Below are 236,310 nucleotides of genomic sequence, written 5' to 3' on the forward strand. Positions count from 1 at the left end.
AATTTTAGGCTTAAGTTTTTAATAAAATTTTATCTTTTATTAGTTTTATGGTCCTAAATCTAAATAAACCGGGAGTGATCTCCCCTAAACTTTCTCGAATATTCTTATATAAAATAACAGGGGATGGGAACTCGGGCTATAGACATGATTTTTAATCCATTTTAAATACTTAAAGTTTTAAAAATAGAATAAAATCTCGTAGACAAATTAATTGCACACCAAGTGAACGCGAAATAAAAAAGCGCATAATAGTGCGCAATATTATTATTACTTTTAAAATTTACATTAGTTTTTTGAGAAATCGGAAGTAGCGTAAAGTACTACTTCCGGTCAACGGAAATGACTCAAAATTTAATAGAAGGTAGAGAATTAGATCTTTTACTTACGTATGAAATTTCATTTATCTATCTGAAATAGTACTCAAGTTATAGGCTTTTGAAAAATTCAAAGTAGGAAAAGTACCACTTCCGGTTATCGGAAATCGCTCAAAAGTTGATACGGATCTACGATTTTGATTAAATACTTATATATGAAATTTCATCAACCTAGCTGTAACGGTACTCAAGTTATCGTGTTTACACACGGACACACACACACACACACACACAGAGACACACAGACATACGGACAAGATTGCAAAATTATGTTTTTCCGTATCAGTGAGATGCAAAACGTCGAGATTTGCAAAATCTCGATTATTTTTTTTGCACGATTACAAGACTTTCTCTATACTTCGTATATACGAGAAAGTAAAAAGCACATTTTTATTCCATGTCAACAACATTACGGAAGGAATCTCGTCAACTCGCTGGTGTCCATTAAAGTACAACTTCCGGTTATCGTAGGTCAATCAAAAATATTTTTTAAAGTGATCCATTTATAAAATCTTATAATTATACTGGCTGCATACCCGTGCTCCGCCACGGTAAATCTTTTTTTAAATGTACCAACTTGGAAAAAGAACAAAACTAAACTCAACACAAACACAACACAAAAGAAAACGCAAAGACAAAAACAACACAAATACAAAAGAAAACACATACACAAAAGCTGCATACCCGTGCTCCGCCACGGCAAATCTTTTTTAAATGTACCAACTTGGGAACAGAACAAAACACAACATAAACACAACACAAACAAAACACAACACAAACACAACAGAAACACAACACAACATCTGCAAGATAGAATAATAATTAGTAAACAGTACGTTCAGTGTATAAAATAAATAGAAGGCAGTATTTAAAATATCCGTGTTTTACCCACCATATAGCACTTTATCAATTCATACTTTTTTTTCAGTCCTTTACATTTAAAAAAATTCACAATAGAGTTTCGTGACTTAAACCATTGCGCACCTAATGCACGTGATGACACGTGTATAATGTTGCGGAAAAGTAGGTTAACTATTATCATTAGTAAGCAGTACGTTCAGATAATAAAATAAATAAAAGATAGCCTTTTATCAATCCATGCTAATTATAATATTCCAACAATAATGTCCTCTTACACGTCTACAGAATGTGCATTCTGCTAATTATATTATTCCAACAATAATTCCCTCTTGGAGATTTTTGCATTCACATTTTTAGCGCAATTTCCATTCTGGAGAATTGCGTTTATTAACCCGTCATTTCTGGATGTATGAATGAATGAATGAATGGATGAATGGATGGATGGATGGATGGATGGGTGGATGGATGGGTGGGTGGGTGGGTGGGTGGGTGGGTGGATGGATGGATGGATGGATGGATGGATGGATGGATGGATGGATGGATGGATGGATGGATGGATGGATGGATGGATGGATGGATGTGTGTCCGCAGCTTTAAGTCGTAACTCCTCCTCAACGAAGCAATATCGAGGACTAGTTCCAAAAGCAATTATGTTAAACAAGTTACGATGATGAACATAGGCCATAAAAATTCCGGGTTTCTTTCGTGGATTTCCCGGAAAAGCCAAAAAACCTCGAAGAAATGCAGTTTTTTGCCCATATCTCGGCAACCAGACCACTTAGCGACTTGAAACATGTACCAATCGATTCCTGCCATAATTTAGAGCAATTTTGCCGAGGAAAGTTTTAAAAAATATACTTTCGTTCGGTCACAAAAAAATTTTTGAATTAATTAAAATTTGGACCGAATTAGTAGGCATTTTTATCCAACCACACCACACGCGTCATCACGTTCAATAGCTGCGCCATCACGTTCAATGGCTGCGTCATCACGTTCAGTAGCTAGCCGTGCAATGGTTTTTAGTCATGTAACTCTATTGTAAATAAAACATGTAAAATACTGAAAAAAAAATTAATAAAAAACGTTTTAATAACTAACCATTGGTTTTACTAACCCTGCTCTTGATTTACGCTACGACAGAGCTATTTTTAGATAACATAAGGAAATTGCGCTAAAATTGTCACTAGACTTTTTAATTACTTGTTTTTTAATTAGCGTGAGTTGAATTTATTTTTAAATTACCTCCCTTGGCAAAATTACAAAATAGCCAGGAATCTAAACAAAAATGATATTTGACATTGATCCGTTTGATATGTTTTAGAAATGTGCGTGTATTTAATATTTTCTTTACGTTATGCGAAAGAGTAAAAACAGTGGCAACTATAAAATAAATTTAAGTCGTAATATAAACAAACACTGCGATGCAAGTAAAAAGCACGACACGTGGTGTATTTACTTTTATGGTTCCATAATCTATAGCGATGACGGAAGGAATGAAGGACTGACACACTACCAGCAGCGTTATAATGGGTTATATTATAGATATGAAATTTCTTCTTAAATGAAACAGTTTACATAAAAAATACAGTTAAATACCGCTTACTGTTACCGGAAATCGTTCAAAATTTGGAAAAAAAAATGCGCGAACACTGTTATATATTTGTGTGTGAAATGAAAAACAAAAAGTAAAGAAATGCTAATGAAAATACGTTGGTATTCCAAGATAGGACACACAAAAAAGTCAAATTATGGGGAATTTGCAAAATAATTTATACACGTTAGCCTTTGTACTAGATGGCTCAATCCATGCTAATTATTATATTCTAACAATAATGTCCTCTCACACGCCCGCAGAATTTGCATTCACATTTTTTTTATTAGCGTGAGTTGAATTTCTTTTTAAATTATATCACCTGGCAAAATTATACAAGATTTTAATTAATTTTTTTTACCCTACTGCTATCTATTTTTTTCTAAGCGAAAGTATTATTTGACATTGATCTGTTTCGTTTAATACCTTTTGGCAATGTGCGTTTATTTAATATTTTATTTACGTTATGCAAAAGAAAAAAAAAGATGACAACTATACACAATTTTTTAGTCGTTATATAAATAAATTCTATCCATTTATGTATAATAAGTCACTGCGATGCAAGTAAAATCATATATCATACGCCGCTATTTAGTTGTTATTTTTTCTACTTTTCAGTTATTCATAATTTGTGAATTCGACACTACCAACGCTGCCACTGAAAATATTTCTTTAAAACACTATAAGTAGCTCGTTAAGGACGATAACCCCCCTACTCCCCCCCCCTTCTCCGTTAAAGTAAACTCCACTTAGTTACCCCCCCCCCCCCCCCCTACGTTTAAAATCGTTTCAAACTAAATTATCTGCCCCTAATAGTCGTCACTAAACCCGGCTCTATTTGTAAACATTTAGAGTGAACCACAGCACACCAGACCATGTAGGGGTGGGGGTGGTAGGGAGCGCGTTTACAGCTTGTTTTCTAAGAGAATTATATATATATATATATATATATATATATATATATATATATATATATATATATATATATATATATATATATATATATATATATATATATACAGAGGATAGATTCGAGATCTAGAATCTAGATAACTATTAAAGTTTTAATTTAATTGCACTTCGAATACATTATTTATTAATAAGGAAACTCAAGGAACTACAACATTATAGAAATCGCAATACTGAAACATAATTAAAAGCACAAAAAACTATGAAATGCGCACGCTGTTTTGAAGTTAAAATCCTGGGCACTAATCAGTGTAGTGTGTAGCCACCAAGTGTTGTGAGTGGATTTACACGACTAAACCTTTCAGAGTTTGCTTATAACTCCAAATTAAAATGCTGCAGCGAGGGGAGTAAAAACACCAAAATATTTTTAATGAGGTGGTCAATAGTACGCATTTAAAAATGAGGGGCCGAAGGGTGGGGTAATTTAAATAACGAAGTTTTCTAGTGTCATAATACATCAGCGTTGCAAAAATGAATTGAGTCATTGAAGTGTAAACAATGCCTGCGCTTGGATCATATTCATCGGGGCACGGGTTTAACTACACTACCGAATGAAAGCGCTGCGTACGGCCCCTGGCACCTTAAATCTAACGTATGAGCATTGGTGATCAAGGGATAGTCCTGGGCGCCAAATCGCACCCAACTAGAGGGTCGGCGGTCGCGCCTGATTCAGTTTAGCAAACAAATATAACGCCCCATCTTATCCATAGTCTATCGCAGAGGCATAGCGAGGGGAGGGGCTGGGGGTGCGGACAGCACCGGGTGACACCATTTAGTGGGGGGGGGTGACACCAAATCGAAAAATAGCAAATTATATACAGAAAAATGATTATTTCACTTAATTAAATGATTAATTAGAGTGGATTAAATAGTCTTTTAAGAGCAAAGTGGACGAATCCCGACACGGGTGGAGTGGGGGGGGGGGGGGCGAGGGTACACCACGTCGTAAACCTGCTAATGATAAAGAAAACATGCAACATCCAGCTGTATTTATAACCGAATATAGATACAAGTCTTTAGTATTATCTGAGCATAGTTTAAAGCAATCACCGTGGGAGTGACGGGGAAGGGGGGTGAGTTACATCAATTCAACGTTGCAATATATATGCATGAGGAAAAATGTAATAACCTGTATGTTAATGTAAAAAATTATATATATATATATATATATATATATATATATATATATATATATATATATATATATATATATATATATATATATATATATATATATATATATATTCTTACGGGGGGGGAGAGTGACACCATTAGGTGCCGCACCGGGTGACACCCGACCTCTCTACGCCACGATTGTAGGGAAAAAAGTCACAGGAAAAAAAGTCACAGGAAAAAAGTCACAGGTAAAAAGTCACAAATATATATTTGCATGATATTTGTTAATACTTTTGTGTATTAAATATTTAGAGAGTGCAAATTAACTTAGGATTAATTAAATGCAATGTAATGTGTGTAGGCTGTATACGAATAGTAATTATTATAATTCATTTAAAAATATTTAGTATGAAGTATGTAGATTATAATTATGTTAAACTTAAGATTAGTAGCATTTAATATAATGCTCCAAAGTCCACTATTTTCATCGTGTTTTTTTTTAAATACCAACATTAAATTACCGTGAAATGGTAAGTTCATCTGACTTGCTACCCTCAACTCATGGCAACAATAGTTATGTTTAGTTCAACCATCTTTACTGCCCACATTTATCACGCTCATTACACAACAAAACTTAGGATCAAAACAGAAAGCCGACAAGGTTCAAAGGCTGACATTGACGCAAAACGTCAACAACACAAAATATGTTCGGACAATGCCTACTGAGGAGATGCCGACCAGAGAATATCCTACGGCAAAATTTGCCTAATTTCTTTTATAATTAACTTTTCTACCGTGTATTTAACTAAATGCGTAACACAAGTTGAGATTGTTGTGTAAATTATCTTAGAGTATTTTCACTTACAATTGTTATAAACCATCATGCTTTTAACTTCTATAAATAATGTATTCTATTAAAAAATACAACCCACAACAATTAACATACAAAATTTGACAATTCTTAACAAATAAATCAAAATATTTCTAAAAACATTTGTGTGACTTTTTTCTGTGACTTTATTTCTGTGACTTTTTTCCGATAAAATTTTTCCACTGTGACTTTTTTCTGTGACTTTTTTTCCTAGCAAAAACTGTGACTTTTTTCTGTGTTTTTTTTTCTGTTTTTTTTTTCCTGTGACTTTTTTTCCGTTCACCTACGCAACTGGTCTATCGCACAGTTTAAAACAAAAGTATGTGTCATAGCGTTCACGGAAAAAAAGCCCCGGGCCCAAAATCGTACTCTGCCGGGGCGCCGCCCATGCGGAATTGAAAATTTTCCCCGCAGAAGGCTCCCACTTATTCTCAACAACTTTCCAAAGTTTCGTGGCGATCTGATGAAAGGTGTAGTTATGCATAAAAGACAAACAGCCAGACAGACCGATATTGCTTTATAGACAGAGACAGACAGACCCCCCCCCCCCGGCGAAATGGAGAAAATAGTCTGGATGTTCTGTCTTATTCTTATGTCGAAAAAAAAATTAATTCTGAAACAGTTAAGGAATACGCGGGGCCTAAGGCCAACCATCCGCGCGGCGCCTGGTTTTTTCCACTATATAGCATGTATTATATATATATATATATATATATATATATATATATATATATATATATATATATATATATATATACATACATACATACATATACATATACATATATATATATATATATATATATATATATATATATATATATATATATATATATATATATATATATATATATATATATATGTGTATGTGTATATATATATATATATATATATATATATATATATATATATATATATATATATATATATATATATATATATATATACAAACGCAAAATACGAACATAGGATACTCATTGTTGGCCTCTTCGGGTTTTGAAAAAAAAGTTTTTTTTTTCAATGAAAACAAATTACATCAACTTGTCATGTGTGTAAGCGCATTAGTCTATTTGGAAAATCAGTTTTATTTTATTTTTGCTATAAGACCTATTCAACGTCGGTCAAAAGTATATAAACCGTGAAAGCTTTGTATAAGTAATGGTGTGTCGTGTTATGTTTATTTTTATTTTTTTCGTATTTATATAATTAATTTTAAATACATTTCCTTTTTATACAATGTCATTCTTTAGTAAGTACTTTATAAAAAATAATAATAAGAAGTAATTGTTTTTTAATTTGATTAGTACACATCTATTAAAAGGATCGTATGAGCACCCCCATTGACAATTTAAAGAAGGGAAATAAGTCATGAAAGTGGTTTGAACGTTTGGTTGTCTTTGATACGTTTTATTATAGGAGAAAGAGGACTCGGCTTTCACAGTGCTTTAAAAACAAGGGGGGGAAATAATATACAAGAGCGTGGGGTGGTGTCTATAGAATTAAGATAATCCAACCGCAGCTACGGGGATCTTTTTTTACAAAACAACCATCAAGTCAAAAATGCAAGAAAATTTTTAAAAAATTAAATATAAAAAATTATTATGGTCGGCGGTGGGCCACTAAATGACGTGCCCCCCCCCCCCCCCCCCCCCGCATTGCGGGGTCTGGCGGCACTGTAGTTCCGCCCCTGTATATATATATATATATATATATATATATATATATATATATATATATATATATATATATATATATAATATACATGCACACATAATTACACACAGTAACACGTCACACAATCCAAATGAAATACACAACACCGGACGTGCATCTGTGGGTGACTGTGCGATACTTTTGGGTAGGGAGCGAGACAGAAAATGTTACAGACAGAAGATGTGAATAGAGAAGATTAAACCATTGGAGGCAGAAAGGCCGAGAGATATAGAATGGGTTGAACGCAGAGACGTGTTAGTAGATTAAGATACGAAGTGATATAGTTTGTGGACCTGTGAAAGTGGAGGTCTGTTGAGATTCACCTGATTATCTGAACTGTGGTAATTCATGAAGAAATATAGTGTGGTAGTATTGAACCTGTAGACAGACAGACAGACAGACAGATGAAAATAACGAGTAGGGACTGGAAGCTGAACGAATGGTATGATAGGGGCACGAGCTTGACCAGAGAGGTGAGATGGACGCATAGGAAGACGAGATTAAACGCTTATATGCGGCACCTATTGTGGCTGTGAAGAAAAAGTCAGGGGACTGCCGAAACCTGAATACTATCACATGAAAAAGTCAGAGGACTACAGAAAACTGAGTACTATCACAAGAAAAGTCAGAGGACTACAGAAAACTAAATACTATCACAAGAAAAAGTCAGAGGACTACAGAAAACTGAATACTATCACAAGAAAAAGTCAGAGGACTACAGAAAACTGAGTACTATCACAAGAAAAGTCAGAGGACTACAGAAAACTGAATACTATCACAAGAAAAAGTCAGAGGACTACAGAAAACTAAATACTATCACAAGAAAAAGTCAGACGACTACAGAAAACTGAATACTATCACAAGAAAAAGTCAGAGGACTACAGAAAACTGAATACTATCACAAGAAAAAGTCAGAGGACTACAGAAAACTAAATACTATCACAAGAAAAAGTCAGAGGACTACAGAAAACTGAATACTATCACAAGAAAAAGTCAGAGGACTACAGAAAACTGAGTACTATCACAAGAAAAAATGCATTCTTCTTGCCGCTCGTCGATGATTGATGAATGCGTTGATGCAAATTTTTTTCTCCACAAAAGATATAGCTAGCGGCTACCACCAAGTGGCCATGCTCCCCGACGACCAACACAAAAGTTTATTTTTACTTAAATGTTCAAAGCTTTCAATTTATTATCAATTATTGTCAATTTGATTTTTAAAATGTGTCAGGTTGTAAGGTCATCAGAACTGAAAACTAAAAAGCTAATTACTAACTGTATTAGGCTATCAGGTCCTTTCATGGGATAACAAACATGATAGAAACATATCTCAATCAAGCTGCAGAAAGTGTTGATAAGTTTTCATTTGATAACATGTGGAGGATTTTCTGAGCTGCCCATTACTTTTACTAATTATCTTGCTAATTTCTGTTTTGCAAATGATGACTTTTAATTCAGTTATTAAGTTATTATGACAAAAAAAATTCATAAAAAACGTTTTAATAACAAACTTTGTAATAATGCACTAAAAAGTAGAAAACAAATAATTTTCTTTTAATATATAATAAACTATTTAAATAACTATAAAAAAAGAGTGGGTTACTTTATTATCTATTGGATACCTTTACTAATATTTAGGAAGAGACCCACACTTTACTTTATAGTTCTTTAAATAGTAGTGTATTATTATGTATTTAAAGAAAATCATTTTAAATTTTTTAAAATTTCCCATAGAGTTGCATGACTAAAAACTATCGCAAGGCTAATGAACATGATAAAGCGCATATAATAGCGTGGAATAGTTGGACAAGACTGTCTACTAATTTTGACAAATTTTAATTAATTCATAAAAAATTATTAGGCATTCAATTAAGTCAAATTTAATGTCAGATTGCATTGTCTTAATGCTTTGACCGACTTTCCAACTTTGAAACAAATCTTTTAGTTATAAATGCCTAAAATTTCACTAGAGTATTTTTATCTATATGACAACAGACTGATGACAGAGGAAACAAGTTAAATAAAAGCCTGTAAAAAAACCTATCTTTGTTAAAATCAAGTGCTTTTTAGAGCTGCAGTCTAGAAGTGCACATCAACCTTATATTTACAAATGCAAACAGCATTTAAATTATATTTAATCAAAGAAAGTATAACCCAGATATTAAAAATTGAGGTAAGCTGTATCACACACAAAATTAGAAAAGGGCATTAATTTAAAAAATACTGTTTCTTGTAAAATTAAATGGCACTTGTAAGAGAAATAGTTTTTATTTTCAAATTAAATTGCATGGCTTATCAATATTGCGTGTCATATTCATGGCCTATGAATATCATCTGTAGATTGTATAATTTTCCTTATTCTCTCAGCATCCACTGCCACATCAGTATTGTTAGGGTCGATATGCAAAGCACATTCATAGTCCCTCAAGCCTATTATATTAAAAAAAAAACTGCATAAATTACTGTGCAATAAAAAAGTATTCATTTTAGGCTTATCAAGAGGGAGAACTAGAGTTGGGGATAGGATTTAGTTTGGTGTTAAGTTTCTGCTTGTGTTAGGGTCATGTAAAAGCTAGGTAAGCAGTTTAATTTTATAATTATAAATGGTTTAAGAATGAAAGCAACACAGACTGATAATAACATTCAGAGGAATAAGTGCATTTCAAATCTGGTGGTCAATAGGGCAAATGAAGTAGAGTTCACCTGTTTCTGTCATCTCAGCATTTATAGAAATAGTTTTGTCCATTCTATGCTCGGACGCCTTTTACTTTGCCTAACCATAGGTCAATTACCCGCCAGAACTGGACGGACTCAAGACGAGCCCATCACCCTAACTTGAGACTTTCAGACGAGCAGTCATGTGCTCAGAAGGAGAAAGCATAAAATTATTTTCCTTTTAGACATAATATTGAAATATGGGGATCAGGAATGGTTTTATTGTTTCTTCTGTAAATGCACAATATATCATGTATGCTAAAAATTTAACATGCTTAATCATACCACTCTGCAAATATCTTTGTAACATTGTTGTGAGTCTACATTTAATGTATATACTACTAAAACTCAGCTATGTTGTCAAGTTTGTATATTTATTTGCTTGTTTGTTGCTTCCACTTGATCAGAGCATCTGCACTATGTGTAGAGCTTTTAAAATATGTATTTGAGTTGCAAAGTTGCTTTATAAGAGTCCCCAAGTGTAAAAAAAAGTGTCACAAAGTATATGTTTAGGGATGAATTAGACAGAGAGACAAAGACACACACACAGAGGCCCACACAAGCACATCAACAGAAACACAGATTTGTGTATGTGTGTAGATATATGGGTGTGTCAAACAGTTGTAAATAAGAAAATCTGTGTTACCTTCAACATACATTTCCAAATGACAAAATGCTGTTCCACGCCTTATAAGCGCCTTGCAACGACTTGCAGCATTCTGAGGCACAGGAGGAAATAGCAGGTCCATAGCCTACAAAAGATATTCATGTTATTCATAGCAAATCTTTTGGCATGGCAGTAGTTTTAATTAAGTCTCAATGTAATTACCTTAGAACAATCCTCAATGCATTTAAAAAAATTTCTCATTTTTAAATGACAAGCTGCCCTGTTTGAATAAAGTCTAGCCTAGTGTTAAGGAAGTTAAAAATTGTAAAGATTTGTTTCTTGACTCTAATTTTATCAAAGTATCAATAAGTTTTGTCATTTCTTAAGCAAGTTGATATAAAGAAAATATTTAGGTAAAATCTTTATGTTCACAACATCTGAGAGTAATCAAACTGAAATGCATTATCTTTTCCTCTCATTCTTCTTTCACAAATTCTAATGCTGCAGATCAGAAATATAGCTAATATTTCTGCAGGTGCAAGCAGACAATATCAATGTTTCTTCTTCCTTGTGCATGAGAAGGCATCTACAATAGCCTATTATAAACTGCAAAATCAATCGCGAATCCCATTCAATGGCAATACTCTACATTTCTCCCACTTGTTAATAAAGTTTTCCAGAGGCATGGACAGGGAGTCTACTTCAAATTTCAGTCAGCCTATACAAAAGGAACAGAAAAAATAACTACCAGTAAAATAGAGCTTTAAAAATATGTGATGTATTGACTGCAAAAGGTGAACAATGATGAACATTAACTTTTTACTTTCTTGTAATCGTGCACAAAAATCACATAAAATTTTGACAGTTTTCATCATTTTACACCTCAGTACTTCATCATATACGGACGAATGCATGTTTGATGACGCGGATGAAAGAGAGTGAAGTTTTGCCATAGGAACGGGTTGTTGTGGTATGCAAGCTAGACAGTTCGGACTAGGGAGAATGTGAAAGATACTTCGTGTAATGTCGATAGTTTTATGTTTATACGAGAATAGTAGTTGAATAATTATTGACCAAGAAAATAATAGGCATTGTGTAAAGTGATTATCGCCTGTATCGTGGTGATGGGAATGCAGATGGTAGTGGTACGCTTTAAATGGTAGTAGATCTCGTGATCAAACACGACACTCTCACAGCAGCCCTAACAGTCATGTATAAATGTGTCATCCAGCCCATATGGTCTTTGTGCTAAATTTCTCTTTTGCACATTTTTCGTTGTGTTTTTTTCTGGTTGCGCATTTTTCTGTTTCTGTTTGCGCTTTTTTCTGTTTGCGCTTTTTTCTGTGTGCGCTTTTTTCTGTTTGCGCTTTTTTCTGTTTGCGCTTTTTTCTGTATGCGCTTTTTTCTCTTTGCGCTTTTTTTCCGTGTGTGCTTTTTTCTGTTTGCGCTTTTTTCTGTTTGCGCTTTTTTCTGTTTGCGCTTTTTTCTCTTTGCGCTTTTTTCTGTGTGCGCCTTTTTCTCTTTGCGCTTTTTTCCGTGTGCGCTTTTTTCCGTTGCGCTTTTTGTTTTGCGCTTTTTTCCGTTGCGCTTTTTTCCGTTGCGGTTCTTTCTGGGAACCCGGCTTGACCATGGGGTGGGACAGAGAGTAACAACAATTTGTAATTTATGGCGCACAGGACCAGATTGAGAATGGTGTACAGGGGAGGATGACTGGTACCTTGACAGTAGGGCATGACTTGTCGACCTTCAGTAATATTCCAAGATTCCATGGGTAGCCAACATAATATACAGACCCCCAAAAAAAAAACAAGCGGAGAGTACAAGCAGAAAGAAATAGCAAGACATAAGACTCTGGTTCTGGTACCAAGTATAAACCCAGACCTTGATATGAAGGAACTAGAAATGACATATTTTCTGTAGAAGAGAACTGACTACAGTGAGTAAGAGTTTTACTTAACTGTCATTGGTAGCTGATTCATTGTGAATGTTGTGTATGTATGTATGTTGTTAGGTTGCAAGGGTATTAGAGTGAGAGACAAGGTGATGATTGTGATGTTAACCTTTTTTTCAAATTTTTGGTTTTATTACAGACTTTGGAGGTCTGTTGGGTTTTTGTTTTGATTTAGTTTTGAAAATATACTACATTGTACAAGATCTATTTTGCAACAATAAAGAAATTGAACCAACCACAATGTAGAAGACAACATTGTTGCTTCATTGGCTACACATAATATGTCAAAATGTTTAGTCCTGTTTGAGAAAGCTCATAATTTTATACTTCTGTGGACAGAGCTGTAGAACAGATCAAGCATGTGTGTTCAGAAACATGTAAACATACAGTTGATTCAAATTTCCTTGTTACAACTGGAAGCCATATTGTCCCATTCATAGGTGTCAACAGCTTTTATCTAGAGGGTTACCCAGTTTAGCATTTTATAATTCCAAGTGCAATACATTTCACACAATGGCAGCCCATTTGAGGCTTCCTATGCAACACCAAGTCTTGTACAGCAATTCATTAAACTAAAATATTATTCTGCCTAGTTTTAAATTACTTTACTTTTCCATTAAATACTGACAAGCAAGGTGCTTGAACAAATTATTTTTTAAACAGAGCATGCCAATTTTAGTATTAACTAGACTATCCGTAATTTTTGAATAACCATGGGTTTTGGGGGTCATCCATAAATGACGTCACGTTTGAAGCTTTTTATCTTTCCCCTTCCCTCCCCACTGTCACACATCGTCACAAAAAGTCAGACCCCACATTCAAAAAGACATCACACCTAATCCATAAATGACGTCACGTTTGAAGCTTTTTATCTTTCCCCTTCCCTCCCCACTGTCACACATCGTCACAAAAAGTCAGACCCCACATTCAAAAAGACATCACACCTAAGGCAATGTGTTATTGTTGTTTAAAAACAACAATTTTGTCTGAGCATGGGTCTGATCACACTATCCCTTCATATGCTGAGGACACAGAAACAGGTGAACTCTACTTCACCTAACCCGTTTCCCACCAAGTAGTGCAGATTCTCTCAAGTAACAAAACAAAGGATACGCTGCCAATTTAGGAGTCAAATGAATAGCATGTGTGTAGACATTGGCAGCAGACTTAAAATCCCCTGCAGCAAAAAATGAGCTGAAAAATATTTAAATGCTTTTGAAAAATTAAGTATAATCACTTTAACATATAGAAACAACTATGATTTTTACTATTTTTAAGAGAAAGGTGAACTAATATGAATATTATAAGAAATTAATTTTGTTGATAAAAAATAATGCATTATATTAACCTGCAAACAAAACACAGTAAATTATACAGAAGTGTAAAAAAAAAAGCAGATTTTTTTGTTCCTATGTGACATTAAAAAGAAATAATGTGAGGACACAATAATTTTACAGCATTTTAAAATAAAGCAATTTTAAAGAGTTATCGGGGTCGGCGAGGTCGAGTCGGTAAAGCTCATGGTTGCTAAACCGAAAAGTCTCGAGTTCGAACCCTCGGGCAGATGAGGCTCGTTAGCTGGGGACAGCCACTCTTCTAGGAGAGACAACTCCAAAATTAAACAACTGCTGCCTTGTAGATTGTTCTTGGTTGGACAAAGGCTATGGAAGCAAATCCAAAAAGAAAAGCAGGCTGAAATCGGAGTCAATGGCCTCAATGGCGCATAACCAGTTGACACGTAACGCTTAATTGTGTTGGAGGCGTGATCGAGTCGGCAAAAAGCTCATGGTTGATAAATTCGAACAAAGTCTCGAGTTCAACCCCACTGGCAGATAAATCTCGATTCCCTTCAACACAAATAATTAAGAACGAAGAAGAAGAAGAAGAAAGAGTTATCCGTGATGTTGGCCCCAAAACACTAATGCTCACTAAGCCACTCTGTAACAAGAACAGAGTTTGTGGTTTTGTTTAAAAGTCTGATGAATCTGGTTTATATTTTCTCCTTTTAGTTTTTCTTTTCTAGGATTTTAGTTCTTCGTTTTTTTCTATATTTTATAATATATCTGTGCTCTATATATTCTGAAGGATCACTTTTTTTGTTATTTAGTTTCTCTCATTATGCCATATACTTTGTGGTTATTTGCAATAGTCTCTTATTTTAATTAATAGAAGGATTTTGATTCAAGGTGATTAATATTAGACTCTATTCCATCAAGTGAGCACTGCTTTTCTACTGTAATTGAAACTTTGGCACTTTTACCTTCAATAATTTATACTGCTTTCTTACTGTAATAAGTAGTAAAGTATCCTTTGTGGTTAGATCTATGCCCAGCCACCTTTACTTTCCCTAACACAAGATAGATACCCTTCACAGCTGGGTGGTCTGAGGAAAGTCTTACAGACTCAAGCCTAGGATTAGAACTTAAGATTACAGTCATGCGCTATACCGCCTACATCCAACCATGCCGTCCCAAAACAAGTATACAGATAGTGTTACAAGAATAATATTTTATCCATAACAAACTAAATTGCTTACTTTGGTAAAATGAAACTAAACATTCTTTTACGCCAAATTTACAAGGCTTTTTATCTAATCTACTGAAAACTATTAAAAGGGTTAAGGAACTATATTAAACTAAAATATGTTGTCAGAGCAAAGTCACTGATAACATCATCAAATAATAAAATGTTTACTTTATTTTTATCCTTTTCAGTTGAGTTCTTTCTCCAGAGCAATGTGCAACCATCTAACTAAGAAATAATCTTAAAACACTTTCTACATTAGGGAATTAAATATTAGCCTATACATATAACCTGATGTCCTGGATACAGGCATAAGTGCTGGACTTCTACAAGGTTCAGGTCCACATTATCATATGACATTTAGCACAAAAACTCTTTTAAAAAACCATTCCTCTGTAGCTTTTCAATGCACCAATAGGTTTATTATAGAATCGATCCTAGCAGCTTACCAAGATAGACTTCTAACTTATTATCAGACAGGTATTTTGGTTAGCTAGGCTAACCACTTAATAATAGGCATGAAAAGCTGGTTCCAAATATTTGTTGCCAGAAATCATATTTTTCAACCAAAATTGAATATTTTTATAACATTTGTGTAGTTAGTACAAAATCTGGTTTTATTGCAGTTTTATTGAGGCTAGAAATACTCCAAAAAAAAAAATACTAGTAATATAGTAATTTAGCAAACACTTTTATTTTTAATTTTGATTAGGAGAGTCAGGGTGTTGTGGTGATAGAGGATGTGGTAAAATCTTAGTTTAGCGTCGTAAATTCGACCAAAACTAGTAATGTGGGAGAGAGTGAATTAATGAATATGTCATTAAATATGAGTATATTTTCGTATATTTTGATAAAATATTATAGATAATTGAATAATAGATCACCATTTATGATTAAATCAATTTAAATATCCTGAAATTAATTTTTATCAACCCTGTTCGAGATAGTAAATTTTAAATTCGACCAAAACTAGTAATGTGGGAGAGAGTGAATTAATGAATATGTCATTAAATATGAGTATATTTTCGTATATTTTGATAAAATATTATAGATAATTGAATAATAGATCACCATTTATGATTAAATCAATTTAAATATCCTGAAATTAATTTTTATCAACCCTGTTCGAGATAGTAAATTTGCTATTAAAAACAGCAGCCATCTTAAGAAATTGTTATTGAGAGTAGCTTCCCTTTCATTTCTATTCGTATGAAAATGTATTTAAATATGATCGTCTTGTTGTATAGTCCGTATTACAAAGCATTTTTTTTTTAAAAATGTGAATTTCCTAACAAACAACTTTATTAATTCTAGAAGCATTGTGAGATGCTACTTGTATCCATGTATTAAATAACGTTTTTTTTTTACTAATGTTTATTTGATCTTACTATTACTATATAGTTTGAGTTTTTTTCTTATTGTTTGAATGTTCACTATTTTCATTTCAGGTTTTTCTTTTCATCAATTAGTAATTCTATCATAACTTATGACATTTTTTTTTACTTCTCTTTACCTTAATTAAACCCCAACCTCCGTCATATTTTTGTCGTCAATGTCACAACAAGTCATAATGTAAAAATTACGCTTCACTCTGCCTTATCTAAGTCTAAGATCTCTAACCATAATTTTGACAGCATTAAATGTTTGTCATCATTTAGATCTATATATACAGAGAGACAAAATGTATTATCCACCAGCTTCCCTCGTAAAACATCATCTAAAACAATGAGCCGCTCCACCCCTTAAGTGCGTGTTGTCATTATGGTCGATCGCAAGTCTCCACCTGCCAGACACATTTTGGTTATCCTTTGTTGTCAATATCAAGTACCCAAGTGAGTGATATGGGGTTGTCCATAAATGATGTCACATATGATTTGCTACGGGAGTGAGTGAAGATTTGTGACGTCAACTCAGGCGGCTTTGCAATTTATGACGTGTCGGTCTCATGAAAGGAGGTGAACGGGGAAAAATACCTAGGTGGTTGATGGAGAACCTCTATAATGCTTTGTTCAATCAAAATAACGATAAATAAGCATTAGTATACGTATAACTTGCTTAAAACGAATCATTAAAAATGTTGCAAGCCTGCTAGTTTAAGACATATGGCAAAACGGCCGCAACACATTATCCCCGTCAAAAAGGCTTGCCGCCAAATGCCTGCCGACGAATAAGCCGCATCTAATGCGGGGCGTTAGGAATACGGCCATTAGCATGGGCTGCGTTAGAGCACCAGTAGGCTATCGCGCTTTGTAAGACAGTAGCGTAGCGAGGGGGGGGGGCGGGGGGGGGGACATATGTCCCCGGGCGCCGAACTTAGGGGGCGCCTAAATGGGTTGGAAAAATAAATTGAAAGGTTGAGGGGGGTGCAAATCGAAAGTTTGAGGGGGGGGGGTGCAAATCGAAATCTCGAGGGGGGTGCAAATCGAAAAGTTTGTCCCCGGGCGCCGGGAAGGGTCGCTACGCCTCTGTTGTAAGATGACGTAAATACTTAAATTCAATTTCGCTAAACTGCGCGAAAATTTAGTAATGTTCCATCGTTTGAGGAAATTTATTTTCTTGGACTTAAATTGAAATATCATGTTGACTGTCTGGCTCTTAATTTCCGAATATCACGTTTAATGTATCAAGATTCAGAACTATAATTTACTTTAATGTAAGTGTCATCTGATCATTTATTGTGCTTTTTAAAAAGCGCAGAGCAGCTTCAAAATCGGACCGCCATCCTGTTTTCACCAAGCTACTTTTGGAGCTTAATATGTGTAGTCTAGTTCTATACGGTGAGAGCTTAATACATTTTTAAAGGGCCGAAAGTCTCAAGACAGCAAGCTTGCAGAAATAACCAAGTATGTTTAAATGGACGAGTGATAGATGTGTTAGGGGCTGTTAAATTGAACACCAATATATGTAATCAAATTAAACGTCGCCTAAGTGTCAAAGCGGCAGTGCTTGTTTATTTTTTCTATAAAATAAACCTAACGGTCGGCGGTACCGGTACATGACGTCACGCGCGAGCGTTAACTCGATGGCGATGTGCTATTATTATATTAAAGTGAGGGAATGAAAAGGTGGGGTTCAAGAAATGCGACTCAGCATGCTTTTTACATTTCTTGACCCTTCTTAATAGTTCTATCGTCCCCACTGAGAAAATGGATCACCAATGAATGACGCGTCATACTTCTACAGCTGGTCTTTCTCCCACAACCATCCCCGTTTTTCACGAAAAAAAACCCTGACCCGTCTCCAAAATCACATCGCTGAGTTGTACTTAACCTCTCCCCACCACAAATCACAATTTCTATCTGAAACAATATGTTCATATGTTTGTTCTGTAATAATGCACGCTGTCATTACTAGCTTAAGAGCGACGTCATTTATAAGCGATCTAATATTGATTTGCTTACTGCAAATAAAGTGTTCAAAAGTTCGACCTCCCAACAATTGTTATGGTCTTTGATGCACCCAAAAAGCCAGACCCCCTAAAATGACGTCACACCTCAGCCTACAACCCCCCCCCCTCAAAATTGCAGTTGAATTGTTTTTAAACAGCTGTATTTTTCCAAAATCTTGTCTGAACTCGGTCAAAATAGAGTATTTTAATCAATTGTTATTACAATGTATTAAAACAGTTTTCTAAAACGCAAAATGACGTCTAAAATTCGTTTTCTAACATTGCTTTTTTAAAATGCAAAAGTGTGACGTCGCACCATCTGAACTCCCCCTCATCACACAACGTCACAAAATTACGGACCCCCCCCCCTCTCCCCTACGAGTGTGACGTCATTTATGGACGACCCCCAGGCATATATTAAAACAATACAAAACAATCATATTAAACCACAAAATCAACACAAAAGACATGCGAATAGACAATTTATTGTTTTTGAAACATGGCTGCTGCTTGTATTTACTCATTGTTGTCTCGAACGGGGTAGTTTAAAGTTAATTCCAGGATATTTATGACTGGTTTGGTCTTGGATTGTGATTTGTTATTCAATTATCTGTTATATTATGTAAAATATGACATAAATATAGCCAAATGAAAGAAATATTCATAAGTTACCTTCATCGCACATTACTAGCTACGTTGGAATTTACGACGCTAAACTAAGATTTTACCGAGGATGTTATATTATTTAATATAAATACAATACTAGGCTATACATCATATTGTGTATTTTATCATGGAAAACAATTGTTTTGACTTTTATTGTTTGACCCTCCCTGGCTGTTTCGGTTGACTTCAAGGATAGGTTGAGGGTGGTTTTTAAAATATTTGAATTGATAAAATAATTCCAAAGGGCTTTTCAATGGCTTATTTTCAATACAAAAATATAAAAATCAGTGTAATCGATGGTTCCCAAACTGCTTTAAGTTTTTTAAATGTAACTAGAATTTTATGGCTTGCCATATTTTTTAAAAGATTTTTTTTTAAATTAAGTATGATTTACATAGACTTTTCAACACTATTATAACTAGTATATTGACTAGGTTAGGCTGGTATTTTGATAAATTAGAATATTTCCTTCATAAGTCAAGCTATTATCTTGATGTCAAATTAGTATCATTAGTCAGAATGATAACTTGATGTTACTTAGACTTCTACCTTGATGTAAATTTGATAAATTGTTAAACCAGAATGGCAATAGATAAAATGGGCTTGTTAAGTCAGGCTAGTGATCCAAAATGTATGACTGTGATCTTGATATGTCAGAAATGTACCTTGGTATGTTAAACTTCTATCTTGACATCAGACTAGTATTTTGATAAGCTAGCTTGACCCATTAATAAGTCAGGCTTGCTGACTACTTTAGATTACTATGACTGTAAGGCTAGTATCTTAAGTGGGATCTGGATGTCAGACTAGTACAATGGTAAGTCAGAATGGTTACTTATATGTTAGACTTGATGACAAACTAATATTTTTATGAGCTAACATGGCCATTATTAAGTTACTATCGGTACCCGTAACATGTGAATTATAGGCCTATATATTTTTTAATGTTATACTTCCTTAAGAAAAATAATTTATAAAATAGTTATTGGTCAAAACTCAATGTTCTTTACTACACGTTGAATGATATTAGTGACAAAGCAAAGAAATAACTAAATAGCTAAAAATCAGACACATTTAAAATAACATAGACTACCAATACCTGTTAGAAAAATTAAAACCAAATAATATACATTATTAATCAACATAGCACCATATTAAATGCACACACAGATTAAGAGACTTAAATGATTCCGTTAAAAACCCGGCTGTTCAATAATATGTATGTTGTTTTTTTAAAATAAATTGGTATTTATAAATTTGGCTAGGTTGCCGAAATTTTATATATAAGTATTATATCAAATTGGTAGTTTTCAGTCAACTTTTCAGCAATTTCTGGTAAGCCTTTAACTTGATGTTTGTTTCAGTCAGGTAGACGTAATTTCATTTATTAGTAAAAGATCTTATTCTCTAGGTTCTGTCTAATTTTGAGTGATTTACTGTGACCCAAAGTACTACTGTGACAGTACAAAAAAGAGGGAAGAAGTGGCACTGGGTGGGACACACACTGCCAGAGGCTAACCCAAATGTGACACGCCAAGCGCTTGAGTGGAACCCCCCAGGGAAAGGGGAAGAGAGGGCATCCAAGACAGACCTGGAGGCGGAGTCTTCTCAAAGAACTGAAGCCAACAGTGTCATCTTTGGAGTTTGCAAAGTTAACAGCTGTGGATTGGATGAAATCGAAGGATATGGTGGAGACCTTATGTTCAACAAGGAGCAAAGAGGACTAAGTCAAGTCAAATAAGTCAAGAAGTAATACTTTACGCTATTTCCCATTTCTTCAAAAACAATAAGGCTTTAATTAACTACCTAATTAACTACATTGGCAGAAACTTAAAAGGAAAATTTTGAAAACTTTTACCGGACCGATTAATTTCCAATCTTCACGCAAATCCAGACTCAAAGACAAAGTACAGTGACATAAAATATTACTTAATTAGATGATTATTTATCTTTTAAAAAATCAAACAGTGTTTTCTTTATAAAGTAATAATATTCTGCACTATTATACACACATTGTTTGCTGTTCATTGGTGTGCAATTATTTTTTCTAGGTGATCCTTTTCTATTTAAAAATTGACAAAAAACATGTCTATTGCCCGCCTGAACTGGAGTTGCCATCCCCCTTAGTGTCATATACAAATATTTGAGAAAGCTTAGGGTAGATCACTCCGGCTTAATTTTAAAGTTATTTATTTTCATGAGTTTTCTTAAATATCTTTTGTATTAGCCTACTTACTTTCCTTTATCTTGGAGCCACTGGGGATTTTTTTCCTGTTCTGTTAAATCATTGTCCAGTGATTGCTGAATCGCTTGTCTTGCATTTGATTGTTTTTTAAGCCACTGTTTTTTCAACAAATTATTTTTAACATTAAAATATTAACTGAATGCAAAAATGTACGTTTATTTTAATTTTTTTAAAATTTGATTTATTTTAAAAATACCTCTTCTTCTTGATGCACCTGTGACTCTCTTGTTGGTGTGGGGAATATACGGGGTGTGTGGGTAACAGTAATTTTACCATTTTCTCTAGGTGGCTCTTGTCCTTCTTTTGCATGTTTCACAAAAATACATGCTGCTTTTACTCAAAGTAAAAAAAAAATGTTTTTTTGGTTGATTATGAATTTAAAAGGTAAAATTAGCGTAATAAAATTAATGGTTGATAAACAAACAATAAAAAATCCTGGGTAACATGGTTTTTATTTACTGAATATTAAAAGTTAAAAGAATTTATTTTATAAATTTATCTTTGTTAGGAATGGAGGATTGCTTAATTGTTTTTACAAATATCATCATTATGATTAGATACAATACAGTGTTCAATAATTCCCTAATCAAAAAATTCAATTGCTACTTAATAGCCTATAGTTATTGTTTAATGTGAGTAAAAATATATATATAGAATCTAGGAAGACTCTTTCTTAGTGCATTTTAAAGCTACTATTATAAAGGTTTTATACACTTATTTTATTGTAATTTTCAAGAAAATGTTTGAATTTACTTTATATTGGCTAGGATTTACAAATAGCCAAGCACAGCCTCACCAAAACAGCAAATATAAAAATCTCTTATAGCGACAACCTTTTAAATGCACTGAAAATAAGATAATAAAACTAATTTACTTTTTTAATAAACGCTATGGTTGCTCATGAGATTGTTTATATATTAAATAAAGTAAATTAGTTTTATTTTCTTATTTTGCAGTACATTTAAAGACTTGCCGCTTTTTATATATGTTTTATTTTCTACATTTTAGTGACATGACTAAAAATATTTGCTTTAAAACACCCTCAGTAGCTTGCAATATCTAAAAAGATTACCTGCTCCTTGAAAAGCAGCAGTCTTTGACCATATTTTGCATACAACAGCAATGTCTTAATTATTTTACCTCCCTTTGTCTCAAATAGTTTAAAAACGTTATTATCTCCCCTATTAGCTTTCACTAGATCAACCTGCTCTACAATTGTAAACATTCTCGTGAACCACAGCATACCAGACTGTTTGGTTAATCACGTCTAGCTAGTTATCTCCGCTTCTGATATTATATATAGTAACCTATCGAGTGATTTAATTTTGTTATTTCACTTAGTGCTAAAACCATTTAATTAATTAAATTAAAAAATATATAGACTTGTATTGTCATTGAAGTGGAAAGTTTGAACAAAATCTCTGCATTAGAAGTGGAACAAGATTGAGTTACAAGATTTGCCACAAACCCACAAACAAACAAACAAAAGCTTGTAATAAATAAAACACACAGAACAGATGAAAAAATTTTTTGTTTCTTTTATCTCAGAGTGCACACAGACACATTTTACTATAAATATTGATAGATATTGACATACTTCTTTTTTGTTTCTTTCCTTCATTTTTATCTTGTAATTTATTGGTCTTATTTATACTATATTGCTGTGCAAGTAGCTTGCTCTTTTCCTAATGTCAAGAAAAAAATTAATTAAACAGATTAAAATAATAACAGGGATTAATTTTTAAATCAGGGCTGCTGACTAAGTCAAAAAAAATTTCAGACTTCTTGAAAGTCTTATAAAACTTTCTAGAGTACTGAGCTATGTTCTGATGCAGGAAAGAACAAAATTTTATTAGGAAAAACTGAAAAGCTGTTGATGGTTATTTCCACTGTGGGAAAAATCTCAATTATTATAATAGGTTGAATTATAAGCTTGACAGGTCAAATTCTCAGGCAGTCAATTTGCTGTCAGTAATCAGATGGCCAAGGCAATCTAATTATATACTACAAAAAGAAAGCCATGAAAAAGCAAAATAAAAGAACTGATCATAGTGAAAGCTGATTCTAGTAGAAGTGTTGCATTTGTATATATTTCTATTTAAACAATGGCAAAACATGCATGAGAAATTTAAATAACTATGAATTTTAAACTATTTTTTTTACACTGACAATATTACAAAATATTACTTGTTCAGTAAGCAGTTTCTGTTCATTTTTCCATTTTTCAAGATCTTTGGTTGCTTTTAATCTTTCACTGACTTTAATTTGTTCTATCCTTTGTCTGTCTTCTTCCTCAATCTAACAATTAGTAATTTTTAGAATTAGTTTTAACATCTGCAAAATTCTGTAAAAGACATTAACATTAAGAACATAAACAATAGTTTTTAAAAAGATATATGTGATATTGAAAGTTTTTTTAAAGGTTTTAAGGTCCCCTACAGATCTTGATATATATATATATATATATATATATATAGGAAAAATAGGAATTAGACCCCATGTGTGGAAATAAAATAATGTTTTTGGCATGAAAATCTGGTACCAGAGCAATAATATAACCACTGCTGACTTCACCAAAGTCAAAATGAGACAAAAATTGTCAAAAAAGTTACATCATTTATGTATGACCCCTTAGAAGCCATTAATAATATTCTCTATGTTTATGTTTCCATTTGCGTTATTGTTTGCATTTATGTTTAAGTTTGTTTTTGTGTTTATGCTCAAGTTTGTGTTTGCATTTGATTTTGTGTTTGCATTTTTGTTTGTGAATGTGTCTGCTTTAGTGTTTACATTTGTGTTTGTGATTTGGTTGTGGTTGATTGTGGTTAGAGTTAAGCTTAGAGTTAGTTAGCTTTGGTTTTTAGTGTTATTTTCTCAAATGTCCACATTCGCATATAGACCTTTAATTGGAAAAGTAATATATTTCCTAAACCAAGGCAAGCTGGGTATATACTGTTTAATAAACAGACAAGTCATGGTCTTTTACAGATAGGTTTTTCACAGAGGCCAGTGCAGGGACGGCTAGTATTATGCTATATTAAAACATTAATGATAATTAATTCTAAGAGTTGACCCCCGTCTTAGCATTTGATTCTATTTAGTTGTTTTGTTTTCTATTTTTCAGTAATTCATAATTTGTAAATTTGACACTTACCCCCCCCCCCCCCCCTCCCTTAAATTTACAATTTCGTCCACCTATCTTTAATGGTACTCCAGTTATAGGCTTTCAGAAACCAGAAATAGAGTAACTACAACTTCAGTTTACCAGAAATTACTCAAGTTATCGTGTTTACATGCACACACACATAGATGGACAGGATTACTAAACTCAATTTTTTTAAGCTCCCTTAGGTTGTAAAACATCAAATTTAGATTTTTTTGCACAATTACAATAATTCCTTTATATTCTGTATAAAATAAAATGGGGACATGTAAAACCACAAAAACTGTCAAAATATCATTTACTACTTCCTCTAAATTCTGTACATGAGAAAGTAAAAAGGTGTTAAGATTCTCTAGGAATGCTTCATTGATGAAATTGTGGGGAGAGAGAAAGAAGACTGGAAGTTATGGGTGACCATACCTTGGCAGTGTTTGACCGTATTGGTGTGAAAGATACACAGACCTGTGTGCTTTAAACAGTTTGATCAGAAGAGGAAAAAATACATTTTAAAATGTGTTACGCCCACCAACAAGACAGAAAACCACATTTGCCACAACTGCATCAGTAACAAGTTTTGACAGGATGAATCATACTCTTTGCAGTGCCTGTAAAATTCTTCAATCTGGTCCTCTCAGCAAGAAGGAGAGACACTGTGGGCTGAGGTAGCAGGGAGAACAGATCATGCAAAGACCGGATCACAACAATATTGAACTTGGTTGAAGAGTAAATAGAGTGGATGTCATCCCTGCTCATTGGTACATAGACTACAAAGCATTTTATAGTGCTGATTGAGAAACTTTCTGGAAATAACTTTGGCACTATGGCATCCATGAAATGATAGTCATTCTCATTCTGATCTCATTTTGGTATGATTAATGGAGTTGTCCATCAAAATCCAGCTGACAAACAGCTTCTCAAGAGAAAACAAAGGCAGATGAGCTTGAAGATATGGATTTTAGGGATGGGACTACACTTCTTTCACACAGCCAACAGCAGATGCAAGATAATATTTATGTGGTAGCTGTCATATAATTAAAAGACGGCTCCTAGTCAACACCCCCCTGGACATTAACCCCCACTAAACCCCCCCCCCACCAATGACATAAACACCCTGGATAATAACCCCCCTCCATGATTAAGGTTTATGTAAGGTATATAAGGAAATATTAACAACGAGCCGGCCCGCGGCATAACATACGCCGCTAATTAGTTGTTTTTTCTACTTTTCAGTAATTCATAATTTGTGAATTCGACAGTACCAACGCTGACACTGAAAATATTTCTTTCAAACAGTATAAGTAGCTCGTTAAGGACCATAACCCCCCCTTCCTCCCCCCCCCCCCCCCCCCAACGTTTAAAATAGTTTCAAACTAAATTATCTGCCCCTAATAGCTGTCACTAAACCCGACTCCACGAAGGTAAACATAGCGTGAACCACAGCTCACTAAGATCATGTAGGGGTGGGGATGGTAGGGAGCGCGTTTACAGCTTGTTTTCTAGCTGCTCCCAGAAGAGAATTATATATATAGATAGATGATGAGAATTTAAAATCAAAATTAAAAAATTCATTAAAAAATGTTTTAATAACAAGCTTTTATGTGACAATGCACTAACTAAAAAGTAGAAAATAAAGTATACACTACTATTTAAATAACTATAAAGAAAATATTAGTAAAGGTATCCAATAGATACTTAAGTAACCCATGCTCATCTTTTAATGGGGGGGGGGGGGTCAATGCACACCTCCAAGAGACACCTGAAAGAAACTCTGCTGACCAGTTACCACACACTGATGCCTCCATAAACAATAGATAATCAAAATTACAGCTTTATAAAGAAATAACTTCATTTTACAACAGGATTTTTTGACAATAGTATTAAATCGACTTCAGTACATGCTATTTAAATTGAAGTACTATTACTATTTCTTAACAGAATAAACTGGGAGTGATCTCCCCTAAACTTTCTCGAATATTCTTATATAACACTACGAGGGCTGGCAACTTGGGATATAGACAACACTTTTAATACATTTTTAATTACTTAAACTTTTTATTTTAGAATAGAATCTCATAGAAAAAAGAATTGCACACCAAGTGAACGCCAAATAAAATGTGCATAATAGTGCAGGATATTATTAGTACTGTAGAAATTTACATGAGTTTTTTTTGAGAAATTGAAAATAGCCTAAATTACTACTTTCGGTCGACGTAAATTACTCTAAATTTGATAGAAGCCAGAGATTTAGAACTTTTACTTACATGTGAAACTTTATTTATCTATCTGAAATAGTACTCAAGTTATAGGCTTTTTAAAAATTCAAAGTAGAAAAAGTTCCACTTCCAGTTCATGGAAATCGCTCAAAAGTTGATAAGGATCTACAATTTTGATATAATACTTATATATGAAATTTCATCAACCTAGCTGTAACGGTACTCAAGTTATCGTGTTTACACACAGACACACATACACACACACACAGACATACGGACAAGATTGCAAAACTATGTTTTTCCGACAAAGGGAGCCCTAAAACGTAGAGATTTGCAAAAATCTCTTTTTTTTTTTTTGCATGATTACAAGACTTTCTCTATACTTCGTATATACGAGAAAGTAAAAACAAAAGGTAATATTCATACTATCCATCTGAATGAATTTAAGAGGTATATTTACTTTCATCATTTCGTTGATTGCTAGTTTACCATGTTCTCTCTTTGTTTCAAGTAATTCTGTTTGCTTTTTTTCAAATCTATGTTGAATTCTTTTCTGAGCCTCCTCTCTTATTTCTTTTGCTTTGCTGGTGTTAGCTATAAGAGAAAAAAAAATTATCATTGTGTAATTGCAAGTGCATTTTTTGTGTCATACTTGAATTGAAGGAACAACTAGCTTATAATTTACTGAAAGTTTAATGAAGGTGATAGAACCAGTACTTTTTGTATGTGATGAACTTACAGATTTTAAGAAAGCTTTTGACAGTGTAGAGAGATAAACATTTTGGAAACAACTGCAACATCATGGTATTCCACAGAAAAATCCAGACCTTTTTAAAACTTTATACCAGAAAATAAGATGCAGCAACATGAAGAGCTAACAGAAGCATTTCAGATTCTCTGAGGTATGACATGGAGGCCTTTATATATATATATATATATATCGATGGTCTCAGTCGCAAACTGTCTAACTCCGAAAATGTAAATTTTACAGGAGAGACAAAAAACTGATTATTTCTTTGTTGACCGCTCTAATACAATTTTTTTTTAATGATATGTGCGAACAAACTCTCTACCGACTATACTGTAGCGTTTTAAAATGAGTTTTGTTAATATTTACAAAATTAGAGCAGGTTTTAAAAGATAAACGGTTTGCTCGGTCTTAAATTCTCGCTGCCAAACCGTCTATCTGTGCGCATGCAGACTTAGCTGTTTTGAACCGAGAATTTTGGTCTAGGCCACGTTCGTTCGTTTTGTCCAATTAACGTGTTTTAGTTATGTTTTAGTTATGTTTATGCTTTTAAGTTATAATTAACACTTCATTATATTTAGATTATAGTTTTGGGGTCATATTTTAATTTTAATTATTTGAGTTTATTCTACTTTATGGGGTCAGTTTAATGTTTTAGTATGGCATTATCGCTTTCGACTGTTTATTCATTATGGTTGTATTTAGCACTAGACTTGTTAACTGTTGAAGGTTATGCTTTATTTATTAAATCTTTCTATTCTCACCATTAATTATTTTACTTATTCTGGTTGTAGAATTATAATAGTAAAAATATAAACCTTATTGTCGGATATATTATGAATGAGACATAACACATTAATCACATTAATAATGATTTAATGTTTACTTATTTTACAAAAAAATGTGTTGTTTTTTTTTTTTTAATTTATTCTTTAAATAAACGTCACACGAAGAAACATTAATATGGCAACACATTTTTAAAATCAGGCAAATCATCATAAAAATGTGTATTTATGACTTGATTTTAGGTGCTCATATATGACAGCTTTTATTTTATTTTTTCTGCTCTTGTACAGCTTGTCAGGGGCTACAGATGAGATCATAATCTTACGACCCTAGCTTAGCAATTGCCAGCTATCTGCTAATTCACTTTGAAGTAGATAGTAGCATCAGGGTTGTACTGCATTGCAGGAATATCTGTCGCATTGAATTCTTGATAGGTCTGACTTGTCTTTTGAGAGCGGCTGGTCTCTTGTATGGTAAGACTGGTCTTTTTGAGGGAGGTTGGTGTCTATTGTCTGTTATGTGAGGCTAGTCTATTGTATGTTATGACTGGTCTGTAGAGAAAGGCGGGTGTCTTTTATGGTAAGACTGGTGTGCTGAGAGATGCTTGTCTATTGTATGATAATCATATCAGATCATTTGTTGAGAGAGGCTGGTTTCTTGTATGGTAAGAATGGTCTGTTGAGAGAGGCTGGTCTGTTGAGAGAGGCTGATCTGTTGAGATAGGCTGGTGTCTTGTATGGTAAGATTGGTCTGTTGAGAGAGACTAGTGTGTTGAGAGAGGCTGGTCTGTTGAAAGAGGCTGGTCTGTTGAGAGAATCTGGTGTGTTGAGAGAGGTTTGTCTGTTGAAAAATCAATCATAAAAGCATATACTAAAGACTAACCATGTCGTTGAACATGTACGCCAGTGTCGAGATGAGTGATTGTACTGTGTTTGAATAAGTAATTAATTTATGTGAAATATACATGTCAGTTTATTTTGCCCATACAGTTTAATACATTTTATTTTTTGTGATGTAAAAAGTATATCAGTTATGATATAAAATTCCCAATTTATGATTTTAAAAAACTAACTGATGTGAATATTTATAAGCCTATTGTCATTCTATTGAAATATTTTATTTGTTTGAAAATTAAAATAGTACTCCATCATTTTGAGTAGTTGAGATACAAGTTTTGAAAATTGTAGGTTATTGAGGGAAAAACTCTTATAGGGGTGGGTAGGCTTAAGATCTATATTATCCTTAATCTTCCTCACTGACCTGGGTGGTTGTGTTTGAGGGTAGGGAATAGGTCAGGGTTTATGATGCGCATGAGTCAAGAGAGTGTGATGTCATAAAGTTTGGACATGAAATTAAAAAAAAATATATTAACAATAAAACTTACATGCATCTGGTGAGGTTAATGATTCCCAAATTTTTGGTACTTGTTTATATAATGTAAAGAGTACAACGCCATTTCCTACTTCAGCTGATCCTTTGTTATCATCAACAGAATAAGCCAAAAAACATTCAAAGAGATATGGTGGAAAACTCACCTGTAAAAAAATTGATTTTAAAGAATAACTAGATTGAAAAGAAATAATATTTCCTATCATTATATATATATATATATATACTAGCTGCATACCCATGCTCCGCCACGGTGAATCTTTTTTAAATGTACCAACTTGGGAACAGAACAAAACTAACCACAACAGAAAACTCAAACACAACACAAACACAACCATAACACAAACACAACACAAACAGAACACAACACAAAAACAACACAAACACAACACAAACACAACCTCAACACAAACCAAACAGAAACACATTGCAAACACAAACGTTTTCCTAGGTGTCCAAGCTCAGAGAGAGCATTTCCAGCATTCTCTAAAATTCTAATTTCACCATCCGTTTTAATAACACCGAATAAACAAAAACAAAAAATAGTGATTTTGAGAGTTCATAGACTAATTAGAAAATAATATAAATAATCTTAACATTCGTCATATAAAGAAAATTTCACTTGCGGTCATTTAATTAATATTAAGCCCTCGTCGAGCTTTGAGTCTGACCAACAGTTTTTCCATATGACCTAGTCATCTATAGAGGTGCATGCAAAAAATAGCCAGATGTACAGAGGTTTAGTACCCTAAAATATGTGTTGAAATTACTGTTTTTCACATAAAATACAAAGATTATATAGGGGAATACGACTGGTCAGTTTTGACCTATTTCCAGATTTTTCCCGGATTTGGCGAGTTTTTTCTGACACCCCTAGGTGTTCTTCTACCACCTGACAAAATATTAAGGGGGGTCGTTAGGCAAATTTTTTTTTTATATATAGCTCAAATATGGAGAATTTCACTCTGTCATTTTTTAGCCCTCATCGAGGGTTTTGGGTCAAACCGACAGTTTTTCCATATGGCCTAGCCATTCATCCCGGCCCGCAAGGTCTTCTCATCTGGCCCGCTGAGATCTTTTTGTCCATGGAAAAGATTTTTGTTGGAGGTAGCTGAGGAACTTTGCCCAGAAAATTCAAAACAATTTTAAAATGTAGCTTTGGGTGCAAATACCATTGCCCGCCGTGTTGCAGACATTGGTGAAAACATCGTGACTCAAATAGTGAAAAATGCAAGCAAGTTACGCCATTTTTCAATTGCAATGGAATTTAATAAGGTCACATGGGCTCAACTATAGACAGTTCAGAGACATGTTGAAAGATACAGACACAGAAAAGCAAGATTTAGCATATTGTGGGAAAGTTCTGAGCAGAGTATTTATGTTAAGAAAGGAAATAGGTGACTTTCTGGAAACTAAAGGCAAGCCACAGCCATTAATGTCTGATGAAGAGTGGGTATGGAAATTGACCTTTGCTGCAGTGATAACTAGTCATTTAAATTTTCTGAACCTAAAACTACAAGGAGAGTAAACTCTTGTTCTGTTCTATACACCCACCTAGAGGCCTTCAGAGGCCTTGTCTTGTTTTTTAAACAAGTACAGGCCAACAACTTGATTCACTTTCAGCAGTTAAAAGGCTTCATGGCTGAAGCAACAGCTGAGTCATTTGCATGTGAGATCATCAAGGACCTCTAGCTGCAGTTTCAGTAGAGGTTTTCTGACTTGGATTTAAAGGCAGAAGAAGTGAGACTATCAAAACCCATTTGAAGCAAATGTGGCCAGTTGTCCAGATGAACTACAGCTGTACATCATTGAATTGCAAGCAAATGACCTCCTTAGAGACAAGTTCAAAGAAGGGCGGGTGGGTTTTTATAAGTTTTTAACATAAGTTTTTGCCCAAGGAAGACTTTCGTAATATTAAAACTTTTGCATCAAAGTACCTTTCAAATTTTGGAACAACATTTTCAAGAATGAAATATGTGAAGAACAATTTGAGAACAAACTTGGACCTCAAGTGTGTTGTCGGCCCCGATAGTGTTTCTTTCAGAATTGTGTATATATTTCTATATAATTTATACTTCGTTGGGGGGGGGGGGGGGGGGGGGGGGAGAGCTTCGCCAACCCCAAGAAATTCCTCGAAGAAACTCTGAACTATTTTATAGTTAATGCGGCCCTCTGGATGAAAAGTTTGGAGACCCCTGATCTAGGTGCATGCGAAAAATTAGTTAACTCCAACACAATTAAGTATACGTGTCAACTGGTTATGCACCATTAGGGCCATTGACTCCAATTTCAGCCTTCTTTTCTTTTTGGATTTGATTCCATAGCCTTTGTCCAACCAAGAACAAACTACAAGGCAGCAATTGTTTAATTTTGGAGTTGTCTCTCCTAGAAGAGTGGCTGTCCACAGCTAACGAGCCTCATCTGCCCGAAGGTTCGAACTTGAGATTTTTCGGTTTAGCAACCATGAGCTTTACCGACTTGACCACGCCAACCTATTTTATCTTATAAGTCTTATGATTATGATAGTCAAGCAAAACTGAAAAAAAATACATGTTGTTATCCATGTCAACAAAATAATAAATAATAATGAATAGTTTATAATAGATTCAACTCTAATAATACAAATCGAACCCAACTCGTCAAATATAGATTAGTTAGTAGATCTATAACGGCACGGAGTGTCTTAACTCTTACTTTTAAATAATTATCGGATAAAATAATGTCCACTTTGTTAGCTTTCACTCCTTTTAAAGGGATAGTTATCCATAAAATAATTTCAGACTGCTCCCAGTGAAAATCTTTAACAATCAAAGGCATAGCTGCAAATTATTACTAGATTCTAGATCTAGATATAGTATAGATTTAGATGTAGAATAGATCTGGTCGTGAACCAAAACAGGATAGATCTAGATTTATTCTAGATCTAGATACTCTCTAGTCTCTCTCTAGCAGTTCGCAATACATTGACATAGTTTGCAACTGGTTGCCATGTCAATCTAAATCGAATTTTTTAAAAACTTGAATTAAAGGCCTGAAACAAAATAAACAGGCTGCATCTATTCGGACCGCGGGTCTTGGCCGCTATTCGGACCTGCCAATAAAATTATTAAGATTTAGTTAAACAATAGTTCTTTTAAGATGCAAAATATATATTTCTTGTTGTGATTTTTTTCTTGTGATACTAAATGTTATCTTGAGATCTTGTTAAACACCCGATATCATTCATGACAAATGTTACGACGAGCAGAGTTTCTTCCAGCCATTTCTTCCCCCCCCCCCCCCCCGAATTTTTTTTACCGCCGCCCCCCCCCCCCCCCCCCCGAACGAAATGAAATTTATATAATTTATATAGAAAATATATACTTTTAACAGTGTCCGCCCCCCCCCCCCCCCCGAAGAAAGTCTACCGCCCCCCCCCCCCCCCCCCGAAAATTTCAACTGCCCCCCCCCCCCCCCGGAGAAAAAAGTCTGGAAGAAACACTGACGACGAGCGGTGTCGTTAGATCTATAATCAGTGGCGTAGCGTGGGGGGGGGGTGCGGACCACACCGGGTGACACCATTTAGGGGGGTGACACCAAGGCAAAAAAATAGCAAAATATATAGAGAAAAATGATAATTCCACTTTTAAGTGATTAATTCGAGTGTTAAAAAGTTTTTTAAGAGCAAATTTGACAAATCCCGACAAGGGTGGAGGGAGGGGGGGGGGGGGTTCAAATCAAAAGTTTGAGGGGGTGCAAATCGAAAATTGAAAGTTTGTCCCCGGGCGCCGGGAAGGGTCGCTACGCCTCTGGGAGGTGACACCATTTAGGGGTGACACCAAGGTAAAAAAAAATAGCAAAATATATAGAGAAAAATGATAATTCCACTTAAGTAAGTGATTAATTCGAGTGTTAAAAAGTCTTTTAAGAGCAAATTTGACAAATGCCAATAAGAGTGGAGGGGGTGCAAATCGAAAATTGAACGCTTATCTCCGGGCGCCGGGAAGGGTCGCATCGCCTCTGGGGGGCGACACCATTAAGTGCCGCACCGGGTGACATCCGACCTCGCTACGCCACTGCCACTGCTCTAAGAAAAAATATTTCTTTATTTTATTCGTTTCGGTTTCCTAAGGAGTATAGGCGTAGGCAACATTTCGACAACTTGCTTGATTTTCACGAAGATAGAACCCTAATAATCCAATCTCCTCCATCTCTGTCCCCGTGGACTTTACACCAGCACCTACTTAGTGATGTTATTTATTATCTTTCTGATAGTGTGTCCTAGCCACCACTTTTTCTATGATATTATTTCATTCTCCACTGTTAGTAACTTAGCTCAAAGCTATACACTAAAAGATACTTTACAGTTAGCTATAGATCCCGATCGAATTTTTTAATTTTTTTTTTTTTTTTTTTTTTTTTTTTTTTTGACAATGCATTTGAATTCCAATTTGGCTTAGAATGTTAAAACACGTTTTTTCGCTGCTGATTCTAATTAGAACGGCATGGGCTGCCACTGTTATTAAACTGGTTATTACTTCTTCAACCAGTAATATTAGTTTACATGTGTTGCTGACTGTGTACGAGGAGGCAGCGCAAATCTGCGAAATCCAAGACTTCGAGCTGTTATATCCGTTGGATTCCAGTTTGCTTCTAGCTCTAGCTTGTTTCGTTATACAATCAACCAGTCAACGAAAGACCAATGCGTACAATAAATGTTTCTGATAAGTTGATCTTGTATGTCACTTGTATGACCTTATTCTAACAAACGTATGATCCATCTATGTACCATTTCACAAAAGAAACTGTTGCAAAGATACAACATAAAAGTCTGGTCTAAACAAATTAGCGCTAGCTACAAACTACCCTCTAAACTCTCACATGAATATCGTGTCAACGCTGATCCTTTGAGAGCAGAGAAGTTTTAAGGAGTTCAGACTCTTCTGGATCTATGTATTCTGCCACTGTATCCATTGTCAAGTGTGACCATATTTCTGCCAAAGTGTTCTGGCAAACTGAAAATTCTTCTTCTCTAAATCTGTGTCTATTGTGACTCCTCTTTCATCCAAATGACTGCCGTAGTGGTCATGGGGTAAAACTAATCCTGTGAGCTCATTGCTAAGTGGCGCCATTTTTCTTTCAACCCTATTAAATACACTTATTCCTGGTGCATTGGTAGCAATGAACAAACCATCATAGTTCTGATTGAGAAAGTGGTGTACCACAACTTTGATCACCTTTTGATACCTAGGGTTTTCGTCTCGGCCACCATCAATCGTCAACACTAATAATAGTTTAACAATTTGATCCACACCACTCTTTGAGATATCGTCAAATTCATGTAAATTAAGTAATTTTTTAAAATCAAGCCCATGACTAAGTGCTGTGGATGAGGAATGTTTACCGGATCTGATTGATATGTATTTGGGCCGGCGGAGTATCCAACAGCTTTTCGATTTCCGATGGCGTTGGGCTGAATTTTTATCCCGGCATAAACTGAAGAGATCAGCTTATGTCCAGCAGCCACAACCCAGTCATGGTCAGGCAAGCTCACCCTGTATTCCATGTGCATGAGAAATGGACTCTGTTTTTTAGCTGCTGTCAACCCAAGCGGAACGCGAGCCTTGTCATCTTGACTTATAAAGCATACCTCATTCGGTCCAAGGGGTCGGCGTGGTCGAGTCGGTAAAGCTCGTGGTTGTTAAACCGGAAAGTCTCGAATTCGAACCCTCGAGCAGATCAGGCTCATTAGCTGGGGACAGCCACTCTTCTAGGAGAGACAAATTCAAAATCAAACAACTGCTGCCTTGTAGTTTGTTCTTGGTTGGACAAAGGCTATGGAAGCAAATCCAAAAAGAAAAGCAGGCTGAAATCGGAGTCAATGGCCTCAATGGCGCATAACCAGTTGACACGTAATCCTTAATTGTGATGGAAGCATGGTCGAGTCGGCAAAGCTCATGGTTGATAAATTCGAAAAAAAAAAGTCTCGAGTTCAAACCCTCTGGCAGGTAAGGCTCGATCCCTCCCAACACTAAAAATTAAGAACGAAGAAGAACTGTTCCAAGCATGGAAGCAGTGATGCAGTGTTGCCGCTGTAAACAAAGCGATCAATTTGATTTGCGCTCTTATCAGTTTTACTGGGACTGTCGATACATGTCGTTGCCCTTCAAGAGGACTGTTGCCGAAACGTACTTTTAAAAAAAAAAAATTTAGTATTTAGTAAGTTTATTTTTCTAAAAACTAAAACAAAATGCATGTTAATCAATTCGTGGAATTAAGACAACGTGATGCCACACTGTCTCTACCCCCCCCCTCCCCCTCGTCACAAAAGTCTGAACCCTCCCCCACCCCCACCCCCAGGATTTGTGTCGTCATTTATGGACGCCCCCTTAATGTTCGAACCTTCTCTGTTTAAATAGCATTTTCAAATACTAACTTTAAATTATCGTGAAATGGCATTAAAGACAAAGTCAATGTGACTTGCTGCCCTCAATTAATCACAACAATAGCTTAACCACCTGTACTGCCCACATGTATCTCGCTTATCTCTTAACAAAGCCTAGGATCAAAAGAGAAAGCCGACACGGTACAAAGGCTGTGATTGACGCAAAACGTAAACGGACAAAGCCGACTGAGGAGAAGCCGACTAAGATATGGCCTACGGCAAAAACACATGCAAACACAATGATGAGCCTACATTTATTTTAAAATAATTTTCCACCGCGTATTTAACTGAATACGTAACAAATAGTGACGTTGCTATGTGCATTATCTTACAGTATTTTAACTTGTTCTTGTTAGAAACCATAATGCTTTCAGTTTACAAATATGCTACGAAAAAATTACCAAGCACATTGATAAACAAATTCTACAATTATCAACAATTAATTTTAAATATTTCTTAGAATATTTTTGTGACTTTTTTTTCTGTGACTTTTTTCCAATAAAAATTTCTTTTGTGACTTTTTTTCTGTGACTTTTTTTTTCCTAGCATAAACTGACTTTTTCTGTTGTTTTTTTCCTGTGACTTTTTTCCTTTTACCTAAAAATGTGTTTCTACCTTCGAATATGCATTTTGTTTTGTTTTAGTTTCCTGCTTTAAATAAAATTTAGTTCATACATTAAAGCATCCACCATATTTTTTCAACAAAACGCTGAACATACTGATCACATCGCCTAAAAAAATGATGCGAGCAGAGAGAGAGAAGTACGCACATCGTCTTTTATAAATTAGGATAGGATATTTTAAAACTTAGGTATTTACAATTTGAAAAATAATGTCTTGATCTAGTTATATATTCCAGTTGCCGCCCCCGGTAATGTTATATTAGGGGTTTAGAGGAGATCACTCCCAGTTGTTTTTTTTTTACTCTACGTACTTCCGTTTTTGTTGCCAAGGAAAGACGCTAGGCCCTAAGTACCAATCTAATCTATATCGATAATTATAAATAGTATAGTATTAGTATAGATCTACATCATACAAGAGTGCGATCTCTATATGAAGTTTAAACTTTAAACTGCTTTAATTTTAAGGCGATTACATATTGTCAGAACCAGCAATCTGATAATTATATTAATTATATATTAATATGGCCCATGTTAGAACATATAATCCTTCTGTGCGTATTGGAAACTGGATTGAAGAGGTTCAGCTTGAAGAAGTAAGTCAGTAACTAATTAATATTGAAATATACTTAGATCTAGATCTAATTACGTAGTGTTAGGCCTAGATCTTATAAAATAATAATTTTATAAAATTAATTCAATATTTAGTTGTATCAGTATCAATTAGGCCTAGCCTAGAACCCCTAGATAGATAGTTGAAATAAATGTAAAATGTAGCCCATCCCAGATCTCATAATAATATTCTAAATGAAATGCATAGGCCATAGACTAGACGTATATTAAAATATTTATATCAGAATTAGATTTAAAATAGATAGCTTAGAATATTAGATATCAACTTATCCGACTTATCCAGACTAGATTATTTAACAATTTAATATTAATTGGCATATAGTTAAGTTATATACTACAATATGAATATACTGCCAATATAGGCTGATATAGATACTAGCTATATAAATACTAGCTGCATACCCATGCTTCGCCATGGTGAATCTTTTTTTAAATGTACCAACTTGGGAATAGAACCAAACACAAATGCAAAGAAAAACAAATGCAAACAAAAATGCAAATACAACGCAAACACAATATGCAAACACAAAGACAAATACATTTTCAAAAGAAAACACAACGCAAACACAAACCCAAATAGAAATACAAACACAACACACAGACATAAACACAAAATACAAATACATACACAAAAGAAAACAAACACAAATACAAACTCAATAGAAAACACAAACATACGCAAATGCTGTATGAAACAAACAGCATATAATAATAATAACAAAAAGCATATAATAATAGACTGGTGCTAAATCATAACATCATTTATGTAGTGTTTCTAAGTTTACAATAGAAGTTGGTATTCTAAAAAAGAAGTACTACAATGTTGAATAATTGGATTGGGTTTTACTAGTTAGCAATTGTTCAAAGGTAATCAAACTAAATATATTCTGACCAACACAACAGCAGTGCTTAGAAAATTTGTCAGTTACAAGATTTGTTAAAAGGTCATGTTCAGTTTGAATTTTATTTTTTACAATTTAACATATGAAGCTATTGAAATACTTTTTCCATGTTTGGTAAATGAAAATATTATACAGAAAAAAGGAATTTTTAAAATTTCTGTTATCATGGAAACCCAACATATTTAAAAATCGAGGTATACAAAATGGCTCAGATTTCCAACATGTTAGAGAAGCTGGAGAAGCCATGGAAAGATTTATGGCTGTCAATGACCATATGCTATGGTCATGCTTATAATGGAGAAAACACAATGTTGGTGAAATATCAAGCCTACAAAAACAAGTTAGAGAAAAAGCTTCACATGCAATCTTTACACACAGCTGTACTCATTATTTAAATTTGACTCTTTATAAATGCTAAATCATCTCATTTCAAACACTTTATAAATGCTATATTATCCAATAGTCAAACACAGCTTTCATTTGCAACTCTAAAAAGCATTCAATTTTTCTGGAAGTCTACCTCATCTTTCTTATAGAGGACCTAATCAACATGAATAAATATCCATATCCATTACACCAAAAACCTGAATATGCCTATGTTATGCGAAGGTTTCTATCAACTTTTGAATGATTTCCAGCATGCAGAAGTGGTATTCTACTCTATGGAGAGATTATATACGAAACACACAAAAAGTGTTGTTACACATTGCTAAATGTCTCTATTACTGTAGTATCACAATAATACTACTAATACATTATTTTAGCATGTATCTTGGGCATCCATTAATGACATCACACATTCAGGGGAGGTAAAAGAGGTGAGGGTTTGAAGAAATGTAACACAACAGCCTATTTTTAAAAGCTTTTATTTAACTTGCTTCCTCTGTCGCCAGTCTAGATCGAAACACACGAGCGAAATTTCGGGCATTTGTAACTGACAGATTCGGTTTAAAGTTGGCACATGGGTGAAGGCATGAAAACAATTCAATCTGGATGCCTATTGAATTTTTTATGAATTAATTAAAATTGTGTCCAAATTAGTAGGCTGTCTTACTCAACTATTCCGCGCGTTTTCTGTTCATTAAGTGCGCAATGGTTTATAGTCAAGCAACTCCATTGTAAATTTTTTAAAAATTAAAGTACTGAATAAAAATTAATACAAAACGTTTTAATAACAAGCTTTTATGTTATAATGCACTAAAAAAAGTAGAAAATAAATGACACGCTACTATTTAAATAGTTATAAGGAAAAGCTTTCTTTTACTTCTTAAACAAAAATTCTTATCTAGCATAGCTGAAAACCAACTGGTTTGTCGATAATCTGGCATCTGGAGTATTGAAGACATGATGGTTGATATTTGTAACAATAACATCATTAAGCTAAAATCTCTCTATTTTTTCCTGTCTAATCATTATTGGATGAGAGTTATGTTAATTGGCATCTTTTTATTGTGTGGTTTTTAAATAATGTGTGAGGATTTTGTATTTATAAACTATGACTCCTGGACACTCACATTTGTAATCCACTTAACCAGATCAATAACAACTGGGTTGATAGACTATATCATGTATTCTGCAGTACATATTCGCTTTCTATTAGTTTTAGTATAAGCACTCATTATCAATCATAACAAAACAAATAAACAATTTTTATAATGTGGTGTTTGACTTCACAGGAGCTAGGTGTTTGCCCAAAATATACTTGCCCAAATGCTGTTTGCTCAAAGGCCATTTTCCAGAATTGACACATGGTCATTTGCCCCTTTTGGGCAAAAGTCCATTGAGGCATTTGTTGCGCTCTGGCCAACATCTTTTAGGAATTCGTCATAGACCTGACTAGACATAGTGGGGATGATTTTATAAAGAGAAATAATGCAACACAGAGTAAGAGAAACTGGTTGGCATTGTTGTCATAAATTTAAGATGCTAATGAACAAGCATCAGATGAAAACTAACCTGAAATCTCTGCCCAAAGTCAGCAAAATTCAATGACAGTCACTAAAACTTTAAAATATAGGTCTTAGTTCAGTTATTTCCAAGCTGGAACTAATACTAGGGAAAGCATCAAAATACAAAAATGCTTGTCTGTGTGATTAGCATACTTTTGTTGAACTTGATCACTTAATGAATTACAATAGAAAAGACTTAGTACTGTATGAAATGCACCCATGGAAGGAAGGACCACATAACTTAGATATATGTCTATCATTTGGTTTTTATTTTTGTATGGATATTAACACTAAACTAACTTCACTCTCACTGTTCACAAAACCTGTCTGCTTCAGGACATAGTGGCATATTTTTTGCATTATTTTTGCAGCAGACAGAACATTTTCAGTTGTTACCAGTAGGTACCTTTTTTTTTAATTAATAGGATAAACTCAAAGATTTTTTGGAGAGAAGAGCAAACGGTCAACTACTTATTCAAAGATCTAGTGGTTTCATGGGAAGAATGTCCAATCCTGTAAGTTTGATTCTGTCATTTTTGTCTTCTATTCTTTTGAAATTAAGATAATCAAATCATAGTTTTAAAATACTTTTAGTTCTAAACCAAATCCTAATATAGTGTTACTTTCAACAGCCATTTAAGATTTACACAAACCAGATATTGTGTACATTACTAATTTTCAACAATGTAACTAAAGAACAAGGATAAACCTTGTTTGATAAGTCATAGTCTATATATTGTGAAATTGTTGTCTTATAAGCAGACTAACAGTGATTTTTTCAGTACTATGTTGAAATTCCCATTTGCAAAATGACTAGTTATCATTCTCTTCAATAAGTACTTTGATCTTGTATTATTTGGGGTAATTACTGTATTGTATTGACTGAATCACCCCAAAATAATATTAAAATTAATTACCATTCATTTAAAACATAGTTGCAGTTTATTATTTTCAGTGAACAGGGTATTTACAAATACATGTGCAAGTGCAATGCTAATTTTTGTTTCCTCACCTGAGTGAGTTACCAAATAGGCTGGAAAGACCAATGAACTCAATTCACCACATTTAAATCTACTAGAATTTAATCAATAAAACAATCTAATAAATTTTTACTACTATTTGTTTTTATTAACTTTGTCTTCAGATTCAACTAAGCACTTCTGCTGATGGTTGTGTCAGATTTGGAGATACCATCATGGTTGTCAATAAAGGTCTAGTCTAATTGTTTCATTTTTAAATGTCAAAAACATTTCTGGTATGGTATTTATGCTTTTTTTCAAAGCACATAACATTAGTTAAACATGGCTTAAGTGATGTTTGGAAATGAAAATGATCTATCCCTATTTATTTCAAAATATTAAATTTTAGCCGATTTTCAAAATGACCAAAAAGAGCAGAAATTACTCATGTACCAGAAAATACACCCATCAAAATATATCAAAATAAGGGCCCTAACAAAAATAACCCAGTCAAAAGAGCCCTGACAAAAGGGTACCCTACATTTAGTCTCATGATAAAATGGCTTTCAAAATTGACTCCCATCAAGAGGACACCTAATTAAAGTACTCCCAAAAGATGAATCCACAAATACTATCTCTCAACAAAAGGGCAACTACAAAATTAAACATAGTTTCATGGTGGAGAGGTGCAGTTAGTATGAGCACAGTGTATGATTTGTCTTAGGTTTTTACAACAAACTTATGACCTCTTTTTGGTAAAAATATTTAATTGTACCTTTTTATTAAAACATCAAATTTTGTAACAAATGATTATACTTAACAATAGTATAAAAATATTTGTAAACCAAAGGCAATTAATTTCTCTATGTTACATGAATGCAAAACACAACTTATTTTAGCAAATAGATAATTCATTTACATTTTCACTCTGAGAGCTGCTGTATTAAATGTGAGCACTGCAATTTCAATTTAAAATTAATCTCTGCTATTGTCAGCTTCTCACAATTGGTAGGATGATTCTTTTGGCTGGTACAAAAGTGCAGTCTGTTTAGAATTTATTTCAAATGTTAAGCAGATCAAAATCGAAGTAATAATAATAATGGATTTTTATCTTCAGGAAATCCAGATCGCACAGTATATGGTGTAGGACAGCACCCCAGAGATGACAGTGCCCTCGCAATTTACATTCCTGATATTGATTCCTCACAGACTGCTTCCGGACCACTCATTGTCTCAGGAACAACCAAACTTGCACCATGCTTTCGTACAGCATTCAAAGTTATGCCGTGAGTATCATTTTTTATTTTATACGAAAAAGATAAAATTACTAACATTATACAGCAAAAACAAAATAGCTCTGGGACCAAGGTTAAGAAAACACAAACCCAAACGCAAATACAAATGCAACAAACAAAAGCAAACAGAAATACAAACACAAAAGAAAATGTAAACAAATGCAAACTCAAACTAATACAAAAGCACAAAAGAAAATGTAAACAAATGCAAACTGAAACAAAAACACAAAAAAAAATGTAAACAAATGCAACCTCAAACAAAAAGGCAAACTCAAATGCTATATCAAATGGCTATATGAAACAAAAAGCAGCATATAAAAATGTTCTTACGAACGTCCACGCAAGATGGAGCCTTTCCCACATTCTTTAATTTAACCATCCCTTTAAGGGCATGGACGGGTGATGAAAACCAAATTAACCAAAATGCTTATTTATAAACCTAATGCTATCACATCTAGCATATAGTTATAACTCAAAGAGATAAGTCAAAAAAAAATTAAAATTAATTTCGATGTTAAAATGGTAAATAAAATCCAGGATGGCCATCATCACCATGGCAACAGCATGACATTTTCGGCCATTTTTATTTATTTATGGACTTAACTCTTTGAGTCATAACTATATGCTAAATATTATAGCATTAGGTTTAAAAATAAGTATTTTGGTTTTTAGCACCCGCCCATTCCCATAAATAACAGAAAAACAAAACAAAAAATAGTCATTTTGTGAGATTATAGAAATAAAAACAATAAAACTAATCAGGAAATAATATTAACATTAATCTATTTTAATTATGAGCCTTAACATATAATAATCAATGGGGTAGGAATAAAACAATCATAAGCACATTACTACTCATGGGGGAGCCCCGGTCACAAAAATCACATTTGGTCCAAGGCATCAGTAACACACTTGATTCAATTTGTGAACTATTATGGTAACCCTTCCTATCCATAGTGTATTGCACTGTTTAAAATGAACATAGGCAATAAGGGCGTGATGAATGAAAGCCTTGAGTGTACATTAATCACCCTCCATAATAGTAACGTAAAACCCACATCGGCTACTGCCCAGATGTTGAGGACACCATGGCATGTCTATTGTAGGGTGGTCACCTGACCACAGGGGTGCCGGCTAATGTGCGTGATTTGATTTAGCTAACAATTATCCTAATATATAAAAGACCCTGTGCGCACTTCTCTCTCTCTCTCTCTCTCTCTCTCTCTCTGTCTCTCCGCAAAATATTTTTGCCGGACATCACATCAGAATCTGCAGCGATATATGAAGAACTTTATACGGACTTTTGTTGAAAATAATATGTTAGATGTTTTAAATGTATAACCACAATTTTATTTAAAGAAGAAAAATAAAAAATAAAGGCGTATTCGAATGTAGAAAAACAATTTTAATTATGCAACCGGAAAAATGTATATACTTGGGACAAGAACGCATTTAACAATGACGTCGCTTATTGTTTACACTAAAAAAAAAGAGCATGAAACTGATGACGTCATCTTCCGAGTTTAGAATAAAATATAGAAATGAACTATTTCATTCAAATATGATTTAGAGCTACGTACGCTATAAAATTTATACAATACAATTTTGCTCTGGCTAAACTTAAAAAAAAAAAATTCAATTAGGATTCTAGATCTAGATAATAGATATTCTAGATATTCTAGATGATCTAGATTCTAGATCTACGGAAAACTAGACTTACACAGATGTAGACCCTACCTAGATCTAGAATCTATTCAGATAATACATTTCTATACTAAAGTATTTCAGGCCTTAATTACTTTATTGAAATCTTTGTTTATCTATGCAATTTGCTAATCTCTATAATATATATAAAGCAAAGTAGTCAGGTGCCCGACAGGGCACTTTCCGGCGCCGCAGGCGCTTCAAATTTGGCAGGATCTTGCCTTGGGGCGACAGAACATGGCGGCCGGTTGGCCAAAAAGTCTACGATGAGGGGGTCAAAACTGACCTTGATTGACCGGCAGAGTTTCTTCCAGGCATCTCTGCGGGGAACAAAGCCCCCCCGAAAAAATTTTACCGCCCCCCGAACGAAATGAAATTTATATAATTTATATAGAAAATATATACTTTTAACAGTGTCCGCCCCCCCGAAGAAAGTCTACCGCCCCCCCAAAAATTTCAAGTGCCCCCCTGGAAAAAAAGTCTGGAAGAAACACTGCTGACCGGCGCCTTATATGAGCTATAAATCGAAAAAAAATTGTCCACGTAAGAACCTCTTCATAACTCTTGAGGTCGTAGACCGACCCTCGGGCAAATTAATTAAGCATTCAAATTCTCATTCGAAAGCCAAAGCGAAGCTGGGCAGCTTGCCTAGTAAATTATAGTAGGCCACAGGATCCATAGTGTATTGCATTTTTTAAAAACGTAGGAGCCATATTGCTAACTGGGCAGCTCTAGGAGCCAAATAGCAACTTGCTGTTTAAAATTAATCCCAATAAAAGCAAAAGTAGTTTACTTCTGCTAATAGAATTACATTATGAAATTATTATTCGAACTGTTTTAAACTAACTTTTATTCTAATTTCTCAGATCATCTGATTCTGTTAACATTGGAGACAAGCTGCGCTATGGTCAACCATTCTATTTGATGACCGCAGCCTCCGAATCAGGAGAGGTATTCTTTAGTAAATAGTTATAAATGGATTTAATTATGTTTATGTATATATAATTTAAAGTTTGATCAGTTTAGAGTGAGAGAGAGACAGAGATAGACATATACAGGTGGACAGGTAGATAGAGATAGATAGATAGATAAATAAAATAATTGTGAAAAACTTACCTGAACAGGACAGTGACTTGTGTTTATTAAGCATCATTTACCCGATTCTGCCCAGTATTTTTGGGATAGTATAAAAAAATTTATTTGTCTATACGCAAACAGGGACTTTGAGAATATATATACAAATAACCGTAAGCCTAACTAAACTTAATCCTAGCCCCAAACATAAACTTAACAATAAACATAAACCATAATCCTCACCACAACTTCAACCACAAACATAAATGTAAATTTAAACACAAATTAGAATTTTTCTAATGTATTTTTAATTTTTTTAAATCATCTGCCATGTAAAAGGGAAGTAGATTTTAAAAATCTTGAGATAAATTATTATTTTTTGTAAAGGGTAATAAATTTAGATTGGGTTTGTTCTTTCCACTTTACATATATTAAAACATTGTGTCAAAAAATCAACACATATTTTATAAATGAAAATATTTATTTTTCTAGACAAAAACTTAGATTTCTGCACAAAATTACCTGAAGATTAATGCACAATACTGATCAATTTGTTTTTACTACATGCATAACTACTATAAGTCACTTACACAGTCCATATATATATATATATATATATATATATGTATACCCACTAGATGTGTGACTTATTTCCACTTTACATTTAGTCATGTTCTGTAAATTGGCAATACACTTGGTGAAAGTTTGCATGAAGCAAAAATATAAATGTTAGGACCAATTGTTTACAATTTTTCTTCCATCAGGTGTATAACAATCACTGTATTCATTTTTTTTTTAGCTATTTGTGTTCTCCGATGTTAAACGCTTCAGTCAATGCACTGAAAAGGCTCGACATCAAGTAGTGCATCTGACAGCTGAAAAGTCATTTAATTGTTTTTGGAAAATCCAGCACATAAACCCCCTGCTTAGATTGGAGTATGAACATGAACCAGTCCTGGTGAGTGATTATGAAACTAGAATAAAAATTCAAAATAACTTGTGTACCATATCATTTAGGTTGATGAAATTACATTATGTAAGTTTGTAAGTATGATAACAAATTTGTAGTTTTCTATGAACTTTTGAGCAATTTCCTGTAACTGGAAATGATAGCCTACTTACTTTACTTCTGGTTTCTCAAAAGCCTATAACTTATTACTGTTTAAGTTAGGAGGATGAAAGTTAACAGATAAGTATTAGATTGTATGCCCAAATTTCAATTAACTTTTCAACAATTTCCAGTTATCAGAAGTGGTGCTATACTCTTTTTCTGTGGGAACGTGATAACTTGAGTACTACAAAATTTTATACTTACATATCAGCTCATGTACATAGATTTATGCAGGCTTGTTGGCTATTTCTGGTAACCAGAATGAGTGTTTTATGCTATCTCTGATTTCTAAAAAATTTCTTAATTCAGTGGTACCTTGACATATGAGTGCCCCGACATAATAGATTTATGATATAAGCGCTGTCGAATGGGCTAAAATTTGCTTCGACATACAAGCAAACTTTGAGTTATGAGTAACCTGATTCGCAGGTTTAACAGTTTGTGGAAAAGAAACATTCTCAAAAGTTTTAACTGATCATACAACTGAGCTATTCAGTGACATGTAGCTAACACAACATTCTGATAGAGAAGAAAAAGAAACCTGCTTGTGTAATCTTTTTTTGAAAGGCTTATATTGAAAAGTGGGGATATTGAGGAAAGCATGGCGAGAAAAGCAAAGACCAATATAGAGAAAAGAAGTGATGAAAATTAAACTAAAGTAACAAAACAGCTTATAGCAACACTAGCGTATCCGCCCCCACGCGTTGCCACGGGAATAGACGAAAGTCCAACAAAATATATAAGAAGGGTTTCATCCATGCTTTACCAATCCTATATTCTTAGACGCGTAACCTTGTTTTCTAAAAGTGAGTTATTTAAATGTAAACAATGCCTGCGCTTGGATCATAAATATTGGGTTGAAAAACCTTGAGTGTACATTAATTACTCACCAAAATAATGAGGTAGAACCAGTGGCGTGCAGAGGGGGGGGGCGGAGGGGGCCCAGGCCCCGGGCAGCCACATCAAAGGGGCATCCAAAGGGGGTAAAAAAAATGATTTTTTTTTTTTTTTTTTTTTTAGGGAAGCTAAATGTCTACTAAGGTTTGGCAGAATTATCAAATTATCACAATTTTCCGAATTCACCGAAATGTGTATATACAATCAACACATGGCACTGATATAGTCATCGTACTGTCAGTGTCATACAACCTTCAGGGAGAAAGGGGCATCGGTGAAGGGTAGTGGTGTAGTAGTCATTGATTTTCCCCGAATAAATGTATGCAGTCTTTCAATTAATAGAGTATCTGATACTTGTGTAGGTAGGGGCATCTTTTAGAGAACACGCCCATAATCATTTTATACACTTGTGGTCATCCATAGAGTATTAAAGCCCATGATTATAATTTACACACTGTAGGGGCATCTTTTAGAGAACACGCCCATAATCATTTTATACACTTGTGGTCATCCATAGAGTATTAAAGCCCATGATTATAATTTACACACGGTAGGGGCATCTTTTAGAGAACACGCCCATAATCATTTGATACACTTGTGGTCATCCATAGAGTATTAAAGCACATGATTATAATTTACACACTGTAGGGGCATCTTTTAGAGAACACGCCCATAATCAATTTACACACTTGTGGTCATCCATAGAGTATTAAAGTCCATGATTATAATTTACACACTGTAGGGGCATCTTTAATGTAATTTGCTTATATTCATCATAATACTTTTGAAGGGCATCCAAACAGTAATTATGCCCGCATTCATTTTATATATCGTCAGGGTATCTTTAAAGTAATTTACTTGTATTCACGTTTGTATTTATATAATTACAGCAATTATGCCCATATTCGTTTATATATTATCGGATATTTATTATGCTTATATTCATTATTGAATGTCTGAAGGGCATCCCTACAGTAATTATGCCCTTGTTCGCTTCATATTTTATCGGGCATCTTTATTATGTTTCTATTCATTGCATAATGTTTGTAGGGCATCCTTATTCATTTTGATGGACGTAACGGCATTCGTAGACTGATTAAGCACACAGCCTCTTGGTTTTTTCTTATTCTAATGATATTCTTTATTCATGGCCATTTGGATTTTTGTGTACGGTTAAATACAAACTTTCAAGTCCGTACTGTTTTGATACACTGGGCCGGGCCGAGTTAACTTCAGTGTTTCTTCCAGACTTTTTTCTCCGGGGGGGGGGGGGGCACTTGAAATTTTCGGGGGGGCGGTAGACTTTCTTCGGGGGGCGGACACTGTTAAAAGTATGTATTTTCTATATAAATTATATAAATTTCATTTCGTTCGGGGGGGGGGGGGGGGGCGGTAAAAAATTTTCGGGGGGGGCTTCGCCCCCCCCCCCCCCGAAGAGATGCCTGGAAGAAACTCTGGTTAACTTCATTCTAAAGTTGTCCTTAAGTCTCACACTTCTTAATTACCGGCATTCGCGGCCGCCCGGTCGTACTGTCCAAAAACACATAAATAAGGTGTAGCTGGCTGTCACTTGTTCCCCCCCACCCTCACTTTAGGCACAAACCTCCTATTGTAAGACCGGTAATGTAATACCTGGACGCTCTATTGGCACGGCCAGAGATCCATACATTTAAATGCACAGTCTGCGTGATCTTTCACCTCCCCCCCCCCCCCCCCAACTTTCACCCACCCCAAAGCCAAAGCATCTACTGTTTTCCTATTTGTTTTAATTTTAACCACTAATGCTTGTTGATATTGTAATTTGTCTAAAATTGTGTGCTTACTAACACTGTCTCTTTATATAATATACCTAAACGCATGACTTTTATTCTAACCACTGGCCAACGAACAATTTAAACCACTTTATTGCATTAGAGCGATTTTCGAATAATTTATTTTATTTTTGCTTGTGATTAAAAGGGCATTTGCAGATGAAGTAAGCCCGTATTATTTTTAGATAACTTGTAGGGGCACCCAAGAGAATTTATTCGGTTTTGATGCATATGAATATACAAAACAATAAGAATGTCCGTATTGTTTCTGAGACACTGTAAGGACACCCTCAAGAATAAGCATCAACAGATTTTTAATATACATTGTAGTGATATCATTTCAAACAATTGTGCCCATTTTATTTTTTATTAATTGTAGGGCATACTAAAAGTTGTGTTAAAGTATTTTAATGCAAAGTAAAGTTATCTGTAAAGTAAATGGGCGCTTAAATAGAACTGATGTTATAAATAGTAGAGCCACCTGTAAAGTAAGTGAGTCCACGTTGATTTAATGAATTGTGGGAGTTATAACGACCCTGGTAGCCGTTACTGGATTAATTCCCACACAGGGTTTGCATATGAATACTTGGGGCCTAGAGCCGACCATTAAGTGCGGGCCCCAAGTTTAGCGATACTAAAATTATATCAAACATCGACAATGCGCACACGCAGAAATCGCTGTGCTCTATGACTAGAATCGATATTTTCTCAATGTATCGAGTTAAGACGAGACGCTTTATTCCTACGTATCCGACTACTTCGACGTACGAGACAAGACTAGCATTTTTTAGGTCCGTAACTAGTACAGGCATCCAAAAAAAAATACACCTACATTGGTCAGAATACAATAGGGTATCCCAAATTTAAATACCAGGTACAAGGGGGTGGAGGCGGAGGGGGAAGGGCTCACTCAATCGACCCATCGCCGGCCACCAAACAATCACCCGGCGACCGTGGTTCTCTTCCCTGCACACGAGATGTGACACTAATGTGTTTCTATAAAATACAGCATTGTTCAAGTTCGAGATGGGGGGGGGGGGCTAACTCACTAGGCCTAACATCAACCGTGGCCTCAGTCGTAGCAATAAACAATGGCGAACTTTGACCTTTTAGTTTTTTTCCAATTTAATTCAACGGTGACCGCAGCCCGACCCCGGTAGGGTAATGGAAACTGTAAACTCTTTTGTTGGGCTTGGCATATAGCCCCTCCCCCCCCCCCCCAACATCCGACATGTCCCCAAACTGTTTTCTCCCTCCCCGAATGAGTCAGTCATTCTTTTGGATATATATGCATGGAGTCTTCTCAAGAGTTCAGCTAAGTCAATTTTTTAAAATGCTTTTCTATTCGTATTCTGATTAATAACATAATGTGTGTTATAATTTATCGTCAATTGTAGGGCTACTAACGCTTTTAACACCGTAATTTATATATATATATATATATATATATATATATATATATATATATATATATATATATATATATATATATATATATACAATTTATGGGGCATATTCCTTTGGGTTTGCCCCGGGCAGCAACATAGCTCTGCACGCCACTGGGTAGAACACACTTCGGTGACCACCCATGTGTCAGGGATGTAGAGGGGCACTCTCAGGAGCCCCCCCTTTCCCCCCCCCCCCCCTCCCCCGATTACACTACCGCATAGGATAACCCAGAGTGCCAAATAGCACCCTGTTAACAATGATGCAGATTGCGTCACTCTCTAAAGTGACAAAATTAACAGGATTTTTTCTTTAACACGTAAACAAATTATTTGACGTGTTTTAAACATCAGTGTGACTGATGCAATATGTTAGCGTTACTAATTGTCTATTATTAGATGCTCGATCTCAATTTCTGATTGGATTGTCTAAAAAAATATGCTAATCACATCATTCGCAAAGTGACGAAACTGTTTGGATTTTTTTACGGACAAAAAGAAACATCCCAGTTAATAATCTAACCTTGGTTAATTTTTCTAATTATTAAAATAAAACGTATTACATGGCCCTTAGCGGCCCATGTGAGCCTTTGGGGGCCGAAACAGAAATTTTTATTTGCAGCCAAATCGCACCCTACCAGGGTGCTGGCTGACATGCCTGATTCAATTTAGTGAGCGTTTGTAACGCCCCATCCTATCCTTTGTCTATGACACTGTTTAGACCCAACGTAGTCGCCATAGCGCTCACTGGAAAGACTAGGGCGCCAAATCACATCCTGCCGGGGGACAGCCCATGCAAAAGTAAATCCCACCACCCACCTACCCCCACCCTCCCTCTCACCCCAGAAACCTTCTTGGGAGTATTTATCAACTCCCTAAAGTTTTATGACACCCGGATAAACTGTGTCATACCGCAATTTTCTTTTATTTTTATATACCGTATATAGAGAAAAATCCCATCCTCCCATGGCGCCAAATTTGAAATTATTTTTTTCGCAGAAACCTCCACAGGAATATTCTCAACAACTTCCCTAAGTTTCACAGCGATGTGATGAGAGGTGTAGTAATGCATAAAAGACAAACAAACACACAGACATACATTGCTTTATCTAATATATAAAGCTCAATTCTATAACGCATATGTTTGTCGTTGGTCTTGGATGGATTAAAGTGTTATAATATTATCGTGCGCATTTCTCTAAATTTATGAGTTAAAAAATTACTATTGAAAGTGTTGGGAAATCATTTTCATTTTTCAAATTATAGTAATAATTGTTCATCAAACACAAGTTTAAAAAAAATATCATCTTTTACAAAAATTCTAATTATGTCTTTATTTAGTCCTATAGCACTTACTTCCCTTTGATAAATTAGGAAAACACAATTACTTCCCTTTATAAAACCATTGCATTCGTGGAAAATAATTTACTTTTTAATTACTTTGTTTTGGTGTTGGGAAAAAAAATAATTACATAATTAGCGGGGATTGATCAAGTGCAAATGTTGTAGGTATTTTACGGATAAGCTTGGAGTATTAAAATTGTTCATTAAATTGAAACAGGCGCGTTCGTTTAAGTGAGTGCAAAAGACTGTGAATAAGTTGGGGTACTATAGTCGTTCATTAAGCTAAAACAGGTGATTCCGCCCCGGGCGTTTATGTTCGCGTTAGTGTTTTCTTTGTGTTTAGGTGGGTTTGCGTTAGTGGTTGCGTTTTGATTTGGTTCGTTTTTGTTCTTTCTTTTTTCGTTTTTGTTTGTGTTTTTTGTTTGGGTTTGTATTTGTGTTTTTGGTTGGTTTTGCGTTTGGATTTGGTTTGTTTTCGTTTGCTTTTTCGTTGTTTTTTTTTTGTGTTGGTATTGGTGTTTGTGGTTGGATTTGTTGTTAGGTTTTTGTTTTTCGTTTGTATTTGTAATTGTGTTAGCGTTATGTTTGCGTTTTGTTGTTTTGGTTGGTTGTGGTTTGGGTGGGCAATGCCGGGTTTATGATGATTACTAAACACACAGGTAATGGTCTTTAACAGAAAGGTTTTTCACAGAAGCCAGAGCAGGGCCTGGCCGAGACGGCTAGTATATATATATATAGATAGATAGATAGATTTAGATGAAATTCTGCTCCATAAAGTTTAAGTTCAATTAAGTTTAGGGAAAAAGTGAAGCATTAAGAGTGTATTAACCCTTTATTTACAGAATTATGTTCTAAATGAAATTTTTACTTAAGCAATGTGTTACTATATTGTTTTTGGCGCATTCAAAGCATATGTCGAAGGAAATTTCGTTTCATAAATTTCTAATGGCCCAAACATATATTGGTACTTATAAGTACCGTCAGGAATATAGGAAATTTTTTTCAAATTTTTTTTTTTACAAAACAGCAACAAACGATATAATTTATTAACTAATAACATAGCAATCATTATAACAATCACTTGTTGTAATTTTCACACCTAAATACAGCACAAAAGTATATTTTGAGTACGATTTTTACTGGATTTTCTATCAGATCACATCTTAGACCTCAAACACAGCAAAAGTTGCCGACATATCATGCTCCCTCAATCTTGTCTGTGGTCTTTCTGGTGTAGCAACAGTTGCCGGAATGAACATGCTTTTGCTGGAAGCTTCCAATAGCTAGTACAATGAGCCGCATAATTGTAGCCTACTAGAATTTTATGACAAGTCTACACTACAGTGCAAAGCTCATAAATAGAAGTGAGCTCAATGTGTTTAGGATAGCCTTGGTGGCCTACTCTTTTCTGTTTACTGATTAAAATTTACCTTATAGATCTATACTATATGCAGAAGTATGGACTATTACTAGTCTACAGGTATACATTACGTAAATGCTAGTTGTTGTAGGCAAGACAGTTTATTGCAGTAAATATAACTAACAAATTAAATCTTACAACTAGAACTAGGCTTTGGTATACAAATGAAGTATACTAAACCTTGTAAACGAGCCTGCAACTGATACCTTTATTCTTGTTATTTTTTTTACCACTAGAAATTAACATGTAATTACAATAGTAATTTTAAAAAAAACATCAATCCCTCCAACTACAGGCGACTCAGGGGAGATAATACTATTAATTACTTCAATAACTTTTAAAATTCGTATTAAATTAAAAATAATACATGCACTTAATTAAAGTGGTACTTATAAGTACCGTCAGTAGATAAAGGGTTAAAGTAGCCAAAAGAGCAAAGAATTAACACTGAGTAAGTGAAGCTCCTCGGCTTATCTCCTCCTTCGTATACATAGCCAATGAAGTGAAGCTCCCAATCTGCCTGCACCTCCACTAGCATCTTCTGAAAGCTCAATTAGGGCGCTCCAGGTCACCCGACCACCTAGGTGCCATAGGCCATCCCTGTTGCAGTTTGACCATTGAATCAAGTAGGTCTATGACCATCTGTGCGGTACGCACAATAAACAGTCTCCAAGTGCCAAGAGAGCTGCTGGGAAACTTATGGTGCAAAACCGCTTTCTTCTGCCATGGTGCAGCCACTTCAAAATTAAATTGTTTTTATTTACAGCTCCTTCCCAGGAGTATTCTCAACAGCCCCCCCCCCTCCCCGCAAGGTGTTTCACTGCCATTGTATGAATGGTGTAGTAATGCCTAAAAGTAAAAAAAAAAACAAAAAAAAACACATACACACACACACAGAGACACACAAAGAGACACACACACACACACATATATATACACACACACACACACATATATATATATATATATATATATATATATATATATATATATATATATATATATATATATATATATATATATATATATATATATATATATATATATATGTTACGGTCAAAGCCCGAAGTCGGCCAATGCTAGGATTGGCCGGCCAATCCGCGCATTGGCCAATATCGCCTCCCATAGGTCGGTCAAAGTCCGAAACTTTGCTTGATTTCGGCCTTTGGCCGGCCAATCCGCAGACTGGCCAAGGTGGACTGGCCAAAGTCTTAATTAGAAGATCATCTGGCTAGGGACGACCGGCCAAAGGTTCGAATTAGAAGATCATGAGCAGATTTTTTTTTATGCCATAAGGATCATGAAATTAAGTCTTTATTGATTATTAATTAAAGTAAATGACAGAAACATTCAAATTTTTTATTGTACTATAGTCTCAATCTATCAATATCATCATTTGTTATAACAATTTGAACTTTTATGGCATTTAGAATTACATAGCAGCTTGTTAATTTTACACTTGCAGCGATTTGTTGTGCACTTAGTTGTGCAATTGCAGCGAGTGTTGCCTTGGCCCCCCAGTCAATGATTGTGAAGATGCGATGGTTCATAGTGATTTTTCCTCAGTGCCAACTGACGACAATAAGAGCAGTTTTTCGTGAAGAATTGAAAACTCACGTTTAGCATACAGTTGTTTTAGAACACCATGTGCCGTTCCTAATTTGTAGAAACCGCCCTCGACGCTCATGACAACTGCAATCACGCTTCGGGGATCACCGTGACCTCTGTCAACATCTGGAAAACGGATGCGTACATTGTCACCCACTTCACCATCTTTAAATTTTGTATTTGATGTTTTAAGCATCTTAGCACCTTGAGTTTGCAAGCCAGTATGAACTGCTGACCTGTGTTCCATGATGTCTTGTTTGTTGTGACACAATCTGCAGGTAATGTTCCCTCCGTACCCTTCGTCTGCTTCATTGGTATTCCACAAATAGCATGGACATCGTTGCCACAGGATCCAAAAGAATGAGCTGCACTACAATGTTTTTCACAAACTATACAGAATCTGTTGGCCACATAATTGTCACGCAACTGGTCTGGACGTTCCGCCACGGCAGTAGATGTGTTAGCTGAGGATGTCATTGCATTTATGGCAACCTCCATTTCTTGTTCAATGTTCTCAAGATCTTCCTTAGTAACTATTTTATCGAGAGCCCATATTTGGATACTAACATGGATTTACATTTTTTTTTTGACAGCCATCTGCTAAATCTGTCTCATGGTCTGACGGCCCTATTGATCCATGTCGCCTTGCATATATAATGCTATACAAACAAGAGCTAAACAATACGTTACTTTCAATGAAAACGCACCCAGAATAATGAAAATGCGATAACAACTTAGTCTAGATAGAACATTGGCCAGGACATACCGGTCAGTGCGCGCATTGGCCGGCCAATGTACAAAATACGCTGTCAAGTTTAAGCGCTTCGGACTTTGGCCAGTACGTACCGGCTAGTGCGCGCATTGGCCGGCCAATGTACAAAATACGCTGTCAAGTTTAAGCGCTTCGGACTTTGGCCAGTACGTACCGGCCAGTGCGTGCATTGGCCGGCCAATGTACGAAATACGATCTTAGTGCTAAGTTCTTCGGGCTTTGGCCAAGATGGCTGTCAAAAAAAAAAAATGTAAATCCATGTTAGTATCCAAATATGGTCTCTCGATGAAATAGTTACTGAGGATGATCTTGAGAACAAGAAATGGAGGTTGCCATAAATGCAACGACATCCTTAGCTAACACATCTACTGCCGTGGCGGAACGCCCAGACCAGTTGAGTGACAATAATGTGGCCAACAGATATTCTGTATAGTTTGTGGCAACGATGTCCATGCTATTTGTGGAGTACCCAATGAAGCAGACGAAGGGTACGGAGGGAATATTACCTGCAGATTATGTCACAACAAACAAGACATCATGGAACACAGGTCAGCAGCTCGTACTAGCTTGCAAGCTCAAGGTGCTAAGATGCTTAAAACATCAAATACAAAATTTAAAGATGCTGAAGTGGGTGACAATGTACGCATCCGTGTTCCAGATTTTGACAGAGGTCGCGGTGATCCCCGAAGCGTGATTGCAGTTGCCATGAGCGTGGAGGGCGGTTTCTACAAATTAGGAATGGAACATGGTGTTCTAAAACAACCGTATGCTAGAAGTGAGTTTTCAATTCTTCACGAAAAACTGCTCTTATTGTCGTCAGTTGGCACTGAGGAAAAATCACTACGAACCATCGCATCTTCACAATCATTGACTGGGGGCCAAGGTTACACTCGCTGCAATTGCACAACTAAGTGCACAATAAATCGCTGCAAGTGTAAAAATACCAAGCTACTATGTAATTCAAATTGCCATAAGTTAAACTTGTTGTAACAAATGATAATATTGATTGATTGAGACTATAGTACAATAAAAAATGTGAATGTTTCTGTCATTTACTTTACTTAATAATCAATAAAAACTTAATTTCATGATCCTTACGGCATAAAAAAAACAACACATATCTGCTCATGATCTTCTAATTAAGACTTTGGCCGGTCCACCATGGCCAGTCCGCGGATTGGCCAGCCAAAGCCCGAAATCAAGCGACGCTTCGGACTTTGACCGGTTAATGGGAGGCGATTTTGGCCAATGCGCGGATTGGCCGGCCAATCCGCGCATTGGCCGACTTCGGGCTTTGACCGTAACATATACATAATATATGGATTGAGATAGGATGAGATTGGATGGATGGATGGATTGGGTGGATGGATGAGTAGGATTAAATGAATGTATTGATGAATGGAGTTAATTGGCTTAACACCATTAAGTATCAAGCATTTCTCTTACCCTTATTACAAACTTCTAGAGTTTTGGGTGCATTACACCACTTTACACATTACACATGAAGGGCAGTTTGGATTAGCAAATCAAAATAATTCTAATTGTTTTATCATTTGTAAATTAAATTTAGTTGCTTAAATTAATTTTACAATATATGCATATTAATAATTAATTTTAAGAAAGCCTTTTAAAAACAGGCAGGACTATGTTATTAACCCTTTGAGTCCGGGCCTCCATGGCCTAATTTCTCCCATTTACTGAGCTCCCAGGCCCAAACCAATTTTCACTTATCTGCTTCTAGCGTTGCCTATAACTTTTGAACCATTTGAGATAATCAAGCCAAATTTGATATCAAGGCTCAGTATCAAACAACAATTCAGCAAGATTCGGAAATTCTTTGTTTGTTTTACAAATCCAAGATGGGGGATGGCCACCATCTTGGATTTCTTCAAAAGCCTATAACTTTTTAATCGTTTGAGATAATCAAGCCAAATTTGGTATCCAGGCTCAGGATCAAACAACAATTCAGAAAGATTCTGAAATTCTTTATTTTTTTTACAATGTATGAACATAACAATGTATATAAAACAAACACAGCCAATGGCTGTGGCTAAGTTTTTTGTTTCGGCCACATTGCTTCAAAAAAAAAACAACTGATATTACAACAAAAGTTTGTACTAATAAAATATTTATATACCGTTAATTGTTTTATATACTTACTCAACATTATGACAAAACTAGAGTAACTTACCTACTTACTGTTGTTATAATAATAATTTAAAACTGTATAATAAAATAATATAAAATAACCGATTTTTTTGGTTGACAATGTATTTTAAGAAATGCAAACACTTACACTTTCCCCAAAATCTATTTTTAGAATCATAATCCCCTACTAAAAAGACATATGCGTAGTTTTATACAGTCCCCCTCTAATTATATTTAATAAGATGGTATACCAGCCCATAGGACTATGACGCTAGATGATCAGGCTGGAAAATCGACTTTTTGGACGTATATTCCTAATTTTGAAGCTGGTTTTTCAGCTTGTCTAACTCAAAGGGTTAATTGCTAATTTTTTTTTTATTTTTTTATTTTTTCTGTTAGTTAAAGTGTATGTTTGACTTATTAATATTCTTTTATACATCTTTGAAAGAATTATTTATTTCTATGAAAGTTTATTAAAACCATATTATTTACTAACAGGCTAATGATGAATGCATTATTCAACACTGCAAGACACACCAAAACTTGTGTGTTGAAGAAAAATGTGTCATTCCGTAAGTATCAAGTATCTCATGCGTTGTTGGTTGTCTGATGTCCTGAAATCCTAAGGGTTTTCTAGTTATATGTTTATCTTGGACATGGTTACTATTTATGTGTGATAGTTCTATGCTTGTCTGGGACATGGTTACTATTTATGTGTGATAGTTATATGCTTGTCTGGGACATGGTTACTATTTATGTGTGATAGTTATATGCTTGTCTGGACCATGGTTACTATTTATGTGTGATAGTTCTATGCTTGTCTGGGACATGGTTACTATTTATGTGTGATAGTTATATGCTTGTCTGAGACATGGTTACTATTTATGTGTGATAGTTCTATGCTTGTCTGGACCACTGTTACTATTTATGTGTGATAGTTCTATGCTTGTCTGGACCACTGTTACTATTTATGTGTGATAGTTATATGCTTGTCTGGGACATGGTTACTATTTATGTGTGATAGTTCTATGCTTGTCTGGGACATGGTTACTATTTATGTGTGATAGTTATATGCTTGTCTGAGACATGGTTACTATTTATGTGTGATAGTTCTATGCTTGTCTGGACCACTGTTACTATTTATGTGTGATAGTTCTATGCTTGTCTGGACCACTGTTACTATTTATGTGTGATAGTTATATGCTTGTCTGAGACATGGTTACTATTTATGTGTGATAGTTATATGCTTGTCTGGGACATGGTTACTATTTATGTGTGATAGTTCTATGCTTGTCTGAGACATGGTTACTATTTATATGTGATAGTTATATACTTGTCTGAGACATGGTTACTATTTATGTGTGATAGTTCTATGCTTGTCTGGACCACTGTTACTATTTATGTGTGATAGTTCTATGCTTGTCTGAGACATGGTTACTATTTATGTGTGATAGTTATATGCTTGTCTGAGACATGGTTACTATTTATGTGTGATAGTTCTATGCTTGTCTGGACCACTGTTACTATTTATGTGTGATAGTTCTATGCTTGTCTGAGACATGGTTACTATTTATGTGTGATAGTTATATGCTTGTCTGGGACATGGTTACTATTTATGTGTGATAGTTCTATGCTTGTCTGAGACATGGTTACTATTTATGTGTGATAGTTCTATGCTTGTCTGGGACATGGTTACTATTTATGTGTGATAGTTCTATGCTTGTCTGGGACATGGTTACTATTTATGTGTGATAGTTCTATGCTTGTCTGGGACATGGTTACTATTTATATGTGATAGTTATATGCTTGTCTGAGACTTGGTTACTATTTATGTGTGATAGTTCTATGCTTGTCTGAGACATGGTTACTATTTATGTGAGACAGTTATATGCTTGTCTCTGACATGGCTACTATTTAAGTACGATGTGCAAGGATAAGCCTATTTTACCGATAAATAAATCTCAATAAAATAAGCAATGGTGTATTTAGAACAGATATTTAGATTATTAAGAATAAATAATGATTGATAAGGGTCTCTACTGATTATATATAAAATATATATTTCTAGTTGATACTCAAGCAGGTGTCTTCTTTGTAGCTCTTAATATTATTGGACGAATCAGACAAAATGGCAAACTTCCTGGACGAACTGTGTGAAAAAATGCTAATTTAAGTCTCTGATGCTAAATAATGTACAAATAACTTTTCTAAATACACTCTTTATGTTATTGATGACTATGCATGGACGAAGAGAAAATACAAATTATTAACAGCTGTCGCCTTTGTAATTTTTCATCAAGTGGTGTATACACAAAGAAGAAAATGCCTGAGACCTAATTTCTTAAAGATTTATTGTTCCGTTAAAGAGAAAGGAAGCATTTAATACATGAATACAGTACAATTAATTTTTTTTTAGAACATACTTTGGTAGAGATTATGAAATCTCAGCACAGACCTGCCTTGATAGCCATAAAGCAGAAATGGCTATCAACAGATGGATGTTGGTGATGGGAGTTGCTGGTGATCAAACATACTCAATTGCTCTGAATAACACAGGAAGCCAGGAACCAATTGAACTTAAACCATCCATTAAATAACACAAATATATTAAATAAACTATCTATTCTATGGGTTGTCATACCTTTAACATAGAAATGTTTTATGAAGATAATCACTTGTAATAATGCTTAAAATATGTGTAAAAAAATAATATATATATATATATATATATATATTTAATATAATTTAATTAGTTAAAATTTAATTGTGTAAATGTTTTAAAATGTTTTACATATCACAAAAATATCTTTATTTCCCCTAATAATTTGTGAATTTTAAAAATATTATCTCCTAGATTGAAACTTTAAAATGTTCTGTATAGCCTACGGGAGTCTGTGGGAGTTTTCTTTAAAAAGAATATGTGTGTAAGCGTAAGCTTAAGCTTGATATTTTATCAAACATTTATTAGTCATACAAGTCCTCATCTATTTTTTTTTTAAATTTATTTTTTAATCATATACATGTGTTGTATAGTTTTGAGGTCATTAAAATAAAGATATGACATTTTGGTCAGTGGTTTTTTTTTTTTCATAAAATGGGTGTGAAAATGTGATTTTCAGTGACACTTACTCCACTTCTGGTTTCTCAGAAGCCAATAACTTGAATACCGTTTTAGTTTGACGGACGAAATTTCATATACTTCCTAAGTATTACATTGTATGCACATTCCGAATCTGGAAGTGGTACTTACTCTATTTTATATATATATATATATATATATCCCATGTATATGTATATATATATATATATATCCCATGTATATGTATATATATATATATATATATATATATATATATATATATATATATATATATATATATATATATATGTATATATACATGGGACGGAGTGGTCTAGCGGTAGAGAGCTGGACTGCTAACCCGTAAGTCTCGAGTTCGAATCCGGGTTCAAGTCACTAGACCGTCCCTCAGTCCACCCAACTCTGATGGGTACCAAACTCACGTTAGGGAAAGTATAGGCGGCTGGGCATAGTGCTGACCACACTATCTCTTCATATGCTGAGGCCACATAAACAAGTGAACTCTACTTCACTTGCCCCATAGACCGTCAGGTTTGAAAAGGAAACTTTACTTACTTATATATATATATATATATATATATATATATATATATATATATATATATATATATATATAAAGAGAGAGACAGATATATATTATATATATATATATATATATATATATATAGTATGAATAGATATGATAAATAGATAGATATGTTATATATATAGTATATACTAGAATACCCGTCATCCCTTTATAACTGTGGCTTTATGGGGTCATCCATAAAAAATATCACGTCTGTCACTTATTGTCACAAAAAACCAGACCCCACAATAAAAAATTAACGTCTTTAAATTAATTTGTTATTAACAGTTTGGTCAAAAAGAACATTGTTCTCTACCTGATTACGTATTGTACAGCTCTACACATAGTGCAGATTCTCTTCGGCAACCAAACAGAAAAACAAATAAATATTTGTAAAGAAACTTGAGTTTTAGTAGTATATAGATAGATAGATAGACAGACAGACAGACAGATATACATATAATGTAAAGGACTATATATTACGTAATATTGTATAGTGTAAACTGTTTTTAATGATAACAAAGTTGGGAAATAAAATCAGAAAAAAAAATTTGTGGACCGTCTATCGAGGAGGGTTTGACATCAAAGTTTCTTCCAGGCATCTGTTCGGGGGGGGGGGGCAAAAACTACATCCCTAGCAGAAAGTCCTCCCCCCCCCCCACTTCCGAACGGAATGGAATTTATATAGAAAATATATACTTTTATCAGTGTCCCGTCCCCCCCCCCCCCCCATTACATTAGCTGCCAAGGGCATAACACGGGGCAATTGATTAGTTAATGACGTAAAATACGGAGTAGAATTTAGCTTTCACTAACATAATCAGGGTTTCTTTCAGACATTAGTTCTCCAGTGGTCACTTGAAACTACCGTATAGAGAGGGGGAACAGACGGACACTGGTTAAAATAGGAGAAGATGGGCTAAAACCTACTAAAAGTCACAATTGTGTTTGTATGTTATATTTGACCCCTTTAGAGTTAATCAATACTAACAATATGCTACGCATGCGTTCAAACAACAAATTGCACAAATGAAATCAACTAAAATGTCTAAAATTTAAAAAAATGAAAATGTACTCTGGTCAAGGTTTGAATCAACATGCCCCCCCCCCCACCCCCCTCAAAAAAAGTCACAACGCTACCATTCAATCAGGTCACGAAAAGTTTAATTTAAACTAAATCAATTAGTGCTAATGACTTTGTTACTGTTCATTTGAAGATTACGCTAGAATAGTCTTGTGAATGTATCCCAGGACGTTCCTATTCGTATAATCTTTTGGGTCAGATAGCTTGTAGTGAAATGTGTGTAGTGTGGAAAAATAAGGGGATAAACAGTTTGAATCTGTTTAAAGTTTGAAATGCATAAAAGCGAGCTTCAACAAACATCAACAACTAATGATATCATTTCCTTGCTAAACTGTCATGTGGTTGTCATACAAACAGTAACGTCATGCGTCTGGGGTGCGAATTGTACCTATGGAGACCACATTGATTGATAAAATCCTATTTAAAGAGAAAATAAAGATAAGTATAGTAACAAGTAGATAAAGATAAATTGTACCTGGAGACCACATTGATTGATAAAATCCTATTTAAAGAGAAAATAAAGATAAGTATAGTAACAAGTAGATAAAGATAAATTGTACTTGGAGACACCCAATTGAAAGATAAAATCCTATTCAAAGAGAAAATAAAAGTAACAAATAGTAGATAAACCCATCTAGAAGCCAACACCATAAGACAAGTCATCGCCAGTGTTCCCTCTAAGCTGCGCGGCTGCGCGGCCGCGCAGCACTTACAAATGTGCCGCGCAGACATTTTCTGATGCCGCGCACAGATTAACAGAACGTCGGGCACTAGAAAAATTGTGGCCAGTGGCTTGAATTAAGCGACATTTTTAGTACCTGTTTTGTTAAACGAACAGTCTTTGTGTTTTGGGGCCTCGACCAAACTGATACTTAAAGCTTGTGACCCCTGGGGTAGGGGGTGACCTCGGTTGTCATAGCACAGGTCTAGTTAATGACTTAACTCTCAGCTGAGCGGGGCGGGTACCGATGTGATGTCTGGGTGACACTCCCTCTGCTTGATTTAATGGTTTGCCCCAAAACTGAACGTAAAAGGGATTGTGGCTACTAGCTGACCATGCAAGGTTTTATTTTCTATTGTCACTGCCCTCCCCCATCTCCCAACCCTCACCCACCTCCTTGATACTATGACGGTTTATCCAAGTCAGATGCAAATTCTAGGTTACTTAAGGTGGATGTGTTTTTACTCTGTTTGGTTTAAGGATTCATATACTATATATCCAATTCTTGGATATATAGTACTGGATCGAACTGTTTCAGTATTCACAGACTGGTTTAGTAAATAAGGAATAAAAGTTTACTACTCTGTGCTATTTGAACACGTTAAAAAGAAAAATGTGTGTAACTAGCGGTAAAACAATGCAGCAAAAAAAAAAAAGCGAGAGATTCGTTTAAACTGGAATGGCTCAAAGTTAAAGTAATAACCGATACGCCCGATTCAAAGAATGTTTCAGTTGAATTAAGAAGCATCTATGAATATTTAGATGAGATTGGACTGAAGTGTAAGTACTGTGCTGCTAGTACTTGTTACAAAGCCAACAAAGACAACGAATTTGTCACAGGAAAGCGTTGGGAATCATGGACTACTGTAAACGTCATTTATTATCTCGTGTTCACGTAGAAAATGTTGCGATTATGTACAAGCGCTCAAATGGGACTGGTCTTAAACGTCTGCTGGTTGAAACTAACAATGAGCGAGAAGAACGAATTGAACAAAATGAGCGCCAGCGGTCAAACGAGGATCAAGTTCGAATCCTAATGGATAATGTTCTTCTCGCCATTAGGATGAACGCCTCCATGCTGTCGGTACAACTGATTCATAACCACATGGGGAAGTATGTTTCTATACCAGACAGTTGGCAGAACTTCGAGTAGCATCGTTCCACACGCTTATAGTTGATGAAAGTACTGACATAACAGTACATAAAATGCTAATGCTTTATTTTAAATTTCGTCCAGTCAATTCTTTATTCTACAAAACCGTTTTTGGTGGAATAATTTAGCTTACCGCATGTGATGCCTCAGCTCTGGAGGCAGCCATAACACAGTACTACACTGAACATCAACTTGACATGAACCGCATGGTAATAATAACATCAGACGGGGCATCGGTTATGTTAGGCCGTAGGAAGGGATTAGCTGCTTTACTGAAGGCTAAGGTCCCCCATCTTGTTGAACAGCACTGTGTTGCTCATCGATAAGACTTGGCACTTTCTGACGCTTGGAAAGATGTTCATTTGTTTTAAAATATTAAGGTTCTCTTACGCACAGTTTACACTTTATTTAGTCGATCTTCAGTTAAAAAGGGCGCACTTGAAGAATTGGCCAAAATGCATGATATGGATGTAATTTCTTTTCGACCAATTCATGAAGTTCGTTGGTTGTCACGTCACTTTGCTGTCAGTGCTTTTGTTAGAAATATTGATGTTTTAGCTGCTTACTGTAAAGAACAAGTCCAAGACTGCAATGATCCTTTTTGTTGTTATGTTTTGAAATCATTAAGAGATCCCCTGTATCAAGTTGCTCTTTATACCGTTAATGATGTATTAACTGAATTAGCTAATCTATCAATGTTGTTGCAGCGAAGTAATTTATCATCTATTGAAGCACATCAATTTTGAATTTCTAAAATACGCAAATTATAAGCACAATACCTGAGTGAAGATGTATATTGGAATGATAATGCCAAGAAAATTTTGAATGAAAACGTAGGAATCGACACAAGACAAATCATACAGTTTATACGATCGGTCTGCAATCATTTAAATGTAAGGTTTCCAGAAGATGAATTGCAGTTTTGTTCAGCTTTTGATCATACATGTTTAAAAAATTGTGCATTTGAGTTTGGCGTCAAAGAGATCAAACAACTGTGCGTTAAGTGCAAAGACGTGTTACAAACAACAAATGAAGAGTCATTTATCACGCAATACAATGACTTCAAATTTCAGATCAGTGAAAAACTCAAATCAGGTTCAGTAAATTCACTAACTGAAATCGCAGGAGTTGCTTTAAACGACGAACAATTTAGCTCATTGGCAAAGTTAATTGACATAATATGCTGTAATTTTCAAGCATCCAGCGCTGATTGCGAGCGAGGTTTTAGTCTTATGAACAGCATTAAAGTGCAAGCACGAAATAGACTTGAAGCCACACATTTGGGAAATTTAATGCGAATTAAATTATATCTAAATGCTGGAGAGGATGTGGATTTAAACAAAGCATATACGGTGTGGGAGCAAGGCAAGGTTAGACGCGAGAAATTGCAATGAATGCCCCTGAAAGGTTAGCTAATTTTGTTTTCAAGTCAGCTTTTTAAAATGGTTAACATGTTAAACTGTTGTATTTGTATTACCGTTATGGTATTAACATTATTAACATATGATTGCATTACACTAACATAGTAAGTCGACCATATAACCTGTTGTCTAAGTATAACTCTGAAAGTTTCTGTTGTGAATTTTATTTTTATTTTGATGGGATTCGTATCTTCTTTTAATTGCATACGTTTCACTAGTCCTACACATTATTCTATTAATTTATCAAAATGCATGCCTTCATTACTCTGCTTAATTGCAAGCCTAAACATACATATAAAGTTGCCCAAGTCATTTTTAGCACCGCGCACACAACATATTTTTTGCACACACACTCTTGGTCCTTAGAGGGAACATTGGTCATCGCACCGGGTGACACCGGATCTAGCGATCTAGGACCATAGGATCTTCTATCTTCTATCTATATACATAATTCTCTTCATTGGGACCATAGAAGACACCACGCAGCCTAGCCACCACCGTCATCCCCACCTGTGGTTCACCCCGAATGTTTGCAATAGTACAGCCGGTTGGAATAAGTGACGGCTATTAGGAACAGATAATTTAGTTTTTAAACGTTTTGAAACTAAGGGGAGATAATAAGTTGTGCTTGATGTTTTCATTGTCGTTTGTAAACGGCTGCTTTCACTGGGTGGGGTGGGGATGGGGATGGCAGGGGTGGGGTAGTGTCGAATTCACAAATTATGAATTGTTAATAAGTAGAAAATAAAACAACTAGATAGCGGCGTATGCTACGTCGCGGATCAGCTCGTATTTATAATTCTCTTCAAGAAGACCATAAAAAACACCACACAGCTGGTTTACTTTCACGTAAAAGTCTTAGAAATGGTTTCGATTTTTTAAATTCGGATCAAATTATGGCTGTAGGGCACTTGTGTCAACTATGGCTTTTACTTTAGTCCCACCTTCCACTATTGGCCTATACAATTATTTTCTATATAAAATTATTTCGAAGATGGGTGTATGTATATCCCCCCCCCCCCCCCCCACACCCCCGAGATACCTTAAATACTGGGCAAAATGCATGTCGAAACTCACTTAATTCAGATATAACACACGAAGTTAAGTCAGTTGTCTCTGATAACAATGGAAGAATATTCATTTGTCATAACACACCATGTTAAATTTACTTAAGTTAGACACAAAAACAAAGAAAAATAAATTTAATGTTTCACATATTGACCTTCTTTATTCTCTTTATATGCTTACCTTTCAAGAATATAAGCACAAGAGAACGAAGTAATAAAATGAGCTAAACGTTATATGAGGAATCAAGCGCGGGGCGTCTCCTTTTAAAAACCACGGCTTATGTGTTTTATGACTGTGGTGATGATGAATGCCACCAGTATCTAATTCTTTGTTATTGTCCTCATCAAAGAAATCATTTTCACTGCTGTGAACTCTGTTGTTAACATTAGTATGAATGCGTCGCGCTTTGTCATAATCTACTTGTGTTTCCTTCTCTCTAGCGCCCTCTACTTTAGACACCTTCTCTTGATTGTTCTTGGCAAAATGGTTAGTTTTACTTTCTTCTTGTGTTGACTGTTTATTGTGATCATCAACAGCTGTGCTATGTTTAAATGTGAATGTACATTTCTTTTTATCTTCTATATTAGCTTCAAATGTAGGGCATTGAAATGGTTTGAAATCTTTAATTTGGTCCAGTGGTGTGGGATTCATCTGCCACTGAAGTGCTTGAGAGACAGTTACGATATACACATCATCAAACGATGTTAATTTTTCAATAAATTCGTCCATTGCATCTAGTTGATATTCAGTGTTTAGCCAAGGGGAATGCAAATTTAGGTACAGTGGAGCTCGATTACTGCGATAGTTACGAAGAAAATTTTTCCAAAGCATCTGAGAAAAGAAAGAAATTGCCCAAGTGTTATCTACAAGTAAGCTACAAACTGTCGCAGTCTCAGGGAATATGACAAGCCACATTGACTTTAGCCTTAGTTGGGTTCGGATTACTCTATAGTCACTGCTACATAGGTAACTAGGACTTTAAAAAAATAAAATCTCTATAATATTTAGACGTTTTAAGGGGTCATCCATAAATGACGTCACGCTTTTTGGATGATTTTTACCTCCCCCCCCCCTCCGTCACACATCGTCACAAAAAACCAGACCTCCTCCTAAAATGACATCACACCTCAGCCTACAACCCCCCCCCCCCCTCAAAACTGCAGTTGAATTTTTCTTAAAACATCGATATTTTTCCAATCTCTTGTCTGAACTCTGTCAAATTAGAGTATGTTAATCAATTCCTATTGCAATTTATTAAATCAGTTTTCTAAAACGCGAAATAACGTCTAAAATTTGTTTTCTAACATTGCTATTTTATAATGCAAACGTGTGACGTCGCACCTTCTGAACCCCCCACCCCTCCCCTCATCACACACTGTCACGAAATTACGGACCCCCCTCCCCCCCTTCGAGTGTGACGTCATTTATGGACGATACAGCTATAGTAAAAAGTACCTACCTGATAAGCCTCATTCTTCTCTCGTGGCATGTTAGCACAGTCATCAACATATGCACATGGCTTTTGTTCTCTGTAATCCATTAGAACTACCACAGGTAGTATCCACATTCCTGGATATTTCTCTTGTGGGCAACGAGCAATGTTACAAACTAAAGTGTAGCCAAAATCTAGAGTAAACGGCCACAAGACAGGTGAGTAGAGATTTTTTGGGAAAGAGTACGTCATGGTTGCATCATATCTGTATAGGGAATTTTTTTCCAGTTATCAATCTTAAATAGTTATTCTCTATATTTCTATAAAATTCGAGCGATAAGAGTATCATACAAAGTACGAAGACTACTAGTAGATCAATGCATTTTTAAAAATGTGTTAAATAAGGTAGTTGCAAAGCATTCCTACGTGAAATTGTTTTCGTAGAGAACAGAAAATAGATCGTCTCCTGCCGGCTGCAGAAATGGACTTCGCCAGCCTCGAATGTCTTCCAATGGAATATGTGCTAGGTCAGCTAGGTTCCTCCTTTGATTCAAAACCTGTAAAGCGAATGATATTAGTGAAACAACTAAAGCTTTTAGCGATTTACGACTTGAATGCTTTACATTAGCCTGATCCCCTCAATCTCTGTTTCAATTGGTTCTATAGGCCTTCTTCTTATAGACTTTAATATAGAGTGAACCTCTTCACCCTAGTCGGTTTTCGAACAGAAATTCTTTCTACCGCCCCGCCCCCCGCAAAATGTTGTCCCCCCCCCCCCCAGGTTAGACAAAGGTTCAAAGTGAGAGACTGGTTAGACAAAGGTTCAAGGTGAGAGACTGGTTAGACAGAGGTTCAAGGTGAGAGACTGGAGAAAGGTTCAAGGTGAGAGACTGGTTAGACAAAGGTTCAAGGTGAGGGACTGGTTAGGCAAAGGTTCAAGGTGAGAGACTGGAGAAAGGTTCAAGGTGAGAGACTGGTTAGGCAAAGGTTCAAGGTGAGAGACTGGTTAGACAAAGGTTCAAGGTGAGAGACTGGTTAGACAAAGGTTCAAGGTGAGAGACTGGTTAGACAAAGGTTCAAGGTGAGAGACTGGAGAAAGGTTCAAAGTGAGAGACTGGTTAGACAAAGGTTCAAGGTGAGGGACTGGTTAGACAAAGGTTCAAGGTGAGAGACTGGAGAAAGGTTCAAGGTGAGAGACTGGTTAGGCAAAGGTTCAAGGTGAGAGACTGGTTAGACAAAGGTTCAAGGTGAGAGACTGGTTAGACAAAGGTTCAAGGTGAGAGACTGGTTAGACAAAGGTTCAAGGTGAGAGACTGGTTAGACAAAGGTTCAAGGTGAGAGACTGGTTGGACCCAGTAATTTAACATTTCAATAAATCAACCCAAAATAATATTTCAGAGATCCACGCCTAAAATGTTTTTTAGTCACCATGTTATAAGAATGCACATTTGCATCAATATCAATTCTGATTGATTTCTTACCTCGTATTGCATTTCTGATTTATTGGCTTCGGTCCACCAAAGTCTCGGTAATTTGTGGGTAACGCTGTGATCTCCTATTTCCATTCCACGAGCGTGAAGTTTTCGTACCATGCAATAGTCCGTAAAATTGTGAGAGACAAAAAATGTAGAAGAAATAGGACATCCATTTGGATTTTTTCTGCGACCATCAGGAGGGAACAGCCTGTTAAAATTATATTGAGCTTCAAGTAGGTAAACACTAAAATATGTAGTCATATATCCTATGTAGCACATTAACTGGCATTATATACACACACGTGTGTGTGTGTGAGTGTGTGTGGATATGGATATTGATTGTAGGAAAAAAAGTCGCTAGGAAAAGAAAGACAGGAAAAAAGTAATAGGAAATAAACCGGGAGTGATCTCCCCTAAACTTTCTCGAATATTCTTATATGAAACAACTGGGGATGGCAACTCGGTATATAGACATGATTTTTAATCCAATTTTAAATACTTAAAAGTTTTAAAATAGAATAGAATCTCGTAGAAAAAAGAATCGCACACCAAGTAAACGCAAAACAAAATATGTATAATAGTGCGAACTATTATTAGTACTTTATAAATTCACATACGTTTTTTTGAGAAAGCGGAAATAAGCGAAAATTACTACTTCCGATAAACGGAAATTACTCAAAATTCAACAGAAGGCGATCTTTTACTTACAAGTGAAATTTCATTTATCTATCTGAAATAGTATTCAAGTTATAGGCTTTTGAAAAATTCAAAGTAGAAAAAGTTCCACTTCCGGTTATCGGAAATCGCTCAAAAGTTTATACGGATCTACAATTTTGATATAATACTTATATATGACATTTGATCAACGTAGCTGTAACGGTACTCAAGTTATCGTGTTTACAGACACACACAAACACACACACAGACATACGGACAAGATTGCAAAACTATGTTTTTCCAACTCAGGGAGGTGTAAAACGTCGAGATTCGTAAAAATCTCGATTTTTTTTTTGCACGATTGCAAGACTTTCTCTATACTTCGTATATACGAGAAAGTAAAAACCAATTTGACATAATGATTCCTGGAATATCAATTAAGACAAGCGAACTAGGGGAAATAATCACTTTCTTAATTTAGAAATGTATATGTCTAGGGAACAGGGCATTTCCCCCCTGTCATTTACCCCCCGGACATCCCCAACATTACCCCCGGAGTAATTACCCCCCCACCCCTGACAATTACCCCCCTGTCAATTACCCCCCCGCCCAGTAGGACATTACCCCCCCCCCCCCCCGGACAGGGTTAGGGAGGGTTAGGGCCAGGTTTAGGGTTAGGGTTAGGGTTCGGGTTAGGGTTCGGGTTCGGGCTAGGTTTAGGTTTAGGTTTAGGTTTAGGTTTAGGTTTAGGTTTAGGTTTAGGTTTAGGTTTAGGTTTAGGTTTAGGTTTAGGTTTAGGTTTAGGTTTAGGTTTAGGTTTAGGTTTAGGTTTAGGTTTAGGTTTAGGTTTAGGTTTAGGTTTAGGTTTAGGTTTAGGTTTAGGTTTAGGTTTAGGTTTAGGTTTAGGTTTAGGTTTAGGTTTAGGTTTAGGTTTAGGTTTAGGTTTAGGTTTAGGTTTAGGTTTAGGTTTAGGGCTAGGGTTAGGGTTAGGGTTAGGGTTAGGGTTGTGTCTAGCGTTGGTTTTGGTTTTGTGTGAAGTTTTAGGCTAAGGTGGATGTTTAGGTTTTGGTCTTTTTCTTAAGGTTCGGATTAAAGTAGTTTATAGGTATATAATTCTAGTTAGAGTTAGAACTCTTACTTGAGAGGAAAGGGTGGGGGGTAATTGACAAGGGGGGGGGGGGGTAATTGCTCCGGGGGGTAAATACGGGGGGGGGTGTCCGGGGGTAATTTCCGGGGGGGGGGGGGGTAATGTCCTGTAACCATATGTCTACACATTTGACTGTAAATGTCAAAACAGATCAATAATTACTTCAGTATGTAATAAAGTAGCTTAACACTATTCGTTTTTACACAGATATATTGTCTACAATCAGAATTAAATATATCGTCATCATACAGCGTAATGAAAGTTTTTGAAATCAGAGTTGGCATGAAAGCACTCTTTTCAAAATATTTTTTTTTAAATCTAATAGGTGGAACATTCTGAACGAGCCGACCCGCGGCGTATCACACGCCGCTATTTAGTTTTATTTTCTACTTTTCAGTAATTCATAATTTGTGAATTCGACAGTACCAATGCTGTCACTGAAAATATTTGCTTTAAAACACTAAACCCCCCCCCCCCCCCCCGTGAAAGCAGCCTCCTCTTAGTTACCTCCCCTAAGTTTAAAATAGTTTCAAACTAAATTATCTGCCCCTAATAGGCGTCACGACGATTGTGAACATTTAGCGTGAACCACAGCACACCAGACCATGTGGGGGTGGGGGTGGTTGAGATATGCCTAGAGAGGAAGAGAGGGGACTGCTAGGCGCGCTTACAGCTTGGTGTTTTCTAACGTCTCCAAGAAGAGAATTATATATATAGATAATACTATTAATAGCCTGCAGAAACTAAAATATTGGTCTTGCAGTTCAGCTCATACACTTTACTAGCTACTGCATATTGTGTTATTTAAAGATAAGTTTTTAATATAATGATAAGGTATGGTTTAGATTACTGTATTGCTCGGCGTGGTCGAGTCGGTAAAGCTCATGGTTGCTAAACCGAAAAGTCTCGAGTTCGAACCCTCGGGCAGATGAGGCTCGTTAGCTGGGGACAGCCACTCTTCTAAAAATCAAACAACTGCTGCCTTGTAGTTTGTTCTTGGTTGGAAGCAAATCCTAAAAGAAAAGCAGGCTGAAATCGGAGTCAATTGTCTCAATGGCGCATAACCCGTTGACACGTAATCCTTAATTGTGATGGAAGCATGGTCGAGTCGGCAAAGCTCATGGTTGATAAATTCGAAAAAAGTCTCGAGTTCAAACCCTCTGGCAGATAAGGCTCGATCCCACCCAACACTAAAAATTAAGAACGAAGAAGAAGAAGAAGAAGCTCACACAGCTCTGTACTGTTTATTGGAAAAACAATATTTACAAGTTTTACCTGTTTTAAAAGCTATGACTATGTCGGCATGGTACTTTGGTACCTCATTACGCGTTTTCCCAAATGTACTTAACAGATCAGTTCGGGGTGGGTTGTGGGGGACGGAGGGGGGGGGGTCAACTTCATTCATCACTGTCCCGTCACTTTAGGTCTATTATCTTGCCAAGCGTATACCTAGGTGTGACATTAATGTCGCTCTACACAAACTCAGATTGAACATAGCGTCAGTGTATAGATAACTGTTATAAACATACATATACAATAATACATGTATACTGATTTAGAAATATATTTAAATAAGTAACAGTGGTAATATGAAAATAATTTTTTTATAGAGGGGTCCATGGGGGATTGTAACCCCCTACCCCCTGCCTACGCCACTGTATATACATAACGTTTGTATATTTTTTGTTTATATTTATTGAGGCATATATATATATATATATATATATATATATATATATATATATATATATATATATATATATATATATATATATATATGGGTATGTGTGTGTGTGTGTGTACCTAAATGCGAAAATATTATTAGAGAAGATGAGCGGATAATCATGTTAAAATATCCCATTCATACAGATTTTAATTTTTTTTTAAATATGAACTTATAAGACAGGTTAAGAAAAATTAAACTACCTTAAATAATACTTCCAATTATCCCAGTTAACAGCGTCATCGAATGCTATTAAAATCATCTGCGGAACTTTTTCCGGGCGAATATTTCCTGGAATACTGTGTGCTGGGCAACGACAGGTAGGCTGATGACATGTGTGTCGCGAACATATCTCGTGTTGCGCACGTAGTTCAGTCAAAAAGTATATACACAAAAAGATAATTAGATTCGAAATCGACATTCTCAACTGCAAAGACAAAGTTTTTATTTAGTTAAGAAACACATATTGCATATTTAAAAGAAAACACTACAAGCTTAATTTGAACAGTTTGTCTCATGGCTGTCCCAACATTTATAGGTCAACTTGTTTGCTTTTAAAGATGCTTCAGAGAGCTTTGCCTACACGGTAAAAACAACCGAATTCCAGTGACTATTTAAACACATCAGGCATCCTAAAGATAATCCTGAGTCCCATGGTTAGTGACATTTTAATCCTATTAAGGGGGAGGAGGGATGTAGATGCAAAAGACAACCGACATAGGTTGCTTGTACAAAGACAACTAAAGCCTTGAAGTTAGCTACGTTAAATTTTTAAAAAAGAAGTCGGATCTTCTTCCCATATGTTTATCTTCTGTCAATAAAACGTCCAAAAGTCACGGCAAAAATGTTTGTTAAGGAATTAGTCGCTTAGCTCTTTAAAAAAAAGGCTTAGCTCTGAAAACAGTGAGGTTGAAGAAAATATTAACATGGCTAGGGTTGAGACATGGCTAAGGTTGAGAAAATAATCCAACACATCTGCTAGTCATTTCAACACTGGTCTAACAAGTAACCAAACTCTTTCAGACTGTTCGGGTTAACTTGTTTGTATTTCTGAGTCCAAATGACTTGACACCAAACATTAACACATTAACACATTCGTTTAAACACACACACACACACACACACACACACACACACACACACACACGAACACAAGTCACAAAGCTATTGGTGTATGGTCAAATCTTGCAACCAACTTTGATTCAGTTCTAATGAGCAGATTCATTTCAACTTTGCAGATAAATTACTTTCCGATGATAATGCAAGAATAAATGAGTTCTCCGTCTAAACTCCAATTATCATATTATATAGGGCCGTTTAAATCTGAAGCAAAAGAATTAGATTTGACCGCAAACTCATAGGCAGTCAGGCTAGACAATGTGACCTACGAAAGAGCTTGTAAAATATTCATCTTGAATAAGGCGCGGGGGACGAACTTAAGGAGTGGGCGCCGACCTTAAAGGGGGGGGGGGCTCATTTTAGGCTGCCGTATTGAATTATACACAATCAATGTTCCAAAAAAAGGGATCCGGACAAGCCAAAAGGCTGACATCAAAAAGGCCGACAGGAAATAAGGCCGAAAAGAGCTAAGGCCGACAATTTTTTGTAAAACAACAAATTATAATACAATTATAGACGTGTTTAATTTTTAATAAAACAAATTACATAATGAGTTACAATAAGTTATGGTACAATATAAAAAAATAAGGGCCTAGTATGATAAATTATATGCTATGCCGCTATGCCACGTAGAAATTCAAGTCTACTTCTGTTTTCACGTTCTGCAATGACATTTTCTATCCTGCCCTCTTTCAGTAAATGTTCTTGTTTTAGTTTTTTGAGCAAACAAAGCAGGGTGATCTTTTCCGACGATTACCTGCTACCTACTGTGTCACTCTTCAACTGTGTTTTGGCAGAGTTTCTTCCATGCATCTCTTCGGGGGGGGGGGGGGGGGCATTGCCCCCCCCCCCCAAAGAAATTCTACCGCCCCCCCCCCGAACGAAATGGAATTTATATAGAAAATATATACTTTTGACAGTGTCCGCCACCCCCCCCCCCGGATATTGTTGTCCGCCCCCCCCCCCCCCCCCCCGAAAATTTCAAGTGCACCCCCGGAGAAAAAAGTCTGGGAGAAACACTGTGTTTTGGGTTCTTGGAAAACATTTAGATAAGGGGGTCGTCCATAAATGACGTCACACGCGTATGGGGGTGGGGGGATGGGGGTCCGTAATTTTGTGTGTGATGAGGGGGGGGGTGTTCAGCTGATGTGACGTCACACATTTGCATTGTAAAAAGCAATGTTAGAAAACGAGTTTGAGCCGTTATTTCGCGTTTTACTAACGGTTTTAATAAATTGTAATAGGAATTGATCAAAAGACTCTATGTTGACATAGTTCTGACACGATTTTGGGAAAATATCGATGTTTTAAGAAAAATTAAATAGCCTGAGGCTGAGATGTGACGTCATTTGGGGGGGGGGGGGGGGCTGGCTCTTTGTGACGATGTGTGACGGAGGGGAGGAGGAGGTAAAAATCGTCAAAAAAAGCGTGACGTCATTTGTGGATGACCCCTAATTGGCGTGTAAAGACCAGAACTCTGGTGGAAAAAGCGGTGAAACCCTCGCCTCTCTTGTATTTAACAACCTCACACGGCCACAAACGTATGTCTCGTCAAACCACTTCACCAGCTCTGCTGTGTTAGGTGGAAACATGTTTTTTTAGTTCATTAAATGCTGCGGGGATCTCTGCACTTGAAAGAAATGACAGTGCTGCCATTTACGCATCAGCAGGCAAAAAATGTGGATCACGACAATCAAGCACAGCCAAGCCCAACGCTTGTAGTTTTCGCCATATATTTTACCAGGATGGGTGGGTTGGGGCGGACACTAGTAAAAGACTGTTTTCTATATAAATTCAATTTCTTCGGGGGGGGGAGGGGGCTTTCTGAGTTAAAAACCTTTGAGCAACGATATTGCTGTCTAATACTAATTGAGTTGCTTTTGCTGAGCTCTATAAGAATGAAGAAGAAAGTATGTAAAGTATGGTTGATAAGTTTTACTGTAGTCCTGGGATTCCTCTTGCTTTTCTAATCGTCACAAATGAAATAAGGCCAAGATGTTTTTTTACAGATCCCCCTTCCCCATCCATAGTTATCTTCATTGTTGTCGGGCGTTTTCTCCAGACCCTCCCCCCCCCCCCCCTCTCCCAACCTTTGTAAAATGTTATCGCAACTGGATCAAGGATGGTGTGGTATCCTCCTAAATATTAGTAAAGGTATCCAATAGATAATAAAGTGACCCAAGCTTTTCTTTATAGTTATTTAGGCCTAAATAGTAGTATATTATTATATATTTAAAGAAAATAATTTATTTTCTACTTTTTAGTAGAACTAACCGTCTATCTAGAGAGGTAGGCTTATTTGTCCTATAAACATACATAATATGGTGTCATTTTGTAGCTAGTCCACTTTCCGTATTTCGTCATTTTAATAGGGATGCACTCCCTTTGAAATACAAAAACATGTCTGAATTTGTATCTTGTACTGCTGAGAGCAGATCCAGTATTTGCAAATTACTGCAAAACCAGTCCGTTTTGCTGGATAGTTTTCGATGGCTGATAGATAGTTATGTTTCGGTAAATTAAATTAATTGGATTTATTTATTAATATGACTTATTATGTAAGTAGGCTAATATAATACTAGATCTAGATCTAGATCTAGATACTAATACTAGATCTAGTGATATCGTTTTATTATTTTTAATTTTAGTCAAGTTTTAGCGTAATGATAATTAATTCGCCGGCATTAGATCTAGATCTAGATCTAGATCTAGATTCTATTCTAGTAATGTGCAGGAAAGGTAACTGATTAATATATTTTAAAAAATAAGTAGATCTATATTTATGTTATGTTACAATTTTAAACAAGGTGTTTCAGATAAATATTAGTAAATAAAAACAGCTGACATCTTTCCAAACAAAAATTAGAGTAGTTTCCCTTGACAAAAAATGTCTATTTGTATGTATATTGTATTGACTGTGTTGTTTAATATATACAGCATAGCTGTCTTGTAAATATAAGTAGCACAGTGTGCCGCCTTCTTGTCTTTAAATTCAATTGAAAAGAAGGCTATGCACATCCAAGAACTCAAAAACTTTTGGGAGGTCCAACATTCAAACCCTTTTGTACTGATTAACTTGTCATTTATTAAGTCGTCCATATTCCTCATAAATGATGTTGGACTCAAAATGTAAGAATTAAAAAAATTATGAAGAACATATTCGTTTTCGTTACAAATTATGATTAAGGATTGTAGTATAGTAGAACTGCAATATGATATTAAATCTTTTTGCTTCAGCTTAACAAAGAGGTACTATTTTTATTTAGGAGTCGTCCATAAATGACGTCACACTCCGGAAAGTCGGGAAGAGGGTTTTATAAAGTGTGACGACACGCTCTTGCAATAATGTTAGGACAGATATAAATACCATGTTTTATTTACACGCTGTGATGGTTTTTAAAACACCAGCACAGTCGTCTTAATTTTACTTTCTACTCGCAAGATACACGTTTTATGTTTGTTTTAGAATGTAATCACAAAATCTTCTGATCCCCTTCCCCCCTCCATGTGTACGTCATAAACGGATGACGTTTCCAAGAACAACTTGTTTTCATATTTCAATTCAAAAACACGATTAGCTATATTTCCTTTTGACAGCCAGCGTACTGCAGTGTAGACAAGCAGAACCTTGTGATCTTTATTCATGTCTTTGCGCTCTTCTTTAAACAGACGGGTGTTTAGGGCTGCAGATTTAATATAGTTTACGACTTTTTTTGGCAACGGACTCTTGCTGGCGAGGGCATACCAGTGAATCATGCAGTGTATTTCCCTTGGTTAGGGAGCTAAATTATTTACTGTTTTCTGAAATCCCGATTTTGACCCGACCATAGATGGCGTACAAACCATTTGATATACTTTAACGACATGGTGTGGTTGGAGAAAGTATCATACCTAACAGATGTATTCGAACATATAAAATGAACGAATAGTATCTCTTTTCATGATAATCTCGGGAATATCAGAGCTACAAAATTGGCAAAGAAAAATAATCTTGGAAATATTGCCATGTTTGAGAAACTCTGCTAGACGAAACAGGAGATTTCTGGGCCTCTTAAATCTCTACACGTAACCCATTTTCTGTGTCCCTTGATGTTGCCAACATTCCCAATGTATTACAAGATGAATTCTTAAATTTGCTTGATGACTCTGCGTCATATGAAAAACTGCTCACATTTTTGGTGTAGTACGCACAATTTATACCTAAACGTGAAATTGATTGCCTTTCGAATCTAAGTTCCTTTTGTGTCTACATATCTTTGCAAGAATAGATTTTCAACACTTTTCCAATTTTAACCCTTTCCCCGGCGACTGGGTGTAATCCACCCGAAGTCGCTATATTTTTGCTCATATCTCGAGTCTCGTTTTATAAATTTTTCTGGGCCTCATTCCCATCTATAAGGTGGTTGGGGTGAACACAATGGAGGTTGTAAATTTTAAAAATATGCGTAAAAAAATTTTTTATGAGGGTTTGAAATTTTTTTTATACGGTCCCTGGCAACTGGGTGTAACACACCCGTACACAATTTTGAATGGAAAAAATATTTATAACTTATAAACTGGCTTCTAAATATTTGTTTTTACTCATTGTGGGTTAAGTCATTGTGTTACATTTTCAAAGTTTAACTATAAATTAACAATCTGAAGGTACTTGAGTAACAAAAATATCAAACAGGATTGAACTATTTGAAGTAATCAACTTTAGTAATAAAGTAATAGAACATTAACACATTTTAATAATTTGCACCTCAGAGAGCACAGTTGTTAGATAAAATTAAAATAACTGGACATTTCCTTTTGCTGGCAGGGAACTATTGTTTTCTTTGACAAAATATGGGCACCCTTTTAGTGGTGTTACATGAGTCACGTGCCGAGAATATTTTAATTCTATACTGATCCGAGTTGCTTGGTATTGATTGGATAAATCTACTCCCACCTCTAAAATCAACCAGTTGCCCAATGAGTTATGATCTCTCCAGAAACATAACACATTGCTAAATTTGTATGGAATATCTACCATAATGGGAGCAAATATACAATGAGCCTGACGGACTGTTAGTTATTGTTTTCAAAGTGAATATGACCCAGAAGGTTGCTGGATCTCTTCATAGAAAATTCTGCCTTCAAAAACTCCATAAGCAGAACTGAATTGACATACAACTAAATTGTTATTCTGCAGAGTGCCAGTGTCTCCTCTTGCTTTCTCTCCATGTCTGCTAATGCAGTCAAATATTGGTTGTATTATTTTTTGTATTAATGTACAGAAGAAATTTTTGAGTCAGGCTGTTTATAATTTTCCTGGGATTATTGGCAGTGGTCTGGTGTACTGTTACTTTGTCTTTCCTAAAAAATATTTCTTTTTCTTCACTTTGCACCATCAGTTTCATTTCATTATGTGTGCCAACTGTTGACACATTATTGAGTTGAAAATGCAGTATATTGGGTAGACCTCATCATTAGAGCTGCTTGAAACTGAACCAGCATTGTCTTCAAGTAATGATGGCTGCCACTATTCATCTTCTACCTCTGATACTGATGGCTGCCCTTCTTCATCTTCTACCTCTGATACTGATGGCTGCCATTCTTCATCTTCTACCTCTGATACTGATAGTTCAGACTCAAAACTTGTTGGTAATTTTCACCTGCTATACTAAAACTGGCAAATATATTCCTTTATCATTAGCACTTGAGTTTAGACAAAAGCGTAAGACTTGTTTCTGTTGTGTTCTCAATAACGTTTATGACTATTTATAAACCTTACTCTCAGGGTCACAACCTGTCGAACACCCACCACACTCCCAGTTTGATCAATTCATTGCCCAGTATCAACTTTCAAGCAGCATTATAAAGTTGTTTTGCCTTCATGTCCTCATTCCTACTACTAATGAGGTTAATGTCAAGTTACGCTAAAATGATCGACTGTCTCTATCTACATTCCAGAGCTCCCTAAAAGAGTACAAATCACCATAATTGTCCTCCCACAGGCAATCTTACCCCTGCATTTCATTAACCTATTGTAACTCTAAACTACAGTTCTGTCTGTAACTGCAAGTCTGAGCTCTAGCAAAGAGTATAAATCACTACATGTGTCCACCCACAGGTTAACTCTTGCTTGAGAATCCCATTAACCTGTAGTATCATATTACAGCTCTCCCATTGACAATAACATGTCTTGTGTTCCACATGGCCACAATGCCCTGAATACCTTAACTGCGTCAGTATTGTTACCCACCCCACAATGAACAAAGAAAAGAATTTACTATAAAAAGTGTCCGGGTGTGATCCACCCAGTTGCCGGGGACAGGGTACCAAATATGTTGCCGGGGAAAGGGTTAAACAAAACATAGAAATAAATTAAATGTTGAGAATGACATGAGATTGACGTTAACAAAAACTCAACTGTGAATGTTGAGGTTAGTTAATAGCATGAAATTTTACTCATTGTATTAAAACTGTTATCAAGAATAATTTATTTTGAAAGTCTACAAGAAAATCTTACTTTAGTCCTTATAAATTTCCTTATTAATTTCGACTTTTTAATTCCCTGGGGGTCGCGGGTCACTTACTTTTTGTAAATATTTGGGAACCACTGCTGTATAGTATATATTACTATAATATACAGTATAGCTAGCAAAGAGTTTTAGTCTATAAGTTAAGAGTAAAATATTTTTAAAAAACCCATTTTAATACCCTATTTAAATATAGATCTAGTATTTAAGTATTTATCGTGTTAAATCCCTGTCCCATCAAGACAACAAATAGATCTATGCCTAAACAGCGAACATGTAGATGACAAGAAAAACCATATGGTAAATAAAATTATGACTCTCTGGCAGATGAGGCTCGTTAGCTGGGACAGCCACTCTTCTGGGAGAGACAACTCCAAAATCAAACAACTGCTGCCTTGTAGTTTGTTCTTGGTTGGACAAAGGCCATGGAAGCAAATCCAAAAAGAAAAGCAGGATGAAATTTGAGTCAATGGCCTTAATGGCACATAACCAGTTGACAAGTTTAATTAATTGTGTTGGAGGGGATCCCTACCAACAATAAAATTAAGAAAGAAGAAGAAGAAATCCTGACTGTTTGACTGTGGGTCTATTTGATGGTTTAGTATTTTCAGTAGGCCCTAATTAAACACAAGGGGTGTAATGTTACTGGTAGTTAACTAAAATACACACATGGCTTGCTAATGTCAATGCTAACCTTAACCTCAACCCTAGTCCTACCATAAGCCTATCCCTAATTTCTATCCATAAAACTATTCAAGATTACTATACTTCTAACAATCCATCACACCTATTTTATGGAAGAGTCTATTATCAGACATCAGTATCTAAAATCATCTGCAATTTGGTTTTCACGTGGTAATGGATAACATCCTGTAATTTGATAGGCTAGCATAAATTTTATTATATAAAATGTATAGGGTTTAAAATAGCATTATGATATTTATTCACGGACTTCCTGTACAGCTGCCAATCAATGTTTGTCTTATTAAAGTAAGTGAAACATCCGGTTATAACTTAAGCTTGATGAAAATAAATAGAAATAAATGGAAATGTAGCCTTAAGGAGATATTCTCAGTTTATTTCTATTTTTTACAACTTAAGATCCATAGCCTTTTGAATACATTTACCATGTTTGGCACATGAAAGTAAGTATTAAACAGCCAAAAAAAAAACTTTGAAAACCTTCTTCATTTGAATTTTTTAGTACTTTTAAAAACACTAAGGTTTTTTTTTATTTATGCACTTATAGCAGTTAAATTTACACAGCTCATATTTCAGTATATATTAAAACTTTTGTTGTGACACCTTTTTGATAGAACCACTGGTCAGAATTTTACAAGGTCAGAAAAATCTCACCCTTTTTAGTATGCAAAAGTTTCAAAATTTGCATATAATTTTCCATTAACATTTTTCAATTTCCTTGTGACAAAAGTTTAATTTTTGCATGAAACGTAGGTCATGAAAATACAATGTCTGTGTAAGTTGTAAAGCTGATTGTAAGCGTTGGGTGTTTCTGAGATCATGGAAAATATGATTATCAAATACATGCCAAATACAATATGATGATAGATATTAAACTTTTCGTAGAGAGGTTGTAAGATTGGGAAAAAATTATTATTTTTTAATTAACGGGGTCATAAAAAAATTATATTTATGACCCCGTTAATTAAAAAATAATATGTTCAACATTTAAAAAAAAAAAAATTCTCATTAAAGTTATTATTTTCTTAATACAAAAATGGACAAAGTATCTAAAAGTTCAGGAAACCCATTATGACAAACAAATAAGGATTTTGGAGATTTGTTTATGCGCATATCCCCTTAAACTCAAACAGTTATTTTCAAGCTCTGGATTTGCAACTTTTATAACATTGATTCTAAATTATTATATTTCTGAATTATTTAAAGTTTAAGTTTTTATTTTGTATTATTTGTATGGCTGCTATGAAGTCAAAATATTAAGCCTACTATGAGTTGGTTGCACAATCTCTCAGGACCTAGGTCTATGTCTAATTGTTTCTAAACTCAATTTCTAAATTTCAATTCTTTGAAATGTTTAAAGATAAACTTGAAATACATCTAACTGCTTTGAAAATTGTCGTGGTCTATGTCCCTCATTGTAAAAAATTGCTGCCTTTTTTCTTAGGTGGGCAGTATACAGTTACATCTCTGTTGATTTAATTCATATATATTTTTAAGCAATGTTGTTTATTAATTTTTTTTAAACCACATTGTCATAGCGTAGATATAAAGAATTAGACGACTAGTAGAGGTTACAAAGGACGGTGCGAACTTGACTGTAGACGATTTGGTGCGAGAGTATTGTGCGCATGTTGAATACAATATTTGTGGCGCGAATGTGACGTGAGCATGACGCGACAATGTACCAAGGACGTAGACCGCGGCAGTAACGTGAGTTGGGGGTTAGTAATTGTAGGAGACGGATGTATTCTTTGATATTGTACAAATAAGTGTGTATTAATAAAGTTAGTGTTCTTTTCATAAACGAAGTGGTTGACTTTTGTTAATTAGTGTCTGCGGAACATAAGAGTGATTCCCGTCCTACTCACAAGTATAATAGTTGTCGTATGAATAGTAGCAGATCAGAATATAGAAAAGATATAGAGAATATATAATTATATAATATATATGAAACCCCCCATCACACACATGTCCTAGTTTAGCCATTTTTGTTTTCAATTTATGATACTAGCCGTACCGGCCAGGCCCTGCACAGGCATTTGAGCTAAAAGCTATTTGTAAATTGACGTGACTTATGTTCTCATTATGCATCATATACCCTACACTGCCTGGTATTTTGAGTTTTCTGGACATTAATTTAGATTTTAGTACAAAAATTAGCACTTTAAAAATATACAATCAAGTCGAGTTTTTTACTATAAGCATGTCATTCACAAACATATGTGTCCGCCACATACAGATAAACAGGACTCCATTTGAACTTCATATATTCGATATGCCTCAGACAAGTAATATTGATGGTGTATATTATCCTTGTCCCGAATTCTTCTGCTGGTGCATTACTATGCTCATTATTTGACATATTAGGACTGTTGTAGATTTACATTGAAAGCTATTTCTTTCACTCAAAAGATAACCTATGTACATATTATATAGGATTTTTCCAAAGTATGAGCACCGTTTCTGAAAATAAAGATTAAGAGTCAGAAGTGGAGAGAGTTGGGTATGAATACCTGGAGGGGGCCGCCTTAATGTACAATAAGAAGTTAGTTTAATCATAATGGTGGGGGATTCAGTTTTACCTGATGTCACAACATGTACATGAAGGGTGACTGCTTTTAATTTTTTATACTTTCTTACAAAAAATCAGTATACTTCTTGAAGTGTTACATTTTAATGAAGGCCATAAGAGCAACTTATTTTTTCAAAAAGTGGACTTAGCAGGTTTTGCAAGTTGCCACCTTAAAATATCAGTTATTACAGATGGTTTAATTTTCCATCTACTTTGAAAAAAACTATATCCCTTCAAGTAGGAATAATTGAGTGGTAAAACTCATTAAGTTTTATTAATTTTCACTCCTATTTGAAAACTGTTTAGAATACATTTTAGAGAAATTTTTCTTTTATCCAAATGATTTCTTCACTTATTTTTGTGTGTAGTCAAAGAGCAGGTGAAATTAAAAATGTAAATTCCTGATGCTGCTATGTCCTTTAATAATTAAAATTGAGGAGTAAAAGCGTTCAATTATGACATTTCTGAGAATCTGGTATTTTTCCAGGTTTCTACAGCACCAGAGTTATCTCCTTACCAAATATCAACTTTTTATCACATCTGTAATTGGTCAATCTAATTCAAGCACTTTAAAAGGCTGCTGTCACTTTAAACTTGATTATTCGGATGACTCTTATTTTCCCGGTAAAAAGAGAGTGAACAGCAAACTTTGGCAACAACAATTTCCCTGCAACTTATGTGCAAGTACCCCATCTAATAAACAAACCAAACATGACCCCCTTTGATTTTATAGATACAGAAATGTAAGCAATGTAATTGTTTTTTAGCTTTTTAAAAATTTTGTTTATTTACCGAAAATACTAAAAACATCAATTGCATAGAAATTTAGTCATAAATGACTTAAAAACACACCACTAGGAATGCACCATTTTTATGGCTTGGCTCTTTGACATGTATGCAGTCGTTTCCTAAAAAAATTCTATGCTGTTTATAAAATTATAACCAGTCTGGAAGGGTCATTTATAAACTATATCACAAATGGGGAGTGGGGGATATAGCCTAACATTTGTGACATTACTATGTGCTGTTATTTGGAGTAATTGGGCAGGCGTGGATAAGTTAGAATGGACGTTTTTGAGGAAGTCATCTCTTCTTTTGTGAAGATAATTGACATTATGTGGGTAAACATCATCAAAAAAGGAAATAAAACGTGACAGTTTATGGCAGCATTTAATTAAAAACCCTTTTATAGTTACATTCTTCATTAGTTTACAGCAGAACAAATTTAAAATTTTGGTTTTCTGATGTTTTCTTATATTATCTAATGCTATATAAACTATTAATTTTAAACTTCTTATAATTAATAGGATTTTTATACTTCAAATCACTGGAACAAGCTCCCTAAGTCTTTACAAGATTATTTTGAAGCTGTTGAGCCTCCTGACCTGGCATGGATGATATCCAATAAAGAAGAACGTTCATCAACTAAAAGGTTTTGTTTAAGGGGAAGAACTGCATTGATTATTTTGTTAAATCCATTTAATTTATATAATTATCTCTCTATTTTTCTGTTTACTTGATTTAAAAATAACATGAACATTTTTACCCTTTTAGTTAAACGAAACTTGCGTGTAATTTTATAACTTAAAAATAGGTAGTTATATATATATCTTTGGTTGAAACACTTTCTGTTTGAAAATTATTTCTTCAATTATTTTTTTTAAACAAAGCTAAGAACACTTTTGTCATGGTTGTCTATATGGCTAGTGGGTTGATGTGGCTAGTGGGATAATATGGCTAATGAGATAATATGGCTAGTAGGATAATATGGCTTGTAAAATAATATGGCTACTGGGATAACTTGTAGGATAATACGGCTAGTCAGATAATATGGCTAGTGGGATATAACAAAGATGTATCTGTGACATCTGTAGGGATGGTGTAGCCAGTCCAGCCGTCATGACTTGAGTTGACTTAAGTCATGACTTGAGTTGACTTAAGTCAGGTACCCAAATAAGGCTGAGTGGGCAGTGAACTGGAACATAAGGATAAAATCACCCTCAGTTGTTTTCTGTTTGCTCGTGATAAACTTTACACCCTCAGTTTTTTTCTGTATGCTCGTGATAAACTTTACACCCCAGTTGTTAACTGTTTGCTTGTGATAAACTTTACACCCTCAGTTTTTTTCTGTTTGCTCGTGATAAACTTTACACCCTCAGTTGTTTTCTGTTTGCTCGTGATAAACTTTACACCCTCAGTTTTTTTCTATTTGCTCTTGATAAACTTTACACCCTCAGTTGTTAACTGTTTGCTTGTGATAAACTTTACACCCTCAGTTGTTAACTGGTCGCTTGTGATAAACTTTACACCCTCAGTTGTTAACTGTTTGCTTCTGATAAAATTTACACTGTTGAATGTTTGCCTGTTTTCTGAGGTCCAATTTATACGATTTGTGACAGACCAGACCTTGCATGTCTTGTTTGTGACAGACCTTACACATTGTCCATTGATTAAATGTGACAGACCTTTCAATGTCCATTGTAATAACGTGACAAACATTTCTATGTCGTATTATAATGTTTTTGACAGACCTTACAATGGACCAGTTACTTTTAAAATGTAGTCGCTTTTAATCTAATTAAATAAAAATTAGTCATAAAAATGAACTCAAAGGTTACTATAGACAATTACAAAATATTTTTAAAATTATGAATTGATTAAAAAAACTAGGTGTAGATGAGCTGTTTGTATTTTATAAATCTCACACTGCATTAACACTTACAATATATATATACTAGACTTGATCTACTTGAATGTATGATAAACATGTTATGGGTATATGGAACATCTGAGTCTCAGAGCAAAAAAGCCATGCCCCTTTTTGTGTTCTGGACTAAGTTTTTGTTTTTCGTTGAGCAAATGCATTAGACATATTCTGAATTATCAGATGAGAGCGCATGCATCGAAACATAGTAAGCACATCCTAAAGTCTAGCACTAATCAGACTGCAAAATGTAACAAATCTACTCATCTTTAAAGGATCACACTTATACTGACTATAAAAACAGACAAATAATAAGTGATAATTATTTAGATTTAAAATGGGACATAATTAACGTGTAAAAAAAAAACAAGTGTCATAAGCCCTACTCTAAAATCTAGATCTGCTTCTACTCTTAATAATAGTCTTGTCAATTGTATAGTTATTTATCTATCTCACATTTGAGATGAACTTAGCACATGAACTTAGCACATGAAAAAAATCAGGTGCTCTGGTAGACAAATATTTATTCAAATGATACAAGCTGTTCATGAAGGATATAAACAAGTAACAAAGTGGTTTATGTTATAAACCAATATGACTTTGAAAAAAAAAATAAAAAGCAATTGTTGAGATGGCTCTAATTTTCCCATTTGAATGAGAGTGTACAGCAAATTTTTACAATGGCAATTTGCTACCTTTGTGTGTGTGTAAATGCGTAATATATATATATATATATATATATATATATATATATATATATATATATATATATATATATATATATATATATATATATATATATATATATATATATATATATATATATATAAAATTAGATTGGTATTGTTGAATTAAATGCAAAAAATAACAATTATTAGCATATATTTCTGAAATGACCTTCAAACATTGTTAAAAATGCAATCACTGTATTGGCATTTTAGGCAGCCATCATTACCATGGTGAAAGAAAGTAGGTTTTTGTTTTAATTTCTATGATCTCTTAAAATCTTTTTTTGGTGTTATTTAAAGTATACACTTAATAATTTTAAATATGGTGTAAGAGTTGATGTACGCACGGATGTACTGATTAAGCAGCAGGGAAATAAATAAAAATGGCTCTTTCCCAATTTAAATTTTCATAATGCATTTTTAAAAAATCCAAGCCTAATGACTAACAACTAAAAAGCCATGGGGCACTTAACTAATGGCAATATACAATAACAAAATGACAAATCAGAAGGGTTAGTTCATTTTGAAGAAAAATCTATGCTCAGCTAGGCCCATTACACAGCACTATCCTGGCTGCCCACCAGGATTTTTTAATCCGCCTGTAGATATACAGATATATGTTTTAGTTTAAAGTTCCAATTATCTTTTGGGAAAATCTTTTATATTTTACAATGTTGTGTGCTTTTTTTTTTGTGTTTTTATATGTTTAAGCTCAAGATAGAGTGTAAGTAGTTGCTCTTAGTTGATATCAGATTTAAAAAAAATTCTTTGTGAATTCTTATTTTAAAGGGTATGTTAAAGTTAATATTTTAAATTTGACATGGTTACTTATAATAATGGTTATAAAAACCTTTATAATAACAACCTTTTAAATGTATTAGAAATGGGAATATAAACAATTTTTTAAAGTAAAAGCTGTTTTAATACATTTTATTATTTGCAATTATGCTAAAGCAAGTTTTTGTTCAGAGTGGAGCTTGAACAAAGCTCATCCAAAAAATGCCATAATTCCTTTAATTAAATATGTCAGGAATATTTTAATTTTGTATTAACAATTTATACCACAAATTAAAAAAAAATTAAGCAGTGTCAATTTAACCTATAATATTACCTAATTGTAAATTGCAGAATAATTCCATTGTCTCTTCTGGCACTTCAAGTCTGTAAATACATACTGTCTTTGACTAGGACTGGTGTTGATGTGGATTCTGTAGAAATACAGTGTAGCATTACATCAGCACTGTTTGGAAACTCCTATATATTAAATCAGCAGAGAATTAGGTGTGCACCTGACTCTGCCATATTGCCTGTAAATGGCAATAAAAATGTTTCTTCAAATAACAAGAACGGGCAGTGTATGAATATGCAACATATTTTTAGGAAACATGTCAAGCTTAAAAAGCAACATGAAATCAGCAAGCTTGGGCAAGTGAGAAGTTTTTTATTTTCATTTTGGTGATCTTTGTTATTTCTGTACTAGATCTATACTGTTTTTTTTTTACAATTCAGTGTTACATTTTATTTCTATCTAATTCAACATTATGAATGTTATCACTATTAGAGAATAGGTAATATATTAGGTAACTTAAACTGATTTTAATAAATGATCCTTAAGCCATTTGTCAATCACATTCTTTCAAGAAATCAAAATGGTAGATATCAAGTTCGCTTTGAAATTTATGGACACCCCAAAGAAAGGCGATATCTGCAAAATCATACATAAATTAACATAAGCTGAGAACTAGCTTAATTTGATTAAGAGAAAAAAAGAAAATTATTGAAAATTAATGTTTTGGATTTGGATGACCATTCACCTGATAATAAAAAAGCTTAAAAAATACAACTACATCTAGGTTTAAGGAAACAAACTCTATGTACTTAAATATTTAATTTCAATGTTATTTTAAAAAGTTATTACACCCACTTAAGAGCTGACTATATCTAAATACAAAATAAACAGCTCTAAACATGTTAACAGCTTTTGTGTCCATTCCTTATTAACTGCAACTAGATATTTTCTTTTGTAAAAAACAGTTATTGTTTTTTTAAAATTGCTAATATCAGGTTTATGGCACCAGTGGCGTAGGCAGAGGGGGTTATAACCCCCCCCCCCCCCCATGGACCCCTCTGTAAAAAAAATTTATTTTTATAATACCACTGTAACTTACTTAAATCTATTACTGAATCAGTATATATGTATAATTATATAAGTAAGTTCAGAACAGCCACCTAAAAAAACCGGCGCTATGTTCACTCTGAGTAGGTTATACTCCCTCCTCACCATCAGAACAGAACAGGCCGAAATTGTGTAGAGTGACATTACCGTCACACCCAGGTATATGCTGGGTAAGATAATGGACCTAAAGTGACCTGGCAGTGGTGAATGAAGTTGAACCTCCTACCCTTGTACTGATCTGTTAAGTTCATATCTGGGAAAAGTCTGTAAAGTGGTCAAAACCAGTTGTATGTCCCTATACAATCTTTGTAATTTATATGAAAAACAAAGAGTAACTTTAAAAAAAAAATTTTGCAGTCATAAAATCCCCCTATGTCCATTAGATCTGACAGATGCCATTTTTTCCTAGATAAACATAGCAATTTTTTGTGAAAAAAATTAAACAAAGACTATGTAATTCGGTACAAGAGAAGTAACTTTTCAGAGTAATTAATTTCAAATCAATTTTATAGTAGTTTTTTTGAAAAGCCGAAATTGAAGAAATTTGCCATTCTTTTGAGTAAGCATTTCATTATATATTAAAACATGTATCATAATAAAATTGTAAAAATGAACTTGAAAAGTTTTTGTAATATAATCTGAGCAAAGGTAGGCGGTATGCCTAGTTGACAAAAAAGTTATTTATCTATATATATAATTCTCTTCTTGGAGTCGTTAGAAAACACCAAGCTGTAGGCATATCGCAACCACCCCCACCCCCACATGGTCTGGTGAGCTGTGGTTCACGCTAAATGTTTACAATCGTGGAGCCGGGTTTAGTGACACCTATTATAGGCAGATAATTTAGTTTGAAACTATTTTAAACTTAGGGGAGGTAACTCAGAGGAGGCTGCTTTCACAAGGAGGGGGGGGGGGGAGGGTTTTACTGTTTTAAAGCAAATATTTTCAGTGACAGCATTGGTACTGTCGAATTCACAAATTATGAATTACTGAAAAGTAGAAAATAAAACAACTAAATAGTGACTCGTATTTAAAAAAGGTATAAATGAGATATAAACGACTTTAAAGCATGATTTTATCTCTCCCAAATTTGTGTGATTTGTTGTCTCATGATATACTTTGCGATGCAACAGGTTAAATTACTAAATTAGGAAATAATTTAAATAATCAATTGAAAATTTTGTTCGACAGTCTACTTTTAAAAAAATTCTCTTTAAACATTAAAGTTTACTTTCTTTTAGGTAATAAATCTTCTTAGCCATGCCTGTGTAAGTAGAAATGTTGTAGATGTTGGAGCAGGCCTAGGTCATTTATCCCGACTCTTGACCTTCCAGTACAGCCTTAAAGTTACAACAATTGAAGCTGTTGATGATCATGCACCTAAAGCTAAAGCATATGACCGGTGGGTTATTCTTTTTGTAATCAATATAATTTAATAAATCTATTTTCAGGTGCTGTTTATTGTGTTTTTGTGCTGATTTTTAATAGAACTAAGAGTAAGACTATCTCTGTTTCTCTCTTTTTCTCCCTCTCTACATACATACATACATATATATATATATATATATATATATATATATATATATATTAGATGCACACAACTTTTTAATAATTAAAATTACTAAATAATGACAGGGTTGTATTAAGGGGACTAAAAGTTGCAAAATGATGCCAAATTTATGTTTATATGATAAACAGTTCTCTAGATATAACGGTTTTAGTGTAAAAGTTGCGGGACAACTAAGCCTATGGAGAATGAAAACAATAATTGGTCACGTTCGAGAGTATAGAAAAAATGCGAATAGGAAATAACTCTGCGTAGGCGCACAATTATAACATTTTCAAATAAGTATTTTTTAATGCATTTACAAATGCATAGAGTGTCTCTACCAAGAAATTAATAAATTATTTAATTTAAAAGTGGTTTATTAAAAATTATTTAAATAAAGATAGACCACTGGCTAGCTTAAATAATTTAACTCAAACATCATAGTAATAGTAAAAATAAAAGAAACTAGCTGAGTAAAAAAAAATAAACATTCCTAATTCCTAAGTAAACGGTATCATAAAGACAGATCAGTACAGTGTAACATACATGAGTGTTTTTGACATATTGGAAGCATGTCAGTTAAGAGATAATCTTTGGGTGTCATTAGATAACTGAACATAGCTGTCAAGAAACAAAGAGCAATGTTATCAAGAATAGAGCATTTCACGCAGCTACAAAGACAGACGCAAGACACATGGGTTTCTGCTCGACTTTTGCCTGCAGTTTTAAATACGACATCTTGCCACCTTGTTTTGAATGTGAGGAACCGAACTATCAGTTTAGTTAGCAGGCATACTACATACTAGACCACACGTATGCCTAATTCAATCATTAGTAGCACGTAGTACAGGCCACATCATATTAGCTCAATACATACACATTTTACTATTTTAAAAAGGTTAATTTATTATCTTTCAATCTACTCATATACTAGTTTAATTATTAAAATTCTATGAGAAAAAATGTGTATTAAAATTGGTGACATTATTCCTATAAAAAGAAGGAACATGAAAATGCTGTATCAAATATGGTACCTAGTTTGTGAGACATTTTGCATAGTCTTGCTAAACGGATAAACCTAAAATAAATGTGCTAGTTTGAAAGTTTAATAAATAATGAAGATAATCCCACTAAAAACAGAGTTAGTCTCAATGTTTTACTATTTTAAGTAAATTTTTGAAAACTCACCTTTTAAACTCAATAAGAGATTAACAAAAACCAGTAAAAAGTAGAAATAAAAATTATACTGCGGTAAGGGTCAATAACTGCTGCTAATAAGGAGGGCATATATAATTTTTATTTAAAAGTACTTCAGAGCTGCATTGTTTACTAAATTATAATTTATTTTATCACTGTTTAAGACCCCATCTTGGTCATTTTAGTTCTTCTTAAGTTTAATATGGTGTGCATCACCGAGGCAATTTAGTCTCTTATTTATAGACTGCATTCACCATTTTAGTCTTTATTTATCACTCTAAATAATAAAAATGGTGTTGAGGATATAATTAAATAAAAATGCTGCTATAAATATAAATCATGTCTTACTTTTGTTTTTAAAAGCTCAACACAGCTGCCAGTTATTTTATCACCCCTTCAGGTCACTGGCAATAGAATGTAAAAATATTTTATAAGATCAATTGGGTTAGTGTTACGATACATCACAATAAAATTTCAAATTGTTTTAAATTTTAAGGGTTGGTTTATTTGTTCATTAGGGTATTTATCGCATTCGGGGAAGTGTCCCATTGGGTATTTGTAACATTCGGGTATTTATCGCAGTCGGTCAAGTGTCGATTCTGGTGTTTTTTGCTTTTCTGCAAATGTCTATTTGGAAAAAATAGTCTGCTGGAAAAATGACATTCGGGCAAGTGTCTTTTGGGATATTGGTTGTAGACCTATTAGAAATAGGTTAAGGTTTAGATATAGGTATACGTATAGTAATATGTGTAAGTGCAGGTGTAGGTGTAAGAGTTTGTGGTTGTGGCTGAGGGAGTGGTGAGGGTTGGTTAATGTATATGCTTATGCTAATGTTTGTGTGTTTGTGTTTATGTTTTAAGGTTGTAGTGAGGGTTAGGGTTTTTTTCATTTGGTTGTTTTTTTAGGCGTGCAAGTGCAGGGAGGGGAGAGGATTTATGTATCTTTTTGTGGTTGAGGCTGTATGAAGGTTGGTTTAAGTTTTTCTTTATGTTCATGTTCGAGGTAGTGTTGAGGGTTAAGGTGTATGTTTATTTTTGTGTTGATATCTGTGAGTATGTGGGGTTTTTTTTTAGACATAGAAGTGTGATGAGGGGAGAAGGTTTATGTCTATATCTATATTTGTTTATGATTATATTTATGATTATATTTGTAGTTGTGGTTGTGGTTAGGTTTGGAGTTAGGTTTAGAGTTATATATATTTTCTATATTTGCATATATACGTTATTTGGAAATTTCATATATTCCTAATACTCATGCAGCGCCAGGTATATGATGCTTAATAAACATACAAGTCACAATCCTTTACAGATAGGTTTTTCACAAAAGCCAGTTCAGAGCCTGGCCAAACAGCTACTATATATATAAATATACAATTTTGTTGAAGCATTTTTCAATTTGGCATTTCACGTTTAAAAATGTGATTTTTCAGAGAACTGAAAGCAGATGTATCAAAGATTGAAATTAAGGTTGGTTTTCTCTTTATATTATATGAAGCAGCAGTGGTATATTTTATTGCTTCTGTAATTTGTGAAATCCACAGGGATAGATCTATATTTGGTGCAAGTAGACATTTTTTATGGGAAGGTGGGGAGTGTTATTAAAAAAATATTTTTGTTTATCTTGCTTACAAAAAGTAGAGATATAAAATGCAGTGCTAATATTTAGATATCACCTCGATTGGGTAATGAAATGGCTGTATTATAAAAAAATTTGCATTTTGGGGTAAACAAACAGTAAGGGAACAAAAAAGGGGATTATGAGTATAATGTGAATGTATTCTGACGTGTGTTCAATCGACTAATTGTGCAGCTGGGGATAACTTATTTTCCTTTTTTAATATTAATATGCATCATTTTTTTTACCTTCTTACTAGCACCAACAAGCACTGATCTTTGATTTATTCATTTAGAGCAATTTATTTAGTTTTCCACATACATATTACATTCTTATTTTAGTAGTTAATAACATATATTTCCATAAAGAATAAATTACTATATAAATTATGGGTAATGTCGAAATGCTCAGTACATGAATTCGAGTATTGGGTCTTTTTACTGGTGTATTGGAAGTTAGTTTTAAACAAGGATTATACATATTGTGTTGATATATACTTAAACTGTTCCCCAGTCCCCCCGCCTCCCCCTCCCCCCCCCCCCCCCCCCCCTACTTTTAGAAAAGTGTGTGGTTTGAGAGAAAGCCTGTCTATACTGCTTTTTATATTTTTAGAGAATTAAAGAAAGTTTATCTATAAGCAAACCAATTCATAATCTTCGGCTTGAAGAAAAAAATAGCATGACAAATAAAGAACCAACTGAAAGAGAATTGAAAGAGTTCCCAAATCATGTCACATGTCAAGTGAACCCTGAAATAGAAGCATCAATGTTTTTAGAAGTTATCAACCAAAGCTGGGGAGGTAAGCATTATCAAAATTCCATATTCTACTCAATAGTTAATACAGGAAGCTATTAGTGATTGGCTTTGTGTATGGTAAACAGAAAACTCTATACCTATTTATATAATACTGTAGCGGTGGAATTATTCAAAGCCTCCTCTCTAATAGTAACACATTTTGCAACACAACAAATGTCGAGTTAGGAGGGGTCTAAGTCTTTACTGGGAACACATTTTGCCATTAAATGTCCAGGTAGGAAGAGGTCAATATATATATATATATATATATATATATATATATATATATATATATATATATATATATATATATATATATATATATATATATATGTATATATATCGCATTATTATCGAACAGTCCCTTGAGTGGCAATCCCCCTTATACATGACCTTTGTCGACTTCAAAAAGGTGTTTGACAGTGTGAATAGAGATGCTATCTGGAAGTTAATGAGCCACTATGAAATACCCAAAAAATTTATATCTATCACACAGAAACTATATGAAGACTCCACCAGCCAGGTAATACACAAAGGAAAGCTAACAAAACCATTCACAGTGACGACGGGAGTAAGACAGGGATGTATGCTATCGCCAATGATATTCTTGATGGTAATCGACTGGATCATGCTGAAAACCACAAAAAACGACACAGGAATCCAGTGGAGTTTCACCAAAAGGTTGGAGGATCTTGATTTTGCCGAAGATCTTGATTTTGCCGATGACATCTGCCTACTATCTCATAAGCATCAACACACGCAAGCCAAGTTAAATCGGCTGTCTGAAGAAGCCTCCAAAGTTGGACTAAAAATCAATAAAAACAAAAGAGAGGTCATCAGAATCAATAACAGCCAGGACCTGCCCATACAGCTAAATGGAGAAGATTTACGAGAAACAAACACATTCACATATCTTGGAAGCGTGATCAATATTATTGATAAGGACGGGGGAGCAGGCGAGGACATAAAATGCCGTATCAACAAGGCTAGATGTGCCTTCAACTCGCTGCGGCCGATGTGGAGGTCCACGGCCCTGTCACTCCGGAGCAAAATTGGGATTTTCAACACAAATGTTAAAGCAGTGCTACTCTATGGCTCGGAGACCTGGAGGGTTACAAAGACAAATACTGATAGGCTACAGGTGTTCGTAAACAAATGCCTACGACACATACTCAAAATAAGATGGCCAGACAAAATATCAGACAAAGACCTGTGGCAAATTTTAAAGCAACAGCCAATTGAGAAAGATATTAAGGCCCCTAAATGGGGATGGATCGGACACACGTTAAGAAAAGAAAGGGAAAACATTGCAAAACGTGCATTGGATTGGAATCCCCAGGGGAAAAGTAGGGTGGGCCGGCCAAGGAGAACGTGGAAGAGAACGGTTGAGGAAGAGGCAAAAACAGCTGGGCTCTCATGGGCACAGATTAGAGGAGCAGCCCAAAACCGAGTCCGCTGGAGATGTGTGATTGCAGCCCTTTGCTCCCCAGGCGCCATAAATGAGTGATGATGATATATATATATATATATATATATATATATATATATATATATATATATATATATATATATATATATATATATATATATATATATGCATATATATATATGTATATAATATATGTATATATCTATCTATATATATAAATATATATATATGTGTATATATATATATCTATATATATAAAAAGCAATGTGTGTCTGTGTGTTTGTCTTTTATGCATTACTACACCTCTCATCACATCGCCGTAAAACTTTGGGAAGTTGTTGTGAATATTCCTGGGGAAGTTTCTGCGAGAAAAAAAAATTCCCCAAGTCATTTTCATGCGAGATCATTAAAGACCTCCATCTGTAGTTTTAGCAGCGGTTTTCTGACTTGGATTCAAAGGCAGAATTTGTGAAACAGTTTCAAAACCCATTTGAAGCAGATGTAGCCATTTGCAAATATGAACTGCAGCTGGAGGTCATTGGGTTACAAGCAAATGACCTCCTTAGGGACAATTATTTCAAATAATGACTGGTGGGGTTTTACAAGTTTTTGCCCAAGGAAGATTTTCCTAATGTTAAAAATGTTGCATCTAGGTACCTTTCAATTTTTGGAACAACATACCTGTGTGAACATTTTCAAAAATGAAATACGTGATGAACAATTAGAGAACAAACTTGGACTTTGAGTGTGTTGTCTCCCCCCCGAACTGCTATTTTATAGTTAATGCAGCCCTCGTGCTGAAAAGTTTGGAGACCCCTGATGTATATACATATGTACACATGTATATACATAAATATGTATATGTCTATATATATGTATACATGTATATATATATATATGTGTGTGTGTGTATATAAATATTTTCTTATCAATGTGATTATTAAAAACCCCTTATTATGCCTAGTTAAAAGGCTGTTTAACTAATACAATAAGAAAATGTCAGTGATTTGAAATAAATTCATTGTGTTTAAACATTGTTTCTAGGTGGCAACAGTTTTGTTTTGGCTGGGCTACATGCTTGTGGTGACTTGACCCCAACCATCCTTCGTGTATTTACTGAATGCTCATCAGCTAAAGGACTGGCTTCTGTTGCATGCTGCTACATGAAGTTATCATCTCACAGTAACAATTTGTAGGAGCTTTTAAGTTTTCTCAACTATCACACTTGTAAGCTATATAAATATGAACATCTTATAACTAAACAATTTCTAATCTTTAATTTATACAGAAAAACTGATGTTTTTCCTATGAGCCATTTTGTGAGAAAACTTGCCTACCATCAGCTGAGTTATGTTGCTCGAGAACTTGCTTGTCATTTTTCAGATGCATATCACAGAAGATTGAAAGGTATTGATGAAATTTAAATGCAATAAAATAAATAAATGCAATAAAATGTTGGCAGTTAAATAGCCTAGATATTTTTTAACTTGTGTTGTTTACTGTTAATTGTACCATCCTGTTATCATCTCTATTATTTCATTTTTGTTTGACTAAAGTATAAAATCCATTTAGCTTCATAATGAATTTTAAAAGTTGAAAATTTCCTCCAGCTTCTATATATAAAGACATATTTTTATGACTGACTTTTAGTGAAATCAATTCATCGCTAAAATGTATTTGAGATTTTATGAGCCACCAAAGAGAAGCAGTTTGTTTAATTTTTTTCATAGCATTTAAAAGCTTATTATTATAAAAATTGTTTTTTTTTTTTTTTACTTGCAGTAATTATGAATTTTTTAAATAAAAATAATTCTATGTTTAATTTTTTTTTTAATAATATTTTATATTTTCCCATTCCATTTACTGGAAAGTTTAATGGAATACCTGCATTAAAAGTGGGTCAAAATTGAGTTACAGGATTTGACCACAAACTTACCCACTAACTCATAACTAACGTGAACTAAAGAAAAGAATATATCACAAATTTTCTTCCCTTCTAAATGTTTTATCAACATAGCCTTGTCTCAAACATAAAACATTTCATTAATTTAACTTAATATTATTTTACTAGAAAACTCACCACATCTGAAAATCCATTCCTACCGGGCAGCACTACAGTTTCTTTTGAAAACTATAAGCCCTGAATTTAAAAATGGGGAAGCCAGATTTGTCAGCAAAAAAGGTGCCCAGGGAAGCTTTACCCAGTCAGTAATTTCAAACATTTTTATCACAATATCTCATCATTTGATTCAATGTGTTGCAAGTGCCTGTACCTTAAATACCTGTACATTGTAAACATTTGCTACTAATTTTTACCTTATTGAGATTACCCACCCAATTTTAATTTTGTAGTTTGCTAGGCTTGCTAAATTAACTATTCATACACAAGTTTTATTCTTTTTTAAAATGGATATTAACCTCAAAGTATTGAGCTTTTCTCTTAAAATTTTGAAACAATATTTTCTTTCTCAGGTATGCCTTAGAAAACTTAAAAAAAATTGGAATAAATAGTGACAGAGTACCTTCTGAGTTAATGCAGCATTGCATGTCATTAACAGAAGGTTGGAGAAGAGTTGTTGCATTTTACATACTGCGCTTAAGTTTGGCTCCTATTGTTGAGTCTTTTATTTTATTGGATAGAGTTATGTTTTTACAAGAAAAAGGTTTGTAAAACACTTGCTTTCCATATAAATGCTGTGATTTTATTATAGTATTGTTTTGTTGATGAAGTATCTTAGGTTAAATTAAGCAAAAAAAAGGGTTTACATTGTTTAATTAGCTTGTAATATATTTTCAACAGGTATAAACAGTGTATTAGTCCCCATTTTTGACTGTGCTGTTTCTCCAAGGAATTTTGCATTGTTAGCTATAAAGAATGATTAATCTTTTATACTAAAATAAATTATCTGTACACATTTTTAGCTGTGTACATTTTTATTGAAATGTACTGTCTAAAATATGTTGTTTTTTTTTTAAATATATGCAGTAAATACTTTACACATAGCAAGTTTAAATTGATACTTTGCATTTCTACCCAGTTCTCTATTTTTATTTTATTGTTTTAAAAAAAGCTAAATTAAATTTCACATGTATCCTTTCAATACGGTTCATGGGGCAGATGAAGTAGAGTTTGTCAGTTTTTTGTCTCTCCATATGAAAGGATAGTGTGGTCAGCACTTTTACTTTAAATTAAAAACATTCCTAAAAAATTGCTAACATAACACTAATAGGTTACTCATCTTACTGCTTTTTAAAATGCTGTCTCACAGAAAAAAATAAGCTATCCTTTGAGAGCTATTGTGCATATATTTGTTTTAAACCATGGATAAGATGAGGTATTATAGTCATACACTAAATTGTATCAGGCAATCCCACTGCAACCTCGGTAGGGTGCGATTAGTTGCCTCGGGCTATCCTTTGAGCACACTGGGGCTTACATTCTTTTTAAAAAGCACCCTACAATATTGAGACGGCACACGATATTTGATCCAGGGCTGAACTTTGCGACTGCTGTGTAACCTGGGGCTCCAGAGAGCACCTCGTTATGTCCATGACATCAGGGCAGTAATTGAAGCGTGTTATACCTCACTATTACAGAGAGTGATTAAAGTACATTCAAGGCTTTCAAACATCATGCCCTCGAGTGCGCTTGGTGATAAATATGATCCAAGAAATGTATATAGCGCAGGCATTGTATAGATTTAAATAATAATTTAAAAAAACAAGGTCATGTGCCTAAGAACATAAGAACATATTATGTCAGACTTTCTTTTGAGACTGCATCAGCGTGTGGGACAGGCACACTAGCATTATACATACCATGAAATATTAATACCTTGAATTAGAAACCATAGTTTCTAATTTGCATGTTTCTGTCAATGCAGATTGGACACAATGGTTATGATCCTTTAAAAACTCAATTTCTGGATTAGAAATGGTATTCAATCTCTTTTGTTTTATTTCAAATTGGTCTAACAACTAACAAACTGCAAGTCAAATGAAAAAAAAATTGGAAGCCAGTGAAACTTTGAAGTTTTAGATTTAATTTTTTTGAGACACTAACATGTCAATATAAAGCAAAAAATGGGGTAGGTAAAACTCAAGGTTGCTAAGCCAAATAGTCCCGAGTTTGAACTGCTGCCTTATAGTTAGTTCTTGGATGAACAAGGGCAATACAAGTAAATCCAAAAAAAAAGAAAGCTGAAATTGGGGTCAATGGCCTAAATGGTGCATAACAGGATAACGCATAATACATGTGTTGGAGGAAATCCTGTCCAACATTACAATTAAGAACCAAGAAGAAGCAAAAAATGCATAAATGTGTTGTGTACAACTTTTTTATAAAGCCATTTATATATACTGTACATTTAATGATATATACATATTTTTTAAACTTCTATTGGAGACACTCATTGAATTAATGCCATGCTAATTAAAATAACCTCTGCTGCATGACACCAACCCCTCCTCCTCACTTAAATCCCCTCATCACTTTTTAAAAATTTAGTCTGTTATGCAGGGGTCAGTGTGGTTGGGTTGGTAAAGCTCATGGTTGCTAAACCAAAAAGTCCAGAGTTCAAACCCCTGGGCAGATGAGGCTCAATAGCTGGGAGCAGTAATTCATCTAAGAGAAAAAACTAAATCAAACAACTGTTAACAGCCTTCTTGGCATATGTTAAGTTGAAATGTAATATTTATTTTGGAAGAAATACTGTCCAGCATTACAATTAAGAACAAGAATTTTTTTTTATAGGGTGTCCCCTATGTGCTATTGCATACAGGTCTATTGAATGTGCATATTTTTTTTTAAAACATTTGTATCAAATAAAAGTGGTTGAAAAATAAATTAAAGATTCTTTTTCAATAAAAAGATAAAATCTTTATTATTTTCATAATGGTTAAAAATTTGCTAATATATTTCAATACATAAAGTGTAATCCAAAAGTCCGATGAATACTGATTATAATGCTGTTATAGCCGCTTTATCACAAATCATGTCATGCATTAATAAATAGATTATTTACATAACATAACATTTTCTACAAATTTAATAAATATAACTTTACAATGTTTCCAAGAGATTTCTTATTTAAAAATATCTTGCCGTCTCCTTTAAATGAAAAAATATTTATAAAAAATATTTATATCAGTCATAATTAATAATTTGAAGGATAAAAATGGGAAACTGTTTGATACCTTTTAAAATACTTTAAACCATTTTTGGCACATCAAAGTAATAAGTAGTCTAGTAAACACACTTTTTTTTTTATTAGGTTCTAAAGGAATCCTCCAAAATCATCTGCAATTTTATTTTTGAAACCCTAAAGCTTTTTTAGATTATAATATAAGTTACAGCCATCATATTTAACATTTAATAAAAATTTAAACATGATACATAAATTGAGAATAATGCAAAATACATGAAACAAAATTTTAACAGCACATTTTAAAGTACAAATCAGTCTATATTCTAAATTCATTTTAAACTTTTTTTGGCAAATAATTTTTATGCTTCCGCTTCTTTTTTTGCTTAGCAAACTATAAAATTATTAAACATAAAAAATTTTTAAAGTTGCCTGTTTTGAATTAAACATGCAAATGAAACCCTCAGAATGATTCCTTAATAGTGCTTGAAAATGGTTGATTTTTTAAAAAGTTAGCATCAGCAGAAGAAAAAAATTAAACTTTATCAGATAGAATAAAAATGCTATTGAACTAGTTATTAGAAAAAATAAACATATTCTTATCTTATTCACAGTCACAAAGCTAATATGTAGAAAAACCTGTATTTTCAATCTTTTTCCCCCACATATTTCCCCTTGAAAAATTGGCTACTTTATATTTTATAACTGTAACTGCATACAAATTAATGCTGAGATGTATTATGTGTCCTACAATCATGCCATGAATCCAGATTGAGTAGCGTTGCTGTGTCTTTGGATCATATCATGTATCCATTCTGTATAGTAAGCCACTCGTGTAAACACACTAGGGTAGCCTGTTGTTTGGCAACCACTTACACCCCATGATGTCACACCTGCCAGGTAGTGGTAACCATTGCGTCGACAAACAAGTGGACCACCTGAATCTCCCTGAAAGAGATCACATAATTTATTTATATTTTGTTACATTCACTCATTCCTTTGATTCCAGAAAGAATTAAGGAGCAATGCTTTGGAGTAAAACATCCTTTAACTTAACACACTGGATGAAAGAGTATATTATTTAAAAAATGAATGAATGATGCTGTTATAACAACAGTTTTTGATAGGTGTAAAGAGAGATAATGTTTCAAGTTTAATTAATGCAATAATTTCATTTAAAAGTGGAAGCATGTATTTTGTTACAGACTTCCATGACTTATAAATCATTTGACTGGACAATGGTAAAAAGGAGTACTCACATTACATGCTCCTCTGTCTCCATTGCCCACACATACATGAGAGTTGAGAATTCTCTTCCAGCCCCACCTGGCTGAACATTCAGAATTTTTTCTGATGTTCACCTCTAGTTCCATCAGTTCTGTTTCTACATGATCTTATCAGAGTAAAAAAATAAACTAGAAAATAATAAAGAAAAATGAAGAAGTAAGAATAAAATCACTCACATATTCTGTAGATGTAATCATTTGTGTATACTCTATAGCAGGGGTCTCCAAACTTTTCAGCTGGAGGGCCGCATTAACTATCAAATATCAGTTCGGGGGCCAGAGTTTCTTTAAGGCATCTCTTCAGGGTCGTGGCGCCTCCCCCCCCCCCCCCCCGAAGAACGTCTAACCCCCCCCCCTCAAGCAAAATATAATTTAAATAGAAATATATACAAATTTCAAGTGTGCAACCCCCCCCCCCCCCCCATCCAAGGTCCACGTTTGCTCTCAAATTGTTCGTCACGTATTTCATTCTTGAAAATGTTTGTTCACACAGGTATGTTGTTCAAAAATTTGAAAGATACTTTGATGCAACAGTTTTAATGTCTCTAAGGAAGTCATTTTCTTGCAATTCAGTGACCTACAGATGCAGTTAATCTTTGCAACTGGCCACATTTGCTTCGAATGGGCTTTGAAACAGTCTCATTTCTTCTGCCTTTGAATCCAAGTCAGAAAACCGCTACTGAAACGGCAGCTGGAGGTCTTTAATGATCTCGTATGTAAATGACGTGGGGAACTCAGTGGTTGCTTCAGCCGTAAAGACCTTACACTGCTGAAAGTGTGCCAAGTTATTAGCCTATACTTGTTCCAAAAACATGACAAGTTTGTATCTAAAGGCCTTTAGATGGGTGTATAAATCAGAAACTAGATTTCACTCTCTTGACGTTTTAGGTTCAGAAAAATTAAATGACTAGTTATGTCTGCAGCAGAGGCCGATTTCTATACCCACTCTTCATCAGACAATAATGGCTGTGACTTGCCTTTACTATCAAGAAGTCACATATTTCTTTTCTTAGATACTCTGTGAAATATGGTAAATCTTGCGATTTTGTGTTTGTCTCTGAACTATCTATGGTTAGATATCCTCTTCGGTAACAGTGGCATACATTATATGTAGGGAAGCCAGCTCTTGTGCTATGTTCAGGTCTTCATCCACACCTCTAATGAACACAAAACATTGAGAGGTGAAACAGCTGTCCAGCGACTCATCCATTGCAATTGAAAAATGGCGAAACTTGGTTGAATTTTTCGCTATTTGAGTTGCAATGTTTTCACTGCAAGTAATTGTATTTGCACACAAAGCTACATTTTCAAATAGTTTTGAATTTTCTGTGCATAGCTGCTCAGCCACCTCCAACAAACATTTATTCAGTGGACAAAAAGATTGTCGCGGGCCGGATAAAATGACCTCGCGGGCCACATCCGGCCCGCTGGCCATAGTTTGGAGACCCCTGCTCTATAGTTAAGTAGCTATCTAGAACTTTACCCCCAAGCCGATTGTCCCCCTCCAGTGATCATTACTCTCCTGCCATTAACCCTCATATTAACTAAACCCTATCAATTAAACCAATAAGTAATAACTCCCCCCCCCCCCCACACACACACCTTTTTTTTGTGAACATCTGCTATTATTTATACTTAAAATTTAAAAATAATAGAAACAGGAAACTGGCTAAGGGCTTATGCATTATAGAACATTTACTGATCTGGCCCTATCACTAACCCTGTCTCTATCAGTATCATCAACCCTAAACAGATGGGGTGGGAGGGGGGAGCATAATTGAAATGGGGTAATTTCTGCTGCTATTAAATACACAAGAGAATATGAATTTGGGCTATCTTCGTTTTCCTATGTGGCTGGGCATACTTCTGACCATACTATCCCTACATACTACATACGCAGAGGTCACTAAAACATGAGAACTCTTTTAATTCTTTTAATTTAATTTTTCAAAATCTTTCCAATTTTTTTTTTTAAATCTATTAAATAGAAAGATAAAAGATGTGGTGCACTACCAGCCAACTATATCCACAATAGAAATTTAAATGCCTGAATGGGTTGATATCATTTTTGCCACACTTCAGGACTATCACAAAAGGTAGGTCATATCCCACTTTCTAACTAAATTTGTAATTGTATAGGCCAAATAGGTGATCTATCATTTAGCTCATTTTAGTTCTTCATAATTTAAATATAATGCAGTGTTCAGCACCAGGGTAATGCTGTGCATAAACTGTCTGCATTTCCTATTCAGTATCTATTTATCCTTATGAAATAAAAACCCATAAACTGTCTGCATTTCCTATTCAGTATCTATTTATCCTTATGAAATAAAAACCCATAAACTGTCTGCATTTCCTATTCAGTATCTATTTATCCTTTTGAAATAAAAACCCAGTTGAAGATATTTTTAAAAAAATATTTTTACAAATTAAAATACTTCAATAGTTTTTTCAATTTTTTTTTTAATTTAGAAGCCCAACAAAGCTGCATTTTTACTAATTATCATTTATTATACCTCTCTTTTAGGTAATAATGTGCAGATATATTTAATTAAGATAGATTAATTAATTTGGGTTTGCCATTACCACGCGTTAAAGCTGGATTCTTTTATTGTTATGGTCAGTTTACATGGGCATAAAGCTGTTTAAATTGAGATTTTGAAGTCTTATAAAATTTCAAAATCATTAAAAATAGGTTAGCAGATAAAAGGCTGACATTGACAAAAGGTCAACATGGTCAAGAGGCCAATGGAAATAAGGCTGACATCCATAATTTAATAAAACAGTACTCAAATTACAGACTTTACAAAACAAGTGTTTAGTATTAAAAAAAAACAAGTTACATGATGATGAAATTACAACAGAAAAAATAAGGGCCTACTATGATAAATTGTATGCTATGCCATGTAAAAAATTAAGTGTACTTTCTGTTGACACATTCTGCATTTAAAATTTAATATCCTAACCCCTTTCTTTAAATATTGTTTATTTAGTATTTGGGAGGTTCATCAAGCAATATTGCCTCCATCTCAACTTCCAATCTTTGTTGTTCCTGTTTTACTTTTTTGAGCAAACAAAAGACTCCAGGGTAATCTTTTCCGATGATTACCTGTCACCCCTCAGCTGTGTTTTGGGTCCAACCTATTTATCCTTTGTATACTTCGTCATCTCCAGTCTTAACTGACCTGATTGTTCACCTTATAAGGAGAGCAACTAGCATTGTGACTTGGCATTCCACCTTACTGCATCAGGATGATGATGCCAGTGTCTTTCAGCTTTGTTCTTGGATGTTTGTCAGACCTTGTTGACATAGAAGGAGCTATGCCAGACAGTAGTGACCAATATTTAGGTGTTCGCGTAATCTCCAGTCCCTTGGACTCATTGGTTCATCTTGCAAGAATAGCAACTACCCTTATTGCCAGTGGGCGATGATGACCGGCAGCCATTGACTTTGTTCATTGATTGTTATCTAAAGAGGAGCTATGTAGTAACCCATATATTGCTATATTAGTAATAGGTGCATACCCGTGTTACACCACGGCGAATCTTTTTAAATGTACCAAGTTCAAGGATGCTGAACTGAAAAGTCCTGAGCTCAAAACCCTGTAAATCCATTACTGGTTATGTACAGGGTGTAACAAACCTGGGAAGGTAATGGCTGAAGTGGTGGAGGTAATGAGAGGGTGGGGGAGTGAGAAATGACCAGGGGGGGGGGGGTTATTAAGTTTGTTAATGTCAATCTCTCGACTCAATTTTATTCACCCATCCATTTCTGCTCTTTACACATCGTAGTAGAATAGACCTCCCCCCTTTCAATACTGATGTCAATTAGGGACTGCCCACTCTAGCACCTGTTAGCAGTAAGTTTCATTAACCTTATTTCTAACCAAACTCCAACCACTTTACTAATAATTAGTTTGACCTTCTTCAGCACTTAATCCAAGAGAAACTCCAATCTACCCTAAGCTATAGCACATTCACTTTAAATAATACATGTTTTGGGGACCTATTGCAGATACACCTGATAATTGCTACAAATCGCACTCCTATGTTTTTTTTTAACTCTATTATCTTAACGGAGGAGTATGATAAACAAAGTCTATTCTAAGGGTGTAGGACTAAGGCCGACAATAGCTTTGCGTGTGTGTGTGTGTGTGTTTCTGGCTGTGACTAAGGTTAAGGTAGGAGTTAGTGTTTTATAGAAGGTGAGGGGTACTACTTGCTTCAATGGTCAAACCAGGACCCCAGCGGTTGTATGCCCTGTTGCGGTTGTATGCCCTGTTGCGCCCTGGGATATGCCATGAGCAGTATGACACCTTCATTTTAAATAGTACCCTTAGCTAAAGAAAAACAATGACTAAATTGAACCAGGGTTGTCACTCAGCCCCCTGGCAGTAGAGCCCGGTGTTTCCCATCAGCTACCTGGTGGGATACAAGTTGAGTACCCTACAATAGTGACATGGTAGGCTTATACATTCAATGACTAAACTGAACAAGAGAGTGCCCTGTGACGCTACCTCACTTTTTGTGGACAAACCCACACTCCAACAACTAAGATCCCAGAATCATTGCACTGGTTTTGTTTACATAACTCTGTTTTAGAAAACAAGGTCATACAATTAGTAACACGTTGATGAACCCCTTACAAAATGTTATGCCACTCTGTGTGTACGGCTAGGGTATGTTAGAATTTAACATTTTCTAGCAATATTCATGTTCTTTTTATTTTATATGTGTGATAGTGGGAACAAGAGGATATGTTGATGTTGTTTTATATGCAACCTGAATCTGCAACCAATATTTTAGACTTGATTGAAAATTACACAACAGTTAACAGTTAATTCTTTTGAAAAAATATTTAAGTTATATTTGTGAAAAAAACATATCTTACATGTTGACAACAAAATTAATTGTCCCTATAGTCATTGCCAAAGATTTAAGTGTCTTCATTTAGAATTAATTGAAGATTTTTAATTGATTTTTTTTTAAATATTGACTTTGCCATTCTTTGTGAATTTTTTAAGTGTTATATTGAATTTCTAACCACAAACAATGAGTGTTTAAACACTATTCTTTAAAAAGTATTGTAAATGCATAAATAGGATGTTAAAAGCAATAGTTTATTAAAGAAATAAAGTGAGACTGATCTCCCTTAAACTTTATATATATTCTTGTATAACGATAAAGGTTGGGAATTGCACTTCCAGTGACATCAGGCTTAAGAATTATAGAAGTTTGTGACAAACCACTCATCTTTTGTTAAAAACACACAGAGGTGAACATTTCTCACAATTTGCTTCTTGAGAAAGTGAAATAAATTATTAAATTCTTGGGTTTTTTGAAAAAGTGGAAATAGAGCAAAATACCCCAATATAAAGGACTAATTTTTCACCCTCTTATACACACTCCAAACTAAAGTTGAAAGAAGGACTGATGCACCAAAAGTGATATTACATTATCAAATTTTTGAGGATTTTTTGTTTTTGAGAAATTGGAAATAACTAAAAGTACTACTTTCTGTCGCTGGAAATTATTTGAAGGAATCAAGGGACTAAGATCAGTAAATGAAATTTCATCCTATGGGGTATTTGAGTAACTGGAAGAAGAGTGAAGTACCACTTCTACTCTAGGTATAGAAGGCCACTCAAACTTTGAGAGTAATCCTAGTATAAGATCTTACACTTTACTTATATATTAAATTTTCTCTACCTAACTGAAAGAAGGCCTACTTAAGTTGTGTTCCCACAGAAATAAAGTACAACTTCCCATTATGGAAAATTATTCTAAACTTTATAAAATCCTGTGCATACAATGAAATAGCTATATTTGAAATTTCGTCTACCTAATTTAAACTCAATAAACTATACTAAGTTATAGGTTTTTGAAAAACCTGAAGTAAAGTAAGTACCACTTCCGGTAACCAAAATCATTCAAGTGTTGAAAAAAACTATACATTTGTTATAATACTTATAAATGGAATCTTGTCAACCTAAATGAAACGGACCTCATGTTCTAGTGTTTACATACACACAAACACTGACAGACAGGATTGCAAAACAAAGATTTGGCTGGTCCAAGAGGTTGTAAAGCATTAAAAGTTGTCAAAATGTCAATTTTTATATTCTGTATATGATAAAGTAGGGTGTTTTCAAACTGCAAAAACTGTCAAAATCTCATATAAATTTTGTGAAGTATAAAAATGCAAAATATATTATAATATAATGACTCATCTCAAATTTGTGATTATTTTTTATATTTTTTGTAAGTTTAAAAAATATTATTTCATGGAACATTGTCACTTTTATAAATCTATCTGTCAATGTGAAAAAGGGCTGATGTATCTATTTATGATAATAAAATAAAGTTTAATTTAATGTTGGATCTCTTACTTTCTATTCCTTTTCAGTGGCGGAACTAGAAAAAAAGGGCCACCCCGCAAAAAAATTTTTGGGCCCCCTCCTATATATATATATATATATATATATATATATATATATATATATATATATATATATATATATACAAACACAGAATACAAACATTTTTTGAAAAAAAAATTTCTTTTGTTTCAATTTGAACAAATTACAACAAATAATGTGTGTGACTGCATTAGTCTGCTTCAAAAATTTATTTTTTTAGATTTAGAACTAGATCGATGTAATACTTCCTACCCCTTACCCTTTATCCGGTCAAAAGAATATAAAACATGAAAGCTTTGTAGGTGTAATGGTTTCTCGTGTTATGTTTATTTTTAATGTTTTTTGTAGTTTTATTATTTGTTTTAAATATATTTCATTTTTATGCTCTGTCATGTTTAGTATGTTTTTTTTCAAATAATAAGAAAGAGAAGTAATTGCTTTTTAATTTGTTTAGTACACATATATTAAAAGGAGTTTATGAACACCCCTATTTAACTATTTAAAAAAGGGAAATAAGTCATGGAAGTGTTTTAAACGTTTGCCTATCTTTCACATTACAGCTACGAATATATTTTTTTACGCAACAGCATTTGTTATCTACTGTATAACATCGCTAATGTAGTAGATCTGTTTGTTATTTACAAAAGCTTTTACAGTCAAGTCAAAAATCCAAGAAAATTATTTTTTTTTACTATAAAAAATGTATTATGGTCGGCTATGGGCCCCTAAATGGCTAGGGCCCCCCCCCCCCCCCCCGCATTGCGGGGTCTGGCGGCACTGTAGTTCCGCCCCTGTTCCTTTTATAACTTCCACATACAAGTTTGAATGTTGACCATTTCCATGGCATATATTCACTTTTGATATCCACTAAAGTATGACTCATCAAAATAAGTGAATTGAATATAATTTAAGGTGCTGCTTTACTTGTATAACTCATGGTCCAAATGTTAGCCTATCAATTAATTAATGATTTTAAAAAATCATTTATTAACTCAGTTTTGTTTTATTTTTTATTCTGGTAAAATTAAAACTCTTCCAATAGTGCAGTTAACAACTATTTTTTCCTGTTTGACAAAGAATATTGTAAAGAGTCAATGCTGTAGCCTGATTCAAAGTAAACGGGTCTAAAAAGTTGGCTGCTCATTTCACTTTCATATGTTTACGTAAAAGAAGATATAAAGGGAAGAGAGAAAAGAGTCAATGCACCCAAGATCTATTAAAAAGTATACTCTTGAAGATAGAGCTATTAATACTTACATACCTTTAGCTTCTCCCCATCCCATAATCCAACATTCTTCCCATTCACGCTGGATTCTCTCTTTTTCTGGGAGGCATGCATGGCGAATATCAAAGCTGGATACATCAGCAGGTTTAGCCAATCGAAGTAAAGCAATATCATTTGGGTAGTTGTCTCCATTTACAAATTCTGGATGCTGTTACATGAATATATGTTAAGACAAGCTGATTAAATAAAGGTATTTGCCTATTTGGTAATGTCCTGTTTATGTTTAAATAAGCCTATATGTAGGCTAATAATAATTATTATTATTATTTAAAATTTGAGCTTGTAATAAAACATTCAGTAATGAATTACTTCTTGTGAGTGGTGGGTCAAGATATGTATATAAGTTACTTATTAGTGAAAAGTCTGCTCTTTTAGATCTGATGATAAGAAATTACATAGGGCTACAAATAATGTATGGGACAGAGTGGTCTAGCGGTAGAGAGCTGGACTGCTAACCGTAAGTCTCGAGTTCGAATCCCGGTTCAAGTCAGTAGACCATCCCTGAGTCCACCCAACTCTGATGGGTACCTAACTCACACTAGGGAAAGTAAAGGCGGCTGGGCATAGTGCTGACCACACTATCTCTTCAGATGCCGAGGTCACAGAAACAATTGAACTCTACTTCAGTTGCCCCATAGACCGTAAGGTTTGAAAGGGAAACTTTTACAAATAATGTGATTTCAGTTGACTGAGATAAACTGGTTTGTGACATACTGCTAAAACAAATTTGAAGGTTTTTAAGAGTTTCCTAACTTATACTATTTAAGTGTAAGTCTACGAACTAAAACTTTAATTAGGCTGGCTAATAGTTTAAAAAACCTCACTCAAACTAGAAAATTTCAATTCAGTTACATGATGATCTCAAAAAGCTGTTGGAATTTAAAAAGGATTGTGAAATTCAGTTTTCACTGAGTGCAATCATAGACGTGCGTATTACTAGCATCGGTGATCCATAAATCATATGTCAACACATTTCAAAAAGTAAAAGCCTTAACAATTAAGTGTAGGCCTATTTCCAGGTGGAAATTAGAAATTTCAAATAAAATATCAAAGTCTCCTACAAACATTGAATTGTAGATTTCTAAAAAATTAATAGAGTGGTGATGGCGGAATAAAATATTACAGTGTAGGGGTTGGGTCCAAATGTTGCCATTTTGTTATATATGGGCACAATAATTTATACTATAAAGTTTATAGGTTTTGAAAATAGTCACTCAGAATTTACCAGCGTCAACTCCACTATATAGATCTACTAGGCATACTGCCTAGCTTCGCTTAGGTTTTCAAAAAAGTTGAGAAATTGAATGATTAATTAATAGGTGATTGGCTGTTATGTTAAAAGCTTAGGGCCTAAATTTATTCAGTGTGGTAGTTTTATCGTACACATAAATTGATGGAATATTCGCAAACTTATTACTCGCAAGGTTATTAGAACTGAAAGGGCTTTCATAAAAATTATCAATCAAATATTATATTAAATTACTTTTGCAATTAATTATACAATTTCAATACAATACAAAACTTAATTTATAACAAAATATTTGTTTAAAACAATGCTGCACGTTGTGATTTTTGTTTATTCTTAAAAAGAGTATACAAAATATAAAAAAAAAATTGTTACATTAAAAAGTTACCTCCCCTGTTCATAAACAAAATGACCAAATCTCGTATAATGAGAATTTCACTCGCATTTTTTTAGCCCTCTTCGAGGGCTTTGATGCTGACCAACAGTTTTTCCATACGGCCCAGTCATCTATAGAGGTGTATGCAAAAAATTAGCCAGTTATACAAAGAGTAAGTACCCTAAAATTTGTGTAGAAATTACCCTGTTTTCCCCATAAAATACAATGTTTATATAGGGAAATACAACTGGTCAGTTTTGACCCATTTCCCGATTTTTTCCAGACATGGCGAGTTTTTTGTGACACCCCCAGGCATTCTCCTACCACCTCACAAAATTTCAAGGGGGGTCGTCGGAGGAAATTTTTTTCGTAATATAGCTCATATAATGAGAATTTCACTCGCGGTCACTTTTTAGCCCTCGTCGAGGGCTTTGAGTGTAACCGACAGTTTTCCCTAAAGGTCAAGCCATTGACCTAGGAGCATGCAAAAAATTAGCCAGATATACTGAGCTTAAGTACCCTAAAGTCTGCGTTGAAATGACCCTCTGTTTTTCCCATAAAATACAAAGATTATATAGGGAAATACAACTGGTCAGTTTTGACCGCTTTACGAAGTTTTCCCAGATATGCCGAGTTTTTTGTGACACCCCTGCGTGTTCTTCTACCACCTCACAAAATATCAAGGGGGGTCGTCGGAGGAAAATTTTTTTCTTAATAGAGCTCATATAAAGAGAATTTCACTCGCGGTCACTTTTTAGCCCTCGTCGAGGGCTTTGAGTGTAACCGACAGTTTTACCCAAAGGTCAAGCCATTGACCTAGGAGCATGCAAAAAATTAGCCAGATATACTGAGCTTAAGTACCTTAAAGTCTGCGTTGAAATGACCCTCTGTTTTTCCCATAAAATACAAAGATTATATAGGGAAATACGACTGGTCAGTTTTGACCGCTTTACGAAGTTTTCCCAGATATGGCGAGTTTTTTGTGACACCCCAAGGCGTTCTGCTACCACCTCACAAAATATCAAGGGGGGTCGTCGGAGGAAATTTTTTTTCGTAATAGAGCTCATATAAAGAGAATTTCACTCGCGGTCACTTTTTAGCCCTCGTCGAGGGCTTTGAGTAAGACCGACAGGTCTGCCCTACGGTCAAGCCATTTACCTATAAACATGCCAAAAATTAGCCAGATGTAAAGAGGGTAAGTGCCCTAAAATCCGTTTTGAAATGACCCTCTGTTTTTCCCATAAAATACAAAGATTATATAGGGAAATACGACTGGTCAGTTTTGACCGCTTTACGAAGTTTTCCCAGATATGGCGAGTTTTTTGTGACACCCCAAGGCGTTCTGCTACCACCTCACAAAATATCAAGGGGGGTCGTCGGAGGAAATTTTTTTTCGTAATAGAGCTCATATAAAGAGAATTTCACTCGCGGTCACTTTTTAGCCCTCGTCGAGGGCTTTGAGTAAGACCGACAGGTCTGCCCTACGGTCAAGCCATTTACCTATAAACATGCCAAAAATTAGCCAGATGTAAAGAGGGTAAGTGCCCTAAAATCCGTTTTGAAATGACCCTCTGTTTTTCCCATAAAATACAAAGATTATATAGGGAAATACGACTGGTCAGTTTTGACCCATTTCCCGATTTTTCCCGGACATGGCGAGTTTTTTGTGACACCACAAGGCGTTCTCCTACCACCTCACAAAATTTCAAGGGGGGTCGTCGGAGGAAATTTTTTTTCGTAATATAGCCCATATAAGGCGCCGGTCAGTCGAGGTCAGTTTTGACCCCCTCTCAGTAGACTTTTCGGCCAACTGTCACCGGCCCTCGTGTTCTATCGCCCCAAGGCACCATCGTGCCAAATTTGACGCGCCTGCGGCGCCGGGAAGTGCCCTATCGGGCACTTGACCACTTTGCTTTATATATATAGATATCTTTTGTGATGAAAAGGATGTATATAATAATGAAGCAGGTAATACTATTGCACATGATGGTTAATAATAATAATAGAAGGACGCTATATCGTGATTTTACCCACAAACTATGTTGAGAATTTAAACATTGTGAATAAAAATAATTCAGCTTTAGAACTAAAAATCAGCATTTTACTTTACTTTTTCCCCTCTTGGCCATGGCATCTGACCTTTCTGACTCTTTGCTAAGCAACTGGTGCAGATATATATATATATATAATATTTTATATATATATATATATATATATATATATATATATATATATATAATATATATATATATATATATATATATATATATATATATATATATATATATATGTGTGTATAGTGTGCTTGTAGATTTATGTATGTGAAATTTATAAAAAAAAAAAGTATTTTCTCCACCAGTATTAAAGAACAATGTAGGCCTATTTACATCTAAAATGTTTTTATATTTTATTTAGAATCCGTGGCCTGCCCCCCTCCCCCCCCCCCCACCCCTCTGCACGCCACTGATTTTGATAGATCTAATCAGTAATCATTAAACAAAAAATAAAACGCTATATTGATGTCTGACATTGACTGTTGTTAGCAATGGCCATACAAAGTCATAGCTTCGCTGTAGGATGCTGAGAACAACTGACAAACTGGTATTACTAATAGTATAATACTATTAGCAAACGTCAAAGCGTTGTACGTTAAATCTCACCATGCACAGCAAGCCTTCACAACCCGCAAGGCTTATCGGTTAACCCGGCCTTTGAAGTTTAAACAAAACCGCGGTCAAGCTGGTCAGTAAGGACAAATATTTAAAGTAAAGCCGTTTGTTAAATGTTTACCTTGACAATATAGTCAACGCTTTGTGTTGATCCGTGTTGCCAGAAAACAGCTCTCCATTCGTCAGCGCTGTTAAAATCAGGTCTAAAGGATCATATAAAATATAAAATTAACCAGTCCATAAAGACAGTTATGATGACTTAAATCACCTAGACACAGGGGCGTAGCGAGGGGGGGCGGGGGGTGCGGACCGCACCGGGTGACACCATTTAGGGGGGTGACACCAAGGCAAAAAAATAGCAAAATATATAGAGAAAAACTTGAGGGGGGGGGTGCAAATCGAAAGTTTGAGGGGGGGGGTGCAAATCGAAAACTTGAGGGGGGGGGTGCAAATCAAAAACTTGAGGGGGGGGGTGCAAATCGAAAGTTTGAGGGGGGGTTGCAAATCGAAAATTTGAAAGTTTGTCCCTGGGAAGGGTCTCTATGCCTCTGGGGGGGTGACACCATTAAGTGCCGCACCGGGTGACACCCGACCTCGCTACGCCACTGCCTAATACAAATACGTGCTAGGGGTCGTCCACAAATAATACACGGGGGTCGGGGGAAGTAAAAAATGTTCAAAAAAGTCGTCATTTAAAGATGACCTCTCAAGAAAACATCGAGTTTATGACTTTAAGTTTTCTTTATTGCTAGCTAGCTACAGAGCAACGAATTTTATAATTATAGATTTTATGTGTGAACATCACAAATGTATTACATGAGGGTCTACGAGGGTGGAGGGGGGGTTCTAACTGTTCTCTACACCTCCTAACACCTCTTTGCCTATGCCACTATTGATATAGTGATATAGTGTGTGAATTTAAGATAATAACTGTGGTTCTATGACATTCAAATTTAAATGTGGGGAGGGAGGATCATATCCCTTAACTCCCGCCCTGCCCTCGCCACTGCTATGGATCCTTTAATCTTAGCAAGTAATGGCATTTACATTTTATGGAAGGTGTAAGGCTTTTTTGTTGTTACGTAACTGTTTTATTGTTTGTTTGTTTTCTTTAAACATCCCACCACTGGTTCCATCGAGGAAACATGTGAACTAGAACAATCAAACCTTCGCTAAATGTAATTTTGGTTTATTTAAAGAACTTACCCAGCCACACAATGAGCCGCTGTCACTACCCATTGTGGATGTATTAAAGTAGCACCACACACGTGTCTGCGAGCCCAAGACAGTTGAAGCGATACAACCCAAGGCCACCGCCCACGACGTGCAGGCAAGCCGCCAACTATCAAACTTGTTACTGAGACTCCACATTCTGTTGTGTGCGGTAGAGAAAAGAAAACAAATTAGGTGAGGTTTTCTTCAGCTCGTATTCCCATTACCGATAATATCTATAGGAGTGTAATAATGTAAGCTTAATACTCGACAGTAACGTAAACGGAGTTTTGCGAAAATATATATGTATATATATATATATATATATATATATATATATATATATAGAGAGAGAGAGAGAGAGAGAGAGAGAGAGAGAGAGAGAGAGTGACATATATATAAATATATATATATATATATATATATATATATATATATATATATATATATATATATATATATATATATATATATATATATATATATATACACACACACACACAAAGCATTCAAACGATAATTATCCTCATGAATTATGGGGAAGTTGTAGGCCTATAATGAATTATACCTATTGTGCAGAAAACATAGGAAGGGTGTAGCAGATATAACAGTGGTCTAATGCATTGCTCTCACCTGGCATGAATGTTGGACTGGTTGTGTTATACGACTCTGTTGTTTTGGTCACTTGTTCAGTTGTCTCCGAGTCGTTGGGCGACTTGGTTGCAATTTCGATCCACCAACTAGTCTGAGTTGACTGAGGTACTGTCCCAGAAATGTCAACCATTTGTGTGGATGAGTCGTCTGATTCTTGGACAATTTTGTAGGTAGGCTCACTGTTGTTGTGTATAGCGCTGTTCGAGTTTGTTAGTTTGTTTTTAACACGAAGTTTCTTTGTGCGTTCCTTTTTCTTGCGTTGCTTTAGATGATTGATGCGATAACGTTTACGAGATGACGGGCTCACAGTTCCGATATAAATTGGCGCCTGGGTTGTAGTTTCTGTTTTCTCCGCACCTGTTGTTTTTTGTAAAGGTTTTAATGTTGTTTGTACTAAATCGCCAAAACGAGTCCAGTAACGGCTTTTGGTGTTGCTGAGACTTTTTTTAGTAGTTGGCTTTGAGGACTGTTTAATTTTCCGTTTGACGTAAAACCTAGTCACTTGCTTCAACTCAACATGGCCATCATTTTGCTGGGAACTTGTTTCTGTGGTCTTTGGCGAGGCGTAATTGCCGAGCTTGTCTCGAAAAGCAGGGTTCACTCGTCGCATCCCTGTTTTAAATTGGCGTCCAATGCCGTGAAAATCTTTTGGATTGAACTCTGGGTGATACCTCGGATCGTCTTCTTTCCCCCAGGAACTGGTCAGTTCAACAATGGGAACCTCTGTCGATGTTGTTGTTGAACTAGATAGATCAATTGTTGAAGGGGATTGGGTTGTTGATAAGAATGCCCATTGATTTGAACCTTGCTTTTTAAAGTCGTCGTTGCCGTCTTGTAAAAGAAGAGCTTTGGAATTATTTTCTTTCCCATTGAAACAATCGTCCCACCTAGATTTTAGAGGTACACAGTTGGTCACTCTGTTGGACCAGACTTCGTTATTCGGACAGGACATGACAGCAGCAACCTTATTTCTGGCACAAACAAAGAAAACGGTACATTCCCTGTCGTCTCTAACCCATTGCAGCTTTGTATGATGACAAGGACTTTTTGCCATGTATGCTTGCAAAAGAACTTGGTCCGTCAGCTCCTTGTACATGGTCGGTTTCCTGTTTTCACTATCGTCTGTTGGATGATCATTGTAAAATGTGTACTCGCCGTTAGATCTCAACATGTCTTTAGCCCTTTTGGCCACTGGGAGTTGACCTGAGTCGGACATAAAATAACTACTGTCCAACACTCGTCTGCTACGATACAAACTGATACGTGGTCGTTTGCTGGAGCTCATTTCTTCTTGCAAACTGACTGTTGTCATTCCGGTCATTGGTGATTTGGAAAAATCTGTTGGCACATAAGAAATATGTGTTTCTCTTTGTGGATAGAGAAACCTCAAATTGTTATATACTGATCGTCGGTGTCGCCTCATTGAAAATAAGCGTGATATATGCTTACGCCCAGCGCCTATGGGAAAATTGCTACTGGGAACAAGTTGCAATTCAGCTTCATTTCCTCTAACATCAATGAAAGAATTATCGTGTTTATTATGCCCACTAACTGAAGAAATTGTAACCAGAAAATACGCAATTAACAACAATCTATAGTCTTTGTAATTGTTTTTTTGTATTATTCCGAGTTCTTGTCTCTGCCATTTTTGATAAGGCGCTAGATCGTAAGGAATAAAGTACAATTTCTTTACCTTATTCATGTTTGTATATTTTTTTACATTGAGTAGTTATTAAAACACTTCCACGGTAAAACGTGATCTAGTCAACTCCGCGAAGTCCACCGCAAACAGACACAATTAAAAGTTACCAAAGAATATATCCACAATTGATACAGTAGACGAATATACACAGAAGTCAATTAAAAATGAGCAGCTTCTGAATTTTTAAAATCCGAATTCTGTGAGGGAAAGTCAAGATTTGATCCTTCAACGTTGGTCATGTTATCGCGCGACTAGAAAGAGATTCTCAGGACGTTTATTTCTCCGAGATCTTTTTGGGCAAAGCTATCGTCAAACACAGACGTTTCAGGTCTGTCTTTCTCGAAACTCTCGCCCTAATCTGCTGCGATTTGAAAAATCTCTGGCCGTCCGGCCGTTAGAAATGATGTTAAATACCCCCACGTAGTGATGCGAGCCCCGACGTGATGTGTTTATTCCTCTCCCCCTCCCCATTAAACCCATTCGCTTCCGCTAACGCTACTGGTCTAACGAAGGGAAGGACATGACGTCCGGCGACAATCTAATGGCCCCTATAGAGCAATGTTTGCCTCTGTCCAGGTTTATTGGGAAACGCGTTCTTCGATAAACAACCCCCCCCCCCCCCCCCTTATGTTCCTTCCCTTCCTAAGCCCCTCCTTCTGTGGGATGACTTGGAAAAAATGTCTCGGTCTTACTATTTGTTTCTTGGACTGAACGAAAAGAATTGGAATTGCAACTGAAATATTTTTGACAAATCGCATAGGCCTAGTCCATTTGTATGCCGAAGCTAAACTGATAGGTTACTTGACAGTTGGAGTATTTTTTATTTTAACCTAAATATAAAGTGTTATGAAATACGGGAAACGAAGCTTTTAAAAGCGACATTTAGGCCTAAACAAACTGACACTTGAGAAAGTGTGGTTTCGACGTGTTTATAAGTTTGGTGTAAGCTCAAGCAGGGTTTCTTTTAGACCTTTTCGGAAAGGAAGGGGGGGCAAGGGGACACTAGTTAGTGGCGTAGCGAGGTCGGGAGTCACCCGGTGCGGCACTCAATGGTGTCACCCCCCCCCCCCCCCAGAGGCATAGAGACCCTTCCCAGGGACAAACTTTCAAATTTTCGATTTGCCCCCCCCCCTTAAACTTTCGATTTGCACCCCCCCCCTCTAACTTTCGATTTGCACCCCCCCTTCAAACTTTCGATTTGCATCCCCCCCTCGAGTTTTTCTCTATATATTTTGCTATTTTTTGCCTTGGTGTCACCCCCCTAAATGGTGTCACCGGTGCGGTCCGCACCCCCCGCCCCCCCCCCACTCGCTACGCCCCTGACACTAGTATAAGTATATATATATATATATATATATATATATATATATATATATATATATATATATATATATATATATATATATATATATATACATTCTATTTCGTTCGGGGTAAGGGCCGTTAGATGTGGTTCGCGGGGGGGGGGGGGAGGTGCACTGCCCACAAGATGCCTAAAGAAACACCGAGTTCAAGTAGCAATAAATCTACAGTTGGGCCCTATCATAACTTTAAAAAAATCAAATACACACAATTCAAAGGTTTGGCAATTTTAGCATTGCCATTTATTACATCGAAAGACGCGTGAGTCATATAAAGTGGGACGAAGAAATACGCGTTGAATACACATAGTGCTAGTTCTTCCTTTGGACAACATGCTCCTCCCTTTGTATGTGTCCAGTCCGACCTTCAGGAATGATTTACCGTCATGTTGCTGCGACAGAACACAAGTAAATACTTTTTTTCTCAACAAAAAAAAAGCGTGATATTTTTACGCTCGCTGTTGTGGAATGGTGGTAGTTTAAGAACCAAATATTGAATCCACGAGGAGAGGGGTCAGAAAAAAAAGAAAGGGAGCGGCTCGGTGACCTTGTGTATTGTTGACCGCTGCGCTGAATAGAAACGACTAGAATAGAAATAAAAGTAAGTTAAACTATTACCAGGCGTACATTAAAGAATATTTTAATTGTGTACTGTCTGTGTTGGTACCTCATACAGGCATATCAATGTTTCCAAAATTCGGTGCATCTTCTCTTTTGAAAAATTATTAAAACTTTTAAATACATTTTCTGGCGTATATTTTGGTGTGAAAATAATATTCTAGTGGTTTTTGTTATAAGAACACAGTGGTGTTGATGTTTTTTTGCACCAGTAATAATATATACAATTCCCCCCCCCCCCCCATGAATTACCAAACATTAAAAATAATTGGCATTTTTTAATATCCAATGTTCTATTTTGAATGATTCTCCATGTATATTTGTTTAGCTAAGTGCGAATCTAGGTAGGGATATGGAGGCTTACACCACTCCCCTCCTCAAAAGAAATTGTTTATATCATGCAACTCCCTCCCCTTTTTAACACGTTTTTCTTAACTCAGCTTCGCGTTTGTTTGTTTGTTGTTAAAATTGACATCGAAAATTAGCCCACTTCTGATTGCTATAGAGATCTGAAATTTGGCATGCAGGCTACTTTCGCCTAACAATTTCAGATGCAATCATAAAAACTAGCAATTAGAGACCGTAATTAGCTTAATTTAATTACGCCCCAAGGACCATAAAATTGAGGACATGATTTCTAAAGATACCGACAAGACTGGAGGCCTATTGACACAGTTACTTCGGCCCCAATCGATGTGAGCGCGCTGGCCGTGATCGTATAGTGGTTAGTACTTCGCGTTGTGGCCGCGACAACCCAGGTTCGAATCCTGGTCGCTCAATATTTTTAATCGGTGTATTTATAAACACTTAGTCAAGTCATACTTAATCAAGTCATTAGATAAAGTAGAAAATAAACTATATATAAAACTTTTTTTTAAAAACCACGTTTTTCATGTGTAGCAACGGACTAAAAAGGAGAAAATAAAATACTTTAAAAAAACTTTTTAAAAAACCACGTTTTTCTTGTGGACTAAAAAGTAGAAAATAAATTTTTCTTTTGTGCTTCCTCGAGCTGTGCAGATTCTTGTGATGACTGACAAAAAACGTGGGTCGGGCAGATGGGTCGGGAAATTTGATGGTGAACGTACCCACGTTTTTTTTTTTTATTTTCTACTTTTTAGTCCACAAGAAAAACGTGGTTTTTTAAAAAGTTTTTTTTTAAGTATTTTATTATTAACACGTTTTTCTTAACTCAGCTTCGCGTTTATTTGTTTGTTTGTTTATGGATTTGTTTGTTGTTAAAATTGACAACGAAAATTAGCCCACTTCAGATTGCTCTAGACATCTGAAATTCGGCATGCAGGCTATTTTCGCCTAACAATTTCAGATGCAATCATAAAAACTAGCAATTAGAGACCTAAATTAGCTTAATTAAATTACGCCTCAAGGACCCTAAAATTGAGGACATGATTTCTAAAGCAAAAATTATCAATCCAGATTTATCAAAACAAAATTAAGAGGTTTTATCAGTGGCGGAGTGGTCTAGCGGTAGAGAGTTGGACTGCTAACCCGTTAGTCTCGAGTTAGAATCCGGGTTTAAGTCAGTAGACCGTCCCTGAGTCCACCCAACTCTGATGGGTACCTAAAAAATCCTCTAAATTTTTATGTATTTAAAAACACTTAGTCAAGTCATACTTAATCAAGTCATTAGATAAAGTAGAAAATAAACTATATAAAAACTTTTTGAAAACCACGTTTTTCATGTGTAGCAACGGACTAAAAAGGAGAAAATAAAATACTTTAAAAAAAACTTTAAAAAAAAAAACACGTTTTTCTTGTGGACTAAAAAAGTAGAAAATAAATTTTTCTTCCGACCCTAGGGGATCTACCAATGACTGCTCGTAGATTTTGTGCTTCCTCGAGCTGTGCAGGTTCTTGTGATGACTGTTCATACATTTGATGACAAAAAACGTGGGTCGGGCAGATGGGTCGGGAAATTTGATGGTGAAATTTTTTTGGCGAAACTGAAATTTTTGTTCGCAGCCAAATCGCATCCTACCAGGGCGCCGACGGACACGCCTGATTCAATTAAATGAGCGGCTATAAAGTCCCATCTTATACATTGTCTATCACACTGTTTAGAAAACGTAGTTAAGGGGGAAGGCTCCGGTTATTTCTTTACAGCTTTATTAAGATACATCCGCATATGCATTTCCGCTAAAAAAAATTCGTGGAAAAATCTTGGTAACTTTGAAGTGATGCCTGGAAGAAACTGACAGACCGGCAGATACACCTACAATGCTTTATATATATATATAGATCAGTGGTTCCCAAACTTTTTCGTGTGGTGACCCCCTTTTATAAAAAGTAAGTGACACGCGACACCATCAGAATTAAAAGGTCGAAATTAGTAGGGAAATTTATAGGCGCTAAAATAAGATGTTCTAGTAGACTTTCAATGTGAATTATTCTTGATAACTGTTTTAATGCGATGTGTGAAATTGCCTGCTATTAACGAACCTCAAAATTCAAGGTTGCGTTTTTGTTAGCGCCAACCTCATTTCATTCTCAATATTATTTGATTTGTTTCTTGGTTTTGTTTTTAATTGGAAGAAGTGCTGAAAATCTATTCTCGCAAATACATGTAGAAACATAAGACACTATAACTCGAAAGGCAATCCATTGTACGTTTTGGTCTGAATGGTGCATACTAATACTACACCAAAATTTTGTGAGCAGCTTTTCATTTAACAAGGTATGTGACACAAATATAATCATTTCGCAAATTTAAGAATTCATCTTGTAATTCATCAGGGCTGCTGGCAAGATCAAGGAAAGCAGAGAATAGGTACCGTCTGTCTTAATGTAGATCCTTCTACTTTCAGCTCAGCGAAAAAATGCTACAGTTGGTTTTTAGGGTTTAAACTCCGGTAAAAAAAATACTCGTTAGGGAAACAATTGTTTCTCTATAGCTGTTTTAAGGTACATCTGCATGTGCTTCCATAAAAAAAGTGGGAAAATCTTGGTAACTATGACAACAGTAGCCATCTTAAAAATGAACCCATTTGTAGGTTTTCCACCATTCATGAAATATATTTTAAGCCCAATAAACAATGAATTCATAATCTTCTACCATATTTTGGGGTACTCAGCTAAACAATTTAAGTGCATATCTTCAAACTAATTTTTTTATGAATTTTCAAATTGTGGGTCCGTTAAAAACAATAGTTTTAATGCCCCAAAATAAAGTGTATTTAACGGACACAAAGTTTTAGTTTTGAAGATCTCATAGATACATGACTGAAAACAACTTGGCACAGTGCCACTTCCAGTTATGTTAGTAAAGCCAGATTTCAGCTATTTTTCTAAATATTTTTGGTATTTTTATTGCTAGAAAGCCAGAAAAGCCCTTCCCACAGTTTGGGAACCCATGATATAGATAGATTGTAAGTGTGAACAAACCCTCACACCTTATCACAAACCATGCCTCTCCTGTAAAGTGTCACATTTTATATGGATGACCCCTTTATTTACTCTCAAATAGACCCTAAAACTAAAAGAATTTTCCTTTAAAAAATGAAAAAAAAGTTTAACAGCAACAGGTTAAAAATTAGCATTATCATTTGGCTTTAATTCACAGAAGTATAAATGTAGATATTGTAGGATAGATAAAAATAACACTTGTCCTTTTTCAAAGATTTTATTTTTAAAATGACCATTGATAAAGTGTATCTTTAAAATTTCTTTCCAGTCACTACATCTACAAATGTTGAACTTATTAAAGAAAAAAAAATTAAATGATGAGAATTTAAAAATAAAAAAAATTATATGCATAATAAACTTTTGTTAAAGTACAGCACATAAGGTAAAAAGTCTGCTACTCATTTACAAGTTAAATACATTGATAAAATCCTAATCATGATATTTGTTTTAAATGTAATACATTTAACACAAGTTTCAACTTAATTTCAAATTAAAACTTCAATGCTACTTCCACATCTGTATCAATGATTAAAATGCTTGTGATAATTTTTTCTCAGTTCATTTAACTGAATTTTTAAAATGCTTTTTTGTTATTGAAGTTTTTGCATTCTAGTAGGCCCTATGTCTTGGGTTTCCTATATTTCAAAGACTTATACAAATTCTATACAGAATAGGTACTACAGTAAGATAATTACTGATTTAAAGTCTAGGGTTAAAGTGACTGGATTATTAATGTTAAACTATATTATACATAATACTATAACAAAACTTTTCAGAAAGTAAATACTTATAATCTTCTCGCCTTTTTGGGTCTATTTCCATTGTGAGGTAGCCTGGTTGTATCTGTGATTGAGACTATGTTCAATCCAGAAAGATGAAGTGCTTTTAAAGCAGGCTGTTTGGGATAAAAACAATGTGTTAATATTTTTTTATTACTTTAAAAAAAAATAAACACACAAAAATAAAATTATGGAATTAATACTTTATAGAAAAAATTTCAATCTCTAAACAACAAAAATGATTGTAAATAATAATGACAGATAAAAACATGAATATATCTATGTAACTTCATGTCAAAACTATTGTTCTTGCCCTAAAATGGATTTGTAAAATGTTAGCCAACAACTCGCGCCATAAATATAAATAAAATGGTGCTCAGTGCGTTGAATAGCATCCATTGATCAACTTCTTTCATTATAACAATGTCTGTACTATACAATGGGGATCATGTTAATATATTTCATTGTGCTGGATTAACCTAAGACTACTGATGTTTTCATAAAAAATTAAATAATTACTGGCTAAAGACAGCAAAACATTTTGAAAAGTTTTTGAAAAAAAGGAAACAATGCAGAAATATTACTCTAATTTTGTTTATTTTTCAAAATGATGAATTATATAATTTCAATAAAGCTAATAACATAGGCTAAGGATTTATTTATCTTATGGTTAGCTTTAAGGTCAATACTTTTTCTTTATGTTTTTATATTTTGTTGTATATTGTAAAAAAAACCATTAAAGGGCATTAAATATTGTTCAGGAAGGGCGTGGCCCGAAACTCTTGAGTTCAAATCAGTAGAACATCCCTGGGTCCATCCAGTTCTGATGGGTACCTAACATACGTTAGAGAGAATAAAAGGCGGCTTGGCATAATGCTGACCACACTATCCCTGAATAGGCAGAGGTCACTGAAACAGATGAACTCTACTCCATCTGCCCCATGTGTCTTGGGCCTAAACGGGAAAAGATGATGATGATGAAATATTGTTCACTTTATATCTACTCTTTCATTTTTTAACATTTTCTTTATGAAACCTCTTTCCAGATATTTGGTCCTTTTCATTCCTGTTTTTGCCTCTAATTTTATCGTATGTAAAGTGTTTCTCATTGACGTTTATTGCAGTGACCCATATGGCACAAAAAGAACACAGAGAAAACTACTTTCTTTTAAAATGAGGAGGAATGGGTGAATACTGACAGGAAAAACCAGGAAAACTACAGGGTAGCCCTTATAAAAATGGTCACAAAAAAAAAAGCCTAGTCCATAATGACATTCTGCAAGACCTCAAAAACTTAGCAGCTGGAAGGGGGGGGGGGGAGGGGGGGGGGGGGGGGAAGGTAGAAACAAACTAAAGACTAAAAAAACTAAAGACTGCTGCCTTTGGGCTCTTACTCAACACCTGACCCTTACCTCTACCTTCAAAGTTTGTTTTATTAACACACTGTATCAATACATTATAAAAATAACAGGAGAAATTAGTTTAATTATTGTGCACTGTTGTTCATTTCATAATTATTTGTTACAATTAAGTGTCTTTTGTAATGATGCTACAGCATCATATGTTGAAATCTTATCACATACCATTACTTGTCAAAAACTTTCCATAAAATTGATACATACAGAGGTCTACAGATAAAAATTTAATGCTTAACACAAAACTAGTGTAAGGAAATTGTTAATTACCAGTCTTCCTGCTCCAATACCTCTTATACAAACTCTTACAGAAGTTACTTCTTTTTTAATAGCATCCTGAAGAAAATAGCATAAAGGATAAAAAGTTGTGTAATGGCTTACTCGCAACGTGTTACTAAAAATGATAAAAGGTAGAAATATTTATTTGTAAATAAATACTGAAAACTTCAGCAAACAGCGGAGATGTTATACTAGTTATAGGCTATCTATAGAACTACTAAAACACACCAGGCAATTTGGTTTGAATGTGTGTGCCTGTGCATTTATATTTACTTTTTAGTATATTGAGATGAGAAGATATGCAAAATGTGTAAAGTTCCCATTTCGATGGTCCATGGGTAAGTGTATTAAAATGTGTACTATGTGAGAAAAATAAATTTATTTTTAAAATGAATGCACAATAAAATATTGTGTAAAGGCGATTATAAAAATGAAAAAGTATGACAAGTAAATACCGTAGCTTCAAAGCAAACATGGTGTCCAATTGGCAACAAAATTGCTGATTGAAAACTTTAATGAGTTAAAATATTTTTTACTCTAGCTTTAATTTGATCTATACATTCATTCCTTGTTTCTTTTAGGTTTATAGAAAAACTTAGTTTATCATTACTAAACGATAACTGCATCATTTTTTCTTTGGTTTTTTAAGGGTGCGGCTTAATACTCTTCTATTTTTGTAAAGTATAATTCTGGGCGTCCATCATGTTTAAAAAAAGTACAGTGTAGAATTTAGTGTCAAGGTTGAAAATCAATGATTAGATGTCTCTGACACTTAGAATACTTAGATATCATTGGTCCATATGTACTTAACACCTTTTGCAAGTCAACTCCAGTTTCACTTAAGCCTTTTTGCAAAGGTACTGAAAACTGATGGTTCATCACTTAGAATCTTTTGTGGGTGATAAAACTTTAGTGTATAACTAGAACTGGTGAAGGTGAATTTAAAAAGGGGCGTTACTATTTTTTTTTACAATAAGTATACTTAAAAAAGCTCTTTTGCATTTTGGCTCCTCTTTATCTTAATCTTTGGTCTAGGAACCACAATATACTGACCCCTGCCAAAGCTATGGCTGCTGCTTGAGCTGCAACATTGGTTCCTTTTTTAGCATTCCTAAATCCCACTGTACCCTGTAATGACATAAATAGAAAAATAGAAAATTTCCTTAGAAATTCTAAAATGTTTATAAATGTTTTCAAAATTATATACAAAAATATTTGTCTATGAAATAAATATTGATTTTCTTAATAGAATGAGGATTAGCGTATAAATTTAAGTGGTACCAGGACAAAGTCAGTAACCTTATAGTTTAAAACATTTTCTTAATGAAGTAGAAATATTATTTATATCAGTGGTTGAAAACAAAATCATGCATGCATTTCCATTAATTAAATTAAACTAGTATATAATAACAGCTTAAGTAGAGTGCACAAAGAAACACATATAAAAACAAACAGAAAAAAGAAGAAAGATACCACCACTGTTTTTAAATGGAATTAATGAGCTTTAGTGAACATGTTTTAAAAAATGTGTGTATTACATAAAACAGAAAGTATGATCTCCACTTTTATATCATAAATTCAAATACAATCTGTAAATATTCACCATAATGTCAAAATGATACCACCACTGTTTTTAAATGGAATTAATGAGCTTTAGTGAACATGTTTTAAAAAATGTGTGTATTACATAAAACAGAAAGTATGATCTCCACTTTTATATCATAAATTCAAATACAATCTGTAAATATTCACCACAATGTCAAAATGATAATTGAATAGATATCATTGATATGATAATTTCACTTTAATGTTAAGGTAAAGTGCATTATTAATAGTGATATTATCTATCTAAATTTTGAATTGGTTAGTGGACCATTGCAGAGCTACTAGTGTCCTGATCGTATTATTCCATACTTTGCCATCATGAGTACCATGTTTTAAACCAATTCATCCCCTAGTGTTGTCATCCAAAATTTTCTTTTGCCTGTCTCTTGTATTTTTGTCTGGCACTGTACTTTGTAAGATTGTACTAGACCGGACGACCTGTCCATACATTTTATGTTTCCAGGGATGCTGTCTTTCTTGATGCTCTCAAACTAATCCTGATTGATCGGCTTGAGACAGCATTGCAGTGCTTGAGGTAGTTTACAGTTTTCCTGAAAATCCTACATCAGTCATTCCTATTCCTGATATATACAGTTTGGGATCCCTATTGCCTTACAGAGAATTCAAGGCCACACAATTGAATTTTGTCAAACTCATATCTCTCAAGTTCTTTGAGTTTACCAGCTTCTTTAAGGGAACACATATTCCAATAGCTGATTATATATCGTTCATTGTGTTTATCCTTGTTTGTAGACTTTACACCTCTATCCTGATCTGTGCTTGTAGACACAGCCCTTGTCAACCTGGGGATTGGATGAGCTGGTATGATTGGTTTAGGATCTTCATTCTTCTTGTGCATATCCAGGCCTAAGTGTTGCAGGGTGGCCAACATCCCTTTCCATATGGATGACTTCATCTAGGAGACTCACCTTGACCAGAGCACATGGTTCTTCTTTCTTCTTCTTCGTTCTTAATTTTAGTATTGGAAAGTATCCCCTTCAACACAATTAAGCATACGTGTCAACTGGTTATGCACCATTTATGCACCAGTTATGCTTTTAACATCAATATGGTTTGGTCTGCTATCTCAGGCCCTTTACTGGGGTATGCTGCTTCAAAATTTTCTTACAAGATTTGATGCAAAACTACACAGACATTATGACAGAAGAAAAAGCTTAAAAATTAAAATTTTATCTGTACATTTTATATTAAAAATAAAATAGCAAAAGTTAATTATAAAATTCTACTTTAAAATACTTACAGCTGATTGAATAGCAAGAACAATACCTAAGAAAAGTAAAAAGATTGTTTAAAATATTTAATCTTTAAAAAGTTTATTATTTGGTTTTTAAATATTAATGCCAAAGTGTTTTTAAAGGGCCAACAGACTGAGAGGCAGAAAATAATAAGGCTGCCAAAAACAAAATGCACACTCTAGTTAGTTTCCAAGTTTCACCTTCTTCTTCTTCTTCGTTTTTAATTTTTAGTGGTGAAAGGGATCAAGTCTTATCTGCCAGAGGGTTTGAACTCGAGACTTTTTGGAATTTATAAACCATGAACTTTTGCCGACTCGACCAAACCTCCAACACAATTAAGGATACGTGTCAACTGGTTATGCACCATTGAGGCCATTGACTCAGATTTCAGCCTGCTTTTCTTTTTGGATTTGCTTCCATAGCCTTTGTCCAACCGAGAACAAACTACAAGGCAGCAGTTGTTTGATTTTGGGGTTGTCTCTCCTAGAAGAGTGGCTGTCCCCAGCTGTCGAGCCTCATCTGCCCGAGGGTTTGAACTCCAGACTTTTTGGTGTAGCAACCATGAGCTTTACCGACTTGACCATGCCAAGTCTTACTGTATGCGATAGCTTTTCTATGATGATGAGGTGAGATAATAATCAAAGTCGTTCATCATGCAACAGATGGAACAATGGAAAAATGTGCTTAAACAGAAGGAGTTGATAAAGGCTGTAGGGCCAGCTAAGGGTGCTACAATAATTTCAAAGCTCAGATCCTCTATTTATGAAAAAATAGAGACCTTGCAAATGGCAGCGTGATGGAGAAGCAGCTAGCAGGAGATGCCTTAACACAGGGCATCATGTGCTAGAAGGCACAAACAATATGCAATGTTTAGATGAAGCAGATGCCACACAATTTTCCTATTAAATAAACACTTAACAAAAACAATTGGGGTGGCAATGGGGGCTGGAACAGATAAATGACATTTCAATTAATTTCAATAAAGAACTTATTTCCTGAGATACAAGCAAATCGATCAGACTGTACCAGAACAAATTATATATGAATATATATATATATATATATATATATATATATATATATATATATATATATATATATATATATATATATATATATATATATATATATATATATATATATACATATAGATATATATATATGTATATATACATGTATATATATATATATATATATGTATATATACATGTGTATATATATATATATATATATATATATATATATATATATATATATATATATATATATATATATATATATATATGTATGTATGTATATACATATGTGTGTGTGTGTGTGTCTAAACAAGATGGCTATAAGAATAAAGGAATTCTAAGCTTTAATCATAACTGAATTAAATTAGGACTGTGAAACAAGACTGGAAACGACACTAACATCAGATTAACAGGAATAATCATAGTCAAGTTGGATCTTACCATCTCCATTTGTAAGTGAAATTACTGTATTATTACTTGTTGTCTTTACATTGATGATTGGCAGGTCCAAGTATTTGATACCATCAAATAACTGGGAGTGAGTTGCCAGAGTTGGAAATGATGAACTTCTATGAGAGAGAAAAAAAGGGAAACATTTTTAAAGAAACCTTTTAATATCATTGTATACACTAAATGCATTTACTAAAGTTTTCAGTAACAATACGTGCAGAATTCAATTTTTAAAAACTCTTTTCCTGAAAAGACCTGTTTTAATTTCTGTTAGAAAATGATAAAAATAGCTAGAATCTGTGACACTAGCCCACAAATTTGAGATTATCAAGCAATGATTTCCTTAAAACAATTATTCTAATAACCAACCCACCTCCTTGCTGTGTATAATCTCTTAAAGGTATATTGGAATCAAAACATATACTATATGCTTAAGCCAAATAAAAATAAAATTACAAAAGATGTTTATCAGTTAAACATGGCATTTGTGAAGGTAGTAAAATTGGTGAATTAGGAATTTAGATATAAAATCTAGGCTTCAGGTCATCGCTGATTATTTCATTTATAGCTTGGCAATATAAGGGGATGGTGTGATTGTATGGTAGAGCACAAGATTTCTAGCCCCTTCCAACACAACTTCTGGATTTTTATCCAAGGGGAATTATTACATGAATGGAAAATAATACTGTGGGTGTCCTGACATGGTATAACAAGTTTTATATCCATTGGCCAAGTATTATGAAAATTATGACGTGTACAAAAACAAATGTCATAATAAGGAAAAAAGCCAGTAAAACCTCAAATAAAACATCCATAACAGGGACAATAGAATCTTGACAAAAAGATGATTGTAAGTAGCAAATACAGTTTATTAATGTGAATCGCTACATTAAATAATTTAACATTACACAATCATATATTTACAAGGACTAAAATAGAAAAAAAAACAGAATTCATGCTCATGCAAAATAACCTTATTTAAAACAGAAGTTAATACTGACCAATGCACACTTATGGATGCTAATGTCAAAAAAGCTTTGTTAGTATCTCTTATGGCTGGAACATTTTAAATGGGGCGGGGGGATGGGGGAAGGAATGCTGGCTAACTACAAAAGTTAAAAATATTTTTTCTTCAAGTTACATAGAGCATATTAAGCATTATATATTTGGTCTGCCACTAGAGGTGTGGATGACATTAACTTCTTGTTTTGGTATTGTACAGTCAGATGTATATGCATGTATGTGTTTGTGCATTTGCTCCATGTTTTGTTGTTCTGCCAATTTTTTTTAATACCATGAACTCTTACAGCACATTTTTGCTGTTTTTCTTCTATAAAACCTTTTTAGTGAGAATTTGGTGTACTTCTAACTGGAATACTTACCTACCGGTGTGTGTGGGTAATTTATTTGTTTACTAGTCTGTTGACCTCATAATACTGTCTGCTATTACTTGGGAAAAAATTCAGACTAATATCGTTTTAAGTGTACAGAAACGTATGTGTCAGAAAGGTTAGCCCAATAGTCTGAAGTTAGGTTCATAGAACCTTCCCTGAGTTTACCTAGCTCAGATAGGCCTAGCCACTCAAAAATAAAAGGTGGCTGAGCATAGAGTTTACCACAAAATCCCTTCATGTGCTGACCTCTCAGAAACTGGTGACCTCTACCAATCGACCTTTATGTCTGAAATGGGGAATTACAAATTTACTTTTAATGTGAGAACTTACCCATAATTTTTTTCAATGTCTACAGGCGTTGAATCTTGAGCAGCTTGGACATTTTTATGAGTAACTTGCTGTCGAATGGATTCAGCAAATCTATTATACTTCAAACTTGTACAATCAATTGACTTGGTAGCTTTATTCAAATTGAACAAAAACATGACTAATCACACAGTTTTTAAAACTCTAGACAACTAAACTAAATTTAATACACTAGTTGTTTTAAGTTGCTGCTGAAAAATACACTGGGTTATAAAAATAGGTAACTTAGCTTCTCAATAACTTTTTTAGAAACATGGTTTGCAGGTTCCTAAAATTATAGTAGCTATCTAATAAATAAAGTTCAATTCTGTATGTGGCAGACAGATGGACGGACCCGTGGTAACCGAGGAATATAGTAAAAAACTCGACTTGATCGGCATAGTGTAATGTATATAATGTGCTATCAGGGGTCTCCAAACTACGGACCGCGAGGTCCTCTCATCCGGCCCGCGGAGATCTTTTTGTCCATGGAAAAAGCGTTTGTTGGTGATGGCTGAGGAACTTTGCTCAGAAAAATCACGACATGCCTGGAAGAAACTGGTCCACGAACTGAAATTTGATATTTAATGCGGCCCTCGGACTGAAAAGTTTGGAGACCCCTGATCTAAATAAATGATTTAAAAAAATAATATTAAAGGTTTTCTAAAACAAATTTCATTTTTCAAACCTATAGTGTTTATGACGGCATGTGCATTAAACAAAATTAAAGAAAATGTATCACCCTTCACAAAAGTTCTAGTTGTGTCTGAAAAAAATTACATGGGGGGGGGGGGGGGGTTCTTTTTATTACTTAGTTTTGGTGTTGGAAAAAAATCCTAATATTTAAAAGCCCATTTTAGCACTTCTATCCTTCTCTATTAAAGCATTGGTTGCTGTACATTTTAACACCATTTTTATAACTATGGCTAGAATAGTTTTATTTTGGTGATTTTTTTTACACAGCGATTGTTGATAACTAAATCTACATGAATACATTAAATTTGTCCACTAGCCTGCATGTTAAGAAAAGTTATAACAGATACTGTTATGTGGCTTTTGTTTCTCATTTATTAGACCACTGAATATGACACTGGTATAGGAATAGTTAACACAACATGAATTAATTGTTAAACAGACTTGTGTCTAAGTGATAGAAATACAATTCTAACCTTCTAAAAAGCAAATATTCAGACATTTGATGTTAGATGGGTAATTTTAAAAATGGTACACATACTTATTACCCCTAAGGGGCAATACAACCGACTCAGCCCCCACCTGTTTCTAACTTACCATAAAACTTCTAATCTCTTAGTAAGTAATAGGGATAACTGTTCTTAGATCTCAGCCAATCTGGAGTGGTATGTTAAGTAATTTCTGACCACCATGGTCAAGCAGGGAAGCAATCAGACACATTAATACCACTGCTTCCCCCCCTCACAATTTCTCACCTCCATGATACCTAGCCCACACCAGTATCTAACCCACCATAAAACTTCATCTCTTTGTAGGTAACATGGACTTAGTCCTTAGACCACAGCCAACCAGAGATAGCATCTCTTATGTAATTTATGGCCCTCAGGGTCCAGTAAGGAGAACAAAGGGGAAATTAGCACCAATGCTCTCCCCTCAACATTTCTCACCTCCATGTCATGTTATGTAATGTATCCCACACAAGGTTTATCAGGGGAAAAGCAAGGCAGATTAGCTAGTACCTCCCCTTTTTACATCCAAGAATCTTAACTCTGGACAGCTACACACTAGGTATACTAATGTGCCTACTGTATTGTACTGTAAACTACTAGACTGTAAGCCCTACGAAAACCTGCAATTGTATCAATTGTGGAGTCCAATCGGGCCTAGAGATAACTGGTATCATTTAATGTATGTGTACACAGCATTAACTATTTTGGGTTTAGAAATTGATGTATTTTATTGTGAAGTTAGTCAAAACTAGGAGATAATACTTAATGCCCCATGGCTCGGCTACATTTGCCCGAAATGCTGATTTTGGGGGTATGGCTATAAATGCTAAATTAAACCAATTTAAAGTAAATTTAATAGCCTTTATTATGATTTTTAGATTGTTTAAGATGCGTTAGAATAATTTTGCATTAATTTCTATATTAGAAAATACTTGGATTAGTAAAAATCTTTAAAAATGTACATGTACAGGTGCTAAAAAAGTGTGGCTCTTAGTGCCCTTCTTTACCCTACTTTGCAAAGAAACAAATTGCATTAAGAATTAATGTAATTAAAAATATTAGGATAAAGATATCCTATTTTTAAATATTCATTTATTGTAGTTTTAATAATGGATTTTTAAAATAAAATATTCTCTTATTTCAAATACACCATTACGTTCCTTACCCCTTAAGAGAACATTTGACACCACATTTAAATATCTAGCTTACTCAGTTGCTGAGAAAAGAGAGAATTTTAAAATTATCCTAGAATGGAAAATGAAAGCCGAAACCACGTTCTTGTCCCCCAGCCAGCATAACAGGATGTCGTGAACTTGTGTACACAAGTTTTTAAATGCTGCCATGGTAATTGTGTCAACATAGGTTATTTACTCACCGGGAAAAAACACAAAACCGGTTGATACTAAAACTAGATCTAGTTATTTATTAAATTGGTAAAGGAAAATACACATTACAAATTCTACTCTACATGTTATACATACCATTTTATAAATAATGAACACTTGCATAAATCAAATGACCATAATAAATATTTTTATTTCAAATTCTAATCTTAAATATGCTTAAAATAATATGAGTTATAATAGTCTATAAATAATAAATACAAATACATTTTTACACTCAATTCACATTATATTGAGTCAACAGTGTGGCAGCTGAAGTTCATAGACGTGGAGCTCCGAGTGATGACGTGATTTTTTTAAAAAATAAAATCTCAAAACATCTTCACTCGCGTGATTGCTTGCTTACGTTTACTATCCCGTAGGTGAAAAATCCCACCACGGTCAGCGGGGTCACTGTGAGTTCACCAGGCCTATAGTGCACATCATAGAATGAACACAAGTTCAAGAGATCGTAGGTGTCTTCACTTCTCTCTCCCCCCCCCCCCCCCCCCTTTCAAGCAAATTGAAAAACAGATCTACTTTGCTACTTCTGGTCATTTTTTAAAAAGTTTAACATAGGCTTAATAATATAGACTTAGATCTACGATCACGCATGCTAGATACCTGTAAAAACATTTTACTAAAGATCTAGGATCTCGTCATGATACCTATTTTTTTTAGATAGCGTTTTACCTAGGGTAAAGAGTTAGAGTAACGCGGAGCAAACCGCGCAAATGCGGCCAAAACTAATTCTACATTTTAAAAATTATAACAGAGTAGAGCCGAATGGATACAAAGCGAAGACAAATTTTAAAACTTAACTTAAATTTTTTTTGTCTACACAAAAGGCACACGTTAATTTTAAACTCTTAAATGATAAACCAAATATAGTTTAATGTAGTAAGGTAAAGTAATTTAAATTTTCAATTTCAACTTGAAGTAGATCTGTCTTGATAAAATCTGTCATGAAAAAATAAAAACGATACAAGCTCTCCATCCTATACATAAACCAATTGTAATTTTAACAGACGATCGGAAAACAATGCTCGCGTAAAAAAAAAGTATTAAACTAAATCTAGGCCTAGCTTAAAAAACAAAATCACGCTAAAAATGCCCATAAACAGATTATAGCGCAAAAAAAAAAAGGCAGTTGAACAAGCATTGTTTAAAATACGCAGCAGTGACAAAGGCTAACAGATGATCAATTAAGTCTAAGAATAGCCCGTAATCAGGCCGAGCTCTAAAAAAGACCACTGAACGAGCATCGTTAGAAATACTATACATTTCATACAAATTATATAGATCTAGACGTATAGGCTACACAGCGTTGACGAGGTTAACCACATGTCACGAATTAAATTCAATGCGGCTAATGTCTGCCCAAAGTGAAGAAAAAAAACAATATACTAATAAAATTACTAATACAATAATAATGTCCATAATTTTACTTTTTCCGCTCATGCTACAATTGAATTATAATTAAAAATACTAGACTTAACAGTTCATTCCGCAAAAAACAAAACTAGTTGTTTCTGTCAGTAGTGTCAGGCAACTAGCGTAACGATGATGTAACGATACTAAAAATAGAGGATAGAAATGTCAGCGTGGGTACCTCATTTTGGGGTAAGATTTTGGAAATTAGAAGCAATAATACTGTAAAAATACATGGTAAATATCTCAATTATATATTCATCATCATCCTTCCTTTGTGGCCCCTGGGGAGCAAAGGGCTCCATGTCTTCCTTGGCCGGCCCACCCTCCTTTTTCCCTGGGGCTTCCAGTCCAAAGCAAGTTTTGCGATGTTTTCTTTTTCTTTTATTAATGTGTGTCCGATCCATCCCCACCACGGGCCTTGATATCTGTCTCTATTGGCTGTTGCTTTAAAGTTTGCCACAGGTCTTTGTTTGATATTTTGCCTGGCCATCTTATTTTAAGTATATGCCGTAAGCATTTGTTTACGAATGCCTGTAGCTTATCTGTATTTGTCTTCGTAACCCTCCAAGTGTCGGAGCCATAGACCAGCACTGCCTTGACATTTGTGTTGAAAATCCCAATTTTGCTCCGGAGTGACAGGGCCGTGGACCTCCACATCGGGCGCAGTGAGTTGAAGGCACATCTAGCCTTGTTGATACGACATTTTATGTCCTTGTCTGCTCCCCCATCCTTATTGATCATGCTTCCCAGATATGTGAATGTGTTCGTTTCACGTAAATCTTCTCCATTTAGTTGTATGGGCATGTCCTGGCTGATATTGATTCTGATGACCTCTGTTTATTTTTATTGATTTTTAGTCCAACTTTGGAGGCTTCTTCAGATAGCCGATTTAGTTTGGCTTGCATATGTTGATGCTTGTGAGATAGTAGGCAGATGTCATAGGAAAAATCAAGATCTTCCAGCCTTTTGGTGAAACTCCACTGGATTCCTGTGTCGTTTTTTGTGGTTTTCCGTATGGTCCAGTCGATTACCATCAAGAATATCATTGGCGATAGCATACATCCCTGTCTTACTCCCGTCGTCACCATGAATGGTTCAATTATATATTAATTTAGTGTTATTTGGGATTTTTTTCTGGCATTCTAAGGCATATTATTCATTTTATTAGCATCTCGCATTAAAATAATGATGAGAATTTGCGAGATAAACAGTTTTTTTCCATTTGTCATGGATAGGACACCTAAAATAAACGTGAAAACTGTCAGAAAAGACGCGTGACATTTCAGGGTCAGAGGTTAATCCTGCCATCTAAGCAACGAGCCGGACTAATTTATTGTTAGTTTGTTAGGCCTACTAATTTAATTTAGTTAAATTTAGTAATTAAATTTAGGCCGATGCTAGCCGGAAAAAGATACGTATGCGCAATGGAGAGAAACTACGACTTGCCTTCGCAGCGATGTTTTTTTATGGTAAACGTATGTTTACAACCGCAGACCCCTAGCCCTAACCCTATCCCTAGGTCACTGCGCATAACTATCTTTTGCCGACCAGGTGGAGACGTTGGGGCGAAAAATCTTTTTCCGACTAGTCACTTCGTTAAATTTACTGATTACTCACAAATAGATCTATGTTGCACACAGAGAAGGTTGATTTGTTCCTTGACGGCACACTTTAATGGGAATATTTGCAGCAGAGATTTTAACATTTTTAACGTGTTAAGTTCTAGACTAAATTCCTGAAGTAATAATCGATATCGATCTAGATCTAGAATTCTTCTAGATCTACTTCTAATTTAGTTCTCTGCGAATTCAACCTCTAGGCCTAGACTAGATCTAGGTTTAGACTAGGATAGTTCTAAGACAATTAGGGGCCTATAAATTTTGTATTTTCAATAAGAAGAGTTTTTTCTCCTGAATTTAAAAAAATATAATGACGGGATAGGAAAGTGTTTAATTTAAAACAACTTCAATAATTACATTTCTAAATTATGTTAATTAAATTAAGAATAAAGTATTTTGTAAGCATTTTTTATTATTTCTTTTTAAATTTTTAATATGGGCTATAAATCAAGACAATTGTACTATGCATTTTTTCGGATGCTACATTCAGATTATAATTTTAGAAATACAGTGCCTGCCTAGAACAAAAGTTGAAACTCGTTTCTTTTTCCGGTAAAAGAAAGGAGGACGTCAGGGTCAAACACTTCTTGAAAATGTTTAGAACTGCATTAAGAGTTTCTTCCTCTCTTAGTCATGCTACCAGACAATGCTTGAAAGTACAGACCGGTGGTAAGGTGTCTAATAATAATTCAAAACCTACTGTTTTTTTAATTAGATCTAAACTTAGAAGATTTTCTCACTAAATCTAAAATTTACGTGATTTTCTAGCTAGAAAAAACTAGGCATTTTGATGAAAATTTCAAAATGATTTTTTTAATTTAAAAAAGTATAAATAATAGCTAGCACACTAGTAAACTAAGCCAATTTAGCATATTTTAACTTTCTGTGCAAAGTCATTAGGCCCTTTTACTGCAAAAATTTCCAAAGTCAGGTCAGCCTGTTGCACCCTGACCCTCCACTCACTGAACTAGTTACTAGACAGAAGGAAAAACATGACCTGTGACTTTCATTAAAACAGAATTTACTTTTTTTTTTTTTTTACTATAAGTAAAAATGTGCTTAATTTTACCCAAAGAAGTAATAAAAATTTTAAAATTAATTTTAAGTAGGCTGTTGTAAAGTGAGATTTTAATAAAATAGTTGGTAATCTATCGTTTTGGGTACGTAAAATCTCTGCGGCTATTAATGTATGAAAACGTTACCTCATTGTCAAGGCTTTTAATAGAAGTATATTGTCATATGTTTGTGTCAAATATTATAAATAAATGAATAATAAACCTAAATCAATGGCTAAATATATCGAAATAGGCCAGAAATTAACTTTAAACAGCTTTGTCTGAGAGCAAGATTTGCTATATAAACAGCAGCCATTTGTAAAATAGAGTGGCTTCCCCCTGAATCTTGCGCTATAAGCTTATAAAAATAAAACTTAAACAAGATGACTGCTATAGTAAATGAGCATGATTGCATGATGCATCTGTTGGAAACATCGCTAGTCTTCATTTATTACGGAAAAGTTTTAATTCAATTGTTTAAAAACAGGTACATAAATGAAACAAGAAAACATTTTTGTATTTTAAAAAACATAAATCCTCCTCAAAATGTGAAATAATTATTAAAATTTAAGGAGTCACCTGTTTTTCACATTACTAGTCGCGGGCATACCCAAAACGATAGATTGCCTAATAGTTTTTCTTAGCCTACTAAATCTAGAATTTACCCAAATTTGAAATTAAACATGACTACTGAATGATAGATAGACATCCATATTTAATCCATTAGGCGCTAATTTTGAAGTTTTTAGTTCATTTTTAAACTAAATTACTTAATTTAATATTTATAGTCACTCACTACCATGACACGACACACCTCAATGACAACTCAACTTACGTCTGAAGCCACAGCAAACCACGAACCGGTTCGACTTTTTAATTGGCTATGCACCAGAATACCTCACTAGTAATGAGCCAAATAGCGGTCACATGGTTTATAAAATTTGGTTGTGATATGAACGCCAGTCTTATAAAAAGAACAGCTCACAATATTTTATTTCTTTTTTCGTAGATTGATAAAACTATTAATGCTTTACTTTCTCGCTCATTTTTGTACCTACTCCATTATTTTAAAAGTTCTATTAATTTTAATCAAACCAACTTTTGAATGTAGCTTCCATTGTCCAAACCAAATTTTAAAATGCTTTTCTGGCATATTTAGATCTGACACCTATGGTTTGTTTTTATAACGCGAAAAACTCAGCTATTTTGCTCGTGGTAAACATTTTAAACAGTAATTCTAAGAATGTCACTGGATCTAAGACGAAAAATTGTCGGAAGTCATGCATCCGATCTGTATGCCATATTGTTGTTAGCAACCGGCCACGTCTCCGGGTTAGCGAGTAATACTGTCAAATGGTAATCTATCGCTTTAGGTAAGTAAAAGAAGGTCCCTCATTAAATTTTAGTAATTATTTGACATATAAGGAAGATTTATGTTTTGAAAGTTACAAAGATGTTTCAAAATTTCATTCATGTACCTGTTTTTAAACAATTGTATTAAAACTTTTCAGTAATAGTTTATGGCCGTTTGGTTCGTCTACTTTCCATTTCAATGTTTATATTAGCCTTGTTTAGTAAGCACTTTCCAAAATGGCTTCAATATTCTGTCCCGTGTAGTACTGGGTTGTTACAAATGAGTGACCTCTGTATTTAAATATGTTAATGACGGTTTATAAAATGCGCTAGTGACCTAATTACATTCTTTGTCTTACCCAAGGCATTAGAGTTAGAGTGAAACTCTATGATAATTAGCACGTGCTTAGAGCTCAATAATTTAAAATTGAAATGCAGTACAGATCAACCTCTTATTGATCTAAATATAGACCTAATACATTTATTTACTGACTTGATCGGCTTACCGTGTTAAACGCGGGCCTAGCTCAACACTTAAGACGGCATAAAGTGTGCCATTATTACAGATGACATAAAAACAAGAAGAAAAAAAAAGCCTAGCTCTATAATGAACCAAGGTAATGTTTATTGGATAGATACATCATTTCTTTGTATAAAACTGAAATAATTATGCAATAAACAGTAACAAGACCTGTGTAAGGGGAGATAAGTGAAAATTAAAAAAAAAAATTTGTTGGAATATGGAAAGAAATTGTTAATATTGTTTATTAAGATGAGGTTATAGATAACAAAAAAAAATGAAACATGGTTTAAGAAGACTGATGAAAATTTGACAAAGTTATTCTTTCTGTGGAAACATAGAAATGTATCACAGGTGCGACACCTAGTGCTGACCTTTCTCTCTATCCGTAAAGTTTGATAACATAATTTACAATTACGTCTAGTGCAACTAAATTCTGGAACAATACTATGGCTAGCTTTAACTTTTTTAACTTGAGCTTTAAGTTTAACTGTAATAGCTGAGGGTATTTCTTGAAATGTATCCATTTTTGCTAATTATAACTATCTTTTTGGAATAGCAAGTTCCACAAGATCAGGGTTGGTCTTTCTCCGTTTTTTTGAAATAAAATGTAACTATTAACCCTAGAAATATCAATGAAATGAAGTTTTCCAAAACTTTTTGGTCTTTCTAAGAACATTATATTTATTAATTAATTGGTCACTTTTATCTACCCCTCCCATATGAATTATATTCCTGAATATGTGGTTGATCAACAGACAACTGTGTAAAAATACTTCCAACCTTTGATCTTCTGTTTACATTACAGACGGTTTAATTATCACGCCACTGAACTGTTATAATTTCACCTCCCCTAAACCATCGCATGTCACCTCTTTTTGAAACTTTATCAAAAGACTTCACCTAGAGCAATAGGAAAACCTTTTCTATTTTTTAACCCCCTTAAAATATTGTTAAAATCATGCTGTGTGATTAAAATTATTATGGTTATAAAATTCTGACTATTTGGTTTTTTAAGCCTATAAAAAAGTGGATATATTTGACATTTTAGTATTTTTTATATGAAACACAAATTGAGAAAAGGCAAAAGCAATTTGGTTTTTTTTTTGGTAATGTCAACATAAACAATGACATCCTGCTATTCCATTGGCTAGCATGAATTTTATCAACAAAATGTAAACAAAAATGGCAGAACTTGGTTATGTGGTTTAAAAATAGCATTAATTTATTAAAAACTTTGTCTGCTGCAAAGTTTTGTTTTGAAAAAATAACTATCGATCACAGGATTCCCATACAAACAATCACTATTTGTCTTATGAAAGTGAAGCCTATGCTTGATGAAAATAAATTTTCAAGTTCTGAATTCTTGAATTATTTTTCGGCTAAAGTTTTAATTTTTATTTTCTTCAGTTGCTTTGATTGCAAAATTTAAAAGATCCATGTTAAACAAACAGTTGTAAGGATTCTCATCAACTTGGTGGTTTCCATTGAGTAATTTAGTCATATATGAGCTAAAGACCTCAAAATTAGTGCCTAATTGATCAAATATGGTTGTCTATTATTCAGTGGTCATGTTTAAATTGAAAATTAAGTAAATTTTAGATTTAGCAAGAATATCTACTCTTTAGTTACACTTAACTTTTGTTGTCATAGCTGCTACAGCCCTTAGACAAAGTCATGGTCGTCATGAAACTGAGGAGGAATTCGACAACAGATATGTAAAATACTTTGATCGCCCAGATATTGATGGGTGGGAAATAAGAAAAGCTATGAATGACCTGACGGTAAGTGCTGCTAATTGTAATTAACAAACTACATTTTTTTCACATAGACCTAGATTATTTCTTGTATTTCTTTTTTTAGGGAGAAGATCTTGTCCCTGAACCACGTATTATAATATCTGCTATGAAAGCTTGCCGTCGTCTAAATGATTATGCACTTGCTGTAAGGTACTTGGAATCAATTCAGGTATTGGATATAATAGTGCAGAATATTGTTGGGAATTTATTAATTCACATGCATTTTTGGAGAAAACGGAAATAGCATAAATTACTACTTCCTGTCGACCCAAAATTTGACAGGAAGGCAGCGAATTAGATCTTTTACTTACATATGGAATTTCATTTATCTGTCTGATACAGTACTCAAGTTATAGGCTTTTGAAAAAATTTTAAGTAGAATAAATTCCAGTTACTGGAAATCACTGAAAAGTTGATACATACAAACAAAATTGCAAAACTACTCAGGGGGGTGTAAAACGTCGATTGGTAAAACCTCTTGCACAATTACAATATTTCGTATACGAGAAAGGTAAGATGGCTGAGTTGAATTCTAAATGAATTGATTAGACATTCTAAGGTCAAGAATTTTTTAAATGTACTAAAAATTATAAAATTAATAAACATTTTCTTAAGCTGTTAATAATAATAGATTAGGAAAAAAAAGTTGGTCATAAAAACTGCTTGCGTGGCTTGATGTTTTTAGAATATTTTTGGGGTTATTAAAATAGTTATGTCTTACTATATATATTTTTGTAACTAATATCCTTTTAAGTTGTTCTTTAATGGTTCCTTTTATTAAGTAAATATTAATTTATGTTGGCCTACATTTTCTAATTACCACCTGTTTGGTTTGTTTTTCCAGGGCTTAATGAATCAAACACCCTAAGTAATGATATTAAGAGTAATTTAAAACATTATCTGAAATAATAAAAAAAACTTAATGCTTAACTAAACCACTCGTACTTATATTTTTGACATTTAAATTTTAGTGGAAGTGTGGCAGCCAAAAGAAAGTTATTTGGCCATGGCTGTTGAAAGAAATCAAGCCTACCCTTGATGAGCTTGGAATTCTTACACCAGAGGAGATGGGATATGACAAACCTGAGCTTGCACTGAAAAGTGTATATGACATGTAGTTAACAGGTTTGTTAAGCACATTAAAGGAATGTTCTCACATTAAATTGTACTTTAATAATATGCCCAAAGGTTATTGGGGGTAGGCAAAGAAGTTCCCATGGAATTTGAAATAAGGGAAAGAATTGTTTTCGGCAGCTCTTTAGTTGAGTCCATATAAAGGGCTCTTCTACCTCTTCAGAGGAACCTCATCTATGTTGGGTGCTATATTTTCTGTAGTTTTGTGATTTTTTTACATGGCAGGGTTGCAAGACCTGCGCTCAACCATTTTCCCACGTTTTCTTTAACTTGCTTTCTCTGTGTGTTTATTTGTTTATTTGTTTGTCTTTCCAATCCAATCTTGCGATCGAAATTTCTGGCACTTCCCAGTTAGCTAGCGCGCTGAAATTTTCAGGGAAGCTTTCTTTTGGATGACCATTGAATATTCAATTGTTATTATTACTAAATTGATCAATGGAAACATTTTATTGAGCATTTTAGACCGCTATATAATCTATATATATAATTCTCCTCTGCTAGCCATTACAAAAAAAAACCAGCGACGCGTACCTCGCGCGCAGTGAAGCGAACGATCACATGTCGCCACAGGCTTAGGGGCAGAGAATTTAGCTTGAACCGAGTTTAAAGTTACAGGAGGTAGGCCTGTTTGGGGGAGACGATATGGTCGAGTGGTTGGGCACACGATTGCTATCCCACTCGACACGGGTTCAAATCTATGTGTTCTAGTCAGTAACGTATTCAAACAACGTGTTTTTTACGAGTTGTCTTTTTACGAGTTGTCTTTTTACGAGTTGTCTTCGTTTACCCAAAAAAAGTGAAAAGATAAAATCGATAGCAAGATTTTAATGCAAACAAACAGACAAAGACTAAAAAGTAGAAAATAATAATCATTAAAAAAGTTTTAAAAAACCCACGTTTTCTGATTGAACTAAAAAGTAGAAAATAAATGCTATAGGCCCTACATCACAATAATGCAAGCGATCACTCTACTATAAGCGAGCAAAAACGTGGGGCGCCGTGATTTTCTTACAGTTTCTAATACTGTTGACTCTCTACAAGCTCCCTAATAAAAAGTCAATAGTATTATCTAATCAATAGTAATATAACTTTTACTTCGGCGCCCCACGTTTTTGCTCGCTTATAGTAGAGTGATCGCTTGCATTATTGTGATGTAGGGCCTATAGCATTTATTTTCTACTTTTTAGTTCAATCAGAAAACGTGGGTTTTTTAAAACTTTTTTAATGATTATTATTTCAACTGGGCTTAGCACTTCCTGCGAGTTTAAAATGAGAAGCCTGTTTTTCACAGCTTGAGTTTTTAAAAAGAAGCCACAAATCATGTATATTGGCATCTACATCAAAACCCTATGCTTCTCGAGAACAGAAATGAACTAGGCGTTTCCTCTCAGTTTTTATCCAATGAGGGTATAAAGAATATTTTTGCTTCGTGGGAGGCATGTTTGCATGTTTTTTTAAAAAAGAAGGCAGCAACATCTGTATCTCAGTGCATTAGTTTTAAAATCATGTTTTCATTAACTGAATCATGTGTTTACCTGCTATTTGTAAACTCAGCTGCAGATCTTAATGATTTGCTATTTGGTAAAGAACCATCATTTCAAGACCTGACATTTTTTATATATATTTTTTTTTTTTGCACCATTTTTTGTGGATTTATAAATAAGTTTTTTGAGGTTGTTATTTGAATATTTGTCCTCTAATAAGTCAATAAAATTAGTTATTATAATTCAGCAAAGTCAGTCTTATGACATTGTTTTTTTATATTGCTTTATATACGTTTAAAACACTAATGATGTATGTTTTTGTAATGTAATGTCAAAAATTCTTTTTGGACCTTAGGTTGAACAAGAAGTTCCTTAATGACAGATTTATCAAGCAAGCTAGTGTTTCATGGTCTCTGACAAAGAACGAACTTCAAAACATTCATTGTGTGCTTATTTCCAAAATTAAACTATTTAAATTTAGTGTTTCAACATGTTCTAAATTTGTATTTGTCCAGTTATACTTGGTTGTTATTTACTTATTAAATTTCTATTAAATTTGCTATTGGTGTTGTAAGGATGTGCAATGTTGTGGATGGGCAGTTTGAAATAAAGTGTGTTACATTTACATATATTGAATGTCCTGTCTCAAAATGGTCTTGGCTTGAATTATTTGAATTGACACATTCATTTTTTTCTTCCCTTGACAATTTTCACTATGTGAGAAAGTTTAAATTCGTTATATCTACGATGAACTTTAATGTTTCCTCATTTTACCCTTGAGTTAAATTTAGTCTGTATTCTATATACATAGTAATATAGTAGGTAGTCCAAACTGAAATTAACTATTGATTGCAGACTTCTGGAGTGAGTATGTCATGAAAGAACTTTTAATTGTAAGGTCTATGCCACAAATTTTATAAAAATATCTCAATAAATAAAAAAGTTATGCGATTTTTAAAAAAGCAAAATTTGGTAAAAAACTGATTTTCAAAAAGTGCCATTTTTGAGAACCCATATTTTTTAAACTAAATAACATAGAAGTGTGGAAATTGGTAAAGTTGCTGCAAAGTTTGTAATATATATGCCCAATTTTTTTCAGTTATCTAAAATGAGTCTTTCTAAGGTAAAAAAATAATTGAAAATGACAATAACGCGTTTTGGTCACTTTTATTTTCATAAAAAAAAAAAATTCAATTTTTTTTTTTTTTTGCTTTGGAATAACTCTAAAATTATTGTGTTGGTAACATCGACGTGGAAAAATGTGTTAATTATTTTCAAAAATCACATGAGTTAAAATATTATTTTAAAAAATACCACAGTTATCTAGTGCAGGAGAAACAGAATCAAAATTTAGTAGAGTAAATGTAATGTAATGTAGTTTAATAAAGACGTGATGCCACATGCTTTGGTTTCCTTTCAAACCTGATAACTGCTTTGGGGGAACAGTTTTGGGGGAACATCTTTGTACGTCTTGTTTCCCTCAACCTTGATCTTGTGGAGCATCAAGAGTAAGTAATATGTTTTGGGAATTGTAGGGGGGAGTGGGGTCTTGGCCTTCTTCCCTTCCCTTGTAAGGAAAGTTCTGGATAGGCCACCGTAAATGTCTCCAGCTATGGAACGAACAATTGATTTAGTGATTAATAAAATATAATTAAATTTACTACTAGCCTATTGTGTAGGCCTACTATTTGTCCTATGACTATAACTGGAAACATATGAAAAAGCCTGAAAACACCTTTTTGTTAAAAGTAATTTATATTTTTTATATATATTTTTAAGAGTAATTCTACTGAATGAAATTTGAAATTATCGTTGCTTGTCCCACAATGGTTGAGATATCCAATGATGAAGATGCCATACTGTGGTTCTCAACATCCTATAGGACAACTTAACTGTCCTTCATTGTTACTATTATATGCATATAAAATAAATAAATAATGAGAAATACTACTAGTACTACTTACACTTACAACTAATATAACATTTAAAACTAAGTCACAACATGTACAATCTTAATAAATTGCACAACCATCTAAAAATTGATCTGGTACATTTTATTAAGGAGACTGGCGCAGACCATTTCACATTATTCAGCAGGGGAATCAGAATCAGAGTGCACAACAGAAAATAAAAAAATTAATCACATTAGTCCTTAAAATTTAGTGTCTTTTGTTTTAAATAAATCGATAAAAATGTATAGTTATTATAATTATACATTTCTTTTGTGTTTCATTAATATTTTATAAGTATTTAACCTTCGTTCCCTGTAAATAATTGAGTTCGTCCACATAGTAACCAAGATAGTCTGGTGGCCATTTTGAATTTGTCGATTCATAATTTTGACGTGATAGTCCAGATAAACTGTAGTAATACGACCCTATCATTGATCCCAGTCAATAGATTTTAAAGAATTAGTAAACACTAGCATCTAATAGTTAAGTGCATCCATATTTTAAGTCCCTAGAATGTCCTGAATTAAATAGCTTCACGTCTAAACACACCCTGTGTACAAGCGTAGTTCACACGCTAAAACCGTGGACTTGAAGCGTTCAAATTTGCATTAATAACGTGTACTAATTAAACCAAACTGACATTCAAACTTAAAATTCATTTATTAAAATGGAAATGAAACTTTAAAAATGATACTTACAACTTGTTTGAAGGCTCTAGCAAGGGTAAAATCCGTTTAGCATCATCGGTCGTCAACCTTTAAAACCGTTCGGCGAGCAACTTACTCGGGGCTGAAAGTCGACTCGAGGGTTATATGTTTATTGGGGGTACGGCTTCGCGACCGTAAATCAGAAATACTTGAATTTACAACACAAAGTAGTTATAAAACTGAACTTTACATCGGTGTAAAAATTGAAACAGAATTAGTTTGTTTCCGTGTATATATCGTCATTTAAAGTTTAAAATCTGTATTTTTTAAATGGAATAAATAAGTTATTTTTTTCAATTTATACATCAAATGACAGCCTAGAATTCGATCTTTAAAATGACATTAAGATTATGCTTCTACGATGCTTCGTCGCGAAGCCGCGACCAAATAAAACAGTGTGGGGTCGATCGGTACACGCAAAACGGTGAAATTTGTTGACGTAACTGATACTTTTCAAACAAATATAAAACACATTCAGACATGTGTTACAGATATAAAAATACCAGATTACGACAGATAAAGACTTAAACTTTATTGACATATAATTTTTATTCTTATAGGACAACTAGAAGTAGTGAAATTTTTTTTTTGAAAACAGCAAAAACTGACCCTAAAACGCACTTTTTCGCCAGTTTGGACTACCTAAATATAGGTTTATAAAATATCTATAACAATAGTTTTGCTGTCTATGTATCTAAAGCTTGTACTAAAGAGAAAACACAAGGAAATTTTCTAAAGCCCGGGGAAAGTACACACTAATATGACATGTCATTTATTCTCGAGTACACATTTGATTAAAAAGGCAATCTTGTCTAATCTTGAAAGTGGTTAGCGTGAAGAGTTTCTTTCATGCATCTCCTCAGGTAGGGACAAGGGATCATTTATAAATGACGTCACGCTTTTTTTTTGACGATTTTTTTACCCCCCCCCCCCCCCTCCGTCACACGTCACAAAAAGCCAGAGCCTCTTCCCACCCACCCCCCCTAAAATGACGTTACACCTCAGCCTACAACCCCCCCTCAAAATTGTAGTTGAATTTTTTTTAAACATCGATATTTTTCCAAAATCTTGTCTGAAATATGTCAACATAGAGTATTTTAATCAATTCCTATTATAATTTATTAAAACTTATCTAAAACGCTAAATAACGTCTAAAATTAGTTTTCTAACATTTCTTGTCTATAAATATAAAGCAAAAGTGTGACATCGCACCATCTGAACCCCCTCATCACACATAGTCACAAAATTACCGACACCCCCCCCCCCCTACGAGTGACGTCATTTATGGACGACCCCCCAAAGCCGCCGCCCCCCCCTGTACGAACGTCTAATCCGCCCCCTCAAAAGAAATGACGTCATCGATACTCTATAATAAAAACACTGACATTACGCCCTAATTAATGTACCTAATCTTAAGTGGTTTGCGTGGAGTTTCATTCATGCATCTCTTCGGGTAGGGATAAAGCCCTACTTCTATAATAGACCGGCTTTTGGCCGATAAACCTTACTCGCGCAGTGTTCCTTTCAGACTTTTCCGGGGGCGGGGCACTTGAATTTTTGCAGGGGCGAATAAAATTCTCCGGGACCGACATTGTAAAAGTACACATTTTCTATATAAATTATATTTTTTTATGGTGGGGGTTTTATGTTAGTTTCCATATATGGGCTACAACTGTATGTGACAGCCTCCTCCATGATGGATAATCATCAAAGAATAAAATCAAAGACAGTCGGCGTCACCGACCACGTGCAACAAGACGGAACGTTCAGAAGACTTTGCCGCGTTTTGTAAGTTGAACAATAGTGTTCAAGCGACTTGAGATGGCGTGGGCGTCAGAAACCAGATCTTGAGAACATTGAACAAGAAATGGAGGTTGCCATATATGCAACGACTTCCTCAGCTAAGACATCTGCTGCCGTGGCGGAACGTCCAGACCAGTTGCGTGACAATAATGTGGCCAACAGATTCTATATAGTTTGTGAAAAACATTGTAGTGCAGCTCATTCTTGTGGATCCTGTGGCAACGATGTCCATGCTATGTGTGGAATACCCAATGAAGCAGACGAAGGTTACGGAGGAAATATCACCTGCAGATTATGTCACAACAAACAAGACATCATGGAACACAGGTCAGCAGCTCATACTAGCTTGCAAACTCAAGGTGCTAAGATGCTTAAAACATCAAATACAAAATTTAAAGATGCTGATGTGGGTCACAATGTACGAATCAGATGTTGACAGAGGTCGCGGTGATCCCCGAAGCGTGATTGCAGTTGTCATGAGCGTCGAGGGCGGTTTCTACAAATTAGGAACGGACCATTGTGTTCTAAAACAACTATATGCTAGAAGTGAGTTTTCAATTCTTCACGAAAAACTGCTCTTATTGTCGTCAGTTGGCACTGAGGAAAAATCAGTACGAACCATCGCATCTTCACAATCATTGACTGGGGGCCAAGGCTACACTCGCTGCACTTGCACAACCAAGCGCACAACATATCGCTGCAAGTGTAAAAATAACAAGCTACTATGTAATTCTAAATGCCATAAAAGTTCAACTTGTAACAAATGATAATATTGATTGATTGATACTATAGTACAATAAAAAAAATTGAAAATTTCTGTCATTTACTTTAATTAATAATCAATAAATGATCCTTACGGCATAAAAAAATCTGCTCATGATCTTCTAATTCGGACTTTGGCCGGTCGTCCCTAGCCAGATGATCTTCTAATTAAGACTTTGGCCGGTCCACCATGGCCAATCCGCGGACTGGCCGGCCAAATGCCGAAATCAAGCAAAGTTTCGGACTTTGACCGGTCAATGGGAGGCGATATTGGCCAATCCGCGCATTGGCCGACTTCGGGCTTTGACCGTGTCATATATATATATATATATATATATATATATATATATATATATATATATATATATATATATATATATATATATATATATATATATATATATATATATATATATATATATATATATGTTACGGTCAAAGCCCGAAGTCGGCCAATGCTAGGATTGGCCGGCCATTCCGCGCATTGGCCAATATCGCCTCCCATAGGTCGGTCAAAGTCCGAAGCTTTGCTTGATTTCGGCCTTTGGCCGGCCAATCCGCAGACTGGCCATGGTGGACCGGCCAAGGTCTTAATTAGAAGATCATCTGGTTAGGGACGACCGGCCAAAGTCCGAATTAGAAGATCATAAGCAGATTTTGTTTTTTTTTTATGCCGTAAGGATCATGAAATTAAGTCTTTATTGATTATTAATTAAAGTAAATGACAGAAACATTCAAATTTTTTATTGTACTATTGTCTCAATTAATATCATCATTTGTTACAATAAGTTGAACTTTTATGGCATTTAGAATTATATAGCAGCTTGTTATTTTTACACTTGCAGCGATTTGTTGTGCACTTAGTTGTGCAATTGCAGCGAGTGTAGCCTTGGACCCCAGTCATTGATTGTGAATTCTCCTCAGTGCCAACTGACGACAATAAGAGCAGTTTTTCGTGAAGAATTGAAAACTCACTTCTAGCATACATTTGTTTTAGAACACCATGTTCCGTTCCTAATTTGTAGAAACCGCCCTCTACGCTCATGACAACTGCAATCACGCTTCGGGGATCACCGTGACCTCTGTCAACATCTGGAAAACGGATGCGTACATTGTCACCCACTTCACTATCTTTAAATTTTGTATTTGATGTTTTAAGCATCTTAGCACCTTGAGTTTGCAAGCCAATATGAGCTGCTGATCTGTGTTCCATGATATCTTGTTTGTTGTGACACAATCTGCAGGTAATGTTCCCTCCGTACCCTTCGTCTGCTTCATTGGGTATTCCACAAATAGCATGGACATCGTTGCCACAGGATCCAAAAGAATGAGCTGAACTACAATGTTTTTCACAAACTATATAGAATCTGTTGAACACATTATTGTCACGCAACTGGTCTGGGCGTTCCGCCACGGCAGTAGATGTGTTAGCTGAGGATGTCGTTGCATTTATGGCAACCTCCATTTCTTGTTCAATGTTCTCAAGATCTTCCTCAGTAACTATTTTATTGAGAGCCCATATATGGAAACTAACATGGATTTACATTTTTTTCTTTTGACAGCCATCTGCTATGTCTGTCTCATGGTCTGACTGCCCTTTTGATCCATGTCGACTTGCATATAGAATGCTATACAAACAAGAGCTAAACAATACGTTACTCTCAATGAAAACGCACCCAGAATAATGAAAATGCGATCACAACTTAGTCTAGATAGAACATTGGCCAGGACATCCCGGCCAGTGAGCGCATTGGCCGGCCAATGTACAAAATACGCTGTCAAGTTTTAGCGCTTCGGACTCTGGCCAGCACGTCCCGGCCAGTGCGCGCATTGGCCGGCCAATGTTCGAAATACGATCTTAGTGCTAAGTTTTTCGGGCTTTGGCCAAGAGAGCCGGCCAATGCGCGGATTGGCCGGCCAATCCGCGCTTTGGCCGCACTTCGGGCTTTGACCGTAACATATATATATATATATATATATATATATATATATATATATATATATATATATATATATATATATATATACTTTGTTTCTTGGGGGGGGGGGGGGGGTGACAGCACGAAGTGCCGAACCGCTTGACACCTGACATACCGACGCCACGGGTATTTAATACAATCCAACCGCCGACCTTTGTCAACAAAGCAATGTGGATTGTTTATGTTGCCACATAGTTACATACATGAAACGCAGGAAAACACACATTAATGCGCGTTTTTCTGCTTATTGGTTTCAAAAATTTTAATGTCACGACACCGAAAAACACTATGCGTAATACATTACTTCGATCTAGATTATATCTAGATTCCATATATTTCATTTAAATATCACGAATAAAAAATCAAAACATTTAAATCTACTTGAAAAGTAACCATCATGTTTGTATTTCATAACAGGTAGGACCGAATGTAAAGGATACACCTAAGGTAATTTTTCTCTTAATAAAGTCTAAGATGTTAATCAAACGAGTATTTTCAAGTTATGCATTTATCAAGGTCTAATAGAAAAATATAGAAAATCTAGATCTAGATTTTGCATATATTTTTAACACTTAAAATTTCTAACGTTAAAAATTCATTTTAAGTATTCCTAGATCCTCTATGTCTATTGTGGAATCGAAACAACAGAACGGGGTTCTTTTCAATGTCAAAATAAATAAACCAGATAGACGTGTAAAGCAAAAATGCTAATTTTGCTAGCAATGATACTTATTCTTTTAATTTCACCAGGTAAGAAAGTTACTTAACAACGGATACTTGCGGTTCCAAACTGTACAAGTCTCCATTAAAAATAATAAATTATTTTCAGTAGCCTCACAAGGCGGCAGCGGGAGTGCTGAAAATAGAAAATTATATGGGAAAGTCAGCTTTTCCCAGTAAGTTTAAGGAAGTGTGCTCCGGAAAAAAAAACTTCTTAAAAATAAGCCTTATTTACTTAATTTGCGTGGTTCTATGTTAGGGTAAATAAAGGAAAATATGTAAATGCATCTGGGACTTTAGTGGAAGTCTGGTTGCCATGGTAACGGCGGCCATAGTGAAAAATTTTTTTATAGAGGTCTCAACGTTAAAAAATTAACATATATATTGTCATATAGTAATTGATCCTTCTTTTACTAACTATATATGTATATATATATATATATATATATATATATATATATATATATATATATATATATATATATATATATATATATATATATACATATATATATATATATATATATATATATATATATATATATATATACACATGTATATATACATATATATATATATGTATATATATATATATATATATATATATATATATATATATATATATATATATATATATATATATATATATATATATATATATATATATATATATTCATATATAATTTGTTCTGGTACAGTCTGATCGATTTGCTTGTATCTCAGGAAATAAGTTCTTTATTGAAATTAATTGAAATGTCATTTATCTGTTCCAGCCCCCATTGCCACCCCAATTGTTTTTGTTAAGTGTTTTTTTAATAGGAAAATTGTGTGGCATCTGCTTCATCTAAACATTGCATATTGTTTGTGCCTTCTAGCACATGATGCCCTGTGTTAAGGCATCTCCTGCTAGCTGCTTCTCCATCACGCTGCCATTTGCAAGGTCTCTATTTTTTCATAAATAGAGGATCTGAGCTTTGAAATTATTGTAGCACCCTTAGCTGGCCCTACAGCCTTTATCAACTCCTTCTGTTTAAGCACATTTTTCCATTGTTCCATCTGTTGCATGATGAACGACTTTGATTATTATCTCACCTCATCATCATAGAAAAGCTATCGCATACATCTGGGTGGACTACGGAGCACTTCGCCCGGTAATAAATCAACCTATATAGGATGTGTATAAGAGCAAGTTATAGAAATATTCGAAAGTTCCCTGTTCATGTACTCCAACCTAACGTTGATATGGGCATGTCCGTTGGCTTGGATGTGAATGTAACAGTTGATCGTTGAACATTTAGAATCAAGTAGGCCGAGTTGCCATAGAGGGTCTTTATGACTCTGAAATTCTCAGACTTAACGTGATTAATTTTTTTTTGATAAAAAAATAATCGGCCTGCGTTTTAAAGAAAATTATTTTTTACGTTTGCAATGCAGTATATGGGAAAGCTGGAGACGATATGGCAAGACTTTATGAGCTTTTATTTCTCAATCACAACAAAGATGTGCGTCCTATTTGCGATGGGAACATGCCCTTAGAAGTGAAAATCCAAGTGATTCTGAGGCAAATTGTTGAGCTGGTAAAGTTAAATAGTTGTAGGAATGCGTGTACATTGATATCGGTATTGGTGTAAATGTAGCCGTCTTGCAGAATACCAAGGAAAAAGGGCAAAAACCAGTGGCGGAACAAGAAAAAAAAGCCCCCCCCCCTCAGAATATATATATATATATATATATATATATATATATATATATATATATATATATATATATATATATATATATATATATATGTAAAAGTACATAAAAAGTAGCATTTAAAATACCCCTGTTTTACGTTGCGCTTTATCAATCCATGCTAATTATATAATTATGTGTTTTTTTTCAACATCAAAACAAACTAATAAAAATATTTTTTCCCGATGGGTCTAAAGTCTAATGGAGGTAAATTTTTTTAGTGATCTATCAAGGAAAGTAATTGGGGATAAGGATCTAAGGGAAGTAATTTGTACACTTTTTTCAGAGAGTACATATTTCAGACCGCAACTTCAAATATCAGCCACAACACGCTAGTGCAAAACAAACTTCAGGGAAGAATAAACTTACACGATATACAGACCAAAATCTATGCATTCAGACTAACATACATTAGCAGAATAATCAGTCAACCACACTTTCACCCACTAGCTCACTACAATATAGGCATTCAGCTCAACAAAATAACAAAAATAAATAATACAACTCCACATTACATAGGACAAATGATAAACATCGTAACTATTACGTCTGCAGTCCCTTTTACGCAGAATGCTTACAAATATTAATAAACCGGGAGTGATCTCCCCTAAACTTTCTCGAATATTCTTATATAACACTACGTGGGATGGCAACTCGGAAAATAGACATGATTTTTAATTACTTAAACTTTTAAAAATAGAATAGAATCTCGTAGAAAAAAAGAATTGCGCACCAATCGAACGCCAAAACAAAATATGCATAATAGTGCGGAATATTATTAGTACTTTTTAAATTTACATGCGTTTTTTTGAGAAATCGGAAATAGCGTAAATTACTACTTCCGGTCAACGGAAATTACTCAAAATTTGAAAGAAGGTAGATTAGATCTTTTACTTACATGTGAAATTTCATTTATCTATCTGAAATAGTACTCAAGTTATAGGCTTTTGAAAAATTCAAAGTAGAAAAAGTACCACTTACGGTTATCGGAAATCGCCCAAAAGTTGATACGGATCTACGATTTTGATAAAATACTTATATATGAAATTTCATCAACCTAGCTTTAACGGTACTGAAGTTATCGTGTTTACAGACACACAGACACACAGACACACATACACCCAGACACACAGACATACGGACAAGATTGCAAAAATATGTTTTTCCGACTCAGGGAGGTGTAAAAAAAAAAACGTCGAGATTTGTAAAAATCTTGATTTTTTTTTTTTGCACGATTACAAGACTTTCTCTATACTTCGTAAATACGAGAAAGTAAAAAACAACGAAAAACGCGTATACGAAAAGTCAAAAGCATTTACAAAAAGCTCGTACAAAAACTCTCAACCCCATTATTCAACAGATTCCAATGGAATTCATCTAATAACCATCAGACCCAAAGCCAAGGAAATAACATATAGACTCATTTACAACTCAACACCCTTAGTAGAACAACAGAAACACTATTGCCCACTATGCAGACAAAACACACCAGAAACCGAAACGCACATCTAGGCCTATTTAGAATGCCCCACCATACAAAACATAAAAAAGACACTAGAAACCAAATAACGACTAGAAACTAGATCTTCCAAATCCACACAGCTTTAACTCTAAACCAAATTCCTAAAACAAAGAGACAGGACGGACGTAGGGCAAAAAGTAAGGACGGTATCGTAGCTATTTGGAACCATTTGGAACAGTAGAATTAGAGTATCACTGAAAATCAATCTTATCATTGTAGCCATTTAAAAAACAAACGGGTCTGTTCACAAATCATTTTCTATGCTACCCATTCAATCTGATAAATAAAATTGGTATCAAATTAAATTGAAGGTAAATAAATGTTTATTTTTTTTTCAGTCATCATGAAGTTTAAGATCGCCCGTTGTTAAAACTAGACCGGTATACGCAAAAATAACGATTTTAATGACCATGAAATCTAATATATAAAGCTCAGTTCTGTAACGTGTGGCAAAAAAGTTTGTCGTTGACAGTTCTATGGATTTAAGTGTTAGATTTTTTATCGTGCTCATAGTCTAAATTTACGAGTCAAAAAATTACCATTGAAAGTCTTTAAAAACAATTTTCATTCTATTTACTTAGAAGAATAATTTTCAATTATGAACACGACATAAAATTTTTAAAAAGTGTATCGACGTTTATAAAATTTCTAAAATTGTGTCGGAAATGTATTGACTGCACAGTTACTTCCCTTTAATAAAAAAAAATCCTTAAGAAGAAAGAATTTACATTTTATTACTTTGTTTTTGGTGTTAAGAAAAAAAAAATAATTACATAATTAGCGGGGATTGATTAAGTGCAATGCCGTTAGGTATTTTTAACACTGCCTTTTATTTATTCTATACACTGAACATACTGTTCAATATTTTTTTTTTAAATCAATAACATTTAATAAGCCAGGTCCTACAAATCCTATATGTTTATTTCTTTCCATTTACGGATAAGCTTGGAGTATTATCATTTTTGTTCACTAAATTGAAACAGGCGCGTCCGCCGGCGCCCTTGCACGGTTCGATTTGGCACCCTGGGCTATCATGTGAGCGCTATGCTGCATAGTTTTGTTTTTAACAGTGCGATAGACTATGGGTAAAAAAGGTTACTATAGTCTTTAAGTGAATCAAATCCGGGCGTCCTCCGGCACACCGACAGGGTGCTATTTGGCGCCCCGGGCCTTCCGGTGTACGCTATGGTATATACGTTCGCGTGAGTTCAAAAGACTATGAATAAGTTATGTACTATAGTCGTTTACTAAGTTCAATCAGGCGGTGACGTCATGGTGCGTCCTCTGGCGCCCAGACAGGGTGCTATTTGGGGTCTCGGGCCTCCCGTGTTCGGTTTCGCGCCTACGTTCATTAAAGTGAGTGCAAAAGACTATGAATAAGTTGGGGTACTATAGTCGTTTATTAAGCTGAAACAGGCGATTCCGCCCCGGGCTAGACTCTGAGCACTGTGCGTTTATGTTCGCGTTAGTGTTTTCTTTGTGTTTAGGTTGGGTTTGCGTTAGTGGTTGCGTTTTGATTTGGTTCGTTTTTGTTCTTTCTTTTTTCGTTTTCGTTTGTGTTTTATCTTCTTTGCGTTTGTGTTTGTATTTGTGTTTGTGGTTGGTTTTGCGTTTGTATTTGGTTTGTTTTCGTTTGTTTTTTCGTTTGTGTTTTTTTCTTTGGGTTTGTGGTTGGTTTTGCATTTGGATTTGGTTTGTTTTCGTTTGCTTTTTCGTTTTTTTTTCTTTGTGTTTGTATTGGTGTTTGTGGTTGTGGTTGGGTTAGTTGTTAGGTTTTTGTTTTCGTTTGTATTTGTAATTGTGTTAGCGTTATGTTTGCGTTTTGTTGTTTTGGTTTTGGTTTGGGTGTGCAATGCCGGGTTTATGATGATTACTAAACACACAGGTAATGGTCTTTAACAGAAAGGTTTTTCACAGAAGCCAGAGCAGGGCCTGGCCGGGACGGCTAGTCTAATATATAAAGCTCAGTTCTGTAACGTGTGGCAAAAAAGTTTGTCGTTGACAGTTCTATGGATTTAAGTGTTAGATTTTTTATCGTGCTCATAGTCTAAATTTACGAGTCAAAAAATTACCATTGAAAGTCTTTAAAAACAATTTTCATTCTATTTACTTAGAAGAATAATTTTCAATTATGAACACGACATAAAATTTTTAAAAAGTGTATCGACGTTTATAAAATTTCTAAAATTGTGTCGGAAATGTATTGACTGCACAGTTACTTCCCTTTAATAAAAAAAAATTCTTAAGAAGAAAGAATTTACATTTTATTACTTTGTTTTTGGTGTTAAGAAAAAAAAAAGAATTACATAATTAGCGGGGATTGATTAAGTGCAATGTCGTTAGGTATTTTTAACACTGCCTTTTATTTATTCTATACACTGAACATACTGTTCAATATTTTTTTTTTTAAATCAATAACATTTAATAAGCCAGGTCCTACAAATCCTATATGTTTATTTCTTTCCATTTACGGATAAGCTTGGAGTATTATCATTTTTGTTCACTAAATTGAAACAGGCGCGTCCGCCGGCGCCCTTGCACGGTTCGATTTGGCACCCTGGGCTATCATGTGAGCGCTATGCTGCATAGTTTTGTTTTTAACAGTGCGATAGACTATGGGTAAGAAAGGTTACTATAGTCTTTAAGTGAAACAAATCAGGGCGTCCTCCGGCACCCCGACAGGGTGCTATTTGGCGCCCCGGGCCTTCCGGTGTACGCTATGGTATATACGTTCGCGTGAGTTCAAAAGACTATGAATAAGTTATGTACTATAGTCGTTTACTAAGTTCAATCAAGCGGTGACGTCATGGTGCGTCCTCTGGCGCCCAGACAGGGTGCTATTTGGGGTCCCGGGCCTCCCGTGTTCGGTTTCGCGCCTACGTTCATTAAAGTGAGTGCAAAAGACTATGAATAAGTTGGGGTACTATAGTCGTTTATTAAGCTGAAACAGGCGATTCCGCCCCGGGCTAGACTCTGAGCACTGTGCGTTTATGTTCGCGTTAGTGTTTTCTTTGTGTTTAGGTTGGGTTTGCGTTAGTGGTTGCGTTTTGATTTGGTTCGTTTTTGTTCTTTCTTTTTTCGTTTTCGTTTGTGTTTTATCTTCTTTGCGTTTGTGTTTGTATTTGTGTTTGTGGTTGGTTTTGCGTTTGTATTTGGTTTGTTTTCGTTTGTTTTTTTCGTGTGTGTTTTTTTCTTTGGGTTTGTGGTTGGTTTTGCATTTGGATTTGGTTTGTTTTCGTTTGCTTTTTCGTTTGTTTTTTTTTCTTTGTGTTCGTATTGGTGTTTGTGTTTGTGGTTGGGTTAGTTGTTAGGTTTTTGTTTTCGTTTGTATTTGTAATTGTGTTAGCTTTATGTTTGCGTTTTGTTGTTTTGGTTTGGGTTTGGGTGTGCAATGCCGGGTTTATGATGATTACTAAACACACAGGTAATGGTCTTTAACAGAAAGGTTTTTCACAGAAGCCAGAGCAGGGCCTGGCCGGGACGGCTAGTATTAAAATAAATAAAAAATGGAATCACGGTATCGCCGTTTTCGGCAGCCATCATTACTAACACGACGGTAAAAGAAAGTACGTCGAGCGACAACCTAAATTATTAGATATGTATCTGTTGCGTTTAAGTCTTGTTAGTTAATTGCTTATTCTTTCAGTCCAGTCCATGACTCAAAAAAGTGTATAAAAACTTTTTGTTTAGAACTTAATAGGTTCCAAGATACAAAAATGTCATAAGATTTTTAGCGCAATTTCCATTCTGGAGAATTGCGTTTATTAACCCGTCATTTCTGGATGTATGAATGTATGAATGTATGAATGTGTGTCCGCAGCTTTAAGTCGTATCTCCTCCTCAACGAAGCAATATCGAGGACTAGTTCCAAAGCAATTATGTTAAGCAAGTTACCAGGATGATAGTGGGCCAAAAAAATTCCGGGTTTCTTTCATGGATTTCCCGGAAAAGCCAAAAAACCTCGAAAAATGCAGTTTTCGGCCCATATCTCGGCAACCAGACCACTTAGCGACTTGAAACATTTACCAATCGATTCCTGCTATAATTTAGAACAATATTGCAGAAGAAAGTTTTCAAAAATATCCTTTCGTTCGGTCACAATTTTTTTTTTTAATTTGTTAAAATTTGGACCGAATTAGTAGGCATGTTTATCCAACCACACCACACGCGTCATCACGTTCAATAGCTGCGCCATCACGTTAAATGGATGCGTCATCACGTTCAGTAGCTAGGCGCGCAATGGTTTTTAGTCATGTAACTCTATTGTAAATAAAACATGTAAAATACTGAATTTTTTTAAATAAAAAACGTTTTAATAACTAACCAATGGTTTTACTAACCCTGCTCTTGATTTACGCTACGACAGAGCTATTTTTAGATAACAAGGAAATTGCGCTAAAATTGTCACTAGACTTTTTAATTACCTTGTATTTTTACTTATTAGAAATTTGTGTTTTACATTTTTAGAAATAAATAAATAGTTTCAGGGGCGGAACTACAGTGCCGCCAGACCCCGCAATGCGGGGGGGGGGGGGGGGGGGCACGCCATTTAGGGGCCCACAGCCGACCACAATACAAAAACTTTATAGTTAAAAAAAAAATCTCGCATTTTTGACTTGATGGTTGTATTGTAAAAAGATTACCATAGCTGCGGTTGGATTATCTTTATACTATAGTCACCACCCCACGCTCGTGTATATTCTTTTTCCCTTTGTTTTTAAACCACTGTGAAAGCCGAGTCCTCTTTCTCCTACAATCAAACGTATCAAAGATAAGCAAACGTTCAAACCACTTCCATGACTTATCTCCCTTTTTAAAATAGTCAAATAAGGGTGCTCATAAGCTCCTTTTAATAGATTTGTACTAAAATAATTAAAAGGCAATTACTTCACCTAATTATTATTTTAAAATAAATTACTCACTAAAGAATGACATTATATAAAAAGGAAATGTTTTTAAAATTAATAATATAAATACAAAAAAAAATTAAAAATAAACATAACACTAGACACCATTATTTATTCAAGCTTTCATGTTTTATATTCTTTTGACCTACTAGAGGTAAAGAGGTCTTATAGCAGAGATAAAATTAAACTGATTTTCAAAACAGACTAATGCACTTACAAACATTACATGTTGTTGTAGTTTGTTTTAATTTAAAAAAAATAATTCTCTTTTCAAAACTCGAACAGGCCAGAAATGAGTATTCTATGTTCGTATTATATATATATATATATATATATATATATATATATATATATATATATATATATATATATATATATATATATATATAATGTAGGGGGGGGGGGCAGACATTTTTTTTGCAGGGTGGCCCTTTTTTTTTAGTTCCGCCACTGAATTGTTTTATTATTTATTACAAGAGTTTATTTTACCCGCATCTTCCTGCTTTTGTCTGTTGTGTCTTTGTCTTCGTCAGTCATGTGTTAAACTGCCGAACGAAATTTTGACCACTTTAAACGGACTGATTCGTTTCAGACTTGGCAAGTACCGTGGGTCAAGACTCGATGACAATGCAACCTGACATCAAATTTGACTTAAGCGAATGCGTAATTTATGTTTTATGAATTAATTACAGATTCCAATATTAAGTACTATTTTCAGCGCTATTGTACGCACTTTTTGTGAAGAAAGTCTATATTGAAAATATATACTTTTACCAGTGTCCCTGTCCCCCCCCCCCCTTCCCCCGGAAAATAAGTTCCGCCCCCCCCCCCTCCCTTCGAAAATATCAAGAGCCCCTCCAGCGCAGAAAAATGATTGCAAGAAACACAGCTTCGTTCACTTTGGTTACATGGTTGTTACCCCACTTGTTAGGTTATTTTTTTTAAAATAAATTAAGCGAATTTATTGAGTGTAAAAGAGTGTTGAAGTAAGCACAGATGCCTAGAGTTTATAGTTGACATATAATAAGCGTTAATATATTTTTTAGTAACCAGATCTAAGTAAATTTTCGGTTTAAAGAGAGATAGATAGACTATAATAGCATCATATAATCCTGTTTATCTCCATGGACAGAATGAAAATAAACAAGAACTCTCTTTGACATTGGGGATCGGCTTTGTAAGTTGATATATTTGTGTTGATATATTTGTATTGATATATTTTATGTTACAACAAACTGATAAGAATAGTTGACTAATTACAAGTCAAATAATCCGAGCAGTACTGGTTCAACTGTTTCCTGCAATGGGACCCTGTCAGCTATGGTAACCTCACGAGTCTAACTGTCCCATTTAAAAGAATCTGGACACCAGATATTAGTAACTTTGAAAGGTAGGCCTAGTAGTTTACTTATACAAGTATTTAGAGTTTTAGATTAAGAACGAATTTTTTGGCAAAGTAAAAAAATAGAAAAACAATGAAGCAATGTTGTATAGAATTGTGTTGAACTGTGGCGAGGAGAACACTCCTTTGATTTTATTATGAGTGTGCAATAAATGAGCAATAGTTAGAGTAAAAACACCTGCGGTTTCGCCCATTTGGTATCACAATAAATAAACATTCTCTAGTCAGTATTTCCCTCTTAAAATGATATTACGCTGATAAAAATCGTGTCTCTCTAAACCATTTATTTTGCAAGGGAAGAGGTAAAAGAATATATTTACAGAATCCCGAAAAATGTAATTGCTTATTGCTTATACGTTGCCATATTTTTGACATTGAGAAAGAATTTCACTGAGCACTTCTCGGTATATCTCATTGCACGCATATTGTATTTAACAAACTCATCAGCACGACCTAGGCTCGAAGCGAACGGACCATTCGGAGTGGAGCCTGGATCAGCCGCCTAATTTTACTTCTAGGAAACGAATAAAATATTTTGATGGCCGATTCTAGGTAGTTTCGGGTTACGCGATTTGCGTGTAAAAGTAAGAAAAGTTCTCTTTTGGAACCTGACGGTCAATTAGGCAAGTGCAGTAGATTTCACCTGTTTCTGTGACCACGGCATGTGAAGAGATATTGTGGCATGCACCCTGATTCGAACTTGCGTACCGGTCCCGCGTTGCCGCGATCTGGTATTTTTTGAAGTGTGAACTTTTATCTAGAAATGAGTTATTTAAATGTAAACTATGTCGGCCCTATATTTATTGCATGTTATTTTTTTGAGTGCGGAATTGCCTGGAAACCTAGAGTGTACATTGATGCCCCTCCGTATTACCGAGGTTACACTCCCTCAGGGGCGCCGGGTTGTGACTCCTGATTCAGCTTAGTCACTGAATGTTGTGGCTCACTAACTTCCAGCGTATGGTGCTGTTTAAAACGAATGTAGGCACCATAGTGCTTATAAGGGAGTCTGGGCGCTACAGGTCACCCGAATGCAGGCGCCTGTCACGATGCGGCTCCCCAGTGACATGCACAACTATTAATAATTATATTATTTTATTTTCAAAACTCATTAAAATATTATACTGTAAAGAAAAACAACTTTAAACAGGATAAAAACACTTATCGGAGAACAATGATAGTAGCTTAGGTAGAAAGTATACGGACAGCTGACAGCCGCTTGGACACCAGGCCCAGCCCCCACAGCCGTGCTGTGGACAGCCACGCAGCAACAATTCCATTCTTGCCACTGCCGAAGTGCAGAATTTTTCGAAAATTGTTGAACGGGGAATGTTATTTTATCCAGAAAGCATTTCTCCATCTGTCACTATTCGTATGCATTAATTTGAATTGAGAGACGTAGTTTTTGTTTTAGTTATTAGTTTCTGAAGTGGGTAGGGATAGTCCTATAGTTCTATTATTTGATTACTAATTTTATCATAGCAGAGCTATCTAAGATACTTTATTATGTTTTGTGCGAAACATTTCTATGTTTTTATATAAATAAATATTACTTCATATTTAAACCTTTTTAAGTCAAAAATCACAATTTATTTACCTAATCCAGCCGATTAAACATTATTTTTAATGTAAGACTCGATGAAATTATCCCCATGAAACTTTGGGGAGTAAATGGGAATACTCCCGAGAAGATTTCTGCGGGAAAAAAAATTCAATTTCTCACGGGCGGCCCCCGGCAGGGTGCGATTTGTCGCCCCGGTCTTTCCCGTGAGAGCTGTGGCGCCTACGTTAGTTTTAAACAGTGCAATAGACTATGGATAAAATAGAGCATTATAATCGTTCAATAAATTGAATCAGGCTAATTTTCCGGCTCTCCGGCAGGGTGCGATTATTCGCTCTGGGTTATCCCGTATGCGCTATGGCGCCTTGGTTAGTTTCATAAAGTGTGATAGACTATGGATAAGTTGGTGCGATATAGTCGTTGACTAAATTGAATTAAGCGCGTCCACCTGTGCCCCAGCATGGTGCTATTTGGCGCCCTGTATTATCCTGTGAGCACCATGGCGCCTGCGTATGTTTTAAGCAGCCAGGGGCCGTACGCTGCGCCACTGCGGTTGTGTAACCTGGGACTCTCGACGTCCCTGACACCTGGGCGGTCACCGAATTGTGTTCCACCTCACTATTACGATAAATGATTAACGTACAGTCAAGGCTTTCATGCGGTAGGTAACCCGAGCCCCGATAAATATGATCAAAGTGCGGGCACTGTTTACATTTAAATTTAAACTAAGTTTTTGAAAAATAGGTCACACACCTCTAAGAAAATAAGATTGGTAACGCATTGATGAAACCTTTCTTATATATTTCGTCAGACTTTCTTTTATCCCCGCGGCAACGCGTGGAACTGGCACGCCAGTATTAGAATAAAAATGTTAGTGACTCTAAAATTTTTAAAAGAGGCACTGTGCAGAACGCCCAATCAATGGATCTATGGTGCTAAGATAGCCGCCGGGAAACTCAGGTTGCAAAACCACACCCAACTGCCAGGGCGCCGCCCCCCGTGCAGAAACCGACCCAGGAGTATTCTTAACAATTTTCCTAAGTTTCGCGGCGATCATTAGAGTAATGCATAAGACTAAAACACACACACTCACACAAATATAGCGCCGGATTTGTTTACAATAGTTACCCAGTTTTAGAAAACATGACCGTGCGTCTAAAAATACACCATTGGTAACGTGTTGAAAACCTTTATAAAACGTTTTGTCACCCTAGTGTGTAGTACTAAATCTCTCTTGTTTACTCATTAGCTGGGTGACCCCAGGTACGTTCTACTGATGGAAACAGGATATGATCTCGAGACTTTTGGATTAGCAATCTAGCGCCCTACCACGCCGTCCCATATATATATATATATATATATATATATATATATATATATATATATATATATATATATATATATATATATATATATATATATGCAATTTATTATTTTTACTCAGCAGCATACATGGTACTCTTATCGACTTCAGCAACCATTACGTGACTATCAAACATACCGGTGTCTGCATGCTACATTTTCCTATGCTAATGAAATCGTCTTGTAGCATTGATGTATATTTTTTCCCATATGATACACAGGTATATTTCTCCACTCACCACTTCTGAACTTGACCAACACAAAAATACTTATTTTTCTAAAATAATATTGACCACTAAAGTGATTAAATTACAAAAGAAGCGAAAGTAGTTTACTTTAGAAAAGTATCTGCATGATCACTTGTTACAACATAAAAAATAAACAAGTGAAACATATGGACAGGTGAGACATGGACAGGTGAGACATGGACAGGTGAGACATATGGACAGGTGAGACATATGAGCAGGTGAGACATATGGACAGGTGAGACATGGACAGGTGAGACATATGAACAGGTGAGACATATGGACAGGTGAGACATATGGACAGGTGAGACATATGAGCAGGTGAGACATGGATAGGTGAGACATGGACAGGTGAGACATATGAACAGGTGAGACATATGGACAGGTGAGACATGGACAGGTGAGACATGGACAGGTGAGACATATGAACAGGTGAGACATGGATAGGTGAGACATGGACAGGTGAGACATATGGACAGGTGAGACATATGAGCAGGTGAGACATGGACAGGTGAGACATGGACAGGTGAGACATGGACAGGTGAGACATATGAACAGGTGAGACATGGACAGGTGAGACATATGGACAGGTGAGACATGGACAGGTGAGACATATGAACAGGTGAGACATATGGACAGGTGAGACATATGGACAGGTGAGACATATGAGCAGGTGAGACATGGATAGGTGAGACATGGACAGGTGAGACATATGAACAGGTGAGACATATGGACAGGTGAGACATGGACAGGTGAGACATGGACAGGTGAGACATATGAACAGGTGAGACATGGACAGGTGAGACATGGACAGGTGAGACATGGACAGGTGAGACATATGAACAGGTGAGACATGGACAGGTGAGACATATGGACAGGTGAGACATATGAACAGGTGAGACATGGACAGGTGAGACATATGAACAGATGAGACATATGAACAGGTGAGACATCGACAGGTGAGACATATGAACAGGTGAGACATGGACCGGTGAGACATATGAACAGGTGAGACATGGACAGGTGAGACATATGAACAGGTTAGACATATGAACAGGTGAGACATCGACAGGTGAGACATATGAACAGGTGAGACATATGAACAGGTGAGACATCGACAGGTGAGACATATGAACAGGTGAGACATATGAGCAGGTGAGACATGGACAGGTGAGACATATGGACAGATGAGACATGGACAGGTGAGACATAGGGACAGGTGAGACATGGACAGGTGAGACATGAACAGGTGAGACATGGACTGGCGAGACATATTAACAGGTGAGACATATGAACAGGTGAGACATGGACAGGTGAGACATACGGACAGGTGAGACATGGACAGGTGAGACATATGAACAGGTGAGACATATGAACAGGTGAGACATGGACAGGTGAGACATATGAACAGGTGAGACATATGAGCAGGTGAGACATGGACAGGTGAGACATATGGACAGATGAGACATATGAACATGTGAGACATGGACAGGTGAGACATGGACAGGTGAGACATAGGGACAGGTGAGACATAGGGACAGGTGAGACATGGACAGGTGAGACATGAACAGGTGAGATATAGACAGGTGAGACATATGAACAGGTGAGACATATGAACATGTGAGACATCGACATGTGAGACATATGAACAGGTGAGACATATGGACAGGTGAGACATATGAACAGGTGAGACATATGAACAGGTGAGACATATGAACAGGTGAGACATATGAACAGGTGAGACATATGAACAGGTGAGACATCGACAGGTGAGACATATGAACAGGTGAGACTTAGGGACAGGTGAGACATATGGACAGGTGAGACATATGGACAAGTGAGACATAGGGACAGGTGAGACATAGGGACAGGTGAGAAATATCGACAGGTGAGACATATGGACAGGTGAGACATAGGGACAGGTGAGACATAGGGACAGGTGAGAAGTATCGACAGGTGAGACATATTGACAGGTGAGAACAGTGGCGTAGACAGGAGGATCCCCTCATGGACCCCTCTGTAAAAAAAAATTTAGTGTCATAATTTCACTGTTACTTATTTAAATCTATTTAACTCTATTTCCGAATCAGTATATATGTATAATTGTATATGTATGTTTAGAACAGTCACCTAAAAACTGACGCTATGTTCATAGTAATACTTTCAATTTATTTCACATCATAGCTATGCAATGACATACAGGTAGTATAAATATATATCTAAATCTATATATCTATATCTATATCAATATATATCTATATATCTATATACATAGGGTATATATATATATATATATATATATATATATATATATATATATATATATATATATATATATATATATATATATGGGTGAGACATATGGACAGGTGACATACATGGACGGTTGAGAAACATAAACTTTAATTACATAGCAGTAAAATTTGTTGGCTGAAAAATACTTCTTTCTTCCTTCTAAAAATATGTTGCTCATCAAATTCTATTAGATTTTTATTTTTTGCTTTCTAGAGTTGCTATTTGGTATTCGGATCATTGTCGTATTACATCAATACAATAACTCTAGAACGCCTGCCAGAATTATCACAGTTTATCGCCAACTCAGCATGGAGTTTGGTCAGCTTTCTGGCTGATAATACGACAGTGCGTGGATTCAATAGAGAGCCCTACACAATTGTCAGCTATCATTTGGTGCTTAAAAGAAGACCTTACTTTTATTTGATCAATTTAATCATTCCCAGTTTACTCTTCTCTCTCGTGGCTACGTTTGGTAATAATTAAAAAGTAGTTTGAATATATAAATTTTATAAAAATACGAATATATTAAATCTTACACTAAATTTTTGATTAAGAGCTGTAAATACTAGAGGTATCTATGACTCCACGATATATGAGTTATATATGAGTTAGATGTCCACTGTGCTGAGCAATTTAGACTCGTTACACATTTCCATAAGTATTGTAAATACACAACCATAATCGGGTAAACGTTATTCAAATAATTAGTTATTTAATTTACTTTAAAATCGAGTTGATAGGGGAGATGCTGGGGATATCAATAGAAGAAAGCGCTCATGGTTTTTAACTAGATAGGGGAGATGCTGGGGATATCAATAGAAGAAAGCGCTCATGGTTTTTAACTAGATAGGGGAGATGCTGGGGATATCAATAGAAGAAAGCGCTCATGGTTTTTAACTAGATAGGGGAGATGCTGGGGATATCAATAAAAGAAAGAGCTCATGGTTTTTAACTAGATAGGGGAGATGCTGGGGATATCAATAGAAGAAAGAGCTCATGGTTTTTAAATAGATAGGGGAGATGCTGGGGATATCAATAAAAGAAAGAGCTCATGGTTTTTAACTAGATATGGGAGATGCTCGGGATATCAATAGAAGAAAGAGCTCATGGTTTTTAAATAGATAGGGGAGATGCTGGGGATATCAATAGAAGAAAGAGCTCATGGTTTTTAACTAGGTGACAGTACAAGTGATCTCAGACTAAATATCCAAGTCAAAATATCTCACGGACAAATGATATCACGGATGAAAGAGCTCAGGACACAATATATTGAGACAAATGATATCACGGACAAATGGTCTCTGTTATTGATAAATGTGAAGATTAATACTCCCGACTGTAGAACGGATCCATAATTTAATGATTTATGCCGTTAGTATACAAACTATCAATTAATATATCTAATTTTTTCAGGCTTCCTATTACCCGTAGAATCAGACAATAAAATAAATTTGCAAGTGTCTGTATTTCTGTCCTTCTCGTTTTTTCTTCTGCTGGTTTCTAGACAAGTGCCCCCGAACTCCGAACATTTTCCACTTCTTGGTAATATTTTACAGAAAGCAAACTGTGTTTGTGCCTGTGTTAACGTACATTCTGAAGTGTTTTTGTACTTGTTTGTGTATATGTATAGAGTATGTGTGTGTTTTTACGTTCGGATAGTACCTAATGAAGATTAATTAAAATGTTGACGGTATGTTTTAATTTTCTGAATAACAAAAACAATTGTTTTTTTTAGAAGGGTTAGTTAGCAGAGGTGATAAAGAATATGGTTGTGTTTCTTGCAGGACTTTACTTTATCTCTCTCATGGTTCTGGTCAGCCTGTCTATAATGATGAACATACTAGTCCTAAACGTTCACCACAAATCTAGCGAGCACTCGCCTGTTCCTCTATGGCTCAAAGGATTTGTATTCCGTTTTCTGGACAAGTTTGCGTACCTGCATGACACAGATGTGCCACAGAGAGAGACAAACACCTCAAAAATACGTATATTCGATATCAACGAAATCAGGGTAACTAGTTTGTCATTTGCAGTGTTTCTTCCAGACTTTTTTCTCCTAAGGGGCACTTGAGATTTTCGGGGGGGGGGGGGGGGGAGGGGGGGAGGCGATAGACTTTCTTCGGGGGGCGGACACTGTTAAAAGTATATATTTTCTATATAAATTATATAAATTTCATTTCGTTCGGGGGGAGGGGGGGCGGTAAAAAAAATTCGGGGGGGGGGGGGGGGGGGGGCTTGCCTTCCCCCGAAGTGATGCCTGGAAGAAACTCTGGTCATTTGGCGTTAGCACATTTTTATCATTTCACACGTTGATCATATTAACGTTACAAAATTACAACTAATAAGTTGATTATCCGACTGTTTGAAATTAGAAATACATTTTTAAAAACTGATCATCTTAATGTAAGAAAGCTGTTGAAAAAATATTTCCCCCCTTTTTTAATACAAATAATTCGGTAATTTGATTTGTAATTTTAAAGTAAGCAAACATTTCTACACTAAACAACACTGATGTTAACTATTGGTATCTTTTCTCAGGAGCAAATTGAAAGCGAAATGTATTGCTATAGCCAGAGATGGGCCAATGCAAGTACATGGCCAAAAGATTTAATTGAAAACTATCTGCAGGTGATCCACCCTGTGTTAGAGATAGTAAATGTTCAGCTGGACGTGATGGAGAAATCAATGCGTAGAAAACAGTTGGAGCGGATTGAGAAACACCAGGGCTGTGATTGGATGAGAGCTGCTCACGTGCTCGATCGTCTGTTTCTAATGCTATTCGTCATCCTTGTTGGTACCTGCACCTGTTGTTTTTTGGCTATGATGGTCAACAACTAAAAGACCCTCCTACGCCTGAGTGCGGAGATATTCCTCTCCAGGTCTCGGTTGATATGTAATAAAAATGAGTATGTAAATAATGCATTCAACAATAATATGTGTACTTTTCTTTAGAAGATAATATTGTTTCGTTAAATAAACTTTTCTTTCCATCCGTTTAAAATTGCAGTGTTTTTTTTTTTGTCCTTCTATGCAAGCCAGATACGAATCTGTTTTTTAATTCGTTTCGGCACAAAGAATGTACAATATTATACCTTCTTTTAAATCACTTGAAGATAATTTGTTTCTTAGTTTAGGTAATTTTTGGGTAGAGAGCACGAAATTAATTAACTATGACTTATTATTACTTTCGATATACAAAAGAACATATTGCAGATTGGAATTAAAATATTAAGTGCAAATACTATGCAATAAATTTCTCTGTTTTCCTAACAATATCTCCCCTAACAACAGCTTCCAATCTCCCCTAAAAACAGCTTCCAATCTCACCTAACAACAGCTTCCAATCTCCCCTAACAACAGCTTCCAATCTCCCCTAACAACAGCTTCCAATCTCCCCTAACAACAGCTTCCAATCTCCCTTAACAACAGCTTCCAATCTCCCCTAACAACAGCTTCCAATCTCCCCTAACAACAGCTTCCAATCTCCCTTAACAACAGCTTCCAATCTCCCCTAACAACAACTTCCAATCTCCCCTAACAACAGCTTCCAATCTCCCTTAACAACAGCTTCCAATCTCCCTTAACAACAGCTTCCAATCTCCCCTAACAACAGCTTCCAATCTCCCTTAACAACAGCTTCCAATCTCCCTTAACAACAGCTTCCAATCTCCCCTAACAACAGCTTCCAATCTCCCTTAACAACAGCTTCCAATCTCCCCTAACAACAGCTTCCAATCTCCCCTAACAACAGCTTCCAATCTCCTCTAACAACAGCTTCCAATCTCCCTTAACAACAGCTTCCAATCTCCCCTAACAACAGCTTCCAATCTCCCTTAACAACAGCTTCCAATATCCCCTAACAACAGCTTACAATCTCCCCTAACAACAGCTTCCAATCTCCTCTTCGGAAAGCTTCCAACCCTCTCCTTCTAATTTTAAGAAGTAAATGTATTTAACATGGCTCTAGTAATAGAATTACCTACGTAGCATATCTGTTATTAGGTCTTAATAACTCTGTTTTTAACTATAATAAAATTAGTTATTACAAAGCCACGAAAATAAAATTTAAAAATAAAACTTGAAGAAAATTGCCCTTTAAAATAAATACAAATTTATTATTGTCTTTGAAATCTCGCCAGAGGCGTAGCGAGGGCGGGGCGGAGGGTGCGGGCCGCACCGGGTGACACTTTTGGAGGCGCGACAACAAAGCAAAACATTGCAAAATGTACAGAAAAATGCTTTTTTGCTAGTTCCTTTAAAGATTAATTAAAGTTAAATAGCCATTTAAGTACAAATCGTCATTTATTACAAAGAATAGAGGTGACATCATGACGTAAACGCGCTAAATTTAGAGAAAACAATGCTCCATCCAACTGTATTATTAACAGATTAAAGATAAACATCGTTACTATTACGTCTGCAGTGATTAAAGCTTCTACACATACATGTACGCGTATGTGGCATATATTTAAATTATAGGCCTATGTAGGCATATATATATACATATATATATATATATATATATATATATATATATATATATATATATATATATATATATATATATATATATATATATATATATATATATATATATATATATATATATATATATGTATATATATATATATATGTATATATATATATGTATATATATATATGTATATATATATATATATATATATTTATATATATATATATATATATATATATATATATATATATATATATATATATATACATATATATATATATACGCATGTGTATATGTATTCACATATATATTTTTTTATGTATTTAATTTTTTTACATCCCCCCCCCCCCCCCCTACATGGCTTAACACATAAGTTATTACGATTCTCACTCAAACCGTTTACCTCATGCATATTTTGCAACGTTGTAATGTAACTTTCCCCCACTCACCTCCGCCCCCACGGCGATTTCTTTAAAATGTGCTCAGATATAATACTAACGATATTTATCTCTAGTCAGCTTGATGTAGCATGTTTTCTCTATCATTATCAGATTTACGTCATGGTGTCACCCCCCCCCCCCCCCCCCCCCTCCACCCTTGTCGGGATTTGTCTAATTTGCTCTTAAAAGACTATTTAACACTCTAATTAATCACTTAATTAAGTGGAATTATCATTTTTTCTGTATATTTTGCTATTTTTTGCCTTTGTGTCACCCTCCCCCCCTCCCTAAATGGTGTCACCCTGTGCGGTCCGCACCCCCGCCCCCCCCCCCCTACCGCTACGCCTCTTCCGCACCGTATGACACCCGACATAGCGACGCCACAGAATCTCACTATAGTTTTAGTTAATATATAGGTAATTATTTCGTAAAATAAAAGTCAAATATGTGAAATGATTGTGGCGATTGTGGTAGGTCATGAAACGTGGTAAAGCAGTTTAAAAATAGTAAGACACAACACGGAAGTTGTTTCCATGAACAGCCAATGAGATGTTTAAACATTGATTAAAACTACTCGCTGATATTTATCAACCTCTAAATCTATCTACTTTTCTAAATCTAGAAACGTATTCAGATGTATATGCCGTTGCGGTAAGCCCATTTTTATTTTTACTTATAAAGTGCCAGGCAGCTACTTCAGTCTACAGTTTACACTACTCTACACGGTAAACGTTTGTTATAAAAAAAGTTATGATTATTCTGTACCGTATTCATATAGATGTAAATTATTGTAAATTGATGTAATTAAATTAGATCTATTTATTATTGTTCAAATCATGTACATGAAAACTTAATCTAGATCTACACTACAATAAATGTTTCTTATTTTAAAAAAAAACTTACACAGATTCTAATCTAACTTATTTTGTTGCTTCAGTATTTTTAAAAACACCGCTTTTCCTTTGTTTATTTTAATTTCAATTTCAATTATATATATATATATATATATATATATATATATATATATATATATATATATATATATATATATATACGCGTAAATACAATGGTTTCTGTTCTAAGTGATACATGATTCATCTTCTCACCCGTTCCGGTGTTGATCCTTCCCATTTGCTTTGGCTAAAAAGCGTCCTACCCACCACATTTCTCTTATTTAACTGTTACACAATACGCTTTAATACAATTTGTTTCTTTTAAAAGTTATCTACTCACTAATCCAGTACAATGCCTTGCGTTTTGTTGCGAAAAATCCCCCCCCCCCTAGACAAAGCTGGTAGAGCAGGTTTTAACGTCACTAATTTTTTTTTTTTTAATGTTACCCAATTGTACAATTCGCTTTAGTCTAATTGGTTTCCCTTCTAAGTGATAAAGGTTATATACCTACATATGAAGTGTAAATCCTTCTGATTTTAGTCGCGAAAAGTTAGAACCATTTCCGTGTACAGTTAGCCAGACCATTTCCGTGTACAGTCAGCTATAACAATTTCCGTGTACAGTCAGCTAGAACAATTTCCGTGTACAGTCAGCTAGAACCATTTCCTTGCACAGTAAGCTAGACCATTTCCGTGTACAGTCAGCCAGACCATTTCCGTGCACAGTCAGCCAGACCATTTCCGTGTACAGTCAGCCAGACCATTTCCGTGCACAGTCAGCCAGACCATTTCCGTGCACAGTTAGCTAGAACCATTTCCGTGTACGGTCAGCTAGAATCGTTTCAGTGTACAGTCAGCTAGAACCATTTCCGTGTACAGTCAGCTAGACCATTTCCGTGTACAGTCAGCAAGACCATTTCCGTGCACAGTTAGCCAGACCATTTCCGTGTACAGTCAGCTAGAACAATTTCCGTGTACAGTCAGCTAGAATCATTTCCGTGTACAGTCAGCTAGAACCATTTCCGTGTACAGTCAGCTAGACCATTTCCGTGTACAGTCAGCCAGACCATTTCCGTGCACAGTTAGCCAGACCATTTCCGTGCACATTTAGCTAGAACCATTTCCGTGTACAGTCAGCTAGAACCATTTCCGTGTACAGTCAGCTAGAATCATTTCCGTGTACAGTCAGCTAGACCATTTCCGTGTACAGTCAGCCAGACCATTTCCGTGTACAGTCAGCTAGAACCATTTCCGTGCACAGTCAGCCAGACCATTTCCGAGTACAGTCAGCTAGAATCATTTCCGTGTACAGGAGTTCACACAGACCATGTCGGCGTGGAGATAGTCAATCTGAACCATGTTCATACTCTGCTACTCAGTTTAGAAGGTTAGCGAAATGTTGGAGCCCCTGAACTACTGGTGGAGGAGCTCAAAAAATGCTTCACAAATACCATTGTTCTTAGGCAGTATGTTTTTACACAGGAAAATAAAAATACAAAATTATATTAAAAAACTCTTCTACAGTTATAATACGACTAGATGAAGTGAATCTTAAGGCTATATCTGAGAACACAACACTATCTCACGTTAATGACTAAATCGTTCGACTGTTATTTAGATTTATAATGATAGCCATAAAAACAATACACAACAAAAGCATGTTTCTTTGAATCTTAGAGTCTCCAGTACAGTGGGTTTAGGATTGTTTCATGTCTTAAGCTGATCCTGACGTGATCCTGACGTGATCCTGACGTGATCCTGACGTGATTCTGATGTGATCCTGACGTGATCCTGATGTGATCCTGACGTGATCCTGACGTGATCCTAATGTGATCCTGACGTGATTCTGATGTGATCCTGACGTGATTCTGATGTGATCCTGACGTGATTCTGATGTGATCCTGAAGTGATTCTGATGTGATCCTGACGTGATTCTGATGTGATCCTGAAGTGATTCTGATGTGATCCTGAAGTGATTCTGATGTGCATGCCAACTCAGATGACGTGTAACATTTCCCTCGCTCCAAAAGATAACACGGACTGCATGTGTGTGCATGGCCAGGATCATCAGTAAAGAAGATTTGTAAAGCAGATCGACTGATAAAGTCAAACTCAACGCTGTTATTGAAACTACTGAGACAAACACTACAATGTCGATGGTTCTTCTCATTGGATTATTGTACCACGTTTTAGCCGGTACGTTTTTAAACTTTTGCTGCAATAAAATTCTGGGACGACGTTATCGAATTCTAGAGCTTATGACTGCTAACTAGAAAGAATCGAGTTCTGATCCCGGGTTCATGTCAGTCCCTGAGTCCACCCAGCACTGATGGGTACCTGATTCACTGAGTCCACCCAGCTCTGATGGGTACCTGATTCACTGAGTCCACCCAGCTCTGATGGGTACCTGATTCACTGAGTCCACCCAGCACTGATGGGTACCTGATTCACTGAGTCCACCCAGCTCTGATGGGTACCTGATTCACTGAGTCCACCCAGCTCTGATGGGTACCTGATTCACTGAGTCCACCCAGCTCTGATGGGTACCTGATTCATTCACGTTAGGGAAAGTAAAGGCTGCTAAGCATAGTGCTGACCACAATATCTCCTTGTATGCCGAGGTATCTGAAACAGGTGAACTCTACTTCACCTGCCACATAGATTGTCAGGTTCCTACGGGTACAACAAATCCTTGAACTGAAAAATGTATCAAAATATTAAAACCAGATGTTGTATTTTTCTCTTTACCTGTACCATATAGCAATTATCATTAAAGGTCACCAGAAAAAAAGGCAATTGGCTAATTTGATGAGACGTAAAGAAGAGCTCACACAAAAACAAACACAATAAAGATGGAATACATCTTTGAAAAATAAGAAAGAAAAACAAACTCAGCGCTTTATTACACTGCCCTATATCACCAACTAGCCCATATATTAAACATGATTCTTCTTGAATTATGTAGTTTATTAATTAAAAATGCTAAATTTATTCACTCTTTATGATGTAGTTAGTTACAATGCAACTATTAAATTGAATACTCGAGAGGGATCCCCGGCGAATAAGTAAGTATAATTATGAAATTCAACGACTTTTCCTCATCTAAATGGATATACACAAATTTGAACGCTCACCTTGCATATCCATAATAGTTTTTGTAAGCAGCATTTTGTGCGCTCTTTCATGTTTGTGCGGTTTTTTTTTTACCGTGTGCTTAAAATTTCAGCGCGCTTCATTTTCCTGCTGGTTTTATGTTCCATTGCGTTTTTTTTACTTTCTCGTGTACAGAGTATAGAGGAGGTATCGTAATCGTGCACAAATATCACATTAAATTTTGACAGTTTTCATCATTTTACACCTCAGTAATTCATCATATACGGAGAATAAGGGAATTATTTTAATCGGGCAAAAATTATAAATGCAGATTTATCACAATTTCTGCGCCTTTTGCGTAATGGAGTCGGAAAAACTGGGCTTTGCAATTCTGTCCGTGTGTGTGTGTGTGTGTGTGTGTGTGTGTGTGGATGTTTGTATGTCCGTAAACACGATAATTTGAGTGCCGTTACAGCTAGGTTGATGAAATTTGTAGTTTTGTATCAACTTTTCAGCGATTTCAGATTACCGGAAGTGGAACTTATTCAACTTATAGTTTTTCAAAAGCCTATAACTTTAGCACTGTTTCACATAGATCTAGATAAACAACATTTCATAAAGAAGTAAACTATCTAATTCTCTGCCTTCTCTCAAATTTTAAGTAATTTCCACTGAACGAAAGTTGTACTTTACGCTATTCTGATTTCTCAAAAAAAAAAAAAAAAACGCAAATGTATTTATAAAGTAGGCCTGCTAGTATTCAGCAGACGTTATTATGAAACTAAAAATTGAAAATATTTGTGAAATTTAACTAATGATATTTGTGATTTTATTTTTAAATTAAAGTCAGCTCAAATGCTGGACAATCAATGTCGGATCTCTATGGCTTTTTGTTCAATAACTACACTCAAGAAATTCGACCTGTGTGTGAAAGAAATCTGGCCGTACATATCTATGTAGAATTGACTATTCGACAAATTATTGAACTGGTAAACAATGGCTTTTAAACGGTGTTTATGTCTTGTCCATTTAAGATGGCCACACGTTGGATACTTCGACTTTAGTTCACCTGTGTTGACGTGGACAATTCGACTTTTGTTCACCTGTGTTGACGTGGACAATTTGACTTTAGTTCACCTGTGTTGACGTGGACTATTCGACTTTAGTTCACCTGTGTTGACGTGGACAATTTGACTTTTGCTCACCTGTGTTGGCGTGGACAATTCGACTTTTGTTCACCTGTGTTGACGTGGACAATTCGACTTTTGCTCACCTGTGTTGACGTGGACAATTTGACTTTTGCTCACCTGTGTTGGCGTGGACAATTCGACTTTTGTTCACCTGTGTTGACGTGGACAATTCGACTTTAGTTCACCTGTGTTGACGTGGACAATTCGACTTTAGTTCACCTGTGTTGACGTGGACAATTCGACTTTTGCTCACCTGTTTTGAGTCCACACTTTGAAAACTTTCCACGCAAGAATAACCAACTATAACGCTATTCTTTAATGTTTTATATGGGTAAAAATCATCAAAACAAATGAAAACAAGCGATAATTAAAAATGTATACATACATAAATACACATATATATATATATATATATATATATATATATATATATATATATATATATATATATATATATATATATATATATATATATATATATATATATATACATAATTTGTTATTAAAATCATTAGAAATTGATGAATAATAATTATTATCAATAGATTATTCACCGGTTTGATACTGAGCCGACACAAAAATCTTTAAAATAATGAATGACTGTTACTCATTAATGATTCTGATCACAGGCTGCAAATACACAGCGACTCACGGTAAACGCCTGGTTGAAGATGGTAAGTCTATGTCCTTCCAGATGTAGTAGGTATGTACCGTTGGGGTTGTGGCTTCTAGAATTGTGTAATGTTGTGATAATGGCCTCTAGAAATGTGTAATGTTGGGATGGTGGCTTCTAGAAATGTGTAATTGGGTGGTGGCCTCTAGAAATGTGTAATGGGGTGGTGGCCTATAGAAATATGTAATGGGATGGTAGCTTCTAGAATTGTGTAATGGGTTGGTGGCCTCTAGAAATATGTAATGTTAGGATGGTGGCCTCTAGAAATGTGTAATGTTAGGATGGTGGCCTCTAGAAATGTGTAATGTTAGGATGGTGGCTTCTAGAATTGTGTAATGGGTTGGTGGCCTATAGAAATATGTAATGGGATGGTAGCTTCTAGAATTGTGTAATGGGTTGGTGGCCTCTAGAAATATGTAATGTTGGGGTGGTGGCCTCTAGAAATGTGTAATGGGGTGGTGGTCTCTAGAAATGTGTAATGGGATGGTGGCCTCTAGAAATGTGTAATGGGGTGGTGGTCTCTAGAAATGTGTAATGTTGGGATGGTAGCTTCTAGAATTGTGTAATGGGGTGGTGGTCTCTAGAAATGTGTAATGTTGGGATGGTGGCCTCTAGAAATGTGTAATGGGGTGGTGGTCTCTAGAAATGTGTAATGGGATGGTGGCCTCTAGAAATGTGTAATGGGGTGGTGGTCTCTAGAAATCTGTAATGTTGGGATGGTGGCCTCTAGAAATGTGTAATGGGGTGGTGGTCTCTAGAAATGTGTAATGTTGGGATGGTGGCCTCTAGAAATGTGTAATGGGGTGGTGGTCTCTAGAAATGTGTAATGGGTGGTGGTCTCTAGAAATGTGTAATGGGGTGGTGGTCTCTAGAAATGTGTAATGGGATGGTGGCCTCTAGAAATGTGTAATGGGGTGGTGGCTTCTAGAAATGTGTAATGGGATGGTGGCCTCTGTGTTTCTGTGAACCACATCTGTGGTATATCCTGCCAGACTTGGTTTAACTGTCACCTGACATGGCAGCCGTCCAAGTACAGTAACATCACCCACTTGGTTGTGCCATTTAAAAATGTCTGGGTTCCAGATCTGACAATGTATGATAGGTATGTACCTCAGCTTATCTTAGTTCTTATTTCAACAAATGCAATATATATATATATATATATATATATATATATATATATATATATATATATATATATATATATATATATATATATATATATATATATATATATATATATATATATATACATATACATACATATATATATTATATATATATATATATATATATATATATATATATATATATATATATATATATATATATATATATATATATATATATATATATATATATATATATGCGCAGCGCAGGTGAAGGTGGCGCCATTAACACTGGCTTTAATGTGGTTGTATCAAGGGACGGAATTTGCCAATACCACTACCCAACGGTGATCACTTCTGTTTGTAAAATAGATGTCACCTTCTTCCCTTTTGATAAACAGGTTGGATGTTCAGTTCTATGTTCTAAGTTTGTTTCGGTTTGGCCAAGTTTAAAACTCAGAATTTGGTGTCATAAAACTACGACTTTTTTATGTCAACTAGATGTATGTCAACTTTATTTGATAAAATGTCGCCTTTTTTGTGAACTAGATTTATGTCAAATTCAAATGTTTCTGTCCTGTTGCAGACGTGTGTCCTGACATTTGGTTCCCTGTCCTGTTGCAGACGTGTGTCCTGACATTTGGTTCCCTGTCCTGTTGCAGACGTGTCTCCTGACATTTGGTTCCCTGTCCTGTTGCAGACGTGTCTCCTGACATTTGGTTCCCTGTCCTGTTGCAGACGTGCCTCCTGACATTTGGTTCCCTGTCCTGTTGCAGACGTGTCTCCTGACATTTGGTTCCCTGCCCTGTTGCAGACGTGTCTCCTGACATTTGGTTCCCTGTCCTGTTGCAGACGTGTCTCCTGACATTTGGTTCCCTGTCCTGTTGCAGACGTGTCTCCTGACATTTGGTTCCCTGTCCTGTTGCAGACGTGTCTCCTGACATTTGGTTCCCTGTCCTGTTGCAGACGTGTCTCCTGACATTTGGTTCCCTGTCCTGTTGCAGACGTGTCTCCTGACATTTGGTTCCCTGCCCTGTTGCAGACGTGTCTCCTGACATTTGGTTCCCTGTCCTGTTGCAGACGTGTCTCCTGACATTTGGTTCCCTGTCCTGTTGCAGACGTGTCTCCTGACATTTGGTTCCCTGTCCTGTTGCAGACTTGTCTCCTGACATTTGGTTCCCTGTCCTGTTGCAGACGTGTCTCCTGACATTTGGTTCCCTGCCCTGTTGCAGACGTGTCTCCTGACATTTGGTTCCCTGTCCTGTTGCAGACGTGTCTCCTGACATTTGGTTCCCTGTCCTGTTGCAGACGTGTCTCCTGACATTTGGTTCCCTGTCCTACAACGCCCACCAAGTTTACATCACCAGCAGCCTGTCCAGTGCCGACCTGAGCAACTTTGTCCCCAGCACGGAATGGCGCCTGATCAACTTCACGTCCTACGACACGACACGCTACTTTCACGGGGTACCGGAACCTTACCGGGATGTCACCTTCAGTTTACTTGTCCGCAGGAAACCATTTTTTTATTTCACAAACTTGGTTATACCCTGTTGTTTGATCTCATTTGTTGCAATTTTAGGTAAGACATTTTATGTAGATAGTTTTATGTAAGACATTCATATAGGTCATTATGTCAATCTTTGTAGATAGAACTTGTAGGTCATTGTGGGCTATTTTAAAATTGTAAGAAAGCCAAGTTTTATGAAAAAATAACTATTTTTGAAAGTTAAATAATTTTAATGAGCTGTTTTTATATAGAACATTTAAAGATAAGTAATTTTAAACCCAAATTCTTCATTAACTTGAAAATCCTAATGATTATTGAGTGTAAAAACATTTAGCTATTAGAGTGTGGGAGGATTAATCTATAAAAATCTGCGGATGTGAGTGAAGTAAGCCTATAGTATATATATAAGAGGATTGAGGCTGTTAGAGATTTCCCTAATTGAAGTGGCATCGGTTGAGTGATTTTGTTTGATACACGCGGCAAAAACTTGAGGCGACTGTACCCAATGACGATCTCAACAAAAACTTGAGGCGACTGTACCCAAAGACGACTGTACCCAAAGACGGTCTCAACAAAAACTTGAGGCGACTGTACCCAATGACGGTCTCAACAAAAACTTGAGGCGGCTGTACCCAAAGACGACTGTACCCAAAGACGGTCTCAACAAAAACTTGAGGCGACTGTACCCAATGACGGTCTCAACAAAAACTTGAGGCGGCTGTACCCAAAGACGACTGTACCCAAAGACGGTCTCAACAAAAACTTGAGGCGACTGTACCCAATGACGGTCTCAACAAAAACTTGAGGCGACTGTACCCAATGACGATCTCAACAAAAACTTGAGGCGACTGTACCCAATGACGGTCTCAACAAAAACTTGAGGCGACTGTACCCAATGACGATCTCAACAAAAACTTGAGGCGACTGTACCCAATGACGGTCTCAACAAAAACTTGAGGCGACTGTACCCAATGACGGTCTCAACAAAAACTTGAGGCGACTGTACCCAATGACGGTCTCAACAAAAACTTGAGGCGACTGTACCCAATGACGATCTCAACAAAAACTTGAGGCGACTGTACCCAATAACGGTCTCAACAAAAACTTGAGGCGACTGTACCCAATGACGGTCTCAACAAAAACTTGAGGCGACTGTACCCAATGACGGTCTCAACAAAAACTTGAGGCGACTGTACCCAATGACGGTCACAACAAAAACTTGAGGCGACTGTACACAATGACGGTCTCAACAAAAAGGCGACTGTACCCAAAGACGATCTCAACAAAAACTTGAGGCGACTGTACCCAATGACGATCTCAACAAAAACTTGAGGCGACTGTACCCAATGACGATCTAAACAAAAACTTGAGGCGACTGTACCCAATGACGATCTCAACAAAAACTTGAGGCGACTGTACCCAAAGACGATCTCAACAAAAACTTGAGGCGACTGTACCCAATGACGGTCTCAACAAAAAGGCGACTGTACCCAAAGACGATCTCAACAAAAACTTGAGGCGACTGTACCCAATGACGGTCTCAACAAAAACTTGAGGCGACTGTACCCAATGACGATCTCAACAAAAACTTGAGGCAACTGTACCCAAAGACGACTGTACCCAATGACGATCTCAACAAAAACTTGAGGCGACCTTACCCAAAGACGACTGTACCCAAAGACGACTGTACCCAATGACGGTCTCAACAAAAACTTGAGGCGACTGTACCCAAAGACGACTGTACCCAATGACGGTCTCAACAATAAGGCGACTGTACCCAATGACGGTCACAACAAAAACTTGAGGCGACTGTACCCAAAGACGGTCTCAACAAAAACTTGAGGCGACTGTACCCAATGACGGTCACAACAAAAACTTGAGGCGACTGTACCCAATGACGATCTCAACAAAAACTTGAGGCGACTGTACCCAATGACGGTCTCAACAAAAACTTGAGGCGACTGTACCCAAAGACGACTGTACCCAATGACGATCTCAACAAAAACTTGAGGCGACTGTACCCAAAGACGACTGTACCCAAAGACGACTGTACCCAATGACGGTCTCAACAAAAACTTGAGGCGACTGTACCCAATGACGGTCTCAACAAAAACTTGAGGCGACTGTACCCAATGACGGTATCAACAAAAACTTGAGGCGACTGTACCCAAAGACGACTGTACCCAATGACGATCTCAACAAAAACTTGAGGCGACTGTACCCAATGACGGTCTCAACAAAAACTTGAGGCGACTGTACCCAAAGACGACTGTACCCAATGACGATCTCAACAAAAACTTGAGGCGACTGTACCCAATGACGGTCTCAACAAAAACTTGAGGCGACTGTACCCAATGACGATCTCAACAAAAACTTGAGGCGACTGTACCCAATGACGGTCTCAACAAAAACTTGAGGCGACTGTACCCAATGACGGTCTCAACAAAAACTTGAGGCGACTGTACCCAATGACGGTCTCAACAAAAACTTGAGGCGACTGTACCCAATGACGGTCTCAACAAAAAGGCGACTGTACCCAAAGACGATCTCAACAAAAACTTGAGGCGACTGTACCCAATGACGGTCTCAACAAAAACTTGAGGCGACTGTACCCAATGACGATCTCAACAAAAACTTGAGGCAACTGTACCCAAAGACGACTGTACCCAATGACGATCTCAACAAAAACTTGAGGCGACTGTACCCAAAGACGACTGTACCCAAAGACGACTGTACCCAATGACGGTCTCAACAAAAACTTGAGGCGACTGTACCCAAAGACGATCTCAACAAAAACTTGAGGCGACTGTACCCAAAGACGACTGTACCCAATGACGGTCTCAACAATAAGGCGACTGTACCCAATGACGGTCACAACAAAAACTTGAGGCGACTTTACCCAAAGACGGTCTCAACAAAAACTTGAGGCGACTGTACCCAATGACGGTCACAACAAAAACTTGAGGCGACTGTACCCAATGACGATCTCAACAAAAACTTGAGGCGACTGTACCCAATGACGGTCTCAACAAAAACTTGAGGCGACTGTACCCAAAGACGACTGTACCCAAAGACGACGGTACCCAATGACGGTCTCAACAAAAACTTGAGGCGACTGTACCCAATGACGGTCTCAACAAAAACTTGAGGCGACTGTACCCAATGACGGTCTCAACAAAAACTTGAGGCGACTGTACCCAAAGACGACTGTACCCAATGACGATCTCAACAAAAACTTGAGGCGACTGTACCCAATGACGGTCTCAACAAAAACTTGAGGCGACTGTACCCAAAGACGACTGTACCCAATGACGATCTCAACAAAAACTTGAGGCGACTGTACCCAATGACGGTCTCAACAAAAACTTGAGGCGACTGTACCCAAAGACGACTGTAAATAATGACGTTCTCAACAAAAACTTGAGGCGACTGTACCCAATGACGATCTCAACAAAAACTTGAGGCGACTGTACCCAATGACGATCTCAACAAAAACTTGAGGCGACTGTACCCAATGACGGTCTCAACAAAAACTTGAGGCGACTGTACCCAATGACGGTCTCAACAAAAACGGGAGGCGACTGTACCCAATGACGATTTAAACAAAAACTTGAGGTGACTGTACCCAATAACGATCTCAACAAAAACTTGAGGCGACTTTACCCAATGACGGTCTCAACAAAAACGGGAGGCGACTGTACCCAATGACGGTCTCAACAAAAACTTGAGGCGACTGTACCCAATGACGGTCTCAACAAAAACTTGAGGCGACTGTACCCAATGACGGTCACAACAAAAACTTGAGGCGACTGTACCCAATGACGGTCTCAACAAAAACTTGAGGCGACTGTACCCAATGACGGTCACAACAAAAACTTGAGGCGACTGTACCCAATGACGATCTCAACAAAAACTTGAGGCGGCTGTACCCAAAGACGACTGTACCCAATGACGGTCTCAACAAAAACTTGAGGCGACTGTACCCAATGACGGTCTCAACAAAAACTTGAGGCGACTGTACCCAATGACGGTCTCAACAAAAACTTGAGGCGACTGTACCCAATGACGGTCTCAACAAAAACTTGAGGCGACTGTACCCAATGACGGTCTCAACAAAAACTTGAGGCGACTGTACCCAATGACGGTCACAACAAAAACTTGAGGCGACTGTACCCAATGACGATCTCAACAAAAACTTGAGGCGGCTGTACCCAAAGACGACTGTACCCAATGACGGTCTCAACAAAAACTTGAGGCGACTGTACCCAATGACGATCTCAACAAAAACTTGAGGCGACTGTACCCAATGACGGTCTCAACAAAAACTTGAGGCGACTGTACCCAATGACGGTCTCAACAAAAACGGGAGGCGACTGTACCCAATGACGATTTAAACAAAAACTTGAGGTGACTGTACCCAATAACGATCTCAACAAAAACTTGAGGCGACTTTACCCAATGACGGTCTCAACAAAAACGGGAGGCGACTGTACCCAATGACGGTCTCAACAAAAACTTGAGGCGACTGTACCCAATGACGGTCTCAACAAAAACTTGAGGCGACTGTACCCAATGACGATCTCAACATTCTGAACGTTTGTTTTGTCGTTCAGGCTTTATACTGCCAGCAGAATCTGGTGAAAAAATCTCGCTAGAGATCACGGTCCTCCTGTCGCTCTCCGTGTTTCTGTTGATGGTCGCTGATCTGGTACCTCCGTCGTCGGAGCACTATCCACTGCTGGGTACACAAACAATTTAACTCACTTAGTCGCACCACTTACTTTTGACATTTGAACAATTCATCTCACTTAGTAGCACCACTTACTTTTGACATTTAAACAATTCATCTCACTTAGTAGCACCACTTACTTTTGACATTTGAACAATTCATCTCACTTAGTAGCACCACTTACTTTTGACATTTGAACAATTCAACTCACTTAGTCTCACCACCAACGTTTGACATTTGAACAATTCATCTCACTTAGTCGCACCACTTACTTTTGACATTTGAACAATTCAACTCACTTAGTCGCACCACTTACTTTTGACATTTGAACAATTCAACTCACTTAGTCGCACCACTTACTTTTGACATTTGAACAATTCATCTCACTTAGTAGCACCACTTACTTTTGACATTTGAACAATTCATCTCACTTAGTCGCACCACCAACGTTTGACATTTGAACAATTCATCTCACTTAGTCGCACCACTTACTTTTGACATTTGAACAATTCAACTCACTTAGTCTCACCACCAACGTTTGACATTTGAACAATTCATCTCACTTAGTCGCACCACTTACTTTTGACATTTGAACAATTCATCTCACTTAGTCTCACCACCAACGTTTGACGTTTGAAAAATTCATCTCACTTAGTCTCACCACCAACGTTTGACATTTGAACAAATCAACTATCTTAGTCGCACCACTAACTTTTGACATTTGAACAATTCATCTCACATAGTCTCACCACCAACGTTTGACATTTGAACAAATCAACTAACTTAGTCGCACCACTAACTTTTGACATTTGAACAAATCAACTCACTTAGTCTCACCACCAACGAACTAAAGTACTAACTTGATCTGACGACAAACGAAGTAATGGACTAACAAACTGACTTTAAGCACAAGCACTTGACAGTAATCATTTGCTGTAATCATGTGACTGTAAGCATTTGACTGTAAACATTTGACTAATCACAAACATGTGACTGTAAACATTTGACTAATCACAAACATGTGACTGTAAACATTTGACTAATCACAAACATGTGACTGTAAACATGTGACTGTAAACATGTGACTGTAAGCATTTGACTGTAAACATTGTAAGCTTCTGTTTGTCAGGTCTATATTTTGTATCGGTCATGTGCTTGGTCACCCTGTCGACTCTGCTCAGTGTTATGGTACTCAACGTGCATCATAAGGGCAACAAAAACCGACAAGTTCCGCGCTGGTTGCACTCCCTGGCCTTCACGTACCTGCGGAAACTTGACACGTTTGGAATATTGGATGTGCCACACCATAAGAAAATCTCAGACATCAACTCGGGTTCGTTCTTGGATGCCTTACGTGTAGGTGGTGATGAGATGCTTTAGTTATTGTGTTGTGATTCACTATATTATGCTTGGTTCCCTGGGGCTTTGGCTGAGTGCTTTTTGTGGCTTATTAGACTAAAGAACTTGATACGCTAGGAAAAAAGCAATCGTATAGTCAAAACTAGACGTGCTTTATATGAAATAAGATTTAAGGATACCGTATCTATTGGGTAATTTCTACTACAGAATCTATACGTGAGCTCTTGTGTGGCAGACAGAGGCAGGCCACATGATACATTGATTAACAATGGCGGATTAGAAGTGCGTAACAATTAAGGAAAGTGCCCAACCTAATGGTTAACTTACATCGCCTTCTTCTTGTGTAACGATCCATCTTAAGAACAGCATCTGCACATATCTGTTGGTTAATGAAGGCGTCTATCTTGTGGTTGTACTCAACTGTTGGTTAATGAAGGCGTCTATCTTGTGGTCGGTGCCTGTACTCAACTGTTGGTTAATGAAGGCGTCTATCTTGTGGTTGTACTCAACTGTTGGTTAATGAAGGCGTCTATCTTGTGGTTGTACTCAACTGTTGGTTAATGAAGGCGTCTATCTTGTGGTTGTACTCAACTGTTGGTTAATGAAGGCGTCTATCTTGTGGTTGTACTCAACTGTTGGTTAATGAAGGCGTCTATCTTGTGGTTGTACTCAACTGTTGGTTAATGAAGGCGTCTATCTTGTGGTTGTACTCAACTGTTGGTTAATGAAGGCGTCAATCTTGTGGTTGTACTCAACTGTTGGTTAATGAAGGCGTCTATCTTGTGGTTGTACTCAACTGTTGGTTAATGAAGGCGTCAATCTTGTGGTTGTACTCAACTGTTGGTTAATGAAGGCGTCTATCTTGTGGTTGTACTCAACTGTTGGTTAATGAAGGCGTCTATCTTGTGGTCGGTGCCTGTACTCAACTGTTGGTTAATGAAGGCGTCAATCTTGTGGTTGTACTCAACTGTTGGTTAATGAAGGCGTCAATCTTGTGGTTGTACTCAACTGTTGGTTAATGAAGGCGTCTATCTTGTGGTTGTACTCAACTGTTGGTTAATGAAGGCGTCAATCTTGTGGTTGTACTCAACTGTTGGTTAATGAAGGCGTCAATCTTGTGGTTGTACTCAACTGTTGGTTAATGAAGGCGTCTATCTTGTGGTTGTACTCAACTGTTGGTTAATGAAGGCGTCAATCTTGTGGTTGTACTCAACTGTTGGTTAATGAAGGCGTCTATCTTGTGGTCGGTGCCTGTACTCAACTGTTGGTTAATGAAGGCGTCTATCTTGTGGTTGTACTCAACTGTTGGTTAATGAAGGCGTCAATCTTGTGGTTGTACTCAACTGTTGGTTAATGAAGGCGTCTATCTTGTGGTTGTACTCAACTGTTGGTTAATGAAGGCGTCTATCTTGTGGTTGTACTCAACTGTTGGTTAATGAAGGCGTCTATCTTGTGGTCGGTGCCTGTACTCAACTGTTGGTTAATGAAGGCGTCAATCTTGTGGTTGTACTCAACTGTTGGTTAATGAAGGCGTCTATCTTGTGGTTGTACTCAACTGTTGGTTAATGAAGGCGTCTATCTTGTGGTTGTACTCAATAGTTGGTTAATGAAGGCGTTTATCTTGTGGTCGGTGCCTGTACTCAACTGTTGGTTAATGAAGGCGTCTATCTTGTGGTTGTACTCAACTGTTGGTTAATGAAGGCGTCAATCTTGTGGTTGTACTCAACTGTTGGTTAATGAAGGCGTCTATCTTGTGGTTGTACTCAACTGTTGGTTAATGAAGGCGTCAATCTTGTGGTTGTACTCAACTGTTGGTTAATGAAGGCGTCTATCTTGTGGTTGTACTCAACTGTTGGTTAATGAAGGCGTCTATCTTGTGGTCGGTGCCTGTACTCAACTGTTGGTTAATGAAGGCGTCAATCTTGTGGTTGTACTCAACTGTTGGTTAATGAAGGCGTCAATCTTGTGGTTGTACTCAACTGTTGGTTAATGAAGGCGTCTATCTTGTGGTTGTACTCAACTGTTGGTTAATGAAGGCGTCAATCTTGTGGTTGTACTCAACTGTTGGTTAATGAAGGCGTCAATCTTGTGGTTGTACTCAACTGTTGGTTAATGAAGGCGTCTATCTTGTGGTTGTACTCAACTGTTGGTTAATGAAGGCGTCAATCTTGTGGTTGTACTCAACTGTTGGTTAATGAAGGCGTCTATCTTGTGGTCGGTGCCTGTACTCAACTGTTGGTTAATGAAGGCGTCTATCTTGTGGTTGTACTCAACTGTTGGTTAATGAAGGCGTCAATCTTGTGGTTGTACTCAACTGTTGGTTAATGAAGGCGTCTATCTTGTGGTTGTACTCAACTGTTGGTTAATGAAGGCGTCTATCTTGTGGTTGTACTCAACTGTTGGTTAATGAAGGCGTCTATCTTGTGGTCGGTGCCTGTACTCAACTGTTGGTTAATGAAGGCGTCAATCTTGTGGTTGTACTCAACTGTTGGTTAATGAAGGCGTCTATCTTGTGGTTGTACTCAACTGTTGGTTAATGAAGGCGTCTATCTTGTGGTTGTACTCAATAGTTGGTTAATGAAGGCGTTTATCTTGTGGTCGGTGCCTGTACTCAACTGTTGGTTAATGAAGGCGTCTATCTTGTGGTTGTACTCAACTGTTGGTTAATGAAGGCGTCAATCTTGTGGTTGTACTCAACTGTTGGTTAATGAAGGCGTCAATCTTGTGGTTGTACTCAACTTTTGGTTAATGAAGGCGTCTGTCTTGTGGTTGTACTCAACTGTTGGTTAATGAAGGCGTCAATCTTGTGGTTGTACTCAACTGTTGGTTAATGAAGGCGGCTATCTTGTGGTCGGTGCCTGTACTCAACTGTTGGTTAATGAAGGCGTCAATCTTGTGGTTGTACTCAATTGTTGGTTAATGAAGGCGTCTATCTTGTGGTTGTACTCAACTGTTGGTTAATGAAGGCGTCAATCTTGTGGTTGTACTCAACTGTTGGTTAATGAAGGCGTCAATCTTGTGGTTGTACTCAACTGTTGGTTAATGAAGGCGTCAATCTTGTGGTTGTACTCAACTGTTGGTTAATGAAGGCGTCTATCTTGTGGTTGTACTCAACTGTTGGTTAATGAAGGCGTCTATCTTGTGGTTGTACTCAACTGTTGGTTAATGAAGGCGTCTATCTTGTGGTTGTACTCAACTGTTGGTTAATGAAGGCGTCTATCTTGTGGTTGTACTCAACTGTTGGTTAATGAAGGCGTCTATCTTGTGGTTGTACTCAACTGTTGGTTAATGAAGGCGTCTATCTTGTGGTTGTACTCAACTGTTGGTTAATGAAGGCGTCTATCTTGTGGTTGTACTCAACTGTTGGTTAATGAAGGCGTCAATCTTGTGGTTGTACTCAACTGTTGGTTAATGAAGGCGTCTATCTTGTGGTTGTACTCAACTGTTGGTTAATGAAGGCGTCTATCTTGTGGTTGTACTCAACTGTTGGTTAATGAAGGCGTCAATCTTGTGGTTGTACTCAACTGTTGGTTAATGAAGGCGGCTATCTTGTGGTCGGTGCCTGTACTCAACTGTTGGTTAATGAAGGCGTCAATCTTGTGGTTGTACTCAACTGTTGGTTAATGAAGGCGTCAATCTTGTGGTTGTACTCAATTGTTGGTTAATGAAGGCGTCTATCTTGTGGTTGTACTCAACTGTTGGTTAATGAAGGCGTCAATCTTGTGGTTGTACTCAACTGTTGGTTAATGAAGGCGTCAATCTTGTGGTCGGTGCCTGTACTCAACTGTTGGTTAATGAAGGCGTCAATCTTGTGGTTGTACTCAACTGTTGGTTAACGAAGGCGTCTATCTTGTGGTTGTACTCAACTGTTGGTTAATGAAGGCGTCTATCTTGTGGTCGGTGCCTGTACTCAACTGTTGGTTAATGAAGGCGTCAATCTTGTGGTTGTACTCAACTGTTGGTTAATGAAGGCGTCTATCTTGTGTTTAATGTATGTACTCTACTCTCCCTCTAGCTGGTAGCTGAAAGCCCTCTACTCTCTCTCTCTCTCTCTGTCTCTAGCCGGTAGCTGTATGCCCTCTAATCTCTCTCTAGCCGGTAGCTGTATGCACTTTACTCTCTCTCTATCTCTAGCCGTTAGCTGTATGCACTCTACTCGATCTTTCTAGCTGGTAGCTGTATGCACTCCATTAACTCTCTAGCTGGTACTTGTATGCACTCTACTCTCTCTCTGTCTCTAGCCGGTAGCTGTATGCCCTCTACTCTCTCTCTCTCTCTCTCTAGCCGGTAGCTGTATGCACTCTACTCTCTTTCTAGCTGGTAGCTGTATGCACTCTACTATCTCTCTCTAGCTGGTAGCTGTATGCCCTCTACTCTCTCTCTCTGTTTCTAGCCAGTAGCTGTATGTCCTCTACTCTCTCTCTCTAGCCGGTAGCTGTATGCACTCTACTCTCTCTCTAGCCGGTAGCTGTATGCACTCTACTCTCTCTCTAGCTGGTAGCTGTATGCACTCTTTTCTCTCCTCCTCCATTCCTCTCTGTCGTCTGCCACCATCTTAGACAGTCTAGCCTCGGATGTCTTATGATTGCTTGTTTTTATTACAAGCTTTTATTTAACTTGCTTCCTCTTTCGTCAGTCTGTGGTGAGTCTTGCTAGATCTAAACGCCCGAGCGAAATTTCGGGCACTTCTAACTGACAGATTCGGTTCAAAGTTGGCACTTGGGTCAAGACATGAGGAAAATACAATGCGACATTAAACTTTGCTAATTAATTTTTAATGAACTAATTAAAATTTTGACTTAATTAGTAGGCAGTCTTACCCAACGATTTCGCACTATTATACGAACGTTATCACGTTCATTAGGTGCGCAATGGTTTTTAGTCATGCAACTCTGTCGTAAATTTTAAAAATGTAAAGTACAGATAATAAACCGGGAGTGATCTCCCCTAAACTTTCTGGAATCCATATATATTATTCTCTTCTGGGAGACATTAGAAAACAAGCTGCAAGCGTGCCTTACAGTCCCCTCTCTTCCTCTCTATCGCTACTTATTAGTAGGCCTACTTTATAAATTCACATGCGTTTTTTTGAGAAATCGGAAATAGCGTAAATTACTAGTTCCGGTCTACGGACATTACTTAAAATTTGAAAGAAGGCAGGCAATTAGATATTTTACTTATTTTTTTAAATTTCGTTTATCTATCTGAAATAGTACTCAAGTTATAGGCTTTTGAAAATTTGAAAGTAGAAAAAGTTCCACTTCCGGTTATCGGAAATGGCTGAAAAGTTGATACGGAAATTACAAATTTGATATAATACTTATATATGAAATTTCATCAACCTAATTGTAACGGCACTCAAGTTATCGTGTTTACAGACACACACACACACATACATACATACATACACACACACGATTACAATACTTTCTCTATACTTCGTGTACGAGATGGTAAAAATCATTTTAAAAAGTTTTAATACCAAGCTTTTATGTAATCATACAATAAAAAGTAGAAAATATTTTTTTTTAAATATATCATAATACACAACTATTTAAATAACTATAAAGATAAGATATTTAAATAAAATATATTTTAACAAAAGATGTTTAAACAAAATATATTTTAACAAAAGATATTTCAACTAAAGATATTTTTCAACTAAAGATATTTTAACAAAAGATATTTAAACAAAAGATGTTTCAAACTCTCAGAAAAAATTTACCAGTTTAACGACGTCGAGCTACACTGAAGATGACTTATGGGATGATAATAGTGATGATGATGAAGATGACTTGAAGACGAAATACTTGGCGCTTCTGAAGCCAGTGGCTGATCTTCTCCAGAGGCAACTGGCCATCATGGAGGAGGATTTCATTCGACACGAGAAGAAGAGAAACCAAGAGAAGCTGTGCATGGAGTGGATGAGAGTTGCTCACATCCTCGATCGTTTTTTTCTAATTGTGATGACACTATTGATCACTTGTTGTACAGCTTATTTTTTCATTGTCATCATTGGTGGTTTGTAAAGCGCTTTATTGTGTATGTACAGTTTGTTTAGCTAATACCCTTCCTATTTATATTACAGGTAATGCTTTCAAATAAAAAAGTTTCAAATGACCGTGACTCGAATACTTTCTGTTTGAGGTATCAGTGTTGTACCAGCTGATCAGATTCTACTGCCATAATTGTGCACATAACTAGATGACACATTCATCTGACATTTTCAATACACCCTGCACTGTATCACGTTAGCATTTTCTTAGACCATGAACCTCTCATACAATACAAATGTTCGAGAAATCATCCCTTCCTCCACATTCCACAAACTAAGTAGAAAAAATGCTGGCTAATTACATCATTTTAGAGAAATTGGCTAATTACATCATTTTAGAGAACTTGGCTAATTATATCATTTAGAGAACTTAGCTGATTACACCTTGGTACTTGTCTTGGGTTTTGAAAATGACGTGTCTTGTCTATGATGGAAATAGTCCATCGAGTCATTTCCAAACTTTCCCGTACCGGTGCTACACCATGTGTTGTTCGAGTGTTCCAAACTTTCCCGTACCGGCGCTAGACGATGTATTGTTCGAGTGTTCCAAACTTTCCCGTACCGATACAACACGATGTATTGTTCGAGTGTTCCAAACTTTCCCGTACCGATACAACACGATGTATTGTTCGAGTGTTCCAAACTTTCCCGTACCGATACAACACGATATGTTGTTCGAGTGTTCCAAACTTTCCCGTACCGATACAACACGATGTGTTGTTCGAGTGTTCCAAACTTTCCCGTACCGATACAACACGATGTGTTGTTCGAGTGTTCCAAACTTTCCCGTACCGATACAACACGATGTGTTGTTCGAGTGTTCCAAACTTTCCCGTACCGATACAACACGATGTGTTGTTCGAGTGTTCCAAACTTTCCCGTACCGATACAACACGATGTGTTGTTCGAGTGTTCCAAACTTTCCCGTACCAGCGCTACATGATGTTGGACGACAATTTTCCTGTTAGAAGTTGGGCGATGGCGTGGATTCGGTGAGTTGGGCGATGGCGTGGATTCGGTGAGTTGGGCGATGGCTGTGTTCTTCCTGTTGATTTAATTGCGTGACATTAGCAAAAATTAGGTTTGATTTTAAATGACTGGGATTGGTGGGATGTTTATGTTTAGATACCTGATGGTGGGATGTTGCTGTTTAGATTAGCTGGTGGTGGGATGATGTTTAGATACCTGATGGTGGGATGTTGCTGTTTAGATTAGCTGGTGGTGGGATGATGTTTAGATACCTGATGGTGGGATGTTGCTGTTTAGATCAGCTGATGGTGGGATGTTGATGTTTAGATAAGCTGATGGTGAGATGTTGATGTTTAGATTAGCTGATGGTGGGATGTTGATGTTTAGATAAGCTGATGGTGGGGTGTTGATGTTTAGATTAGCTGATGGTGGGATGTTGATGTTTAGATAAACTGATGGTGGATGTTGATGTTTAGATAAGCTGATGGTGGGATGTTGCTGTTTAGATTAGCTGGTGGTGGGATGTTGATGTTTAGATAAGCTGGTGGTGGGATGTTGATGTTTAGATTAGCTGGTGGTAGGATGTTGATGTTTAGATACGCTGATGGTGGGATGTTGCTGTTTAGATTAGCTGGTGGTGGGATGTTGATGTTTAGATAAGCTGATGGTGGGATGTTGCTGTTTAGATTAGCTGGTGGTGGGATGTTGATGTTTAGATAAGCTGATGGTGGGATGTTGATGTTTAGATTAGCTGGTGGTGGGATGATGTTTAGATACCTGATGGTGGGATGTTGCTGTTTAGATTAGCTGGTGGTGGGATGTTGATGTTTAGATAACCTGGTGGTGGGATGTTGATGTTTAGATTAGCTGGTGGTGAGATGTTGCTGTTTAAATAAGCTGATGGTGAGATGTTGATGTTTAGATTAGCTGGTGGTGGGATGTTGCTGTTTAGATTAGCTGGTGGTGGGATGTTGATGTTTAGATAAGCTGATGGTGGGATGTTGATGTTTAGATTAGCTGGTGGTGGGATGATGTTTAGATACCTGATGGTGGGATGTGGCTGTTTAGATTAGCTGGTGGTGGGATGTTAATGATTAGATAACCTGGTGGTGGGATGTTAATGTTTAGATAAGCTGGTGGTGGGATGTTGATGTTTAGATTAGCAGATGGTGGGATGTTGATGTTTAGATAGCTGACCTACCCGACGAAGATAGTTGACTTCAAGATAACTGGTAAGTTATTGTCTCGTTAAAAGTTTGTTGGCAGAGGTTAACATTTGTTGCCAAACTTGAGAAACTTGAGAGCCAGTCATTGCATTCAGGAACCTCCTGGCCCGGACATGTACTGTGCCGTGTACTTGGACAACATGTTCATCTTCAGGTCTGGCTTCAGCTATCATAGAATGTTCATCTTCAGGTCTGGCTTCAGCTGCCATAGAAAATCCACCTGCATTGCTTGCTTGAACTTTGAACTTTAACCGTATTAGAACTGAAACATTTTAAAATTTATTTATCTTTAAATCAAATAGGTCTAAATAGGATGTTTAATTTTAGTTGTTTTAGGAAAAAAATGAGTACATTATGTATGCTTCTGAAACACAAGGTCTTTCAATAACTTATAACTGCCACGTAAATGTAAACCTCACTGTCAGTGTGAAGGTCAGGGGACTAAGGGGTACAATGGCAGGGGTCTACGACAAATTCCCGAAAGAAACTTGCCCGAAGGCAGTTTGCCCGAAAGACACGTCCGGCTCCCCAGTGGGAGAAGGTGAAGGTCAGGGAATTGTGGGATACAGTGGGTGAAGGTCAGGGGATTGTGGGATACAGTGGGTGAAGGTCAGGGGATTATGGGATACAGTGGGTGAAGGTCAGGGGACTGGGAGATGGCACAAAGGTGTTAGCCTGCACATATATTGTGGGACTTTTTAAAGCGTTTGAATAGATTCTAAATGTTTAGGTCACGCATCCTACCTGTGTATGAAAGTGTTTAAACGTTGTGTTGACATATCTTACCATAGGCGTAGTCTGAAAACGAAACAAATTGAATGTCTTCTGTGAGGTAAAACACAGACATTTTAAAAGTCTTCTTTCCTATGATGTACCCAAAATCCTCCACAATTTGGAATGTCAGCCCATTGTTTTCCGTTTGGACGTTGAAGACGTGTTCTCTGTGTATAGAAATGTTCCAGTTTGAATGATGAGTAAACTATAATACAGTATTGGTTAGTTACTCATGGCCACTTGATATGTGGGCGTGGTCTATGATAATTCACTATTGGAATAGATACGGGCAATGTGGAGTAAGGGATGACGCATGCACGGAAAATAGAATGTGATTTGATATTTTCACTTGACTCTGGATAATATTATTAAACTATAAATAGAAAAAGACTTATGACTATGATAAGATTGTATTATCATAAATTTTAATGGTGTAAGATTAAGATATTTCATTTTCCCAAGGAAAATAAACAACGGTATTAGACTACGAGCTTTTGAACTATAAACTAAGTATTTCATAATAAGAGAGAGAGAGTTTCATTACGTGCACTAATTCTCTCAGCCCCCCCCCCCCCTTCCCCCCCACACACACATTATTCCACTAGCGCTTATAAAAGATGATAACATGAACTATAGGAGCATCTGAATTATTAAGTGGGATATAAAAAAAACCATCAAACACTGGCCCCTATACCACCCCCCCTCAAGGAAGAGCTACATTGGGCTACCAGCAGATCTGGAGACCACAGTCCAGTTCATCCTCGAAGTTGGACTTGTTGTTTAAATCCTCCAACAGAAATTCAATTAAGAAGCCGGAAAAAGAGGATAATATGAACAGTAGAAACATCCAGATATATACTGAAATTGTAAGTATAGCAAAAAAACATTTGGAACATGCAGAGTTTCTTCCAGGCATCTCTTCGGGGGTTATGCCCCCCCCCCCGAAGAAAGTCTACCGCCCCCCCCCCCCCTCCCGTACGAGATGGAATTTATATAGTAGACATACACTTTTACTAGTGTCCGCCCTCCCCCCCCTGAAAAATGTTGACCCCCCCCCCCCCCCCCGAAAATATCAAGTGCCCCCCTACCCGGAAAAAAAAAGTCTGGAAGAAACACTGGGAACATGTGGATGCAGACTGAAGTACGACTCAAATATTTGAAACTTGTAGATCTGGACTTACATGCGAGGATGAACCTGAATTAAATTGTTTGGGTTTCTGAGGAAACCGACGAGATCGTGTAGAGGGACGTTCATGTCACACGTGAAGTTGGTGTCTGTTTGAATATCTTCTGCCAGCCAGCACACTAGCACAGCAACAACAACACCAACAAAAGCTAATACATACATACTGTGATTGAGATAAAACATAAGATTAGCTGGATACAAGGGCGGATACAAGGTAATATGGGCGGATACAATGGAATGTAAGATCAACCAACGTCTAGTGTGTTCCAGTCAATGGTTAGATCAACGTCTAGTGTGTTCAAGTCAGTGGTTAGATCAATCAACGTCTAGTGTGTTCAAGTCAATGGTTAGATCAACCAACGTCTAGTGTGTTCCAGTCAATGGTTAGACCAAAGTCTAGTGTGTTCAAGTCAGTGGTTAGATCAACCAACGTGAAGTGTTCCATTCAATGGTTAGATCAACCAACGTCTAGTGTGTTCCAGTCAATGGTTCGACCAACGTCTAGTGTGTTCAAGTCGGTGGTTAGATCAACCAACGTCTAGTGTGTTCCAGTCAATGGTTAGATCAACCAACGTCTAGTGTGTTTAAGTCAGTGGTTAGATCAACCAACGTCTAGTGTGTTCCAGTCAATGGTTAGATCAACCAACGTCTAGTGTGTTCCAGTCAATGGTTAGACCAACGTCTAGTGTGTTCAAGTCGGTGGTTAGATCAACCAACGTCTAGTGTGTTCCAGTCAATGGTTAGATCAACCAACGTCTAGTGTGTTCAAGTCAGTGGTGAGATCAACCAACGTCTAGTGTGTTCCAGTCAATGGTTAGATCAACGTCTAGTGTGTTCCAGTTAATGGTTAGATCAACATCTAGTGTGTTCAAGTCAATGGTTAGACCAACGTCTAGTGTGTTCCAGCCAATGGTTAGATCAACCAACGTGAAGTGTTCCATTCAATGGTTAGATCAACCAACGTCTAGTGTGTTCCAGTCAGTGATTAGATCAACGTCTAGTGTGTTCCAGTCAGTGGTTAGATCAACCAACGTCTAGTGTGTTCAAGTCAGTGGTTAGATCAACGTCTAGTGTGTTCAAGTCAGTGGTTAGATCAACGTCTAGTGTGTTCAAGTCAATGGTTAGATCAACCAACGTCTAGTGTGTTCCAGTCAGTGGTTAGATCAACCAACGTCTAGTGTGTTCAAATCAATGGTTAGACCAACGTCTAGTGTGTTCAAGTCAATGGTTAGATCAACCAACGTCTAGTGTGTTCCAGTCAATGGTTAGATCAACGTCTAGTGTGTTCAAGTCAGTGGTTAGATCAACGTCTAGTGTGTTCCAGTCAATGGTTAGATCAACGTCTAGTGTGTTCCAGTCAATGGTTAGATCAACCAACGTCTAGTGTGTTCAAGTCAGTGGTTAGATCAACCAACGTCTAGTGTGTTAAAGTCAGTGGTTAGATCAACCAACGTCTAGTGTGTTCCAGTCAATGGTTAGATCAACGTCTAGTGTGTTCAAGTCAGTGGTTAGATCAACGTCTAGTGTGTTCAAGTCAATGGTTAGATCAACCAACGTCTAGTGTGTTCCAGTCAATGGTTAGATCAACCAACGTCTAGTGTGTTCAAGTCAGTGGTTAGATCAACCAACGTCTAGTGTGTTAAAGTCAGTGGTTAGATCAACCAACGTCTAGTGTGTTCCAGTCAATGGTTAGATCAACCAACGTCTAGTGTGTTCAAGTCAGTGGTTAGATCAACGTCTAGTGTGTTCAAGTCAATTGTTAGATCAACGTCTAGTGTGTTACAGTCAATGGTTAGATCAACCAACGTCTAGTGTGTTCAAGTCAGCGGTTAGATCAACCAACGTCTAGTGTTCCAGTCAATGGTTAGATCAACCAACGTCTAGTGTGTTCAAGTCAATGGTTAGATCAACCAACGTCTAGTGTGTTCAAGTCAGTGGTTAGATCAACGTCTAGTGTGTTCAAGTCAATGGTTAGACCAACGTGAAGTGTTCCAGTCAATGGATAGATCAACCAACGTCTAATGTGTTCCAGTCAATGGTTAGATCAACCAACGTCTAGTTTGTTCAAGTCAATGGTTAGATCAACCAACGTGAAGTGTTCCAGTCAATGGTTAGATCAACCAACGTCTAGTGTGTTCCAGTCAATGGTTAGATCAACCAACGTCTAGTGTGTTCCAGTCAATGGTTAGATCAACCAACGTCTAGTGTGTTCCAGTCAATGGTTAGATCAACCAACGTCTAGTGTGTTCCAGTCAATGGTTAGATCAACGTCTAGTGTGTTCAAGTTAATGGTTAGATCAACGTCTAGTGTGTTCCAGTCAATGGTTAGATCAACCAACGTCTAGTGTGTTCCAGTCAATGGTTAGATCAACCAACGTCTAGTGTGTTCAAGTCAGTGGTGAGATCAACGTCTAGTGTGTTCCAGTCAATGGTTAGATCAACCAACGTCTAGTGTGTTCCAGTCAATGGTTAGATCAACCAACGTCTAGTGTGTTCAAGTCAATGGTTAGATCAACCAACGTCTAGTGTGTTCAAGTCAGTGGTTAGATCAACCAACGTGAAGTGTTCCAGTCAATGGTTAGATCAACCAACGTCTAGTTTGTTCCACTCAATGGTTAGATCAACCAACGTCTAGTGTGTTCCAGTCAATGGTTAGATCAACCAACGTCTAGTGTGTTCAAGTCAATGGTTAAATCAACCAACGTCTAGTTTGTTCCACTCAATGGTTAGATCAACCAACGTCTAGTGTGTTCAAGTCAGTGGTAAGATCAACCAACGTCTAGTGTGTTCCAGTCAATAGTTAGATCAACATCTAGTGTGTTCCAGTCAATGGTTAGACCAACGTCTAGTGTGTTCAAGTCAGTGGTTAGACCAACGTCTAGTGTGTTTCAGTCAATGGTTAGATCAACGTCTAGTGTGTTCAAGTCAATGGTTAGATCAACGTCTAGTGTGTTCCAGTCAATGGTTAGATCAACGTTTAGTGTGTTCAAGTCAGTGGTTAGATCAACCAACGTCTAGTGTGTTTAAGTCAGTGGTTAGATCAACGTCTAGTGTGTTCAAGTCAGTGGTTAGATCAATCAACGTCTAGTGTGTTCAAGTCAGTGGTTAGACCAACGTCTAGTGTGTTCCAGTCAATGGTTAGACCAACGTCTAGTGTGTTCCAGTCAATGGTTAGATCAATCAACGTCTAGTGTGTTCGAGTCAGTGGTTAGATCAACCAACGTCTAGTGTGTTCAAGTCAATGGTTAGATCAACGTCTAGTGTGTTCCAGTCAATGGTTAGATCAACGTTTAGTGTGTTCAAGTCAGTGGTTAGATCAACCAACGTCTAGTGTGTTTACGTCAGTGGTTAGATTAAAGTCTAGTGTGTTCAACTCAGTGGTTAGATCAACCAACGTCTAGCGTGTTCAAGTCAGTGGTTAGACCAACGTCTAGTGTGTTCCAGTCAATGGTTAGATCAATCAATGTCTAGTGTGTTCAAGTCAGTGGTTAAATCAACCAACGTCTAGTGTGTTCCAGTCAATGGTTAGATCAACGTCTAGTGTGTTCCAGTCAATGGTTAGATCAACGTCTAGTGTGTTCAAGTCAGGGTTAGATCAACCAACGTCTACTGTGTTCCAGTCAATGGTTAGATCAACGTCTAGTGTGTTCAAGTCAATGGTTAGATCAACCAACGTCTAGTGTGTTCAAGTCAGTGGTTAGATCAACCAACGTCTAGTGTGTTCAATCAATGGTTAGATCAATCAACGTCTAGTGTGTTCCAGTCAGTGGTTAGATCAACCAACGTCTAGTGTGTTCAAGTCAGTGGTTAGATCAACGTCTAGTGTGTTCAAGTCAATGGTTAGATCAACCAACGTCTAGTGTGTTCAAGTCAATGGTTAGATCAACGTCTAGTGTGTTCCAGTCAATGGTTAGATCAACGTCTAGTGTGTTCCAGTCAATGGTTAGATCAACGTCTAGCGTGTTCAAGTCAGTGGTTAGATCAACCAACGTCTAGTGTGTTTAAGTCAGTGGTTAGATCAACGTCTAGTGTGTTCAACTCAGTGGTTAGATCAACCAACGTCTAGCGTGTTCAAGTCAGTGGTTAGACCAACGTCTAGTGTGTTCCAGTCAATGGTTAGACCAACGTCTAGTGTGTTCCAGTCAATGGTTAGATCAACCAACGTCTAGTGTGTTCAAGTCAGCGGTTAGATCAACCAACGTCTAGTGTTCCAGTCAATGGTTAGATCAACCAACGTCTAGTGTGTTCAAGTCAGTGGTTAGATCAACGTCTATTGTGTTCAAGGCAATGGTTAGATCAACCAACGTCTAGTGTGTTCAAGTCAGTGGTTAGATCAACCAACGTCTAGTGTGTTCCAGTCAATGGTTAGATCAACCAACGTCTAGTGTGTTCAAGTCAGTGGTTAGATCAACCAACGTGAAGTGTTCCAGTCAATGGTTAGATCAACCAACGTCTAGTGTGTTCCAGTCAATGGTTAGATCAACCAACGTCTAGTGTGTTCAAGTCAGTGGTTAGATCAACCAACGTGAAGTGTTCCAGTCAATGGTTAGATCAACCAACGTCTAGTTTGTTCCACTCAATGGTTAGATCAACCAACGTCTAGTGTGTTCCAGTCAATGGTTAGATCAACCAACGTCTAGTGTGTTCAAGTAAATGGTTAGATCAACCAACGTCTAGTGTGTTCCAGTCAATGTTTAGATCAACCAACGTCTAGTTTGTTCCACTCAATGGTTAGATCAACCAACGTCTAGTGTGTTCAAGTCAGTGGTTAGATCAACCAACGTCTAGTGTGTTCAAGTCAGTGGTTAGACCAACGTCTAGTGTGTTTCAGTCAATGGTTAGATCAACATCTAGTGTGTTCAAGTCAATTTTTAGATCAACGTCTAGTGTGTTCAAGTCAGTGGTTAGATCAACCAACGTCTAGTGTGTTCAAGTCAGTGGTTAGATCAACGTCTAGTGTGTTCCAGTCAATGATTAGATCAACGTCTAGTGTGTTCCAGTCAATGGTTAGATCAATCAACGTCTAGTGTGTTCAAGTCAGTGGTTAGATCAACCAACGTCTAGTGTGTTCCAGTCAATGGTTAGATCAACCAACGTCTAGTGTGTTCCAGTCAATGGTTAGATCAACGTTTAGTGTGTTCAAGTCAATGGTTAGATCAACCAACGTCTAGTGTGTTCAAGTCAGTGGTTAGATCAACCAACGTCTAGTGTGTTCAAGTCAATGGTTAGATCAACCAACGTCTAGTGTGTTCAAATCAATGGTTAGATCAACCAACGTCTAGTGTGTTCACTTCAGTGGTTAGATCAACGTCTAGTGTGTTCCAGTCAATGGTTAGATCAACGTTTAGTATGTTCAAGTCAGTGGTTAGATCAACCAACGTCTAGTGTCTTTAAGTCAGTGGTTAGATCAACGTTTAGTGTGTTCAAGTCAATGGTTAGATCAACGTCTAGTGTGTTCCAGTCAATGGTTAGATCAACGTTTAGTGTGTTCAAGTCAGTGGTTAGATCAACCAACGTCTAGTGTGTTCCAGTCAATGATTAGATCAACGTCTAGTGTGTTCAAGTCCGTGGTTAGATCAATCAACGTCTAGTGTGTTTAAGTCAATGGTTAGATCAACGTCTAGTGTGTTCAAGTCAATTGTTAGATCAACGTCTAGTGTGTTACAGTCAATGGTTAGATCAACCAACGTCTAGTGTGTTCAAGTCAGCGGTTAGATCAACCAACGTCTAGTGTTCCAGTCAATGGTTAGATCAACCAACGTCTAGTGTGTTCAAGTCAATGGTTAGATCAACCAACGTCTAGTGTGTTCAAGTCAGTGGTTAGATCAACGTCTAGTGTGTTCAAGTCAATGGTTAGACCAACGTGAAGTGTTCCAGTCAATGGATAGATCAACCAACGTCTAATGTGTTCCAGTCAATGGTTAGATCAACCAACGTCTAGTTTGTTCAAGTCAATGGTTAGATCAACCAACGTGAAGTGTTCCAGTCAATGGTTAGATCAACCAACGTCTAGTGTGTTCCAGTCAATGGTTAGATCAACCAACGTCTAGTGTGTTCCAGTCAATGGTTAGATCAACCAACGTCTAGTGTGTTCCAGTCAATGGTTAGATCAACCAACGTCTAGTGTGTTCCAGTCAATGGTTAGATCAACGTCTAGTGTGTTCAAGTTAATGGTTAGATCAACGTCTAGTGTGTTCCAGTCAATGGTTAGATCAACCAACGTCTAGTGTGTTCCAGTCAATGGTTAGATCAACCAACGTCTAGTGTGTTCAAGTCAGTGGTGAGATCAACGTCTAGTGTGTTCCAGTCAATGGTTAGATCAACCAACGTCTAGTGTGTTCCAGTCAATGGTTAGATCAACCAACGTCTAGTGTGTTCAAGTCAATGGTTAGATCAACCAACGTCTAGTGTGTTCAAGTCAGTGGTTAGATCAACCAACGTGAAGTGTTCCAGTCAATGGTTAGATCAACCAACGTCTAGTTTGTTCCACTCAATGGTTAGATCAACCAACGTCTAGTGTGTTCCAGTCAATGGTTAGATCAACCAACGTCTAGTGTGTTCAAGTCAATGGTTAAATCAACCAACGTCTAGTTTGTTCCACTCAATGGTTAGATCAACCAATGTCTAGTGTGTTCAAGTCAGTGGTAAGATCAACCAACGTCTAGTGTGTTCCAGTCAATAGTTAGATCAACATCTAGTGTGTTCCAGTCAATGGTTAGACCAACGTCTAGTGTGTTCAAGTCAGTGGTTAGACCAACGTCTAGTGTGTTTCAGTCAATGGTTAGATCAACGTCTAGTGTGTTCAAGTCAATGGTTAGATCAACGTCTAGTGTGTTCCAGTCAATGGTTAGATCAACGTTTAGTGTGTTCAAGTCAGTGGTTAGATCAACCAACGTCTAGTGTGTTTAAGTCAGTGGTTAGATCAACGTCTAGTGTGTTCAAGTCAGTGGTTAGATCAATCAACGTCTAGTGTGTTCAAGTCAGTGGTTAGACCAACGTCTAGTGTGTTCCAGTCAATGGTTAGACCAACGTCTAGTGTGTTCCAGTCAATGGTTAGATCAATCAACGTCTAGTGTGTTCGAGTCAGTGGTTAGATCAACCAACGTCTAGTGTGTTCAAGTCAATGGTTAGATCAACGTCTAGTGTGTTCCAGTCAATGGTTAGATCAACGTTTAGTGTGTTCAAGTCAGTGGTTAGATCAACCAACGTCTAGTGTGTTTACGTCAGTGGTTAGATCAAAGTCTAGTGTGTTCAACTCAGTGGTTAGATCAACCAACGTCTAGCGTGTTCAAGTCAGTGGTTAGACCAACGTCTAGTGTGTTCCAGTCAATGGTTAGATCAATCAATGTCTAGTGTGTTCAAGTCAGTGGTTAAATCAACCAACGTCTAGTGTGTTCCAGTCAATGGTTAGATCAACGTCTAGTGTGTTCCAGTCAATGGTTAGATCAACGTCTAGTGTGTTCAAGTCAGGGTTAGATCAACCAACGTCTACTGTGTTCCAGTCAATGGTTAGATCAACGTCTAGTGTGTTCAAGTCAATGGTTAGATCAACCAACGTCTAGTGTGTTCAAGTCAGTGGTTAGATCAACCAACGTCTAGTGTGTTCAATCAATGGTTAGATCAATCAACGTCTAGTGTGTTCCAGTCAGTGGTTAGATCAACCAACGTCTAGTGTGTTCAAGTCAGTGGTTAGATCAACGTCTAGTGTGTTCAAGTCAATGGTTAGATCAACCAACGTCTAGTGTGTTCAAGTCAATGGTTAGATCAACGTCTAGTGTGTTCCAGTCAATGGTTAGATCAACGTCTAGTGTGTTCCAGTCAATGGTTAGATCAACGTCTAGCGTGTTCAAGTCAGTGGTTAGATCAACCAACGTCTAGTGTGTTTAAGTCAGTGGTTAGATCAACGTCTAGTGTGTTCAACTCAGTGGTTAGATCAACCAACGTCTAGCGTGTTCAAGTCAGTGGTTAGACCAACGTCTAGTGTGTTCCAGTCAATGGTTAGACCAACGTCTAGTGTGTTCCAGTCAATGGTTAGATCAACCAACGTCTAGTGTGTTCAAGTCAGCGGTTAGATCAACCAACGTCTAGTGTTCCAGTCAATGGTTAGATCAACCAACGTCTAGTGTGTTCAAGTCAGTGGTTAGATCAACGTCTATTGTGTTCAAGGCAATGGTTAGATCAACCAACGTCTAGTGTGTTCAAGTCAGTGGTTAGATCAACCAACGTCTAGTGTGTTCCAGTCAATGGTTAGATCAACCAACGTCTAGTGTGTTCAAGTCAGTGGTTAGATCAACCAACGTGAAGTGTTCCAGTCAATGGTTAGATCAACCAACGTCTAGTGTGTTCCAGTCAATGGTTAGATCAACCAACGTCTAGTGTGTTCAAGTCAGTGGTTAGATCAACCAACGTGAAGTGTTCCAGTCAATGGTTAGATCAACCAACGTCTAGTTTGTTCCACTCAATGGTTAGATCAACCAACGTCTAGTGTGTTCCAGTCAATGGTTAGATCAACCAACGTCTAGTGTGTTCAAGTCAATGGTTAGATCAACCAACGTCTAGTGTGTTCCAGTCAATGTTTAGATCAACCAACGTCTAGTTTGTTCCACTCAATGGTTAGATCAACCAACGTCTAGTGTGTTCAAGTCAGTGGTTAGATCAACCAACGTCTAGTGTGTTCAAGTCAGTGGTTAGACCAACGTCTAGTGTGTTTCAGTCAATGGTTAGATCAACATCTAGTGTGTTCAAGTCAATTTTTAGATCAACGTCTAGTGTGTTCAAGTCAGTGGTTAGATCAACCAACGTCTAGTGTGTTCAAGTCAGTGGTTAGATCAACGTCTAGTGTGTTCCAGTCAATGATTAGATCAACGTCTAGTGTGTTCCAGTCAATGGTTAGATCAATCAACGTCTAGTGTGTTCAAGTCAGTGGTTAGATCAACCAACGTCTAGTGTGTTCCAGTCAATGGTTAGATCAACCAACGTCTAGTGTGTTCCAGTCAATGGTTAGATCAACGTTTAGTGTGTTCAAGTCAATGGTTAGATCAACCAACGTCTAGTGTGTTCAAGTCAGTGGTTAGATCAACCAACGTCTAGTGTGTTCAAGTCAATGGTTAGATCAACCAACGTCTAGTGTGTTCAAATCAATGGTTAGATCAACCAACGTCTAGTGTGTTCACTTCAGTGGTTAGATCAACGTCTAGTGTGTTCCAGTCAATGGTTAGATCAACGTTTAGTATGTTCAAGTCAGTGGTTAGATCAACCAACGTCTAGTGTCTTTAAGTCAGTGGTTAGATCAACGTTTAGTGTGTTCAAGTCAATGGTTAGATCAACGTCTAGTGTGTTCCAGTCAATGGTTAGATCAACGTTTAGTGTGTTCAAGTCAGTGGTTAGATCAACCAACGTCTAGTGTGTTCCAGTCAATGATTAGATCAACGTCTAGTGTGTTCAAGTCCGTGGTTAGATCAATCAACGTCTAGTGTGTTTAAGTCAATGGTTAGATCAACGTCTAGTGTGTTCAAGTCAGTGGTTAGATCAACCAACGTCTAGTGTGTTCAAGTCAATGGTTAGATCAACGTCTAGTGTGTTCCAGTCAATGGTTAGATCAACCATCGTCTAGTGTGTTCAAGTCAGTGGTTAGATCAACCAACGTCTAGTGTGTTCCAGTCAATGGTTAGATCAACCAACGTGTAGTGTGTTCAAGTCAGTGGTTAGATCAACCAACGTCTAATGTGTTCCAGTCAATGGTTAGATCAACCAACGTCTAGTGTGTTCAAGTCAATGGTTAGATCAAGGTCTAGTGTATTCAAGTCAATGGTTAGATCAACCAACGTCTAGTGTGTTCAAGTCAGTGGTTAGATTATCGTCTAGTGTGTTCCAGTCAATGGTTAGATCAACGTCTAGGGTGTTCAAGTCAGTGGTTAGATCAACCAACGTCTAATGTGTTCCAGTCAATGGTTAGATCAACCAACGTGTAGTGTGTTCAAGTCAGTGGTTAGATCAACGTCTAGTGTGTTCCAGTCAATGGTTAGATCAACGTCTAGTGTGTTCCAGTCAATGGTTAGATCAACGTCTAGTGTGTTCAAGTCAGTGGTTAGATCAACCAACGTCTAGTGTGTTCCAGTCAATGGTTAGATCAACGTCTAGTGTGTTCAAGTCAGTGGTTAGATCAATCAACGTCTAGTGTGTTTAAGTCAGTGTTTAGATCAACGTCTAGTGTGTTCAAGTCAGTGGTTAGATCAACCAACGTCTAGTGTGTTCAAGTCAATGGTTAGAGCAACGTCTAGTGTGTTCAAGTCAGTGGTTAGATCAATCAACGTCTAGTGTGTTTAAGTCAATGGTTAGATCAACCAACGTCTAGTGTGTTCCAGTCAATGGTTAGATCAACCAACGTCTAGTGTGTTCCAGTCAATGGTTAGATCAATCAACGTCTAGTGTGTTCAAGTCAATGGTTAGATCAATCAACGTCTAGTGTGTTCAAGTCAATGGTTAGATCAACCAACGTCTAGTGTGTTCCAGTCAATGGTTAGATCAACCAACGTCTAGTGTGTTCAAGTCAATGGTAAGATCAACGTCTAGTGTGTTCAAGTCAGTGGTTAGATCAACTTCTAGTGTGTTCCAGTCAATGGTTAGATCAACCAACGTCTAGTGTGTTCCAGTTAATGGTTAGATCAACGTCTAGTGTGTTCCAGTCAGTGGTTAGATCAACCAACGTCTAGTGTGTTCAAGTCAATGGTTAGATCAACCAACGTCTAGTGTGTTCCAGTCAATGGTTAGATCAACCAACGTCTAGTGTGTTCCAGTCAATGGTTAGATCAACCAACGTCTAGTGTGTTCAAGTCAATGGTTAGATCAACGTCTAGTGTGTTCAAGTCAGTGGTTAGATCAACTTCTAGTGTGTTCCAGTCAATGGTTAGATCAACCAACGTCTAGTGTGTTCCAGTTAATGGTTAGATCAACGTCTAGTGTGTTCCAGTCAGTGGTTAGATCAATCAACGTCTAGTGTGTTTAAGTCAATGGTTAGATCAACGTCTAGTGTGTTCAAGTCAGTGGTTAGATCAACCAACGTCTAGTGTGTTCCAGTCAGTGGTTAGATCAACCAACGTCTAGTGTGTTCAAGTCAATGGTTAGATCAACGTCTAGTGTGTTCAAGTCAATGGTTAGATCAACGTCTAGTGTGTTCCAGTTAATGGTTAGATCAACGTTTAGTGTGTTCAAGTCAATGGTTAGATCATCCAACGTCAAGTGTGTTCCAGTCAATGGTTAGATCAACGTCTAGTGTGTTCAAGTCAGTGGTTAGATCAACCAACGTCTAGTGTGTTCCAGTCAATGGTTAGATCAACCAACGTCTAGTGTGTTCCAGTCAATGGTTAGATCAACGTCTAGTGTGTTCAAGTCAGTGGTTAGATCAACCAACGTCTAGTGTGTTCCAGTCAATGGTTAGATCAACCAACGTCTAGTGTGTTCCAGTCAATGGTTAGATCAACGTCTAGTGTGTTCAAGTCAGTGGTTAGATCAACCAACGTCTAGTGTGTTCCAGTCAATGGTTAGATCAACCAACGTGTAGTGTGTTCCAGTCAATGGTTAGATCAACCAACGTCTAGTGTGTTCAAATCAATGGTTAGACCAACGTCTAGTGTGTTCCAGTCAATGGTTAGATCAACGTCTAGTGTGTTCCAGTCAATGGTTAGATCAACGTCTAGTGTGTTCCAGTCAATGGTTAGATCAACCAACGTCTAGTGTGTTCCAGTCAATGGTGAGATCAACCAACGTCTAGTGTGTTCCAGTCAATGGTTAGATCAACCAACGTCTAGTGTGTTCCAGTCAATGGTTAGATCAACCAACGTCTAGTGTGTTCCAGTCAATGGTTAGATCAATCAACGTCTAGTGTGTTCAAGTCAATGGTTAGATCAATCAACGTCTAGTGTGTTCAAGTCAATGGTTAGATCAACCAACGTCTAGTGTGTTCCAGTCAATGGTTAGATCAACCAACGTCTAGTGTGTTCAAGTCAATGGTAAGATCAACGTCTAGTGTGTTCAAGTCAGTGGTTAGATCAACTTCTAGTGTGTTCCAGTCAATGGTTAGATCAACCAACGTCTAGTGTGTTCCAGTTAATGGTTAGATCAACGTCTAGTGTGTTCCAGTCAGTGGTTAGATCAACCAACGTCTAGTGTGTTCAAGTCAATGGTTAGATCAACCAACGTCTAGTGTGTTCCAGTCAATGGTTAGATCAACCAACGTCTAGTGTGTTCCAGTCAATGGTTAGATCAACCAACGTCTAGTGTGTTCAAGTCAATGGTTAGATCAACGTCTAGTGTGTTCAAGTCAGTGGTTAGATCAACTTCTAGTGTGTTCCAGTCAATGGTTAGATCAACCAACGTCTAGTGTGTTCCAGTTAATGGTTAGATCAACGTCTAGTGTGTTCCAGTCAGTGGTTAGATCAATCAACGTCTAGTGTGTTTAAGTCAATGGTTAGATCAACGTCTAGTGTGTTCAAGTCAGTGGTTAGATCAACCAACGTCTAGTGTGTTCCAGTCAGTGGTTAGATCAACCAACGTCTAGTGTGTTCAAGTCAATGGTTAGATCAACGTCTAGTGTGTTCAAGTCAATGGTTAGATCAACGTCTAGTGTGTTCCAGTTAATGGTTAGATCAACGTTTAGTGTGTTCAAGTCAATGGTTAGATCATCCAACGTCAAGTGTGTTCCAGTCAATGGTTAGATCAACGTCTAGTGTGTTCAAGTCAGTGGTTAGATCAACCAACGTCTAGTGTGTTCCAGTCAATGGTTAGATCAACCAACGTCTAGTGTGTTCCAGTCAATGGTTAGATCAACGTCTAGTGTGTTCAAGTCAGTGGTTAGATCAACCAACGTCTAGTGTGTTCCAGTCAATGGTTAGATCAACCAACGTCTAGTGTGTTCCAGTCAATGGTTAGATCAACGTCTAGTGTGTTCAAGTCAGTGGTTAGATCAACCAACGTCTAGTGTGTTCCAGTCAATGGTTAGATCAACCAACGTGTAGTGTGTTCCAGTCAATGGTTAGATCAACCAACGTCTAGTGTGTTCAAATCAATGGTTAGACCAACGTCTAGTGTGTTCCAGTCAATGGTTAGATCAACGTCTAGTGTGTTCCAGTCAATGGTTAGATCAACGTCTAGTGTGTTCCAGTCAATGGTTAGATCAACCAACGTCTAGTGTGTTCCAGTCAATGGTGAGATCAACCAACGTCTAGTGTGTTCCAGTCAATGGTTAGATCAACCAACGTCTAGTGTGTTCCAGTCAATGGTTAGATCAACCAACGTCTAATGTGTTCCAGTCAATGGTTAGATCAACGTCTAGTGTGTTCAAGTCAGTGGTTAGATCAACCAACGTCTAGTGTGTTCAAGTCAGTGGTTAGATCAACGTCTAGTGTGTTCCAGTCAATGGTTAGATCAACCAACGTCTAGTGTGTTCAAGTTAATGGTTAGATCAACCAACGTCTAATGTGTTCCAGTCAATGGTTAGATCAACCAACGTCTAGTGTGTTCCAGTCAATGGTTAGATCAACCAACGTCTAATGTGTTCCAGTCAATGGTTAGATCAACCAACGTCTAATGTGTTCCAGTCAATGGTTAGATCAACGTCTAGTGTGTTCAAGTCAGTGGTTAGATCAACCAACGTCTAGTGTGTTCAAGTCAGTGGTTAGATCAACGTCTAGTGTGTTCCAGTCAATGGTTAGATCAACCAACGTCTAGTGTGTTCAAGTTAATGGTTAGATCAACCAACGTCTAATGTGTTCCAGTCAATGGTTAGATCAACCAACGTCTAGTGTGTTCCAGTCAATGGTTAGATCAACCAACGTCTAATGTGTTCCAGTCAATGGTTAGATCAACCAACGTCTAATGTGTTCCAGTCAATGGTTAGATCAACGTCTAGTGTGTTCAAGTCAGTGGTTAGATCAACCAACGTCTAGTGTGTTCAAGTCAGTGGTTAGATCAACGTCTAGTGTGTTCCAGTCAATGGTTAGATCAACCAACGTCTAGTGTGTTCAAGTCAATGGTTAGATCAACCAACGTCTAGTGTGTTCAAGTCAATGGTTAGATCAACGTCTAGTGTGTTCAAGTCAATGGTTAGATCAACCAACGTCTAGTGTTCTATCTATTTCTAGAATAAAGATACTTTATACTCCGGGCCGAAACATGATATGTGAAGGTAGCATTGCTCGATGTAGATGGCGACTGATAGCACAAAACGTTTTAGCAAGGCGCAACTTTACTGCTGTCGTTTAGCTGAATATTACGTATTATGTGTGTTTTACTGACATTTTTTATTACTCTGTATTCCATTGTTTAATACAAAAATATTGTAATTTAAAGTTGCGTACGTCCAAAAAAATAAAGTATTAGCTTTCGAAAATATAAATTAAAATAAAAATGTTTACCGGGTTAAAGAAAACCAGCTGTAGTCGTAGACTGGTAGAGTTTACAAGCTGAACTAAAAAATGTGCTGACATAAATTTGAGAGCTGTCTAACTAACTGAATCAGAGAATTGATTTTATTTCCCCGCGACCCCCCCATGTTCTGAGGAAATAACTAGAGCGTTTCAGGCAGTGGTGAAAAAATAAACCGCTCCTTTGTGACAAGACAGCACGTTTATAAAAAATTAAACGGTCCTTTTGATCCGAGAAAGCAAGAAAGCTTTGAAAGCTTCTAACTATCTGGGTCTGCTAGAGGAGCATTTAAAAAGTGTTTTGGGTTGCGGGGGGGGGGGGGGGATATCCAGTAGTTTTATAGTAGGTGTTCAATTGGTAGGCAACAGATGATAATAGGTTTACAATTAATAAACGGTAGGTAACAGTATGAATAGAATAGGTGTTGAAATAGAACTTACAATAAGATTAAAGTATGTGCTTACAACCTATGTGAAACCAGGAAAGCACATCAGTATCATCCAGTGAATAGCCAATGGCAGCAAGCCAACCGTCACGTGGTTTTGTTCAGCGAGAACTTCAAACCAGCATTAAGCCCGAGGGCTTCTCTCATAGCAAGTGTTCCAGCACTTGAGACAAACACTACAGCAGCTTTAGACAACCCACGAAAATATTCGCACAAGTCAGCGGCCCCCTCAAAAGCCAGAGGTTTTCAATAGATTATGGCGAATATATCTCGACATTTTTTTTATTTTAACATAAATAGTTGGGTGAGGGGGTTCGACTTAAATGATCAATTGCCTTAATTCGTATTCCTATTATTTTAATGTTCCAACAATTTTCTAATTTTCGATTGGAAAGATTTGACAGATTGTCCAAATGAAGAATATAAAGAAATTCACGTGTATTCGTTATATCAGGTACTTATCAAGGCACGAGCTAATATAGAGAAACCAGTTTTTGTCATTAGAAAAAAAGAAAAAATTAGACTACTTAAAAATAACAACAAAAAGTAATAAATAATCGGGTCTTAAACTTAAGGCAATAAATGAGTTTGAGTTTTAAATAAATTAGTATGGTGTATAGACGATTAAATAAATTAAAATAATGTATGGTTGATTAATTAAATTAATATAGTGTATGGTTGATTAAATAAATTAATATAGTGTATGGTTGATTAATTAAATTGATATAGTGTATGGTTGATTAAAAAATATTTATGGATTGTTGTTTTTTTCGTACTAGTTTGTATTTAATGTGTGGAAGTTATCATTGAGCTAGCCTAAGCCCCCCTCCCCGTCCTGCAATCGTCTAGAAAACTCGACTTCCTTATGACTACACCCCCCCCCACCACTTTACCCACTTATAAGTCATCAATGGATGCCCCAAAAAGTAGGGGGGGGGGGTAAAGCTTATCTAGGAAGAATGATTCATATGGGGTTGAATGGCTTTATAAATTGTGGGCTGGTCATATTGGTTTGTGTTGTGTTGTGGGCTAGTTTTATTGGTTTGTGTTGTTGGCTGGTCATATTGGTTTGTGTTGTGTTGTGGGCTAGTTTTATTGGTTTGTGTTGTTGGCTGGTCATATTGGTTTGTGTTGTGTTGTGGGCTGGTCATATTGGTTTGTGTTGTGTTGTGGGCTGGTCATATTGGTTTGTGTTGTGTTGTGGACTGGTCATATAGGTTTCTGTTGTGTTGTTGGCTGGTCATATTGGTTTGGGTTGTGTTGTTGGCTGGTCATATTGGTTTGGGTTGTGTTGTTGGCTGGTCATATTGGTTTGGTTTATGTTGTGGGCTAGTCATATTGGTTTGTGTTGTGTTGTGGGCTGGTCATATTGGTTTGTGTTGTGTTGTGGGCTGGTCATATTGGTTTGTGTTGTGTTGTTGGCTGGTCATATTGGTTTGTGTTGTTGGCTGGTCATATTGGTTTGTGTTGTTGGCTGGTCATATTGGTTTGTGTTGTGTTGTGGGCTGGTCATATTGGTTTGTGTTGTGTTGTTGGCTGGTCATATTGGTTTGTGTTGTGGGCTGATCATATTGGTTTGTGTTGTTGGCTGGTCATATTGGTTTGTGTTGTTGGCTGGTCATATTGGTTTGTGTTGTGTTGTGGACTGGTCATATTGGTTTGTGTTGTGTTGTGTTGTGGGCTGGTCATATTGGTTTGTGTTGTGTTGTGTTGTTGGCTAGTTTTATTGGTTTGTGTTGTGTTGTGGGCTGGTCATATTGGTTTGTGTTGTTGGCTGGTCATATTGGTTTGTGTTGTGTTGTGGGCTGGTCATATTGGTTTGTTTTGTGTTGTTGGCTGGTCATATTGGTTTGTGTTGTTGGCTGGTCATATTGGTTTGTGTTGTGTTGTGGACTGGTCATATTGGTTTGTGTTGTGTTGTGGGCTGGTCATATTGGTTTGTGTTGTGTTGTGGACTGGTCATATAGGTTTCTGTTGTGTTGTTGGCTGGTCATATTGGTTTGGGTTGTGTTGTTGGCTGGTCATATTGGTTTGGGTTGTGTTGTTGGCTGGTCATATTGGTTTGGTTTATGTTGTGGGCTAGTCATATTGGTTTGTGTTGTGTTGTGGGCTGGTCATATTGGTTTGTGTTGTGTTGTGGGCTGGTCATATTGGTTTGTGTTGTGTTGTTGGCTGGTCATATTGGTTTGTGTTGTTGGCTGGTCATATTGGTTTGTGTTGTTGGCTGGTCATATTGGTTTGTGTTGTGTTGTGGGCTGGTCATATTGGTTTGTGTTGTGTTGTTGGCTGGTCATATTGGTTTGTGTTGTGGGCTGATCATATTGGTTTGTGTTGTGTTGTTGGCTGGTCATATTGGTTTGTGTTGTTGGCTGGTCATATTGGTTTGTGTTGTGTTGTGGACTGGTCATATTGGTTTGTGTTGTGTTGTGTTGTGGGCTGGTCATATTGGTTTGTGTTGTGTTGTGTTGTTGGCTAGTTTTATTGGTTTGTGTTGTGTTGTGGGCTGGTCATATTGGTTTATGTTGTGTTGTAGGCTTGTCATATTGGTTTGTGTTGTGGGCTGGTCATATTGGTTTGTGTTGTTGGCTGGTCATATTGGTTTGTGTTGTGTTGTTGGCTGGTCATATTGGTTTGTGTTGTTGGCTGGTCATATTGGTTTGTGTTGTGTTGTGGACTGGTCATATTGGTTTGTGTTGTGTTGTGTTGTGGGCTGGTCATATTGGTTTGTGTTGTGTTGTGTTGTTGGCTAGTTTTATTGGTTTGTGTTGTGTTGTGGGCTGGTCATATTGGTTTATGTTGTGTTGTGGGCTGGTCATATTGGTTTGTGTTGTGTTGTGGGCTGGTCATATTGGTTTGTGTTGTGGGCTGGTCATATTGGTTTGTGTTGTTGGCTGGTCATATTGGTTTGTGTTGTGTTGTTGGCTGGTCATATTGGTTTGTGTTGTGGGCTGGTCATATTGGTTTGTGTTGTGGGCTGGTCATATTGGTTTGTGTTGTGGGCTGGTCATATTGGTTTGTGTTGTGTTGTTGGCTGGTCATATTGGTTTGTGTTGTGGGCTGGTCATATTGGTTTGTGTTGTGTTGTGGGCTTGTCATATTGGTTTGTGTTGTTGGCTGGTCATATTGGTTTGTGTTGTGGGCTGGTCATATTGGTTTGTGTTGTTGGCTGGTCATATTGGTTTGTGTTGTGGGCTGGTCATATTGGTTTGTGTTGTGGGCTGGTCATATTGGTTTGTGTTGTGGGCTGGTCATATTGGTTTGTGTTGTGGGCTGGTCATATTGGTTTGTGTTGTGGGCTGGTCATATTGGTTTGTGTTGTGTTGTTGGCTGGTCATATTGGTTTGTGTTGTGGGCTGGTCATATTGGTTTGTGTTGTGTTGTGGGCTTGTCATATTGGTTTGTGTTGTTGGCTGGTCATATTGGTTTGTGTTGTGGGCTGGTCATATTGGTTTGTGTTGTTGGCTGGTCATATTGGTTTGTGTTGTGGGCTGGTCATATTGGTTTGTGTTGTGGGCTGGTCATATTGGTTTGTGTTGTGGGCTGGTCATATTGGTTTGTGTTGTGTTGTTGGCTGGTCATATTGGTTTGTGTTGTGGGCTGGTCATATTGGTTTGTGTTGTGTTGTTGGCTGGTCATATTGGTTTGTGTTGTGGGCTGGTCATATTGGTTTGTGTTGTGTTGTTGGCTGGTCATATTGGTTTGTGTTGTGTTGTGGACCGGTCATATTGGTTTGTGTTGTGTTGTGGACTGGTCATATTGGTTTGTGTTGTGTTGTGTTGTGGGCTGGTCATATTGGTTTGTGTTGTGTTGTTGGCTGGTCATATTGGTTTGTGTTGTGTTGTTGGCTAGTTTTATTGGTTTGTGTTGTGTGCTGGTCATATTGGTTTGTGTTGTGCAGCAGACTGATGAGGCACGGACAGCTCAAAAGTCATTTTTTCGTCTGAAAAAAAAGGGATTTGGGGGGGGGGGTCCGTCTTAGTATACGAACGCTATAAATGACGTGTGACCCCCCCCCCCCCCCACTCCTGAAAGCGTCCACAAAACCCGACTTCCCTATGACCACCCCACCCCCTCTCCTATCCCGAACGGACGTCATAAATAGATAACCCTAAGGGAAGTAGCGGGTCTAAGGAGAAGGATTCACTAGTGTTTAAGGCTTTATAAATGGCGTAATGAGATGGATTCAATTGTGTTAAGGCTTTATAAATGGCGTAATGAGATGGATTCACTTGTGTTTAAGGCTTTATAAATGGCGTAATGAGAAGGATTCACTAGTGTTTAAGGCTTTATAAATGGCGTAATGAGATGGATTCACTTGTGTTTAAGGCTTTATAAATGGCATAATGAGATGGATTCACTTGTGTTTAAGGCTTTATAAATGGCGTAATGAGAGGGATTCATTTGTGTTTAAGGCTTTATAAATGGCGTAATGAGAAGGATTCACTAGTGTTTAAGGCTTTATAAATGGCGTAATGAGAAGGATTCACTAGTGTTTAAGGCTTTATAAATGGCGTAATGAGAGGGATTCATTTGTGTTTAAGGCTTTATAAATGGCGTAATGAGAAGGATTCACTAGTGTTTAAGGCTTTATAAATGGCATAATGAGATGGATTCACTTGTGTTTAAGGCTTTATAAATGGCGTAATGAGATGGATTCACTTGTGTTTAAGGCTTTATAAATGGCATAATGAGATGGATTCACTTGTGTTTAAGGCTTTATAAATGGCGTAATGAGAGGGATTCATTTGTGTTTAAGGCTTTATAAATGGCGTAATGAGAAGGATTCACTAGTGTTTAAGGCTTTATAAATGGCGTAATGAGAAGGATTCACTAGTGTTTAAGGCTTTATAAATGGCGTAATGAGAGGGATTCATTTGTGTTTAAGGCTTTATAAATGGCGTAATGAGAAGGATTCACTAGTGTTTAAGGCTTTATAAATGGCGTAATGAGAAGGATTCACTAGTGTTTAAGGCTTTATAAATGGCGTAATGAGAGGGATTCATTTGTGTTTAAGGCTTTATAAATGGCGTAATGAGAGGGATTCATTTGTGTTTAAGGCTTTATAAATGGCGTAATGAGAAGGATTCACTAGTGTTTAAGGCTTTATAAATGGCGTAATGAGAGGGATTCACTTTTGTTTAAGGCTTTATAAATGGCGTAATGAGAGGGATTCATTTGTGTTTAAGACTTTATAAATGGCGTAATGAGAGGGATTCATTTGTGTTTAAGGCTTTATAAATGGCGTAATGAGAAGGATTCACTAGTGTTTAAGGCTTTATAAATGGCGTAATGAGAGGGATTCACTTTTGTTTAAGGCTTTATAAATGGCGTAATGAGAGGGATTCATTTGTGTTTAAGGCTTTATAAATGGCGTAATGAGAGGGATTCATTTGTGTTTAAGGCTTTATAAATGGCGTAATGAGAGGGATTCATTTGTGTTTAAGGCTTTATAAATGGCGTAATGAGAGGGATTCACTTGTGTTTAAGGCTTTATAAATGGCGTAATGAGAGGGATTCATTTGTGTTTAAGGCTTTATAAATGGCGTAATGAGAGGGATTCACTTGTGTTTAAGGCTTTATAAATGGCGTAATGAGAGGGATTCATTTGTGTTTAAGGCTTTATAAATGGCGTAATGAGAGGGATTCATTTGTGTTTAAGGCTTTATAAATGGCGTAATGAGAGGGATTCACTTGTGTTTAAGGCTTTATAAATGGCGTAATGAGAGGGATTCATTTGTGTTTAAGGCTTTATAAATGGCGTAATGAGAGGGATTCATTTGTGTTTAAGGCTTTATAAATGGCGTAATGAGAGGGATTCACTTGTGTTTAAGGCTTTATAAATGGCGTAATGAGAGGGATTCACTTTTGTTTAAGGCTTTATAAATGGCGTAATGAGAGGGATTCATTTGTGTTTAAGGCTTTATAAATGGCGTAATGAGAGGGATTCACTTGTGTTTAAGGCTTTATAAATGGCGTAATGAGAGGGATTCATTTGTGTTTAAGGCTTTATAAATGGCGTAATGAGAGGGATTCATTTGTGTTTAAGGCTTTATAAATGGCGTAATGAGAGGGATTCACTTGTGTTTAAGGCTTTATAAATGGCGTAATGAGAGGGATTCATTTGTGTTTAAGGCTTTATAAATGGCGTAATGAGAGGGATTCATTTGTGTTTAAGGCTTTATAAATGGCGTAATGAGAGGGATTCATTTGTGTTTAAGGCTTTATAAATGGCGTAATGAGAGGGATTCATTTGTGTTTAAGGCTTTATAAATGGCGTAATGAGAGGGATTCACTTGTGTTTAAGGCTTTATAAATGGCGTAATGAGAGGGATTCATTTGTGTTTAAGGCTTTATAAATGGCGTAATGAGAGGGATTCATTTGTGTTTAAGGCTTTATAAATGGCGTAATGAGAGGGATTCACTTGTGTTTAAGGCTTTATAAATGGCGTAATGAGAGGGATTCATTTGTGTTTAAGGCTTTATAAATGGCGTAATGAGAGGGATTCATTTGTGTTTAAGGCTTTATAAATGGCGTAATGAGAGGGATTCACTTGTGTTTAAGGCTTTATAAATGGCGTAATGAGATGGATTCACTTGTGTTAAAGGCTTTATAAATGGCGTAATGAGAGGGATTCACTTGTGTTTAAGGCTTTATAAATGGCGTAATGAGAGGGATTCATTTGTGTTTAAGGCTTTATAAATGGCGTAATGAGAGGGATTCATTTGTGTTTAAGGCTTTATAAATGGCGTAATGAGAGGGATTCACTTGTGTTTAAGGCTTTATAAATGGCGTAATGAGAGGGATTCACTGGTGTTTAAGGCTTTATAAATGGCGTAATGAGAGGGATTCATTTGTGTTTAAGGCTTTATAAATGGCGTAATGAGAGGGATTCATTTGTGTTTAAGGCTTTATAAATGGCGTAATGAGAGGGATTCATTTGTGTTTAAGGCTTTATAAATGGCGTAATGAGAGGGATTCACTTGTGTTTAAGGCTTTATAAATGGCGTAATGAGAGGGATTCACTTGTGTTTAAGGCTTTATAAATGGCGTAATGAGAGGGATTCATTTGTGTTTAAGGCTTTATAAATGGCGTAATGAGAGGGATTCACTTGTGTTTAAGGCTTTATAAATGGCGTAATGAGAGGGATTCATTTGTGTTTAAGGCTTTATAAATGGCGTAATGAGAGGGATTCATTTGTGTTTAAGGCTTTATAAATGGCGTAATGAGAGGGATTCACTTGTGTTTAAGGCTTTATAAATGGCGTAATGAGATGGATTCACTTGTGTTAAAGGCTTTATAAATGGCGTAATGAGAGGGATTCACTTGTGTTTAAGGCTTTATAAATGGCGTAATGAGAGGGATTCATTTGTGTTTAAGGCTTTATAAATGGCGTAATGAGAGGGATTCATTTGTGTTTAAGACTTTATAAATGGCGTAATGAGAGGGATTCATTTGTGTTTAAGGCTTTATAAATGGCGTAATGAGAAGGATTCACTAGTGTTTAAGGCTTTATAAATGGCGTAATGAGAGGGATTCACTTTTGTTTAAGGCTTTATAAATGGCGTAATGAGAGGGATTCATTTGTGTTTAAGGCTTTATAAATGGCGTAATGAGAGGGATTCATTTGTGTTTAAGGCTTTATAAATGGCGTAATGAGAGGGATTCATTTGTGTTTAAGGCTTTATAAATGGCGTAATGAGAGGGATTCACTTGTGTTTAAGGCTTTATAAATGGCGTAATGAGAGGGATTCATTTGTGTTTAAGGCTTTATAAATGGCGTAATGAGAGGGATTCACTTGTGTTTAAGGCTTTATAAATGGCGTAATGAGAGGGATTCATTTGTGTTTAAGGCTTTATAAATGGCGTAATGAGAGGGATTCACTTGTGTTTAAGGCTTTATAAATGGCGTAATGAGAGGGATTCATTTGTGTTTAAGGCTTTAAAAATGGCGTAATGAGAGGGATTCATTTGTGTTTAAGGCTTTATAAATGGCGTAATGAGAGGGATTCACTTGTGTTTAAGGCTTTATAAATGGCGTAATGAGAGGGATTCATTTGTGTTTAAGGCTTTATAAATGGCGTAATGAGAGGGATTCATTTGTGTTTAAGGCTTTATAAATGGCGTAATGAGAGGGATTCACTTGTGTTTAAGGCTTTATAAATGGCGTAATGAGAGGGATTCATTTGTGTTTAAGGCTTTATAAATGGCGTAATGAGAGGGATTCATTTGTGTTTAAGGCTTTATAAATGGCGTAATGAGAGGGATTCATTTGTGTTTAAGGCTTTATAAATGGCGTAATGAGAGGGATTCATTTGTGTTTAAGGCTTTATAAATGGCGTAATGAGAGGGATTCATTTGTGTTTAAGGCTTTATAAATGGCGTAATGAGAGGGATTCATTTGTGTTTAAGGCTTTATAAATGGCGTAATGAGAGGGATTCATTTGTGTTTAAGGCTTTATAAATGGCGTAATGAGAGGGATTCACTTGTGTTTAAGGCTTTATAAATGGCGTAATGAGAGGGATTCATTTGTGTTTAAGGCTTTATAAATGGCGTAATGAGAGGGATTCATTTGTGTTTAAGGCTTTATAAATGGCGTAATGAGAGGGATTCACTTGTGTTTAAGGCTTTATAAATGGCGTAATGAGAGGGATTCATTTGTGTTTAAGGCTTTATAAATGGCGTAATGAGAGGGATTCATTTGTGTTTAAGGCTTTATAAATGGCGTAATGAGAGGGATTCACTTGTGTTTAAGGCTTTATAAATGGCGTAATGAGAGGGATTCACTTGTGTTAAAGGCTTTATAAATGGCGTAATGAGAGGGATTCACTTTTGTTTAAGGCTTTATAAATGGCGTAATGAGAGGGATTCATTTGTGTTTAAGGCTTTATAAATGGCGTAATGAGAGGGATTCACTTTTGTTTAAGGCTTTATAAATGGCGTAATGAGAGGGATTCACTTGTGTTTAAGGCTTTATAAATGGCGTAATGAGAGGGATTCACTTTTGTTTAAGGCTTTATAAATGGCGTAATGAGAGGGATTCACTTTTGTTTAAGGCTTTATAAATGGCGTAATGAGAGGGATTCACTTGTGTTTAAGGCTTTATAAATGGCGTAATGAGAGGGATTCACTTTTTGTTTAAGGCTTTATAAATGGCGTAATGAGAGGGATTCACTTTTGTTTAAGGCTTTATAAATGGCGTAATGAGAGGGATTCATTTGTGTTTAAGGCTTTATAAATGGCGTAATGGGCGGAATGGGATATTGGTTTGTGCAGTACAGCCAACAGGCCATTTTACAACGATATGCTGGTCGTCTAGTAATATTGAATGCAAACATTGACTGCAAACATTGACTGCAAACATTGACTGCAAACATTGACTTCAAACATTGACTGCAGATATTTGACTTCAAACGTTGACTGCAAGCATTGACTGCAAACATTGACTGCAAACATTGACTGCAAACATTGACTTCAAACATTGACTGCAGATATTTGACTTCAAACGTTGACTGCAAGCATTGACTGCAAACATTGACTGCAAACATTGACTGCAAACATTGACTTCAAACATTGACTGCAGATATTTGACTTCAAACGTTGACTTCAAGCATTGACTGCAAACATTGACTGCAAACATTGACTGCAAACATTGACTGCAAACATTGACTGCAAACATTGACTGCAAACATTGACTGCAAACATTGACTGCAAACATTGACTGCAAACATTGACTGCAAACATTGACTGCAAACGTTGTCTCAGTTAATTGCTGCTTAACGTTCAATTGTCCCAATTGATTTTTGCAATCATTAGCGAGTAGGTATTTTAGAAGCTAAATCCAACCGAGCACCATTAAACTAAGTAATCTATTTTTCTAATCGTTTGTTGACGTAATTAAAGTTCATCGAATTTTTGCAAAGGCATGCTACATTAGACCAAAGACTCGATTTGTATTAACAATGCGTTACTATGGCAATCTTTGACATAACGTTGACTCTTTGTGACCGCCATGTTTCACGTGAATAGAGAGTCACGACCCCTGTCGCTATTTTCTGATTTACTGCCTGTTTTACTGACACCAACGAGATTAATTTCGAAATTACTGGAAAAGCCAATCAAATATATTTAAAATAATGCATAATGTTATAAAAATAAATTTGGTTAAAATACCTGACTGTAATTAGATATATTTGATGGTTTATTTTCGGTATGTAAATAAAATTTTAAAAAATTAAATTAAAAAATAATTCGGTTGTTCTCATTTTGTAACTGAAAATGTACATAAACATTGCAAAACTAGGACATGTATAAATTTAATTACTGCAAAGTAGGGTTTTCAGAAAATCGATCACTGAAATTTATGAACTGCCAATCAATGTTTGTCTTAGGAAAGATTGTAAATTAGGCTTGATGAAAATAAATAAGAATGTAGTCTTAACAAAAAAATAAAAATTTAAAGTCCTCTTTATTTGCAACTTTGTAATATTTATTCTAAATATTTGAAATGTCTGAAATAAAATATCTAGTTGATTTTTTACGGCCTCTATGAATACAAAATTGAGAAAAACACGAATTTTCTCCATGTCAACAATAATGACCGCAAGATTCTCGTGACCTCGTTTATGTCTACTGAATGAAACAGAAAAAACACAGAACCCCGGAATTCTATTGCTAATTCCTGGTGCCTCATAATGATAATCAGGTCCTACACAGTAGGTGTGTCAGTCCTACACATTAGGTGTGTGAGGTCCTACACATTAGGTGTGTGAGGTCGTACACATTAGGTGTGTGATGTCCTACACATTAGGTGTGTGAGGTCTTACACATTAGGTGTGTGAGGTCCTACACATTAATTGTGTGAGGTCCTACACATTAGGTGTATGAGGTCCTACACATTAGGTGTGTGAGGTCCTACACAGGTGTGTGAGGTCCTACACATTACTAGTGTGAGGTCATACACATTAGGTGTGTGAGGTCCTACACATTAGGTGTGTGAGGTCCTACACATTAGGTGTGTGAGGTCCTACATCTTAATTGTGTGAGGTCCCACACATTAAGTGTGTGAGGTCCTACACATTAGGTGTGTGAGGTCCTACACAGGTGTGTGAGGTCCTACACATTAGGTGTGTGAGGTCCTACACATTAATTGTGTGAGGTCCTACACATTAGGTGTGTGAGGTCCTACACATTAGGTGTGTGAGGTCCTACACATTAATTGTGTGAGGTCTTACACATTAGGTGTGTGAGGTCCTACACATTAATTGTGTGAGGTCCTACACATTAAGTGTGTGAGGTCCTACACATTAGGTGTGTGAGGTCCTACACAGGTGTGTGAGGTCCTACACATTAGGTGTGTGAGGTCCTTCACATTAGGTGTGTGAGGTCCTACACAGTAGGTGTGTGAGGTCCTACACAGTAGGTGTGTGAGGTCCTACACATTAATTGTGTGAGGTCCTACACAGTAGGTGTGTGAGGTCCTACACATTAATTGTGTGAGGTCCCACACATTAAGTGTGTGAGGTCCTACACATTAGGTGTGTGAGGTCCTACACATTAGAAGGTGTGTGAGGTCCTACACATTAGGTGTGTGAGGTCCTACACATTAATTGTGTGAGGTCCCACACATTAAGTGTGTGAGGTCCTACACATTAGGTGTGTGAGGTCCTACACATTAGGTGTGTGAGGTCCTACACATTAATTGTGTGAGGTCCCACACATTAAGTGTGTGAGGTCCTACACATTAGGTGTGTGAGGTCCTACACATTAGGTGTGTGAGGTCCTACACATTAATTGTGTGAGGTCCTACACATTAGGTGTGTGAGGTCCTACACATTAATTGTGTGAGGTCCCACACATTAAGTGTGTGAGGTCCTACACATTAGGTGCGTGAGGTCCTACACATTAGGTGTGTGAGGTCCTACACATTAATTGTGTGAGGTCCCACACATTAAGTGTGTGAGGTCCTACACATTAGGTGTGTGAGGTCCTACATATTAGGTGTGTGAGGTCCTACACATTAGGCGTGTGAGGTCCTACAAATTAGGTGTGTGAGGTCCTACACATTAGTTGTGTGAGGTCCTACACATTAGGTGTGTGAGGTCCTACACATTAGGTTTGTTGGTCCCTACACATTAGGTGTGTGAGGTCCTACATATTAGTTGTGTGAGGTCCCACACATAAGTTGTGTGAGGTCCTACACATTAATTGTGTGAGGTCCTACACATTAGGTGTGTGAGGTCCTACACATTAATTGTGTGAGGTCCTACACAGTAGGTGTGTGAGTTCCTACACATTAATTGTGTGAGGTCCAACACAGTAGGTGTGTGAGGTCCTACACATTAATTGTGTGAGGTCCTACACAGTAGGTGTGTGAGGTCCTACACATTAATTGTGTGAGGTCCTACACATTAGGTGTATGAGGTCCTACACATTAATTGTGTGAGGTCCCACACATTAAGTGTGTGAGGTCCTACACATTAGGTGTGTGAGGTCCTACACATTAGAAGGTGTGTGAGGTCCTACACATTAGGTGTGTGAGGTCCTACACATTAATTGTGTGAGGTCCCACACATTAAGTGTGTGAGGTCCTACACATTAGGTGTGTGAGGTCCTACACATTAGGTGTGTGAGGTCCTACACATTAATTGTGTGAGGTCCCACACATTAAGTGTGTGAGGTCCTACACATTAGGTGTGTGAGGTCCTACACATTAGGTGTGTGAGGTCCTACACATTAGGTGTGTGAGGTCCTACACATTAGGTTTGTTGGTCCCTACACATTAGGTGTGTGAGGTCCTACACATTAATTGTGTGAGGTCCTACACATTAGGTGTGTGAGGTCCTACACATTAATTGTGTGAGGTCCTACACATTAGGTGTGTGAGGTCCTACACATTAGGTGTGTGAGGTCCTACACATTAGGCGTGTGAGGTCCTACAAATTAGGTGTGTGAGGTCCTACACATTAATTGTGTGAGGTCCCACACATTAAGTGTGTGAGGTCCTACACATTAGAAGGTATGTGAGGTCCTACACATTAGGTTTGTGAGGTCCTACACATTAGGTGTGTAAGGTCCTATACATTAGGTGTGTGAGGTCTTACACATTTAGTGTATCAAGTCCTACACATTAGGCGTGTGAGGTCCTACAAATTAGGTGTGTGAGGTCCTACACATTAGTTGTGTGAGGTCCTACACATTAGGTGTGTGAGGTCCTACACATTAGGTGTGTGAAGTCCTACATATTAGAAGGCGTTAAGGTATGAAAGTTGACTTCAGCTTGAAAGGTTTTGCCCGAGGAAACTATATGAAGAAGTTCAACAATCCAATGTGTTTAAGGCTTTATAAATGGCGTAATGAGAAGGATTCACTAGTGTTTAAGGCTTTATAAATGGCATAATGAGATGGATTCACTTGTGTTTAAGGCTTTATAAATGGCGTAATGAGATGGATTCACTTGTGTTTAAGGCTTTATAAATGGCATAATGAGATGGATTCACTTGTGTTTAAGGCTTTATAAATGGCGTAATGAGAGGGATTCATTTGTGTTTAAGGCTTTATAAATGGCGTAATGAGAAGGATTCACTAGTGTTTAAGGCTTTATAAATGGCGTAATGAGAAGGATTCACTAGTGTTTAAGGCTTTATAAATGGCGTAATGAGAGGGATTCATTTGTGTTTAAGGCTTTATAAATGGCGTAATGAGAAGGATTCACTAGTGTTTAAGGCTTTATAAATGGCGTAATGAGAAGGATTCACTAGTGTTTAAGGCTTTATAAATGGCGTAATGAGAGGGATTCATTTGTGTTTAAGGCTTTATAAATGGCGTAATGAGAGGGATTCATTTGTGTTTAAGGCTTTATAAATGGCGTAATGAGAAGGATTCACTAGTGTTTAAGGCTTTATAAATGGCGTAATGAGAGGGATTCACTTTTGTTTAAGGCTTTATAAATGGCGTAATGAGAGGGATTCATTTGTGTTTAAGACTTTATAAATGGCGTAATGAGAGGGATTCATTTGTGTTTAAGGCTTTATAAATGGCGTAATGAGAAGGATTCACTAGTGTTTAAGGCTTTATAAATGGCGTAATGAGAGGGATTCACTTTTGTTTAAGGCTTTATAAATGGCGTAATGAGAGGGATTCATTTGTGTTTAAGGCTTTATAAATGGCGTAATGAGAGGGATTCATTTGTGTTTAAGGCTTTATAAATGGCGTAATGAGAGGGATTCATTTGTGTTTAAGGCTTTATAAATGGCGTAATGAGAGGGATTCACTTGTGTTTAAGGCTTTATAAATGGCGTAATGAGAGGGATTCATTTGTGTTTAAGGCTTTATAAATGGCGTAATGAGAGGGATTCACTTGTGTTTAAGGCTTTATAAATGGCGTAATGAGAGGGATTCATTTGTGTTTAAGGCTTTATAAATAGCGTAATGAGAGGGATTCATTTGTGTTTAAGGCTTTATAAATGGCGTAATGAGAGGGATTCACTTGTGTTTAAGGCTTTATAAATGGCGTAATGAGAGGGATTCATTTGTGTTTAAGGCTTTATAAATGGCGTAATGAGAGGGATTCATTTGTGTTTAAGGCTTTATAAATGGCGTAATGAGAGGGATTCACTTGTGTTTAAGGCTTTATAAATGGCGTAATGAGAGGGATTCACTTTTGTTTAAGGCTTTATAAATGGCGTAATGAGAGGGATTCATTTGTGTTTAAGGCTTTATAAATGGCGTAATGAGAGGGATTCACTTGTGTTTAAGGCTTTATAAATGGCGTAATGAGAGGGATTCATTTGTGTTTAAGGCTTTATAAATGGCGTAATGAGAGGGATTCATTTGTGTTTAAGGCTTTATAAATGGCGTAATGAGAGGGATTCACTTGTGTTTAAGGCTTTATAAATGGCGTAATGAGAGGGATTCATTTGTGTTTAAGGCTTTATAAATGGCGTAATGAGAGGGATTCATTTGTGTTTAAGGCTTTATAAATGGCGTAATGAGAGGGATTCATTTGTGTTTAAGGCTTTATAAATGGCGTAATGAGAGGGATTCATTTGTGTTTAAGGCTTTATAAATGGCGTAATGAGAGGGATTCACTTGTGTTTAAGGCTTTATAAATGGCGTAATGAGAGGGATTCATTTGTGTTTAAGGCTTTATAAATGGCGTAATGAGAGGGATTCATTTGTGTTTAAGGCTTTATAAATGGCGTAATGAGAGGGATTCACTTGTGTTTAAGGCTTTATAAATGGCGTAATGAGAGGGATTCATTTGTGTTTAAGGCTTTATAAATGGCGTAATGAGAGGGATTCATTTGTGTTTAAGGCTTTATAAATGGCGTAATGAGAGGGATTCACTTGTGTTTAAGGCTTTATAAATGGCGTAATGAGATGGATTCACTTGTGTTAAAGGCTTTATAAATGGCGTAATGAGAGGGATTCACTTGTGTTTAAGGCTTTATAAATGGCGTAATGAGAGGGATTCATTTGTGTTTAAGGCTTTATAAATGGCGTAATGAGAGGGATTCATTTGTGTTTAAGGCTTTATAAATGGCGTAATGAGAGGGATTCACTTGTGTTTAAGGCTTTATAAATGGCGTAATGAGAGGGATTCACTGGTGTTTAAGGCTTTATAAATGGCGTAATGAGAGGGATTCATTTGTGTTTAAGGCTTTATAAATGGCGTAATGAGAGGGATTCATTTGTGTTTAAGGCTTTATAAATGGCGTAATGAGAGGGATTCATTTGTGTTTAAGGCTTTATAAATGGCGTAATGAGAGGGATTCACTTGTGTTTAAGGCTTTATAAATGGCGTAATGAGAGGGATTCACTTGTGTTTAAGGCTTTATAAATGGCGTAATGAGAGGGATTCATTTGTGTTTAAGGCTTTATAAATGGCGTAATGAGAGGGATTCACTTGTGTTTAAGGCTTTATAAATGGCGTAATGAGAGGGATTCATTTGTGTTTAAGGCTTTATAAATGGCGTAATGAGAGGGATTCATTTGTGTTTAAGGCTTTATAAATGGCGTAATGAGAGGGATTCACTTGTGTTTAAGGCTTTATAAATGGCGTAATGAGATGGATTCACTTGTGTTAAAGGCTTTATAAATGGCGTAATGAGAGGGATTCACTTGTGTTTAAGGCTTTATAAATGGCGTAATGAGAGGGATTCATTTGTGTTTAAGGCTTTATAAATGGCGTAATGAGAGGGATTCATTTGTCTTTAAGACTTTATAAATGGCGTAATGAGAGGGATTCATTTGTGTTTAAGGCTTTATAAATGGCGTAATGAGAAGGATTCACTAGTGTTTAAGGCTTTATAAATGGCGTAATGAGAGGGATTCACTTTTGTTTAAGGCTTTATAAATGGCGTAATGAGAGGGATTCATTTGTGTTTAAGGCTTTATAAATGGCGTAATGAGAGGGATTCATTTGTGTTTAAGGCTTTATAAATGGCGTAATGAGAGGGATTCATTTGTGTTTAAGGCTTTATAAATGGCGTAATGAGAGGGATTCACTTGTGTTTAAGGCTTTATAAATGGCGTAATGAGAGGGATTCATTTGTGTTTAAGGCTTTATAAATGGCGTAATGAGAGGGATTCACTTGTGTTTAAGGCTTTATAAATGGCGTAATGAGAGGGATTCATTTGTGTTTAAGGCTTTATAAATGGCGTAATGAGAGGGATTCACTTGTGTTTAAGGCTTTATAAATGGCGTAATGAGAGGGATTCATTTGTGTTTAAGGCTTTAAAAATGGCGTAATGAGAGGGATTCATTTGTGTTTAAGGCTTTATAAATGGCGTAATGAGAGGGATTCACTTGTGTTTAAGGCTTTATAAATGGCGTAATGAGAGGGATTCATTTGTGTTTAAGGCTTTATAAATGGCGTAATGAGAGGGATTCATTTGTGTTTAAGGCTTTATAAATGGCGTAATGAGAGGGATTCACTTGTGTTTAAGGCTTTATAAATGGCGTAATGAGAGGGATTCATTTGTGTTTAAGGCTTTATAAATGGCGTAATGAGAGGGATTCATTTGTGTTTAAGGCTTTATAAATGGCGTAATGAGAGGGATTCATTTGTGTTTAAGGCTTTATAAATGGCGTAATGAGAGGGATTCATTTGTGTTTAAGGCTTTATAAATGGCGTAATGAGAGGGATTCATTTGTGTTTAAGGCTTTATAAATGGCGTAATGAGAGGGATTCATTTGTGTTTAAGGCTTTATAAATGGCGTAATGAGAGGGATTCATTTGTGTTTAAGGCTTTATAAATGGCGTAATGAGAGGGATTCACTTGTGTTTAAGGCTTTATAAATGGCGTAATGAGAGGGATTCATTTGTGTTTAAGGCTTTATAAATGGCGTAATGAGAGGGATTCATTTGTGTTTAAGGCTTTATAAATGGCGTAATGAGAGGGATTCACTTGTGTTTAAGGCTTTATAAATGGCGTAATGAGAGGGATTCACTTGTGTTAAAGGCTTTATAAATGGCGTAATGAGAGGGATTCACTTTTGTTTAAGGCTTTATAAATGGCGTAATGAGAGGGATTCATTTGTGTTTAAGGCTTTATAAATGGCGTAATGAGAGGGATTCACTTTTGTTTAAGGCTTTATAAATGGCGTAATGAGAGGGATTCACTTGTGTTTAAGGCTTTATAAATGGCGTAATGAGAGGGATTCACTTTTGTTTAAGGCTTTATAAATGGCGTAATGAGAGGGATTCACTTTTGTTTAAGGCTTTATAAATGGCGTAATGAGAGGGATTCACTTGTGTTTAAGGCTTTATAAATGGCGTAATGAGAGGGATTCACTTTTTGTTTAAGGCTTTATAAATGGCGTAATGAGAGGGATTCACTTTTGTTTAAGGCTTTATAAATGGCGTAATGAGAGGGATTCATTTGTGTTTAAGGCTTTATAAATGGCGTAATGGGCGGAATGGGATATTGGTTTGTGCAGTACAGCCAACAGGCCATTTTACAACGATATGCTGGTCGTCTAGTAATATTGAATGCAAACATTGACTGCAAACATTGACTGCAAACATTGACTGCAAACATTGACTTCAAACATTGACTGCAGATATTTGACTTCAAACGTTGACTGCAAGCATTGACTGCAAACATTGACTGCAAACATTGACTGCAAACATTGACTTCAAACATTGACTGCAGATATTTGACTTCAAACGTTGACTGCAAGCATTGACTGCAAACATTGACTGCAAACATTGACTGCAAACATTGACTTCAAACATTGACTGCAGATATTTGACTTCAAACGTTGACTTCAAGCATTGACTGCAAACATTGACTGCAAACATTGACTGCAAACATTGACTGCAAACATTGACTGCAAACATTGACTGCAAACATTGACTGCAAACATTGACTGCAAACATTGACTGCAAACATTGACTGCAAACATTGACTGCAAACGTTGTCTCAGTTAATTGCTGCTTAACGTTCAATTGTCCCAATTGATTTTTGCAATCATTAGCGAGTAGGTATTTTAGAAGCTAAATCCAACCGAGCACCATTAAACTAAGTAATCTATTTTTCTAATCGTTTGTTGACGTAATTAAAGTTCATCGAATTTTTGCAAAGGCATGCTACATTAGACCAAAGACTCGATTTGTATTAACAATGCGTTACTATGGCAATCTTTGACATAACGTTGACTCTTTGTGACCGCCATGTTTCACGTGAATAGAGAGTCACGACCCCTGTCGCTATTTTCTGATTTACTGCCTGTTTTACTGACACCAACGAGATTAATTTCGAAATTACTGGAAAAGCCAATCAAATATATTTAAAATAATGCATAATGTTATAAAAATAAATTTGGTTAAAATACCTGACTGTAATTAGATATATTTGATGGTTTATTTTCGGTATGTAAATAAAATTTTAAAAAATTAAATTAAAAAATAATTCGGTTGTTCTCATTTTGTAACTGAAAATGTACATAAACATTGCAAAACTAGGACATGTATAAATTTAATTACTGCAAAGTAGGGTTTTCAGAAAATCGATCACTGAAATTTATGAACTGCCAATCAATGTTTGTCTTAGGAAAGATTGTAAATTAGGCTTGATGAAAATAAATAAGAATGTAGTCTTAACAAAAAAATAAAAATTTAAAGTCCTCTTTATTTGCAACTTTGTAATATTTATTCTAAATATTTGAAATGTCTGAAATAAAATATCTAGTTGATTTTTTACGGCCTCTATGAATACAAAATTGAGAAAAACACGAATTTTCTCCATGTCAACAATAATGACCGCAAGATTCTCGTGACCTCGTTTATGTCTACTGAATGAAACAGAAAAAACACAGAACCCCGGAATTCTATTGCTAATTCCTGGTGCCTCATAATGATAATCAGGTCCTACACAGTAGGTGTGTCAGTCCTACACATTAGGTGTGTGAGGTCCTACACATTAGGTGTGTGAGGTCCTACACATTAGGTGTGTGAGGTCCTACACATTAGGTGTGTGAGGTCCTACACATTAGGTGTGTGAGGTCCTACACATTAGGTGTGTGAGGTCCTACACATTAGGTGTGTGAGGTCCTACACATTAGGTGTGTGAGGTCCTACACATTAGGTTTGTTGGTCCCTACACATTAGGTGTGTGAGGTCCTAAACATTAGGTGTGTGAGGTCCTACACATTAGGTGTGAGAGGTCCTACACATTAGGTGTGTGAGGTCTTACACATTAGGTGTGTGAGGTCCTACACATTAGGTGTGTGAGGTCCTACACTTTAGAAGGTGTGTCAGGTCCTACACATTAGTTGTGTGAGGTCCTACACATTAGGTGTGTAAGGTCGTACACATTAGGTGTGTGAGGTCCTACACATTAATTGTGTGAGGTCCTACACATTAGGTGTATGAGGTCCTACACATTAGGTGTGTGAGGTCCTACACAGGTGTGTGAGGTCCTACACATTACTAGTGTGAGGTCATACACATTAGGTGTGTGAGGTCCTACACATTAGGTGTGTGAGGTCCTACACATTAATTGTGTGAGGTCCTACACATTAGGTGTATGAGGTCCTACACATTAGGTGTGTGAGGTCCTACACATTAGGTGTGTGAGGTCCTACACAGGTGTGTGAGGTCCTACACATTACTAGTGTGAGGTCATACACATTAGGTGTGTGAGGTCCTACACAGGTGTGTGAGGTCCTACACATTACTAGTGTGAGGTCATACACATTAGGTGTGTGAGGTCCTACACATTAGGTGTGTGAGGTCCTACACATTAATTGTGTGAGGTCCTACACATTAGGTGTATGAGGTCCTACACATTAGGTGTGTGAGGTCCTACACAGGTGTGTGAGGTCCTACACATTACTAGTGTGAGGTCATACACATTAGGTGTGTGAGGTCCTACACATTAGGTGTGTGAGGTCCTACACATTAGGTGTGTGAGGTCCTACATCTTAATTGTGTGAGGTCCCACACATTAAGTGTGTGAGGTCCTACACATTAGGTGTGTGAGGTCCTACACAGGTGTGTGAGGTCCTACACATTAGGTGTGTGAGGTCCTACACATTAATTGTGTGAGGTCCTACACATTAGGTGTGTGAGGTCCTACACATTAGGTGTGTGAGGTCCTACACATTAATTGTGTGAGGTCTTACACATTAGGTGTGTGAGGTCCTACACATTAATTGTGTGAGGTCCTACACATTAAGTGTGTGAGGTCCTACACATTAGGTGTGTGAGGTCCTACACAGGTGTGTGAGGTCCTACACATTAGGTGTGTGAGGTCCTTCACATTAGGTGTGTGAGGTCCTACACAGTAGGTGTGTGAGGTCCTACACAGTAGGTGTGTGAGGTCCTACACATTAATTGTGTGAGGTCCTACACAGTAGGTGTGTGAGGTCCTACACATTAATTGTGTGAGGTCCCACACATTAAGTGTGTGAGGTCCTACACATTAGGTGTGTGAGGTCCTACACATTAGAAGGTGTGTGAGGTCCTACACATTAGGTGTGTGAGGTCCTACACATTAATTGTGTGAGGTCCCACACATTAAGTGTGTGAGGTCCTACACATTAGGTGTGTGAGGTCCTACACATTAGGTGTGTGAGGTCCTACACATTAATTGTGTGAGGTCCCACACATTAAGTGTGTGAGGTCCTACACATTAGGTGTGTGAGGTCCTACACATTAGGTGTGTGAGGTCCTACACATTAATTGTGTGAGGTCCTACACATTAGGTGTGTGAGGTCCTACACATTAATTGTGTGAGGTCCCACACATTAAGTGTGTGAGGTCCTACACATTAGGTGCGTGAGGTCCTACACATTAGGTGTGTGAGGTCCTACACATTAATTGTGTGAGGTCCCACACATTAAGTGTGTGAGGTCCTACACATTAGGTGTGTGAGGTCCTACATATTAGGTGTGTGAGGTCCTACACATTAGGCGTGTGAGGTCCTACAAATTAGGTGTGTGAGGTCCTACACATTAGTTGTGTGAGGTCCTACACATTAGGTGTGTGAGGTCCTACACATTAGGTTTGTTGGTCCCTACACATTAGGTGTGTGAGGTCCTACATATTAGTTGTGTGAGGTCCCACACATAAGTTGTGTGAGGTCCTACACATTAATTGTGTGAGGTCCTACACATTAGGTGTGTGAGGTCCTACACATTAATTGTGTGAGGTCCTACACAGTAGGTGTGTGAGTTCCTACACATTAATTGTGTGAGGTCCAACACAGTAGGTGTGTGAGGTCCTACACATTAATTGTGTGAGGTCCTACACAGTAGGTGTGTGAGGTCCTACACATTAATTGTGTGAGGTCCTACACATTAGGTGTATGAGGTCCTACACATTAATTGTGTGAGGTCCCACACATTAAGTGTGTGAGGTCCTACACATTAGGTGTGTGAGGTCCTACACATTAGAAGGTGTGTGAGGTCCTACACATTAGGTGTGTGAGGTCCTACACATTAATTGTGTGAGGTCCCACACATTAAGTGTGTGAGGTCCTACACATTAGGTGTGTGAGGTCCTACACATTAGGTGTGTGAGGTCCTACACATTAATTGTGTGAGGTCCCACACATTAAGTGTGTGAGGTCCTACACATTAGGTGTGTGAGGTCCTACACATTAGGTGTGTGAGGTCCTACACATTAGGTGTGTGAGGTCCTACACATTAGGTTTGTTGGTCCCTACACATTAGGTGTGTGAGGTCCTACACATTAATTGTGTGAGGTCCTACACATTAGGTGTGTGAGGTCCTACACATTAATTGTGTGAGGTCCTACACATTAGGTGTGTGAGGTCCTACACATTAATTGTGTGAGGTCCCACACATTAAGTGTGTGAGGTCCTACACATTAGAAGGTATGTGAGGTCCTACACATTAGGTTTGTGAGGTCCTACACATTAGGTGTGTAAGGTCCTATACATTAGGTGTGTGAGGTCTTACACATTTAGTGTATCAAGTCCTACACATTAGGCGTGTGAGGTCCTACAAATTAGGTGTGTGAGGTCCTACACATTAGTTGTGTGAGGTCCTACACATTAGGTGTGTGAGGTCCTACACATTAGTTGTGTGAGGTCCTACACATTAGTTGTGTGAGGTCCTACACATTAGTTGTGTGAGGTCCTACATATTAGAAGGCGTTAAGGTATGAAAGTTGACTTCAGCTTGAAAGGTTTTGCCCGAGGAAACTATATGAAGAAGTTCAACAATCCAATATGAATTTACGACATGACTTTAAAAGAGCATTACTTCACCAGAACATGACTTCACCAAGACATGACTAGCAGAACATGACTTCACCAAGACCTGACCAGCAGAACATGACTTCACCAAGAGATGAATTTAGCAGAACATGACGTAATCACTAACGACATTGTGGCATCAACAAATGCACGTTGACCAACTGAGGGACGAGGTTAAAAAATTATGCTAATGAGCAATTATGCTAATGATGAAGCAACACAGGCCGCTGGTGCTCGCGCTACTGTCACCAGACAGAACCCACCTCTCGCAACCCGTTCTTTAATCAGGGACGCAACTCAAACTTCAGTCACTCTATCCGGGGATACAACTCGTGGTCCCAATTGTTGAATCAGTCAATGTGTTCACAGTCTCCCATTTCAAAAGAATTTCCTGAGCTCTGACCGGAACAGGATAACAAAATCCCCGTACCTCGCTGTGTGCCAGAGTACAGGTTCCTGTTCTAAAACTTCTTGTCTACAACATCAGACAGCCACCACTCCAAGCGACAGTTTAAAACACAGCA

General features: G+C 36.3%; 10 protein-coding genes across 22 annotated transcripts; 5 read left to right on the forward strand and 5 right to left on the reverse strand.

Annotated features, from left to right (window-relative positions):
- Positions 1-8,979: 8,979 nt before the first annotated feature.
- Positions 8,980-32,881, reverse strand: LOC131954138 (dynein axonemal assembly factor 4). Of its 3 annotated transcripts, none has more exons than XM_059317686.1 (11): positions 32,584-32,881; positions 29,885-30,035; positions 27,427-27,560; positions 23,778-23,888; positions 23,188-23,275; positions 21,787-21,917; positions 21,582-21,685; positions 13,882-13,962; positions 11,040-11,112; positions 10,857-10,962; positions 8,980-9,925 (listed from the first exon to the last, which is right to left on the reverse strand). In XM_059317686.1, the coding sequence occupies exons 1-11, from the start codon at positions 32,704-32,706 to the stop codon at positions 9,810-9,812; spliced, it is 1,218 nt and encodes a 405-aa protein (XP_059173669.1). In that variant the 5' UTR covers positions 32,707-32,881; the 3' UTR covers positions 8,980-9,809. The 3 variants fall into 3 exon arrangements, with proteins under 3 accessions (XP_059173669.1, XP_059173661.1, XP_059173654.1); XM_059317678.1 differs by having other exon boundaries at positions 21,787-21,920; XM_059317671.1 differs by having other exon boundaries at positions 21,787-21,926; positions 32,584-32,880.
- A 4,422-nt stretch (positions 32,882-37,303) lies between these two features.
- LOC131954160 (cilia- and flagella-associated protein 161) lies at positions 37,304-61,073 on the forward strand. The gene is made up of 8 exons (XM_059317699.1): positions 37,304-37,529; positions 40,843-40,932; positions 41,562-41,628; positions 42,494-42,662; positions 45,242-45,326; positions 46,249-46,407; positions 58,504-58,577; positions 60,422-61,073. The coding sequence occupies exons 1-8, from the start codon at positions 37,458-37,460 to the stop codon at positions 60,600-60,602; spliced, it is 897 nt and encodes a 298-aa protein (XP_059173682.1). The 5' UTR covers positions 37,304-37,457; the 3' UTR covers positions 60,603-61,073.
- Positions 61,074-67,245: 6,172 nt separating this feature from the next.
- Positions 67,246-77,067, reverse strand: LOC131954106 (chitin deacetylase 7). The gene is made up of 6 exons (XM_059317632.1): positions 76,948-77,067; positions 73,758-73,981; positions 70,034-70,235; positions 68,979-69,109; positions 68,580-68,817; positions 67,246-67,951 (listed from the first exon to the last, which is right to left on the reverse strand). Exons 2-6 carry the CDS (start codon positions 73,973-73,975, stop codon positions 67,304-67,306), a joined length of 1,437 nt encoding a protein of 478 aa, XP_059173615.1. The 5' UTR covers positions 73,976-73,981; positions 76,948-77,067; the 3' UTR covers positions 67,246-67,303.
- LOC131954072 (methyltransferase-like protein 25B) lies at positions 76,795-99,563 on the forward strand. 6 transcript variants are annotated; one of them, XM_059317606.1, is made up of 12 exons: positions 77,078-77,187; positions 84,941-85,196; positions 85,761-85,885; positions 89,014-89,314; positions 91,303-91,463; positions 94,237-94,273; positions 95,034-95,220; positions 97,690-97,837; positions 97,934-98,052; positions 98,717-98,849; positions 99,118-99,308; positions 99,446-99,563. In XM_059317606.1, exons 3-12 carry the CDS (start codon positions 85,848-85,850, stop codon positions 99,526-99,528), a joined length of 1,398 nt encoding a protein of 465 aa, XP_059173589.1. In that variant the 5' UTR covers positions 77,078-77,187; positions 84,941-85,196; positions 85,761-85,847; the 3' UTR covers positions 99,529-99,563. The 6 variants fall into 6 exon arrangements, with proteins under 6 accessions (XP_059173597.1, XP_059173566.1, XP_059173604.1 ...); XM_059317598.1 differs by lacking the exon at positions 77,078-77,187 and adding an exon at positions 82,223-82,324; XM_059317614.1 differs by lacking the exons at positions 77,078-77,187; positions 84,941-85,196 and adding an exon at positions 76,795-76,827.
- Positions 99,564-100,666: 1,103 nt separating this feature from the next.
- Positions 100,667-119,014, reverse strand: LOC131954062 (uncharacterized). Of its 2 annotated transcripts, none has more exons than XM_059317565.1 (6): positions 116,916-119,014; positions 116,277-116,442; positions 115,192-115,273; positions 110,756-110,927; positions 103,049-103,182; positions 100,667-102,737 (listed from the first exon to the last, which is right to left on the reverse strand). In XM_059317565.1, exons 1-6 carry the CDS (start codon positions 118,636-118,638, stop codon positions 102,543-102,545), a joined length of 2,472 nt encoding a protein of 823 aa, XP_059173548.1. In that variant the 5' UTR covers positions 118,639-119,014; the 3' UTR covers positions 100,667-102,542. The 2 variants fall into 2 exon arrangements, 1 of the variants encoding a protein (XP_059173548.1); XR_009388728.1 differs by having other exon boundaries at positions 102,617-102,737; positions 110,752-110,927.
- Positions 119,015-124,244: 5,230 nt separating this feature from the next.
- On the reverse strand, positions 124,245-138,480 carry LOC131954170 (small ribosomal subunit protein uS11m). Its single transcript, XM_059317707.1, has 7 exons — positions 138,215-138,480; positions 132,565-132,694; positions 130,832-130,959; positions 129,380-129,405; positions 127,567-127,641; positions 126,505-126,570; positions 124,245-124,935 (listed from the first exon to the last, which is right to left on the reverse strand). The coding sequence occupies exons 1-7, from the start codon at positions 138,300-138,302 to the stop codon at positions 124,828-124,830; spliced, it is 621 nt and encodes a 206-aa protein (XP_059173690.1). The 5' UTR covers positions 138,303-138,480; the 3' UTR covers positions 124,245-124,827.
- Positions 138,481-138,726: 246 nt separating this feature from the next.
- On the forward strand, positions 138,727-146,121 carry LOC131954177 (cytochrome c oxidase subunit 5A, mitochondrial). Its single transcript, XM_059317717.1, has 5 exons — positions 138,727-138,885; positions 142,798-142,928; positions 143,008-143,112; positions 143,915-144,068; positions 145,917-146,121. The coding sequence occupies exons 1-4, from the start codon at positions 138,810-138,812 to the stop codon at positions 144,059-144,061; spliced, it is 459 nt and encodes a 152-aa protein (XP_059173700.1). The 5' UTR covers positions 138,727-138,809; the 3' UTR covers positions 144,062-144,068; positions 145,917-146,121.
- Positions 146,122-153,067: 6,946 nt separating this feature from the next.
- LOC131954114 (neuronal acetylcholine receptor subunit alpha-9) lies at positions 153,068-171,459 on the forward strand. 3 transcript variants are annotated; one of them, XM_059317653.1, is made up of 10 exons: positions 153,068-153,181; positions 153,370-153,514; positions 154,919-155,061; positions 162,780-162,824; positions 162,928-163,037; positions 166,055-166,193; positions 168,726-168,984; positions 169,926-170,054; positions 170,297-170,523; positions 171,051-171,459. In XM_059317653.1, exons 2-10 carry the CDS (start codon positions 153,469-153,471, stop codon positions 171,348-171,350), a joined length of 1,398 nt encoding a protein of 465 aa, XP_059173636.1. In that variant the 5' UTR covers positions 153,068-153,181; positions 153,370-153,468; the 3' UTR covers positions 171,351-171,459. The 3 variants fall into 3 exon arrangements, with proteins under 3 accessions (XP_059173636.1, XP_059173628.1, XP_059173643.1); XM_059317645.1 differs by having other exon boundaries at positions 153,074-153,211; XM_059317660.1 differs by having other exon boundaries at positions 153,081-153,211; positions 166,058-166,193.
- A 2,504-nt stretch (positions 171,460-173,963) lies between these two features.
- Positions 173,964-194,008, forward strand: LOC131953982 (neuronal acetylcholine receptor subunit alpha-9). 2 transcript variants are annotated; one of them, XM_059317448.1, is made up of 9 exons: positions 173,964-174,077; positions 178,259-178,401; positions 179,232-179,276; positions 180,268-180,377; positions 180,650-180,785; positions 181,693-181,963; positions 186,505-186,633; positions 187,750-187,976; positions 193,694-194,008. In XM_059317448.1, the coding sequence occupies exons 2-9, from the start codon at positions 178,282-178,284 to the stop codon at positions 194,006-194,008; spliced, it is 1,353 nt and encodes a 450-aa protein (XP_059173431.1). In that variant the 5' UTR covers positions 173,964-174,077; positions 178,259-178,281. The 2 variants fall into 2 exon arrangements, with proteins under 2 accessions (XP_059173431.1, XP_059173424.1); XM_059317441.1 differs by lacking the exon at positions 173,964-174,077 and adding an exon at positions 176,437-176,515.
- Positions 194,009-194,076: 68 nt separating this feature from the next.
- Positions 194,077-213,078, reverse strand: LOC131953997 (uncharacterized). 2 transcript variants are annotated; one of them, XM_059317471.1, is made up of 5 exons: positions 213,051-213,078; positions 198,185-198,352; positions 197,016-197,170; positions 196,205-196,491; positions 194,077-195,079 (listed from the first exon to the last, which is right to left on the reverse strand). In XM_059317471.1, the coding sequence occupies exons 2-4, from the start codon at positions 198,349-198,351 to the stop codon at positions 196,241-196,243; spliced, it is 573 nt and encodes a 190-aa protein (XP_059173454.1). In that variant the 5' UTR covers position 198,352; positions 213,051-213,078; the 3' UTR covers positions 194,077-195,079; positions 196,205-196,240. The 2 variants fall into 2 exon arrangements, with proteins under 2 accessions (XP_059173454.1, XP_059173444.1); XM_059317461.1 differs by lacking the exon at positions 213,051-213,078 and adding an exon at positions 212,601-212,696.
- Positions 213,079-236,310: the final 23,232 nt, after the last annotated feature.

This window comes from Physella acuta, unplaced genomic scaffold, assembly GCF_028476545.2.
Source record: "Physella acuta isolate Inbredline_101_S28 unplaced genomic scaffold, ASM2847654v3 ptg000078l, whole genome shotgun sequence".
Taxonomy (NCBI): Eukaryota; Metazoa; Mollusca; class Gastropoda; family Physidae; genus Physella; species Physella acuta.

What these genes read in the sequence shown, in the direction of transcription:
- LOC131954160 (XM_059317699.1), top strand. Translation starts at nt 37,458, where the DNA reads ATGGCCCATGTTAGAACATATAATCCTTCTGTGCGTATTGGAAACTGG. An exon ending in AAGAGGTTCAGCTTGAAGAA is followed by an intron (nt 37,530 to 40,842) that starts GTAAGTCAGTAA and finishes TTTAATTAATAG; the next exon opens with GATAAACTCAAAGATTTTTT. An exon ending in GAAGAAAAATGTGTCATTCC is followed by an intron (nt 58,578 to 60,421) that starts GTAAGTATCAAG and finishes ATTTTTTTTTAG; the next exon opens with AACATACTTTGGTAGAGATT.
- LOC131954072 (XM_059317583.1), top strand. Translation starts at nt 77,074, where the DNA reads ATGTCTGAATTTGTATCTTGTACTGCTGAGAGCAGATCCAGTATTTGC. An exon ending in AAATCAGCAAGCTTGGGCAA is followed by an intron (nt 89,315 to 91,302) that starts GTGAGAAGTTTT and finishes ACTTTCTTTTAG; the next exon opens with GTAATAAATCTTCTTAGCCA. An exon ending in GCCCAGGGAAGCTTTACCCA is followed by an intron (nt 98,850 to 99,117) that starts GTCAGTAATTTC and finishes TTTCTTTCTCAG; the next exon opens with GTATGCCTTAGAAAACTTAA.
- LOC131954170 (XM_059317707.1), bottom strand. Translation starts at nt 138,302, where the DNA reads ATGTTAAAATCTCTGCTGCAAATATTCCCATTAAAGTGTGCCGTCAAG. An exon ending in TTCTTGCTATTCAATCAGCT is followed by an intron (nt 127,642 to 129,379) that starts GTAAGTATTTTA and finishes ATGTCATTACAG; the next exon opens with GGTACAGTGGGATTTAGGAA. An exon ending in CAGCCATAGCTTTGGCAGGG is followed by an intron (nt 126,571 to 127,566) that starts GTCAGTATATTG and finishes TATTTTCTTCAG; the next exon opens with GATGCTATTAAAAAAGAAGT.
- LOC131954138 (XM_059317671.1), bottom strand. Translation starts at nt 32,706, where the DNA reads ATGCCTTTGATTGTTAAAGATTTTCACTGGGAGCAGTCTGAAATTATT. An exon ending in CAATCAACGAAATGATGAAA is followed by an intron (nt 23,889 to 27,426) that starts GTAAATATACCT and finishes ACTAATTGTTAG; the next exon opens with ATTGAGGAAGAAGACAGACA. An exon ending in GCATTGAGGATTGTTCTAAG is followed by an intron (nt 10,963 to 11,039) that starts GTAATTACATTG and finishes TATCTTTTGTAG; the next exon opens with GCTATGGACCTGCTATTTCC.
- LOC131954177 (XM_059317717.1), top strand. Translation starts at nt 138,810, where the DNA reads ATGTTTAGAACTGCATTAAGAGTTTCTTCCTCTCTTAGTCATGCTACC. An exon ending in CTTGAAAGTACAGACCGGTG is followed by an intron (nt 138,886 to 142,797) that starts GTAAGGTGTCTA and finishes TTGTTGTCATAG; the next exon opens with CTGCTACAGCCCTTAGACAA. An exon ending in GGTACTTGGAATCAATTCAG is followed by an intron (nt 143,113 to 143,914) that starts GTATTGGATATA and finishes TTTAAATTTTAG; the next exon opens with TGGAAGTGTGGCAGCCAAAA.
- LOC131954114 (XM_059317653.1), top strand. Translation starts at nt 153,469, where the DNA reads ATGCTAATTTTGCTAGCAATGATACTTATTCTTTTAATTTCACCAG. An exon ending in TGAGGCAAATTGTTGAGCTG is followed by an intron (nt 155,062 to 162,779) that starts GTAAAGTTAAAT and finishes CTCCATGGACAG; the next exon opens with AATGAAAATAAACAAGAACT. An exon ending in GATATTAGTAACTTTGAAAG is followed by an intron (nt 163,038 to 166,054) that starts GTAGGCCTAGTA and finishes ATTTTTACTCAG; the next exon opens with CAGCATACATGGTACTCTTA.
- LOC131954062 (XM_059317565.1), bottom strand. Translation starts at nt 118,638, where the DNA reads ATGAATAAGGTAAAGAAATTGTACTTTATTCCTTACGATCTAGCGCCT. An exon ending in GGGATGGGGAGAAGCTAAAG is followed by an intron (nt 103,183 to 110,755) that starts GTATGTAAGTAT and finishes TACTCTGATAAG; the next exon opens with ATCATGTAGAAACAGAACTG. An exon ending in GAGACAGAGGAGCATGTAAT is followed by an intron (nt 102,738 to 103,048) that starts GTGAGTACTCCT and finishes GATCTCTTTCAG; the next exon opens with GGAGATTCAGGTGGTCCACT.
- LOC131953982 (XM_059317441.1), top strand. Translation starts at nt 176,470, where the DNA reads ATGTCGATGGTTCTTCTCATTGGATTATTGTACCACGTTTTAGCCG. An exon ending in TTCGACAAATTATTGAACTG is followed by an intron (nt 178,402 to 179,231) that starts GTAAACAATGGC and finishes TTCTGATCACAG; the next exon opens with GCTGCAAATACACAGCGACT. An exon ending in CTCATTTGTTGCAATTTTAG is followed by an intron (nt 181,964 to 186,504) that starts GTAAGACATTTT and finishes TTTGTCGTTCAG; the next exon opens with GCTTTATACTGCCAGCAGAA.
- LOC131953997 (XM_059317471.1), bottom strand. Translation starts at nt 198,351, where the DNA reads ATGTATGTATTAGCTTTTGTTGGTGTTGTTGTTGCTGTGCTAGTGTGC. An exon ending in ATTCAGGTTCATCCTCGCAT is followed by an intron (nt 197,171 to 198,184) that starts GTAAGTCCAGAT and finishes TTCTATACACAG; the next exon opens with AGAACACGTCTTCAACGTCC. An exon ending in GTTTTCAGACTACGCCTATG is followed by an intron (nt 196,492 to 197,015) that starts GTAAGATATGTC and finishes AAAATGTTTCAG; the next exon opens with TTCTAATACGGTTAAAGTTC.
- LOC131954106 (XM_059317632.1), bottom strand. Translation starts at nt 73,975, where the DNA reads ATGTCGATTTCGAATCTAATTATCTTTTTGTGTATATACTTTTTGACT. An exon ending in AATTGGAAGTATTATTTAAG is followed by an intron (nt 70,236 to 73,757) that starts GTAGTTTAATTT and finishes TAATTTTAACAG; the next exon opens with GCTGTTCCCTCCTGATGGTC. An exon ending in AATCAGAAATGCAATACGAG is followed by an intron (nt 69,110 to 70,033) that starts GTAAGAAATCAA and finishes TTCGCTTTACAG; the next exon opens with GTTTTGAATCAAAGGAGGAA.